This window comes from Schistocerca americana, chromosome X (genome assembly GCF_021461395.2).
Source record: "Schistocerca americana isolate TAMUIC-IGC-003095 chromosome X, iqSchAmer2.1, whole genome shotgun sequence".
In the NCBI taxonomy this organism is placed as follows: domain Eukaryota; kingdom Metazoa; phylum Arthropoda; class Insecta; order Orthoptera; family Acrididae; genus Schistocerca; species Schistocerca americana.
The window spans coordinates 626,149,372-626,390,438 of NC_060130.1; the positions used below are offsets into that span (position 1 = coordinate 626,149,372).

Consider the following 241,067-nt stretch of genomic DNA (forward strand, 5'->3'; position numbering starts at 1 on the left):
TGACATCTACAGGTTTAATGACAGGCAGAGCTGAAATGTCCAAGGAATTCGTATATAAAAATATCTGTCATGAATTTAACATTTCAGACCTCGGTATAACCTCAAAAACAAATGCCATATGTACAGATGACAAGGCTGCAATTATTATAAGCGTGATAACTTTTACCATGTATGGTAGGACTTTGTTTTATCACTGTCTAATATTGATTATGCCCACGTAAATCCTGAGTTGAATTTATAGCCTTTGACATACGTGAATCTTCGGGTTGTTATGGAGTTGATCTGATGATTTTTGTTCATTATGCTTTAGCACTTTATACAGTTCGCAGAGCGTTGCAAATTACTCAGGTTGTTATTGCTAGTCATGTACAAAAACAGCTGAGTGCCACAACTGCAACACTAAGAAAGAGATAAAAGTTACGCGCGATAGTAAAATTTTCAACTATCATCTCGTAAAATTAAGTCACCCAATTGATGTTTTGTTTGTTTGCAGGAACTTGTCTGCAGTCCTGGTACACACTGAAAACCTCACACCACAGTACCGCAGCTGGCAGCTACAAGAACCAAAACAAAATGAAGCAGCACATTGATAAATTGGAACATGGTGCAGTACTTTTTTTTTTGTACTCTGGATCAATTTTCAAGATGTTACACGATATTTTGAACACGGCGAAGATCACTGTATACTGGGTTCCACGACTGCTCACACCCAACTAAAAAGCGCGTAAAGCCCCTTATACACGATCGACTTTCTTGTCTCAGTTGCTACTCAAGACAAGTCAGTCTACTACACGGTCCCTGCGGAGGTTCGAGTCTTCCCTCGGGCATGGGTGTGTGTGTTTGTCCTTAGGATAATTTAGGTTAAGTAGTGTGTAAGCTTAGGGACTGATGACCTTAGCAGTTAAGTCCCATAAGATTTCACACACATTTGAGCTTTTTTTTTTCTACTACAGCGCCCCTGGCGTTTTATTTCCATATTGAGTCTCGTCTGTTTCGAGTGGTTATTTTTGTATTGAGGTCAGCGAAAAAGTTCCGTGTGTGAGAGCTGTCTGCTGAGCAGTTTGGCATCTGAACTGTGAAAGTGAGGTTACGAGGGACCATCCTTTTTACGAAAAAATCTAAATATAGTACAAAAGGTAGGAAAAAGCAGGAATAATAGAGTTTATTAGGGACCAAAGGACAATTCATAGTGGACATTCTTGTCAAAGGTCGCGTGATAAATTCTCCACACTCCTGAGAACGGAAAGAATACTACGAAAAGTGCCATCCAAACATGTCAAGCCGGCCGGTGTGGCCGTGCGATTCTAGGCGCTTCAGTCTGGAACCGCGTGACCGCTACGGTCGCAGGTTCGAATCCTGCTCGGGATGGATGTGTGTGATGTCCTTAGGTTAGGTAGGTTTAAGTAGTTCTAAGTTCTAGGGGACTGATGACCGCAGATGTTAAGTCCCATAGTGCTCAGAGCCATTTTAAACATGTCAGCCACACACATTTATTTATTCGAAAATATGTATACTTGCAAACACATTAAACAATATCTAGGACGCAGTAAATAGCGACTTTTTGCTTTATCCTGTGTATCCTGCATTCTTGCTACGTGAAAAAAAACATCGAAAATTACTTTTCTCGTCAAATAATGCTGACTTTTTCACTGTTGAAATAATTTTCATTAAAACATGTTCATCTATTTATGTTTATTTATGCACAGTGTAGGCGTTTTCTCTCTAAACCGTAAATGCTTTCAGATATTTCCTCTATCTTGCAAGAGAACCCTAGAACGGTAAATACCAGGACCTTGTGTAAATTTTTAGTACGTCACGAAAACAAAGCAAACAACACAATACAAATGAAGGAGACATGAGAGCCTAAAAACCATTTCTATAATACGAGTGAGCCCGGCCAGAATAGGTTAACTTTCGATTTTAGCAGACGCTGCCAAAGTCCCTTTTGCCCGCGCATACGCAGTGTGCAGCATGCCGGGAAATTTACAGGTTTAAAGCCGGGGCAGTTGCGGAAATGTTGCAGCAGATGACTTCTTTAGCCACATAATCACCATGGACGAGTAATGGGTGTATCCCCATGTCCCTGCGACAGAAGAGAAAAGCGAGCAGATGAAACATGTACGAGGGCGTTCTCAAAAATAATGACACCGAATTTTAAACGTCAAATTTTTCGAAGATCTTTAAATAAAACATATTTTGTTAACACTTTGCATCTTTAGCCTTCATGTCTACATATTTATTTTTCAACATAGCCTCCCTGGCAACGATCACATTTCTCCCAACGAGAGTACAGTTTGTTGATACCACCACTGTAGAATGTTTGACTTCATTGACGAAACCAGAACCTCACCTCTGCTTATACCGAATCATCAGTCCACGATGGTGTTCTTTAAGTTTTGGAAACGGATAAAAATCGGATGGGGCCAAGTCGAAACTGTATGGTGGATGATCGATGACACTGAATCCAAGGTATCGGACTATTGGAGATGTCGCAGCGCTCGTCTGTGGACTGGTACTGTCTTGCTGAAGGAGAGGCTGCTGCATGAGTGGACGAACACTTCTGCGGTTAGAAACTCGATTCCAGTACGCTGTTTCTCTCACACTGACATAGTTACATTACACACTGCCTTGCTACACTCTGTAATTGGGAGCCCTCCAGTCACAGAGAGTTGCAAATTGCGTCCGCGAAGCGGGAAAGTCGGCTGGCCGAGTAATATGTATGATATGTAATACCTCAATCGATATTGAGAACAGAATAAAAATTTCGGAGGCATCACTTTTCAGCACTTCCTCGTAGATTCAGCATTGCTGAAAAATGTGAGAACCCGACCATGAACGATCGAGGTGATGTTTAATTTTTTTTGGGGGGGGGGGGGGGGGGGAGGGGGGGGAGGGAGGACTTCCATAGTGTAGCGCTTACAAACTACGCTCTTACGGGGAAAATCGAAATACCCAGACGGGGCTATCAAGACGGAGTGTCGCTGGAAGCTGTTCTAGGAGACGCTTTTGGTTAAAAAGAATGCGTCACTTCACTCTTCACAGCCATTAAATGTTGCCTCAGACTCCGTACTCTGCTGATATGACACCCAGTGACTTCCTGTTTCCTCGCACGAAGAAATCAATGCGTGGCTGACAATTACGGAATGCCGACGACTTGGTTTTCGAGATGTAACGGCCGGCCAGTGTGGCCGAGACGTTCTAGGCGCTTCAGTCTAGAACCGCGCGACCGCTACGGTCGCAGGTTCGAATCCTGCCTCGGCATGGATGTGCGTGATGTCCTTAGGTTAGTTAGGTTTAAGTAGTTCTAAGTTTTAGGGGCTGATGACCTCAGATGTTAAGTCCCATAGTGCTCAGAGCTATTTGAACCACTTTTTAATTTTTTTTCGAGATGTAACGTTGCCGGCCGAAGTGGCGGTGCGGTTCTAGGCGCTGCAGTCTGGAACCGCGAGACCGCTACGGTCGCACGTTCGAATCCTGCCTCGGGCATGGATCTGTGTGATGTCCTTAGGTTAGTTAGGTTTAACTAGTTCTAAGTTCTAGGGGACTAATGACCTCAGCAGTTGAGTCCCATAGTCCTCAGAAGCATTTGATGTAACGTTTCCTGAGCGGCCAAAATGTAGACTTGCACAACTAATGTCGTCATCAAGTCATCCATTGCTGGCGAAAAGGTGTCGCATTGATTGCACAACTAATGTCGCCATCTGCTGGCGAAAAGGTGTCGCATTGAAGGGTGTCGCAGTAACACTGTCATCAAGTTTCTTGATCACAGATTATTTTCGTGATGATAAAAATTTGTGACTACACTCCTCATTAACCGCTACCTATTAAAAGCATTAAAGAGAAAGTCTTCTCCGATGAGATGGTGGGCCTGATCTACATCTTCTTTGCTTAAATAGCGTCTTCCGCCTACTACCAAGCTTTTTTCCTGGCTCAATCTCTGTTACATGTTTGTGTCAAACTGATTCGTCAACAGACTACTGGGAGATGGATCATTGTGAATTTCCGTGGTGCTCAGCAAAGGTTCAAATGGCTCTGAGCGCTATGGGACTTAACATCTGAGGTCATCAGTCCCCTAGAACTTAGAACTACTGGAACCCAACTAATCTATTGACATCACACACATCCATGCCCGAGGCAGGATTCGAACCTGCGACCGTAGCAGCAATGTGGTTCCGGACTGAAGCACCTAGAACCGCTCTGGCACAGCGGCCGGCAGAAAATCTTGCCAATAACGTCCAAGTCGCCAGAGGTACGGGGATGTTTGAGTGGAGACTGTGGGGTGAAGCACAGGGCAGCTCGCGGCTGCGGAGAGACGCTGCGGCCATCTGTAAACATTTTATTCCTTTGCTTCAGCCGGGATAGGTGTCCGTCGTCCCATTCACGTCGAATTCCCTGCGGCTGGGTCACTCTATTTTGCCGAGGGCGCAGTCTCGTCACCCGTGGCCTAGTTGCGACAGCCACAGCGAGGCTCGCTACCCCGGCAGCGAACTCTTCGATGCACTCGCGTGGCTCTGGCCCGCTCTCCGCCACGGCGAAAGGCGGGTGCTGGTGGGTGGATCTCGTCTGCAGCAGCCGGGATGCGACCGTTTTGCCTCCGGGCAGGAGTCCAGCATGCTGCTGGAAGGCCTAGTCTGGCCCGCTGCTGGCTGGCTCATTGTCCCTTGCGAACTCAAGAGTGTGGAACCGCGGCTCCGCCACAGTCCGTCGGAAGCTTCATGTGGCCACCCGTGGAGCCCAACATCAACGTCTAAGAGGGCGGGGACTCTAAAGACACAGGTATTATTTGATTATTTGACTACTCCCTATTTATACTCGGCAGTGCGTGTATGTTTTGCGAATGCACCTCTTCAAGTCACGTATAGACACGCATTAGGTTAGCGCCAGTGCGCTGGTTTCGATGGCGGTTACTCGCAATCTCGCTGAGCATGTCGTCCCGGCAACTTTTGCGCCCGTGTAGGCCGACACACTTTGCTACTTCACCAACAAGCCCGCGCCTGACTTATGGGTACAGCTGAAATCCACTGCCATAAATTCACACTAAGACTACCTTATGCGGTGACGCTCCTACACCGTATTTAAACCTCCTATTACCTAGAATTGTTTGTTTGACTAGGTGCAGTTTGACCGAAAATAATTTACACGGGATTCATTTATTTTAATGAACTGACAAAAAACATACATTATTTAATAGTAAACATGGAAACTATATATACATGCATTTTAAATGTTGTCTTTGACCTTTACCTTAATCATCCATATGTTTAAAGCTGTTTAAATCTGAATGTTGTTTACAGACAAGGGAAAAATATCTTCTGCACTTTTATGCATGCTGTTTATTCAAGGAACGTTCGCATAGGGAACACTATTCACGTTCTGTCCCCCTTTGCACTGTCCTGGACGAAAAGGAGGAAGAACAAGAGGAAATTTGCTGAGCTAACTACTGTTTTCTGTACTATAGACGTTTCCAGTTCAAGAAAAAAAAATGGTTCAAATGGCTCTGAGCACTATGGGACTCAACTGCTGTGGTCATCAGTCCCCTAGAACTTAGAACTACTTAAACCTAACTAACCTAAGGACATCACACACACCCATGCCCGAGGCAGGATTCGAACCTGTGACCGTAGCAGCAGCGCGGCTCCGGACTGGAGCGCCTAGAACCGCACGGCCACCGCGGCCGGCCCAGTTCAAGAAGAAATTCTCTTCTTTTGTAGTTGGCTTCTTTCTTCCAGTCAAGACGTAAGTACAGCGAAATTATGAAGTTATTGAGGATACTAATAGACAAAATATTATCAAACAATACCATGAGCCTTGTTCTTGTCATAAAGCTTGTAGTGTGCATCCTAGTTAATTTGTCCATTGCGTCTACATCTGATTTAGTTATATTATAGTCAAGGATTATAATAGGTGTTGGTATTTCACCTTCACTTATTTCCTCTTTGAAACGAACAGTAGCTATCAGTCTCACTTTCTAACAATTTTTAGGAAATACGAGACTACTGTAGTTCATTTCTGCAGTACGAAGAGACTCGAAGCTGCAGTTCTTCTTGTTGTTACGACAAATTATGCGTGTAGTTCCCGATAATTTTTTCTTATTGTTCACTTGGTTTCGTCGTAGTTCCTTGTGAAGAAATTATCTAGTGAGATATTTTTACCACTCCTGAATAAATCCTCTGTCAATTACAACACTATTCTTTTACTGTAATTTTTTTGTCTAGGCTGGTCTTCGCCATTTCCTGTGTACATCTGCAGGTTTGTGACACAGTAATTAGTGCTGTCACATGCAGTTCATATCTTGATACCATACTTTCCGAGTTTTGAGGGAATATATTGACAAGGACACCTGTCCCTAAAAGTTATCTGTTTTTCATCAACTATAATATTCCCATGTGGTTAGTATGCATCATGTAATGTTGATCGTTCACTGTGCAAATATATTCCTTATAGGAGCCAATTTATCCGGGCTACGATTCTGCCACCGCTTCTGTGCATCATGGAACCGAATACAGTGTGACATTTCTGTGAAATGGATCCTACCCATAGAGCTATTGAAAATAGGTTAGCCATGCCCTTTGCTCCATAAATTCACTATGGCCTCATTGTGACCATTGTTTACTGCTGCAAGTAAGGCATGGCAAGAAAGAACTCAAAGTCTTCTGAATCAAGATTTCTTTGCTCCAGATTTTAATGTTACCTGCTTCGTTCGTCCGGTTCAAAATTTTCTGTAAATTGCTGGGTTTCATAAATAATTCAGATTCTGGGTGCACAGTATTTACAGTTCTCACACTAAGCAGGCTTGGACCTGGAGCCAACTTGAATATGTCTCGTGCTGGCTGCCTCCCATATAATCTAATAGGACTTTTTCCCAATGTTTCTTTTCCATTTATGGAACTGAAAGCACCAAGATTACTATTTTACATACTTACTTATACGTTATTATTATTATTTCTCTTTCCTGTCTCAGACGTTATGACTGGTTAAAAATGGAAAGTGGCGCGGACCTTGGTCAAGCGTGACTTCCTTTTAACTGTTCGGTATATGTTACATTGCATTTAGGAACTTTCGGGTAATTGAACATGTATCAATAATTACAGATTTCTGTAGTTGTATATATACGTTTGGATGTAGCTGTATTGCGTTGATGTACTGGTGGATATTGTGTGGTATGACTCCTGTAGTTGATAGTATAATTGGTATAATGTCAACTTTATCCTGATGCCACATGTCTTTGACTTCCTCAGCCAGTTGGATGCATTTTTCAATTTTTTCTCCTGTTTTCTTCTGTACATTTGTTGTATTGGGTATGGATATTTCGATTAGTTGTGTTAATTTCTTCTTTTTATTGGTGAGTATGATGTCAGGTTTGTTATGTGGTGTTGTTTTATCTGTTATAATGGTTCTGTTCCAGTATAATTTGTATTCATCATTCTCCAATACATTTTGTGGTGCATAATTGTATGTGGGAACGTGTTGTTTTATTAGTTTATGTTGTATGGCAAGTTGTTGATGTATTATTTTTGCTACATTGTCATGTCTTCTGCGGTATTCTGTGTTTGCTAGTATTGTACATCCGCTTGTGATGTGATCTACTATTTCTATTTGTTGTTTGCAATGTCTGCATTTATCTGTTGTGGTATTGGGATCTTTAATAATATGCTTGCTGTAATATCTGGTGTTTATTGTTTGATCCTGTATTGCAATCATGAATCCTTCCGTCTCACTGTATATACTGCCTTTTCCTAGCCATGTGTTGGATGCGTCTTGATCGATGTGTGGCTGTGTTAGATGATACGGGTGCTTGCCATGTAGTGTTTTCTTTTTCCAATTTACTTTCTTCGTATCTGTTGATGTTATGTGATCTAAAGGGTTGTAGAAGTGGTTATGAAATTGCAGTGGTGTATCCGATGTATTTATATGACTGATTGCTTTGTGTATTTTGCTAGTTTCTGCTCGTTCTATAAAGAATTTTCTTAAATTGTCTACCTGTCCATAATGTAGGTTTTTTATGTCGGTAAATCCCCTTCCTCCTTCCTTTCTGCTTAATGTGAATCTTTCTGTTATTATTATTACTGTTGTTGTAAATAAATGGTAGATGAAATATACTTGAAAACATTCTGATTTGAGATGTCACCAATTTGTGGAACAATAGTTTCCGAATCTCCAGTATCATCATCAGCATCTTAGCTGATTCACTGTCTTCATAAATAATAGCATCAACCGGTATCTCGCCAATTGATGATATTTTACTTAATTACTCTTCTTCATTCAAAATTGCTTGCATTTAGAAACTGCCCAAACATTTTCTATTCACAATGTAATTCTACAACACACTGAGGCAAGACACTACAAACAGCTGAGGCAATACACAGCTACAGCTGGGGCAAGAAACCCAAACGGTGGGTAAAATAATAAGTGGGAAATTCAAGACATGAAATATAAAAAAAAAACATTGTATATGGGTCTATTGATCCCAGTGCCACTCAGTACAAAAACCGTGAATAAGTTTCAAAGTGTCGTAAATATAAAACTCAACAAAACATCAGTCGACACAATTGTCTCAGAGGAAGACAGTCATATATCTTGAAACTTTGCCCACAACACGCCAAACAAAATCACCACCAACTTAATGCACCAACCTTTTTTTTCACTCTGTTTATCGAAACTATTGGACGTTAAAAACCGAATTACAATTTCAAATAAGTGCGAGTGCAGAAAAGCCCGCTGCAGATATAGGCTCAAGGTGCGATGTGTCGCTATTACCTTGGCTGACACAGGATAGCGCCAGGCGGCCGTAGACCAGTGGAACAGAAACTGTTCTGATAAGGACAGGTAGCCACGAGCCCTTTCTAGGAACGTTTTTTCTTTTTCACGGTTTTGCTATTGCTGGCGGGCTAGAAAATGAAGTAAATTATCCCCAACAGATTGATATTGTTAGTAGCCAGACGAGGCGTGGTTTCGTGTATTACGGAAAAATAGGGTTCAGCAACACAGATTTTCTTTTGCGCTGTGAGACACCTACTATGAACAGATCGTGCAGCAGAGCAGCTCAAGCAAGAAATTCTGCGAAAACTTCTGCATCGTACAGTGTCGGTTGTTTGTGAAGACGTCCGATATGTGATTTTATTCCAGTGATTAAAAACTCAAGTCGAATGCACGCATCTGGTAGTCGAGGCAGCTGGTTAGTGGCAATTCGATCAAACAAGGAAATGAATGTATTGAAAAGGCAGTAATCTACTCCATGGAGTCAAGGAGGCAGATTTATTATCCACTGCGGCGCATCTGTGTTACAACAAAATCATTACCAAATCGGATGTGTATTTTCTTGGTGTGATGGTAGATTTGTATGCGTATGGCCTGAGTTCGATTCCTCCTTCACCGAATGGTTTTTAGTAGGCACCAACGAAACCTATTCATCTATTGACACGCAAAGTGAACAACGTAAGACTGCACCGTAGACTAGAGGATAGGATGGGTCACCACGGAGATAATGTCACAAGACACTAATTCCGCTATTTATTTGACCTTGAGATGTCGAGTACGTATATTGGTTCTGGACTGATTCGAAATCGGGTCTGCCTTTTCGCAGAATTTTAACCCTTGTGACGATACAGTTCCATTAATTCTTTGTCTGCTGAAGGCTCTAAACCCCTCAATGTCTCCACGTAAGAAATGTTTCTAGGTGAGAATGCTGTTTCAGCACAAAACTTTTCATTTTGTCTTTTCAAGCCCTAGTATGTGCACTCTGTAATGCGTGAACAACTGATGCATCATGCATAGCGTTTAAATCTATTACCTATTTGTTACTAATTTTGATGGCAACACATTTCGCAGACAGTATCCACATGTTCCACTGAAAGTATCTATAAAGATATATTATTGTAAGACTCCCAAATCAGGAGATATGATGTCATAAAATCTCCTAGAATGTAGCGCAATGCTATCCCAGTAAAATACCCAGCAGACCTCTGAAGTTTGGACAGTAGGAGAGAGATACTGGCTCTGTGAGGCACGTCTGTTGGTAAAGGCCGAAGTCCAAGTTCCGTGTATGTCCACAATATTTATCTGCTAGCGAGGTTCACTCAATATTTGTTTCTTCTAACTGACACCCTCAGTGACGCGTACATTGGACTGCAGCCTTAAACTAAAATGTGAATAAAGTAACTCGTGTTTTTTGACGGTTCGCCCCATTTCTCTTTCGTTCCACTTGTTGGGGTCGCACACCAACTCGTCTGAGTATTATGGAGTGAGACCATATGGGAGAGCCTCCACTCCGAGGGAGCAGAGCGGAAACGAAGAATCACATTGCCTTCAGGCCGGCTCCCAGCTACCCAATACCCTTAAAATAAAATGTCATTAAAGTAGGCATATCACCGGGGGACAAATCACGAATAGAATGCAAAAGATGGTACGTGACAGAGGGATTGGGACAACGAACACACTTGCCGTCGCATTTACAAATTGTTCAGAGACATAGAGAAAGGAAGGAACTGCAGTATATAAACCCTGGTGGAGGCATGGTCTATTTCATAACGCGACGTGGGCCTTACCTTGTATATCTGCATAAAATCGGCGAAAGTCAATCGGACAGATGCCTGCCTGTGTGTAGAGAACGAAACACCTGATCATATTGTATTACAGTGTTGTCTAAACAATGATATCAGGGGCCATATCACTACAGACATGGATGTCCAATATGCATTAATAAGCCCTGATTTAAGGGCAACTGTAAATAATATTGCTAACTCAAATATCTCAAATGGTTCAAATGGCTCTGAGCACTATGGGACTTAACATCTGAGGTCATCAGTCCCCTAGAACTTAGAACTACTTAAACCTAACTAACCTAAGGACATCACACACATCCATGCTCGAGGCAGGATTCGAACCTGTGACCGTAGCGGTCGCGCGGTTCCAGACTGTAACGCCTAGAACCGCTTGGCCACACCGGCCGGCCCAAATATCTCACATCGAACTTCTAGGGTTCAGGGTAGAAAGAAATGTAAACGTATGAAGAGTCAAGCACGCCAACATTTTCAGATATCAGTAAGAATAATTATTAACGTCTAAATACATGAGTATTAAAGGGGTCCTGCTATGAAAATAAATGGCACCCTAGACAATTACAGCTGGCTGTCGGACTGTATGGTGGGCGACGGTCAGGTTGATATCACACCGCCGCCTGCGGTGTCTCCAGACACGTCTCCAGCCTGAGTTGTCATTGACTATAGCAAAATTGTCTTCACTGATGAGTTCCGCTTCGAACTGAGACCCCATGAGAAGCGAAGACGTTTCTAGAGATGCACCAGATAGAAGTTGGTTACTAATGGCTCTGAGCACTATGAGACTTAACTTCTGAGGTCATCAGTCCCCTAGAACTTGGAACTACTTGAACCTAACTAACCTAAGGACATTACACACATCCATGCCCGAGGCAGGATTCGAACCTGCGACCGTAGCGGACACGCGATTCAGACTGTAGCGCCTGGAACTGTTCGGCCACTCCGACCGACAGTTACTAATCTAAATGTCGCCCATCATATGGCCAGACAACCAGGAGTGATGTTCTGGGGTGCCATACCATTTCATAGCAAGAGCCCTTTACGTCGACGATATTCTAACCCCCGTTTTGTTGCCCTTCATAGCAAGCCATCCTGAACCTACATTTCAGCAAGATAATGCCAACGCAGTCAGACACGGTGGGAGTGTCTACTTTGGCTAATAAGGTCACCGGATCTCTACCCAATTGAGAACGTTTGGAGCATTATGTTCAGGGACCTCCAACTAGCTTGGTATTTAGACGATAAAGCGCCAATTTAAATAGAACCTGGCACGATATCCCTCAGGAAGACATCCAACAACTCTGTCAATTAATGGCAAGCTGAATAACTGCTTGCATAAGGGCCAGAGGTGGAGCAATACGTTATTGACTTACTCATTTTGTGACGCTCTTTCTCTTGAATAAATCAACCTATTATTCTAAAATTGTAATCATTTGTTTGTCTATACATGTACGTCACATTACCGATTTCTGTCTCATGGGCATAAAAACTTTGCGGTGCGTCTTTTTTCCCTTGTTTTAGCGTGTATGTTGAACACATACAGTAAACAATGTTTTTTGTATCTTGTATTATGGTTCGTAATTGGAACAGATGTAGTATTTATATTGTTGTAGTGTGGACAGGCTCTGCTGGTATGTAATAAGTTGTATGTACTTCATGCATTTTGCCTTATAACTAAACATCTGGCAACTCACACTAGATGTAGCGCCTTGAGTTCTACCAATTACCACAAAATGGTTCAAATTGCTCTGAGCACTATGGGACTCAACTGCTGAGGTCATTAGTCCCCTAGAACTTAGAACTAGTTAAACTTAACTAACCTAAGGACATCACAAACATCCATGCCCGAGGCAGGATTCGAACCTGCGACCGTAGCGGTCTTGCGGTTCCAGCCAGACTGCAGCGCCTTTAACCGCACGGCCAAATTACCACAAAAGTGTAGGGCTTTATGTACCAATAGAATTTGTTAACAGACATAGTGGGTGCTGTGACTCGAGTTTTGTCGAGACTGGCATAGATCCAATGTACAATAGAGTTGAAGTTAGAATTAATTTTGAGAACTGTGATGGCACATACAGGGTGTTAAGGGTATAAGTGCAGATATTTCTATTGACTACTGAGGATAGTGTACTGAGCACTAGATCTTTATTTACTTAATTGGAAGACTAATAACTATAACTGTTACGAGTAGCAGGTTTTAAGGTTGGCTAGTATTTCCAAGCACACGTGGCACAAACAAGCCATTAATGATTATTTTCCCCTGGGCACCAGGTCAGATATTGATTTGTGGACGTATGAACGCAAAATAGAATGTCTGTACTAACAAGTCTCGTCCACTTCACGGCGCGGTTATGACTGTGCAGAAAACATCAGGTAGTAAATTACGTTATGTGTTTGTGGGAAGACTGTTAGACGTAGAGAAAAAATAATTAGCATACTTAAAAAAAAGAACTGGAACCCCTTCATGCCGCATTAACATGGTGACCAACACAAAAAATCCCACTGTCACCTCTGCCGTTTGGTTAGTATTCAAACCTAGAAGTCACTGGATTGGTGTCTGTGATGTTGTCTGTATGTGTGGGTGCGATCACTCACTAATGTGCTACAATTTGGGAGACAGTCGATATAAGCGTTAGAAGAGTGACGGTTTTTAAGGGCGGTGGGAAGAAAGCGCCACGGCAAGCAGTGCGGGAAGAAAATTTCTGCCCACTCTGGGCGGGAAGTACGGCTGTTGGCGGATTTGTGACAGCAGCGATAGTTCATGCATGGGTACGGGAAAAGTTAGTTGACAAGTATTACCGTTGTAGCTAGTGTCTGATGTCTCCTGTGCCACCTGCAATGTCGGCATACCAGTAACATGCCAAATTGTCATCTAAGTGGTCAGTTGGTCATAAAGTGGCCGTCAGTGCGAGTCAGTTTCTCTGTGGTACAGGGGTTCGATGAAGTTTCACTATTTGCGTGCCTAATTTAAGCCCTCCGTAGGTGGCTAGTTTCCCCTAAGAGAAAGTGTTTGTGTGCAGTTGTGCTTCCACCTTTGGTTGTGAAGTAGTTCCCCAGATTCAGGATGACGAAGTTGTTCGAGTGTCTAGAGTTTCTGTACAGTCGTGTGACGAATTTTTTGAACACCTATTCGAAAGTCGGAATTTATTATGGAATTCCGCGGGTCGTGTGTGTCTTGGACCATTGATTATGATTCGTAGCACCTCGTTTTTTTATGATATGCATCGGCGCAGGCGTGTTGGGGCTACGTAGCCCCAGACTGAAGCTGCGTACGTCATCAGTGGTCTATAAGTGTCAAGTACATGGACATTGACACTCTCCTATTCAGTGTGCTTTGTCTGTTAAGTGTAGGGTACACTTGTCTGAGCCTCGTGTATGCTTTGTTAGCAACGTATAGCATGTGGTCCTCCAGTGTTTCCGGTCCAGTCAGAATCTTAGATATCTGACTTTCACACCGAAACGTACTGGGCGTGCGTGTAGTGTGATTTATCTACAATGTTTATGTTTGTACAGTTGTTTACTTCTACGCGTGAACAGAACTGCCTTACTTGTCGATGTTTACCTTGACACGTCATTCGCCCAACTAAGCCTCGAGAGTTCTGAGTGCTGTCTGTAGTTGTGAGCTGATGTTTGATGGTTTCCAGTCTTGCACCAAGATAGCAGTGTCGCCTGCGTAGACGGCAACCATCGTGTTGTGTGTTGCTAGGATATCATTAAAGTAGAGGTTAAACAAGAGTGGCCCCAGTATGCTGGCCTGGAATACTCGGCAACATACAATGCCGTGTTGATTGTTTACCCTGAATGTGAGTGTTAAAATTTCTGTTTGTGAGTTATATGAGACATACGAGTTCTTCCTTGGGGAACCCAACATCGTTGAGTCTGTGAATGAGGCCGTTGTGTCATAGACGATCGAAGGCTTTTTCCATGTCTAGAAACACAATACCCGTTACTTTGCTTGTGCTATATCTGTCTGTTACGTGTTCAGCTCCGCGGAATAGGCAAGTCAGTCAGGCCCTTGTAGAGTGGAAGTGTAGTGTCGCTCGCTGGTGAAGTGTCGAGCTAGGTTTCAAACTCTGTCATGTGGCATCCAGGTCAGTAAGTTTCTGATCCCACTATGTGTTTCGATGTGTTTGTATCTTCTCCCGTTTAATTTCGTGGAACCTGTTAACATTATTTTATACAACATATGTCTGGTGCACTGCCAGTAGGTCCTGAGACGCTTTCTTATATAGATAAGGCCCAGGATTTCCTGGGGCAGGGTGCGTTGGTGTTGTCGTGGTGTGAGACTTGAAATGGCGTCAGGGATATGACTGCCAAGAATCTACTTGAACAGAGCACAATTTGCGCGTTTGTAGTTTAATGTCCGGGGTTGTTCTGTGTCCTGCAGTAATTCTTCCGTGTACAGTTTAAGTGGTATTCGGTCTAAAGCTAGATCGTTTTCAACTTCAAGGTTGAGAGTTCTTGTAGTGCCCTTGACGAGGGCTATGTCTAACGCATCTGGTCTCTGTCGCCTGTGGTTTGGCTTGAGCATGGGTACGTCCTGCCCTAATATAAAGTACTTTCACCCTATTGAATGTTCGTATAGTTTTTATCGTTAGAGTTTCGCATTCGTGAGTTTCAGTCGTGGTGGTTAGCGTTGAGATCTCCGGCGGCGATGAATCGCGGTGTTATGTTGAGTATGGTTCTGATATCAAGTGTTATGATGTTATTTGGCGGATTGTATAATATCAGTGCGGTGTAGGCTCCGTTGAACTTGACCCCGATGGCCGTGGCCTCTAATCTTTAGGTAACAGGGAGCTCGGTGTTTGTATGGTCTATGCGTATGTGTGTGGTGATTCCTTTCCCGCCTGCTGCCCTGCCGCCCGGTCGATGGGTACGATAGACGCAATAAACTGACTGTGAGATGCGAAGCTGTTTGTGCGATTTCAGAAGTGTCTCGTTCACGAGAACGATCCGGATGCCCTTCCGCTCCATGAACACGACTAGTTCAGTCCTCTCGTGTTAGATCTCGTTCTCATTCCAGAACAGAACGTGTGTCTCTGCTATGTTGTTTGTGACAGGTGGGTGGGTGAGGTGTATTATCCATTGATAGGTGTTATCAATGTTTTCAGAAGTGTTCTTGTGACAGATCGCTCCTGGCCGGGTTTGGCCGCGAGCAGCTGTGTGGCGATGGTAGTGATCTTGGTGAGAATCACTTCCAGCGGAGGTTGGGGATAGTGTTGCCACAAGTCCACCAAGAAGTGGTGCGTGGATTGTGTCGGCCACTGGGTCGCTATGTGCGTGCTTCCCGGTCGTTGGTCTGTGTTGGTGTTGCGGATGGACAGGCTTGCTTGTTGGTTGTATTAGATGCGTTTGTGGGCACCTTTGTGGTAGCTGTGGTGACGGGGTCAGTTATATGGGTTCTAGTTTCACCATCCGAACTGTGTTGCTGCGTTTGATTTAGAAGTTCACAAATTCTCTTCTCAGGCTTCCTGCCCTATCTCCGCCGCTACCATTAAAGAAGTGAAACCTGTAGCAACGGAAAAACAAGGGTGCATGTTTACTGGAGCACGGTGGTTAAAGCAGGCCAAGTTTGGTTTCTGCTAGCCTGGCAAGCTTCACAGCTGCTGCACCTGACTGACTGCTCTATCAATCCAACGTGACTAGCCATGTGTGATTTCGAATGACTTTTCACTGCAGCTCATTTGTCATAACGGTGGGAGCAGCAAAATTAACAAAATATTTAAAGGAGGCTGAGGAGAAATTGAGAATTGGGGAATATATACCAGTAATGAAACAGAGCAAAAGTCCAGCAAGGGAACAGTTGTCGTGTGTTTGTGAGGCAGCTTCAGATAAATTGGTAAGTGCCTCGCATTGCTAATTGTGTAAAAATTTACTAATCACTCATTTGGGAACCTCGAGTATTGACGACATAATTGTAAATTTTGTCAGCAGTTTCCTTACTCTATAAATATCTTGAAAGAGTGGCTGACAAGTGGTGGAAATGCGTACTAATTACTTGAGGGCCTTTAGGGTAAACATTGATTGAAATAGGAAAAAATATGGCGCAGTGGATCTTAAAAACCACATTCTGGTTGTATGCAGCGTAGCGCGAAGGAAACTTAGTATAAGGCAAAACCTTCTTCTCTCGGACATGTACTTTTTAGATTAACGTAATTTGAAAAACGAACTTTGTATTTAGTGAAATGCATTTGGGGTATTTAGAATGACTACTTGGCCCTTTAGAACGATTTCAGCGAACCCACAAAACACATCCTGGAAAATTAATTAAAATTGGTAAAACTGGGACCATATTTGGCTGGAACACAATAAGGTTACAGAATCTAGACTTCCAAACCTTGAATATGTTGCAGTATAATAGACATCTTCAGGTTCTTAGGTACAAAGGATCTCGACTTACAGAGATGGTTCTCATTACTGCAGAAATATTTATAAGAGGTGACCTGATGATGTTTCGGATTGAAAATAGCCAGTACTAGCCAAAAAAAAAAAAAAAGAAAGAAAAAAAAAGCCGCGCGGAATTAACCGAGCGGTCTAGGGCGCTGCAGTCATGGACTGCGCGGCTGATCCCGGCGGAGGTTCGAGTCCTCCCTCGGGCATGGGTGTGTGTGTTTGTCGTTAGGATAATTTAGGTTAAGTAGTGTGTAAGCTTAGGGACTGATGACCTTAGCCGTTAAGTCCCATAAGATTTCACACACACACACACACACACACACACACACACACACACACACGTGTCAAAAAAGGTGAAGTTGCAGAGAAAATCGTTCATACCGGAATAAGTAAATAAGCCCAAATTACACCTATAAAAAAAGACAAATACACTCAGGTTACAGAAGTCATGGAATAGCTATATGCACACATGCAGATGGTGATAGTATCGCGTACACAAGGTATAAAAGGGCAATCCATTGGCGAGACTGTCATTTGTACTCAGGTCATTCATGTGAAAAGGTTTCCATTGTGACTATGGCCGCACGATGAGAACTAACAGACTTTGAATGCTGAATGGTAGTTGGAGCTAGATGGTTCAAATGGCTCTGAGCACTATGGGACTCAACTGCTGTGGTCATAAGTCCCCTAGAACTTAGAACTACTTAAACCTAACTAACCTAAGGACAGCACACAACACCCAGCCATCACGAGGCAGAGAAAATCCCTGACCCCGCCGGGAATCGAACCCGGGAACCCGGGCGTGGTTGGAGCTAGATGCATGGGACATTCCAGTTAGAAAATCTTTAGGGAATTCAGTAATCAGAGATCCACAGTGTCAAGAGTGTGCCGAGAATTCATAATTTCAGGCATTATCTCTCACCACGCACGACGTAATGGCCGATGGCCTTCATTTAATGACCGGGAGCAGCAGCGTTTGCGTAGAGTTGTCAGTGCTACAGACAAGCAACACTGCATGAAATAACCGGAGAAATCAATGTGCGACGTTCGGCTAACGTATCCGTTACGACAGTTCGACGAAATTTTGCATTAATGGGCTACGGCAGCAGACGACCCACGTAATTGCGTATGCTAAGAGAACGACATCGCCTGCAGCGCTTCTCCTGGGCTCGGGACACTAGACGACTGAAAACTGTGGCTTGGTCATAAGAGTCCCGATTTCAGTTCATAAGAGCTGATAGTAGGGTTCGAGTGTGGCGCAGACCTCATGAACCCATGGACCCAGGTTGTCAACAAGGCACTGTGCAAGCTGCTGGTGGCTACATAATGGTGTGGACTCTGCTTACATGGAATGGACTGGCTCCTTTGGTCCAGCTGAAACGGACAATGACTGGAAATGGTTATGTTTGGCTACATGGAGACCATTTGTAGCCATTCGTGGACTTCATGTTCCCAAAAAACGATGGAATTTTAATGGATGACAATGCGCCATGTCACCGGGCCACAAGGCCACAATTGTTCGCAATTGCTTGGAACAACATTCTGGACAATTCGAGCGAATGATTTGGCCACCCAGATCGCCCGACATTAATCCCATCGAGCATCAATGGGACGCAATACAGACACTTCGTGCACAAAATCCTGCACCGACAACGCATTTACAATTATGGACGGCTATAGAGGCTGCATGGGTCAATATTTCTGCAGGGGACTTCCAGTAACTTGTTGATTCCATGGCACGTCGAGTTGCTGCACCATGCGGGAAAAAGCAGGTCAGACACGTCATTAGCAGGAACCCCATGACTTTTGTCACCTCAGTGTATATTTTTATTAATAATTAAAAAACAGTCTTGACCGCAAATTTCTTATAATCGGAGTGACTGGTTACAATCCTTAAGGATCATCTTCAGACTCTGAAATAACATACGTACAGATAGAGGGAACCTTACAGTATCATATATACACTGAAATACAGTTACAAACTACATATGCCCAGAAAGGCAGGTGGACTTACATGGAGCAAGCTGCACCGACACACGACGCTGGACTGACTGCTAAATGGATAGGCAGGGAGTGGTCTTAAATAGCACAGTCGCGCTCACCGCTCTATGTGTGATATCAGTGCTAACCAATCAGAAGTATAGTGTGTACTATTAGCATAAAATGTATTACAATAGTCTATATTACTAAGAGTTGAAGTCGAGTTATAGTTAAAATACATTGTAAAGTTGCTATGAAATAGCTATTCGTCAAAAATATAAACTGTAGTAAATAATTAGCTTAAAATAAACTAGTCTAGGCTCCCCTCTGTTATCCGTTCCGTAAAATATGTGCTGTTGGCAAAGATATATGGAATAGCTGTCCCAGGTTACTATAGCGGTAGAGATAATCTAAAAAATGGTTCAAATGGCTCTGAGCACTATGGGACTCAACTGCTGCGGTCATTAGTCCCCTAGAACTTAGAACTAGTTAAACTTAACTAACCTAAGGACATCACAAACATCCATGCCCGAGGCAGGATTCGAACCTGCGACCGTAGCGGTCTTGCGGTTCCAGACTGCAGCGCCTTTAACCGCAAGGCCACTTCGGCCGGCAGAGAGAATCTACTAGCAAAGTTAATCTATATAGACGTTGAGAGTTGCCGTAGAAACGGCGTCCTCTATCGATGCGACATTCCGGAAAGCTGGCACAAAGTGCTGTAACTACAGCAAAGAAGATCTATGTAGACGTTAAAAGTTGCCGTAAAGACGGGGTCCTGTATCGTTGTGGCAAGAGGAAAATAAATAGAAAATATAGTTGTGAACATAATAGTCGTTAAAGATTTTTCATAATAATATGAATGGCAGAATAGTGAAACATGGGGCGTCATTTAACAAGCAATCTTTCCTAATATGTAGGAAGGAAACATAGGTACAAAGGGCAGCATAAGGTTTCAGATATGCAGAGCTCCATTACATCTTGTGTTAAACATGATATGGTTATAAATTCATATAATAGATAATATGATGTAAAGTAATAGTGATCAGGAAATAACCCATGCAACATTAAAGGATACAAAATCCGTTAAAAGGAGACTGTTAGTGAAAAAACAGTTTGTGAAGAAAAAAAAAGGGGGGGGGGGTTGAGGACAGAACGTTAAGAATACTAGATAACAGCAGTGATAAATATGAAGAAACTATAACGTCATTAACCATGAATTCTGATGTTCCACCTGCCGAAGCCAATAGGGACTCTCAACAGAACAATAGTACGTATTTTGTTGGTTTACCTGACTATGACAGGTAAATGTGGTTTTATCATTAAAGAATGTACATCTGGAGTATCCTGTCCTAATGCCCATGTACAGATGTTAACTCAATTCTCATAATCATTTCCAAGCAGCTCTTGAAGGAGAGATATGTGATAGGGATGGAACCTACGTCGATGGAGAATGCGTTAACACTTGTCTGACTAATGCTCCTTCCACATGCGACTGCGCAGGGACTAACGTGCGAATCAACTGCAACAGCAGTAAGAACATTAATTTTCTTCTGTTGCGTTGTCTAATTGTTACGCTATCACTTTCACGTAACTGGTTGAAGAGACTGATAAGTAATAGCCGAGACGGTTGACATCTATTGGGATCGCCCTACACTCTCCATACGTCATGAGCATGTCGTTTTTTTCTACATTGGTAAATCCCATCGTCCACTCACGACCTGCTGCTTGGACTGTCACACACTAAGTGACTAGGAAGTCGGAGTGCACTCAAGGGACACACAAGCACACTGTAAGCAAACGTACCATCATCGTACCTAGCAATACGCTGGTTGAATGGCACAGACAAGTGTCGGCGTGGAAACTTTTCAAAATATGATATCTTGTAGGCGACATGCATTAGAATCCTGAAATAAACACCAGTGACATTCTAATTTAACCTACTTTTTGTTTTTTGATATCAGTATACATCGTTCCATTTTAAAAAGTGTATGTTTGCACAAAAAATACTTTCTAAGTATTATAACAGTGCGTTTATTGGCTAACGATACTCTATGAAAACGCTGCATCAGTAGCACTTTATATTCCGCAATATATGCGGTACAAGATTTAGATGATTCATCCTGTATGCTGTAAAGATACAAGATTTATGCAACAGAGGGAAATAATTTTGAAAGAAATTCAATTGTAAACACCTAGCAAAACTACACAATTTTGTGTATGTATTAGTGTGCTGCAGGGGTCCCTGTATCCAGGATAGGTCAACAGTAGCGTCCGGAGATGTATCTACCCACATTACGTCTAACATAGTGTTTGGAGGTGGACTCATCTGCGCTACATTTGGAATAGTGATCAGAGGTGGATCCATACACGTTAGGTCCGTGGTAGCATCAGAAGATGGATCGAATGTGGAATGATTTTGCGGCCACTGTGACAATCCAACACATACACAAAATAACACAACTGGGCTAGGCGTTTACAGTTGAATAAAGTCAGTTGCTCGAACATTATTTCCATCTGTTACATACATTTTCGATCTTTAGCGCATACAAAAAACCTTGGCATCTGCTGTTGATCAATATTCTAAGTGATAATGGGTGACGACTTTGTTAGGTGGTTATGCAGTGAGATTTTGTAAGAATCAGTAAGCATAAAATGTATTTAACACCGTTTAAGTCAGCATATTAACCTGTGATATGTTTACTAACATTATAAAGCACCCCACCTCAGTCCATGTGTTTTAGTGTATTCACTGAATTGGCAAAAGTCAGGGGATACCTCCTAATATCATGTCGGCAATCCTTTTGCCTGACGTAGTGCAGCAACTGGTCGTGGCATGGACTGAACAAGTCACTGGAAGTCCCCTACAGAAATAATGAGCCATACTGCCTCTGTAGTCGCCCACAACTGCAAAAGTGTTGCCGGTGCAGGATTTTGTACAAAGACTCACCTCTCCATTATGTCCCATAAATATTCGATGGATAGGCAAATCATTCACTCGAATTATCCAGAATGTGGTCTGGTGACATGGTAGATTGTCATCCATAAAAATTATATCGATTTTGGGGAACATGAAGTCCACAAATGGCTGAAAATAGTCTACAAGTAACCAAACATAATCATTTCCAGCCAATAATCGGTTCAGTTGGATCCGAGGACCAAGTCGGTTCCAAGTAAACACAGTTCACACCATTATGGAGCCACCACCAGCTTGCACAGTGGCTTGTCGACAACCTGGGTCCATGGATTCATTGGGTCTGCGATACACTCGAACCCTACAATCAGCTCTTACCAACTGAAATCGGGACTCATCTGACCAGGCCATGGTTCTCCAGTCGTCTAGGGTCCAACCGATACGGTCACGAACCCGGGAGCGGCGCTGCAGGCGATGTTCTGCTGTTGTCAAAGGCTCTCACGTTGGTCATCTACCGCCATAGTCCATTAACGCCAAATTTCGCAGCACTGTCCTAACGGATACGTTCGTCGTACGTCACACATTGATTTCTCCGATTATTTTACGCAGTGTTGCTTATCTATTAGCACCGACAACTCTACGCAAACGCCGCTGCTCTCGGTCGTTAAGTGAAGGCCATTGGCCACTGCACTGTCCGTGGTGAGAAGTAATGCCTGAAAAGTGGTATTCGCAGTACACTCTTGACACTGTGAGTCTCGGATTATTGAATTGCCTAACAATTTCCGAAATGGAATGTCCCATGCATTTAGCTCCAACTACTATTCGGCATTCAAAGTCTGTTAATTCCTGTCGTATGGCCCAATCACGTCGGGATTCTTTTCACTTGAATGACCTGAGTAAAAATGACAACTCTGCCAATGCGCTGCCCTTTTATACTTTGCATACGCGATACCACAGCCATCTGCGTATGTACATATCGCTATCCCATGGTTTTTATTATCTTAGTGTATAACCTGACGTTGTGTATTTACAGAAGTTTTTTTTCTGGTTAGATATTTCGAAGAACAAATGGTCCTGCATACACTTAGTAGATAGTCCGGCTTGGTGACAGACTCTGAATCACTGCTGGACTCTAAAGAAACCAACTCATTCCTGGTTGGGTGGAGGATAAGAATATCTCTCTTCTTGTACCAAAATCTTTATTAGTCATTGCATAGAAATTTAGACACTGGATATGGAAATAATATGGATACGAATGGGAATACAGAAGATCTGCATTTACTTTACGTACTATTGGAGGCTGATCACATGTTGGTGAACTTACCAACAAGTGATGGTTTCCAGAACGTTTACTACGTACACAATACTTTATACGATATGTCTGATGTGGGAAATATAGATGATAAGTAAACGTTTTGCATATTCTGCATAGTACACACTGCATTAGAGATACATAGTCACAAATCCTACAGTAGTGTTAGCAAAAAACTGTTGTATGATTATACAGGGTGTTTGTTTTAACCTGAAACAATTAAAAATCTCGGAAATGTCGCATCGCAGGAAAAAAAATGTTCAAGTTGAAAAGTTCATGTTAGTAATTGGGATATCTGACTGTGCTACAACTGGCCATAACTACCCACCCCTCCTGTGTAGGTGGATAACCCAGTTTTTATTGCAAATTCTAACTGTATGGCAAAACATACGTATGGTTTACTCAAACCATTGCTCTCCATTCGTGGTAGATGGTGCTGTAATCGGCAAGTAAGAACCGAGAAGGAGGTGCAGGAAGACGAGATTAGTATTTAACGTCCTGGCGACAACGAGGTCATTTTAGACGGAGCACAAACTCTGATTAGGGAAGAACGGCGAAGGAAATCGGCCATGCTCTTTCAAAGGAACCATCCCGGCATTTTCCTTAAGCGGTATGGGAAAATCATGGAAAACATAAATCACGATGGCCGGCAGAGGGTTTGAACCGTCGGTCTCCCGAATGCAATACGTCAACCACTGCGCTACCTCGCTTAGTAGTAAGAACCGCCGCAATTGATTCTATATTTCGTTTACGATGTAAACGTAAACCTTTGTTTTCTAACGATTGATGTTTTTTTTATGTTCTAAATTTACTTTAGTTTTGCAAATTTGATTGCAGAGTTCAATATAGTTCTCCGTTTCAGTGTCTGATTAGAAACTACGTTTAGCGTGATCCAGGAACACAGGTGCAACAAGAGGTGAGATAGTAGCTCCGTCAACGAAGTCAAACATTCTACAATGACAGTATCAACCCAGTGGTCTCTCATTGGGAGAAATGTTCATCACGAGGCGACTATGTTGAAAAATAAATTTGTAGACATGAAGAATAAAGATTTAGAATGTTAATAACGTTCGTTTTATTTCAAAAGCTCTAAGAGTTTTCACATAAAACATTCGGAGGCATTACTTTTGAGCACGCCCTTGTGTAAGTGATCCGGAAAATATTTCGTTCACCTTAAGATAGGTAACCTTGGGCAGATGACGCAAGTTAGGTTGCCTATCTTCAGATGCAGTCGATATTATTCTGGCCAGTTTTATTTTGCCTACCTTTTACAATTTTTGTGAACTGTGGCTGAAATGTGAATTATTAAAAGCATTAGTTAACCTCTCAGTTGCTACTAACTGCCTGTGGAACAAGATGTCCCATATTCAGCGCCAAATTCTATCTGTGTTGCATTTAAGAAAAAGCTGGAGCACTTACTTTTCTCAATATTATAAATTTTCCCTAAAAGTTAACACACATGATCAGTCTAGTCTCTGTCGAGCAGTAAAGCAAATGCCTCCGTCTTCTCCCAGTTCTGCCTCTTTTCTCAGTCAGTCACACACTTTCTTTCCCCCTCTCTCATTCCTAGTGTTCCAGTCATATCTTTGTCTGCCTCTCCCACCTCTTCTCAGACACCCATTTCTCCCAGTGTCCCCAATTTATATCTACCTGACTGTAATCTTCCTTTGTTGCTCAGCTTATCACAAACTAATACAATCTCTGTTTTTTTTTCTGTTATAACTGCTACTGCTTTCTACTATTTATGTTACAGTTTGAAACACATTGGCCTCTAGCCAGCCTCTCATTTCACTCTGATAAACTATGTTTATTGATGTAAGGTCGTGGTCCATGAAACTCTTCAGCTCCTAACGTTTCGTCCAGAGCTGCGCTGGACATCTTCAGAGGGGTGTTTCTCCTCCGGTGAGTCTTGCCGACTGACGGATCGGACGTCTGAGAGCGACTTATATATGTTGGTAAGATGAACATTTATAAACTCATACGTATTTTGGCGAAAGAAACCGATTAATGTGGCAATAAGGAGGCTCATGTATTTCTCAAAACTCGTCACTGATAACGTTTCTCTGATGAAAAATAAAGGTGATGATGAGTCTGGGGAAAATAAATCGCTACTTCTGTTAAAATTTCGGCGGTATCCTATACAACAGTATATTTTTAATAACGAATGATATTGATTGAAACTGGGCGACGGATTTCATTTCTGTATCTCAATAATCTAAGAAAAATGAAAACAATTATCAGCGCATAGAATGCCATCTTTTCTATCCCTATACAGAATGAGGGGCTGTACTTTGTCACCACAAACATCTTATAGTTTGTCAAAGATCTTGGTAATTTGTTTACATCTTGATAGGTAGTTGACTGGTTTTTGTAAATTTAACTGTTTTCATATTTCTCAGATCAATGAGTTACAGAATTGAAATTCTTTGGCCATTGCTAGTCAACATCAATCATTAAAATCACATGGGGTATAGGATTCACTTAAAATTTCAATTGAAGTATCGATTTATTTTCACCAGACTTCTTATTCCCTTTAATTTTGTTCAGAGAGACGTTATCAAATGTTCAAATGTGTGTGAAATCTTATGGGACTTATCTGCTAAGGTCATCAGTCCCTAAGGTTACACACTACTTAACCTAAATTATCCTACGGACAAACACACATACACCCATGCCCGAGGGAGGACTCGAACCTCCTTCGGGACCAGCCGCACAGTCCATGACTGTAGCGCCCTAGACCGCTCGGCTAATCCCGCGCGGCGAGACGTTATCAGTGGTTAGTTTTGAGTAATACATAAATTCTCTTGTTCCCATGTTCAGATCTGGTTCTCTTACCAAAACACAGCAGAGACCGTAAATATTCATCTCACTAACATTCTAATGCAGTTGAAATTGCGACGGATCATAAAAAGCAACTGACTTAAAGACAAGTGAATAGTTTATGAGAATGCCCATTGTAGGTATAGAAATAAAGTGAAATTTCTTCACTTTTGTTTTTACAAATCCATAGTAATTCTATAATAATAATAATGTCGTGTGACTAGAGCCTCCCGTCGAGTAGACCGTTCGCCTGGTGCAAGTCTTCGATTTCACGCCACTTCGCCGACTTGCGCATCGATGGGGACGAAATGATGATGATTAGGACAACACAACACCCAGTCCCTGAGCGGAGAAAATCTCTGACCCAGCTGGGAATCGAACCGAGGCCCTTAGGACTGACATTCTGTCGCGCTGACCACTTTTTTATTTTTTATTTTTTATTTGTAATCCTATTTTGTTCGCTTACGTTCTTTGCATCTGCTCGTGGCTGACGTCGTAAGACACCCGTTTAAGTTCGTCGTTGATCGGTTAACTAAATTTTTTTATTGCAGAGGGCAGCTAACCCTCTGATTGAACACTTTGAGCTACCGTGCCGGCATTCTACAGTTTCAGGAACCACTCAGCTACCGGGGTCGGACATAGTAACTCTAATTTCACCAGATATCAATGTCGCTTAAGTGTTACATCATTTCATTGAAAAAAATCTGCAGTCACTTGAATGTAACAGTAGATATGGAAGTTTCACAGATTAATTATGTTGTGAAATACTCTTCTCTTTGGATACTGCCATTTACCAAAATCTTGTTTCGGTATCTGAAACCATTTATGATTATGAGGAATTTTGTGAGTATTTCATTGTGGCTTTTTCACTGGCACGAGAGTTCAGGACAAAGTTCTTTATATACGGTCCATTTTCTGGAGATTGGTGGTAGACAGCAATATCCTTCAAAGTTTCAAGAAAATTTCACTATGTTAGCTACATTTCATATGCAGCAACATATGACCTAACATGCACCGAACCCAAATTCATATCGACCTCTATTTTTCACTGCAAACTTCCCGAAATTTTGCAGCAGTTTACTTAATCGTAAAATATCACAATAAATATGACCATTAACGAAATGATAGGCAGTTCATTATGAAGCTAAAAAATGAAGTTATGAGATATACGAGAATTAAATCCTTTACCGAATAGTTCCTTTACAGTAGTTTGAGAATGATTGCAGTTAGGCCAGCTTCCACTTCCTGCTGTTAAACGGAATCAAGCCAGCCAGCTAGATTTCACACTGTGTGAGAGGTTCAGCATGCGAGATAGCCCTCACCGCCACCTGATGGTCGGTAGTCATGCACGCCATGTAGCAAACTTGCGGAGAAGAGCTTTAGGATGGGGCACAGGCTGAAAGCAGGTCAGGGTTTGGGGAACTGGCCGCCCCAAGCCATTGCACAAGCGAGACCAAGGGGCGTGGGGCCTTTCGCCATGGTTATTCAGCTGGGCCAACGGGCCTTGTGTGTGAGGGAATTAATGTTTCCTTCAAACAACAGCGCCTGAGCTGGTATGGTCAGCGTACCGTCTCCACCACATCCGTGAGGCCACCATATTTTCTGTAGAGGGTCTCCAAACTGCCAGTGACCACAGGCATAGTGGGTGGGGACGGCTGCATTACGTCTCTGCCGACCCCATAGGCGCCAGGGCACGACCAGCTAACTAACGAGTTGCTGAAACACCTCCCGCCACTGGATATCGCATATTTGACAGATACACTGTCGGAAAAAAGTCGTAACATCAAAAAATAATTAAGGTAGAATAATGAAATTTTTGGAATACATTTGTCTGTATAACATATATAAGTGATTAACATTACAAGACTATAGGTTAATGTAATCATGAGATAAGAAATTTCAAATTTGAAATGTTGATACATTAATAACCGGTATGACCGCCAGAATGTTGAATGCAAGCACGCAAATGTATTGTGTTGTACAGGTGCCGGATGTCAGTTTGTGGGATGGAATTCCATGTCTGTTACAGTTGGTCGGTCAATAAAGGGACGATTATGCTGTTTTTGGATGGCGCTGGAGTTGTCCGATGATGTCCCGTATGTGCTCGATTTGTCGCCTTAAAGACATGCTTGACTAACGTCAACTCACCACGTCCAGTCTCAAAGTAACTAACACGTGCAACCGTTTCAAAGTGTATTTAAAGCAATCCTGATTTGCATCCACAGAGTGGCGCTGCTAGCACCGCTCTTATGCAGCTGGTGGGAAATTAGTGCAGTCGCGCAGAATTAACTTTCATTATAGGTCCCTTCCTTACACCTCGCTGTTGCAAATGGACGTTACACCACCACACAGACACAAATTTCAGTATAGCAAACCTTGGGGAAAAAAAAGAAAATAAATGTGCGACGGAGCTTTGAACACAGCTCGCCCGCTTGGTAGTCCAACACCGTTACCACTCAACCACGACGCCGTCCTTTTGCCAGTGGACCGTTCATTCTTTCTTACATTGTTTTTTTACAGTTCAGTACACCTTCTTCCTGTTTTCATGCTTGATTTGTTTTCAGTTTTTGATGGGCTGTCCACTGGGCCCTCTTCCCATAAAATCTGAGGGGGGTGCGATGGGACGTTTCCCTTGTTAGCAGCCATCACCTACCTCGACAGCATCCCATCTCGTCTCAGTTCAACTTGGGTAAGCTCTCACAGCAATGTCACGAGTGAGTAACACTCGCTAGGGAACAGGCGCGATTTGATCTTACTTTATATTAATCGGTCACGCCTCGTATTTGACCTCTTGACCATGACTTTGTTGATCGGTTTTCAGACATTCTTATCCACCTCACTTACCGAATCGATGCAGGCATCATGACAAGAGTGACCTCGCGTTTAAGTTCAGTTAGATCCTGCGTGAAGTTTGTTGCCAGAGTATTATCAATTTCTTTACGAACTGCACCGCTCGTCCTAACTGCTTAACGTGACCACTTCCATGAACCCAGGTTCCGCACGCATTTCTCATATGAGAGAGACATTGTTTGCTTGTTTGTGTCCAGTGATAATTTACATTCGTTTAACTTGACAACAAACTATAATGGTTCTGAATTCCTGTTTCATTTCAGTGGCTATCTGTCCCCTATGCTTCTTTCATGTGTATTAAATTAATACAAGACCCGCAGCTATTGTTCACCTATTAGGACCAACCTTCCATTCCGTTTAATTGCACATATATCCTTATCATAATTTTGAATCGCGGTGGGTAGATTTGCATACCGAGAGGGGATACTCGGTGCATATCATAGACTCATACCGTAAAAACATTGGTCTTAACCCCAGTGGCGTCTTATAAGTTACTTCTAAAGTTGTATCCCATAATAAATGTAAGTTTTTTATAACATCTGCATAGTTATGTGCACATAATACAAAACATATATAATCCTTGGTTAGATATGAGAAAGGACCTGATGGCTTTAATCTTGCCAGGATGAATAAACCAATAAATATAAGAGGCAAACGATTTTTTTTCCGTTTGAGGGCGTTGCTGCAGCGTATTTGCAACCTGGCGCGACTCCGATGGGGGTATGTAAGCACTAAGACGTAGGCAAGGGATTAGGGCGGCAGTCGCGTCTTTCCGACGTACGCGCGGTAAACGCGGAAAAGTGAGCTATGGCGAAGCTATTACTAATGCGTCCAAACAGGACCAACGTGCTGTTATTCTTTTCTTGGCTGCCGAAAGACAAATACCGGTAGAAATCCATCGGAGAATGAGGAAAGCGGGTGGGGCAGCATGTCAGTCGAAATGTATCCTTGTGGAATGGTTGACAAGGGGTGTTGCTGCTTCATGATGACGCACTTCCCATATCACGAATGACTTAATGCAGAAGTTACGCCAACTCAAGTGGGAAATACTAGAGCACCCGGCCTGTACTCCTGATTTTTCTCCATGCGGTTATCACGCTTTCGGCCTCTTAAAAATGTGCTGAAGGGTCGACTATTACAGTCGGACGAGGATGTGCTGACTTGTAAACCAGCAGGACACGGTGCTTTACTAAGTGGGTATTTTCAACCTGGTGCGTCAGTAGGACGATCGTCTGAACCTTCACTAAATTTTATCTAATTGGCACGCCGTTTCTGGACTGTACGGTCTTCGAACGGAAACTTTTTGATCCCCCCTTATAAATAAAATTAAAAAAAAAATAAAAGAGGATTCGTCTCGTGAGTGCAAATCTTCTCCAGTATACGGTTCAGTGGATGGACTTACTGCGCAGTTTTCTTACCTGAATAAAACAGAAGATACTTGGAAAACCTTCAGGAGTCATGAGTATGTTCCAGCTATTACTCGTCCTCGCCGCTGAACGGAGCTGGTGGAAGAAAGGGGCTTCACTTCTTACGGGACACACTAACACGTTTACATATCATGCTACATTCCATTCAGAATATGAAATTGCATTACTTGTCCTGAAACAAACCGCTACAACCACGCGTTTTGTCTTTTGGGTTCAACACATTCGACACAAAACTTCTTGATTTGTAATTTTTTTTTTTATTTTTCCTTGCGTTGTGAAAGCTACCACACTTAAGTATATACTTTTCTACTTTTTCTGCACGAAGCAACACGAAAATAACTATTGAATTATTTTTTGTGTCTGCTACTTATAATTTACTTTATGTATTTTGTACAGTTCTGTTTCTGGGTTTTCAGTTCCGACAATTTCTTTACTTCGAGTTGCTATTGTTCCCTTCCAAAATCAGTAGGCAAAATGAGTATCATGAAACTGTTATCGTAAAACTGGCTTTCGTGAAGTAAAATATGAAAGAAGTACAAATGTTTCGTGTGTGCACGCCAGCGCTGAGATATGAAAAACATTAAATCGTAGTCAAGCTCTGAAGAAAGGTTACTAATGCAGAAGATTCGTGCGTTGAAGGATTATTTGCATATAATAATACTTCAAACTTCGTTTCAGTTAACAAGTTTTTATAACAGTTCTCAGATGAAAGCAATATTCTGAAGGATAAGGTAATATCAGTAAACATAATTTGGCAACATTTTTAACTCGCCAGAGGAACACAAATATGACAATTCTTAAACTAAAGAAAATGGGCCAGTAAATTCCAATTTTTAACTAATAATTCGTTCTTTTGCATCCTTTCAACAGCAGACGATTTTTTTTATTTCCAGAATGAGTATTTTCCACTTTTTTCTCGTAATTCCGATCTCCTTAACAGTTACTCGTCACTGTTTTCTGGTCCTGTTGGTTGACTATTTTGTAGGTGTAACTCTTCTGATCTCCCACTTCTTCCCTGAAAAAAAAAGAAGGAACTTAGTTATTTGTACGCAAACAAAACCGGTTTCGACAGTTTTTTTGTAGCGAACCTTCTCAGATTAATTCAAAAAGTCGTTTTAATGTAACATTAAAGAGTTCCCAATTCATTGTTTTACTTCGCGTGAGGATGAAAAATAGAAATCTCGTGAAAAGTTTCATTGAGACGAATTACCACTATCAGATATCGTTCATTGTTCCGAGTTTTGTTTTTTAAGGATATGAGGCATACGCTACCATACATGTACATGTGACTGATTGTAGTGGATTTATTACAAATTGTTCACATGACAAGGATACAGATCTCGAGATGGCTGGCGATGGTCGAAACCAGTATTTTCCATTTAGTGTTTTAGTTGAATGTGGCGGACAGTAAATCACTTTAAAATATTATAATTAACTGACTAAACGATTTTGCGAAGTATATTTGCAAAATTTTGAGCTCTGAGGCCCATATTCGGAAGAAGGCCACGTCTGAGGATTACTCACCTTCTGGAATGATCACCACGTCAATAGGACACTCAGCTTTTGTTCTTGTCCCATAAAGTTGTGCTCACGACCAACAACGAAGACAAACAAGCCGAAGACATGTTTATTGAGCGACTTTCATACTATTTCTCTACCGTTTCATTCTCTAACAGCGCGCGGGAAAAACGAACACTTGAAAACGGAACGCACTGTTGGCCATCAAAACTGCAACATCATGGAAAAGCTGTGCAACAAACGTCAAACTGGCGTGAAGTGTTACACTTCCTTACATATACAAATCATTAACATTCTAATCCAACAACACAAAGTAAGAAGCACGATCATCCTCTAAATTCTGTATACAGGGTGAACATTAACAAAACTAACAATTTGCAGGGACGGATTCCCGACTGGAAATAGTGGTAAAAAAAGTTCTACGAACATGTGTTCGGAAATGGACGGTGTGCGTGCAACCACAACAAATCGTCCCGAAATGCAGTACAGAGCTGCATCGCATCCATGTCACAACAAATGTGCAAAATGGCCTCCATGGGATGCAATGCACGCGTTCACATGTCACATCATGGATTTATGATGACAGAAATCCCATAATTGTAATGGTCTGGTGCAAAAACTATCGCCAAATCCTTCCCTTAGAGGGAAATCCGCTGCTGATAATACTTGCACTCTTTGCAGATGATAGCGAATGTAACGGTTGTCATGCAGAAGACACATAATTGTACTCCGGGTTACACTATGATGGCGGGCCACTTGCCTGGAGCTTGTATTAGGATTCTTCTCAATACCCTGTAGAACCCGGTCCTTCAAATCTGCTGTACGCACAGTGCGTTGCCGTCCTGATCGTTCGTCTGTCAGAAAGGACCCATGTTCACACAAACGCCCAAATATGGCATGAAATCTTGTGTGACGTGGTTGGGGTCTGAGACAGTACTTGTTTTGGTATAGCCGTGCTGCATCTCAACGCTTTTCATCTGCTTGGCAGTACACAAACGCCTTCTCGGCTTGTTCCCGACGTGAATATAGGACCATTCTGTTGCTTACAATACGCTGCGTCAATCACACGCCACGTGGTCAAAAGACCTTTCATTCGTCAGCGCCATCTGCCGTGGCAACGATGCATTTCCGGGCACATGTTCGTCGGATCTTTTTTCCTTCATTTCCAATCTGAAATCCGTCACCGCAGTTTGTCGGTTTTATTAAAGTTCATCCTGTATAAGAAATGATTACGCAGAGGTTTTTTTCATTCGAATGTTTTTTGTTTGTGATAAGATCGTGTTATGTCCTTTGTAAGAAGTAGAAACGTCTATTAGTATCTGACGGAATTTGACAATGGATGGAGCGTTCCTATCGAGACTACTGTTTATTGTTCCGCAATGTTGGCGCTCGCATCGGTCAGAATCCCAGGACCTTCTAGGTAATACGTAGTCGTTGCGTTCAGGAGGGCCATACTGAACGCCAAGCAGAATCTCAACGGCCCTGTGGAACTAGCGCCTGGGAGCGCAGGATATATGGGGATTGGACAAAACTATGGAAACACAGCGAGAAAAGCATGCCTGAACATAAATGAAAAAGCTAGCCAAGCCTGCAGGTTGCACCATCGTTTTTGACCATCAACGACACCTGTACAATGTCCTCAGCGTCAGTCGTCGTCAGAACAGTGCTATGTGTAGTTATAAGTGCGTCATGTCGTAGCTAAGTGAATTCGAACATAGCCAAGTTGGTACTCGTATGCCGGGTGCTTTCGTAACCGAGGTACCAGAATTGTTTGGTGTTGCAAGAGACACCACATCAAAGATTTATACCGGATACATAGAAATCGGAGACACATCATCCACTAATTCACAAATCGAACAAAAGTGTGTGTTGAATGATAGTGACACACTGTCATTGAACTGTGACGAAAAACAAGGGGATGACAGAAGTAGGGAGTTGGGGTTACAGGAGCAATTTTGATATCAAACAGATATTCAAATTAATTAAATTGATCAATTAAACACCCCCGGCCCCTACCAAACCGCCGGTCGGGGTGGCCGAGCTTTTCAAGGCGCTACAGTCTGGAACCGCGCGAGCGCTACGGTCGCAGGTTCGAATCCTGCCTCGGGCATGGATGTGTGTGATGTCCTTAGGTTAGTTAGGTTTAAGTAGTTCTAAGTTCTAGGGGGCTGATGACCTCAGAAGTTAAGTCCCATAGTGCTCAGAGCCATTTGATTTTTTGAACAACCAAACCCGCCCACGACCACGCCCAACCCCGCCCCCAGATGACGTCAAGTGTTTTCTCAGCTGCACATGTGTCCCAGCCGCCTCCCCCTTCCACTCCTTTACCCCGCCCCCCCCCCCCCCAACCTACCCTATTGGCGGGAATTTCGAGTTTTGGTGGGAATTTTGAATTTTCATGGGAATTTCTTTGGCAAGACCTGTGCTGACAAGCCACTCAGCCCCCCACCTGGGAAATTAAAATTGGCAGTAACCTTTCCACGACTCGAACCCTGGTCCTCTTGGGCGGAAAGCCCAAGTGTACTCCCCTAACACAATTAAACCACCAGAGACGCTTGGAATTCACGAGAAATTAAAAATGGCTGTGTCCTTTCTGGGACCATATGTGCCTGTACACAGGAGACTGCTTTTTATGCAGAGTGATAGTAACATAGGCGTTATCATCGTGTTTTTTAATAGTGCAGCCGTTACGCGAAATGTATGTTGTGGGTTGCAGAATCCTTCTGTGGTCAGCTTCAAATGTCATTTCTCAGTACTGTTCTTCGAAAAGAACATCGTGTTCCCTCAACGGATTCCCAGTTGTCCTACTTGACGAGTATAATCCAACTGCTGAAAAAAAGTTACCGGCCATACAAAGTGACTGTCATGATCAATTTAATTAATTAGCCTATCCATTTGATATCAATGACGTGCTGCCTGGCGGGTGGAAGAGATGGCTAGGGCACCACGGAATGACTCTTGACAAGCGTTTTTTTTTTTTCCTTGCGGCGATATCTTTTAACGAAATTTCAATCTCCCACCTACACAGGGCGAGATAGGCTCTCTTGATTTGTTTCGTAAACGCTAGTACCATACAGCATCACATTGGTAAAAGGGGAACTATCATAGTGTACAAAACAGCTATGTTCTTTTGAATTATAGCTTATTGTTGTCAAACATTAACTGAATGTGTTTTTTTTCCGACATGTGTGGCACTGGCGTGAAAGATTGTCTGAAATGTTTGTAATACACATATGCATTAGAGTTTATTTGCAGACACTGAATGCGAGAGACGATCTCAGGTCGTGTAATTTGTGCAACGAGCTGGAAGAAATAGCTTAATATAGATTTTTTTTTCCTTGGAGTTTAAATTCTCACTTTTTCTTTACTCTGATAACGGTTTGGAATTAACGAGGAAATTCTGTGGTGATTGGTAGTTCTCGCATTAAAATAGTCAAAGTTTTTTTTCCTGATTTTATGCAGGGTGGGCATGTCCCTGCCGATCATTTGTGATCGGTGGCGGTATACTTCGCTGGACATCACAAAGTAATGAGATGCGACAGCAGTCGAACCTAAAAACTACACCGATTTTGCTCATAAAACTAAAAGAAAATCGACCTTACCTATTTTCATGGAAAGAGGACATTTATTATGGTCGCAAATGTGTTTTGTTTTTTATAATAGCTGCTTGACATAGACGTGTTGACGTCAAATACAATTGTTCTCGATTGCCTAATGGCGTGCTGCTGTGGACAGGGGGAGGGGTGACATGTCTGCTGTGGTGGTCGCCAGACACAGCCGTTCTCTGTCTGGAGGGCGGCATGTGGGGCATCTGTCACTATATTTTAGACGAACAAGTTGCACCTGAGGTGGCCGTCCTTTTATCTCCTACTGTTTAAGTGACTATACATGCTACTGTGCGTGCGTAGGAGCGTCGCCTTAAGGCGGCGGCCAGGTGGTGGAAAGCCGGGTTCTGATCCTGACCGTTCTCCGGATGGGTGGGGTTATGCCTTTAAATTTTCCTTCTGTGCTAGGGGCCGCTACATCAAATGCATGCCGCATATCGCGTGGGCCTGATGGGGTCTGCAACCGTGCATGGGTCAGCAAAAAACAGCAAAGGGGGCGACTTTTGAATACCCATTTGGTGCATCCTCGGGATGTGCGGGGCTATGCTACTAAATTTCCCTTTTGTTGACTAGGACCGCCGCCTTAAGGCAGCGGCCACATGGTGGAAAGCCAAGTGCGGCGAGTGACCACAGAGTGTGGCAGCAAAGGGTGGACAGTTGCCTGCCCGTAGCATGAGGTGGTCAGCAGTGCAGCTGACCATTTGAAGGAACATGTGCCCCCCCCCCCCCCCGTAGGTGGATGGACGGAGGGAGGGAGGCAGGGGGCCTCTATTTTCCGCATTTTGTGGACGTCTATTGAGGAGAATGCACATTCAACTACCACCTCCTCTGCAGTCTTTTAGGACGACGATTTCCCCGGTACATGTGCTGCATTATGACCCGTTCATTACGAATGCTGGTTTTTTCACGACAATTTCGAAGTCTAATTAGAAATGTGACACATTTTTTTCCATCACTCGTGGTAACACGTATTGGCTTCGATTACCTGGCCTGCAGGATGGTTTTTGAGCAGACATCTCTAGCGAACTCTGATATCAGACAACGATAGATACTGTATGCTTACAGGTAATACACTTTTTAATCTCCTTTCCGTCCAACACCAGCATCTCATCACTTGAACATATTTTCTGCCAAAAAGAATAAAAATAGTACCTTACACTCCAGCCTTTTTCCTGCCAGCTTGTAGGTGTAGGGTAGAGTTTGAGTATGTCTGTCGGTAGTTTCGAGTGGTATTGAGAAATATTTCCCCAGCAGGGTAACACCAGTTGTAAAGTATCATCATTTTTTGTGTTGTATTGCAATTTTATGCCATCCTTGTGTAGTACTATGCATATGATTGTATAATTAGGCCAGAACTTTGTGATTAATTATGTAATTAGGATCGAACTTTGCATCAGTTTCCCGACCAAAATAAATAGAGTACACTAACCTAACCTTCCTCTCCCGCATCTGGACAGTTTCCATGTGTTAGAGGTTGCACTTGGACTTTCCATCTAGTAGGATCAGGGTTCAAGTCCCGGAAAGGACACAGCCATTTTTAATTTCCCATCAATTCCAAGTGCCTCTGGTGGTTTAATTGTGTTAGGGGAGCACACTTCGGCTTTCTGCTCAGAAGGACCAGGTTTCGAGTCCCGGAAAGGGTACTGCCAATTTTAATTTCCCGCCAATTCCCGGGTGGGGGGTGGGGTGGGTTTTCAGATCGGGCCTGGGACATGGAAATTCCGGTCAAAATTCGAAATTCCGACCAAAATTCGGAATTCCCACCAAAATTCGAAATTCCCGCCAATAGGATAGGTTGAGGAGGGGAGGGGGTGGCGCAGGGGAGTGGGAGGGAAGTGGGAGGGTGAGGGGGCTGGGGCGCACATGCAGCTGAGAAAACATGTGACGTCATCTGGGGCGGAGGTGGGCGTGGTCGGGTGCGGGATGGGCGGGGGCGGGAGTGATTAATTGATCAATTTAATTAGTTTTCATATCGATTTGATATCAAAATTGCTCCCGCAACCCCAACTCCCTACTACTGACGACAACTGCAAAAGTCACTGCAGGACTGAATGCCGCTCTCGCGAACTGTGTCAGTAACAAAACAGAACGAAGGGAGAGCCACAAGCAGAGAAATTCAGGTCCAGATGCAATTCTAAAATAATTCATCAGTGATACAAATGCCCGTAACAGGAATACATTATGCCGAAACAATTGAGGAAAGTCATTTGCTTCGATAAGTCTTGTTGCACACTGTTTCCAACCTCTGCCCTAGTTTACATCCCGAGAGTGAAACATGCGGGGTTTTGATGATGATTTGGACAGCCATATCGTGGTATTCCATGGGCTTCATAATTGCTCTCCAAGGTCGCATTACCGCCAAGGATTATGTGACCATTTTGGCTTTGTCCGTCCCATGGTACTATATTTATTTCCCAATTGTGAATCTGTGTTCCAAGACAGCGGGGCTCCTGTTGACACAGCTCGCATCGTCCAGAAGTGCCTTTGTGAGCACGAGGATAAGTTGTTATTCCGTACATTTTTCCGGTGTAATAAATGTTGACGCTCTTCACGGGTATGCAGCCGGATTTCGTCGTCCTGACACACGATATTTCGAAGGTCCACCTGGCCGGCATCTTAAGGGGAGATTGCAGCTGCACAATCACGTCGGAACTGAAGTAACATCAACACGGCGGCTCCTTTATGCTCTGGAATGCACCCATTTCAGTTTTCCCGCACACGCAGCGGCCTGTCCTGAGGTAAAGGCGCCACCGTATCTAATGTTACCGCAGTTCCGGCACCTGCTATCTCACATGAATATAGCGGCCACTTGAACGGTCGAAATATCGTGTCGTCAGGACGATGAAATCTGGCTGCATACACGTGAAGAACATCGACAAGGTTAAGTTGTCGCGTCTGCCTTGGACACTCAGTCACCAGATCTCTGTGTTATTGAGCATTTGTGATCTACTTTGGAGAGAAGGGTACGTGATCATTGACCACTTCCATTATCATTATCTCACTTTGCCACTACTTTGCAGGAAGAATGGTTTTAGATTGCCTTGAAATCATACAGGGCCTGTATTCATCCATTCCGAAACGACGGGAAGCTGTTTTGAATGGCAGCATGTTTGCCGGCCGGTGTGGCCGAGCGGTTCTAGGCGCTACAGTCTGGAACCGCGCGCCCGCTACGATCGCAGGCTCGAATCCTGTCTCGGGCATGGATGTGTGTGATGTCCTTAGGTTAGTTAGGTTTAAGTAGTTCTAAGTTCTAGGGGACTGATGACCTCAGATGTTAAGTCCCATAGTGCTCAGAGCCATTTGAACCGTTTGGCAGCATGTTTTCTCCGCCGTATTGCATATGATAATGTGTCGTATTTTTCGTGTTGCCATATTTTTGTCCACTCCTCTGCAGTTAGCTCACGGTAACGTAATCTGAGACAGGAAATGTTTTTCTTTGCTGCGAGGCAAGTAGGCCTATCTACACCAAGGATGTCAAGCTCGAAAGCTGACCTGGGCAAATGTTTTCTTTCTGAAACTTAATATCTGTTTGTTGCTAATATCTTTCCTATTACGGGAGAAAACTAATTCCTAGAAATAACTTTCAAAAACGAACTGAGGTGAATGTATGAAATCTCGGATCTGACAGGTCTATTTCCGTTCCTTCATAACTATTTCCATACATGAAAATAATATACGCAAATTTTCGTGCATTTTCAGACTTGGTAGGGAAATATTTATAAACTTCTGGTACACCAACTTCACTAACTTTTGATTTCGAATCTGAATATACCTGGATCTCACATATCTCCATTTGCGTTTCATTAGGTATTGAGCCCATATCTATTGTCTAAACCAAAGAGAACAAAGGTCCAGACTGCAGTGCATTGTGAAGAGAATTGAAACTCCTTTTCTACTTTTTGGGTCTGTAAACGATAGGCGGCTACCGAAATATTCACTGCTAGTCGGGTTTGGTGCGCCTGCGCAGGGGAAGCAAGATGTTTATAGAGGATGGTCAGAAACAATCTGAAAAGCTTGTAAGCGGCCAATCAGATACTATTCGTGTCAGTTGTTCTCATATCGTAGATGATAGTTCACGAAACTGCCCCTCCCTTGGCTCGGTTTCGATCCTTACTACTGTCCCGTGTCCAATTTTTGTATCATTCTCTTGTTCGGTTTTAGGAAACCAAACGAAGGACACGTTTGGCGACACCGTCTCTGGCAGGCCGCTTCAATCTGCGTGCGCAGTGGCCTGATTGTCTAACGTAAATGCTAATTAACTCGGAAACGGTGCAACGTATCGAATCTTTTTTTCTAACTATTATTTCTCAGCACAACCTACGCTGCAACACCCCTTAGAAAAGTGTTTGCGCCTACCATGGTATCCCCATTTATTCGCCAATATGCTGAACCTTCTATTTCGTCGTCAGTGTATCGGTAGAGTTAACCGGTCCTTGCGCTATTCTCGTCATGGTGCCGTTCAGCAGTGTTCTTACGCAGTTTTATTTTCATTTCTGTGGCGATGCTTCTCTTGTTTCCTTCTTTAATACAAAGGAAATGAACAAAATTGTTGCTGACAACGTCTGGAAAATATTTTTTTTATTATTTAAATGGCGGAAGCCATGTAGGATGAGCTGTGATTCTGTTTCATTTTTTCTTTTTTTGTAGCAAATTATAAAAAAAATAAAAGAACAAAAAAGGCCGGCAATATGTGAGGGACAAGCACAGTAACAGGCGGAGGGGAGGCATCATGGCCAGGCATACCACCCCTGCCCATCTTGTCTCCATCCAGCCTGAACTTACTGTCCGTTCTTTCCTGCCGGGACAAGCATTTTCCTGCTGCTTCCATCTTTTTTGTCTTCATTTTCTTTTATTTCTTAACAAAAGAAACAGAAATTTTTTTTAAAAAAAAACGGCAAAGTGCGTGCCGAAAAACCGAGAGGTCACAGGATAGAATCTCGGTCGGACCACGGATTTCTCAGTCTTTGTTTTCGCCTAGTCTTCACCTCTCAACGATATGAGGAGACGCCAGAAACGACACGTGGTTCAGATTCCACCTTAAACTATAGTCACGCTTTTCCCCGTTGGATAACTGGGTTAGGATAGGGAAAAACAAGTCGGTAAAGTGGCGCCCACTAGAAAGACTAGCACCATGCCATTGAACCTCACGGAATTATTATTATTGTTACTATTTATCGTTATGTTATTGGGACAGGACTCACAAATAATCTTTAAAGTGGGGGAAGGGGGGGGGGGAGGCATAGCGCCCGTGGGTCGCGTGTTTCGGACAGTGCGCCGACTTCTCAAGTCACGGTGGAGTGCTCAGCCTGTGTTGTGCGGTGCGGCGCTCCGTGGTATGACTGACTTGTAACGTAAGCAAGTGTTGCTGTATATGTATATCACGTTTCCTTGTGCTGGTTGGTTGGTTAGTTGATTGATTTGGGGGAGGGCACCAAACAGCGAGGTCATCGGTCCCATCGGATTAGGGAAGGATGGGGAAGGGAGTTGGCCGTGCTCTTTCGAAGGAACAATCCCAGCATTGGCCTGAAGCGATTTAGGGAAATCAAGGAAAGGCTAACTCTGGATGGCCGGACGCTGGTTTGAACCGTCGTCCTCCCGAATGCGAGTCCAGTGTGCTAACCACTGCGCCACCTAGCTCGGAGTGTCCTTGTGCAGCCCCTGTCTGCCCCGATAGCTGAGTGGTCAGCGTGACGGATTGCCGTCCTACGGACTCGGGTTAGATTCCCGGGGAGTTTCACCGCTCAGGGACTGGGTGTTGTGTTGTCTTTATCATCATTTCATCACTATCCAGCGCGCAGTTAGCCCAATGTGGCGTCGAATGTAATAAGACCTGCACCAAGGCGGCCGGACCTGCCCTGTATGGGGGCTCCCGGCCAATGACGCCCAACGCTCATTTCCATTTTCGTGCAGCCACTGTACTTGCAAGTTGTAATTCTTTCTGTTCATCGTCTTTGTGTATTGTTCGTGAAGCGGAGGTTCTGCTTCGTAGTTCTAATGATGTCCATGGATTCGATCAGGAAAAAATATTTGGAGGTTCGCCTTTGACAGGAATTCAGTGACTAGCTGCATGACAATTTCGGTATTTCTGACGATAATGTGGAGTTCATTCAAATGGATAATGAAAAGTATCGTGTTTATTTTTATTTTGTAAATTGCATAGCTCAGTTATGTTAGACAGAGTATTACTGAAAAACCTAGACAAAAAGAATTCTGTCATCGTGATCATTCTGTTAGTACCGTTAATATAGGTAACCCAAACAGTCAACTGAAAACTGTCAGGATACCAAATCTTCCCCCAGGCCTAGAGCACAATGACTTGATACAGGTACTTTGTAATTTCGGACAGGTCGGAAATATCGAATTCGAAAAGTGATCTAAGAGATGCAAGATTCAGAGCCAAAATGGGATTAGGTCTATCTGAATGTCTGTGACGACCGATATCCCGTCACACATCCTAGTAGGTGGTTTCCGGCGGCTATTTGGGTTGGTGAAGAGTGCCAGTCTTGCTAGAGAGATGAAGGCAGAGCTCACCATCTGCAGCATCGTCGACAGGACCGATTGAGGACATTTGGTACAGAGCCGAGTGGAGGGTCTGAATCAGAGGCTCGGAAGGTTCTGCGACCGTGTAGGATGCAGATTCCTCGACTTGCGCCATAGGGTGGTGGGGTTTCGGATTCCGCTAAATAGGTCAGGTGTCCACTACACACAGGAGGCGGCTAGATGGGTAGCAGGGGCTGTGTGGCGTGGACTGGGCGGCTTTTAGGTTGGATAGTCTCGGGAAAGATCAAAAAGGGCTCCAGTCTCAAAGGGTGCAGGGCAAAGACACGACGAGAATCGACCAAGCAACAGTCGGTATTGTAGTTGTAAATTATCGTAGCTGTGTTGGAAAAGTACCAGAGCTTCAAGCGCTGATAGAAAGCAGTGAAGCTGAAATCGTTATAGGAACAGAAATTTGGCTAAAGTTTGAGATAAATACTGCCGAAATTTTTACAGAGGTGCAAACCGTGTTCAGAAAGGATAGAGTGAATAAAGTAGACGGTGGTGTGTTTGTGTCTGTTGGTAGTAGTTTATCCTGTAGTGAAGTTGAAACAGATAGTGCCTGCGAATTACTGTGGGTAGAGGTTATACTCAACAGCCGTTCCAAGAAAACTTGAATCTCATTACAAATAAGTACCCCACTCATATAGGTATAATTGGTGGAGACTTCAATCTACCCTCGATTTGTTGGCGAAAATACATATTCAAAGCCAGTGGTAGGCAGAAAACATCTTCCGAAATTGTACTAAATGCTTTCTCTGAGAATTACTTTGAACAATTAGGTCATGAGCCCACACGAATTGTAAATGGTTGCGAAAACACACTTGATCTCTTAGCCACAAATAATCCTGATCTAATAGAGAGCGTCATGACGGATACAGGGATTAGTGAACACAAAGTCATTGTAGCGAGGTTCAAAACCATATCAACCAAAACCACTAAAAATAAACGCAAAATATATCTATTTAAAACAGCAGATAAAAATTCGCTTGATACCATCGTAAGAGAGAGTCTCCATTCCTTCCAAGCTAATTATGTAAGTGTACACCAGATATGGCTCAAATTCAAAGATACAGTATCGACAGCAACAGACAGATCACTACCGCATAAGTTAATAAGAGACGGGACTGATCCACCATGGTACACAAAACACGTCAGAACAGTGTTGCAGAAGCAACGAAAAAAGCATGCCAAATTCTGAAGAACCCAAAATCCCCAAGACTGGCTAAGTTTCATGGAATCTCGAAATTTAGCGCGGATGTCAGTGCAAGATGCTTTTAATAGTTTCCACAATAAAACACTGTCTCAAAATAAGGTAGAAAACCAAAAGAGATTCTGGTCGTGTGTAAAGTACACCAGTGGCAAAAAATAGTCAATACCGTCACTGCGCGATAGCGATGGAAATGTTACCGATGATGGTGCCACTAAAGCGGAGTTACTGAATACAGTTTTCCGTAATTCCTTCACGAATGAAGACGAAGTAAATATTCCAGAATTCTAAACCAGAACAGCTGTCAGCGTGAGTGACATAAAAGTAGACATCTTAGGTGTTGCGAAACAACTCAAATCACTTAAGAAAGAGGCAAGTCTTCCGGTCCAGGTGGTATACCAATCAGGTTCCTTTCAGATTATGCAGACACAATAGCGCCTTGCTTAGAAATCATATACAACCGCTCACTTGACGAAAGGTCTTTTCCTAAAGACTGGAAAGTAGCACAGGTCACACCAATATTCAAGAAAAGAAATAGGAGTAACCCAATGAATTACAGACCCATATGACTGACCTCAATTTGCAGTACGATTTTGGAGCATATACTGTACTTGAACATTATGAATCACCTTGAAGAAAATGACTTATTGATACATAACCAACACGGATTCAGAAAATATCGTTCTTGTGCTCTTTATTCCCATGAAGTAATGAGTGCTGTCGACAAGGGATCTCAGATCGATTCCATATTCCTAGATTTCCAGAAGGCTTTTGATACCGTTCCGGGGTAAGGGATTTTCTCTGCCTCGTGATGACTGGGTGTTGTGTGATGTCCTAAGGTTAGTTAGGTTTAAGTAGTTCTAAGTTCTAGGGGACTGATGACCATAGATGTTAAGTCCCATAGTGCTCAGAGCCATTTGAACCATTTTGATACCGTTCCTCACAAGGGACTATCAATCAAATTTCGTGCATATGGAGTATTGTCTCAGTTGTGTGACTGGATTTGTGAAATCCTCTCAGAGAGGTCACAGTTCGTAGTGATAGACGGTAAATCATCAAGTAGAACAGAAGTGATATCTGGCGTTCCGCAAGGTAATGTCATAGGCCCTCTGCTGTTCCTGATTCACATAAATGATGTAGGTGATAATCTGAGTAGCCCCCTTAGATTGTTTGCAGATGACGCTGTAATTTACCGTCTAGTAAAATCATCAGACGATCAATTCCAATTACAAAACGATCTAGAGAGAATTTCTGTATGGTGCGAAAAGTGGCAGTTGGCACTAAACAAAGAAAAGTGCGAGGTCATCCACATGAGTACTAAAAGAAATCCGATAAATTTTGGGTATACGATAAATCACACAAATCTAAGGGTTGTCAATTCGACTAAATACCTAGGAATTACAATTACGAGCAACTTACATTGGAAAGACCACATAGATCATATTGTGGGGAAGGCGAAACAAAGATTGCCCCTTGTTGACAGAACACTTAGAAGATGCGACAAACCTACTAAAGACGCAGCCTACATTACACTTATCCGTCCTCTGCTGGAATACTGCTGCGCGGTGTGGGATCCTTACCAGGTAGGATAGACGGAGGACATCGAAAAAGTGCAAAGGAGGGCAGCTTGTTTCGTGTTATAGCGCAATAAGGGTGAGAGTGTCACTGATATGATACGCGAGTTGGGGTGGCAGTCACTGAAACAAAGGCGGTTTCCTTTGCGGCGAGATCTATTTACGAAATTTCAATCACCAACTTTCTCCTCCGAATGCGAAAATATGTTGTTGACACCCACCTACGTAGGAAGAAATGATTATCATAATAAAATAAGCGAAATCAGAGCTCGAACGGAAAGATTTAGGTGTTCCTTTTTCCCACGCGCCATTCGAGAGTGGAATGGTAGAGAAGTAGTATGAAAATGGTTCGATGAACCCTCTGCCAGGCACTTAAGTGTGAATTGCAGAGTAACCATGCAGAGGTAGATGTAGATATAGATAATTCATGTTGGGTAAAATCCCACAAGTTATTTATGCAATGAACCAAGACATCTTCGGCAAAACTGATCATGGCGATTGTTTATTCTCCAATATAATCTGCAACAGCGGACAAGATCCGAAGCACAGGAACTGATCCACACAAGCTATGCACCGGCAACGCCGATAATATTTCTGTGGAATCCACTGACTAATCCCTTATTTTAGCTACAGGGAAATTCCCCACCCTTGAATATGGGACCAATAAAAATGAATTACGTGAGAAATCAGACAACGCTGATGAGTCTGAAACTGATGAAGACCATTCTGCAACTACCTACCAAGAAAACAGCTACAAAGTCCATGAAATAACAATTCACCAGTAAGATAACGATCTGGATGCGGGCAATGTGAGTCCCACCAGTTCTCATCCAAATAAAATAAAATAAAAACAGGGAACGGCCACTAGAAACGAGATGTTCGAGTTCCGAAGAGGACTCCGAGGAGAAATCGGCACAGATATCCAGGAAACAGAAGTCTGATAACATTACAGCGATACACGATAGATCCGAGATGGAAACGGGAAATCATGGAGAAACAGCTGATCCTCAATCCCGACAATCAAACGTGGCCGTCCACAGCAGGGCAGCAGGAACCAACACGCCAGACAACAACACAGGAGCAGCTGACTGAAATCACAGCAGTCGATTGAAAGATCGTGCGGAATCAAATTTCACTACCATCACAGAATCAAAGAAACACTCAGTAAGGGGAGTTGAGGGAAGAAGCACCGTCAAACATTCTACAGTGACGATATCAGCAAACCGGGCTCTCGTTGGCAGAAATGTGTACGTCGCCAGTGAGGCTATGTCGAGAAATAAGAAAGCAGACATGAAGAATAAAGAATTAGAATTTCTGATTTACTTAAAAAACTTTGGCATAAAAAATTCGGAGGTATTAATTTTCAGCGCGTGCTCGTATAATCGGGCAAGGTGATCCTGTTGTTTTTTTGGGCCTGCTGTGGCATGGTGCAAATAAATTAGGCTCGGAAGGGACAAACCGTCCAAGGAGAATACCAATGAAATATCCTGAGGAGGTTACGGGAGGCTATCAGGACGAAACGTAGCGAGAAGCTGACCAAGTATGTTTTTGCCTCACCAGGCCCCAGCTTATTCTGTACAAGACACAGTTATATATGCTGTTTCTTGAAGGCTATCAAATTTTGCCACGCACTTGTACTGGCCTTACATGACACCTGATGACGATTTTCTCTTTTCTCGGATGAAGAAACCAGTGCGTCACAGGGATTTCCAGAATGACGAAGAGAGGATTTTGGAGGCGGAATGGTTCCTTCGTAGCCAAAATGCCGACCTCAGCAACAAAAGTCTCTGTCAAATCAAGGTCTCCGCCAAAACAAGGTCTCCTCCAAGTCATCTGTCGTTGGGGAAAATGCGTCGAATTAAAGGGTGAATAAATGGAGAAGGACTAACACCGTCACAAGCTTTCCTAGTCGCAACTTGATTTTCTCTTGGTGATAGTTAAAACTTTATTACTAATGCTCGTAAAAATATTACATAATTATTGATAGTTGTGAAATTTCCACGTATTAAATATTTCAGAGTCACAGAGAGATGATATAGCAGTAATGACAAGGTATGTCCACTCACTTGTTCCGTCTGGTATCTTCTTCAAATGTGTCAAGTAGTGGCTGTCCCTTAGTCTCAGGTAGGAAAGAAATACCCACCGTCGTAATCAGTGCTGCGCATCCTATGATTAGCATCGGCAAATGGACCCAGTACGCGTCCTAGAGATAGAAGTAACACAAGAATAACATATTAAGAGAAAGTTGAGGGCACAAATGTTCAGACTATCTTTTACTACTTAAAAGCGGTATGCTACTTAGGAACATTATGTACTTAGACCAACAAGTTATGAAAACAAAGCATAACGACGCATGCGCTAGGGCGTGCTGAAAAGTAATGTCTCTGATTATTTTATGTGAAATTTCTTAAAGCTTTGTAATAAACCAAACGTTATTAACATTCTACATCTTTATTCCTCATGTTTCCAAATTTATTACTCAACATACTCATCCTGGCGACGAACACATTTCTAGCAACAAGAGACCAGATTGTTGATACTGTCACTATAGAATGTTTAACATTTTTGATGTAGCCACAACCGCACTTCTGCTTGCATCGCTTCATCACTATCAAAGTGAAGTCCTCGAAGGTGTTCTTTAAGTTTTGCAAACAGATGAAAACCGGATAGGACGAAGTAGGGACTGTATAGTGGATGATCTATGATAGTGAACCCAAGGCGTCGGAACGTCGCAGCGCTCGTTTGTGGTCTGACATTACCATGCTGAGGGAGAGGGTGCTTCATGTGTGGGCGAACTCTTCGAATTTGAAACTCGATTACAATACACTGTTTCTCACGCACCGACATAGTTACCTTACACACTGCCATGTTAAACGCTACCATTCGGAGCCCTCAAGCGGCAAAGGTCTGCAAATATGTAGACAAAAAATAAAGATGTAGAATATTAATAACGTCTGTTTTAATTACAAAGCTTTAAGAGTTACCATATAAAAAATTCGGTGACATTACTGTACAGCAAGCTCTCTTACGTTTGCTGATGTACTGCAAAGGAATGAAGTTTTCATCTTTGTTTTTAAGCCATCAGTCATTTTAAACAGTTACTCGCAATTCAGATCACTACATGGAAGTGCACCATTAGTGAGGCGTTCACATTTTTTTCACTTGCTGTTTTTTATAAGACCCATTTCCTGATTTCTCATGGTGGATCGTTTTTGGCCTCTTGGCCGATGCGTCTGTCCTCCGAGCTTGGAGGAGCCAAAGCTGTCCGCCACCAAGACCTGTGTCCATATACCCATGTCTGCCACGTGGAGGCCGTCCATTTCTTTTACTCTTTCGTTTTTCATTTTCGTTAAAGCAGCTTTTCACTTACTTAAAATAAAATAAGAAGTTTCGTGAAATGGAAATATAAATAAATTCTTTGATAATTTAGACAGAAAAAAACAGAAGATAAGATAGATGATAGAGGTTACTTTGGTGTCACCGCCAGACACCACACTTGCTAGGTGGTAGCTTTAAATCGGCCGCGGTCCATTAGTACATGTCGGACCCGCGTGTCGCCACTGTTAGTGATCGCAGACCGAGCGCCACCACACGGCAGGTCTCGAGAGACGGACTAGCACTCGCCCCAGTTGTACGGACGACGTAGCTAGCGACTACACTGACGAAGCCTCGCTCATTTGCAGAGCAGATAGTTAGAATAGCCTTCAGCTAAGTCAATGGCTACGACCTAGCAAGGCGCCATTAGTAACATTGCATGTATCTAAAGAGTCTCACTTGTATCGCCACAATCTCCAGATGTACCAAAAGGATGGATTAAAGTTAAGTATTCTTTATAGCATTCATTACGTATCCTGTTTCAGACCTCACGCCATCCTGCTGTAGCTTAGCGAGTGCCTTTCGGCTTCCTCTCATTGTGTCTAGGCTGTCTTGTCTAGACACAACAGTTACAGCCGTGACCTTGATGTCTACGGGTGAGTACCTTGGTATTTGCTATCGAGCGTTAAGCTAGAGCTATATTTGGTGGGTATAATATACGTATCACTAAGCTTGTGTACAGATTTATAGTGTCTTAGGTAACAATACACCGGCACTGTTAAAAATACTAACTTACACTTCCGTACAATCTTAAAGCGACCTTTCGATAACAGTGACTGTTCTCTCTTAAAAAAGTTTTGCATCGCCCCGGTTCTCAGAACTCATGAGGACAGGTGTTGACTGTGGATGTTGTATCACAGACACAGTCCCTTTGACTGTTCAGAGATGTCACTAAACCCGCCCAAAGATGTAAACAACCATGCGTGTGCAGCGCCTGTTAAACGGAGGGGGTCCGCCAGCCGATCAGTTCTAGCCATTACACCAGAAAGGAGGTACACAAGTTCGTGTTGTCTGTAGTTTAGTTCAACCATGCCTACACGGGCAGTACCGCGGTTCAATCGCGTCCGCATTGTTACTTTGTGCCAGGAAGGGCTCTCAACAACGGAAGTGTCCAGGCGTCTCGGAGTGAACCAAAGCGATGTCGTTCGGACATGGAGGAGATACAGAGAGACAGGAACTATCGATGACATGCCTCGCTCAGGCCGCCCGAGGGCTACTACTGCAGTGGATGACCGCTACCTACATTTTATAGCTCGGAGGAACCCTGACAGCAACGCTACCATGTTGAATAATGCTTTTTGTGCAGCTGCAGGACGTCGTGTTACGACTCAAACTGTGCGCAATAGGTTGCATGATGCGCAACTTTATTCCCGACGTCCATGGCGAGGTCCATCTTTGCAACTAAGACACTATGCAATGCTGTAAAGATGGGCCCAACAACATGCCGAATAGACCGCTCAGGATTGGCATCACGTTCTCTTAACTGACGAGTGTCGCATATGCCTTCAACCAGACAATCGCCGGAAACGTGTTTGGAGGGCAACCCGGTCAGGCTGAACGCCTTAGACACACTGTCCAGCGAGTGCAGCAAGGTGGTGGTTCCCTGCTACATTGGGGTGGCATTATGTGGGGCCGATGTATGCCTCTGGCGGTCATGGAAGGCGCAGTAACGGCTGTGCGATACATGAATGCTGTCCTCCGACCGATAGCGCAACCATATCGGCAGTATATTGGCGAGGCATTCATCTTCATGGAAGACAATTCGCGCCCCATCGTGCACATCTTGTGAATGACTTCCTTCAGGATAACGACATCGCTCGACTACAGTGGCTAGTATGTTCTCCAGACATGAAACCTATCGAACATGCCTGGGATAGTATGAAAAGGGCTGTTTATGGACGACGTCAACCACCAACCACTCTGAGGGATCTACGTCGAATCGCCGTTGAGGAGTGGGACAATCTGGACCAACAGTGCCTTGATGAACTTGTGGATAGTATGTCACAACGAATACAGGCATGCATCAATGCAAGAGGACGTGCTACTGGGTATTAGAGGTACCGGTGTGTACAACAGTTTGTTCAAATGGCTCTGAGCACTATGCGACTTAACTTCTGTGGTCATCAGTCGCCTAGAACATAGATCTAATTAAACCTAACTAACCTAAGGACATCACACACGTCCATGCCCGAGGCAGGATTCGAACCTGCGACCGTAGCGGTCTCTCGGCTCCAGACTGTAGCGCCTAGAACCGCACGGCCACTCCGGCCGGTTTGCAGTTTGTACCACCACCTCTGAAGGTCCCGCTGTATGGTGGTACAACATCCAATGTGTGGTTTTCATGAGCAAAAAAAAGGGTGGAAATGATGTTTATGTTGATCTTATTCCAATTTTCTGTACAGGTTCCGGAACTCTCGAAACCGAGGTGACGCAAAACTTTTTTTGATGTGTGTCTAAGGGGCTGTCAAATGAAAACGAGACAGATGGAAAAAAAGTTAAGTAAACTGTTTATTATTTCAAAAGTAATCGTCATAACTGTTAGTACATGTATCCCACTGTGAGACAAAATGGTTAGTGTCTTCAGGAAAACGTTTGAGGCTGTCTACGGAACTATGATTCTGCCCAGGAGTGCACCTCTTCGTCCAAAGCAAATCGACGGCCACGAATGTCTTTCTTCAGGGCTCCAAAAATAGGAAAATCGTATGAGGAGAGATCGAGGCTGTATGGAGGATGTGTAAGGGATTTGCAGGGAAACAGCCGCCCCACAGGCTGCCAATGGTGTTTCGAGTACGATGCAGAAGTTTCGATGGGAATCCCTTCACATCCTCCGTACATCCCCGATATGTCCTCATGTGATTTCCATATTTTATTCGACTGCCCTTATGTCTATATGCAATACATCTGCTGCCAAAGAGCCTAAAGTTCATAGTCAACTGTTATTTAAGTGCTTCCTTCTCCTTCTTCCAACCTATGAATTCTCTCGTTTTGTTGCATACTGAGTTCCCCTCTGTATGGCCTAGCGCGTAAGTTGCTTTGGAACGTTCGCCAGCAAATTTATTTAGCTGCTTCTAGTGATCAAAGTTCCTAATGACTTCCTATATTTAGCCGGCCGAAGTGGCCGTGCGGTTAAAGGCGCTGCAGTCTGGAACCGCAAGATCGCTACGGTCGCAGGTTCGAATCCTGCCTCGGGCATGGATGTTTGTGATGTCCTTAGGTTAGTTAGGTTTAACTAGTTCTAAGTTCTAGGGGACTAATGACCTCAGCAGTTGAGTCCCATAGTGCCCAGAGCCATTTGAACATTTGAACTTCCTATATTTGACGTTCAGCGGTTATGTTGTGTATGTGTGATATGTCTCTGATGTTTCCGTAATTCCGTGTGTTCTGGGGTTCTTAGTCCGCCACATGTGCAATTTGGTGTCTGGTTTAAATGCGTGGGATAAGGTTTGTCTCCAGTTAAGAAGTGCAGGATCTGCTAGGATCGGCATATTTCGTTGTTAACCGCTACGAGATTTCGAGGAAAAGGGTTTAGCCTTACCGCTGACCTATTCACCTTGCCAGGTCTCCATTCGCCAGAGTCTGAGGTGGTGCTTTTTGTTAATAGGTTCATCGGCTTTCAGTCTAATCTGGTCTAGTCTACCCGTCTTTAAACAGTACGTTGCAATCCGATCTCCGGTAGTAATATCAATCTGGTATTTTCCAAGTGCCACGCACAGTACGATCACTGATGTGGTGCCGTACGCCCTTGACAGTTTAAGCAGTAAACTCCGTTGCCATCGCCTACCAGCTGTTCTTTTCGCGACGAGAGTTAATCGGCGTGCCCATGTACTGGTTGTAAGCAAAGCATTCATTCGAAGAGTGCATACTGGTATGTTCGTGTAACTCGTAAAGATAGTGGGGCGTTCGCAAGAAAAAGTTTAATCAAACATGGGACAAACGCAGGGCACATACTACAGTCGGAACGTCACAAAATAGAGTGAATGACGACATACCGTAGCCAATTTATGGAAGATGTATGATCTTTCTCAGGCAGTTTCTCTGTAAGACCTTACAGCACAACTACCAAGCTGTGATAGAAGCATTCGAAAAGTCGTGTGCAGAACACAACATGAGAAGAATGCATGTGTAAAGACGCGTGTCTCATTCAACTAGCGGTATGGACACGAGATGAAGTAATTCGCGGCTCGGCACACTATTTTTAAGCTATTTAAACATAACTGTGCAACCTTAGCCCAGTGTGTAGCAAATTACCGAAAGTTTTGGACTGAAAAGTATGGAAACTTTTCTACACTGTACAACACAATTAAAGGGCCGCTTTTTCGAAACCATCTAATTGTCTCCGATTGAGACGCAGAAATTTGAATTTTGGCCCGAAGGTACCTACAACCTTCCTCTTAATGGTGCAAAAGCACAGCACCCTTCGACGTCACCATTGGGCCCGGTAACACTTCAAACAGCAAGGCCAGAGCTCAGAAGTTCATGTAAGGTGTAAGGTAGGTTAATGATGTCACATTGGCACCATATTTCGCCGCAATTCTGCCCAACGCCACCGCGGTCATGTCACACGATGAGAAGGTCGTCACACCCCCTCTCACCCACATTTCATCCCTTCTCTTGATACTTCTGCAGTGGAAAACAGAGGTGCGACGCCCGGCGGTGAAATCATGCTGTTGTCTTCTGAGTCGCCGAGGAAAACATTTCAGACACACTGCCACTCAGAATCGTGATAAAAGACCTCATGGAATGGCATAAAGGACGCCAATGAAACCACCCCTGCCCCTGGCGCTTTGATTACCACACATTTCGCTGTCGAAAGCGATAGTTCGCAGTACGACGAGCAACAGGACGATTTTCTTCAAAACCTTTGACACTGCTGACACCCTCTGGAACGATTCAACCCTTCTGTAAATACATCGTGGGCTTGCAACCACACTGAATGTGATCACACGCCTTTGGACTGTAGTGCGACCACAAATTTTGCTCTGGTGTACAGGATGGAACCACTGGGAACAGTTATAAACCAGATACCTCGTCTCCTACCTTCCAAACTTTACAGAATCTCTCCTGCGAACCTTTCGCGGGCAACTGCTCTACCATCTGAGCTACCCAAGCATGACTCACGCACCGTGCTCACAGCTTTACTTCTGCCAGTACCTCGTCTCCTACCGCGAAAGGCAAAGGTCCCGAGTTCGAGTCTCGGTCCGGCACAAAGTTTTAATCTGCCAGGAAGTTTCATATCAGCGCACACTCCGCTGCAGAGTGAAAATCTCATTCTGGAAACATCCCCCAGGCTGTGGCTAAGCCATGTCTCCGCAATATCCTTTCTTTCAGGAGTGCTAGTTCTGCAAGGTTCTCAGGAGAGCTTCTGTAAAGTTTGGAAGGTAGGAGACGAGGTACTGGCAGAAGTAAAGCTGTGAGGACGGGGTGTGAGTCGTGCTTGGGTAGTTCAGATGGTAGAGCACTTGCCCACCAAAGGCAAAGGTCCCGAGTTCGCGTCTCGGTCCGGCACACAGCTTTAATCTGCCAGGAAGTTTTATATCAGTGCACACTCCACTGCAGAGTGAAAATCTCATTCAGTTAAAAACCAGTCGACGAAATTTGAACGTGATTCGAAGCAGCAAGGGGTGTTTATGCTTCACCAGCCTTCCTGTTTCGGCCTTCTGTGGTATAATCACGAGGGGGGGGGGGGGGGGGGGAGGCATTGACGGGGGTTCGCCATGGGCGGTGTACGACGTTGACGGTGGTGTGCTACTGACACATGCGTGCGAATAAAACAGGAAAGGGTCCCTCTAAGAACCCCCACCCCCAAGTTCGGCAACACCCTTGGTGCCACCCACACATCTTTGTTGGGCACTTTAAAAGTATTCCTGTGCAGAGACACTCATTCACTGATTCCAAGGCGCCGGCGAAACCTCTTAGATTTCGCTTGCGCCCAATAGACGCTAGTTCAGCGACGTAATGCCAATCAGTTGAGTATGTTGAAATGGTTGCCTGTCACACCGGCACCTAGGAATCAGTGAATGGCTGTCTGTGCAGGGAATATGTGAGAATCGACGCCCCAAGGGAAAGGATGGTTTCACTGATGCCCTTTTACCACCCCCTGAGGACTTTTCGTGTCGATTCTGAGCGGCGGTGGGTCTGAAACGTTATGCTCGACGACTCATCGAAATACGGTGGGGTTTCAAATCTGTTTCCAACGTGACATCATTAACCCACCTTACACTTCACATGAACTTCTGAGATCCGACCCCTTTTTTCGCATGTGACGGTATCTTTCTGTTTGAAGCGTCGCTGGATCCGTGGTTGACGTCGCAGGGCGCCACGCTTATGCACCATTAAGTGGAAGTGTGTAGACACATTTCACGCAAATTTCGAACTTCTGAGCCACAATGGGAGACAGTCGAGGACTTTCGATAAAGTTACCTTTTAATTTTGTTGCGCAGTATAGTTTCACTTTGCTCTTCGTCTCTGACGGTGCATTTCTTAAAACGTTTTCCCGGTTGTGTACTTAACGTTTTTCAGCATCATGGAAGCCTAACAGGTAAGAACGTATCTACAGTACCTACTCTCTACCAATTTGCCTCCACGCTATACGTGAAAAAACCACTAGAACTTCATATTTTGGCACACAATTGGTAGCCTGAGAGGATCAGATCTGAATATCCGAAATTGAGCTTTCAAGATGAAACGTTAACAGCGACACAAAACACCATCCAGTCTACCGAATTCATCATGACGCTGTGAAGCTAATAGCTGCAGAGAGACTTCAAGTTTGTCGAAGGGTGCTTCAAAGAGTGAGAGAAGGAAGGCTAAGGGAAGACACAGTAGACGTTCTTGCTAAGCTTGCCTCAGCAGGTTGTAAGCGAGCCGAAATTCCAGCGGGCGCGCGCGGCCAATATGCGGTAGAATATCACGTTCTCGTCGTTAATGAGAGAAGAATTTTACTTCTCAGACAGCGTGTACTCTAAACTTAAGCGAAAAGAAGTAGGAATACTTCTAACGATTCGGATCAGAATAGAGTAATGCAAAAATTATTGCTCATCCGGTGAGCTAAATAGAATTTCAAGGCGAATTTTCTAATACGTCAGGGCGATGTTAGAAACATACTGATACGCTAAAAGGTGGCTGCACGTAAGTCTGAAAAAAATGATGTCGTTAGCAAAGACAGCATGTTGTACATAAAGACTCACTTGTTATCACTGTACGAAACATGCACTACCTTCCAAAAGTGTGAAACACTCAGAAGGGGAGGAGGAAACGAAGTGAAACTTCATAGAAGGTACGTGATGTTGTTTCAGTGATTACAAGATAGCCGAAGTTACAGAGGACTTTGCAAATGGTTCAAATCGTTCTGAGCATTATGGGACTTTACATCTGAGGTCATCAGTCCCCTAGAACTTAGATCTACTTAAACCTAACTAACCTAAGGACATCACACACATCCATGCCCGAGGCAGGATTCGAACCTGCGACCATAGCGGTCGCGCGATTCCAGATTGAAGCGCCTAGAACCGCCCGGCCACACCGGCCGGCCAGAGAACTTTGCAGTGTGAGCCCACTTATAAGCATGACGTTGCACTCTTTCTGGCCTGAATATATCAAGCGCATCGGTTGTGGAGGGCGTCATTAAGGCATTGTACCCTCTCCTGAGGCAAGATGGCCCACAATTGTTGTAACTAAATGAAGATGGTATCTGTTCTTTCGGACATGTCCGAAAAGATAAGGCATACCGGGCAATGATCTGCTTCAGTGCAGATGCACTCACATTGCTCAAATTCTTACGGGAATCGGTAGATTGACTGCCACGAGTAATAAGTATAGTGGCCAAGGTCACTAAAAATGTAGTATGTGGACCGTAAGTTGGAAATGTGGATCTCACGGGGAGCGTGCCAGAGGTAAGTCCCTGTAGTCGCACCATCCTCTGCGTCCCTGATGGCTCAGTCGGATAGAGCGTCTGCCATGTAAGCAGGAGATCTCGGGTTCGGGTCCCTGTCGGGGCACACATTTTCAACTGTACCCGTTGATATTAATCAACGCCTGTAAGCAGCTAATGGTCTGGATTTCATTGTAAATTCACTGTTGTAACTGGCCCTTGATATCCTGGATATTGACACTGGGACGAGGTTGACATATACGTTCGTCCAACACATGCTCTATCAGGGCAGATACGGGTATCTTGTTGGCCACGAGAGTACTTCAACTACGTGCAGACTGGTCATATAGACACGTATCATGCGTGGACAAGTACTGAAACATAGCACCACAATGCTGTCAGCGAGGATAGCGCATGAGAACACAGGATGTCCGTGAGATACCGTTGTGCCGCCAGAGTCCCTTCAATCACTACCAACTGTGACCCAAATTTCGAACCCATCGTTCCCCACATCATGACGCCAGGAGTAACACCGCTGTGTGTTTGGTGGGTAAGCGTCCGGATCTGCCGAGCGCTGTTGACAAGGGCGGTGCACTCAGTCGTTGTGAGCCCAATTGAGGAGCTACATGATTGCAAAGTAGCGGCTCCGGTCACGAAAACTGACAACGTCCAGGAGAGCGTGTGCTGACCACATATCCCTTCACATCCGCATCCAGTGACGCCAATCGGCTGAGGATGATACTGCAGTCGGTCGGTACCGTTGGGGTTTCCGAGGCCTGGACAGGAGTGGTAAGATGGATCGATGTTGTGGAGACGTATCGTAATGACAGAAAGAATCTATCGTGTTTGAAAGTGTCCTTGACCATAATGTGAAAGAAGCTGTCCGATTTGTTGGTATACAAACACAGACTTCCACTGTGTCTACAAGGAATAGCCTTGGATTTACTGTCATCGGTCATCTTCCCTACAGTTTGGACTTGGCCCCATCCGATTTTCAACTGTTCCCAAAATTTAAAGAACGCCTTCGAGGACCTCACTTTGACAGCGATGAAGCGATGCAAGCAAAACAGAGGTTGTGGCTGCGTCAACAAGTCAAACATTCTTGAGTCGGTATGAAGAAAGTGGTCTCTCATTGGGATAAATGTGTTCGTTGTCAGACTGACTATGTTGAGAAATAAATAAGAAATATGCATAATAATGATGTAGAATATTAACAAATTTGTTTTATTTAAAAGAACTTTCAAAGTTTTCACACACAAAATTCGGTGATATTACTTTTCAACATGCCTTCGGAATTTAAACAAAATATGTTAAATTCTGTGATTCTCTTCAGTTCTGTATAGAAATGGAAACACTCTCCTCGGCTGTGGCTAAGCAATGTCTGCCCTTTAAGTTTTCTTTCAGGCGTGTTAGTCCCGCAATCTATGCAGGAGAACTTCTGTGATGTCTGGAAGGTTGGAGAGAAGGTACTGGCGGAAGTAAATCTGTGAGGGTGAATCGCGAGTCGTCCTTTGATAACTCCCTATACCGCCGGCCCCATTTCTACAAACAACTTGCGCACCGCAGCGTAGCGTAGCGTGCGCTGTTTCGAAACTACGCGGATGATTAAAACTGCGCAGGATCGGGATTCGAACCTTTCCCCTGCCAATGCTCTAGGTCGACTGAGCTATTCAGGTATGACTGAAGGTCCGTCTTCAGGGAAATCTGTTAGTCAGTCAGTCAGTCTCCCCCTACTTTCCAGACTCACAGCGGGAAACCTTGCAGATTCCGCTGCGAGATACAATCGCTAGTATATGGATAAGCCATTTGTCCGCAATATTCTTTCTTGCCGGAAAGGTATTCCAGTATAGCATACAGTACAGCTTCCGTAAAGTTTGGAAAGTAGGAGGGAGATTCTTGCAGAATTGTAGCGGTGAATAGAGATCCTTTGTTGTGACATGTTAGCTGAGTTGGTAAGGACATTGCCCCAGTATAGCAAGATTCGGGGATTGAGTCCCAACGTTCACACAGTTTTAAACTCTCAGTAACCTACGATTGAAGCTATTAATTAACTTTTATGTTGTTGAGTGTAGGCGGAGGAACACGTTTGTATTTCCAGATGCTGTTTCGAGTGTTTCAGTTAACTCCTGAACTTAGAGTCGTACGAGAATAGGTGCAGATCCAGGGTTCTGTTCTGGGGGTGTTCATATTTTGTTGTTACTGTAGAAGTCTCTCTCTCTCTCTACCTATCTAACTATCTATCTCCCACTACCACTCCCTCCCCAACCACATGTAACAACCTATCACTCACACTTTTAAAGTGTCACTGATGTGGATGATATTATTAAGGGTAAAATATGTTTAAAATACTAGTAAACTGATTAATTACCATATATATATATATATATATATATATATATATAGTGTCCCAAAAATTGCAATTCAGAAAAATATAGCCATTGAAAGGTATACCGCACACGCGCAAACTTGTCATGTAGGGAAGAGTGTTCTACCTTTGACACTTTTCAGATTTTGCCTCTCGTCAGCTGTCTAATGGAAGATTCATATATTTTCTTATTCTATTTTTAAATGATGGTCTTCACTTTTAACGCCCTGCAGTCTTTTTCTGAAATAGCAAAAAATTACTCCGGAAAATTAAAGTTTTTCCTGTGGTGTCACCGCCAGACACCACACTTGCTAGGTGGTAGCTTAAATCGGCCGCGGTCCATTTAGTACATGTCGGACCCGCGTGTCGCCACCGTGTGATCGCAGACCGAGCGCCACCACAAGGCAGGTCTCGAGATACGGAATAGCACTCGCCCCAGTTGTACGACGACTTTGCTAGCGACTACACTGACGAAGCCTTTCTCTCATTTGCCGAGAGACAGTTAGAATAGCCTTCAGCTAAGTCAATGGCTACGACCTAGCAAGGCGCCATTAGCCTTACATAGTTTGATAGTTATCGTATGAAATGTCTCATCAAGAACGATGTATACAACAAGGATGATTAAAAGTTAAGTATTAAAACAGCTACGTACTTTTCTTGTTACCACTTATTACGTATCCTGTTTCAGACCTCTATCTAGCCTAAGTGAGATTACGCGTGCCTTTCGGCTACTTCAGTGTGGCGTAGCTGTCTTGTTACGCCACAACATTTCCAAATGTCAAAACATTCCAAGATACAATATCGTCATGTACCTAGGAATAAATATTTTAAAGAAATTTAAAAGCGTTGCAGTCGAGCACAACTTGTCAGTACTGTATGTAGTCGTCTAAATGTTACATTATTACTCTACTATACGCCAATAATTAGTAAGTGAAATAAAATTTAATAGAACTGTTATCATATACCAGTTACACGTTAAATACCTGTTCAAACTAAATCTATTGGAAACTAAGACAAATTTCCGTTTTCAATACAGGTAAAACTGTTAAGACACAAACAAAACTAAATGAATGTGCAAATATCCCACGTTCTGTTTCAAAGCATAAGATGGTGCCCGACCGACGAACTATGGCTTCACCATTCGCATGCTATGTAACCTGTTTTAAAAATATATAGAGTTTTACTTGCCATAAAATTTTCTACCTGAAGAGTTAACAATATAGTCCAAATAGCTTCAATATACTACACAACACTTAGATGGGTGGAACCCGAAATATATGAAAATGCTGCACAAAACACAACCTCATGTCTAGCAACAACAAAACTGTAGAAAATGACGGGAGCAGGTTAATGTGATCTCTAGTCCGCATTCCTTGATGTGCTTTTAAAGCAAGTCACTAGACTGAAGTATCTACCATAAAAACATCACGTGTTCCTAGGCACCATATCCTCGTGCTACAATACTCTCCCCTGCATAAATCTCGCAATTAATTTGAGAATTATAGTAGCAATAAACTCTCTCTACTTTGGTAATATAATTTATAAAATATAAAACCAATGTGTGCACTCACAATTATCAATATGATTGTGAACACTGGTCTGCAAAGAATGGCTGTATGATTGTTTAAATGAGGAGAATGAAGTTCCTTTCAGTCGTTTAGGTCACGTTCAGCAAGTCATAGTATCTATTTTTATATTTCTTAGTGAAGGGTCTTTCCGTTTCCGTCTTCCTTCGCCCAATCAACTTCCTGTGGTTTGCCGTTTCTACCTGTGAATTTAGGACTGTGGTAGATTTGTTGTTAATAGTAGGTATGATTGGAAATTCGTGGCAGATTAAAACTGTATGCCGGACCGAGACTCGAACTCTGGACCTTTACCTTTCGCGGGCAAAGTATGTGCATCTTTACCTGGCTGGAATGTTACCGGTCGAGCTGCAAGCCCATCCACGTCGGCAGGCCTTGTCGCGACCTTACAATATTTTAGTCATATGTCGAATCATAAAGAGAAAAAACGATTGAGCGGTGCTCACCCATCGAGCAAGCCTGCATACACGAAGACACGGAAAGGCAAACAGGATATTTGTAAAAGATAAAGCGTTTAGACACGTCTAGCAACGAGCTATCTCTTGGAGGTCGGTCAATGCTCCAGCATGAAAGTAACGCTTGTCACCTCACCAAACAAGTAGAACTCGAAATATTTGCTAATGGTCCACAAAACACAGCCTCATGACTAACAATAACAAAAACTATAGAAAACTACGGAAAGTGCTTATGGCGGGCTCCAGCTCGCATTCCTTCGTGCGCCTCGTGCGCTTGGAGTTCGAGGCCAAACCAGTGACAGGAAAAAGCCAAAGCTGGGTATGGCATGTTAAACGAGAATTAAGGCGATCACGTGCAGGTGGACTGTTCCACAAAGATAATGAAGAAGGTCGTGTGCAATCAGATCCGAGTGGGGACCAATTAAGAATTGTATAAAGGAACAGCCATGAGCAGTAGGACTATCAGTATCAAGTATCCAGTATCCAGCGAGCACCCAGCCTGCATCAAGATCTCATTGGACAGTGACGCCTAGCAGCAGGTACTGATGGACCTTTAGAAACTTCGACTATGACAAGACAGTGAAACACTCTGGTGGGCACAACTAACTGTTAAATAAGTAGCGTTTTTCGTTTTCATTGGAATAGCATTGAACAGAGAGAGCTGGTTTCTGTGTTGAGCAATCGGTTGTAACAGAAACAAGTCACCGATTAATACTTAATTACTGATGATGATGTTTGGTTTGTGGGGCGCTCAACTGTGCGGTCATTAGCGCCCGTACAAAGTTCCAATCTTTACACAGTCCAATTCAGCCAATTTCACGAATGATGATGAAATGATGAGGACAGCACAATTACCCAGTCCCCGGCAAAGAAATCCCCAACTCGGCCGGGAATCGAACCCGGGACCCAGTGATCTAGAAGCGGCAACGCTAGCCACTAGACCACGAGCTGCGGACAGGGCCAATTACTGATAAGTCAGGTCAAGTTATCAGAGAATCAGTAGTTCACAGAACGAGTGACAGTAACAGTACTCGTCTCTCATAGAAACTGTAGCTGGTGTGTAAGAAGATTAGGCTCCTAAATAGAGGTTCCGGCTGAATCTACAGGAAACTATTTGACTCTAAATAAGTAGTTAGGCGGACATCTCACATGTCAATGCGTTCAGAGATAAGTAAAAATGGTTCAAATGGCTCTGAGCACCATGGGACTTAACATCGGAGGTTATCAGTCCCCTAGAACTTAGAATTACGTAAACCTAGCTAACCTAAGGACATCACACACATCCATACCCGAGGCAGGATTCGAACCTGCGACCGTAGCGGCCGCACGGTTCCAGACTGAAGCGCCTAGAACCGCTCGGCCACACCGACCGGCAGAGATAAGTAAATCTGCTAAAAGAAGGTTAATAACTTGCTACTTCGGCAGACGAAACGAACTCCTTGTCACCAATCGCGCCGGCCGCTGTGACCGAGCAGTTCTAGGCGCTTCAGTCCGGAACCGCGCTGCTGCTACCGTCGCAGGCTCGAATCCTGCCTCGGGCATGGATGTGTGTGATGTCCTTAGGTTAGTTAGGTTTACGTAGTTCTAAGTCTAGGGGACTGATGACCTCAGATGTTAAGTCCCATAGTGCTTAGAGCAATTTGCACCATTTTTCACCAGTCGCCAACACAATCTTAATCAGCCTAGGAGGTTCTACTCCCTCTCATGTTGATTGGAGTAATTACAACAACACCACAAACTCTCACTGACGTCACCATCCCGATTGTGGCACGTAGGCCACATCGACTCTATGTTGGTGGACTAGACCGGCGCCAGGACACGACAGCCTCAAGAAACCAACAGAAACGTATCCTGTGTTACAAGTTACATGTAATTTCTAGGATTTCTTGCTATTTGCGCGGCTCTTTAGTTTAGATGCTGCTTTACTCTCTGAAAATTAGGTGTGAAATTTGGAAATTTATATGTGAAAAATAGAAGAACCTCCCTTCCTGCATACGCATCTGTCTGTGAGACACCAAGGAGTCTTATAGTTATACCTCCGAGCACAATGGTCCCTTTCCACACAATGTGTGATAGTTATGTCTTACGTGTATCAGCTGAGTGTAGGTGACCGTAATTGATGTGTGTGTAATGTAGTGTCGTGTTTGAATTATATAATGATGAGAGAAATGAGGGGGGAAAACCTGTGCTGGCTCACAGCCTGCCCCTCTCGAATAGCACATAGAGGGCCGCCGAAGGTAACTTCCCCATCCGGCGGACAGGTTACCATCCACAATGTCACGTGCCTTCGCTTCACGAGACACTGCGGAGAAGTTTGGAGTGTAATCCAGGATAATGGCCCAACGTTTGGTAACCGGGAACTTTACGCCACCACGTCTCCTCCTCTTGGCAATCAAATACAGGCGATGAAAATTTCTTCCATCGACAGGATTCGAACTGGCTACTTCTGAGTCGAGCATACCAGCTCACTCCATGACTCGACAAATCTGTGCTGCGGTTCACCGTCATCGGGACAAAAATAAACAAATTTCTTATGCAGTTAAGAGTAACATCTTCCAGCTTTGTTGTCCTACGATCCACAGTTGCGAGTTATATTCTTTTGATAATTATCACGTTGGGTCAGTCTAACTATAGCTTAACAAAACGAAATTTTCGTGCATACGCGTTTCACTTTTAAGGTTTTAAAGCATCATCAGTGACAAATTTTGGATCGAAAACGTAATATGAAATAAGTGAGTGTTATGCAGGGAATTAGTAAACAGATGCTGCTTAATCTTTTATTTTTGTACATAAGCTTAGTTCGGCTTTATTGCCTTAATCAGTACATCTGCAGCCGGCCGGTGTGGCCGAGCGGTTCTAGGCGCTACAGTCTGGAACCGCGCGACCGCTACGGTCGTAGGTTCGAATCCTGCCTCGGACATGGATGTGCATGATGTCCTTAGGTGAGTTAGGTTTAAGTAACTCTAAGTTCTAGGGGACTGATGACCTCAGAAGTTAAGTCCCATAGTGCTCAGAGCCAGTACATCTGCAAAAAATCACGTTTATTTACGTTTTACATAACGTATAGTTTATAAGCAAATAAAAATTGTAATATAACGAAAAATATAATAAAATAACATTATATATACATAATAAATAATATAATAAAAATATAATAGAAGATGTATTATAATAAAAAATATAATGAATAAAACATATACATTCAGCATCAAATCATCGGCCGACTTTGAAACATTAGTGAAAAAGAAAATGTCACATCCAAAAACTGTGGACAGCAACAGTAGTTTACTCAAAGTTGACACATGTCCGTTCAAAGCATCATAGTGTGAGTACAACATCCAATGTAAAAAAAAAAGACCTTTATAAATGACATGTAATGATATATTATGTTAAAAGATAAATAAATGCGATTGCTTGCAGATGTACTGATGAAAGCAATAACGCCAAAATAAGCTTATATATATAAACAAAGATCAAGCAGCATACTGTTCAATAATGCTCTGCATAATACCCTATTGTGACATAATATATGCTGCAGGTCCTATTGTAAAGAAACTTAAATGGGTGTTCTTTTCCTAGTGTTAATCACATTAAATTCCGAATGGCAGTAAGCTGAAGAACGGCTCTAAAACCGACTCAAGAATACTTGCAGAGCAGCATCTGCCAAATATGCCGCTGGTGATGCTATCAGCTAATGAAGGCGAAACGCATATGGCACAGAAAATTCGTTTTATTCAGCTGTAATTAGAGAGAGTGAAAGTGATGCTCATCAACATCAAATGAAGAATAGCTCGTGAATATTCTCATGCAGAATTATTTTACCGACTCATATCGTTCTTAGCCTTAAAGTTATTAGTTGGTGCGAGTATTGAGGGAGTGAAATTACCATCGACTTAACAAACGGAGCTATCGCAGAGCCCAGGCGGCTAAACATGGCTGCAAAGCCAAGGCCGGCATTGCGCACCACAGTGGGCAGCAGCTCTCCGGAGTAGAGGTACACCGTCGTGAACGACACTGCCATCGACGTGATCGCCACACCTGACAGGCTCAGTCTCGGCCAGTCGTACGCGTAAGATCCTGTGGATTAGATCAAAATCAAGTAAATCAAAAATCATAATCAACTTACCTCGAAGATTTACATCAACTAACAAAGTCTTTTTTTGTTATTTGCACAAGATAACCTCGATAAAATAAATTCGCGTCATTATTTTTCTGACAACGGAAGATAGGTCTTTATAGAGGTCTGCACCCAAGTTGCCTCTCTAGACAGCACTTTATTTTTTCAAATGGATAACGCTATTCGTCAGACTACCATCGTCAAATTCCAAATCTGCTAGGTAATCGGTGTAAATATGTTGCCATGAAGAAGGCAGATAAACGTGATTTTGCTAACAGAATTGTGAACTAAACTAATATCCATTAACTGCAGCAGAGACATGACTTTTAAATAAAGGTCTTATGCTCAATCTTATTCCACTCTCTGGCTCTAAATCTGTTATAACTACTACTGCTGAGATCAAAACTGTATGTGATGTAGCATCACTTAATAGGCGTCAACAGGCTGAGGTCGCGGTCGGCGTCAATAAAGCCCTCTGTATGAGGAGAAAGATAACAAGAGTAGCCTTAGCTAATTTAAGTACTGTTAAACTTCTCAATAAGGAACTTCTTTTGCATGAACTTACTGTAACTAAGGCTAATAAAGGTAACACAGCTGTGATGAATCTTGATCACAAGTATAAACTGAGAAGTTCTTCAGGACAACGAAGTTAAAGAAGCGAAAAAGGACCCTCTGCATCAGTTTCACCGCGATGCAAAGAAAAAGGTAGCGGATAGTGTGTTCTTACGCACGTTTTCTGAAAACTGTCTTGAGCAGCTAGTTCATCAGTCCACTCGCAATGGAAATATCTTATATCTTGTAGTTACAATTCTGCCGGACCTTATCGTCAGCGTCAGTAAAGAAACGAGGATTAGTGACCATTATGTCATTATAGCAACTATGGCTACTAAGTCTAGGACAGTGTTTATGTCAGAAAGGGCAAATAAGCAATTGTTAGCATCTCACTTAGTGAACTGACATCACTTAGTTCCAGTAAGATGTACGTAGAGGAATTATGGGCAAAGTTTAAGCCGATTGTAAATCGTGATCTGGAGAATTGTGTACTTAGTAGGTGGATTAACGATGGAAAAGACCCACCATGAATCACTATCGAGGTTCGGAAAATGCTGAGAAAGCAGAGAGCGTTGCACCCTCGATTTAGAAGAGAACGCACAAATGACGACAAGCAAAGATTAGTAGAGATTCGTACGTCTGTGAAAAGATCTATCGATGGAGTACACAACAACTACCAACGTCATACCTTAGCAAAAGATCTGGCAGAGAACCCGAGAAAATTCGGGTTTTATGTAAAATCGCTAAGTTGGTCTAAGGCTTCCATCCAGTCACTTGTTGACCAGTCTGGTGTGTGGCAGTTGAAGAGAGCAAGCCGAAAGCCGATGGTTTAAATTTCACGTTTAAGGAATCGCTCATGCACGAGAATCGTACAAACACACCATCGTTTGACCTTCGAACATACTCCCATATGGACCACCCAGTAATAAACATCCCTGGAGTAGAAAAATTACTGAAAGAGTTGAAAACAAATTAGTCACCAAGTCTGAATGGAATCCCAATACGCTTTTACAAAGACTACTCTACGGCATTGGCCCCTTACCTAGATTGCATTTATCACAAATCTCCCGCCCAGCGCAAAGTCCCAAGCGACTGAAAAAAGCGCAGGTGACTCTTGTATATCAGAAGGGCAAAAGAACGGACCTGCAAAATTACAGACCAATATCCCTAACATCGATTACCTGCAAATCCTTGAACACTTTCTCAGTTCGACTATACATATTATGTCCACGAATCGGCATGGTTCTAGAAAGCATCGCTCGTGTGAAACTCAGCTTTCCCTTATTCTCACATGATATACTGCAAATTATGGATCAAGGGCAACAGGCATATTCCATATTTCGAGATTTCCGGAAAGCGTTTGACACGGTGTCCCACTGCAGGCTGTTAAAGAAGGTAGGAGCATATGGAATAGCTATATAGTTATGTGAGTGACTCGAAGACTTATAAAACCCAATATGTTGTCCTCGGCGGCGAGTGTTCGTCAGAGACTAGGGTATCGTCAGGAGTGCCCAAGGGAAGTGTAACAGGACTGCTATTATTCTCTATATACATAAAAGACTTGGCAGACTGAGTGGGCAGCAATCTGCGGTTGTTTGCGGCTGATGCTGTGGTGTACGGTAAGGTGTCGAAGTTGAGTGACTGTAGAAGAATACAAGATGACTTAGACGAAATTTCTAGTTGGTGTGAGGAATGGCAGCCAGTTCTGAATGTAGAAAAATGTAAGTTAGTGCAGATGAGTAGGAGAAACAAACCTGTAATGTTCGGATACAGCATTATTAGTTCTGTGCTTGACACAATCACGTCGTTTTCATATCTGGGCATAACATTGCATAGCGACATGTAATGGAACGAGCATGTGAGGATTTTGGTAGGGAAGGCAAATGGTCGACTTCGGTTTATTGGGAGAATTCTAGGAAAGAGTGGTTCATCTGCAAAGGAAGCCGCATATAGGACGCTGGTGCGACCTATTCTTGAGCACTGTTCTAGTGTTTGGGGTCCGTATCAAGTCGGATTACAGGAAGGCATCGAAGCAATTCAGAGCCGAGCTGCTAGATTTGTTACTGCTAGGTTCGAACAACACATAAGTGTTACGAAGAAGCTTCGGGAACTCAAGTGGTAATCCCTGGAGGAAAACAAAATTGTGCAGTGGAGTATCGTGGGGTAGTTTGTTTTGTACATTTGAAGGGGAACAACGGCGCAACAGCCCATGCTGAGCGGGTGGAAATGTGTAACAACAACGCATACTTGAGTATTGCTCATCAGTGTGGGATCCGTACCAGATCGGGTTGACGGAGGAGATAGAGAAGATCCAAAGAAGAGCGGCGCGTTTCGTCACAGGGTTATTTGGTAACCGTGATAGTGTTACGGAGATGTTTAATAAACTCAAGTGGCAGACTCTGCAAGAGAGGCGCTCTGCATCGCGGTGTAGCTTGCTCGCCAGGTTTCGAGAGGGTGCGTTTTTGGATGAGGTATCGAATATATTGCTTCCCCCTACTTATACCTCCCGACGAGATCACGAATGTAAAATTAGAGAGATTAGAGCGCGCACGGAGGCTTTCAGACAGTCGTTCTTCCCGCGTACCATACACGACTGGAACAGGAAATGGAGGTAATGACAGTGGCACGTAAAGTGCCCTCCGCCACACACCGTTGGGTGGCTTGCGGAGTATAAATGTAGATGTAGATGTAGAAGAGGTTAGCTGTAAACGCTCCCCAAGTGGGCAAACAATTCTGGATGAGGAAGAACATAGTATCAGATCATCTCTTTACGATGAACTGGGGATTCCGCATTAGTGGAGACCCTGGTACTCGCATACCGGCGTATCGCAATCGAAGCGATAGTGGAAAATGCGAAAATCAATCATGGAACAGTTTCTAACATCTTGGACGACTTTTTGTACCTGACGGAAGTCACCAACCCCTGAGTTCCGCGACTGCCCGCACCCATTCAAAAAGCCCGCCGAACCGAGCAAGCAGCAGAAAGTTGCAGCTGTGTCGATCGAACCCAGATGACGTCTTCAGCAGCCTAAACACCAAGGACAAGTGCTGGGTGTATCATTGTGCCCCGAGTCAAAGGAGCAAAGGAGGCAGTGGAAACAACAGGAGGGGCTATTCATTGGTAGCAAGTGAAGTGGCACTTCACCAATAATTTTATCTTGCCGCACTTAAAAAAGTTTGTCCCGGTTTTTACTCCAAACATATTTCCCTGTTTAGTACTGCACGGAACTCTCTTGTACCAGCATGCGGGCGATTCAGACTAAGTGAATTAAAGTAGGCCTCCTCTTTTTCGCAGCTCAACCTCAAGGGCGGGGCCACTGGCCGAGCGTAGCTGTACGGTTGCTATAGCTGTTTGCGATACTGTTTGAGTTTGTTTGTGGAGGAAGTATCCGGTGAGGTAGATGGAGATTTTATCCCCGGCTGCTTCCAGTTCCAGGCGGCAGACCGTTAAAGCACTGGTTGTTGTGTGTATGGAGCATGCTTCTATCTGTAATGCGTTTAGTGTTCTGTCATTAAAATATGAATCTTGCTTATGATATAATGTGTATTTCATTAAAAACGCCATTTTCACGTTGTTTCGAGAATCATATTAAAAAATTTTGGATCACGTTTTGATGGAAATGGTGAGAGATTTCGTAACTGCGAAAAAATTTAGGTAGTTTGCCTTGCCAATACCAGAAAATATGAGGAACATAACATATGTCTCACTTCTAGTGTACTTGAAAACTTACAAACTTTAATTGAATCCGTATTCTCAAACGGACAATGCCTAAGAAACGAACTCTCTGTTTTGTATGCTGATGAAACGTACAGAAAGATTTCCATCCGAAAGGTGTTAGAAATGCTTAATAAGAATAAGGACATTTTTACGGATACTTATAAACTGTTCTCCCTGATTCTGACCATCTCTTCTACTACGGTACAGCATCTGTGGAAAGAAAGCTTTTCTTGCCTGAAGCGTATAAAAATATGCCTGAGGAACGCAATTTCGAAAGAGAGACTTTCTTCCTTAGCGATTACTTCAGTTCAGAAAGAACTTCTAGCGCAGTTAATAAAAGCACAGCCATTCTATGAACACATCACCGACAAGTTTGTAGCTTAGAAGGACCGAAGGATTGATTTGGGTCGGCCGTAGTGGCCGAGCGGTTCTAGGCGCTTCAATCCGGAACGGCGCTGCTGCTACGGTCGCAGGTTCGAATCCTGCCTTGGGCATGAATGTGTGCGCTGTCTTAGTCAGGTTTAAGTAGTTCTAAGTCTAGGGGACTGATGGCCTCAGATGTTAAGTCCCATTGTGCTCAGAGCCATTTGAACCATTTTTTTGCTCAGAGCCATTTGAACCATTTGATCCGTGCCCGATGGAGGTAGTCCCACGGATCCGCGATTGGATTTAAATCCTGGGCGTTTGGTAGCCATGGGAACACAGTAAAATCATTCTCGTACTATTCGAACCATGTGCGTAAACTATGAGCTGTGTAACATATTGCATTGTCCTGCTGGTAGATGCCATCGTGCCGAGAAAAACAAGCTGCATATAGGTATGGACACGGTCCCCAATGATAGATGCATACTTATGTTGGTTCACTGCGCGCTTCAGAATAACGAAATCACCCAAGGAAGATCATAACGCAGCTTCCTCTGTCCTGGCCCTTCTGACGATTGTTGCAGGGTGTTTGCATTCAGTCCGATGGAACATAAAACGTAATTCATCTTAAAAGGCCACCTGTCGCCACTCAGTGAACGTCCAGTTACCATACTGGCGTCCAAACTCCAGCCTTCGTCGCCGATGAAGAGCAGTCAGCATGGATGCATCAATAGGCGCATGTTGCGGAGGCCAGAGCACAAAAATGTTCGCTGAGCTTTCGTTGAGGAGACACTGCTGGTAGCCCCTTGCTTCATCTGGGCGAAGAATTTCTCAACAGTTAGTTTCAGTCTATTCGCCCATATGCATCTCCGTAGCCGCCATTCATCCCCGTCACCTATATCCTATGGTACACCGAGTTGCCGCCGGTTTTGGATAGCGTCTATTTGCCATCCACGGCATACCTTAACCACGGCGGCACATGAATAGTTTACAAACTTAATCGTTTCGGAAATGCTTCCACCCTTGGCCTGAGAACCAATGATGATGCCCTATAGTCGTCAGATAAATTGCTCTGTTTCCGCATTACGACAACAACTGCACTGTTTTCCGCGTCCCCCCGACATGCTTTATATACCCTCCACTGCTACTGCTGCCACCTGCCGTCTGTGAATGATTATTCCACGTTGACATCGAAGATAGGCAGTGGTCACATTAACGTAACGATGTGTATATTCCACTGAAAGGCGAATATGTGGAGAAGGACTAACAACAGCACCAAGTTTCATGGTCGCAGCTTAGTTTTTCAAGATGTTAAAACTGTATGACTACCCCTCACATAGATAACTGAAATCCAGTGAAATAAGTAATATGTGAGATATGTTATTAACAAAAACTATACTGGAAAGTGGTCTCTGAATGAAACCGGTCGTACAAATAAAAATAACTTATTCGATAGATTCACATGTTACAATATGTCATTTCTATGAAATAACTGCACCTCACAGAAATGAATATTTCGCTTCTTTCACGCCTTTTTATTTTAATACAACTAGTGCGCTGGTGTTCAACAAAGTCACGACAATTCCCCAGCACATTCTGCACAAGACACAGTCACACAACCTACTCCTTCGGGCTATTGGTTTTTGTTCTTACTCCTTGTATTCTCATGAGCTGATGCTAGAAGAATCTGTTCAGAGACTTGCATTGTCCATTGTATGCACCATCTATTGGGAAAAAGCCCACATATTCGGTTCAATACCTAGGAAATTTTTATTAATGCGGCGGCTATATAATGTCTATCCTTCAACTTGATCTTCAGGTATTCGATGGAGAACTATACAATAAACACACGCAATTACATCGTTAGCTGAGCTCTAAAATAAGACAGAGTTGCACATCACCTGCCTGCTGTCGTATCAGATAGAAACTGAACCCAACTGGTCATTCTGTAGATACAGTTCCTGAAATTTCCAATGGAAAACTCATGCGCTGATCCAAAAAGACTTCTCCATAAATCGATGTTACTCATTATATTGTCTCCACTGGTACCACCCGTCAAACCACCTCCAAGAAATAAACTCATTTGTCCTGTCTCGACCCGACAGAAAATACCTTAAACGATCAACCTTGCCGTTCTGGGGTGGCTTCCGGCCTTCAGCGATATGGACAGCAGTTAATTACGTGCAAACAACACCGGAGATGTATCTCTGGAGAGGCCAGAATAACATACGGATCCTGAAGAGAGGCAGTAGTCTTTTCATTAGTTGCAGGGGTAACAGTCTGGATGAATGACTGACCTGGCCTCGAACCAATAGCCAAGATACCCTTGTATGTTAGTACTACAAACGGCTGAAAGCAAGGGGAAACTACTGGAGTTATATTTCCCGAGTACATACGGCTCTACTGTATAGCTTAATGTGATAGCATCCTCTTGGACAAAAAATTTCTGAGGTAAAACAGGCGAAGGGGGCATTACTAAGGAAGCTGCAGTCATCAGAAAAAACTAATCTGACGTTCTACTGGATGAGGGTGGAACGTTATATTCCTTAATCGGGTACGTAGGTTAGAGAAATTAAAAAAAATTTGCGGTTAAGCTGTAGTTAGATTTAGTGGGAATTAGTGAAGTGCAGTGGCATGAACAACAGGACATCTAATCAGGTAAGTACGGGGTTATCAATACAGAATCAAATGCGGGTAATGTAGGTGTAGATCCGATAATGAATAATTAAGTAGGATTGCTGACGAACTAAGGTAAACAGTGGGGAGAACGTTTTATCATAGCCAAGACATACGCAAAATCAAGTCCCATGTGAAATAGTATAAGTTTCTATGCCTGCTACTCTGCAGATGATGAAGAGATTGAAATAATGTATGATGATATAAAAGAAATCATTCAGATAGTAAAGGGAGACGGAAGTTCATGATGGCGGACCACAACTCGACAACAGAAAGAGAGGGAGAAGGAGAAGGAAAAATAGCAGGCGAACGTGAACTGGGAAGGGGGGGGGGGGGGAGGATTAAGCAGAAGAAACTCGGTAAAATTTTGAGCAGAGGATAATTTAATCATCGCAAGCACTAGTTTTAGGAATCATGAAAGAAAGCCGTATATGTATAAGAGACCTGGGGACATTGGAAGGTTCCAGGACGCTTGTAAAATGGTAAGGCAGAGATTTCGAAACCAGATATTAAACTGTAGACAATTCCAGGGGCAGAGTGTTCCGAGAAACTGCTGCAGAAAGGTAGGATTTGGGACGTGGATAAGCTGAAAGAACCAGAAATTGTTGAGAACGTTAAAGGGAGCAGTAGGCAAATGTTGACTGAGAAAAGGGAAAATAAAACAACTGAAGACGAATTTGCATCTTTCAGAGACTGAACAGTGAAGACACCAGAGGATCAATTAGGCTAAAAGATGAAACTCAGTAGCGATCTTTGGATAATACACGAGGTATTAAATTCAACTGATGAAGGGAGAAGTTATTACAATCCAGCTGTCATTCTCACTTTTATGTGACTGACAGAATGTACAAACAGGCTAAGCAAGAATGGATAGCAGAGAAATTCAAAGTTGTTGAAGCATACGTGACTATCGAAATGATAGATGCCACCTGTAGGAAGAATGAAGACACCTTTAGAGAACACAGAAGCAGCTGTGCGAATATCAATAGGTCAGATGGCAAGCTAGTACGAAGTAAAAATTGAAGGCTGAAAGGCTGAGATAGTATATAGATGGGTTATGCAAAGGGAACTAAATTGATGGCAATATTAGGAGGAGGAAATAGATAAAGGGGAGACGGTAGTTATCACGGTGCATGAAGAATTTGGTAGAGCACTGAAAGAAAGTCGAAACAAGGCATCTGAAGTTAACGACATTCCCTCAGAATCATGACAAAACTATTCCACATGGTATGCAACATACATCATGATAAGCGAAATACCGTCAAACTTCAAGATGAATGTAATAACTGCAGTTTCAAAGTAGGCAGGTGTTGAGAGGTGCGAGTATTACAGGACCATCAAAGTTCCAAAATACCGACACGAAAGCTGACTCCATATAACCGACTAGGACGTGCACAACACTTCGCTCCGATGACTCACATCAGCGGTGGAGGCTCACATGACCACATGGTACCAGTCCTACACCATCTGTTCGTTCCAAATCATCCAGTGCACTCTTTCAAGGGGGTTACTTATATTTTGGTTCAAATGGCTCTGAGCACTATGGGACTTAACATCTATGGTCATCAGTCCCCTAGAACTTAGAACTACTTAAACCTAACTAACCTAAGGACATCACACAACACCCAGCCATCACGAGGCAGAGAAAATCCCTGACCCCGCCGGGAATCGAACCCGGTAACCCGAGCGTGGGAAGCGAGAACGCTACCGCACGACCACGAGATGCGGGCTGGTTACTTATATTTTGTCCGGTGAGTTTATGAACTCTTACTGATATACTATGTTGCATCATCACTTTTGGATCCCAAGCTTCTCTGTCCAATGCCCCCCCCCCCCCTATCCGTCAACCCTCACAGCTACGACCAGAAACGTCAACAGACTAATTTGACCAAGAGGAACGCAATGAATTGAACTAAGAGCCAGAAATCTAAATCTGCAGGTTTGTTGTATCAAACCCTACATCTGCATAGACGAAGTAACATACACCCCCCAGTGCTGAAATGACCACACGGAATAGATAGTGCGCAAACTTACCTTTCGATACAAGCAAATAGCAAATTTTTTTCAGAAGTGAGCAAGTAACAGTGCTAAAGCGAATGTGGCATCTGTGGTACTGCAACAGAGTAGCATCGGGTTTATACGCTGTTGAAAACTAGACAGTTGCTATTCAGAGCCTTTCTTCCACTACTGACCGACTTTCCCTTAATGGACACCCCTCTCCCGTAGTTTCCTTTTATCACATAAAAGCACACTTGGAAGGCTGTTTCCCGAACAGAATGTAATCTATGTGCATCATTTAATGTAGGACATAAACCTGAATACAATGGCAGTCACAAGCTCTATGTTGCAAATTTATTGCAGATCTTCAGTTCTATAAATGCTGGAAACTAGAAGCGTTATTTCCTAGTAACTGTTCGAAATCATAATTTCCAGTCTCGAAATATCACACCATTTTGTTAACAGAAGTTAAGAAAGAGTTAATTTAAATTTACATACTCGAATATCAAGAATGGGAAATAAATACAGACGTAAGTAACAATGTGAGGTCAGTCATATAGACAAAAAAAATTAATTTTGGTGCTTCGATTGTTTAGTCGTATTGACACGTCCACTGAATAAGGTAGTGTAACAAATGACAACCATCAAAAATGAATAATGAATCACTACAAGATTTTTCAACATTATGTCATATCTAATAATTTTGTTAGATTTAGTAACAATTTCTTCACAGAGAATCAATAAATTTTACTAGTTATTACAGCTTTGTTGAGATTTAATGTTTCGTGCTTCTTTCCAAATATAAAGAGGCAATCAAATTTTTTAACTGGAGGCTTATGAAACGTACAATTCACAGTGTGATTCATACCTTTTGGAAAAGCTGTGATAAGGAGACAACACATAATTAAAATGATCTGCCCAATCATAACACTGCGTTTTCGTCCCAGGCGAATAACAAACAGGCATAGTATTGTTCCTGGAATTCCAACAACCCCTAAAAAGAAAACAAAGAACAATAATTATTACAACATACTTGTTATACTGAAGTTGCACAAAAGCTTAAAAATGTAAATTTTATTTTAATCAACACTATCTTGCAAACTGAAAAATTTCATTGTAAGAATTGTTCTCACCTAGAAAGTAAGGCTCACTTTCTGTTTTACTATAACATACGTGAACTACAAATGAGAAAGCGAAAATATAGTCATTTTTGCTACAAATGATTCAAAATACAGTCGTTGAAACATCATCGAGACATTCACAGAGAATATAGATTGTGTATATTCGAAATTTAGGAAAAAATAATTAGCTGTTGCTGGCTAAAGAGAAGCTGTTAATTTTGATGTTCCAGTGATGCACGGAAAAACAAATGCTTTGTGGCTTTCCAACACAGAAAGTGTTGTAATAAGTTTTGTTTCACAGTTGTCCTGATCTGTTAATTTCACACCGTTAAACAGATATAGGTCTTTCTCAAATCTGGTTATCAGCCAGAGAAAGTGTATGCTCGATGTCGATGAAGTCTGGAATACACGGTTTTCTATCTAAGATAAAGAAAAAGAAGCATACTAAATTTAAAAAAAAATCTTAATAGTAGAGACAATAGGTAACGCTATAAATAAGCAGTACTGTCTGTTATGAGATCTTATGCTTCACATAATTAGCCCCAAAACCATATATTACAGTTATTTGTTTTATTCCTGAAATTACGTTGTATAACTCGCTATTAATTACGTGCTATATGTACATCCTAAAAAGGAAATTTGGAACAGGGTTGCTGACATGCGCTAGAAAAATAGAACTGAGCGTTTGTGATGTGCTAATAGGTTTTGAGGGTGTCAACTGAGAGATCACATTATTTACACATTAAAACTGGGTATTGTTAGGGTTCAGACACTTTTGTTATACATTTTAATAGTTTTTCTCCGTTAATAGCTATTTTTGGGAAAACTGTTGTTTGCTTGTATTTGTGAACATATTTTAATGTCTTGATATGCTTCATAAAATGAAAGTGTCTTTTTTTCAGTCATTATTAACATCATGCAAATTTCAGGTACCGTAGTCAACTAATTTATTGCAAAACTATCCATTTTGTGTAAATTCTTAACTTTCAAAGTTAATTACTAAATATCACACAAACTCAAAATCACTGGTCTTCTTGTAAAACGCTTGCAAGTGAATGAAAATGAATAACATAAAACATTTAATTGTATCACCGAGTACCACACGTGATGTGGCGCAGGCTTTGCGAGAAGTAGAGCAGTTGAGAGTTGAGTTGAACAGAGACCAACAGTTGAGAGTTCCAATCCGTTCTGAGACGAAATGTATGGAAGTTTTTCAGTGGGAACACTACGAACTGTTAAGTAAGATCAAATGAATAAACAACTTGTATTACTCATGGCGCTGTTTTTGAAGTGTAATCCTTATTTAAATTACAATCTTATGATTTACAATATCAGTTTTGTAGTAGTTAAAAAATCTGCCTAGAGATCTGAAGCTGCAGCTTGACGTAACGTTACCAACATCTTGAACAATAATTACATAAAGTAATGTTTTTCGGGCAACGAAGAGAAAATAATGAAATAGCTTTGTAGTTCATTTCTCAGTGAGTCTTCTAAGACGATTTGTTAATCACACTTAACTCGCAAAACAAGCAACTGATGCACTCAAATAACAGTCAGTATAAAACAGCTTTGGGTAACCCCATATCCCAAATAATTTTCTTACTGACATTGGATGGAGGGGAAGCAAAGAAGAGAGGTATTAAAGTCTGTAGTACGTTTATTAAACACGCTAATTAATCTTTAATCCTACAGAAGAAATTTTGCCGTTTTACTGTTGCTTGTTCTGAACAAAACCACAACGACAATACGATTCAGTTTTGTCTTGCTCTATCTGACGATGGAAATTTGACAAGATAATGAATTGTTTCTTACTACAGGCCGTCCATTTCTTCCCATTTATCGCGATTTAGGTACAGTAACGAAAAAAATTATGAATATGAAGTCATAATCAGATAACAATATGCAGAATTTTAAGTGACAGAATTCGAACGCCAACACTTTTGGATTCTGTTAACTGGTGGGAAGGATATTACAGAAATAGTTATATAGCCGCGCAATGACTAGACAGAGTCGTTACTGTCAAACAGAATATTAAATTTTCGCCTGATAAGTACACATAGTACAAGTATTGTGATATGGCGTGGACAATTTCGAGTTAAGTAAGTTCTAATATACAACTTTCATATTACTTTCAGATACTTGATTTGTCAACAATGGTACAGTAATACGATGGGTGATTGTCATATTATGGTTTAGAACTCCACTACTGGCCATTAAAATTGCTACACCACGAAGATGACGTGCTATAGACGCGAAATTTAACCGACAGGAGGAAAATGCTGTGACGATTAGCTTTTCAGAGCATTCACACCAGGTTGGCGCCGGTGGCGACACCTACAACGTGCTGACATGAGGAAAGTTTCCAACAGATTTCTCATACACAAACAGCAGTTGATCGGCGTTGCCTGGTGAAACGTTGTTGTGATGCCTCGTGTAAGGAGGAGAAATGCGTACCATCACGTTTCCGACTTTGATAAAGGTCGGATTGTAGCCAATCGCGATTGCGGTTTATCGTATCGCGATATTGCTGCTCGTGTTTGTCGACATCCAATGATTGTTAGCAGAATATGGAATCGGTGGGTTCAGGAGGGTAATACGGAACGCCGTGCTGCATCCCAATGGCCTCGTATCACTAGCAGTCGAGATGACAGGCATCTTATCCGCATCGCTGTAACGGATCGTGCAGCCACGTCTCGATCCCTGAGTCAACAGATGGGGACGTTTGCAAGACAACAACCATCTGCACGAACAGTTCGACGACGTTTGCAGCAGCATGGACTATCAACTCGGAGACCTTGGCTGCGGTTACACTTGACGCTGCATCACAGACAGGAGCGCCTGCGATGGTGTACTCAACGACGAACCTGGGTGCGCGAATGGCAAAACGTTATTTTTTCGGATGAATCCAGGTTCTGTTTACAGCATCATGATGGTCGCATCCGTGTTTGGCGACATCGCGGTGAACGCACATTGGAAGCGTGTATTCGTCATCGCCATACTGGCGTATCACCCGGCGTGATGGTATAGGGTGCCATTGGTTACACGTCTCGGTCACCTCTTGTTCGCACTGGCGGAACTTTGAACAGTGGACGTTACATTTCAGACGTGTTACGACCCGTGGCTCTACCCTTCATTCGATGCCTGCGAAACCCTACATTTCAGCAGGACAATGCACGACCGCATGTTGCAGGTCCTGTACGGGCCTTTCTGGATACAGAAAATTTTCGACTGCTGCCCTGGTCAGCACATTCTCCATATCTTTCACCAATTGAAAACGTCTGGTCAATGGTGGCCGAGCAACTGACTCGTCACAATACTCCAGTCACTACTCTTGATGAACTGTGGTATCGTGTTGAAGCTGAATGGGCAGCTGTGCCTGTACACGCCATCCAAGCTCTGTTTGACTCAATGCCCAGGCGTATCAAGACCGTTATTACCGCCAGAGGTGGTTGTTCTGGGTACTGATTTCTCAGGATCTATGCACCCAAACTGCGTGAAAATGTAATCACATGTCAGTTCTAGTATAATATATTTGTCCAATGAATTCCCGTTTATCATCTGCATTTCTTCTTGGTGTAGCAATTTTAATGGCCAGTAGTGTAGTTTTTAAGCAAATATGATTGTTTCTGTTACCACTGCGAGAAAATTTTGCAATTGTGAAACCATGCACGTCACACTACACAATACGTGCTGTCATCACTGCGTATGCTCATTCACTGAAACTGTTTGCAGGATCCGTACGTCTGTGTCTCAACGGAATTAATTCTCCTACAGAAAATTTTCCCTCATTGCTAAACAATAGTTCCATACTTTGCTTTCCAGATTTGAATAACTTTAACAAGTTCTGGGATAAAAAATTTAAATATATGTTTCTTTCATATCAGTTACACAGTAAGGATTTAATAACCTATGGAACCCTTATATTCTGAACATTTCATATGTCCACTCAATAACAGAGTACTTTACTACAGAGCTTGATGCTCTTGCCAGTAGTAATGTGCGGCGGGGAGGGGGAGGAGCAGACGTGGAGATCAAACGGAAGTTCGGATCCCCCGATCAGCCCATCAGTTCAGTCAGCCTGGTTACTGCCAGGAAAGAAGGAAGATCAGGGTTTAACGTCCCGTTGATATCTAGGTCATTCGAGACGCTGAACAAACTCGGGTCACGTATTGCCAAGGTTATTTCGACTACGCTTCAGAATTTTCTCTGGAAGCTCTTACACATCTTCCATACAGTCCGATCTCTCCCCATGCGATTTCCATATTTTTTGGAGCCCTGAAGAAAGACATTCGTGGCTGTCGATTTGCTTCGGACGAAGAGGTGCACTCCTGGGTACAGTCGTGCATACGTAAACAACGGCAAACATTTTACCATTGAAGCATTGACGATCTTCTCTCACAATGGAATAAATGTATTAACAGTTAGGCAATACTTTTGAAATAATAAACAGTTTACTTACTTTTTTCCCATCTGTCTCGTTTTCATTTGACAGCCTCTTATAGTTACTGAAAGGTCCAAAGAGAATTTGATTCTCTTGTCGAATATGCACGCAAATCAAACAATTATGGATGGTGGAGACATTAATTCAGCCACTATATCTCGACGAAAATATATGTTTAAAGTCGGTGGTAGGCATGAAGCATCGTCCAAAATTGTACTAAATGTTTTCTACGATAATTATTTTGAGAAACTAATTCAGGAGCCCACTCGAAGTGTAAATGGATGCAGTAACATACTAGACCTCTTACAACAAACAAACATGAGCAAGTAGACAATTTCATGAGGAATGTAGTGACACGGTCGGCCCCTGTGGCCGAGAGGTTCTAGGCGCTTCAGTCCGGAACCGCGCTCCTGCTACGGTAGCAGGTTCGAATCCTGCCTCGGGCATGGATATGTGTGATGTCCTTAGGTTAGTTAGGTTTAAGTAGTTCTAAATCTAGGAGGCTCATGACCTCAGATGTTAAGTCCCATAGTGCTTAGAGCCATTTGAACCATTTGTTGTAGCGACACGCAATACTGTGGCATCCAAATCCACGAAATATAGACGCAAAGTGTATATGTTAAATAAAATCAGCAGATAAAAATTCGCTTGACAAATTCCTAAGAGACAATCTCCATTATTTCCATACTAACTACACTACTGTTTGGGAAAATCGCAACACCCAGAAGCAGTGGTCTGGATCACCACAAAATCGCAGGAGGTGTAGAACGATGGTATCAGAATAAGCGATTAATTTGCAGAGAGATGGCGTGCACATAATCCCAGCACTGAACTTTTTGTGTGACCGAACAGGTCAGTGTAGCGCCACACTCAGTCGGTGCAGAGCCGTCAAACCAAGTGCAATTGTGGAAGAAAGTGCCGGTAAGCCACGTCGACGTCAAAGGGCGCAATATCTGCATTTGAGCGAGTATCAACGGGCCAAAATGATTGGAAACGGGTCTGATATACCGTGAAGTTGCGATTTGTATAGGGCAAGATGCTACGACAGTAATGTACACTACTGGCCATTAAAATTGCTACACCACGAAGATGACGTGCTATAGACGCGAAATTTAACCGACAGGAAGAAGATGCTGTGATATGCAAATGATTAACTTTTCAGATTATTCACACCAGGTTGGCGCCAGTGGCCAGACCTACAACGTGCTGACATGAGGAAAGTTTCCAAACGATTTCTCATACACAAACAGCAGTTGATCGGCGTTGCCTGGTGAAACGTTGTTGTGATGCCTCGTGTAAGGAGAAGAAATGCGTACCATCACGTTTACGACTTTGATAAAAGTCGAATTGTAGCCAATCGCGATTGCGGTTTATCGTATCGCGACATTGCTGCTCGCGTTAGTCGATATCCAATGACTGTTAGCAGAATATGGAATCGGTGGGTTCTGGAGGGTAATACGGAACGCCGTGCTGGATCCCAATGGCCTCGTATCACTAGCTGTCGAGATTACAGGCTTCTTATCCGCATCGCTGTAAAGGATCGTGCAGCCACGTCTCGATCCCTGAGTCAACAGACGGGGACGTTTGCAAGGCAACAACCATCTGCACGAACAGTTCGACGACGTTTGCAGCAGCATGGACTATCAGCTCGGAGACCACGGCTGCAGTTACACTTGACGCTGCATCAGAGACAGGAGCGCCTGCGATGGTGTACTCAACGACGAACCTGGGTGCACGAATGGCGATGACCTCAGAAGTTAAGTCCCATAGTGCTCAGAGCCATTTGAAGTATCGTGTCGGACCGTCTTTTGCGGGGCGTAGTGCAGCAACTCGACGTGCCATGGACTCAACAAGTTGTTCAAGTCCCCTGTAGAAGTATTGAAGTATGCTGCCTCTATAGCTGTCCATAATTGCGGAATTGTTGCAGGTGCAGGATTTTGTGCACGAACTGACTTTCTTGATTATGTGCCATAAATGTTCGATGGGATTCATGTCGGGCGATCTGGGAGGCCAAATCATTCGCTCGAATTGTCCAGAATGTTCTTGAAACCAATCGCGAGCAACTGTGGCCTGGTGACATGGCGCATTGTCATCCATAAAAATTCCATCGTTGTTTGGGATCATGAAGCCCATGAATGGCTGCAAATAGTCTCCAAGTAGCCGAACATAACCATTTCCTGTAAATGATCGGTTCAGTTGGACCAGAGAACCCACTTCATACCACGTAAACACAGCCCACATCATTATGGAGCCACCACCAGCTTGCACAGTGCCTTGTTGACAACTTCGGTTAATGGCTTTGTTGGGTCTGCCCCACACTCGAACCCTACCATCAGCTCTTACCAACTGAAGTCGGGACTCATCTGACCAGGCCACGGTTTTCCAGTCGTCTAGGGTGCAGGCTATATGGTCACGAGACCCAGAAAGGCGCTGCAGGAGGTATCGTGCTGTTAGCAAAGGCATTCGCGTCGGTCGTCTGCTGTTATAGCCCGTTATCGCCAAATTTCCCTGCACTGTCCTAACGGATACGTCAGTCGTACGTCCCACGTCGATTTTTGCGGATGTTTCAAGTACTGTTGCTTGTCTGTTAGCACTGATAACTGTTCGTAATCACTGCGGCTCTCGGTCGTTAAGTGAAGGCCTTCGGCCAGTGTGTCGTGCGTGGTGAGAGCAATGCCTGATATGTGGTATTCTCAGCACGCTCTTGACGCTGTGTATCTCGGAATATTGAATTCCCTAACGGTTTCAAGAGGCGCAATGTGGTAGGTCTATACCGCATACAAGGAAAGTGGAAAACATCTTCCCCTAAGTCAAAACGAGGATGGAAGCATTTGCTGAGTGATCATGACAGACAGTCACTGAAGAGGACGACGTCTGCAAAAGTCACTGCAGAAGTGAATATCGCTTTCGCGAACCCTGTTAGCACAAAAAAAAAAAAAAAAAAAAAAACACAACACAAAGGATGATCATAAGTTGGAATTGCAGGGAGAGCTGGAACTCCAAAATCACTCATCAGTGATGCAGATGACTGTAACTGGAAAACGTGGTGCCGAAGCCATAAAACAAGGTCTGTAGAGCAATGTAAGAAAGTCATTTGGTCGGAGGAGTCTTGTTGCACACTGCTTCCAACTTCGGGTCGAGTTTACATCCCAAGATTGAAACATGGTGGTGTTCGGTGAGTTCGTCAATCATATCGTCGTATTCCATGCACCCCATGGTTACTCTACAAGGTCGCATTACTACCACGAATTATGCGACCGCTCTGACTGATCTGGTTCTTCCCATGGTGCAATGTTTGTTTCCGAATGGTGCCGTGTTCCATGACAGTGGCCCTATTCACACAGCTCGCATCTTCCCTGCCGCCAGATCTCAATATTATTAAGCCTTTGCGGTCAACTTTGGAGAGAAGGATACGTGATCGTTATCCACCTCCATCATCATTACCTGAACTTGCCACTATTTTACAGGAAGAATGGCATAAGACCACTTTGAAACCCACAGGAGTTGTATTTATCTATTCCGAGACGAATGGAAGCTGTTTTGAATGTGAGAGGGTTTCCTACACCGTATTAGGCATAGTTTTTGGCGTTTCTATATTTCATCCACCCCTTATATATCTGAGGAAGCTTTATGGGCTACCTGCCGTTCTCGCACTATATAAACGGTTTAGGAGACTACCTCAGCAACCGTCTTAGACTGTTTGGAAGATGACGATGTCGTTTATTATCTAGTGAAGTGATCAGATTGTCAAAATGAGTTACAAAATTATTTAGACAATATATTTGCACCGCGCGAAAAGCGGCAATAATTGATCCTGCACCATAAAGAGTGTGTGATCCTCCAGCACGTACTAAGCATTGAGGTATCCAAGGACGACTCACGACTCACTCCCGCCCTCTCAGCTTAACTTCCACCAGCATCTCTCTCCTGTCTTCCAAAGTTCTTTTCTATTTTTTTAATTTACTGACTTTCGGAACGTGCGCATACAGCTTTCTCAAATCCTAAACTTCTAAGAGGCCCCTCTTGCATATTAATGGACTAGCACACCTGGAAGAAAGAATTTTATTGTATTTGGTGCGAGGACTGGTTTGGTGCAGCTTTCCATGCTAATCTGTTCTGTTATAGCCTCTTCATCTCTGCATAATTACCGAAACCTACTAAACTTAACTCCGTCCGAACAGGCCTTGGAAGGCCCAACGGTACCGATCGGCAGCCATGTCATCCTCAGACCACAGGCGTCACTGGATGTGGATATGGAAGGGCATGTGGTCTGCACACCGCTCTCCCACCGTATGTCAGTTTACGATACCGAAGTCGCTACTTCTCTGTTCAAGTATCTCCTCAGTTTGTCTCACAAGGGCTGAGTGCACCCCGCTTGCCAACAGCGCTCAGCAGACCGGATGGTCACCCATCCAAGCGCTAGCCCAGCCCGACAGCGCTTAACTTCGGTGACTTGACAGGAACCGATGTTACCACTGGGGCATGGCCGTTGGTTACTGTAACCTATACGCATCTGTATTTAAGCCTTGGTCTCCCTCTACATTCCTTACCCGCACAGTTCCTTCCATTACTAACTAGACGATTCCTTGATGCCTCAGGATGTTCCTAACAACCGAGCCCATCACTTACTCAAATTGTGCGATAAATTTGTTTTTTCCCATGCGATTCACTATTTCCTAATTAGTTATTCGATCTCCCCATCTAATCCACAGCATTTTTCTACGCTGCCACATTTCAAAAGCTTCTATTTTCTTCTTGTCTGAATTGCCTATCGTCCACATTTCACTTCTAATCAAGGGTACACTCCAAATAAATACTTCCAGAAATACTTCCTAACACTTAAATTTATATTAGATGTTAACCAATTCCTCTTTTTCAGAAATGGTTTGGTTGCTATCGTCTTGGATCGTCAGTTTTCTTGCTGCCCAATTGCCAAAACCGCTCTTCTACTTTTAGTGTCTGATTTCCTAATCTAATTCCTTCAGCATCGCCTGATTCAGTTCTACCACATTGCATTATTCTTGTTTTATTTTTGGTGAAGTTCGTCTTATAACCTCTTTTCAAGCACTGACCACTCCGTTCAACTGCTCTTCCAAGTTCTTAGCCGTCTCTGACAAAAATACAGTGCCGTCGACGAACCACAAAGTTTCGCTGAACTAGCACTTCTGGAAGAAAAGGTATCGCGGAGAAATTCTTTAGCCATAGCGTAAGGGGGGAGGGGTGGTGGGAGCTTCCCAGAAGTTTCGAAGGTAGGAGAGGTACTGGCAGAAGAAGGCGCGGCTCATAATTTCCTTACTGGGAAAAGCTGCGACATTTACCGATCGGAACTAATCTAGACGCAGACCAGTCTTTCACTGCAACCAAGATTTCAGGAAAAGGGGGGGGGGGGGGTCGAGGGAGGTGGAGAGACTGGGAGCAATGTCACACTCCAGCCACAAGTTTAGACACATCTTTCCGTTTCATACTCACCCACTTAGTAACACCAGAAGCTAAATCCGCGATAGGATCTATAGGTAGTACATTTATCTACTGATGTCACGTTTCCCGATACTTCTTCGCAACAAATCGTACTAAAAAAATCGTTTCGGAGAGTGATCATTAATGCTTCACTATATGCTTAATGTTTTTCGTGTTTTCAAATCTAAACTTAGACGTTTAATGCTATGTGTGTGTTCATGTCACGGCGTTTATGAGTCCGCGAGACGAAATAGTGATGTTTCCGTGACGTGACGGGTCTTGTGCTGTGATTGGCTGACAAGAAGCAAAACAAGCTGTTACCATGTTGACTTGCTTGTGAACTAGTCCACCTATAAAAATATGCAGTTTAAGTGATAAACTATACTAAAGATCTCTTCGAAACGCGTCAATTTGTAGTGCTAAAGTATCAGAAATTGTGATGTTGGTATATGAACATTTTACCACTAATTTTAAGCACCTCATTTAGTAGGTTAAATAGGTACTTACAACAAATTATTTCGTTTCGTCTATTAACGAACGGTTTTCTTACCCTAATTGATTTGTTTATGGATGAAATCAACTTGTCTCCCCTTCTGTGCTGTAAAATTAATTTCATTAAAATTTAGATGATTCAATAGTTCTTTTTCAAGCTCATGTTTTGCCTAATAAATTGCACACTAACTTCATGTTGTCTTCTTTTTAGATTCCCGGTACGCTGTAGTTATTCGTAAGAAAGTGAAACTCAAAATACACTCACAAAAAGAAACTTGGTAATAACGATAACGGGACTTTTTTCCGACGCGTATTTCCTCTATTCATTCGTGAAACTCCCGCTAGGTGGTGTCATTTAATGTTGCAGTCAAGAAGGTCAGAACCTCCTCGGCTACAATATTCTAGTGCTCTCCATGGAGACATTTACAAACTTATTGCTACAGCAGATAGAATTATCAATGACAGAGACAAAAAACTACGGCATATATGTCACTGTCAAAACATTCATACTAAATGTCGGTTGATGACACATCAAAGCATAATAGCGATATAGAGACAAGGACTCTGTAAAGAAGTTTTAGCCAGTTTCTTCATTCTTTTTTTATGTAAGCAGCGGAACGTGAAAGTCGTGTGGAAGTTGGTAGGGCCGTCGGCTCACGTTGACGTGCATGCAGACGGGTTATCAAACGTTACGAGATGAAGCACCGTCGGCACACGACACTAGTTGGTTAACGTAATTTTGCGCAATCAGCTCCGTTCACTCCTACTTGGCATGCAAACTATGCAGTTTGTTCACGGAAATGGACGCGCGTAGAATGCCTACGGTAGCTCTATTAGAAGGCACATTTCCTTTCTTGACCATATGCGTCATTTCCGTCTGTGGTATACATAAATAAAAACTTCAATATTTCAAAATCGTGCTCTGCCTCGTGATGGCTGGGTGTTGTGTGCTGTCCTTAGGATAGTTAGGTTTAAGTAGTTCTAAGTTCTAGGGGACTGATGACCATAGATGTTAAGCCCCATAGTGCTCAGAGCCATTTGAACCATTTTTTTTTTCAAAATCGTGAACGTGTAAAAAGACAAAAATGAAAGGTACATGACTATTCAGCGAGGACATGAGCTTATAAAAGGTCACCAAATCGAAGAAACTCACTCCTGACAGAAGAGTGCACATATGCAAGGGTTATCCGAAACTAACGTACAAGGCATGTAGCTTAGCATGAAATATCCGTGGTGGAAGTTGGTACCACTGCCGTGTGGCGGGAAGTCAGCGGAAGGAACGAGCATTCCCGACAATCAGTGCTCGTCGGTTAGTGTTGTGGTGACTGTTAGAAATGAGCGTTCTCATTCCGGCTCCCGCCAAGTGCGAAGTGCGCGTTGTAATTCGCTATTTAAATGCTAAGGGCAAGAACGCCGTTGTGATTCATCGCGAAAATGTTTCAGTTTATGGAGAGGACGTAATATCAAGGCAGCATGTGACGAAATGAGTACGGAATTTCAGTTTTTGAAAGACGGAAATTCACGATGAATACAGAAGCGGAAGGCCGTCTTTTGTGTTTGATGTGGTGCAGAAAATTGAAGAACATCTTCTCTCCGATCGCCGTTCGACAATTGACGACCTGCATGCAGTTTGTCCGAACATTTCACGAACTGTTGTTCATGAAATCGTAACTGATCGACTAAATTATCGCAAGTTGCGTGCGCGACGGGTGCCCAAAATGCTTACCGAAGCACATAAAATGAACTGAGTCAGTGCTGCTCACAAATTTCTTGACCGTTTTGAGACTGAAGACGAGGCTTTTCTCAACTCTATAGTGACAGGAGATGAAATTTTGTCGTTATCATCATACTCCAGAGAGCAAACGACAATCAACTCATTCTCCTTCAGCAAAAAAATTTCGACACGCAAGTCGCCGAAGTGGCGTCAACTCGACAGATTTGCACCAGGGGAACGGTCTACCCGACGGGAGGCCCTAGCCACACGGCATTAATTTTTTAGCCAAACAATTCAAAACTCAGCAAACAGAGAGGCAAATTATAGTATCAGCGTTTTGGGACGAAAAGGGGGTTCTACTCGTTGATTTTTTGGAAAGAGGTGAAACAATAAATGCTGCAAGATTTTGTGAGAACATGAAGAAACTTTGCATAGCCATGCAAAACAAATGTCGCGGGATGCTGTCAACCGGAGTCTGTCGCCTACATGACAAAGCGTGTCCGCACATCGCTCATGCAACACAAGAGTTATTGCCTTCGTTTGGTTAGCATGTTTTAACCCACTCGTCTCACAGCCCCGATGTCCCACCTGTTCACTAAATTGAAGGAACACTTTTCATACGACGACGAGTTCAAAATCGAAGTGAAGAATTGGCTGAAAAAAGCGCGGGAGTCGTCTGTGACACAGGAATCAAAAAACTCGTCCTACGGATGACAAAATGTATTGAGATAAATGATGATTATGTAGAAAGACAATGCAAGACCTACACTACAATACATGTAAATTTTATAAAAATAAATTCATTTTTTGTACTTCAAAAGATTCTTGTAACCTCACTTTCCAGATTAGCCTCGTATTTACATAACATCAAATACACAGTATTACAGAAATTATTTCTACTAATTTCATAGGAAAGTCTCATAGTCTTTTAGAATATGCGAAAGTGAAAAGAAAAAACTGTATACAACAGGAGGATGCGAACCCTACAAAATTCTACCCTCACTTCCGGAGCGTAGTGCCTCAACTAACTACACTACGCTGAAAATATGCCGCGATCGCCCTTGTATTTTGTCTTTCACTCTTCTAAAGACTGTAACTGTCGAAATATTAATTTACACTTAATTATAACAAATCCTAACAAGAAAGACACGTTTTCATTAATCTGCAAGGGTCGATACCATAAAACATCTTACTCTTGTAACAGGCGAGCTATAAAGCGAAAATAACTAGATACGAAAATTCTTTAACCATCAACATGAGGCTTCCCGTCATTTTGTTACAACATGTCGTACAAGTAACGATCCGTTCTTGAGACATTCAATGTGCTGATGCTTAGAAACAGCATATATTCATAGGGTATAACGCATAATATAAAAACCACCAAATATGGGTTTCTACTGAATACGACAAATACAGTAGGGCGTCTTGCTTTCTGGCTCCGTTTTTGCTTCCTATTGGTTCTACTTTACGACATATGTTTCCGAAATGTCGCAGAACTCCTTTTGTGTTTCACGTGAAGAAATCGCCCCTCAACGTGAAATAGCAGGGAGTGAAATCACAAATAGCTCAGCCTATGGAGGCTCATACGAGCTGTATCCTGTAGAAGCTACACCTCCAGGGCTATACTACAAAGAGCTATCGGGCATTTTAAGGCGCAACCTTCAGACCCGCTACTACCTGTTTGAGCAACATCAGTCGATATCAACAGTTCCAACAATGCTGACTGCCAATATTCGTGTGGGAAATATTCGAAATGCGTCTGACAATATAAATTCTATATCAGTTGCTGAGAAACATATTTCATTATACAGGGTGAAAAGTATTTAAACTGACAAACACTTGGAGGTTGTAGGGGACATCAAAACAAATATTTTTCCCTAATGTCATTTTTCTGTGTGAGAAGTATTTAAACCGGTTGAGGAAGATTTCTTTAGCAGCAAATTAATTAAACCAACAAACACTTTTCCATTTTTTATGACCAAGAGACAACACAATAACACAACCCAATTTCAATTACAGTAGATTTTCAAAAATGCCCCCATTGACACGTAAACGAAGGTTACACCAGTGGATCATGTTCTGTCTGACACGGGCAAAAACCCCAGGAATACTCTGAATTGTTCCTGCTACTGCTGCTACTATCCAGGCAACGAGATCCTCTTCTGATGCAACAGGAGTTGTGTAAACAAGGTTGCGCATCTCTCCCCACACAAAAATTCCAGAGGGGACATGTCTGGGGATCGAACAGGTCATGGAACAGGACCACCTCTGCCAGTCCACGTTTCTGGGAACCGTCGGTCCAGGAATCGACGCACACGACGATTGAAATGTGCCGGCGCCCCGTCATGTTGGAACCACATGCGTTGTCTTGTAGGGAGCGGGACGTCTTCCAGCAATTCTAGGAATGCTCTGGCGAGAAAATTGTAATAGTGCCTGCCATTTAATGGCCTAGGTAGCAGATACGGCCCAATTAAACAGTCTCCAACAACATCGACCCACACATTAACGAAGAACCGCACTTGATGAGCGCTAGTAATTGTGGCATGTGGGTTATCCTCACTCCAAGCATGTGAATTGTGCATGTTGAAGACTCCATCACGCCCGAACGTTGCTTCATCGGTAAACAACACAGAGGATGGAAATGTAGGATGCATTTCACACTGTTCCAGATACCACTGCGAAAACTGTGCTTTGGGTGGATAATCAACTGGTTCCAGGTTGTGGACACGCTGTATGTGAAATGGACGTAACAACTGCTCCAGAAGGACTATTTTTACATTCGTCTGATTCGTCCCCATGCTACGTGCAATTGCACGAGTGCTGATTGAAGGATCCCGCTCCACATGCTGCAAGACAGCTTCCTCAAATTGCAGCGTTCTTACCGTGCGACGGCGTCCCTGTCCAGGTAATCTGCAAAATGACCCGGTCTGACGCAGACGTTGGTACACAGCAGCAAAGGTCGTAATGATGCGGGATACGGCGATTACGATATTGTTGTTGATAAACCCGCTGTGCAGCTCGTCCGTTGTGGTGCGCTACATAGTACGCACCAACGATATGAGTGTACTCACTCTCGGTGTATCGCTCCATTAGTAAACAGACACAATGAATTACTACACTGGTGGACAGCAGTTGCCTACAACTGAAGATCGTAATACGCCCTCCAACAACTGAAGATCGTAATATGGCCTCTACCGGTTTAAATCATCCTCATAGGAAAAAATGACATTAGGGAAAAATATTTGTTTTGATGTCCCCTACAACCTCCCAGAGTTTGTCGGTTTAAATACTTTTCACCCTGTATATTCTGGGGCAGCTCCGCCTAAGAGCCTTTAAGTATGAGCGCGCCTGAGCAGAAGTAAAACTCTGAGGGCGGATCATGAGCCGCGACTGGACAGCTCTGTCGGTAAACCATTTGCCCGCAAAAGGCTAAAGTCCCAGGTTCGAATTCCGTTCCAGCACATGCTTTAAATCTACCAGGAAATATGAAATGAGTGCAAACTCCGCGGCAGAGTGAAAATTCTTTCTGGAAATACGAGTCAAGGCTTCGCAATGTAACTCGAACTTACCTGCCATCGTGATGTTAAAAAATATGTTGCTTCCCATTCTGTCGAGAGACTGCGTGAAGGAGAAGAAGGTAAGGCCGGAGACGAACCAGGCTTGGCAGAGCACGCACATCCTGCGCCGCAGGGAGGCGGACCGGAAGAGCGCCGTGATGTCCGGCCGGGGCTGCTCCTCGGGCTGCTGGATCGCGGCTGGCAGGCGCTCCCGCACCGCCGCCGCGTCCAGCCGGTTGAGCTCGGCGCCACGGCTCAGCACACGCACCGCACACTCGCGGCGCCCCACCGCCAGCAGCCAGCGCGGAGACTCCGGCACCAGCCTGCACACACATTGCCGCAGGTCACGGCACATCCTGAAAGCCAGGAACCTACATCCACTCCCTATGGCACACAATGAGGTGACAAAGGTCATGCGACAGTTGTCGCGTACTCAAGGTATAAAAGGGCAGTGCACTTCCGGAATCGTCATTTGTACTCAGGTGATTCAGGTTAAAATATTTCCGACGTGATTATGGCAGCACGACGGAAATTATCAGACTTTTAACACAGAATGGTAATTGGAGCTAGAAGCATGGGACATTCCATTTCGGAAACAGTTAGGGAATTCAATATTCCGAAATCCACAGTATCAAGAGTGTGCCGAGAATACGAAATTTCAGGCATCACCTCTCACTCCGGACAACACAGTGGCCATCGGCCTTCACCTAACAACTAAGTGCAGCGGCGTTTGCATACAGTTGTCAGTGCTGACAGAGAAGCAGTTTTGCGCGCCGTAACCACCGAAATCAATGTGGGACGTACGACGAACGCATCTGTTAGGACAGTGCGGCGAAGTTTGGCGATAATGGGATATAGCAGCAAATCACCGACGCCAGTGCCTTTGCGAACAACACGATATCGCCTGCAGCGCCTCTCTTGGGCTCGTGGCCATATCAACTGGTTCCTAGACGACTGGAAAACCGTGGCCTGCTCAGATGAGTCCCGACTTCAGTTGGTAAGAGCTGATGGTAGGGTTCGAGTGCGGCACAGACTCCACGAAGCCATGGACCCAAGTTCTCAATAAGGCACTGTGCAAGCCGTTGGTGACTCCATAATTGGGTGGACTGTGTATACACGGAATAGACTGAGTCCTCTGGTCCATCTGAACCGATCGTTGACTGGAAATGGTTATTGTTGGCTGCTTAGAGACCATCTGTAGTCATTCATGGACTTCTTGTTCCCAAACAATGATAGCATTTTTATGAATGTCAACACGCCATGTCATCAGGCCACAATTATTCGCGACTGGTTTGAAGAGCTTTCTGGATAATTCGAGTGAATGATTTGGCCACCCAAATCGCCCGACATGAATCTCATCGAACATTAATGGGACATAATCGAAAGGTCACTTTGTGCGCAGAATCCTGCACCGACAACATTTTCGCAGTTACGGACGGCTCTATAGGCAGCATGACTCAATGCTTCTGCTGTGGACTTCCAACGCCTTGCTAAGTCCATGTCACGTCGAGTTGTTGCACTCCGCCAGGCAAAGTGAGGTTCGACACTATATTAGGAGGTATCCTGGGACTTTCGTCAGCTCAGTGCACAATGCAAACCATTTTATGGTGTGTGTTTGAGGGTATCAAATGTATAACACTGTGCCAGTAAACATCTGGAACGCAATACAGCAGCAAACCTGTATTCAACAAGTCCTTCATACGTTTCCGGAGGTATGTGGCACCAGATGTCTACGCACAAGTCACACAAGCCCCATATTTACAGACCGGTTGTTTGTGTGCACTGAGTTGGCACCCGATAGCGTGACATGTGTCACTGCGATCAGATCAGGCGAGTTTGGCGGTCAAGACATCAATGTCAGTTCATTATCGCGCTCCCCAAGCAACTACTGTGCGTTTTTGATTCAACGATAGGGACAGTTATCGTACTAGTAGATGCCACTGCCATCAGGGAAGTCATGAAGTATGAATAGATGCAGGTAGTCTGCAGTAATGTTCACGTGGTCCACAACTGTCATGATGACATCGATTACTGCCACAAGTCCCACAGATATCCAGGTGAGTGTACCCCACAGAATAACAGCCCCCGCAGGCCTGCATCTTTGGTGTAGTATATTTTTTGAATAGCCTTTTGCAACGATAATGGTATGTCCAGCCACGACCATCGACCTGGTGTAACAAGAAACATGATTCATTCAAGCAGGCAATACGTTTCCATTGATTCATGGGCCAATCTCGATCTACAGGTACATCTACACACATACTCGGCAAGCCACTGTAGAGTCCCTTCAGCCTCCACTAGTCATATCCTTTCTTGCTCTGCTTTATTGAGTGAGGGAGAAATGACTGTCTATGTGCATCTGTATGAGCCCTAATTTCTCATACCTTGTCTTCATGGTAGTAGGGAGACAAAGAGCTGAAGTTGGGACAGTCAGTATTGTCGCCAAATTTATTCAAGATGACGGCTTTCCCTGGGGGAGGGGGGGGGGGACATGTGGCAATATCACATGATGATGTCACCACCCCTACTCGCCCCCTCCCCCCACTTCCCCCTTCCCTCCCCATTTCTAAGCTGCTGGAAAGGAAGAATGTAAGGCACTGTTTTTATTTATTTACTTTATTTATTTTTGAGGGTGTTATACTGCTGCTGGACTGCCCTACTGCTATCTTCCCTTCCCCATTTGTTAATTGGCGGAAAACATTACGTTTACAATACAACAATATAACATACGCAAATTTCGTTTTATAAAAAGTATGGTATTTAAATTCTTGTTCTGTAGTCTGTTGTTTAAAATACAACATTGCAAGATACGCAAATTTCGTCTTATAAAAAGAAAAGTATTTAAATTCTTCTCATTTAGTCTGTTGCGTGTATCAATAATTGTTACTCCTGCCTTGGAGAAAACGGTCTCTGCAGAAACTGAAGTCGTTGGAAAGAACAAATATTGAGTGGCCATTATAAGCAACATACCATCAGATTTTAGCCAATATTCTAATACACAAGCACGATTGTCTATTACAAGTTTTTCAAAATACTGACGTAGGTCAATTATGGAATCACTGATTTTTGTAACGACATCGACGATATGCTGTTGCTGATTGGGCAGAAAAAGTAGATCATCTGATTTCAAACTGGTAGAAGTATGTGGGCTTTCAAAAAAATGATGTGGTGTGATGGCCCTCAACTACGTACCCTCAGACTCAGAGCTGAAATATTAAAAGTTTTGGCTGGTTTCGTTGTCTAGAGGCTGGGATACGTAGTTTCCGAATTGCAAGCCAAATACTGCTGAGTCTACAGTATACAATATGAACATACACATGAATCAAATGGTCGAAGGTTCCTATCACTTTTCAATTGCGAATTTGAACGTATTATAGACATTTATAAATGAAAGTTTGCAATTAAATAAAATCTGCAGGTACTATTTTAACGAATTTAAATGATGAGTACGATAGCAGAAGTACCTTTAACAATGCCCATTATTACTGTAAAACACTTATTGGTGTCGATGGTCCAGCAATTAAATAAAATATAAGTTGAATAACAGGGAAACAATAGATTCATGCTTCGCGTAATTAGTTATGAGCAACAACCTAGTTCGTGAGATAATCATTTCTAAAAGCATACTACGTCTTCACTGCAGAAGCCACGAAAATCTCACAAGTGCACAAGTCGGCACTACGAAATATTTCTATCTCTCGTGACCACGCGCAAATTGCTCCACTCTCCAAGACTTTCCTGCGACCGTGCGTCTGTCGCGCCGTACCGTCCAGGACTCTCCCGCGACCTCTCCCATACTGTCCAGAACTCCCCTGTCCTCTCTCGAAACGATGCTCCTCCCCCACTCCCAAACAGTCTCTCCACATGTCCTTTTTGGAACGATCGCTGTGATTGGCTAGAGCCCACCTGCCCTGTCTCCAAGCCAACGCACACTCACGAACATAATGAAACACATTCGAAATACTGGATTTACATTTAAATAGCTTGAAATTAAATAAAATTCATACGGCTGGACCATAAACACGCTCTAACACACATTATTAAATACATAAATAAATTAAATAAACATATATCAAAGGAATACATCAGAAGTAAACCAATAGCCTAATGTCTCTGTGCTTTCTAAAACACAGTAAATAATTGACCAATTTCTTAATGAATAGTGTATATCGGATATAAACAAAGACATGGATGAATAGATATATTTATAAGCATGCTGCTACCGTTTCTTTTTTTTTTTTTTCGTGTAACTGTGGAATACTTATGGCCTGACACGGTCGATAGCAATCGGCAACTTTGACCTCCAATAACTCATGTACTATTCAAGTTACATGCCTGTAATTTATACCAGTTTAGAATTACACTAATAGCCTTCTAAAGACATGTCGATCGACAAAATCGGATGAATTGTGTAAAGTCCGCAGCTCGTGGTCGTGCGGTAGCGTTCCGGGTTCCCGGGTTCGATTCCCGGCGGGGTCAGGGATTTTCTCTGCCTCGTGATGACTGGGTGTTGTGTGATGTCCTTAGGTTAGTTAGGTTTACGTAGTTCTAAGTTCTAGGGGACTGATGACCATCGATGTTAAGTCCCACAGTGCTCAGAGCCATTTGAACCATTTTTTTGAACTGTGTAAGTAGGCTGTTTAGATTTTTATGTTGGTAACGCCGCGTTGCCCTCTGTATGAAAATCACTGACTGTGCTGTGTGCAGTCTGTGGCTGGTTTGCATTGTTGGAATATTTGCTATTGTAGTGTTGGGCAGTTGGATGTGAACAGCGCATAGCGTTGCGCAGTTGGAGGCGAGCCGCCAGCAGTGGTGGATGTGGGGAGTGAGATGCAGAGTTTTGAGAGCGGATGATCTGGACGTGTGTCCATCAGAAAAACGAAATTTGTAAGACCGGATGTCATGAACTGATATATATATTTTACGACTTTTGAACACTATTAAAGTAAATACATTGTTTGTTCTCCATCAAAATCTTTCATTTGCTAACTATGCCGATCAGTAGTTAGTGCCTTCAGTAGTTAGAATCTTTTATTTTGCTGGCAGTATTGGCGCACGCTGTATTGTAGTAGTTTGAGTAACAAAGATTTTTGTGAGGTAAGTGATTCATGAAAGGTATAGGTCATTGTTAGTCAGGGCCATTCTTTTGTAGGGATTATTGAAAGTCAGACGGCACTGCGCTAAAAAAAAAAAAAAAAAAAAAAAAGTGTCAGTTTACTGTTGATCAGAATAAGTAAAGAGAGAAATGTCTGAGTACGTTCAGTTTTGCTCAGCTGTTTGAAAATCAAATAACGTAAGTGGTTTACCAGCATTGTCATTCTTAATTTTTCTAAGGGGATGTTTCAACCGTTTAGATTTTGGAAATTCGTTGCTGAGTGTTACTTGTATAATTTATGATCAGATACTAAACTTTAAACTAATAAACATACTGAAAATCTGATTACACCATCAGAATCGTCGTGGGAATAGTGGTAATGCACATGTTTCGTTTTGAGGTATCATGATTCCTCTGGCTACTATTAATTTCTATATGAACTGTGAAATGTCTTCCATTAAGGTTTCACAAAGACCGCCATCTTTGGCACTCAGTGGCGTACAAATCTCCTTCATCGACACAAAGCCATTCCGCGACACAGCGTTAACATGGGATTCCCAGCCACGTGGCCGGCCTGGACCACGCGCTGGGGCTACTGGGGCTACCCCTCTTGCTCCGTCTAACGTACGGCATCACGCAGAGCCCCGGCTTGCCGGTGGCCCGTTGCGGCCACGACAACTCCGAACTTAGAATATTGTCAGGGTGCCGTAACTCGGCCGTTACCTCATACGTATCAGAAGAAGTATTAGCACTGTTCATGGATGCATATATTTCAGGTATTATTCTCGGTGTCGATGCGATGATAGAAGCATACTCTTTCTGAAGTAATTGTGCAGTTTTGTCTGCCTCTCGCAATGTCCCGGAAACAAGTTTTTTAAACCTAGGATATAATAATGTCACAAGCACGTTAAAAGTTAGCGTGTTAAATTGTATCAGTCTTTGATTGACTGATTTATTCAAGGAATCCACAACACTTCGTGCTTTATTAGTTATTAAGGTGCTTTCCAAATCTGACAACTTTTCAGGAATACCTCGTATCAAAGGTATAATTAAGGACTCAGTGACGTATGACTCTTTTGAGACTGTTCTTGCTGCTACTTCAAAAGGTTCAAGAAGACCTATTATTTCCTGGTTCAAATGGCTCTGTGCACTATGGGACTCAACTACTGTGGTCATAAGTGCCCTAGAACTTAGAACTACTTAAACCTAACTAACCTAAGGACAGCACACAACACCCAGCCATTACGAGGCAGAGAAAATCCCTGACCCCGCCGGTAATCGAACCCGGGAACCCGGGCGTGGGAAGCGAGAACGCTACCGCACGACCACGAGATGCGGGCTATTATTTCCTGCATAGGCAAGTAATTTCCTACTGTGAGGAAAGGCAGTGCTTTTGAACTTTCGTTGATCGCAATCGCAAGCTCACTTTGTACTTCCAAGCAGCAAAGAAAAACTTTACAAGCTATACCAACTTGACTTATTCTGGCAAGTACCGGTCACAAGAAGGAGCCATAACTCAGTAACTCAGCATGGATCAGTGAACATTTGATTGTGGTGTTTCTGGCAACTCATATCTGTTGTCTAAGTTATTAAAAACATTTTTCAAACCTTGACGGTTGGAATTTCTGAAGAGTTCTTTTTTTTTTTTTTTGCGCCTCTTGCACTTTATATTCTCTTACTCATCCATGGTTCTCTAGTTTTTCACCTTAAATTAGTCGTATTCCCTGAATGTTTATATTCTTAGATGCAGATGGTACACTTCACAAACTGACTATTGTTCCCACTTTCTTGAAAAACTTCCACACAGACGATGAATTTTTAAGATTCATTTTGAAAACAGTAACAAAAAGCTCTATTTATGCACTAAACAAACGTAAATAAAATAACCTTGGAAGGGCTGGATTTCTTCAGCCAACAGAGACTATCTGCAACGCGCGAAAAATAGTGATCGTTTCATGTCGGCACCCTTCCGAACACTTTTTGACGACTGTGTTCTTTGCCTCACTGCTACCAATGACAATGATTCAACATGTGTGGCACTATAGTTGCTTGACGAAGAGTAATCCTGTTGTTGTGTGGCGTTTAAATAAAGAAATTAGAGACAAAGAAGCCATTGTTGCCAAATTGAAGGGACCTCCTACGATAACCCAAAGAGCTAGAAGCTTTAGGTGCAGCATTCTTCCTCGTGACGCTGGAAAAATTGTTAGTCAGGTCGCAGGATGCTGTAAACTCAAAAAATAAAGAAAATAAAATAAAAATAATGGCGAGATAATTCACCCACTGCTCAGGTTTCAGACAAGGAGTTTCAGCATTAACAGACAAGAGCTTAAGAAATATCTACAGGATACAGTATTTCCAAAAACATTTCCGGACATCCACCGTCAACTCTTGGCAAGAAGAGATTAGTTTTCTCTCAGATCCATTCAAAAATTCACGTTTCACCCGCATTACTTATGAATAATGCATTGCAATACTTTAAAAGCATATAGTATGTAAATACAGCTGTATATTTTAACTATTATTTCCAGCCATCATACAAATAAAAAACTTGACGCTTGACAGGGTGGGCTTTTACTATATTCTGTTTTGCAGGAACTGGTGTTTCCTTAACGAACAAGAGCCACTAACCGAGCACAACACAGGCAGCCAACGTATGAACGATATTTGTGCCTCTACAAAAGCAGGGGCGTTAGGATTGCGTCAGTTTTTTGTGTTTTTGAACCACCTTATACATTAATTAACATATATAATTGAAAACACCTATAAGTACAATGAGGACTTAGAAACAAAAGAGGATGAGGGCGGGTGTGTTTAATTAATAACGATAGTAATAGTATTTATTTTAAAATGCATTATCCAGTGAAATCACAAACTCTTAACAAATCTTTAAAATGTCATTTTTTTCTCTACTAACTGCGTTGTATTAAAGCCTTATTTACATTTGTATTCCATGCTATATCTAATCATGCTCACACATTTGAAGATGGCAGTCCGTATAATGTGCATTCATGAATCCATGTTACTTACGTGTGTAATTGTTACTATAAGCATCTGGTCGGTACGAGATGCGCACGACCGTGAGTTGTCATCACTAGAAGACAAACAAGACAATTCATTCTCTCACGTTCCCTACCCCACAGCAGCCAATCTATAAACGACATACATTTATAAACAGCATAGACTGGTTGAGGCGCTACCATATTTGATGTTGATTAAATACCTCCATGCAATCTACTTTCCCTCTTCACTCCACACGCAATGGACGTAATACGATCCGACAATTTTTGGGGTGCTAGTTAAAAAACAATTACATTATAAACGATATGACTCTCAATAGTTAAATCAGACTACCGATAGTGCAGATGCTATCGGTTAATCGATAGTTTATCGATATTTAAAAACGTTAGACCAGAGTAAAGTTACGTCGCCTGTACTGTAGGAGGACTCTATCCCACATACCACCAGTCGCAAGAGAAGGTTACTGTGTTGTTGTTTGATTCATTGTTTTTTTCTGCTGTAACACATCTAAGCTTTGTGCACCGCTATACATTTTGTTTATTTCCACCATGACATCGAGGTCTGTGTCAGGTTCTAAACTGACTTTAACATGTTTAGATCCACTGGCTCTGAGTGAAAGCTGGACATCGCACGGTATAAATTATGTTGCTGCTCCCACAACACACAGGATGATGATTGAAATACACTACTGGCCATTAAAATTGCTACATCAAGAAAAAATGCAGATGATAAACCGGTATTCATTGGACAAATATATTACACTATAACTGACATGTGATTACATTTTCACGCAGTTTGGGTACATAGATCCTGAGAAACCAGTAAAAAAAAAAAAAAAAAAAAAAAAAAAAACCTCTGGACGTAATAACGGCCTTGATACGCGTGGGCATTGAGTCAAACACAGCTTGTATGGCGTGTACAGGTACAGCTGCCCATTCAGCTTCAACACGATACCACAGTTCATCAAGAGTAGTGACTGGCGTATCGTGATGAGCCAGTTGCTCGACCACCATTGACCAGACGTTTTCAATTTGTGAGAGATCTGGAGAATGTGCTGGCCAGGGCAGCAGTCGAACATTTTCTGTATCCATAAAGGCCCGTAGAGGACCTGCAACATGCGATCGTGCATTATCCTGCTGAAATGTACGGTTTTGCAGGGGTCGAATGAAGGGTACAGCCACGGGTCGTAACACATCTGAAATGTAACGTCCACTGTTCAAAGTGCCGTCAATGCGAGCAAGAGGTGACCGAGACGTGTAACCAATGGCACCCCATACCATCACTCCGGGTGATACGCCAGTATGGCGATGACGAATACACGCTTCCAATGTGCGTTCACCGCGATGTCGCGAAACACGGATGCGACCATCATGATGCTGTAAACAGAACCTGGATTCATCCGAAAAAATGACGTTTTGCCATTCGTGCACCCAGGTTCGTCGTTGAGTACAACATCACAGGCGCTCCTGTCTATGATGCAGCGTCAAGGGTAACCGTAGCCATGGTCTCCGAGCTGATAGTCCATGCTGCTGCAAATGTCGTCGGACTGTTCGTGCAGATGGTTGTTGTCTTGCAAACGTCCCCATCTGTTGACTCGGAGATCGAGACGTGGCTGCAAGATCCGTTACAGCCATGCGGATAAGATACCTGTCATCTCGACTGCTAGTGATACGAGGCCGTTGGGATCCAGCACGGCGTTCCGTATTACCCTCCTGAACCCACAGATTCCATATTCTGCTAACAGTCATTGGATCTCGACCCATGCGAGCAGCAATGCCGCGATACGATAAATCGCAATCGCGATAGGCTACAATCCGACTTTTATCAAAGCCGGAAACGTGATGGTACGCATTTCTCCTCCTTACACGAGGCATCACAACAACGTTTCACCAAGCAACGCCGCTCAACTGCTGTTTGTGTATGAGAAATCGGTTGGAAACTTTCCTCATGTCAGCACGTTGTAGGTGTCGCCACCGGCGCCAGCCTTGTGTGAATACTCTGAAAAGCTAATCATTTGCATATCACAGCATCTTCTTCCTGTCGGTTAAATTTCGCGTCTGTAGCACGTCATCTTCGTGGGGTAGCAATTTTAATGGCCAGTAGTGTAAAAGACAGTCACAGCATATGGAAACTGGAAGAATTTCGCGGCATCGTGGAGCGTTTCCAAACAGATGTCCGAAGGCGACTGACGACCTTTACGTTTAAATTGACCAGGTAGCAGATGGCTTGGTGTCCCATATCGATTGATTCCTCATACTGCAGTCATGTACGCGATCACCAACACTCTCTGTCCATCTCAAACAAGTGATGTCAGTCTGTCATTATGTGGTATACAACAGTGTGCCAGTGGACGGATGGGATGGAAAAGACAACGTCGATGTACTGTAACAAGCATCAAAGTTGATAGTGTGATCAATTTTAGCAATTTCACCAGTTTATATCCCTAATTTCAACGCCGACCAATGACACAGCAACATGCTACCCAATTTCTGTATCATCGCTATACCACTACTCCGCTACTTTTCGAGTACCACTGCAAATGTAGGCAGATGACTGTGCACTGTGTCCATTCATTGTTAGTTCTCGAACATACATATATACCAAAGCATGCCAGACAGCGTCTTATACCGATCTACATATTTCTAACACTCTGATCGTAGTTGTAATTTATGATTACGATTGCCCATTTTTCCGTATGTGGATGGGAGGCACAGAGCATTCTCGCATTTCTAGGATAAAGTTAGAGAGTGAAAGATCTGCTCGCACTGTTGTGACCAACCCTTCCCTGCAACACTGTCAGCGCTTTAATTCGCAGCTGACCAGAAGTAGACCGATACATGCCGCATCTCGTGAAGGAACAGAGCAAGCCGAGTTCGTAACTGCTGTTCAGTGAAGACTGTTCCTCACCAATCTTGCTTACGACAGCTATACAAGTGCTCAAAATCTCTCCAGATTCGCGCATGTCGTGGTGGTTAGCACTCCTTATCGATGTACAGTAGATATGAGAGTGTTGTGATGTGGTTTTATGCTTTATGGAGCTCTAGGTGGGTGGAGTTTGAAGCATTTTACGTGACTCAATTGCACTGTTAATTCTAAAGTGTTGTTCAAGTGTCTGTGGTCAGTACCAAGAAGGTATTGGTAAGAGAGAATACAGTGTAGAACACAAACACATGTACTCTAATGCAGGCCAGAAATGTCCAACATCTGACATACACCCACCCTGCAAGTTTTCTATCCCACTCACTACGATGACATATTTTACGAAGATAAAACTACTTAGAGTCTTTGTGATACACGCGCAATATAGTTTCTCGGAGGTGCATAGCGCCCACTGTTCACATCCGATCATGGTTCATAAATTATACTACGCTCGCGTCAGTCCTATAAAATGATCGTTAGTAATGGAGAATCCGTCTTACAAGGAAACAGGCGAACGCTTAGCAGCGGTGTTTGACATGTAAAATTACACGTCATGTTGCCAGTAACTCCGTAAACAGGACATCTGTCAAGCTGATGTATACATGGGGATTGCAGTACCTCACAAACGCCTGTCACTAACTCAGAATCACCATAGTTACAAAACTCAAGACTCTATTTTATGCCCAAGATGCAGCAGGGGAATGGAGTACGTCGCATCAATCTTTGTCCATCTAGAGGAAGGGAGCCGAAGCAGGATGGACATGTTTCATCATCATCACACATGAGTTTGAAGTCCTTTGATGACCGTGAGGTTTGCTGTTAATGATCACAGATAGATGGTGCTCTAAGTCACACACAGAACACGCAGTTGTGTACGAGTTGAACACTGGTTATGCCATACAACTGATTCACTCCGAGAGAACAACGGGAAAAAAGGTTAAATGACCTGCAGCAACATCTCCCTCTCTCTAGAATACATCATCAACCTACCATTAAATCATACCTCATTACAACTCCACCTCAACCGATCACTCCTTCCACTTTCTGCCATCCTTTAACGCGATGCAAGCCAGTTTAGAGGCAGATGGCTCCCTTTTCCAGGAAAGCATCAAAGACAACTGTCAACTTGCATGTATCATTATTACCTCAATAGACGTACAGTAGAATGTTGTTAAAAATGCAGCAACTGTTTGTTAGCTGACACCGCAAGCTTGTGATTGGCGGAGAGTACAGTGAAGTACATTGTAAATACTGTACATTAGGGTTTAAAACATCTAATCAGTCCTGCACATGGTCAAACATGCGATCCATTCTCTAGTCGTATATTGCAGTCGCACAGCTGGTAATACAACGCTCGTTAGCTAAGGGCACATAGCGTCCTGCCATCTACCAGGCTGCAACATGCGTCGGCTGCCAGGCGTCACCACACCAGCAGGGCCTGGGCACTCGGGCATGCGTTAATTCAGGGCACACTCCCTGTCCTGCGGGAAATACTGGTCACACCACGTGAAGATGGCAGCAGACATGAAGCTACACTGCCTTCCACCCAGAGCCATCCGTGACACACAGGCATACAGAAAACAGAATGTTTATTGTGGTTGACCACCAAATGAAGAAGAATATGTCGAATCACAATCCCAGGTGTGACCCCAAAGTCATCAGCAAACACCTTATAGATTTTTATAAAGCGTCCTTAGCCAAACAGCGTTGTATTACCAGCTTTGGGAATGCAATATGTAACTACAGAATGGATCGCGTGTTCGACCCTTTATTATTTCGACTTCCAAGTATCGTCGTTTTGGCATGTAAAATCGGATGTTGCAGCTGATATCCATTTCGTGATCTATTTCCCACAAAAGCGTTGAGATGTCTCAGAGACTTCACAAGTGTGCCACAATCGTTTAGAGTCAGTGTTCAAGCGTGGCGGTATACACCGCAAAAATTGAGACAAATTACTGTGCAGCGATCTTTGTGAAAGTGTATTTAGAGGCTTATTCAATTGGATTTAAAAAGTTCCTGAACCAGTCCAAGGTCAAAGACAAGAGAAGGCTGTGGTATTTCCCACAAAAGGTCATAAAATGTCTCTGGGAGTTTTCATAAGTGTGCCACGATCTTCTTAGTGTCTGTGTTCAAGTGTGGCGGTATACATCGCAAAAATTTGGGCAAACTACTGTGCAGCGATCTTTTTGAAAGTGTATTTAGAGACATATTCAGTTGGATTTAGTAACTCCTGCAGCAGCTTGTGCTCAAAGTCAAGGATAGAATGTGGTATTTACCAAAAAAGCGCCCAAATTGTCTCAGGGACGGTTACACAACTGTGCGACGATCTTTTTTTAGAGTCCATGTTCAAGTGTGGCGGTGGTATTCCTCAGAATAAAACGCTTAATTACATCGCAAATTGTTTTACTATTCTTGCGTCATCTGCAAAGCACTCTCTCTTTGTGCAGTGGTACATTTAGTTCCTGTGATATCTTCAAGTTATGTGTGTGACAATATTCCACACACCCCTTAAACACCAGATTTAATAACTCCCAAAGCAGTTTGTTTTCAACGACAAAGGGTATCCGTGCAGAGGGGATGGGAAGGAGGAAGGTTGCAGGTATTTCCAACGCAACAGGAAGTACTTAACGTGCAGTGACCCCTGCAGCTACCGCGTGGCGGAGAGTGGAGAGGGAAAGGGAAAGGGGATGGAGTTGGGTTTGTGGAGGTAGCCCAATTGACCAATTTTCCCACCAAAATTAGAACTTCCCGCCATGACGTCAGTGCGATCTTGCCACATCTAAGGCCGCCATCTTGGATCCGCCATCTTGAATAAATGTAGCAAAAATGCAAGGTGGGGCCGCACCCCCTTTGTCCCACTACTAAAAGCTTCCTTGCCAAATAACAAAATATCGTCTTCCCAAAGAAAGTTGACTCTTTTTGGTTCACAAGTGCTGAACAATAACATTTTCACATTATGTAATCTTACATCATTTTTGGAAGACAATGAACAAGATCCCATGGAGGATTTAGTGCCAGCCATTATTACACATTTAGAGGTCATTCAAAGTAATTACAAAAAGTAATGGAAGAAGTAATCACAAAAGAAACTTTCATCTATGTGACTAGCGAGAGCTCAATGGAAGATATTTTCAAAAGAAAAGTCTGCTTTCTTTTTGGATGAGAACAAAAACCGAATACAGTATCCTTCTCTTTTGAAACAAGTAATACGAATTTTGGTCCCATTTCTTATTATGTACAGTCGTACTCAAAACTATCCGAAAGACCTGAATTCCATTTCGCCTGATTCGCATACATCCAGCATAACGCAGCTGTCTAGCAGGTCCTCTAATCGCTCCTTGGTACAGTCGTTTGACTATTGAAAATGGTTCCAACAAGTCACCGCTAGAAAACTCTGCTCTGTATCGCGATAACTAAAGATGTAAAGTAATACCACGATACTACAAATATCAGGGAACACCTTATCACAGATAAGACTGTCCTTAAGGCTTGTAAGCTCACATTTATTGCAATAAATGACATACCTGAAATGTTACCACTCTCATTATTACGTCAGATAGCTAATGCACGTAGTAAGTTCGTCGTATTCATGATTTCCTCTTCAAAGTAACATACCGTACTTGTTATTTAATACAAAATGACATTAAAAATTTAAGTTATTCACGAGCAGCTAGTTGAGAATATGTATGAATTTCCAATGTCACGACGAACCGTCTCGTTCTGCATATGGATTCAAACCCAGGTCATGCAGACTAAGATTTCGTGACTGGCGGAAACTAACAGTTATTCCTGACTAGGCATACAGAGAGTCATATACCTCGATTTTAGACAGTATCAGTTAGCAAATATCAACTTTAAATTATATAACGTAAACATTTTTAACGGACGCGAATTCCTACCCAGCAACTATTGTCCCTGTTAACGAACTACGAGAGATGTTAAGTATTGCTTCTTCACAAGTAACTTACTTGTAATGCCGTGAGGTAAAGCTTTGAGTTGGACAGGGATTCGAACCCAGAACCTAATCGGATTGTTATCGAAGCACAATCAGCTGTGACAAATCGGATTTTCTCGGCAGTACCTAGATGTTTTAACTGAAATGATGAGACGAAACATTAATTTTTTCCTTCTCAGGACTCCAACACGGCACCTATCGCTGTTACGTTCTAGAGAAAACAAACATTAAATATGTGTTTGTTACACCAGCAGCGACATGTGAGCATGTTTGAACTCGAAATAATATGACGAAGAGTTCAGTGCTGACTGGGAATCGAACCCCACACATATCCTTGTTGACTACACACAAAGAGACGTCAGCTACCGATTTTTTCTCCACCAGCAGCTCGCAATAACATCCTTGAACTTACAGTGATCGCTCAAATAGTTCTGCGTCTCACTGGGGGTCAAAAACGTCAGATATCGTTAGTGTTGGCCTCGAATGAAAATGCATTTAAGATCATAATTATTATCCACCAGCAGATACGCTCTCTCATGCTAGAGCTTGATAATACATAATGAAAACTGTAGTGCCATGCCAGGATTCGAACCCATTCACGCGCAATATGCGGACATGTTGAGGAATCTGCAGTTTTGAACAAACAACAAATTGTAGCCGAGCTGTATTGTAGCGAAGGCATCAAATTCAGCGTTAAGGGCGGTCTGAGTTGCATTCCAAGCTCAGAACCAATTTTATCGACATACAGAAGCCCAAATAAAAGATGGAATAAGTGTCCTGAAACCCTACATAGCGTTTGTTTCGTCACTAGAAATAAATAACTAGTACAAGAAAGGTTACTGGTGATAGAGTTCCCACATTTCGCCACTCCTGACTTTATTGTGGTTCAGCGTAATGTCTACTTGGTAGAGAAGGAATATCATGATTAATGTGAATTTCATACCACAATGCCATTATACTTTCTTCACTTGGCGTAGCCAGAAGAGAATAGAATCTGTCTCTCCCTATTAAAAATCATCAGCAGATGCTGGAAACGAACCCAGACCACCATCATAGGAACCTATCATCAATCCAACAGACCACCAAAGGTTTTTCTCTGAGACTCATTTTTCTATCATAACACCGTTGCGGCACACTCGATGAGAATTCTGACACACAGGCTCCCTGTGGTGGTTTGCAGCATGTTCAGTGCATTCATTTACTTGGTTGACCGAATCGCCATGAACTAGCTGCCTCGGCGACCCAGCGCATACATTCGACTCTATTTTGTAATCACCGAAATAAAATCACGTAACTGCCACCTACACAGAAGTGCCAACTGTGTAGGATGCAGAAATTTAAGTAGGAAGAGTTCCTTTCCATTTGTTGAAAATGTCGTGCAGTGCAAAAGGAAAGCTGTAACTGTCTGTCTCTCAGATGTCTAGATCCGGCCATATGCACTATCTCACAGCACTGTGGAATGCGGAAGTTCTGGAGGAACTGTTCATGACTTCTGGAGAAGCTGTAGCTACATGACAGCTACTTGCGTAACGGTAAACGTCGGGCACTGTGGGTAAGACGTCGCGAGTTCTATTACATCCGCTGCAACAGGTATGCAAATGTGGCATTTCATAAATAAAGTTATGTATTCCTAGAAATCCAAATTTGAGAGATCACTGTAAGTTCAAGTATGTTATTCCGAACTGCTGCCGGCCGAAGTGGCCGTGCGGTTACAGGCGCTGCAGTCTGGAACCGCAAGACCGCTACGGTCGCAGGTTCGAATCCTGCCTCGGGCATGGATGTTTGTGATGTCCTTAGGTTAGTTAGGTTTAACTAGTTCTAAGTTCTAGGGGCCTAATGACCCTCAGCAGTTGAGTCCCATAGTGCTCAGAGCCATTTTTGAACCGAACTGCTGGTGGAGAAAAATTCGGTAGCTGACGTCTCTTTGTGTGCAGTCAACAAGGATATGTGTGGGGTTCGATTCCCAGTCAGCACTAAACACTTCGTCATATTATTTCGAGTTCAAACATGCTCACATGTTGCTGCTGGTGTAACAAACACATATTTAACGTTCGTTTTCTTAGGAATATAACAGCGATAGGTGCCGGGATGGAGTCCTGAGAAGGAAAAAATTAATGTTTCGTCTCGTCATTTCAGTTAAAACATCTAGGTACTGCCGAGAAAATCCGATATGTCACAGTTGATTATGCTTCGATAACAATCCGATTAGGTTCTGGGTTCGAATCCCTGTCCAACTCAAAGCTTTACCTCACGGCATTTCAAGTAAGTTACTTGTGAAGAAGCAATACTTAACATCTCTCGTAGTTCGTTAACAGGGACAATAGTTGCTGGGTAGGAATTCGCGTCCGTTAAAAATGTTTACGTTATGTAATTTAAAGTTGATATTCGCTAACTGATACTGTCTAAAATCGAGGTATATGACTCTCTGTATGCCTAGTCAGGAATGACTGTTAGTTTCCGTCAGTCACGAAATCTTTGTCTGCATGACCTGGGTTTGAATCAATATGCAGAACGAGACGGTTCGTCGTGACATTGGAATTTCATACATATTCTCAACTAGCTGCTCGTGAATAACTTAAATTTTTAATGTCATTTTGTATTAAATAACAAGTACGGTATGTTACTTTGAAGAGGAAATCATGAATACGACGAACTTACTACGTGCATTACATCTACATCTACATGACTACTCTCCAATTCACATTTAAGTGCATAGCAGAGTGTTCATCGAACCACAATCATACTATCTCTCTACCATTCCTCTCCCGAACAGCACGCGGGAAAAACGAACACCTAAACCTTTCTTTTCGAACTCTGATTTCTCTTATTTTATTTTGATGATCATTCCTACCTATGTAGGTTGGGCTCAACAAAATATTTTCGCATTCGGAAGAGAAAGTTGGTGACTGAAATTTCGTAAATAGATCTCGCCGCGACGAAAAACTTCTTTGCTTTCATAACTTCCATCCCAACTCGCGTATCATATCTGACACACTCTCCCCCCTATGATGTGATAATACAAAACGAGCTGCCCTTTCTTGCACCCTTTCGATGTCCTCCGTCAATCCCACCTGGTAAGGATCCCACACCGCGCAGCAATATTCTAACAGAGGACGAACGAGTGTAGTGTTAGCTGTCTCTTTAGTGGACTTGTTGCATCTTCTAAGTGTCCTGCCAATGAAACGCAACCTTTGGGTCGCCTTCCCGACAATATTATCTATGTGGTCTTTCCAACTGAAGTTGTTCGTAATTTTAACACCCAGGTACTTAGTTGTATTGACAGCCTTGAGAATTGTACTATTTATCGAGTAATCGAAATCCAATGGATTTCTTTTGGAACTCATGTGGATCACCTCACACTTTTCGTTATTTAGCGTCAACTGCCACCTGCCACACCATACAGTAATCTTTTCTAAATCGGTTTGCAACTGATACTGGTCTTCGGATGACGTTACTAGACGGTAAATTACAGCATCATCTGCGAACAACCTAAGAGAACTGCTCAGATTGTCACCCAGGTCATTTATATAGATCAGGAACAGCAGAGGTACCAGGACGCTTCCCTGGGGAACACCTGATATCACTTCAGTTTTACTCGATGATTTCCCGTCTATTACTACGAACTGAGACCTATCTGACGCAATAATGACAGTGGTAATATTTCAGGTATGTCATTTATTGCAATAAATATGGGCTTACAAGCCTTAAGAACAGTCTTATCTGTGATAAGGTGTTCCCTGATATTTGTAGTATCGTGGTATTACTTTACATCTTTAGTTATTGCGATACAGAGCAGAGTTTTCTAGCGGTGACTTATTGGAACGACCGAGCGAGGTGGCGCAGTGGTTAGCACACTGGACTCGCATTCGGGAGGACGACGGTTCAATCCCGCGTCCGGCCATCCTGATTTAGGTTTTCCGTGATTTCCCTAAATCGCTCCAGGCAAATGCCGGGATGGTTCCTTTGAAAGGGCACGGCCGACTTCCTTCCCCGTCCTTCCCTAATCCAATGAGACCGATGACCTCGCTGTCTGGTCTTCCCCAAACAACCCAACCCAACCCAACTTATTGGAACCATTTTCAATAGTCAAACGACTGTACCTAGGAGCGATTAGAGGACCTGCTAGACAGCTGCGTTATGTGGGTTGCATGTGTATCAGGCGAAATGCAATTCAGGTCATTCGGACACTTTTGAGCATGACAGTATGTGGTGTGCGTCCTGTAAGACCTTTGGTACACACACCATCAGATTCTTTGACTTGTCGCTCTAACGAAGTAGGCGAGTGTCAGCAATATGTCTCGTGGTCTTATCGTGGCGTGTTTATCTTCTGCCTTTAGGTCAGACGATAGAAATGCCACTTGCACGCTTAGAGTAGCAGCTTCACGGTGACCAACTTTAAACAGAACTTGATTAATTTTCACACACATTTATTAAAATAATAACAAGCATAAAAATAACTTAACTTGGTTCTGGATGCTGTTTACAATTGACAATCTGAAGTTCCTTTGGTCTTGGTATGTTAATCTTATTCTCACATATCTCTGATACTTGACAAAGTGTCTATTCATTTATCTTCATGGCTATGTACAGGAATATGATAATCTTATTAGGCGCAGACTGAAACTTGACTATAGACTGGTACAGACAGGTGCAGACTAATGCAGACTAGTGCAGACTGATGCTGACTGACTAATCGGAGGTCTGTACACTCGTTATAATACCTTGTGCATTCAGGTATTACTGTGCGAGTGTGATCCGCGAGGAGAAAAGGTTCTACGTTAGCAGAAATCTCATTGGCTGCGTTACATATTAATATGTGGATCGGCGGAAGCAGAATTTGGTCCGTCTCTAAGACAGCGCCACCTCGTAGTGCAGAGATGGACGAGCGCTGCGCCTGCGCTGCTGTGCTTACTGGGGCGCGCTCTAGTGGGAAAGTTGTGTACGCGCTGACTACACGGAACTATGTACACAACACTGTACATGTGTGAAAGTGCGTTTTCTGAGTTGTTGTACATTAAAAATAAATACAGAAAAAGCGTTAATGCTGAAGAAGACTTGGCAGTAAAGTTGAGCTCAGTAGAGCCAGCCTTTCAAGCTCTGATTAAAGAGAAACAGCAAAATGCTTCCAACTGAAACATGTAGCTGTTCTTTCGTCAGAATCGAAGTTTGAAAACTCAAATGGCTCTGAGCACTATGCGACTTAACTTCTGAGGTCATCAGTCGCCTAGAACTTAGAACTAATTAAATCTAACTAACCTAAGGACATCACACACATCCATACCCGAGGCAGGATTCGAACCTGCGACCGTAGCGGCCGCTCGGCTCCAGACTGTAGCACCTAGAACCGCATGGCCACTCCGGCTGGCGTTTGAAAATTGTCTAATTACTGTTTCAGAAGTCTGATTTGGTGTCGAAGTTTGATTCGTCCCTTCTTTTTACTATACTCGATGTCCAGTTTATTACTTTCTTGCATAAATGGTATATATTATTAGTGATGTAAGAGTTTAACATATGATTTAAATGTTATTCATCTATTACTCATTGAACATTTCTATCAGAACCGGCTTAATGCAATTTCAGATCATTTGCCACAAATAAGTACCACATGCGAACATAAACGACTCTGTAAAAAAGTGCTTCCACGAAACCTTGGTACTTGAGTGCATCGCATATCTACCACAAACAATAGTTGATCAGCGAGACGCTAAAACCGTATGTATGTTGTCGGCACTGAGCAAGATGGTGTAAATTATTACTCCCGCACCGTTTCTCATCCCTGAGTCAGTCATCAACTTTTCGCACCCACACTCCCTCACAGTGAAATGGCTACAGTGGTAAACCCAAATTTCTAAAAATGTCGTGTGGTATGCGCTGGCAAAAATTCTGGGAACCCCTATTCTAGAGGACTACTAATGTCAGTCTGTAGAATTTTCAAACATTTCATTCTACGTAATTTCTCACTTTTCAGATCACGCATTAGTCAACACACGTTTTAGAATATCACCTTACTTGACTACTTTCATTCTTTTTCCTTAACACACAACACCTATGATTATTTTAGCCCTATAATGTCAGAATATTTCAACACCGAACGTTTCACGCGTTCATTGACTCTTTTTGGGAAGTACCATGGAGTCGACAGCTCAAAAAGGAACTTGGCAGACACAAATTAAACTTTTTTTTTTCAAAGTGAAGTAGCAAAACTGGAGTCACCCAATCAAGACCTTAAAGGAAGTGGTGAAGCTGTTCAAAATACAGGAAAATAGTTCTAGTTCCACTTCTTGTTCTCGGCCTGTTATAATCAGTTCAGAAGATGGTACGATTGTGTTAACGTTTCTCCATATCCAACTCCACCATAAAAAATTACGTTTTTTCATTTGTTGACAGAGGTAACTTAAGCGATGCTGATCATTTTGAAATATTAAATAATATATCGATAATTATGCCGAGAAAGAAAAATGGACTGTCACATAACATGTGGTCTACAGCGCAGCGATTTACATCGTCATCAATGAGCACCGCAATTTTCCACTGCAGAACCTTCATTTCCATTCATTTGTATCAGAATTTTCAGTAGATGCAATTTTTGTTCCAAGTCTAAATGTTGAAACAGTTTACAACTGCTCAGCTGCTAATACTTTGGGATACTGACCTGAATGAACATCTTGTGCTTCACAGAACTGAACCCCCCCCCCCCCCCAAAGAAAAAATACGTCCCTGATGTAAGAACAGTGTCTGTAAAAAGACCCTAACCGACAGAGACATTGCCAGTGAGAATCGATTTCAAACCTGACAGGAGTGGCTATTGTCAGTGAATGCAGTTCCAACTCAGTCAGTTTCCAAGTTTCCAGTGACACATAAATCCACTTGTCGTCAGTGAGTCAAACAGCACAGAAAGTGGACAGTAGCTAACTGAAGGTAAGAAGCGTAGTCCCGCAAATCGCTATTTTTCCTCTTTTCCGTTGATATTCTGGATTTTAACATCTTCATAATGAGTTGTAAGATGCCTACTCGATTATTCGTATCTATCACGGGCAAGTATCTCTCTAAAACCAGCTGTGTTGATATAACCACGGCGATCGGACCGATGTTTATGCTGCACAGTTGACTGTGGGCATTCTATTCGCAAGGAACATGCACCTGAAGACTAAAAATGGAACATGTGCCTACTGGTATATGCCCTATCAAAATCACCACAGCTGTCATTAAAAAATCTTCACACTAAATGTAAATGTCGTGTGACTAGGGCCTCCCGTCGGGTAGACCGTTCGCCGGGTGAAAGTCTTTCGATTTGACGCCACTTCGGCGACTTGCGCGTCGATGGGGAGGAAATGATGATGATTAGGACACCACAACACCCAGTCCCTGAGAGGATGAAAATCTCCGACCCAGCCGGGAATCGAACCCGGTACCTTAGGACTAACATTCTGTCGCGCCGACCACCCAAGCTACCGGGGGCGGACTCTCTGCAACCGCCGAACTTACAAGGGAACCTCCCCATCGCACCCCCCCTCCCCCCCCTCAGATTTAGTTATAAGTTGGCACAGTGGATAGGCCTTGAAAAACTGTACACAGATCAATCGAGAAAACAGGAAGAAGTTGTGTGGAACTATGAAAAAAATAAGCAAAATATACAAACTGAGTAGTCCATGAGTAAGATAGGCAACATCAAGGAGGGTGAGAACTCAGGAGCGCCGTGGTCCCGTGGTTAGCGTGAGCAGCTGCGGAACGCGAGGTCCTTGGTTCAAGTATTCCCTCGAGTGAATAATTTATTTTCTTTATTTTCGCAAAGTTATGATCTGTCCGTTCGTTCATTGACGTCTCTGTTCACTGTAATAAGTTTAGTGTCTGTGTTTTGCGACCGCACCGCAAAACCGTGCGATTAGTAGACGAAAGAACGTGCCTCTCCAATGGGAACCGTAAACATTTGATCGCAAGGTCATAGGTCAACCGATTCCTCCACAGGAAAACACGTCTGACATATTCTATGCGACACTGGTGACGGCATGTGCGTCACATGACAGGAATATGTTGTCGACCCACTTAACTTGTACACCTGGCGAATGGGTAAAAAGATTCTTCTATCTTGCCCGATTTAGGTTTTCTTGTGGATGTGATAATCACTCCCAAAAAAGTGATCGCATCGGACGGACGGACGGACAGATAATAACTGTCTGAAAATAAAAAATTTGCCTTTTTCACTCAAGGGAAGACTTGAACCAAGGACATTTCGTTCCGCCTCTGCTCACGCTAACCACAGGACCAGGGAGCTCCTGAGCTCACACTCTTCTTGATGTTGCCTATCTTGCGCATGGACTACTCAGTTTGTATATTTTGCTTTTTTTTTCATAGTTCCACACAACTTCTTCCTGTTTTCTCGATTGATCTGTGTTCAGTTTTTCAAGGCCTATCCACTGTGCCAACTTATAACTAAATCTGAGGGGGATGCGATGGGGAGGTTCCCTTGTCAGTTCTAATAAATAATGAAACGAATTCTAAAGTAGACACTGACTTCATAGAACTGAAAGGTTCATTGTCTCTAGTATACGGCACAGTTCAAGTAAGACAGTGTTGCTGCGCTAGGCCGCTATGTGTAAGGTACAAATATCGATACTCAAAGAGTAACTATATCTGTAATCTTACAGACACTACGTTTACATGTTACACACCTTCCGGAAGACGAAAACCGAATTTCTAAAACCGTTTTTCTCTGTCGTGTGTACATGTTAAGACCTGAAGCGGATTTGCTAGCCCAGTTAAATATGGCGGCTGGAAAACAGCTGATCCACTTTATGATTCAGCCAACACAATCGTTATTTCTCCTCTCTTAAATGTTAAAGGTAACAGCTTCATGCTCAGTCTAATATTTCTGCTTTTCCTTCACTGCACTATAATTCCATATTAACCGAATATCTGAAAACAAGACTAACTTGACAAACCAAGCACAAGTTTCAACACCGATTACGTTTACATGGTAGCGAAAATCGATAGCGGAATTGGAAAACGGGCATCTAGAAACTGATTGTCAGAATCGATTTTGAAGTGCTTACATTACCACCCAGAAGCGGTATTGGGAAATCGGTTTACGGGATCTGGTTTTGGGAGCGCCATGTAAACGGGGCGACAGTGTGCTTCGGACACTCTCGTCCTCCAAAATAACAACAGTCATACTCAGACGGCTGCATGCATACATTCCCAGTTTAATGAAAACACTGGCATCCTATCACACGTCGGATGGACAGCTAAATCAAAGGATCTTAATCCCACAGAAAGAGTTTTAGACTATTTGAAACAGCTGGTGTAACATAGCAGTCAACGTCCAAGCAACTGGGTAGCTCTACGAGATCTAATCGTCAATGAGTGTCTTCAGCTGGATATGGCATACCCAAAGAAACTTGTGGACGTCCTTCCTTTCCGAAATGAGGTAATTATGAAAGCTGGGGTCGGTGTTACACAGTATTAGCGTAATTCCCCTAGTGGTGGCTATTTTATTGTGTAATTTGCTTAGGCGTTTGTTGTCATGTACCAAGCAGACTGAATTTTAGGAACATGCATACTCAGTGCAACAGTTAGGTAAATGATGAGGCAGTGCATACCACGCGTAGGAGAGGAAGAGTGCAGAGAGCGCCGATAAGGAGAGGTGGAAGTGACGCCAGTCGCGCAGCATGTAGGCGGCGGCTGCCATGATGCACAGGCCCACGGTGAACGGCAGCTGGTAGAGCACCGACACTGTCGTCCGGTGTCTGTCTCCCGAGATCTCCATTGCTGAAATCAATGCAATCGTTAACCAAATTGTACAAAAATCGCACAGTCAGAAATAATTCGGATGAACTTAGAGCATCTGCCACAGGCGCGGATTGTAGTTAAAAACCTCTAGAGCAGAGCCGCCCAGAAAGGAAGACTGAAATACACTGAAGCGCCAAAGGAACTGGTATAGGCATGCATATTCAAATATAGAGATATGTAAACAGGCACAATACGGCGCTGCGGACTGCAATGCGAATATCAGACAAGTGTCTGGCGCAGTTGTTAGATAGGTCAGTGCTGCTACAATGGTAGGTTATCAACATTTAAGTGAGTTTGAACGGGGTAATATAGTCGGCGCATGAGCGATGGGACACAGCATCTCCGAGGTAGCGATGAAGTGAGGATTTTCCCGTACTATCATTTCACGGGTGCATCGTGAGCATCAGGAATCCGGTAAAATATCAAATCGCCGACATCGCTGCGGCCGGAAAAATATCATTCAAGGACGGGACCAACGACGACTGAAGAGAATCGTTCAACGTGACAGAAATGCAACCCTTCCACAAACTGCTGCTGATTTCAATGCTGGGCAATCAACAAGTGTCAGCGTGCGAACCATTCAACGAAACATCATCGGTATGGGCTTTCGGAGCCAAAGGCCCACTCGTGTACCTTTGATGACTGCACGATACAAAGTTTTAGGCCTCGCCTGGGCCCGTGAACACCGACATTACGCTGTTGATGACTGGAAACACGTTGCCTGCTCGGACGATTCTCGTTTCAAATTCTATCGAGCAGATGGATGTGTACGGGTATGGAGACAACCTCATGAATCCGTGGTCCCTGCATGTCAGAACGGGACTGTTCAAGCTGATGGAGGCTCTGTAATGGTGTGGGGCGTGTGCAGTTGGAGTGATATGGGACCCCTGATACGACTAGATATGACTCTGACAGGTGACACAAACGTAAGCATCCTGTCTGATCACCTACATCCATTCATGTCCATTGTGCATGCCGACGACCTTGGGCAGTTGCAGCAGGACAATACGACACTCCACACGTCGAAAATTGCTAGAAAGTGGCTCGAGGAACACTTTTCAGTGTTTAAACACTTTCGCTGGCCACCATACTCCCCAGACATGAACATTATTGAGCATATCTGGAATGCTTTGCAACGTGCTGTTCAGAATAGATCTCCGACCCCCTCGTACTCTTACGGATTTATGGACAGCCATGCAGGATTATTGTGTCAATTACCTCCAACACTACTTCAGACATTAGTCGAGTCCATGCCACATCGTGTTGCGGCTTTTCTCCGTGCTCGCGGGGCCCTACACGATATTAGGCAGATGTACCAGTTTCTTTGGCCCTTCTGTGTAGTTTATTACGGATTTTTAATTCTCAGGAAACGTCTAGAACATTTTCCACAGTGATGTAATTAATGACAGTCAGTGCTTCTAGAACTGTTAAAATCGAGTGATGTTTTCAAACAGGTAGTAGCTGCACCATGGAACACCGCTTAAAGGTGCGGCTTCTCTGATGCATCTGGCGACGGCGGTGATCGCAGTGCTAGCCTCTTAACATGAAGCCCCGAGTTATCTCGTTTTATTATTTTGAAACAAACTTAAAATCCCCAGTATACTCGGACAACTTAAAAACAGACCTTCGAAAAAATAAAATGCCGCTGATATCCGTTTAAGTATTGACAAATATGTGTTCTCCCATTAGGGAGCATTTGGTACTAATTTTGTAGCCTGGCTGCCGTGTTTTGGTTAAGTGATTGAAACTAGATATCGTCATTACTGTGTGCAGCTTTGGATAGTCGACATCAAACGCGTGCTTTCAGACTCTTTCCTATATTATTGTTTAGGAAATGCTTTCAAAAACGAATTACTATAGTGATCCTGTGTTTGACATTGCATTTAGCGGCTCAGAAAGCGCAGACGAATGTGATGTTACTTCATTAGAGACTGAAACTGACGATAGTTCGTCAGTTGAGCGACAAGTGGTGGCCTGCGGTACCAGATAAATACATCCACTGTGCTCCAGCCAGCTTCTCCAACATTTATGTTCTCAAAAACCCGTTGTGAAATACATGGTTAGGCTTCACAGTTACACAGAAACTAAAAAATGGTTCCAAGTTCCATGATATTTTAGTCGAAGTTCAATGCACGAGTATACTCGGGATATTTTTATTGGCATTTTTTAAAATTTTGAGCTTTATATGAATGTCATTCATTACAGGATGTTTTTCATTAATAGAAAATACTTTTTTGGAATATAATTTGAAAAAAAAGTTAAGAATTTAACGATGATCACAGCAGACACTTTAACAAGTGATTACCCATGAAGCGGCTAAGGCCTACTGTGATAGTACTATATGAGAAAAATGAGTTTTCCGATTTCCTTGTTGAAAGAAATCTTGTTTGTAAATGAAGCATAGATGCATCAGCTTGTGCAGTTAGTTTTTCGGTGCAGGTTTTGCTTTTTCTTGAAATAATTGAAAACCACTTCATTCCATTTTCCACATTTTCTTCACTGAACATACTTCTCATTAGATTTATAGGAAACTAAATGGCACATGAATTTGACTTTCCAATCTGTATGATGAAATTGCTATTTTTTGATATCGATCACAGTTATTGTGATGCTTAGAAATTAAGTAACCAGTCGCATAAAATTTGAAGGAATTTCAGTAAAAAATGTGGTTCCTATCCTGGTCAGTTGCAATTTAAACAGATTCCCGATCATATTCTTTCATTAAACAAGAACTTATAAGAAGCTCATTATTAGAAAATGAGAACATCGAAGTTGTTCACTTAGATTGTTGCAAACGCACACAATTTCTCCTGTCATCAGCTATCAATGAACCTTAAGAATTACATTATTGCGTTGATAAATCTGTAGTTACTTATATACATATGGAAGTTTCGCATATTAGCTATATGGCAAAGTATTTTTCTTTTTGTGTGTCATTACTTACCAAAAATCTATTTCAGTGTGTTGAGTTGTTTATGGAATATGATTGTTATTACGAATAATTCACTACATTTCCATTGTAGCACACATGAAGAGAAATGAGTGCAATATATGAACTCCATTTTCTCGACAATGGAGATAGATATAAACCTCGTCTAAATAAAAATTCAATATGTTAGTTACATTTCATATGCAGCAATATATGGCCTAACATTAACCAATCACAAACTCTTAGCGACTTCTATTTTCCATCGCAAATCACTCGAATTTTGTGCAGTGGGCGATACAATTTGGAAATATCACAGTAACTATGACTGTCAACGAAAACGTAGGCAGTGCTCCATGATGCTGACATATGGGAATATAAGTAACTAAAGAATCAATTTTTGTCACCAAACAGTTTATTTAAAACCGTGTGAAAAAGACTGCAGACCAGGTGGCGTGCACGTGCTGTTTCCATCTCAGACTGTCCCTCTCTGCGTGTATCCTAATCAACGAAGCCAATAATATGTCGACTGGGGTAAAAAATTCGTGTAGCTGCAAATTTTTCTACATTCGTCATGACCAACCAACTAAAAATCCTATCCAGTGTGAGTGTGAGGGTGGGGGGCGTTAAAAGGTCACTTTTTTGTGTTTTTCTTGACTATCTCGAGAACCGCGTCTTCCAACGAAAATTTTTCCCGCTATCAGATAACTACATTAAATTTCCTGCAAATGAGGCCCTACTCATTTTTTCTCTAGAACACACTGCAAGGGATGGAAAATCGCAAATCATAAGAGCAGTGTATGGTATAAAAGTAACGTATGTTGTTACAGACCGTGGGTTAAGAACAAATATTAAGTGTTTGTACCACATCTAAGTGCAGTGAAACCGTATTAATCGATAGAATCTGTTCTGGAGTGTAACAGGGTGGAAAGGTCCTAATAAATGTTAGAAATGTGACGGAAGGAGGTAATGCATCTACCTGCCCCATAGGTCTGCAAAATGAAGAGCGAGCAGGCAATTTCCCATTCATTCTACCACACTACGTCTCAAAAAGCAACTGAATGGTGTTTGACAAAGTTTTACCGACCCTTCCGCAGTTCGCCTTATGGATCACTGGCGACGCAGTGTGCAGACACTCCTGGGTGGAGGGTTATTTTCCACAAAATGTGTTAACACTACATTGAATACAGATATGAGTTGTTAATACGACAAACGCAAGAAAAGCGCATGGGCGTTTTATATGTAAATGTCTGCATACTGTTGTACACTGCTACAGAGGAAACGGATTATTGTATGACAGTTGTAGCTTTCTTCCGGGACAGGCGACTTCCTCCACCGTGACCGATACTCTATTTTCAGTTTACAGACAGACTTTATCTCTTCTGCATTTCTTATCTCGTTCTTTTATGTAACTAGAAGAAAAAAAATAGCTCTAGCACTGTGGGACTTAACATCGGAGGTCATCAGTCCCTTAGAACTTAGAACCACTTAAACCTAACTAACCTAAGGACATCACACACAGCCATGCCCGAGGCAGGATTCGAACCTTCAACCGTAGCAATCGCGCGGTTCCCAACTGAAGCGCCTAGAACCGCTCGGCCACCGCGGCCGGCTATGTAACTAGATAACGTAACATTATATAGTACAATTATTTTAACTGCAGTAAGTGAGTACTTATTTGCAGCGGTTAAGTGAGTTTTTATGTAAAATAAGTTGCTGTAAACAATGACTGAGAATTGCTTAATTTTTAAGTGTGATGCCGTCCGTGATCTATGTAGTGTTGGTAGGAAAGGGATTGTACTGGTAAATGCGGTGTCTTGCTGCTGCCTGTCGTTCATAGCATTCTGTAAAGCTGTGTAACCATATTGTATTCACTTAGTGGTGAATTAATGAATGACCAGAAACTTACTGCATTTGAATCAGCACTAATTGTGATACTCGTAAATCGCATAAATCTCTCCCATTCAGGAAATGCTGCCACTTGTAGAGTCGGCTGCACTGATTGGAGCCATATTTTTTTTCTAGTTACAAGAACAAGATAAGAAATGCAGAAGAGATAAAGTCTGTCTGTAAACTGAAAATAGAGTATCGCTCGCGGTGGAGGAAGTCGCCTGTCCCGGAAGAAAGCTACAACTGCCGTACAATAATCTGTTTCCTCTGTAGCAGTGTACAACAGTATGCAGAGATTTGCGTATAAAACACCCATGCGCTTTTCTTGCGTTTGTCATATTAGCAACTCAGGCTGCAAGGTAGCCGTTAATATGTCTGATAGAATGGGACTAAACAAGTTTAAATCTAGAACAGTAATCTCCTGCAACTTATTGCTTTACTTGAAATATCTGAACTTCTATAACATCTGTTAAAGAGAAAGGCAATTTAAGCCTCTGGGGATGTTGGGAAAGCTGAGGCAGGAGTGATGCACTAGATATCCTCAAGCTGCAAAAAGTACTCCAGCCATTCATTGTGGAGACAACGAAATCGGCAATGTAGAATACCTAGTGAGGGAATTTCAGTGTGGTAGACAGCTGACAGCTTCAGCTATAGATCTTTTTGTAAAATAGCTCTTTTAACAACTACAAATAAAATCTTACTTAATAATCTGAAATTAACTCCACCATATAAACACAAGATCAGTGAAGTTATTTTGTCTTTTAATATGAGAGGACTGGACAGGAAATGCTGGGAAGACATAGTCTGTCTGTAGCGGCTGATTTACATAAACAGTAGCACCTCGATAATCCGACCTCGGATGGTCCGACTCTCCGCTTAATTCGACCATCCCATTTCCGGTGTCTGGCCTGGACTTATCGATGACTCACCGTCTACCTTATGGATCAGCAGGCAGTTGACAGCTGCTCGCTGCGATAGTTCGATCAGGTTTAGTCTAAACCAACTTGTTTGTAACTCGATCAAGCTGCGAAGGGTAGCAGCGTGGTCTGAGGCATCCTGTCACGGTCCACACGGCTTCCCCCGTCGGAGGTTCGGGTCCTCCCTCGGGCATGGGTGTGTGTGTTGTCCTGAGTGTAAGTTAGTTTAAGTTAGATTAAGTAGTGTGTAAGCCTAGGGACCGATGACCTCAGCAGTTTGGTCCCACAGACCTTACCACAAATTTCCAATTAACTCGATCTATAAGTGCTATTGCGCACTCATTTGTTTTATAAATTTGTGACAGTGTTCTTCCTACATACTAAAATGTGTAAAACTAAATTATGGCATCAACTAAACGTAAGCATTTGACGCTGTCTTTACAACCGGACGTTGAAGCCAGTAACGTAAGTGAGTGGGTCAGTACGGCTGACGTTGACTGCACAATGGAAGCAGAATTAACTGACGGCCATCTTCTTGACGCTGTAGCTCCATAAACAGACGAGAACGAGAAGGGTGACGCCGAAAACGAAGAAAATGAACCTACCCTTTGAGTATCACATACAGATGCTAAAAATGCACTTGATATGGCCCTCCCTGCACATCGAAGAAAGCTCTACGTCTACCCATATAGACGTTTTGCGGATTAGGAAATGGCGGAACATCGCGGCAAAATCAAGACTGTCGTCTGCTAAGCAAAAGAACGTTATACTTTTTGTCCTATTTAGGAACCGAACATTTCTTACCGTGTGATAGCTCATGATCTAAACAAGTAAGTGCAAATCAGTTCTGCGTCAACGCAGTGCTACAATAAGGTAAATAAAGAAGTAAAACTTACACTCAAAGTACCAAAGTACCATTTTCTTACCGTACAATACAGCCGTATTCTACAGTACAGGCACTACTGTACATCACATTTTCATGTAAGACATTCTGATGTGTGAACGTTTTCATTTCGTTTTGTTACTGCTGTAACATGGAACAATATTTCAGACAGTATTTCTAGTCGAAAATTAAAGCTGTATTTTCCTGTATTGGGATGTTGTGGGTCAATAAAAGCGTTCCTCTGATAATCCGACATTTTTAGCGTTTCAGCCTCGCACCCAGTCCGAGGTTCTACTGTAAGCTCACGAGGCACGGATCTAGGGACGGCAGCCTTAGATGTCGGCATTTTTTGCATTGTATTTATTTTTACATTTTATGTTTTAAAATAACTGCACTTACAAATGACAAAAATTGTTGATATCGTGAGATAGCTTGATATTTTAAACAAGCCGTAAGAATGATAATCGACAATACAAGCTTTGAAATGATATTAGTTTACTTGGTGACTGAATGGAAAATCAAACACACAATTTCCATCTGGAATCGTGTTTATGAAATTGTTCACTAATATTTTAAAGCAAACTATCAGGACGACAATCGAAAATACGCGCCTTGAAACGTTGTTATTCCGAGTCTGCAGTCGGTGTCTAACTTCTGTTCATTGAGGATAGAGAAAGAGGCGACAATGAAATTAAATTATTTTGTATTGCCGTTCACGGTTTTATTTCATAGCAAATTTCGGTCAAGTAATCCAATCTAGTCATTTGATCACTGTCATATTTAAAGTAAAATGCTTTGTACTCGTGTGCCGTGTGGTACGATTTTCAACTGGATGCTTCTTATTCGCAAACTTATTTTCTGTTATGTTGGTGCTGGTTGAAAATTTCGTAAATGTCTTTAACATGAATAAGTGTGACGAAAACAAAGGGGAAAAATTAAGTGGGGAGGCATTTCGGAAATTAGCAAATGAAAATCGAAAACTAGAAGTTAATGTTCTAAAAATGCTTGCCAGAGTAGACAAATTTTTCACAAAAAATGTTGCTGATTCGACTTCAGGCAGTACTGATTATAGATCTAGCACTACAACTGTAGTGAAAGAAGTAAATGCGAACGAAACAACAGTTACAAATGAAGAAAAACAAATTGTTCTGAATTCGAGCCTCGCAGCCGCGTGGGATTAGCCGAGCGGTATAATGCGCTGCAGTCATGGACTTTGCGGCTGGTCCCGGCAGAGGTTCGAGTGGCATGGGTGTGTTTGTCCTTACAATAATTTAGGTTAAGCAGTGTGTAAGCTTAGGGACTGATGACCTTAGCAGTTAAGTCCCATAGGATTTCACATACATTTGAACATTTTACGAGTCTCACAAAAACCTAAGCGTAGAATCACATATCACAAAAAGAAATAGCCTCGTTAGTGACGATCCTGCAGAATAATGTATTAATGAATCAGCAATCGATATTCTTTCACACCGTGGCATTAACCATATTTTTCTAACACATTAAGGTCAAAAGGCGGTAAAACCAGGTATCTGAACATAAATTTATTTTATCGTAAGTTTTAAATGGTGAATCAACTCGGCGTTATTACTTAGTGTACTGTAGCATCGGTGCTATTTTTTGTGCACTATGTAAATTGTTCGGAGGTAAGATCGCGACTGCTGCTATTGGCATTCCAGATTGGATAAATATTTCTAGTATTTTATCTCATCATGAAAATTCATTTGAACACAAAAATTTTGAGTTATCACTTTTAACAAGAAGAAAAATCACTTGGAACGGTAGAAAACCATTTCGAGTCACATGTTTGCACAGAAAATATGTACTGGCGCAATGTGTTGAAAAGGATGTTTGCAGTAGTTTGAAGCTAAAAAGTCGTGGACTTCCCCTAATTGGACACGTTAAAAATCTGTTCATTACATAACGGTCAATTTATGATGTCTCTGTTCGAACCGTGGCCGGCCGCGGTGGTCTAGCGGTTCAGGCGCTCAGTCCGGAACCGGGCGACTTCTACGGTCACAGGTTCGAATCCTGCCTCGGGCATGGATGTGTGTGATGTCCTTAGGTTAGTTAGGTTTAAGTAGTTCTAAGTTCTAGGGGACTGATGACCACAGATGTTAAGTCCCATACTGCTCACAGCCATTTGAACCATTTTTCGAACTGTGTTCCATTCTTTTCTCGTAGAGTACACGGAATGATATGGAAATCCGGGGCAGGGATACACAAGTTATTTACCTTCAAGAATCAGTGATGAACTAATAGAGATGCTTTATGAACGAGTAAAAAGAATTATCGTAAGTGATATCAAACAGGCCAAATACTTCTCTATAATAGTAGATTCTACTGCGTGCATTCACATATCCATCAGTTATCGTTCTTATTAAGATATGTGAACGGTAGTGGTAAGTCTGTTGAAAGTTTTCTTCTGTTTTTACCAAACGCAGGACACAAGTCTGAAAACCTAGTTGAGATCTTACTGAAAGTCCTGTCTACAAATTCCAAGGCGGCCGGACGTGGCCCGCAGGGGGCCTCCCGGCCAATGACGCCAAACGCTCATTTCCATGTTACCGACTGTAGGTGCCAGTCACATGACAATGCAAGCAACGTGTCAGGAGCCTACATCGATTTGCAGGCACACATTGAAGAACGAAATCCGAAAACGCATTATGGGCCTTGTGCAACACATTCTTTGAATTTAGTTGGCGCTACTGCTGCAAGCTGTTGTCAGGAAGCGTTTCCATTTTTCAATTTAGAGCAAAACGTTTATAATTTTTTCTTTGATTCTACACAACGCTGGGATCAACTTCTTTCATAAAACCAGGGAGCCAAACAGCTAAAAGTTTATCAAACACACGTTGGTCAGCAAGTGAGGAAGCATGTGTAAGTCTAAATGAAAATTCAGAGAACGTTAACAATGCCCTCACACATGTTACCAATAATACCTGCGAGAAACCACTTGCGCGAAATGAGGCGTTAGCTTTACTGAATCAACTCAGTGGACAGGAAACAGTGTTCATGATAACAGTTTGGAGAGACATATTCCAGAGATTTAATAGTGTAAATGTGAAATTGCAAAACGTAGTTATCGATACTGAAGTAGTGCATGAATTGTATGAATCACTTGTAGCGTTTATTAGCTCTATTCGTGGCATGTTCGACTATTATGAAAATAAATCCATGGAGATTATGACTGATATTTGAAGATATAAAAGATCAAGTAAAGGCAAACTTCATATTGATGAAGAAGTGGGCGCTGAAGATGTTCCTCAGACGCTTTACGAGAAATTTCGGGTAGCAACATTTTTCGCGATACTCGACAACATGTACGCTGAATTAGTGACGGGGAAGGAAAGTTATAAAACATTGTTAGACTCCTTTCTTTTCCGCAAACTTAAGAACAGTTCACCACACGTTACATCTGAATGCGCAGCAAAACTCCAAGCGTCAAATGAAACCCATTTAGAATCTTCCTTCCCAAGTGAAAGCACACATCTTGCGACAGTATTGAAATCTTGTGAGGAGCGGTTAAAGTCATGTTTCCGAATGTTGACATTACTCTTAGAATGTTTCTAAGTGCGACACTTAGAAACTGTCCATCAGAACGCTCGTTTCCGGCTCTTAAAAGGTTGAAATCATACCAGCGTTCTATCTTGTTTGAGGAGAGATTGAATGCCTTGTGTATGCTTCAGACTGAAACTGACCTCATAACTGATGACCGTCTCAATTATGACGATATGATTCACTTGTTTGCTGCCATTATAGCCAGAAGCAAACTCTGCTGACTGGTGAGTTTTGTTTATTTTGTAATACTAGTTTTAAACATTTCAGTTATAATGTGAGTTTTATTATCAACTTACAGGACATTCATCATGATTTAAAAACTATGTAGTTATTATTTAAAATATGTTTCTTGAGGGGCGCATATTTTACTGTGTGCCTAGGGGAGCAAAAATATCAAATCCACCATTGTCTGTCCGTAAACTTAAAAAGCGGGTAGCACTCATGGTGGGAGAAGTTGCCTTTCCTGAAAGCACGCTACAGCTGTCGTACAAGAGGACTAAGTATCTGTTTCCACTATAGCAGTGTAGAACAATGTGCAGAATCTGTCCGTATGCATTTCTTGTGTTTGTCTAATTGGCTTCTCATATCTGTATTCAATGTAGTGTTAACACACGTCGTGGAAAATAAACACGTCGCAAGTGACGCATAAGGCAAGCTCCGGAAGGGTCGGTAAAAGTATGTGAAACACGCAGTAGTTGCTTTTTGTGACGCAGTGCGCTAGAGAGAATGGGGAAGTGCCTACTCGCTCTTCATTTTGTAGACCTGTGAAGGAAGGATGTGCATGACTTCCTTTCGTCACAATTCTAACATGCATTCCCACCTTTCCACCCATTTACAACCCAGAACAGAATCTGTCCCTTAATACGGATCTACTGCACTAACAAGGGAAACTCCCCATCGCACCCCCCTCGGATTTGGTGGTAAGAGGGCCCAATGGACAGGCCGTCAAAAACTGAACACAGATCAAGCATGAAAACAGGAAGGTGTGCTGGAATGTGAAAAAAAGCAAAATAGAAACAGTGAAAGGTCCATGAACAAGAAGAGCAATGTAGAGCAGTGGGGAAGGAAAATGGCGTCGTGCTTAAGTGGTTATGGTGTTGGATTACAGCGCGGGCGAGCCTGTAACAAACCTTCTTCATACAATTATTTTTTTCTTTTTTATCAGTTATAGAATATGACTCATGTGGTAAGAATACCTTACTATCGCAAGTAAATGTGATGAACAGTGAGAGCGGGCGAGATACCATATAGATGTCTCACAGAAATAAAAACAACAAATAAACGGGTGTGAACTATAACAAAGGAATTCAAGAGTTAAGACTTCCAAAATGGAACGCAACTTCAAAAACGTTAAAAACATATGTTTTGACGGAGTATAGAGAAAATTTGTGTGATTGTGAAATTGTTGCGTTCATTTGTTGCAGCCTATGGCACACGCTATTAGGTTTTCATCATTTCCTTGGGAATAATCACATTGACATTAGTACGAACACCAAATCGGGCACGGAGGCATATCTTACTCACTTACTAGTCGTACAAGTTAAGTGCATCGACAAGAGGTTCCTATCATATGACACACTACTGTCACTAATGCATATCTGTGACATACCAAACGTGTTTGCCGGTGGAGGATTCGGTTGATTTGTCGCTTTGTCGTCATAGTACGACACAGACACAAATTTGAATAAATCGAACAGCGAAAAAAAGAAAAAAGATAAGAGCGAGGTTGGAACCCGGCTCGCCCGCATGGTAATCCAACACGATAACCACTTAATTATGACGCCATTACTCTGCATTGTACTTCTTGTTCTTGTTATTTGACAGTTCACTGTTTCTATTTTGCTTTTTTTTTTCAGAGTCCAGTACACCTTCTTCCTGTTTTCATGCTTGATCAATTTTTGACGGGCTCTCCACTGGGCCCACTTACCACGAAATCCAAGGGGGGGGGGGGGGGGGGGGAGAGGCTCCATTGTTACATATGGTACAAATATTTAATATTTGTTTTGTAAATAAAGCTGCCTTTTCCTGCTGCTAGTTACTTTATTTATCGTATTCCATACGTGTTTCGCCTTCTCCTGTTCTAAGGCATCATCAGTGGGATCTATAACGATACAGTTTTGTTAGTTTCAGATTATTAAACAGTTCACTACGCGACGTTTTTGTAAAAAAAAGTAATTATTTACGATTTGCTGATTTGCGTTTCCTCACATCTGGTCTAGGGGTCGCACTACCACTTTCATCACTGCCATATAATCACACCTTTGTGTTCTCGCCTTCCACCCACTGTTCACCATGTTTCTCACTCTTTTATGTGATGGACTATTGTTCTTTTGTTACTCGATACAACTATTTCGTTGTACACTGTTTTTCACAACGTAAATATTGCGACTCCATTACATGATGCCTTAGAACAGGAGAAGGCGAAACGCGTGTGGGATACGATAAATAAAGTAACTAGCAACAGGAAAAGGCAGTTTTATTTACAATACAAGTATTTATATGCTTGCTGCGGAGGATGGCCACACAAAGAAACTTGTTATTTTATATTTATTCCTAACCCACGTTATTCAACAACATACGTTACTTTTATACCATTAAAACACTATTTTTATAATATGCGGATTTTCCAACCGCTGTAACGTGGAAAATATTAGTCCTAGAGAAAAAATGAATAGGACCCCAGTTGTAGGAATTTTAATATAGTTAAAAAAATGGCTCTAAGCACTGTGGGACTTAACATCTGAGGTCATCAGTCCCCTAGACTTAGAACTAGTTAAACCTAACTAACCTAAGGACATCACACACATCCATGCCCGAGGCAGGATTCGAACCTGCGACCGTAGCAGCAGCGCGGTTCTGGACTGCAGAGCCTAGAACCGCTCGGCCACAGACGCCGGATAATATAGTTCAGTCTGATGTCGCGAAACATTTGCTAGATGTCGCGGTTACCTTGATGAGCACTGGACTCGTATTCGGGAGGACGACGGTTCAATCCAGCGTCCGGCCATCCTGATTTAGGTTTTCCGTGATTTCCCTAAATCGCTCCAGGCAAATGCCGCGATGATTTCTTTAAAAGGGCACGGCCGACTTCCTTCCCCGTCCTTCCCTAATCCGATGAGACCGATGACCTCGCTGTCTGGTCTCCTCCCCCACAACAACCCAACCTAATCTTGATGAGATGGTTCTCCAACTATGCGTTAGAAGTAGATTTCGGACAAGACATTCAGAATACAGTAACACTAATCCCTGCCTCTGGCAACAATTGTGATAGCGTGACACTCCCAATCTATAGTCTGTCTGCTTAGCTGGGTGGTTACGTGCTTGCCTCCCATGCAGCGGGCCTATGTTCGATTCCCGGCGGGTTGGGGATTTTATGTGGTCGTAAACTGGGTGCTGTGTTGTCCTCATCATAATTTCATCCTCATCTCCGGCACGCAAGTCGCCCAATGTGGCGTCAACTGAAATAAGACTTGCACTCGGCGTCCGAACTTCTCCGGATGGGTCCTCCCGGCCATCAATGCCATACGCTCATTTCATTTTTTTCCCAATCTATATCAGCCAAGCTGAAGTTACCCTTCATTACAACAATATGATCAGGAAAATTACTAACGATATTCTGCAAGTTCTCTCTGAAGCACTCTATCACTACAGCTGCTGACCCAGAAGGTCTATAAAAGCATTTGATTACCATTTTTGACCAATGTTTAATGCTTAATTTCACCCAAATTAATTCACATTCGGAAACTCTGATAACTTCGACAGATATTATCTAGTTCTTTATTACAATAAATATGCCACCGCCACTGGCGAGTAACCTTTCCTTGCGACAAATATTCCAATTAAAACTTAGGATTTCGTTGCTGTTCACTTCTGGTTTCAACCATCATTCTGTTCCTGATACCATCTGGGCATTATAACCTTCAATAAACGATACTGTTTCTGGGACCTATCATTGGATGCTAATATCCTTATAACTTTTTCTACATCCGATATGCAAGGACGAGAATTCTCTAAGAGCGTTGTGGTTTATGTAACATCGATTTTGGCAAGCAATTTGTCTCTGATCCCAAGGGGGTGGTTCTCAGACTTAACACAAACGCCATGTGCACGCCACACGTTCCTTACTACCCAAGTAACCGGTTCCTGCGTGTAGTGCACGCCAGACCTATTAAGGGGAACCATACAATTCTCCACTCTATAGTGGAGGTGGAGAACTTTGCTTTCGATACCGTCGCAGAGTCGTCTGAGCTTCCACACTGCTCCAAACCACAGGACAGCAATCGACCCTGGGTACGATGCTATAAATAGCCAGCTTAGCCTGCAACCTGCATTCGATGTTAGGTGCCCGCACCAAATCAGCCATCCGCTGAAAGGAACCAAGAACGGCCTCAGAACCCAAGCAGTAGGCATCATTTGGACCGACATGTGCCACAATTTCACACAGTGCGCTCGATAGCCTCCGGCAGGACCTCTTCCACATAATGGACGAGACCCCCCTGGCAACCACACCGAGTGGGCACTGACATTCTTTTCGACCTTGCATGCAATTCCCCTAACTTACGCTAAGGACAAGACACACACCCATGCCCGAGGGAGGACTCGAACATCCGACGGGGGAAGCCGTGCGAACCGTATCAAGGCGGCCCAGACCGCGCAGCTATCCCACCACTCATTCTCGTGTGAGGACGGACTCGTCAGATGTTACGTGACAGAAGACGCAGTGACAACCAGGTCACCTGTGAATTCCAACGGCACCAAAGGTGACGCACATGTCGCCACCGGCGCCCCGATGTCGCCACAGCTTTGAGAATTAGCCAGAAAGCTTGTCGACTGTAGCCAGTGCTGCTTCAAGCTGTTTACGGACAGCAGTCAATTCTCCTTTGGTGTGCTCTCAACAAGCACAGTCCCTAGCCATATCGTACCGTGTGAAAGATTGGTATAAGGTCCCAAAAATACAAACAGAGCAGTCAGGGGTAACTAAAATAGTACGAACAGACCCCCGAAAAAGAGTCAGTTACCGAACTGTGGCGCTACTGAGGCTGGAATGAACGCAAAATATAACGAGGAGAATAAACAAACGATAAAGCCTGCTCTGCAGAGTTCTTACCATAGCCTGAGACGACAGGCTCTTAGAAAAGAACTCTGTCTACTGAAAATGGATGTAGTAACAGTTGCTTTTTACTGGAAACTCTGCTTACACAAAAGCTACTGCAGGAAATAATGCACTGATCTAAACTATATGCTGTGTACTAACACGAAATTTAAACGTTGTCACGTGATGTAGCACTTTTGGCGGCGGCAAATTGCGGGGGGAAGCCTCCTCGCACAAGGACATGAACTAAGATTTACGTCAAAACAAAAAATGCATAGGTATACACTGATGAGCCAAAACATTATGACTACCCGCTTAATGGCTTGATTGTCACTCTTTGGAACGAAATACATCACTGATACAGCGTATCAGGGATGCAACAGTTTGTTGGTAGGTTTGTGGCGGTATGTGTATGTGTACGCACAGGTCACATAATTGGCGTAAATAACGGGCCTCTGATTTGCGTACGCGGTGAAGCCGCCCGACAGCGACCCAGATGGTTTCCGTGGGATTTACATCAGGCGAATTTGGTCGCCGAGATATCAACGCGAGTTCACTGTAACGCTCCTCAAATCACTGTAGCACAGTTTTGGCTCCGAGACACGGACAGTTATGCTGCTGAAAGATGACATCACCGCCGGAGAAGACACCAAGCATGAAAGAATGCAGGTGGTTCGTAGTTGTCAGCGTGTCTTCGATTACTACCACAGGTCCCATGCAAGCGCAGGAGAATGTCTCCCGTAGCATAATACTGCTTCCACTATAGTTCAATTCTTTTATGTTGGCGGCTCGCGCATGCCCGCCCAGACGCGGGAGATTGCTGCGTTGCCAGTTGCACACGACGCACGCGCCAATAGAAGCAGCGCCATAGTATAGCATAGTTCGCAAGCTTACGTTTAGGGGAGAGCGCGCAGTTCATGAAGTAAAGCCACCACGGCCGCATTAACCCTTTCGCTGCTACAAAGACGTGCTCCCTGCATTCCGCGCTGTGCGCGATTTTGTCACTGCACTGCTCGCCTGTGCAGACACATCGTGTCCCGACTGCTTTGACACTCTTATCAATCGATTCCACAAAAACTATTTGGCCCAAAAATTAGATTTTTACACATCTTCTTGACTGATACCTTCCCCCCCATAAATTACTTAATTTTGTTTCGATGTTCAACGCAGTTATTATGCAGCATTAAATATAGTAAACCATTGCGCGAAATTTTGAAGAGTTTACAGAGGTAAAAGTCCATAGAGTATACTTTCTGTATGGTTGATTTTAGTTGCCACAATGTTGAGAATGAAATGTGGACAAGATACCTAAATTTCATATAAAATTTACTGTATAACAATAGCTCATTTAAGTACCACATAGGTGTCGTATGTAATATTGAGAAATATTCCGTCTTTCGCGACTGTAACAAAAGTTTTATTTACACTGAGCACGTTTGGCTTTATTTTAAAGCACTTCAATCAATCAAAAGGAAGTAGACAAAATACATTAAACAAAACTGTGGACTTACAAAAACATTAGGACTTGAATATACCGTCTATCAGTGAAGTGCTCTGAGCTATGTCAAATATAATTTTTGTGTGTGGCACACACAAACATCATTTATTTGCTAAAACACTGATCTGCCAACACAAACGTTGAATATTGTGTTACCGCAGCACAAATTACGAAAGGTGACTTGGCAATGGAGGAGACAAAATACTGTCCACTGAAGAGGCTTCAAAAGAGAGAAACGCGTCTGGTATAAATAAGCCCCTTATTACAGTTGCAGAAAAGGAATATATTTCAGTACTATTGGTAAAACTGCGACTGTCGAACAAAAACAAGAAAGAAAACATGAGTACCATTGTGTATGTGCCATACCTTTCCTTGATTGAAGTGCTTTAAAATAAAGCCAAACGCGTCCAGTGTAATTAATACTTTTATTACAGTCGCGTAAGACGGAATATTTCTCAATATTACATACGACACCTATGTCGTCTTAAATTAAATGAGATATTGTTATGCAGTAAATTTTATATGAAATTTAGGTATCTTGTCCACATTTCATTCTCAACATTGTAGCAACTAAAATCGACCATACGGAAAGTATACGCTATGGACTTCTACCTCTGCAAACTCTTCAAAATTTCGTGCAATGGTTTACTACATTTAATGCTGCATAATAACTGCGTTGAACATCGAAACAAAATTAGGCCATTTATGGGGGCAAGGTATCAGTCAAGAAGACGTGTAAAAATCAAATTTTTGGGCCAAATAGTTTTTGTGAAATCGAATGATAAGTGCGTCAAAGCAGTGGGAACACCATGTGTCTGCACAGGCGAGCAGTGTAGTGATGACAAAATCGCGCACAGCGCGGAATGCGGCGAGCACGTGTCTGCAGCAGCGAAAGAGTTAATGAAGAGACAAAGCACTAGAAATTTCAAAAAATTGCATTCAAACGAATATAATTCGTGAAGCAAGGCACTTCGATATTGTTTTTAAATAATGAAAATATTAAGCACCACACAAGGTTTGAACTCATAACCTTCCACATAGCAACCCAACACCTTAGCAGTTACGCTAACGCACCTCGTCCGACTCCATTTTCCATGAGGACTATAACACGTCACGCAAAATACTGACAAACACTGTTGGTATGACTATGAACTACTCACGCTTCGTCGCAGTACAATAGGAAATAAACAATTACCGCTGTTCTTTATTACGAAAAAGCGGTTCGTGAGAGTGATACAAACACTTTTCCTTGCTATCGCCTGAATTAGGAGTCTTATTGCTTGTTTGGTTTAATTAATTAATAGAATATGAAGCAATTGGTATAAAGAATGCTTTTTCCAAACTTTCTATAAAAGAATGTCTGCTATCAAGACATTGCTTTTGTTCTATTACTTTATTTATGACTGAACGTTTCTAAAACTGAAGACACTCGTCCATGCTCTGCACTGCAGTCGAGATGTGGCAACGTCCTTCTCTGTTCATTGGCTGACTGTGTTTTGTGACGTCAGATGCGCAGAACGAACCTAAACTCGGCCGCCAACATAAATGACGCGCACTTTAGTATGTGTCCGTGGGTGCGCTGCATGTTTTGAACAGCCGTTCACCTCGATGGTGGCGTTGTGAAGACGACCATCGACCTAGTGTAGCAAAAATGTAATTTACCCGAAGAGCTGACTTTGCTATTGACTGACAGTCGAATCCCAATAGTCCCGTCACCCGTGACCACTGCAAGCGTAATTGACGATGTCGTTGATTCAAGTTGTGAACACGTGGGGGTAGTCTGCTGTGGAGTTCCAAGTTTAGCAACGTACGATGAGCGGAGTGCTCAGAAATACTTGTGCGTGTACCAGCAATGTGTTCTTTTGGCAGAGATGCCACAAATCACCATCTATGCTACTTTACAGAGCAGACAAGCCTCCGAACCCTATGTTCGTGAAGAGTCGTGGACGTCCAACCATTTAGTGCCTAGTGGTAGTTTCATTGCCCTTCTACCGCTTTGCATAGATGCTCGCGGCAGTAGCACGTGAACATTTGACCAGCTTCGCCGTTTTCGAGATACTCGTTCACAGGCTCTGCGCAATAATAATCTAGCCTTCGTCAGTGTCGGTTATCTCAGTTGATTTCCTCATTTGCAGCCCATATCTTTGCTAGGGTGATCCCCAGTGCTTGTCTGCTCCGCTTGCCTATTGTTGTTACCGCGTCACATGCCTGCAACGCCACCAGACGTCATCCAACGTCATCCAACGTCGCGGTTGGCAGTGGTCATAATGTTTTGGCTTATTGGTGTATTTTACTCCTTCGCAGAAGTAAGTGAAATAAACAGAAACTAAACTAAATTACTGTGTATCAGCCAACTGCTACTGCTGCTAACGCTGTCGACGCTTCTCTGTACCTTTCTATTATGCTTTGATTCGTCATTAACCGATGTTTAATATTAACCTTTCGATACTTTTAAGGATAAATGGTTCAACTGCTGGGGTCATCAGTCCCCTAGAACTTAGAACTACTTAAACCTAACTAACCTAAGGACATCACACACATCCATGCCCGAGGCAGGATTCGAACCTGCGACCGTAGCGGTCGCGCGGTTCCGGACTGTAGCGCCTAGAACCGCTCAGCCACATCGGCCGGCTATCAATTGCTAAGTCACACGTGCTCAGGGGTCGTGACAAACGGTCGCTGAAGAGGATTGTGACGAAAAACAGGAAGACGACGGCTGCAGAAGACTCTGCGGGATTGAACGACGCATTCGGGAGTCTTGCCAGTACCAAAACAACACGAAGGGAGCTTCATAAGCAGGGAACTACAAGGCGAACTGGAAATCTTGTCCCACACGTCAGTGGTGCAAATGCCCCGAAGTCATAAAACCTTGTCTGTGGAGCAATGCAAGAATGTCATTTGGTCGGATGAGTCTTGTTGCACACTGTATCCAGCTTCTGACCGAGTTTACCTGCCAAGAGTGAAAAATGGCGGAGGTCCGGTGATGATTTGGGCGGCCATTCGTGATATTCCATGGACCCCATACATACTCTGCGAGGTGGCACTACTGCCAAGGATTATGTGACCACTGTGCCTGAACAGGTCCATCCCATGGTACAACGTTTGTTCCCCAGTGATGATGCTGTGCACACAGCTCGCATCACCCAAGACTGGTTTTGTGAGCACTAGGATGCACTGTCGCATCTCTCCTGGTCCCCACAGTCGCCAAATCTCAGTATTATTGAGCCTTTGTGGTCTTGTTTTGGAGAGACGTATGAGCGATTGCAATCCACTTCCATCATCGTTACCTGTACTTGCCACTATTTTGCAGGAAGGATGGTATATGATTCTCATGAAAACCATACAGTACTTTTAGTGTTCAATTGCCGTGTCGAGTGGAAGCTGTTTTGAATGCCAAAGATTTTCCTACACCATATTAGACATGGTAATGTGTTTTGTTTTTGGTGTTTCCATATAAAGGAACTTATTGGACGCAATAAGTATCACATAGATGGCGACTACATATCCTTGTCTAGACCTTGTATCCAATTCGTGGCATGAGGTACGGCTTCTATAAAGTTCTCAGCTGATCCATCGCATTTTCTTACGGGGCACACTTTTATGATGTGGTCCAGAGTCATCTCCGGTACACCAGAGTCACAACCTGGGCTGTCCACAGGTCCCCACTTATAAATCGTGGTCTTGCATTTAGAGTAGCCGATACGTATACGGTTGAGTCTAGTGCAGTCTTTTCTTGGGAAGTCGAACCCTCGCAATGCCTTTGAAGGATTATTTATGATATGATGATTACTAAGTGACATCTCCCAGTTCTTTTTGTACATGTTCATTAGGTTAAGGGTGTTCTGGGCTCTTCCATATCAGTTGTTCCTTATTGGCTACTGTGGATATTTTAAAATTCCATCGAAATCCATATAGGACCTGCATTTATCCATTCCGAGACGAATTCAAGCTGTTTTGAATGCTATTTGTTTTCCGACACTATATTAGGTGTCGTTATATGTGCATTTTTTATGTTTCCTTTTTTTTATCCAACCCCTGTATGTTTGATAACAAGTTTCTAACACACCATTCAACAAAACTCCACGTTTTAATTTCACAGAATGGTTACATGATTAGTGAAACTGAGCAGTTCAAATTTCTAGGTGTTCAGATAAATAGTAAACCCACGTTCAGGATCTTGCAAAAAGACTTATTGCTGCTATTTTTACTATTCGAACGGTATCTGAATAAGTTATCGTTCGACAGGAAAAATTGTCTACTTGCTTATTTTCATTCCCTTATGGTTTTGGGTAACTCTTCCCATTCTCAAACGACATTTTTGGCTCAGAAACGGGAAGTTGGGGCAATAAGTGGTGTATCTTCGCGAACCTCTTGTCAACCTCTGTTCACTAGTCTGGGTATTCTGACACTGATCTCTCAACAGGGTGGTCCATTGATCGTGACCGGGCCCAATATCTCACGAAATAAGCGTCAAACGAAAAAACTACAAAGAACAAAATTTGTCTAGCTTGAAGGGGGAAACCAAATGACGCTATGGTTGGCCCGCTACATGGCGCTGCCATAGGTTCAAAAATGGTTCAAATGGCTCTCAGCACTATGGGACTTAACATCTGAGGTCATCAGTACCCTAGAACTTAGAACTACTTAAACCTAAGTAACCTAAAGACATCACACACATCCATGCCCGAGGCACGATTCTAACCTGCGGCCGGCTACCATAGGTCAAACGGATATCAACTGCGTTTTTTTAAAAATAGGAACCCCCATTTTTATTACATATTCGTGTAGTACATAAATAAATATGAATGTTTTAGTTGGACCACTTTTTTCGCTTTGTGGTAGATGGCGCTGTAATAGTCACAAACATATGGCTCACAATTTTAGACGAACAGTTGGTAACAGGTAGGTTTTTAAATTAAAATACGGAACGTAGGTACGTTTGAACATTTTATTTCGGTTGTTCCAATGAGATACATGTACCTTTGTGAACTTATCATTTCTGAGAACACATGCTGTTACAGCGTGATTACCTGTAAATACTACATTAGTGCTATAAATGTTCAAAATGGTGTCCGTCAACCTCAATGCATTTGGCAACACGCGTAACGACATTCCTTTCAACAGCGAGTAGTTCGCCTACCGTAATGTTCGCACATGCATTGACAATGCACTGACGCATGTTGTCAGGCGTTGTCGGTGGATCACGATAGCAAATATCTTTCAACTTTCCCCACAGAAAGAAATCCGGGGACGTCAGATCCGGTGAACGTGCGGGTCATGGTATGGTGCTTCGACGACCAATCCACCTGTCATGAAATATGCTATTCAATACCGCTTCAACCGCACGCGAGCTATGTGCCGGACATTCACCATGTTAGAAGTGCATCGCCATTCTGTCATGCAGTGAAACATCTTGTAGTAACATCGGTAGAACATTACGTAGGAAATCAGCATACATTGCACCATTTAGATTGCCATCGATAAAATGGGGGCCAATTATTCTTCCTCCCATAATGCCGCACCATACATTAACCCGCCAAGGTCGCTGATGTTCCACTTGTCGCAGCCATCGTGGATTTTCCGTTGCCAATAGTGCATATTATGCCGGTTTACGTTACCGCTGTTGGCGAAGGACGCTTCGTCGCTAAACAGAACACGTGCAAAAAATCTGTCATCGTCCCGTAATTTCTCCTGTACCCAGTGGCAGAACTGTACACGACGTTCAAAGTAGTCGCCACGCAATTCCTGGTGCGTAGAAATATGGTACGGGTGCAATCGATGTTGATGTAGCATTCTCAACACCGACGTTTTTGAGATTCCCGATTCTCGCGCAGTCTGTCTGTTACTGATGTGCGGATTAGCGGACAGCAGCTAAAACACCTACTTGGGCATCATCATTTGTTGCAGGTCGTGGTTGACGTTCACATGTCGCTGAACACCTCCTGTTTCCTTAAACAACGTAACTATCCGGCGAACGGTCCGGACACTTGGATGATGTCGTCCAGGATACCGAGCAGCATACATAGCACACGCCTGTTGGGCATTTTGATCACAATAGCCATACATCAACACGATATCGACCTTTCCCGCAATTGGTAAGCGGTCCACTTTAACACAGGTAATGTATTACGAAGCCAATACCGTCCGCATTGGCGGGATGTTACGTGATACCACGTACTTATACGTTTGTGACTATTACAACGCCATCTATCACAAAGCGAAAAAAGTGGTCCAACTATAACATTCATATTTCTTTACGTACCACACGAATATGTAATAAAAATGGGGGTTCCTATTTTAAAAAAACGCAGTTGATATCCGTTTGACCTATGGCAGCGCCATCTAGCGGGCCAACCATAGCGCCATCTGGTTTCCCCCTTCAAGCTAGACAAGTTTCGTTGTTTGTAGTTTTTTCGTTTGATGCTTATTTCGTGAGATATTGGGCCCGGTCACTATTAATGGACCACCCTGTATACATACATACATATATTTATTCTTTACTGACGCTTCTTGTTAACAATATCAGCTTATTCCCAAAAGTTAGCAGCTTTCATTCAGTCGATACTAGCCAAAAATCCAATCTACATTTGGATCGCACTTCCACACCTCTTTAGTAGAAAGGTGTGCAGTATACTGCTGCATCCATTTTCAATAAGCTACCACAAGAAGTCAAAAATCATAGCAGTAATCCACGCGCTTTCAAATCGAAGCTGAAGAGTTTCCTCATGGGTCAGTCCTTCTATTCTGTTGAGGAGCTCCCTGAAAAATTAAGCTGATTCCTATGTTACATTGTTGATTGCGTTTACTTAAACTTATGGCTTGACTTTTTTGGATTCATTAACATTTTATTTTGTCTGTTATTACTTCTATGTTGTAATTTTATATACTGACACGTTGCATGACCTTGGAAATTTGCTCCTAAATTTGGTCCTACGGAACTAGACGTGGAAATAAATAAATAAAATAAATAAGAGAGACGAAGAGGCATTAATATTACAAGTGGTAAACTGAAGGCTTGTATGCGTACCCAAGACGAAACCAATAACGAGAATGCCTCCAGTGGCGTTGGCCAGGATGAAGCGGCACAGGATGAACAGAGGGAGCCACGGTGCCAGCGCAGCCGCCGTGCTAGCCAGCACTTGCAGCCCGATGCAGAACATGAGTGGCTTCTTGCGGCCCCACCTGCAACAAATTTTGGAAATTTGTGGTAATGTCTTATGGGACCAAACTGCTGAGGTCATCGGTCCCTAGGCCTACACACTACTTAATCTAACTTACACTGACTTATGTTACGGACAACACACACACCCAGGCCCGAGGGAGGACTCGAACCTCCGACGTGGGGAGCTGCACGGACCGTGACAGGACGCCTCAGACCGCATGGCTACCCTCCCTCCCCCCCCCCCCCCCAATCCCCTGCAACACACACAGTCATAGCAATGCTAGGCTGCAGCACGGCAACTACAAATGGTCGTGTTCCTAAGATTTGTCAGAGTCCTCGACGCGACCAAAGGAAAAGCACTTACACCAATCCCCAAGAATCACTCTGTACCACAACAACACTTCGCGTGCCTTTTATTATAAAAAACTTTCTCTTATTTCTTTTCTATAAATGAACATACACTGATGAGCCAAAACATTATGTCCACTGGCTTAATAGCTTTTTGGTCCACTTTTTAAAAGCAATGCAGCAGCAATGGAGCTTGACATGGATTCGACAAGTCCTTGTTAGGTTGTGGAGGTACGGTGCACCATTTGTCTGCGCAGTCCCCGTAAATAAAGAGTCGGTGATTCGTGGACGCGGAGTTGGCACCTGATAGCGTCCCAGATGTGTTCCACTGGTATCAGAGCAGGCGAATTTGGCGACAAAGACATCTTTAAGTTCACTATCAAGCTGCTCAGACCACTGTTGCATGATTCTGGCATTGTGACACGGACAGTCATCCTGTTGGGAGATGCCATCGCCGTAGAAGACATCAAACTTAAAAGGATGCTGATGATTAGCAATAACGTTCACGTGGTCCACAACTGTCACGGAGACTTCGATTACAACCACAGTCGCAAAAGAAGCAGAAGTAAATGTTGAAACTTAATAGTTTTCACTTCAACAGCTTATATTGCTGAGTGAAATTGAATGCAAGTCAACTTGCATTAACTGCTGAGTGAAACTGGACGTATTGAGCCTACTTTCTCTTTAGTTATTCTCATCATTTCTACACTGACCCACAGAATTTGCCCTGACAAACAGAACTCAAACTTTGTCTATTCATTAATTACTCACAATATTCAATGATATCGCGATCCGACTGCTTTAAAATTGATAACCTGACTTCAAATAATTTATACAAAAGAATGGCCTTGAATTAGTAGAAATCCTAACAAGAACCTAAACATTTCACAAGCCACTTGCCTCACAAAAGTCTTCATCACACGAAGTACACCAATGCCCCAAGCACCAATACTGCCATCTAAATAAAAGATTCTAACTACTGAAGGCTCTAACTACTAATAGGCATGTGGTTAGCAAAGGAAAGGTTCAAATGACTCTGAGCGCTATGCGACTTAACTTCTGAGGTCATCAGTCGCCTAGAACTTAGAACTAATTAAACCTAACTAACCTAAGGAGATCACACACATCCATGCCCGAGGCATGATTCGAACCTGCGACCGTAGCGGTCGCTCGGTTCCAGACTGTAGCGCCTACAACCGCACGGCCACTCCGGCCGGCAGCAAACCAAAGATTTTGTTGCAGAGCAAACAATGTATTTACCCGATTTTACCTTAATCAAGTGACAACCAGTTCAAAAAAAATTATATAATCATCAGTAATAAATCTCCATGACGGATGCACATTCAGACCGTCCGCTCGCGCTAATACTGCAAACCTCCAACACTGCTAATTATTAACGTCTAATCTCCATCACTGCTGACTACTCACTCCCAACTTCCATCACTGCTGGCTGTTCACCTCCAACTGCGAGTCCGACCAGCCACAGAGTCTCTTACAGAGCGCCACAGCATTGTCAGAGTTATTAATGCAGAGCACTACATAGCGCTGCCAACATACAAACACATAAACAGGCTACTTACAATGTCCCCCATAGGATAATACTGCCTCTCATGATAAAGGATGTGCGCTGAATGGTGTGCTTTAATACATCTGTGCCTATGCACCATCATTGTACTCTTTTGTCAGATCTGTCAGTCACCATCAATCCCGCTGCTCTACTGAGCGAGGAAACCTCGCACCTCGATGTTCTGTGATGAGGTGTGACGTCCAACACTTTGTCGCCCACTCGTGGTATCACCTTCGTTGAATAACTTTCCATATATGCTCACAACGGTAGCACGTGACCAGCCGACCAGCTTCGCCATTTTCGAGATGTTCGTTCCCAAGCACCGACTGATAAGAATCTACCTTTTGTCAAAGTGGCTATGTCAGTAGATTTCTCTATTTGTGGCCCGTATCGTCGATAGAATGATCCCCCATTCAGCTGCAGTGTCCCAGGAGGAATGATCAATATTCAGGGATATGACGGGAACGCTCATTTGATGCAAAAAACTTCATGTGGACATCCGAGGTGTGTGAGGGAATTAATGAGACAGAGAACACTGCGGGTGATCTGACAACGCTGTGCTGTCCTACTTGTGTAGACCGCTGTGTACATCCCTCAGTCCGAGCTTCAGTTCCAAGAAATTCCTCAGGGCGCCATCAGAGGAGTTGTGTTTTCGTTGTGTTTTACGAAAACGGAACAGCGGTATTTAGAGCAACGTTATGCCATTAAGTATTGTGTTAAACTTGGGGAATCCGCGAGTGCGATCTTTGAAAAGTTGTAACAGGTCTATGGGAAACATTCCTTACCAAGAACAGAAGTTTTTCGCTGACACAAATCATTTTTGGAAGGCCGAGAACACGTTGAAGATGAACCTTGCTCAGGGAGACCTTCAACGTCAAAAACCAACGAAAACGTCGAACGTTTGCGTGCTCAAGTGAGATCAGTCCTCCAGGATAAAGTGTCAACCAAGAGTTTCACAAAGGTGTCCTTGAAAGGCCCACGAAAAGTGTAAATCGAGTGAGACCGGACATTGCAGACAAGAGAATGCTCCATGTCAAACGACCGCTCCCATCACGGGATTTTTGGCCTGAAAAGGCATTCCTGTTGTCCCACAGCCCCCCCTATTCACATCTTCTAAGTAATTGTGACTTTTTTCGAAACTGAAAAATTCTTGAAAGGACGTCATTTTGGGACTCTGGAGAACATTGAAAAGAATGTGACCGACATATTAAAGGCCCTAGTGGTTGAATCCTTTCAGCGCTGCTACCAGTTGCAAGATCGTCACCAACGTCTGTTTGCCGGAGTGGCCGAGCGGTTCTAAGCTCTACTGTCTGGAACCGCGCGACCGCTACTGTCGCAGGTTCGAATCCTGCCTCAGGTATGGATGTGTGTGATGTCCTTAGGTTAGTTAGGTTTAAGTAGTTCTAAGTTGTAGGGGACTGACGACCTCAGAAGTTAAGTCCCATAGTGCTCAGAGCCATTTGAACCAATGTCTGTTTCTTAGGACATTGTTAAAAATAAGTATCACAAGCCTCTACGATCAAAATAACAATCGTAATGCAAACGTTGAGTACGTTTGTCTTCATGAAACCGTTGCAGGTATCCGAACAAAGTTTCGAGCGATGGGTTTGTAGACAGTATGACACACGATAGTTTCGGCCAGTTCTGGAAGAGTGTTTGGACAGTCGGAGTGGTAAATCCGAGTTCGAGTCTGGCGAAAGTTTTCAGGTGTCACCAAAAGGTAATATCCTCATACATAGTGCAGCTAATGTCAGAAATAATCCACAATTGAGAATGAATTTCGTAAATTTAGTACAGCTGCAGGATTTTTACTAATGTTTGTTTCTTCAGACATTGTTAAAAAAAGCATTTAATATACATTTGTTTTTGGGCTGGTGGGACACCTGTGTGTCTTATCCACCCAACCTCTTTGACATTTTCTTCTAGCCTAGTCCACTTCGTTGTTTGCAACCGTTTTGCTTGGTATGTCTTCCTGCCATTAAACTAGCCTTTTGAATGCACAGTTGTCTGTGGTGTGTTCTGAGTGTGAATGTCTTAAAAATATGCATTTTTCAATTGATACTTTGTATAATGCATATTGTAATGTTAACTAACGTTTGTGCATATGTATATGCATAAACCTGACCATGTATTGAATAATACAGAAAATAAATAACAATGTTCATAAAATGTGTTGTATCTCGGAAACCATTCGGAATAGGGCACATGTCCATACGAAGTTTTTTCCTTCAAATTATCGTTCCTGTCACGTTGCTGAATGCTGACCACTCCTCCTGGGACACCCTATATACTTCCCTGCTGGCAACAACGCCAATAAATGGAAACTAGGGAAGCGCAAACCAGCGCACATGAGAGCAGCACATCCAAGGAGACGGCGAACAAGCGAGCAAACAACAAAGGTACTCCAACGTCTTATAAGAAAAAAATAAACAACCAGGCAAACATAAAGTTCCAGAGAAGATGACGATCCTACACGTTGAATATCGAACAATGCAGTCAACGTATCAGGAACGGGCGACCCAGACCGAGCAACCAAAAAAAGAAGGTGATCGACAGAGAAACTCTGTCGGAGCACGTCGTCAGAGAAGAAATGGTGATATCAGTCAAAGTATACAAACAGACGAGATAGTCGACAGACTCTATTACTTATCAACACCTGAAATCATCGACAGGGAAGACGCCAACAATTCCGCCACACAGCCAAAACATGGAAGCCGTACTGGAAACGGCCCAAATATAGTCAAGACCAACAAAATAAGGTGGCAACATCAACAGTACTAGCCAGGGTTTTTAGAAGTTTTTCCTCGGCTGTAAGACGAATGTCAGAAATGTCCCCTCAAGTTCCCCCAAATAAATTGCCAATTGGGAGATAGAAGACCCCCCACACCTTAGTTATAAGATCAATAAAATGTGCCCAACAGAATAAACTAAGCTAAGGCGCCAACAGAGCCTCAGGAACTCTCAGGAACGGGAATGAAAAGCTAAAGAAAGTTAGTTACGTTACATTAAATTACAATAAACACTCAGGAGCTCAGTTCGTCAGCAAGCCCGATGATTCCGACATATCTGATCGCCGAAATATTATGTCCTTTGAACTCTATGGGCCTGCAGTGCGCCTGTAGACTGTTCGATTAGTTTTCTGTTGTTTCTATTCGTTGCATCTGTTGCCAGAAAAAAGAATTTGGCAGTCCTTTCTGGACAGTTTAAAACTTCTAAAAAGTCTTTAACACTCTTGGGAACTAGCACATTTTTCACAAGCACTCCTGCCTTCATGAAGAATGAAGACTGAGTTTAACGTCCCGTCGACGTCGAGGTCATTAGAGACGGAACACAAGCTCTGATTGTGTCAAGGATGGGGAAGGATATTGGCCGTGCCCTTTCAAAGCAACCACCCCGGCATTTGCCTGGAGCGATTTGGGGAAATGACGGAAAACCTAAATCTGGATGGCCGGATGAGCTTTTCAACCATCGTCCTTCCAAATGCGAGTACAGTGTGATAATCACTGCGCCACCTCGCTCGGTCTTCTGCCTTCGTATGTCCACATTTCAGTTCTGAAGCAACTATTGGATCGATGAATGTATGGGATAGTAATTTATTCCCACAGTCAAAGCTGGAATAACTTAAATTATGCATTACAGCATGATAACCTAAATCCAGTTCACATGCTGCAACACCATCGCATTCATTTTTCTTATTTAAGTTTACAAAATAGTTCGAGCGTTTAGAACTGCCTACACTTTAACTTTCCTTCAGTGTAGGTCCTTTATACAGGGAATGTTGTTTGAGGTCACATTGTCCACCATGAACAATGTTAAAATTCTTCCTGCACCCCACGCAACATGCCCTGTCTTCATTTTCCCCCGGTTTTATCCATGAAAGTAACTTTTCCCACTGCTTCAAGTACACCTGCTGATGTTGAGATCTTTCTTTCTCCTTCGGAGGAGTCTTTGAAACAACGTTTTCGCTATCCCTCATTTCTGAATGCCACGTGTTACGGACTGTAAACTTGATGGAGACGTTTGCTTGAACACAATGCAAATGGTGAGCACAGAATACAAACAATGCCAATGGTAAGCGCTACAAGTGAGGACCGGATGGGTGCTACTTTCGAACCAATCTTCGTTTGGTTTGCTTTCAATTGTGGCCAACATTGGCACGTATAATTAAAAAAAAAAAAAAAAAATTGTCTCTCACCAGAGATAATCATATTTCAGGCAGAAAAATGGAAAAAACGGAGTGGTGAAATTAAAATCAGAAAATGGAGGAATCCGTTAAAAACGGATTATCTGTCAACCTTATCACATAGCGGAATGCTCACCTGTCAGCTGCTGCGCCACCGACTACCGTCCCCAGCAGAACTCCCAACATGAAAGTGAACTGCGTCACGTCGGCCAGGTGCTTCCGGCTGCATACCAGGTCCCACTGCAAGCAAAAACGTAACTGCACTACTTACGTTCCGTTGCCGTTAACTTAGGATAATGCTTAAAAATCGAATTTCATTTTTTGTTTTTTTGGATAAATCTGAGGCTATAAACGGTGAACCCGAAATTCCCCGGCAACATTTCGGAGATTGTTTGTGGCTATTTTCTGGATATTTTAGCATAAGCGGCTCGTTACAGAGTGATTTATTACTTCCATTTATCTTTGTATGTGTAACGCATTGAAAATATCTCCACAACGGTCGAAATGTCTTTGTCGGAAGCAAAACTTGTTACATACACTCACGTTACTTGCTATTGACAACAGTAACGCCCGCATTACTATTCACCCTCGTGCTTGCATTCAGTGCTGTTTGGTTCTGTCTCAGGTTTGTTTGTTTTTTGTATTTTTTCTAGCAGTGTTAGTTGTATATTAACAGCAATACACGGCCACGCGGTGTAATATTCCGACTCGCGAGACTGTGCTGGTGTGCGATGTTTTATATAATATCTGTTTAAGAACCCTATCAGCTGAGGGTTCAAAAATGGCTCTGAGCACTATGGGACTCAACTGCTGTGGTCATCAGTCCCCTAGAACTTAGAACTACTTAAACCTAACTAACCTAAGAGACACCACACACATCCATGCCCGAGACAGGATTCGAACCTGCGACCGTAGCAGTCGCACGGTTCCGGACTGCGCGCCTAGAACCGCGAGACCACCGCGGCCGGCCAGCTGAGGGTTCAACGAACTCGCTATTGCTTTAACGATAAATTCTGAAATACGGCTATGTACCGCATTCCACCTGTGAGAGAGATGCTTATACTATTTTGACTATAGTTACTCCTTAAAGAGCTAAATCCAAAGCAAAATGCAGAGATAGATGACACACACTATGCGATCGAGAATAGACGTGTACAATCCTTGAACAGAATTATAACTCAGTGTTGTCCGCCATGAAAGTAAATTTTATTTTGCTTTGCTTTTGTGATGAAGGTGTTATGTGTGACTAGGGCCTCCCGTCGGGTACACCGTTCGCCGGGTGCAAGTCTCTCGATGTGACGCCACTTCGGCGGCTTGTGCGTCGATGGGGATGAAATAATTATGATTAGGACAACACAACACCATGTCCCTGAGCGGAGAAAACCTCCGACCCAGCCAGGAATCGAACCTGGGGCCTTAGGATTGACATTCTGTCGCGCTGACCACTCAGTTACCGGGGCGGACATGAAGGTGTTAAAAGTACCAACTGTAAATGTCGTGTGACTAGGGCCTCCCGTCGGGTAGACCGTTCGCGGGGTGCAAGTCTTTCGACCTGACGCCACTTTGGCGGCTTGTGCGTCGATGGGGATGAAATAATTATGATTAGGACAACACAACACCATGTCCCTGAGCGGAGAAAACCTCCGACCCAGCCAGGAATCGAACCTGGGGCCTTAGGATTGACATTCTGTCGCGCTGACCACTCAGTTACCGGGGGCGGACGTTAAAAGTACTGAAGAGAGGAGACTGTAATTATCCTCAAGGATATAATATAGTGTTGAAAAGGTATTTAAACAAGTTTCATTTTATAAACGGTGCATTTCGAAGAGTGAACGAACAAATGTGCTAGGCTTCTGTAGGACCTTCGGACATCTGGTTCGTGATGTTTGCTGACGAATCTGCATCATGCTCATAGGACACATCGGGAGGCGTTTTTTTACCGATGACTGAGGTAATCTGCTGTTCGGCTACGTATCGTCGAACCAAATGATAAATGAGTTGCACTGAATCAGTTTCAGAAGCTTCTGTATAAAATCCTAAATATTTCCAGCAAATGAAATGAATTGAGCTTATGGCATCGTTGACCGGGAGGCGCCTATTCGGGGAAGTTCGGCAGCCACGTTCAAGTCCTATTTCATTCGACGCCACATTGGGTGACTTGCGCGACCGTGATGCGGATGAATTGATAATGAGGACAACACAATACCAAATCCCCAAGCGGAGAAAAGGCTCGCTTGCATGGGAGGCGAGCACGTTACCACCCCGCTAAGCAGGCGGACTTATTTCCAGCAATTTACAAGCAACCGGCAGAGATCTGTAGCTCCTCCTACACAGAAAGATCGTCGAGAGCCGTTATTACTGTCTTACAATTCTCGGCAGGGACTAATGAATTTTCAACAACGTACAGTAAGGAGTCTAATCAAGACATTCAAGACAGTCAAGGAAATCTGTCTTCTCTGTGAATACATAATAACGAACGATTTTAACTTAATTGAACTTTAATGAAAACCTTCCCTCTCACGAAATAATTTAATTTCAGGAAGCTTGCATATAGTTGACTTCGAAATTACTTACTTCCGTTGATTATTTCCTTCAGGTGTAGGAATAGAAAAGCAAGTAACAACAGTTAATTATTTATCTAATCCCCCGGCCACATTTGAATTAAAATTAAAGGTAACGTTATACCGGATAGGTTTACTGATGAAGAGTTGGTCGGTGTACAGCTCGTGAATGGGCTCAGTGAATGGAAGAGGGACACAACGACACACTGCTGAGCTGTATCCACTGGAACGGTACCCATGTCACAGCACCTCTGCATGTGTCTCAAGCTAGCTGGATTATTCTGTGTTTTGTGTTAAAAGTTTTGCTGATAGCTCATCACAGGCCATTTCTTGTTGTGAAGATATTTTCACAGAAACATAGGTAACTGGGGTAACAATCCGAATAATCATAATTACACTATTACTTTGCAACGAGCATCTGGAAACCTCTGATCACTAGTATCAAAATACCCATAAAATATTCCTGAACAACTTCTCGAATTTTGTCGGTGGATTTCGGGTGAACATTGTAGAAGTCAGGACGAATTATTTCAATCATATAAAAGGTGAATCACCTAGCATAAGCACCGTAAATATTGCGGAAATGGGAAGTGCAATTGATGTGTGATTTTCACAGAATGGATCGGTTGTCAGGGGCTCAACAGCTTGTAATAATACTTAGAAGGTATACTTTCTGCGCAAACATTCACTTTTGTAAATGGAACAATGCGTACTGGCCTTAACAAACTAGAAGTAGGGTAAATTAGAATGACAGTGCTGTTTGTTACAGGTTTCTTGTGAGAGTCGTTTAGGAGATTTCTTTCGTGTCGTCTCGTTGCCACTGTAGAGTCTAGTACCATGGGAAGCAAGGAGAGGACATTGTTTGGTGGCCGCTATCCACTTTCTATAACACAACTGCACGCATGTATTAACAGGGTTCTTTATTAACATAAACAGAGATCTACTTATCTTAAAGCAAGTTGTTGTGGTACAAGCTCTTCCGTAATAGACCACGTTAGCCTCACTGCTGGTGAAGTACACGTCCCACTATGCACTCTACTCTGGTCGCTATGTGCTGGCTGAGACTGAGACTCTGATTGTGACTGCGACTGTCTGTGATTGCAAGTGACTGGGCTGCGACTGATGACACGACTCAGTGACTCACTGGATGAATGACTCGGCCCTCCGGTCTGCGGCGGCAATCTCAATACTGCCGGCGGAGAGGGCACTGCTGGCGCATTTCTTGCAAGTCTGTCTTTGGCCTCTCTCCTGATAGGCTCGCTTGCTTCAGCGCCTACTATCGATCTTCTCGCAGCGTCTTTGCCAACTGGAGTTCTGCATACAGCTTAAGCCAGCACAATTTCAAATTTTGAAAAGTACCCACACCAACAGTTGTACAATATCTGTGTTAGCACACATAAGGACAAAGCACATGCATACACCAATTATGTAGTTTTGACCAGTAACTACAACATTCACCATCACAGGTTGTATTCAAAATGACCAGTGAAAGCGGCGATACACGCTTCCAGTCTGGAACGGAACGACTGTTACACAAGTGCTATCATTTCAGTAGAGATGTCCAAGCAGGCTGCAGTAATATGTTGTTGCATATCAACGGTTGCAGTTGGCATGCAGTTGTAAACAGCATCTTTCAGCTTTTCCCACAGGAAATAGTCTACAGGCATCATATCCGGGGAATGGGTCGGCCAAGGTATGTCCTCTGCATCCAGTCCAATGATTTGGAAACAGTTCGTGATTACATGCTGTAGCACTTCGTGCACTGTGGGCTGGACAGCCATCATGTTGGTACCACAAGTTCCTCCTAGTCTGCAGAGGACGTCTTCTAGCACCCATGGGAGATGGTGTGTTAGGAGGTTGTGATACTTGCGTGCGTTCAGTGACCTATATGTGAAAAACGTGCCTGTGAGTTGGTGGTTCACTATCCCACTCCACACGTTTACACTCCCTGGACGCTGAAATTCCACGTGACAAAGTCGACAGGGATGGTCAACAGACCAATAGTGCATGTTTCGGTGGTTTATCTGGTCATGATCGGTAAACATGGAACATCACTAAACAAGATACATGATATATCTGGAATATACTGTCTTAATTCCCGTGTATAGAAGTTAATACGATTCTCATAATTGTTTCCGTGCAGCTCTTGATGGAGAGAGATGTGACAGTGGTGGAACCAATGTCGATGGAGAACTCGAAGGTCACTTGGCTGTTTCATGCCTCTTCCTAGTGCGATTGCGTGGTAAACAACGTGCAGATCAACTGCAAGAGCAGCAAGAACATCAATTTTCCCCTCTTCTGTCTTCACTTGTTTTCTTTTGTTACTTTGTCTAGGTGTTACACTACCACTTTCACGTAACTGGTTGAAGAGACTGCTAAATAACTGCCGAGATGACTGACGTCTATTGCGATATACTGCTGCATACACCGTACAAGAACGAGTCGCATTCTTCTTTTTCTCCCCATACACCGTTAGCATATCGGCTTTTTCTGCGTTGGTAAATCCCGTCGTCCACACACGACCTACTGCTTGGACTGTCACACTAACTGACTAGTAAGTCGCAATGCAGTCAAGGAACACACAAGCACACTGTAAGCAAGCATAGCAAAATCGGACCTAGCAACCATGTAGGTTGAATAGGAGAGACAAGTGTTGGTATGGAAACTTTTCAAAATAAAATATCTCGTAATCGACTCGCTCCAGAATCCTGCAACAAACACTACTGACATTCTGATTTACCCTACTTTTAATCTGTTAATCTCAATAGGCATTGTTCCATTTCAATAAGTGTACTTTTGCACAAAAATAAATTTTCTAATTATAAATGAAATCTGTTTATTAGCTGACAATACGTGTCCCTGACTACCAGCCCATTCTGTGAAAACCGCACATCAATAGCACTTCCCATTTCCGCAATATTTGTGGTTCAAGTTTAGGTGATTCACCCTGTGTGTTTCACAGTATTTTCATTATGACCTGTTGAATTTTCACGTTCGGGTAGTCGTGGCTCACAGATTCTCAACAGTGAATAACATTTAGTTTTGAGATTACCTATCAATGCTTCGATTCTCCACATATTTATCTGGAAATTTGGAAATTTGTGGTAAGGTCTTATGGGACCAAACTGCTGAGGTCATCGGTCCCTAAGCTTACACACTACTTAATCTAACTTAAACTAACTTACACTAAGGACGACACACACACCCATGCCTGAGGGTGGACTCGAACCTCCTACGGGGGGAGCTTCGCCGACCGTGACAAGACGCCTCAGAGCGCGCGGCGTAGCCTATTTATCTGGATATATATAGTGTGAACTGTGTTCAGTTTACATAAAATGAATCACTCCATACCGTATTATGGGAAAGGTAGCCTAAAACCAAATTGTTTTCCAAAGATTCCGTATGTATAGGTTTGTTGGATGCGATTTGTTCTTTCAATGAGGGTTCTACATCTGCGACACTGATTCTTGAGGGAATCGGTGTGGTATACTGAAACTCTAAAAAAAAATCTTCGTAGTTATGCAAATGAAAACCTGTAAACATAAAGAAGAATGCAAAGTAACTAGAGGAAGATACAGGACGGATAAGAAAAATCTACAGCAAAGCACTACGGATATGACATTTTTTAGAATGCATGTTCAAATTTAGAGTTAATTTTGTATATTTTTCTTTAAGTGGTTTTTTTCGGAACTTGAATTTTTGCTTATTTATAATATCTTTTCTGCAAACCTACTAACGTCAACCCAGTTCAGTTTTGAGATCTAGTGTTTGTTTCTTCCAGCTACACTCCTGGAAATGGAAAAAAGAACACATTGACACCGGTGTGTCAGACCCACCACACTTGCTCCGGACACTGCGAGAGGGCTGTACAAACAATGATCACACGCACGGCACAGCGGACACACCAGGAACCGCGGTGTTGGCCGTCGAATGGCGCTAGCTGCGCAGCATTTGTGCACCGCCGCCGTCAGTGTCAGCCAGTTTGCCGTGGCATACGGAGCTCCATCGCAGTCTTTAACACTGGTAGCATGCCGCGACAGCGTGGACGTGAACCATATGTGCAGTTGACGGACTTTGAGCGAGGGCGTATAGTGGGCATGCGGGAGGCCGGGTGGACGTACCGCCGAATTGCTCAACACGTGGGGCGTGAGGTCTCCACAGTACATCGATGTTGTCGCCAGTGGTCGGCGGAAGGTGCACGTGCCCGTCGACCTGGGACCGGATCGCAGCGACGCACGGATGCACGCCAAGACCGTAGGATCCTACGCAGTGCCGTAGGGGACCGCACCGCCACTTCCCAGCAAATTAGGGACACTGTTGCTCCTGGGGTATCGGCGAGGACCATTCGCAACCGTCTCCATGAAGCTGGGCTACGGTCCCGCACACCGTTAGGCCGTCTTCCGCTCACGCCCCAACATCGTGCAGCCCGCCTCCAGTGGTGTCGCGACAGGCGTGAATGGAGGGACGAATGGAGACGTGTCGTCTTCAGCGATGAGAGTCGCTTCTGCCTTGGTGCCAATGATGGTCGTATGCGTGTTTGGCGCCGTGCAGGTGAGCGCCACAATCAGGACTGCATACGACCGAGGCACACAGGGCCAACACCCGGCATCATGGTGTGGGGAGCGATCTCCTACACTGGCCGTACACCACTGGTGATCGTCGAGGGGACACTGAATAGTGCACGGTACATCCAAACCGTCATCGAACCCATCGTTCTACCATTCCTAGACCGGCAAGGGAACTTGCTGTTCCAACAGGACAATGCACGTCCGCATGTATCCCGTGCCACCCGAGGTGCTCTAGAAGGTGTAAGTCAACTACCCTGGCCAGCAAGATCTCCGGATCTGTCCCCCATTGAGCATGTTTGGGACTGGATGAAGCGTCGTCCCACGCGGTCTGCACATCCAGCACGAACGCTGGTCCAACTGAGGCGCCAGGTGGAAATGGCATGGCAAGCCGTTCCACAGGACTACATCCAGCATCTCTACGATCGTCTCCATGGGAGAATAGCAGCCTGCATTGCTGCGAAAGGGTGATATACACTGTACTAGTGCCGACATTGTGCATGCTCTGCTGCCTGTGTCTATGTGCCTGTGGTTCTGTCAGTGTGATCATGTGATGTATCTGACCCCAGGAATGTGTCAATAAAGTTTCCCCTTCCTGGGACAATGAATTCACGGTGTTCTTATTTCAATTTCCAGGAGTGTATTATTCAACGAACGAAAATTTAAAGTTGAAAATTATCATTTTTAAAAATGTTCTAAAATTATTAAATTAAATTTCAGTGAGTTGTAAATATTTTGTTTCGCTAATTTGCGTCCTTTATATTTTTCTGACTAAAATGTGAGTTTCAGCCTTATCCAGTACATACAGCAGCTACAACAGCAATTTTTGTTTTTAATGAGATTATTATATGTGCTGTATTTCAGCAAAATTCTAGAGAAAATGGTAAGAAAGTTTATGAGAAAGTCGTTTTTAAATGTCTGAACAATGTCGTTCAAAACTGGATTAAAGCTCGAAAAAATGGAAAAGGTTGTGTACCTCCAATTTTCGCAAAAAAATGGAGTCTTTTAAGAGTATTAATCTAAAGCGACTTGCGTCTGTGTTAGCTGTCAGATATGAAATTTCATACTTACCTCCGTTACTATAGTAGATGTGAAAATGTCAGGCGCGTATTCCCACGATGAGCATGGTTCCAATGACGAGCTGTCGTTCCAAGTGGATGAATTACGTGGCACTACGCAGGCGTCATAGGATTCCTGAGACAAAGTTTCACAAATCAGGTATACACAATAATCTCAAGTGTGTGGTTCCCACAATGTCTTAGTTAACAGAAACTAACACATTTGGTACAGAAAGAGAGACTGGAATGTATTAGCAAGTAATCGTTTCTTTTTTCGGTTTACTATAAAGAAGACGATATGGGATGAAAGACACTCCACTGACGACCTAACAAAAGAACGACGTCACAAAGATGAAAAGAGGTTATAGACACAATGGCAATGTATACGTGTTCCGGGAGTCTCTGAAAATCAAATCTGTGTGCGGCACATTTGGCAGGGAATACCCTTCTGGGGAGTTCGGCATTCTACACAGCTCACTTGCAGGCCTCTGGTCCTGAACTGGTACATTTAAGTTTGGAGTGTGTAGTACAAGAGGACTAAATGTCCTCCCCGTTATTCCCTTCCACAATGATGAGAGAAAACACAAGCTTTACGTGAAAATACGTTTTTCCGTATTACTTAACAAGTGCACAAGGTGATATTCAGTAATCTTTTACAAGGCGCCCGCGAGCTGCGGCCCTTGGCTGGTCGAGACATACGTCTGCTCGCCGCAGTGCCTCCAGGCTGCCTGAGGCATCCACTCTCAACGCATAATAGGGGAAAAGTTCAGTTCGGTGCACACAGAGTTACAATATTTCCCGCCAGGGAGCTTGTTATTCTGGACAGACTGACCTGTCCAGTTTGAAATGTCACTAGATGGCTCTTTGAGAGGCAAGTGAGTTACGGAACTCAGCAGGCAGCCTGCTGTAAATCATCTTATTTGGCGCCACTTCAGCAACTTGCTTGACACATGCACACGCACGCACACACACACACACACAAACGCGGGCGCGCGCGCACACACACACACACACACATACGTAACTTGGGGTCCTGTGATCGAGCGCCAGCAACTCCAAGTGCAAGACCGTGAGCTGTTGACCAGAAGTCTGTATTTGCAATGACAGTTTATGGTACACGACTACGATGCTATGCAGAATGGCTAGGATTAAACTTAACACCAGAGTGGGAAGTTGTCTTACACACTGTTTATTGGTCAGTTGTTGAAGCGTTATGCAACTTGTTTCGCGTTACGAAGGCGTGCTGAAAAGTGAGGCCTCCGAATTTTTTATGTGAAAACTCTTAAAGATTTTTAAATAAGACAACGTTGTCAACATTCTACATCTTTATTCTTCATGTCTACGTATTTATTTCACAACATACCCACCCTGGCAACAAACACATTTCTCCCCAACGAGGAACCAGTTTGTTGATACTGTCTCTGTAGAATATTTGACTTTGTTGACAGAGCCACAGCCCCACTTTTGCTTCCACTGCTTAATCACCATCAAAGTAAAGTCCTCTAAGGCTTTCTTTAATTTATGGAAGAAGATGAAAACTAGATGGGGCCAAGTCAGGGCTGTATGAAGATGGTCTACGTCTGTGAAACCAAGGCGTCGGATTTTTGCAGACGTCGCAGCGGGTGTGCGGTCTGGCATTGTCATATGCTGAAGGAGAGGCTGCTCCATGTGTGGACGAACTCTTGGAATTAATGCTTTCAGTTTACAGAGGGACTACAGTAAGCTGTTCCTCACGCACCGACATAGTTACGTTACACAACGCTACGTTACGTGTTACAATTCGGAGCCCTCTAGCATGTCTACATATTTGCAGTCTTCTGCGGCTAGAGGACACAGAATTGTAGCGTGTAACATGGTGGTGTGTAATGTAACTGTGTCGTGCATGAGAAACAGCGTGCTGTAATCTAGTTTAGAATTTGCTGTAATCTAGTTTAGAATTCGAAGAGTTTTTCCACACATGGAGCACCTCTGCTTCAGCATGACAATGCCAGACCACACACGACCACTGTGACATCTACAAAACTCCGACACCTTGGTTTCACAGTCATCGACCATCCTCCATACAGTCCTGACTTGGCTTCATCCGGTTTTCTTCTTCTTGCATAAATTAAAGAACACCTTCGTGCACTTCAGTTTGATAGTGGTGAAGCAATGCAAGCACTGTCACAGAATAAAAACATAGAACATTAATAACATTTATTTTATTTAAAATGCTTTAAAAGCTCTGACATAAAACATTTTCAGCACAACCTCGTAAACTGATTGTTTCTACGCTAAGGTGTACGGCGCAGCTACGCCTAAGCATGGGTCTACTAAGCTGTTCAGTGCATCGGTGGCTACATTGAGCATATTCTTTTACCTGTGACGATAAGCTCTCTGCAGAAGAACTTAATCACCCCAGTAAAACGACACTCTGGTCACTTTCAGAGTGTCATGTGACTATATCGCTGATGTACACTGATCAGCCAGAACAATATGACCACCGACCTATTACGATCGGACACATCTAGGATGTGATTGAATGTCGCGTCAGAGCTCATCGTCCCCCTCGACGGAATTTACGGGAAATAGGTGTATGCAGATGTGGTGCGAAATCCTTCCAGCGACTTACCAAGACCTCACTGCTTCCATGCCACAATGCATAGCCCCCGTTATCGGCGCCAAGGGTATTAGGTAGGTGGTTATAATTTTCTGGCTGGTCAGGGCAAGTCATGGCAGTGAAGCTTACACTGAGGTGACAAAAAATCATCAAGCACCTCCTAAATATCGTGTCGGACCTCCTTTTGCCTAGCGTAATGCAGCAAATTGAAGTTCCATGCATTCAACAAGTCGTTGGAAGTCCCTTGCAGAAATATTGAACCACGCTGCCTCTATAACCGTTCTTAATTGCAAAAGTGCTGCCGATGCAGCACGTTGTGCACGAACTGACCTCTCGATTATGCCCCATGAATATTCTACGGAATTCACGTCGAGCGATCTGGCTGGCCAAACCATTCGTTCGAAGTGTCCAGAATGTTCTTCAAACAAATCGCTAACAGTTGTGGTCCGGTGACATGGCACATTGCCATCCACAAAAATTCCATCGTTGTTTGGGAACATGACGTCCATGAATGGCTACAAATGGTCTCCAAGTAAACAAACATTCAGAGGATCCAGTCCATTCCACATAACCACAGCCCACACTGTTATGGAGCCACCACTAGCTCGCGTAGTGCCTTGTTGATAATTTGGGTGCACGGTGTCGAGGGGTCTGCGTCCTTCTATCAGCTGTTACCAACAGAAATCGAGAGCCCCTGACCATGTCATGGTTCTCCAGTCGGCTAGGGTACAACCGATATGGTCGAGAACCCAGGAGATGCGCTGCAGGCGATGTCGTGCTGTTAGCAAAGGCACTCGCGTCGGTTGTCTGCTGCCGTACCTCATTAACGCCACATTTCGCCGCACTGTCCTAACGGATCCCTCATTCTGCCGTCATTTCACGCAGAGTTGCTTGTCAGTTAGTATTGGCAACTCCACGCAAGGGTCGCTGCTCTCAGTCGTTAAATGAAGGTGTGTTCTCAGCACGCTTTTGATACGTGGATCGCGGATCAAAATATTGAATTCCGTAACGATTTCCGAAATGAAATTATGCTGAGTTCCTTTTTTTCCTGTTTTGGACTAATGTAAACACGTAATGTTTAAGTGTTAATACAAAGAAATGTGCTTAAGTGATAAACGGATGTTTCGTTAAGTTTCCTTTCGAACTGTTAACTAATAACTGTACTGTGTTACGCCTAATTTAATTCCTCAAGCAGAAGTGGATGAGTTAATGATCTAAATTGAAAACGTCGTAGGACGGGAGCGGTACGTTTCCGGACATCGGTTCCTATTCAAAATGTTATATAGTTACTCCCCTTTACTAATCATTGAAATTTGTAACGGGGATTTACGAACGCTCTTCATAGCTTGTGGACAATTAAGCCATACTTCGTCGGTCGTGCACCATCTTGAACCACGAAACAGGAGTTATTTGACCATGGAACAGGTGGTATTTGTAAATTAACCGAGTTTTGTTAATATCTTAACAATTTTGCCTGCCTCGAATATGGAAATCTGTGCTAGTTTCAAGTAGCTTCAATTTCAAAATATGTTTAACTTTTAACTGGTTTTTGATAATAGTTCTGCTTAATTGGATTTCACTAACTGATTTTTTGTGTCTAGTAGAGTGATATTGTAACGGATAGATGACTAAATATAGTATTAACAAGATTTTCTAGGTGGCAAAGTTTTTAAATTTCAATAGAATATTTGCTCCTAAGCACACGACCATGTTGTACCTTGGAATATGTTTTCACATTTGGAAAACCTTAATTTTCGGGATTTTTTTGTAATTTCAAGAAAAGACTGCAGCGAATGCCATAATTTAAAAATGGGATAAGAAAATATAGTAAATTTCTCTTCCACGGCTGGCTAGAGGCCAAAGTCTGAAAAGCGTTCCGAGATACAACATTGTCCCTTATGTTACAGAAGAGAAAGAAAGGTGTGGGTGTCGGCTTACCTGCGTGGGCGGGTGTCCGGCGCACCAGAAAGGCGACGGCGCCTCCAACACGAGGATGCTGAGCTGGTACCAGGCGACGGGCATCTTGAGCAGCGACAGCAGCACCGCGTTGCGCCACTGCCACCGCCCCCACTCGCCCACGCACAGCTGCACGGGGTCGCCCGCTGCCGGCACCAGCCTCAATGTGTCAAACCGCGCGTATACATTTTTTAAAATTTTTTTTGTTATTTCACCCCACTTGCAGTGGGTGGACTATCAGGAGGTAACGCATTCACTCCTCAACCAGATGAGATATTAAAAAAAAAATGTACAGGGTGTTTCACAATTCATGTTACACACTTCTAGAGGTTGTAGAGCCGACTTAGTAGATCAAGTTTTACATAGGAACCCAAGTCTGGAAACAGTTTGTTTCCATGTTACAAGGAAAGACAATAGCTACTCAATCGCGCGCTAGATATCTCTTACCCAGTGCGCCTGTTATGGCTAGCTACCTACATTCATGCCGGCTGCGGTGGTCTAGCGGTTCTAGGCGCTCAGTCCGGAACCGCGCGACTGCTACGGTCGCAGGTTCGAATCCTGCCTCGGGCATGGTTGTGTGTGATGTTCTTAGGTTAGTTAGGTTTAAGTAGTTCTAAGTTCTAGGGGACTGATGACCACAGCAGTTAAGTCCCATAGTGCTCAGAGCCATTTGAACCATTCATGAATGGTACGATGACGCGAGTCACATGATTTCGTCTGTTTCCATCTGCCTTGTTTTCATGCTTACTTGTGATGCATCAGTTGACATTACTGTGACTAGTACCGCAGTAGCAGGATGCCTGAGTACAAATTCGCAGAGTACACCGATATGTTGTTAATTTACCGTGAAGCTCGCCTTAATGGAAGAGAAGCTCATCGTCTGTACCACGAGTACTTTCCAAACTGTGTGACCCCATCTCATCCCATGTTTACCAGAGTAGGTAAGCGGTTGCAGGAAAATAGGAAATCCACAAGCGATAGAGCAAATTTTGGTGCTGCAAGAAGGCGGTGCACTGTGACACTGGAAGAAAAGGGCTTCATCAAGCTGAACAGAACCCATCGAGGGTACTCGAGCCATTGCACCTGACTTGCATGTGTCTCACTCGTCTGTTTAGCGTGTTGTGCATGAACAGCAGCTCCACCCATATCACCCTCAGAAGTACATGTCATGCTTGCGGCGGATTTTGTGCCAAATGTCAATTTCTGTACTTGGTTTTTATACCTTTGTGTGGATTTTCATCAATTTCCAGGACCAATTTTTGTTCACCATCGAAGCGCATTTCAACGGGGAACGTGTTCTGAACGTACTAAATGGCCGCACATGGGATCAAGAAAACCCCAAAACCACGAAGATTTCAGGAAATATTCGGCATCTGAGCGGGTATCTGCGATGGTCGTGTCCTTTGGCCGTACATCCTTCCCCCTCCCCCCCCCCCTCCTAACTGGTGCCAGGTACTTGATATTCCTCAACAAGTGCTGGCGGTGTTTTCGGAAGATGTGCCGTTGGACATTCGACATGAACTGCGGATCCAGCATGATGGTGCGGCATTATATTTTGCAGTTCGTGTCCGAATCAATCTGAACATAGTCTACGGGGGCAGTTGGGTCGGTCGAAGTGGAATACATGCTTAGTCGCCAAGATTCCCAGATTTAACCCCTTTGGACTTTTTCTTGTGAGGCCACATGAAGGGTCTCGTTTACGAGACCCCTGTCCAGTCGGAGGCAGATCTAGTTGCACGCATCTCGGCTGCGGCAAAAGTCATTAACCTTGCACCACGCATTTTGGACAGAGTTTATGCGGACTTACTGCGCAGATACACTGAGTGCACCGAACTTGGTGGTCGTCATATCGAACAGTAGTTGTAATTTCACAGTAAATAGGAGTGAAATCTGTACATCTTGTCATACTTGTAACATGGAAACGAACTGTATCCGAACATGGGTTCATACGTAAAACTTGACCTACTAAGTCCCCTCTACAATGTCTAGAAGTGTGCAACGTTAATTGTGAATCATCCTAAGTAATTTAGAACCAATAAAAGTGTAAAATGTGACTATTGTTGTCGCGGTCTTCAATTCAAAGACTGGTATATAATGTGCTATCATCTTCATCTGTGCAAAACTACCGCAGCCTACACTATGTGGTCAAAAGTATCTGAGCACCTGTTACTGGATATTAAACCTTTGATTACAAATTTTTTTCGGAGTGAAATGTGTATTTTTTAAAATTAATATCATAACAAGAAATAACAATTTGAAACAAATATTTTCCAATCGTTTCGTTTTTCAACGTGGGGAGGTGTTGGACATACAGAGTTATTCATAACCAACTCCAGGATTTCAGAAAACAATTCCGCGGATGTTACAAAACATACAGAAAATAGACACACATCAGTGGATAGACCATCTCTCCAGGTTTTAACTCACGTTATAGGTGCGCGTTTGTGTTACGGTAAACGTTGATATGTGCGTGCAATTCATTGACACGAATAGTCAGGGAAGGCGCGACGGCAGCCCAATTTGCACATCTGTTCTACGCGCGTTAATTCGATGCAACGATACAGAGCGGAATGGAACAGAGGGTTGAAGACAGCACAACCTACAGGTGCAAGCCGTAATTATAAGAATTCGGCAAACCATTAGCAGGCTTTCCCTTACTACTGGGACATTGATGCATACCAATAACACGATGGAAACCCCCACTAGTTCTCCTACACCTATCATGGTACGCATATGTTCCAATGGTAGTGAAAGGGTTTATATAGGCTGTGTCCACCGCTCGCCTTTATGATAACTTGATCTCTGGTAGGACCAGTTTCAATGAAATGTCTGAATGTCTGCGGAGAAAGGCAGCCCATTATTCCTCAAGAGCCAGTTTCTCTACTGGGATGTCGGAGTTTCATCTAATGTACAGAAAAAAACAATGATCATTCCACACCTCTCTGCCACCAGAGTAGTTGTTTACGATGTGCAGTGCCCACCCGACCTATCTAGGGAGACCTTACATGTCTCCACCGTGTAGCGTAGGTCGAAAATTAAACAGCCGACCTCGTCACTGAATCGGTGACGCCACTCGGTTCCAGACTAGAGAAAGAAGTAAAGCATAAAGTAGTTGAAACCCAGTCAGCGTTCCAAACACGTAGATACTCCTATATTGCAATTCTCCGAGGGCGAGAAGCAACATTAGATGTCGATAAAAAGGATTCCCCACCTACTTTCTGTCCAATTGTCAAAATATTGTGGTACAAGTTCAAATGGCTCCGAGCACTATGCGACTTAACTTCTGAGGTCATCAGTCACCTAGAACTTAGAACTAATTAAACCTAACTAACCTAAGGACATTACAGACATCCATGCCCGAGGCAGGATTCGACCTTGCGACCGTAGCGGTCGCTCGGTTCCAGACTGTAGCGCCTAGAACCGCACGGCCACTCCGGCCGCCTGTGGTACAAGTCATTTTTGCCATAGATGTCTTAACTCTTGTACCAAGACTGAGTATCATGAAGGGCATCTGACTGCCTGCTCTGCGCAGAAACCGGCACGTGTGGAAATGCCTACCCAGAATCAAAAGATATTGAAGTTTAAGAACACCTACCACGAGGAACAATGTCCCTTCATCTTATACGCTGACTCTGAATGCCTCATACTCTAGTGGGGCGTTGTGAAGATACAGAACGGCACGTACTGTACGCGGCAGGCTATCACGATGTATGCTCATATGACAGCAGTTTCACCAAATTCTAATGATACGTCGGGGATAATCCTACGAAGTGGCTGCTCTCTGAGGTCGAAAAACTTGTGTGTAAAGTTGATCGCATTTATCGCAACAACATTCGCATCTCTGACTCTCAGGAGAATGATGCATTATACAAGCAGGCAGTTGACAGTAATATTTGTGGGCTGCTGTTGGATAGAAAAGCGGAAACACCTAGTAGAGAGTGTCATCTAAAGAGGAAGTTCCGCAGTGCACGTGACAACGCGTGCAATTTGAAGTACCAACTACCACGACACATACCTATCTCCTTCCATAAATTGATCAAGTATGATGCTCACTTCTTTGTTGAGCACTTACATGGTTTCGGCTTGAAGTATCGTAAGGTCAGTGTCATACCTGACATCGTTGAAAAGTGCATTTCTCTTTCCAAGCGAATCACGTCAAAAGTAACACTCCACTTGCTGTATTCGCTACGTTTCGTGGACGCATCTCTTCATGAACTTGCACATCACTGGAGCTGCATACTCGATGATGAAAAGTTACAAATACCAGGATTCGGGGGAGAGACCCCATGTAACCATATTTCCCGACACAACTGCATTATACAGTAAACTAACAGGCAGAGCCATAACAGTAGATGAGTAAGAGCACACGGTGAATGTTTAGCAGGAGTTCAACGTCCCTGATTCAGGAGAATACGCTAGATTGTACGTGAACGCCGATGTACGCCTGCTCTCAGATATTTTTGAGAAATTCCGGAGTGTATGACAAGTTTTATGGATCCTGCCTTCTATTACAACACGTCAGGGCGTTCGTAGGATGCTATGTTAAGAAGAACACGTGTCAGAATTGAACTGTTGACTGTTGCTGCTCTTCTTTGCACGTGGGATTTGTAGGGGGCTTTGCTCACGTACACCAAGACGAATAATCTGCGAATGAGTGAGGAGGTGAATAGGCCACCTTACGATTTACGTTACATCCTTTACTTGGATATAAATGACTTCCACGGGTATGCCATGCAACAGTCTCTGCCGTTTTGGTGAGTTTCGATTGCTGCCCAAACAGAAGTCGACAGACTGGAAGATGAGATCCAAAATGTGGCAGCTGATTCTGGTGAGGGATACGTCTTGGAGGCAGAACTGAAACACCTTACCCATTTGCACGACGTGCACAGTTACTTGCCACTGTGTCGAGAGCACCTGGACCTGTGCAATGGTACCGTCCTCAGGCTGACGACAACGCTGGGAAGTAAGTGGAGATTTATTCTGCGCTACAGAAACCTTCAGCAATGTCTTACTTTGGGATTGAATCACCCATGGCATTGATGTAGACACCGAATAGAGGACTCTCGTGATGTCTGTCTTTGAAATTTTTATAAATTTATGAATAATTCAAGTTTCGGGAAAATCATGGAAATTTTAGAGAATAGCGTGAAATTTATTTAGTTTACCGATGATGGAAAAGGTCGTTTTGGCGCAAGAATTAAACCGCCAGATCAAATTTCAAATGGGTCACCATCTTCAATAAATGACTCGCTACTGTGGAGATGGTTATGGTTTCAGTGCAGCTCACCAAGCCTGTCTATAACCGTAGGTATTCTCCGTTCCTCTCGAAACTCCACTTCGAGTCTGCGAAGCTAAACTTCGATGGCCCTAAATTACTTTATATGGAGACAGACAGTTTCATCTGCTGGCTGAAAGGCTGCGATTCATATGAACTAACTACCTACAACCCCGAAGCACCCAACAGCACTTCTTGACCCATGTTTGACAGAATGGTCGTACGAGAAATGGCTTGCGACCTTAAGGCTTCGTTGCAGGAAAACACTAGCTCTGGTGCAAGCTGCCTATTTCTTATTGCCTATCAATGACAATCAAGAGTTGCCTAGCAATCACCTACTAGATTGGCACAGGCAATAGCCTGCCGATACGCTATTTTCTACGAATTACCTACTAGAGGCGCCTTCCAATCAGCCACCAGAGTAGCACAGCCGGCCCACTCGATAGGTATCTCTTTTCAAATTGTCCAGTTATATTGCAGATATATGACGTCGGTAGCCACCTTATAACCGAAATGGACAGTGTATAGGGGAAGACATTCACCAGTATCAAACAGACAACTGCCCTGAAGACGACCGCAGCAAATCGGTCGAAATGTCGGCAATTTGATTGTTTTAGTGTTTTATAATGATGTGGCCTAACACGCGAAATTATTTTATTCAAACAATAAAAATTACTGTAGAAAATTACAGAAATTTTTACTCGTAAACCATTAATTAATTTGTTACATCATATATTATTTCCTGACGTTTTCACTACTAAACTATAGAGAAAAAATTATTGTCAACAATAATTTGTTTGTAACAGATTTGATCCTCTACCTACGGTGCACTGACCTCGAATGAAGACGCCTAAGCAATTGAATTAGCTACAAGGGATGAGGAGGGGTTTCCCGGCATTTTAATGTGTTCTTATTGGCTAAGAGGAGCATGGGAATGGAAGGTGTTTTCCGCCAATTTCATATCACACAAGTGCCTGACGACTACGTGACCAGTATAAGGTTATGTCCTGTAGCACATACAACTGCCTCAGGTGTGTGTTTAGGACAGGAGATCGCCTCGGTGACCTTCCACAGCTGCCACACGTGCGTAGTAGGCAAGATAGTGTTTCTCTGGGGAGAGCGGAGGGGAGGGTGATCTCGCCCAATTGCCTCAGTATATAACCTAAAACAGGAAGTCCTTATCAGCAAACTTGAGATAAGATACTTATCTGGGCCAGAACTGGTCGTAGATAACTACTGCTTACCATTTACAGCGTTATTTTACCAGCAGAAGAGATGCATCGCCCACGTTTGTCTGAGCCAGAACATACACAAAGTAAGTGCCGATTTGGGCCAAAAGAAGTAGAAGAATTAAGAGCAAGACTAAATAATACGTATATAAAAACTGAAGAAGGATCAATGCTCAAACCTGATCTGCAGCTGCTATCGGAGCCACTAGATCTGATAACACAGGATATGAGGTACTAGAGAAAGATATTTAATGGACGCTGGTTAAAACTGAATGTGATATCAGTAGTGATAGCAGTGTTGTTGTAGTACATTATGTCACAAATGCCCAAGTGTAGCCTTGTTTAATACAACAACAATACAGAAACTAAAAAGCACTATACATAACATACACTGAAACGCCAAAGAAACTGGTGTAGGTACGCGCATCCAAATACAGAGATATGTAAACAAGCAGAATACGGCGCTGCGGTCGGTAACGCCTATATAAAACAACAAGTGTCTGCCGCAGTTCTGAGATCGGTTACTGCTGTTACAATGGCAGGTTATCAAGATTTAAGTGAGTTTGAAAGTGGTGTTACAGTCGGCGCACGAGAGATGGGACACAGCATCTCCGAGGTAGCAATGAAGTGGAGATTTTCCCGTACGACCATTTCACAAGTGTACCGTGAATATCAGGAATCCGGGAAAACATAAAATCTCCGCACATTGCTGCGGCCGGAAAAGATACTGCAAGAACGGGACCAACGGCGACTGAAGGGAATCGTTCAACGCGACAGAAGTGCAACCATTCCGCAAATTGCTGCAGATTTCAAATTTGGTTGAAATGGCTCTGAGCACTATAGGACTTAACATCTGCGGTCATCAGTGCCCTAGAACGTAGAACTACTTAAACCTAACTAACCCATGGACATCACACACATCCATGGACAAGGCAGGATTCGAACCTGCGACCGTAACGGTCGCGCGGTTCCAGACTGAAGCGCCTAGAGCCGCTCGGTCACAACTGCCGGCTCTGCAGATTTCACTGCTGGGCCATCAACAAGAGTCGGCGTATGGACCATTCAACGAAAAGTAACCGACATGGGCTTTCAGAGCCGAAGACCTATTCTTGTAGGCTTGATGACTGCACGACGCAAAGCTTTACGCCTCGCGTGGGCCCGCCAACGCCGTCGTTGGACTGTTGATGACTGGAAATATGTTGTATGGTCGGACGAGTCTCGTTTCAAATTGTATCTAGCGGATGGACGTGTACCGTATGGAGACAACCTCATGAATCCATGGGCCCTGCGTGTCAGCAGGGGGCTGTTCAAGCTGGTGGAGGCTCCGTAATGATGTGGAACGTGTGCACCTAGTGGGACGCCTGATACGTTTAGATACGACACTTACAGGTGACACGAATGTAAGCATTCTGTCTGATGACCAGCATCCATTCAGGTCCATTGTGCATTCGGACGGACTTGGACAATTCCAACAGGACAACGCTACACGCCACAGGTACATAATTACTTCAGAGCGGCTCCAGGAACAGTGTTCTGAGTTTAAACACTTCCTCTGGCCACCAAACTCCCCAAACATGGATATTATTGAGTATATCTGGGATGCATTGCAACGTGCTGTTCAGAAGAGATCTCCACTCCCTCGTACTGTTAAGGATTTATGGACAGCTCTGCAGGATTCATTGTCTCGATTCGCTCCAGCACTACTTCAGACATTAGTCAAGTCCATGCCACGTCGTGTTGCGGCCCTTGCTCGCGGGGCCTCTAGACGATATTAGGCAGATGTACCAGTTTCTTTGGTTCTTCAGTGTATATCAATACTTACTTACTGCTTACTTCCAAATACGTAGAAGCACATAAGAAACACTTAAACAAATGTAATATGCAACCTTGAGCATCTGCTGCGGAAGTTGCTGTACCCACTCTTGCAGCACGAGAGCTGAGGCACCACAGATGGCCATACTCAACGCCATGCAGAATCTCAGCGGCCTCTGACGACTAGTGCCCGAGAGGAAAAATATATTGTTCATTTGTCAGTGCATGATTGTGGAGCATTGTCACGCACCTTGGGTCAGACAACAGGCTTTTTTGTAGCAAGACAATTATCTTCATGGGCAGTTCCCAGAACACGATGAACTGCCACCACAGCGACCATCGTTGTAGCTTCCCTTGACACACCAGCACAGAGAAGCGTGCCAGCATTGGTGGGTCAAACGAGAAAACTTGACTCAGAACTGACACCAAATTACCTTTTCAGACACAAGTCCTAGTTCTGTGTACAACATCTTAGTGATCGCATCCAACCTAGTCATATGGGTCTAGCACCAGTGGACGTCTAATTGCGGTATTTCCGCGCAGATTCCAGTCTTCGTCACCGATGAACACTAGTCAGCATGAAACAGGTGCTTGCCGTCAATACACATCAACGTTCGGTGAACGGTCGATGAGCGATCGTTGAGGAGATAGTGTCTGTACCCCCTTGGTTTGTCTGAGTGCTCAGCTGCGCAACAGTTGACGCCTATCCGCCTATACACATCTCCACAGCCGTCGTTCACCCCTGTTATTTACGGCTCGAGGTGCATCACAATTGCCTCGGCGTTGGTTTTGGATAGCGCCATTTTTTCGTTCACGGTTTATTTTAATCACGGCGGCATGCGAACAGTTTACAAACTTAGGCATTTCAGAGATGCTTCCTCCCTTGGCCTGAAAGCTAATGATCATGCCCTTTTGGACGTCAGATAAATCGCTCCGTTTACGCATAACAAAAATGACTGCACTGTTTTCCGCGTGCCCCCGACAAGCTATATATATACACCCTTCATTACCAGTGCTACCGCCGCCGTCTGAGAGTGATTATTTCATATTGACATCGAACATATGCGTTGGTCGCATTAACATGACTGGACCGTATATAAGTAAAATATAAGTTAAAATATGGATGATTTTTTTGAACTACTGTTAAAGCACAAAAGCCGACTGTTTTATAATAAGTAAAGTTAAATAAAACCGATGCTTTCCACTGGCGTTTCTCATTTTTGCTGACGATGCTGGTTCTCGACTTTGGGATCTCCAGGGTGTAGTGGTGTGTAAGGAATAGCATTTTTTTTATTTTGAGGAAGCAGAGAACCTCGCTGCTGGGAGTTTGTGTAAAAGTGTAGTTTGGAACAGTTATGGGATGGAAATGATGGAATGCTGTTGAAAACAGAGGGGACAGAGTGGGGAGAAGACGAGCCCTGACGTAGACAGGAAGACGAGTATTTAGTTAAATCTGCAGGGACGGATAGATCTGTGGGCGACCTTCACGGTCAGGTACGGAAGACTGGTCGAAATTTCGTCGGGATGGAATGTGGAGTCCGTCTAGGTGCAACGTCGAGAAGGTGCGCTAGTACAAACGCGGCAGAATACGTGGGCTGGTAACGAGGGAGAAACGATCGGCCGGTTGCTCTCAGTTTTGCAGGAAATCTAAAAGTGCAGAATATCTCAAGGTGTTGATCGTGGGAGAGGAGAGGAAGGTAATTAATAAGCTGCCACGGGATTCGAGTGGGGGGAGCGTAGACAGATGTAGGAAGTGAAGCATTGTGAGTGCCATTCGAAGGTTTGGAGGTAGTGATTGACTTTTGGTGTAGCGGAAATCCTGTAACATTAGCGTAAGAGGTAATATGTCGTATGTAAGCTTTGTAGCTGTGGAGTATGGTAAAGGAATGCAAAACCCGTGTACTAACAGTTAGTAGTTTCGATATTTTTATTCTTCTGTGGGCTTTTTATTGTATGCTTAGTACACAGAGTTTCCATTATAGCTTTAATTTGTCCGCACATTTGTAAATGGAGAGGAGCAGTCATTGGGGTGAGAGCTGTAGGTGTCTTGTCTTATAATTATTTCCAGTATCTTGTGCAGACTGATCTATATAAGTCACTTGTTGCTCAGTGATGTAAACTAGTTGAAATGGTGAATAAGGGATTGTTAAGTGTTATCACTAGAGGGATGTACAAAGCATTATGAGTACTGCGTGTTGGCGTTGCAGACACGTGACGCAGCAGGGAAAGTTTGAAGTATTTAAGAGAAGCAGAGAGTAATGGGAAATCATTCGAGTAACGATACGATCCGCCAATGGGGAAATGCAGTGACATAAGCCACACTGACAAAGGGCAGATTGGTGCTTTCGCTTACTACCATATGTCCAATAAAAGCCCATGTCCCCATAGCATAATACTTAATACTGCCCTTTCCGGCTTCCTTTCGCGGTGCAATGCATATTTTGAGCAGCCATTCGCCTGGAGCTGACGTATCCAGACACGACCGTATTCTTGGTGTAACGAGAAACGCGATTTACCTGACTAGTCGACACGTTTCCTTTGATCCACAGTCCTGTCTCAATGATCCCATGCCATAAGCACGGCGCCTTGCAACGAGCATCTCTGGAACGGCAAAGCTCCTCGGCTGTTCGGATGTTACTGTGGTGAACATCTATGGAAGGCGTTTGAAGGATGGACGGACCTGCCCATTGTAAATTGTAGAGAGAAGACGTGGGCGTGAGAGCTATAGGTGTTTTGACCCACAACTATTGGTAGTATCTTGGAAGGACAGGTCGATAGGAGCCACAAGTTACTCAGTGGGGTAAACTATTAGATATGGTGTCAGAGGGATCGTTGAGAGCTATCACGGGAAGTACATGCAAAGCATTTGACGACGGCCCTCCACACCAGTGAATACCAGAAGAATGGTGAAGCCATGAGTAGGCGACAAGGTGTTGGCGTCCACGCTTCATCACAGAACCCGGAATTTGGAGGCTTGCCCATTCTGTAAAGCATGATAGGCTGTGATCTGTCGCATATATCATGACAGAGTACAATTGGTGCAGACACTAGTGTTTCAGAGCACATCGTCTAGCGCACATTGTTGATCTCGGTGCTGCTCTAGTCCCCTGCGTGCTCCCATGCCTACCCAACGACATCGTCAACTACGATTGTAGTAGACATAGGATCATCGAGACTGGACCATGGATCAAAGGTAACGTGTCGCCTGGTCAGATGAATCACGTTTCTCGTTACACCATGAAGACGGTCGTGTCCGAGTAGGCTTTTATGGGACCAGTGGCAGTAATCGAAGGCATCATGACACTTGTGGACTACGTAAACATTACTGTGGACCATCTATGCCCCTTTATGCTTGATGTCTTCCCCAACAGTGATAGAATCTTCCAGCAGGATAACTGTCTATCTCACAAGACCAGACAAGTGCTGCAGTGGCTTGAGGAGCATAATAGTGAACTGACATTGATGATCTGAACCCGCTGAAATGCATCTGGGAAGCTATAGGGCGCCAGCTCCACACCCACAAACCATCTGTCCGCAATTTACGGGAATTGCGTGACTTGTGCGCAGACATCTGGTTAATTATATCTCCAGAAACTCACCAAGGACTTGTCATATCCATGTCACACAGAAACACTGTCGTACAGTTTTTCAGAAGTACGCTAACATGCTGTTAGGCAGGTGGCCATTATCTTTTGGCACGTCAGTGTATATGAATAACATTCCATGCTTAACAGATAAATCACATATCAAAGTAGACCATTAAATGAAGACGAGAGTAAAATACGGTACATGGAAAGCTGAATTGCTCGGTATTAAAATATAGTAGATACAGAACAACAAAGATATGTTTGATGTATACTGAAAACTCGCAACAACTGAGGCAATAACACATCCGATATGAAATCACCTAAGCTCACACAAATAAGCAGTTGTTAGAGATGTGAATGTTTTTAAAATATTAGAAAGAATCAACGAAAATAAAGAAAGATGGCTCTCACAGCTGAACAGAACACAAGAAGAAAAACTTTTATCATATAACCCCAGTGGTAAAAGAAACTTTGGGGGACCAAAGAAACTTTAGCAACAACTTCCTCTGTGACCGGAACATTGGAATCGACTGCAACTTGAAAGAGGAAGAAGAAGAAAAGAAAAAAAAATAGTGGAATAGGGAGGAACCCATCCCCTGTAAATATATGTAACGACTGAAATCAAAAAAGAGCTGCCGTATAATATCGAAAGAACTTAGAACTACTGTTGAAACAGCCACATTACAAGTATAGATGACTATCATAGCCCTTCCCTCGGTTGGAAATGAGTTTGTAAAACGTGACCTCCTGACCACAATGATGACTGGCTGATTTGGAAATCCCTGAATAGTCTGTTGTCAGAAGCGAGCATATCAAGAGTCAGTCTTGCAAGATGTAAATACATTGAGAAAATAACATTCAGTGTAATTGTGGCGAAGAAACGGAGAAAGTTATGAAACTGAACGGAATACTATACTACAAACTGCCACTTGGTTATAAATCTGGGTATCAAACTCATGAAAAAATACGAGAAACATAGAACAATAGCTAACACAAGCATAGACTTCCACACAAACGAACATGTAAGACACAGAGAAACTAAAGAGGATGAGAAGAAGAATACAGAAACTAAAGAGGATGAAAAGAGGGAAACAGAAAATACAAAAAAATTAGCTAGTGACACATAACCACAAATAACCACCATGAATATCTCTTATCTTTTTCAGGCGAAGCTTAAATATCGCTCACCTAACCAACAATTCCATTGACAAGTATTTCCCTAAAATAGAAGCAAAACCAGAGCTATACTAGGCATCAAGTATTTATCAATTAAAGTGCAACATGTGCGGTGGAAGATATGTGGAACTAGTAGTATATTTGACACCATATATACTGGAGAGCCAAAGAAAATGTTGCACCTGCCTATATCGTGTAGGGCCCTCGCGATCACGTACAAGTGCCGCAACACGACGTGGCATGGACACGACTAGTAGTGCTGGAGGGCACTGACACCACGAATCATGCAGCGCTGTCCATAAATCCACAAGAGTACAAGGGGGTGGAAATCTCATCTGAACAGCACGTTGCAAGGCAGCCCAGGTATGCTCAATAATGTTCATGTTTGGGGAGTCTGGTGGCCAGCGGAAGCGTTTAAACTCAGAATAGTGTTCCAGGAGCCACTCTGTAGTATTTCTGGACGTGTGGCGTGTCGCATTGTCCTGCTGGAATTGCGCAAGTCCGTCGGAATGCACAATGGACATGAATGGATGCAGGTGACTAGGCAGGATGCTTACGTACATGACACCTGTAAGAGTCGTATCTAGACGTACCAGGGGTACCATATCACTCCAACTGCGCACGCCCCTCACCATTACAGAACCTTCAACAGCTTGAACAGTCCCCTTCTGACATGCAGGGACCACGGATTCATGAGGTTGTCTCCATACCCGTACACGTCCATCTGCACGATACAATTTGAAACGAGCCTTGTCCGACCAGACAACATGTTTCCAGTCATCAACAGTCCAATGCCAGTACTGACGGGCCCAGGTGAGGGGTAAAGCTTTGTGTCGTGTAGTCTTCAAGGGTACACGAGTGGACCTTCGGCTCCGAAAGCCCATACTGATGATGTTTCGTTGAATGGTTCGCACGCTGACACTTGTTGATGGTGCAGCACTGAAATCTGCAGCAATTTGCGGAATGGTTCCGCTTGTCACGTTGAACGATCCTCTTTAGTCGTTGGTCCCGTTCTTGCAGGATCTTTTTCTGGCCGTAGCGATCGATGTTGGAGATTTGATATTTTACCGGATTCCTGATATTCACGGTACACCCGTGAAATGATCGTACGGTAAAACCTCCACTTCATCGTTACCTCGGAGGTGCTGTGTCCATCGCTCGTGCGTCGACTGTAACACCACGTTCAAACTCACTAAAATCTTGGTAACCTGCCATTGTAGCAGCAGTAACCTATCTAACAACTGCCCCAGACACTTTTTGTCTTATATAGGCGTTGCCGACCGCAGCGCCGTATTCTGCCGGTTTATATATCTCTGTATTGGAATATGCATGGCTATACAAGTTTCTTTGACGCTTCAGTGTGTATAGAACATAGAAATACAGAACAATTTATGGAACTCTGCAGCACCAACATAAAACTAAAAGAGACAAAGGCATGTAAATTATAAGACTAATTTGTGAGGAATACTTTCTTACTCTACAGGAAAGCAACGGAAAAGAAATGTCTATTGAACTACTAGATAAACCTGTCAAATCACACATTTCCTAAATTAACAAAAGATATGGTCTAATATCTCTCTCTCTCTCTCTCTCTCTCTCTCTCTCTCTCACACACACACACACACACACACACACACACACACACACACAAATAAGAGCGAACCTACAAACACTGCATTCTTGAAGTTCGCAATTCACACGATAGTCAAATGAAGGCACAGCTACGCAGCACTGAATGTAAAACGTACAAAGTCAATGTAGAATTTATGTGAAGTTACCTATAGTACAGTTTTACGAAGTTAAGGTAAAGTACTTATAGAAACCACATGCAGTTTAAGGAGAAGTGGGCTTCTAAAAACCAGAAAAAATGTTTTTGTCTTGAACCTCTGTCGATAACTAATGGGAAAATAAGTTCTCATTACAACATTTTAAACTGAACAGTAAACACCGTAAGTCATAGAAAAAGCATATTTCAAAGAGAACAGATTTAACTCTACAGTAATCAAAACATAAAAAAGAAGTATATTCAAAATGTTTACGTTATCATCAATGAGGATGCTTTCCCAGTTAGCTGAAATGGGTCTTGGGAAAACTTTCCCTAATTTTCAGCTAATGATAGAATGAGTTACAACAAAACTATAAAATGGTGGCTTCCACGACGCGGAAGTCCTTTCCAGTTTTTCTTAGCAAGCATGAAAAATAAGAAGCCCTACAACATCCAACAGATGATTAAATCAAAATAATACTTGTTTTTTTGTGTTGTAATGTATAGTTCATGCGCTATCAGTTTCTCGAAATGCTAGATAGCTACAAGTTATGACACTACAATATTGGGTTTTAACTGCAACTACAGAGCCGTAAGCACTTAGTTGCGTAGTTTTGTAGCGCTGTAAGCTGCAATTCACTCACTGTTCCTGCCGCTGTGAGAACGTGCACTCCCGTCGGTCTCAGTCAAATGGATCATTTCCGCTGACTGGTCTTGTGGCCTGATACGCAGTAACTGCGCCCCCTCTGCCACTGTTGGATTGACGCGCAGGCTGTGCTGAAAGACGCAGTATTTTCTGTTTGCCGGTATCAGTCTCCATTTTGAAGCTAATCCTCGGAAATGATACAAAATTTGCATTGCTCAAATTCAAAACCCCTTTTCATTTCCATTTTATTCTTAAAGTTGTCTCTCTCTTGCACTTCTCATTTTGTTCGTATTTTTGAAGAAGCCGTTGCCGGAACATACGTTCCTAGAACAGAAGCTCGCAGACTTCCAGCCGAAAATCGTTACGAAATTTTGTTGGGTGAACAAAAGTGTGAAATGTGACATTTTGAAATCAACCGCAACGTCGACAAAGGTTTACGAGCGCAAGCCACGAAACAGTAACGTCTGAAAGTCATATTATACGATATTCGCTGTAGCTATGACGTGTAAGTACACAAGACCGAACGACTGTTTTATATTTGATAACGAAGTAAAGTTTCAAATACTGAAATTTATTTCTGAAATGCAACTTAACTGTGATAGGTATAGATATACTACCTAATACGACATGTGAAAATTTTGCCGGGCCGGTTCGAACCCGGATTTCCAGCTTATAGTGAGCAGTCGGCTTACATATTTCTTTAATAATCAAAGTTCTTAAATCAAACAGAACTTTCTCTACAATTAACTTTCATACACTGACTAGAAATTACAGAATACAGGCAACTAAGGAAACAATTTTGTGTAGGTCTTTTTATTTTTTTATTTTTTCAGTTACATAGTGTAAAAGAATAACAGATGACTTATTTATTTAACATGGGAAACAGGAAAAAATAACTCCAAGATGCTCCTGATGTGCGAAAACAAATCGGCCACGCTCGTTTTCAAGAAGCCAGTTGGGGACATAACTTCGGAAAGCAACGCCGAGTCTTTGATGATCATCAGAATAGATTTGCACCTATCAAGCCCGCTCACCAGGGAGGTTCAAACTGTGGGGCACGTTGGAAAAAATGCTCCCTAAATTGAGGACTGGTATTTGACGTATCGTCTCATTACGTGGTGTCGTGTCAGCAAAAACGTCCTAAAATCGATCGCGTTCTTGGGGTCATTTCTGGAAAGATAAAGGACGACCACACCCTTTACCCTGGTGACCGTTCGGCCGGACGGACGAACGTATTGGAGACGATCATGTGCGTTGACACCCGGAGATAATTGCCCTGTACCTGCTGGAGAAGGAACCGTACGTCCACTGGTGTGCCGCAGAGGACACGCTGTTTGTCTACGTCGTCCACATCACACTTCAGCCAGAGGGGCGAGGCGATGGCAAGGAGTTTGTGTCGCGTCCGGTATTTACCGGTAACGACTATGTACCAAGTGGCGCTCGTTTCCGTGATGAAGTATGGTTGACAAAGTGCGCGCCACACCACCGGCCACCTAACTTCTGGGTGACGTGCTTCGGTAACGTTCCTGAGGCGATTCCCCATTAACAGGTGAGGAACATCTCACGTAGTGGGAGTCCTAGTACGAGGAGAGTCTTCACGGACGTAATTGTATTCAAGAGGGAAAAGTTTGATATGTGATAGTGCTAGTGCAACGTGGGCCAGGGCGATCGGCAGTCGACATGAACTAGGCATCAGTTCATCGATAAAAGTTCAGTGCTACTGGTGAGGCTGTGATTCCGTAACTTCAAGATTAAGATTGTATGTACGTAAAGAGCTGTAGCGCGTGTACGGACATTGACCAGGCTGAACCCCCCCCCCCCCCCCCCTCTTCGCTTAGGGAGTACGATAGTGTCATACATGACCTTGAATATGTGACAGGAACTGACAAAGCAACCGAAGGTCGCTCGGATCCGGCGCGCCATCACTGTAGAGACGGGTAAAATCTGTGCGGCGTGTGTTATGGGGTATGCTATATCAATGTCAATAAACTGCACCTTTCGTAACATGTCAGTTGATCACAATAACTGATTCCAATGCCAGTCCTGATGTTCTGAAGAAGACGACGAAAGTTGATAGCCGTGGTGCGACGGATGTCTCAAGTGAAAACTATTTCTAGACATCGTCCTGAACGGAGCCACACTTCCATCCGTGATTCCCCTTCCAACCGTCTCGGGCAGGATTTGGCGATCTTCATGTGGCTGTACGCTCCCTTCTCGTATTGCTCGACCCACCAGGTTGCCTTTTGAACCTCCTCGTTGGTGAGTACGATGAAGACTGGGTCGTCTGCATAGGCACGGTATTTGAATGTGCGCCCCCCCACCCCCACCCCCCGCCCCCACCCCCCAGGGTGATCCCTGATAAACGACGCTGCAAGCTGCAGAGAAGTGGTTCTATTGCGATGGTGTACATGATCGTTGAAAGGGGCAACCCTGTCGGACTGTTCTTACGAATGATATTGGTATCGTCATCCGTCCACTGGCTATCACCCTCGACGAAACGTCACGATGGGAACGCATGATTACGAGGACGAAGGAAGATGGGAAATCCTTCCTTTCCATCGCCTTTGCGAGGAATGTGTGATTCTTGTGATCGAGTGCCTGATCGAAGTCGACGAAAATCATGGCTCGCTTGAATAGACAGATTGTTGCAATGTCGATGACGTTCCTATAATCACTTAGCGTAAATTTATATTAGCATCTCCGCCAGAGGACGTCTGCGCGGGCGACAGGACCTGGTGCAGGACCCGTCTGAGACGCATCGTGAGAAGGCACGTAGAAATCTTAAAATTTGATTTGAGTAAAGTGATTGGACGAAAGCTGTCAGGTCGCGTGCCTCCAGAGGGTCTGGGTATCGGAATGATTAGACGGTCCAGAAATTCCGGTTGCGACAGCATCGTAGGGGACAGTAGCTCCTGGACATTTCCCTCCATCACGGCAGCATTAAGTCTTTAAAGGTCCTCTAAAATTCTAACGGCAAGCTGTGTGGTCCTGGTGTTCGGCTGAGAGCCCCCTTGGCTAGCGCATCAATGGTGTCTTCAGTGGAGATGTTTGCTAAAAGAGAGTCCGCCAACGGGGCATCAAGGGTGCAATGGACTGCGTGTAGTATATCTGTACGTGCCCCAACGTTAGCGTCTTTCTCACGATAGAAATGACGCTTGTTAGCTTCGAAGACTGTTGCGATGTCTGCCTGTGATACCAGCCGTCGGCCGTGAAGTAAACGCAAGGACTGTATCAGCGCTTGTAGATGGCGTCTGAGATCTGCTACGACGTGGTGCACTACCGTCACTTCTCCATTGATGCTGTCTTGGCATCGTGCTCGGACAACTACACAATCCCACAGGCACCGAGTAAGAGCTAAAATATCAGGCCTAAGGCGCTGAACCTCAGCCTGAGGTTCCGGTGAAAGCGGTTGCTGTCCCGGAGGGTCATGAAGTAAAATTCTGTTGTGTCTCTGGGCCATTGCATCCGTTCTTTGCCATATTCTACCACTGCGCGGCGTAGAGCTAGCTCTACACACTGTACCCACCAAAGGAGCATGGACGAGTACTGTGTGATGTGCCTTTCACAGGATTCCAATGTGGTCATGACCATTCATCGACATTCCGTTTCTTGTAGACAGACGAGGTTACGTTTCCACTGACCCGGACTATGCCATTTTGTTTCACGTTGAAGGTTGATCGTGCACACATAAACACTGTGGTCTGAGAAGATCGAAGGCCACCTTCCCGCGTTCAGGTCGTCTGAATCGAACAGAGAAGTCACGTAGACACGATCCAATAGACTGACTGAGTGGCTAGTGACGTACGTATAACCCAGGCGAGCGTCGGGCACCACTTCTCTGGTGTCTATAAGATTGAGTCGACGTACTGTGTAACGGAAGTTCGGGACAGGTGGTAAAATTTGGATATTGATCCTTCCTCTCGAGAACTTGTTGAAATCTCCGCCGACAATTATATGCGCATATCCTCCCAGAAAAGGCAGTGTGAACGTTTCAGAATAAAACTGTGGGTGCTCTCGTCGTTGGTCTGTGCCGGATGGCGCATAGACTTTCTCTGATCTGATCTCATGTGCTGTGAGTGCCCTCATACTGATGCAAGTAAATGACGTCTTCTACTGTAATGCCATCGCGCATGATAATCGCAGCACCGGTATCTCCGTTGGTGGGTGGTATCGTATGCAGTATAATCATAAAAATCAGGCTAAGTCTCCATCTGTAGTTCTTGGAACATGGCAACTGCAACGTCCGCTGTACGTGACGTATCACGTAACAGTTACCGAGCGGGGTGGCACAGTGGTTAGACACTGGACTCGCATTCGGGAGGACGACGGTTCAATCCCGCGTCCGGCCATCCTGATTTAGGTTTTCCGTGATTTCCCTAAATCACTCCAGGCAAATGCCGGGATGGTTCCTCTGAAAGGGCACGGCCGACTTCCTTCCCAATCCTTCCCTAATCCGATGAGATCGATGACCACGCTGTCTGGTCTCCTTCCCCAAACCAACCAACCAACGTAACAGTTCCTGTTTAACAAAGGAACCGTTCATATTTCGATTGATGGTGGCAATTTTGTGCGCCTGCGTTGGCAATAGGTTGCCGTGCGCACTCATTTCGCCAACAGCGCATGTCGCAGGTTCTTAATCATAGTCTGTCTCCTGTTCACGACCGATTCACCGTGGTGGGCTGTGTAATTTCTTAGTCTAGTGGGGGCTCGGGAACAACGTCGTCCAGTCACGCGTGGTAGCCGCGCTGTCTGGGGCGTCTTGTCACGGTCCGCGCGGCTCCCCCCACCCCCCGTCGGAGGTTCGAGTCCTTCCTCGGGCATGGGCGTGTGTGTGTCGTCCTTAATTTAAGTTATTGTGTAAGCATATGGACCGATGATCGGAGCAGTTTGGTACCATAAGACCTTACCACAAATTTCCAACGTCGTCCACACACGAAACGGGTCAGTCAGATCCGATTAGCGCTGATGCAGGACGAGCCGTTATCGTCACAGTATCCGTGATGGTGGCATGAGAAAACCCGCCGTCAGGGTCTTCAGAGAGTTGCTGTGTTCCGGAGTCAGACGGTTAATTGTCCTGCCTGTGATACGCACAGGCGCCGGCAACTGCGCGTGAGACCTCCTCCTGGGAAACATCTGGCGGGCGTGTGATGGATTAGACGTGGAAGCGCGATTTCGATTCTGCTGTAGATGTCATCCTCCTCTTCTTGCGTCGTGTTGATGACCTCTGTTTGTGGGGGTGTGGTTAAGTCAGACGACAAGATGGAGTCACGACGGTCAGGAACAAAGGTGGCTGTAGGCACAACCATGGCATCGAGATCCACATAACCTTCAAGTCTGACAACATCTTCATCCAGCACCGGGATCTTCGGGAGAGGCACCGGTCACTGCTTTAGATGGTCGGCCTCGTGTCGTCTGGTCTCTGCAGATTGTGAAAGATCTTGTGGAAGTTGCTGCGCAGTCGTCCGGAGAGCATCGGGTCTCAGTGCCGCCGCGTAGGTGTGTGGAACGGATCTCGCAGCCAGAAGGGGAGAAGCGTCGTTGGTTCGCAGCTGTGTAATTCTGCGATGGAGGCACTCCTTTCGCACATTCCCTTCTTTGCCGTATCCAGAAGGGTCTTGGCTACACATCATATATGACTATGATCCGGCTACCGCAAATGAAGAGGTAGGATGGGACATGTTTCTTCAGCTCAATGCGGACTCACCTCACTCCATTCAAAACTGGGTACGTAGTGAAATGTGCCCATTTCTCTGCTACTTGCCCGTGAACTGATCCACAAGTGAGCAGTGCCGCCATCATGTCTTCTGCCGGCATTTCGAACAGAAGTTCAAAGATACAGACTGTGCATAATCCCACGGTGGCATGTTCAACAATTACTGAGCCGATGTGGCCGACCAAATGCCGGACTTTGAGGCCGTCTTTCGTTCGTGCTAAGACCTTGTCGCAAGCTGGGTCTTTTGTTAGTTTGACGTAAACCACGCTACTAACAATGGACAGAATTCAATATTCCGAGATCCATAGCGTCAAGAGTGCGCCGAGAACACCAGATTTCAGGCGTTACGTCTCACTGTGGATAATGCAGTGGCCGACTGCCATCATTTTACATCCGAGAGCAGCGAAGCCTGCTTAGAGTTGTCAGTGCTAACAGACAAGCAACACTCCGTGAAATAACCGCAAAAGTCAATGAGGGACGCCCGATGAACGTATCCGTCAGGACACTGCGCGAAATGTGGCGTAAATGGGCTATAGCAGCAGAAGATCACGCTGCACTACATCGCCTGCAGCGCCACTCCTGGACTCGTGACCGTATCAGTTGGACCCCAAACGATTGGAAAATCGTGACCTGCTCAGATGAGTCCCGATTTCAGTTTGTAAGACCTGATGGTAGGGTTCGAGTGTGGCGTAGATCCCAGAAGCCATGGACCCAAGTTGTCAACAAACCACTGTGCAAGCTGGTGGTGGCTCCATAATGGTGCGGGCTGCCCTCTGGTCCAACTGAACCGATCGTTGACTGGAAATGGTTACGTTCGGCTAATTGGAGACCATTTGCAGCCATTCATGGACTTCATGTTTCCAAGTAATGATGGAATTTTTATGGATGACTATGAGCGATGTCACTGGGCCACAATTATTCGTGATTGGTTTGAAGAACATTCTGGATAATTCTGGCGAATGACTTGCCACCCATTGAATATTTATGTGACATAATCGAGAGGTTAATTCATGCACGAACCTGCACCGGCAACACTTTCGCAAGTATGCTTGACTATAGAGGCAGCTTGTCTCATATTTTTGCTGGGGACTTCCAAAGACTTTTTGTGCCTATGCCACGACGAGTTGCTTCACTGTGCTGTGCAAAAGGAGGTCCGACACAATATTAGGAGGTATCACATGACTTTTTAACAGACGCTCGAGGGTGGCGACTGTCGCGTACAGCAATAACACTGTAAGCTGTAAAAGCAAAAGTGACCACAAGGAGTGAAGGTAAGAGAGGGATAAAGGGGCACCTTTCGGTCATGGAGACCCTACTCCAGGCCGAAGGCATGATTTAACGACACGCGCTTCCGTCCACTCACTCAGCCTTCAAAGAATAGTCCACAAATATACCTAATGAGATGGTCAGTGCCCTTCGAAAACACGCAACGTCAGGAACTGGTGAGGGCGAAGGGGGAAACTAAACAAAACTCGGAAGCAGGACGCTCCGAGAGGTCAATTGCAGTCAGAGTAGGAAGTTGGCAGTACTATCAGCAGGGGCAGCCAACGAGATTAGCCAGGCAGGTCTCAGCAGAGTTATCTGCCGTTATTGCAGGGTAGCTATGGAAACCTGCTCCTTTAGCTAGGGACTTCTGAGCGTCGTGTCATGGGTGAACGTAAGTACTGACAGTTTCGTTTTAAGTAGACAGAACGGTGCTAGTTAGTTATAGTCTCTGTGTAAATAGTTGGTACATTCGTGAATACAATTCCTTTAGAGCAAATGGCTCTGAGCACTATGGGACTGAACATCTATGGTCATCAGTCCCCTAGAACTTAGAACTACTTAAACCTAAGGACAGCACACAACACCCAGCCATCACGAGGCAGAGGAAATCCTTGACCCCGCCGGGAATCGAACCCGGGAACCCGGGCGTGGGAAGCGAGAACGCTACCGCACGACCACGAGATGCGGGCTTAGAGCAAATATATCAGGGGTTGATACTGTTTGCTGAATAAAGTCAGAGAGTGTAAAACACTCACACTGCTTGTCATTTCAGTGCTTATTCCAAGCCTCGGGTTTTGTAACAATGGAATTTTAACAACTCAAGGTCAAGACTCCCTCTCACTTAGGCCAGCCAATTATTTCCCTACTTTCCGAATGCTGTCACCCAGTTCCAAGCAACATTCACATTTGAGACGCGACAGGTATAAGTAACCAATGCTGTACTAGCCTTGGTTAAAATCTCTGGGTCAGTGCATCAATCTGATATCCTGTAGGGGACCGCTCCAACATTCATTTAACGGTATGAAACAGAAACTATGCTACCTAAGACTTGAAATGTCAGAATGCTTTTGAGGTACAGCAAGCTACGGAAATTGGAATTCTAAATTGCCAAAATTAAAAAAAAAGTTATAACTGGAATTAGAGAAATGGAGACTATAAAATCATAAACGCCAAGCACTAGCAAAACAGAAGAACAAGAAGAAGATGGTCTCGATTACTTACCTGCAGAGCTCCTTAAATCAATATAATCTAGTACATGAGTAATCATCTTGAGGTTTGAAGCTCATTTGTCCGTGTTTTTCTTTAACAATACATATGTTTTTGGATGGGGTCCACCTTTAGCAAAACACAAACATCTTTCACTGCAGTTGCAGTGTCGTCAGCGGGCTTTTATTTTATGGCTGTTAAACATAAAGAATATTCTTTACTGTTTGTGCACATGTAAATGTTAGTTTTTAAAATCGTAATTACAAATTTTTAAAGAACGCATAAAATTATGTATTCATACCTTCTTACCACATAGCGTGGTTTTCCTGAGGTATTATGCTTGTATAGTGCCTGTTTTATGTAGTGTCGCGGAATAGTAAAGAGTTGGAAACGTGGAATATTGTCAAAGTTTCGTTGCCTATGCCGAGAGCCAGAGGCAGCAGGTTAGCCAAGAGGATTGCACATGTGTTGGAATGTGTCGTCACGCAGGAGCAATGGCCTGGTTACACACAACAGGCGAGAGAGAATTGCTTAGCACGCGGGTTTGTGTTAGACGGAGACTTTCGTAGAGTGTAAGACAGACGTATAGCGTAAGCTGTACTGCATTTCACAACTTTGCGTAAGTCTGTCGTAACAACACGTAACTCTGTCGCAAGAACACCTAAGGGGCGACTACGACAGATTAATCAGCAGTATAAGTGGAACAAATGCGTTCACTACAAACGAGCTTTACTTCAGGACGTCGCTCGTGCTTCCTTTAAATACGCCAGCTTTGATAGCAACAAGGCACTCGCAGTTAGACTTGCTGTTAGATGTGTACTGGGTCGCTGCGTAGCGCTCAGCTCGGTGATCGACATGTTAATCTTTATTAAGGAGATGTTGCAGTAAGGGCGGCCCATCCAGCAGCAGACGTGAGTGGACAGTGCCAGCTCTGGTCCTCTCTGCTGCCGCTGTCAATCATCAACCCAGGATTAGCAGACATCGCGGCAGACTCTCTCGCCGCCAATGCTGACCGCATAAGTGAGCCATCGTCGAGATCGTGCGGGGCCTCGTCCCTGTGCATCCGCCGTCACAATCGGGTGAGCCGACGACGCTGGGGGACTGCAGCCCGTTCCGACCGTCCACCGCGGACGAGCCACCAGGAGGAGCAGGGAAGAAGATGGGGTGGAATAGAGTAAACTCCGCACTACAAGAACGCCTCTCATGCCGACAGCGCCGGGACTCCAACCTGGAGCCTCCTACGTGCAGCAGCTTGCTGTCCACAGCCGAGCCGGCCGGCCAGCCGGGCGCCACCAGCCACGCACGGCCGAAGTACGAAGTAAGGACATCCCTTTGCTACGTCACAGCACGAGGCGCTGCGCTAGCAAGGCTGTGCGGCCCGGAGCTGGTGTCATTGCTATGAGTCAGCAAGGACTCGGGAAGGTCGTTGATATTACCAAGCCACATTTTTCTCGGCAGGAATAAAGGTGTTATGAATTAATAATGTTTCTTTGGCGTTTCTGACGCGTCCACAGTCATTTCCTAGCATCCTGACATCTGGAGAGGTCACCGCTCGGCCTTCAGTCCACCATAGGCGACCGGGACCACCGGGGCGCCTACATTTCTTTTCAAGTTTGTCATCTGCAACCATATACAACTTAATGTTGACAAATTATTTAAGCAAAAATTACGATTTGGAAATTCTTATGGCGATGCCTGAAATGAATTAATTCTATGTGGAAGGTTGTGTGTGTGTGTGTGTGTGTGTGTGTGTGTGTGTGCGTGTGTGTGTGTCTATTTACATTATGTTTCGCTTCGGTTTTCTTTTTTCCTCGTCTTAATAATAACGAAAAAATTCTCAAACCTTCTCTCTCTCTCTCTCTCTCTCTCTTACAGATAGGGTAAAAAGAAAACGTAAGTGAAACATAAGGTAAATAGACACCCACACACACACACACACACACACACACACACAGACAGAATTAATTAATTTCAGGCATAGCCATAGACCAAACTACTAGGTCATCAGTCCCTTGTTCCGAATAAAACAATGCCACAAGTGTGAGAATAAAACAAATGAGACTGACAACTCAAAACGGAATGAAAGGAAAAATCACAAGAACGATGAAGGGTAACAAACATGTAAATGGACAAAAGGGGACAAGAAAACCACAGAAACGCAAGAAACGGGATGAAGAGATTAAAATAACAAAGCAGATTACCATGGCTGGCAGACCATGAGAATAAAAAAGAAGACAGCCACTCTGGAACGTATTAAAACCTTCACCCTAGAAGAACTGGGGTGGAGGACACAGAGAGACAAAGGACATGCGCTAAAACTTAGATCAAATGATAAAACCCACCCTCACGAATGAAACGTAAAACTAAATCAGCCGATGAGTCGTTGTCAGATAAAATTAGCGGCAACGAGTCTGGTAACCCAAGATTTCGTCGCTGGGCAGTCAAAGTGGGACAGTGCACCAGAATATGGACCACTGTCAACCGGGCACCGCACGGACACTCAGGCGGATCTTCACGGCGCAGGAAGTAACCGTGGCTCGCCAAGCGTGGCCAATGTGGAGCCGGCAGAGGACAACTGATTCCCAGGGAGAAGTCTGCATGGAAGTCTTCCACACATTCGTAGTCTCATTAATGACACACAGTTTGTCGTGTGTACTGTTATGCCATTCCGTCCCCCAAAGCCGAAAAAAACCTATGGCGTAAGTCAGAACACATGTCAGGTTCAGAGATGCCCATCTCCAGAAGCGGTTTCCGCGTAGCCTGTTTGGCCAGCCTGTCGGCAAGTTCATTGACTGGGATGCTGACGTCTCCTGGGGTCCACAGAAACACCTCTGAACGATGGGACCGGTCCAGGGCATAGATGGACTCCTAGATGGACGCTACCAGAGAATGGTGAGGTTAGCACTGGTCGATAGCTTGTAGGCTGCTCAAGGGGTCAGTACACAGAATGACGATTCCACGGAGCATGAACAGATATACTGAAGAGCACGAAAGATGGCCACCAGCTCTGCAGCGAATACACTGCGGGCATTGGGCAAGGAATGCTGTTCAAAATGGCCTCTGTGGACGTAGGCGAAGCCAACATGACCATATGCCATCGTTGTAAACCACTTCAGAGCCCCAGAACACGTCAAGAATCGAGAGGAAGTGACAGCGGAGAGCGGCAGGAGTAACTGAGTCCTTAGGGTCATGAGAAATGTCCAGACAAATCTGCGTCATAGGTGTACACCAAGGAGATGTATGTGGATGGCCCTGGATGGGTGGTGGTTCAGACAGAAGGGTTTGCATGCGAACCACAGCCATGGGTGGAAGAAGGAGACGGTAATTCAGATGCTCAGGAGAACTACGAACATGTACAACGTACCTGGCAAGCAGTTGTGCACGTCAGATCTAAAATGAAGGGACTCCGGCCTCTACCAGGACACTGGTCACTGGACTCGTTCTAAAAGCTCCCGTCGCTAGGCGAATGCCACAGTGGTGCACTGGGTCGAGTACACGCACCGCTGAGGGGGCCGGCGAACCATGAACCAGACTCCCATAGTCGAGGCGGGATTGAACGAGGGCTTTGTAGAGCTGCAGCAGAGTAGAGCGATCTGCACCCTAGTTAGTGTTGGTCAGGCAGTGGAGGGCATCGAGGTACCGCCAGAACTTCCGCTTAAGCTGACAAAGGTGAGGTAGCCAAGTCAATCAGGTGTCGAAAACAAGTACTAAGAATCGATATGTCTCCACTACAGTGAGTGGATCGTCATTAAGGTAAAGTTCTGGTTCCGGATGAACGGCACAACGCCGACAGAAGTGCATGACATACGACTTAGAGGCCGAAACCTCGAAGAAGTGGGCGAGAGCCCATGACTGCGCCCTGTGGATGGCTCCCTGTAGGTGCTGCTCAGCAACACCAGTACTGGTTGAGCAGTACGAAATGCAGAAGTCGTCTGCATACAGAGAGGGTGAGACGGACCTGCTGCTAGACCGTTAATAGCCACAAAAAATAGTGATACACTCAATACAGAGCCCTGCGGGACCCCATTCTCCTGGATATGGAGGGAACTATGTGAGGCACCAACTTCGACATGGAAAGTACGAAGAGACAAGAAATTCTGGATAAAGATAGGGAGCGGGCCTTGGAGACCCCACCCATATAATGTGGCAAGGATATGATGTCGCCAGGTGGTGTTATACGCTTTGCGTAGATCAAAAAAGATGGCAACAAGCTGTTGGCGTCTGGAAAAGGCTGTTCGGATGACAGACTCGAAAATGTTCAAATGTGTGTGAAATCTTATGGGACTTAACTGCTAAGGTCATCAGTTCCTAAGCTTACAAACTACTTAACCTAAATTATCCTAAGGACAAACACACACACACATGCCTGAGTGAGGACTGGAACCTCCGCTGGGACCAGCCGCACAGTCCATGACTGCAGCGCCTTAGACCGTTCAGCTAATCTGACGCGGCTGACAGACTCGAAGGCACAAGATTATCAGTGGTAGAGCGCCCTGGTGGAAGCCGCCCTGACATGGAGCCAGTAGGCCACGTGACTCCAGGACCCACCCCAACCACCGACACACCATACGTTCCAGCAACTTGCAAGCAACGTTGGTGAAGCTGATGAGCCGATAGCTATCCACATCAAGCGGGTTTTACCAGGTTTGAGCACCGGAACGATGGTACTCGCCCGTCATTGCGATGGAAAGACGCCATAGCACCAGATCTGGTTGAAGATGACGAGAAGATGGCGCTTGTAATCACACGAGAGATGTTTAATCATCTGACTGTGGATCCGATCCGGCCCAGGAACTGTGTCGGGGCAATGTGCAAGTGCGCTGAGGAGCTCCTAGTGCAAATAAATGAGGCGTTATAAGGTTCACCATGGTGTGTGGTGAACGAGAGGACTTTCCTTTCCATTCCCATTTGAGGGACTGGGGGATAGTTCTCTGATGCAGAGGCTCGAGCATAGTGCTCAGCAAAGTGCTCGGCAATCGCGTTTGCGTCGGTACATAGCACGCCATTGCTGGTAACTCCAGAGGCACCTGTTGATGTCTGGTACCCAAAAAGAGGTCTGATCTTCGTCCAGACTTGGGAAGGTGACGTATGCCACCCAATGGTCGACACGTGCCTCTCCCAACACTCCTGTCTCCATCTTTTTATAAGCTCGCATACACCGGCACGGAGCTGCTTAAAGGCTATCAGATGCTCTAGGGAAGGGTGCCACTTACGTCGCTGTAGAGCTCGCCGACGCTCTGTAATTGCCTCAGCGTCTTCCGGCGACCACCAAGGGACTGTCTTTCGCCGGGGGCACCCTAAAGAGCGAGGAATCGCGTTTTCTGCCGCAGAAACGATTGTGGCAGTCACCTGCTCAACCATCACATCGATATTACCATGTGGGGGACAGTCAACGGTGACATCAGAGGTGAAAGTTTCCCACTTCACCTTGTTTAAAGCCCATCTGGGTAGGCGTCCATGGGCCTGACGCCAGGGCAATGACAGGAAGATGGGGAACTTGTCACTACCACACAGGTCGTCATGTGCTCTCCAGTGGATAAATGTTAAAAGTCCTGGGCTGCAAACTGATAAATCAGTGGCCGAGTAACTACCTCAAGCCACACTGAAATGTGTGGCGGCCCCAGTATTTAAGACGCTGGTGTCGAACTAAGACAGTAAAGTTTCGACATCTCTGCCTTGGCCAGTAAGCTCGGTGTCACCCCACGAGGGGTAATGGGCGTTAAAATCTCCCAAAGGTAGGAAAGGTTTAGGGAGTTGATCAATCAGTGCAGCTAATACATTCAGAGGTACTGCACCCTCCGGAGGAAGATATACATTGCAGACAGCTATTTCCTGCATTGTCCGTATTCTGACAGCCACAGCTCCAAGAGGGGTTTGAAGGGGCACAGTTTCACTGCAGACTGAGTTTAGGACATAAACGCAAACTCCACCTGACACCCAATTATAGTCGCTACGGTTCCTGTAATATCCCTTATAGCCACAGAGGGCATGGGTCCGCATTGGTGGGAACCAGGTTTCCTTGAGGGCAATGCAGAAAGCAGGTGTAAAGCTTAACAGTTGCCGTAGCTCAACCAGGCGGTGGAAAAAACCGCCACAATTCCACTGGAGGATGACATCATCGTGAGACTGGGAAGGCATGGAACATTCAATGAGGGTCACCTGCTACCACCGACTTTTTGCCTGAGCACTCTATATCCATTGTGTCTGAGGGTCCGGCGAGATCCAGGTCCTCAACACACGCCAGAATCTCCACCCCATCCTCAGACGCAGAGCTTGTATGTAGCGGTGGTGTGGGTGCCACCGCAAGTTCCTTGTTCTTAGGGGTCTTCTTTTTCGATTTCTCGCGCTGTTCCTTGGGTTTCCTTGGCTAGGAAAACTTCACTGAATCAGTCTCTGGGACTGAGGATGAGTGTGAAGCCCTATGATCAGCTGCTTTTGGGCTCTTCAGCCGCTGGTGGGTGTCATCTTTCCCACTAGCAGAAACCTGGGAAGGGAGTCAATCATGGGACCCCTTCCTAGCGAGAGGAGCCGAAGAAACCTTACGCTTCTCTGGCTCAGTAGTGGGGACTGAAATTTTTTGCAAAGTAGTTGGTGTGAGAGCAACAGGGAGGGAAGTGCTCCTCACCATCAAGGGAGCAGATGTAGTCTCCTGGTTCCGAGAGGCGACAGGAATTCTAGGAACTTATGGGGCGACAACTGTTTTCGTAGTGGCGGCGTATGAGGATGTCATAGCCACATGATGTAGGCACCCAAATTTCCTCTTAGCCTTAGTGTAGGTCAGTCGGTCCAGGGTCTTATATTCCATGATTTTACTCTCTTTCTGTAAAATCGTGCAGTCTGGCGAGCAAGGTGAATGATGCTCTCCACAGTTGACACAGATGGGAGACGGGGCACATGGGGTATTGGGATACGATGGACGTCCACAATCTTGACAGGTGGGGCTGCAAGTACAGTGGGAAGACATACGGCCGAACTTCCAGCAGTTAAAGCACTGCATCAGGGGAGGAATATATGGCTTGATGTCACAGTGGTAGACCATCACCTTGACCTTCTTGGACAATGTGTCACACTTGAAGGCCAAGATGAAGGCACTGGTGGCAACCTGGTTTTCCCTCAGACCCTGATGGACGTGCCATTCGAAATGAATATCTCGCCGCTCTAAATTGGCGGGCAGCTCGTCGTCAGACTACGAAAGATGGTCCCTGTGAAATATAATACTCTGGACCATATTTAAGCTCTTATGAGGCGTGATGGTAACAGAAGCATCCCCCAACTTGCCACAAGCGAGTAATGCCCGCAACTGGGCAGAGGATGCTGTTTTTATCAAGACTGACCCAGAGCGCATTTTGGAAAAGCCCTCCACCTCCCCAAACGTGTCCTCCAAATGCTCCACAAAAAACTGAGGCTTCATGGACATGATACATTCCCCATCAACTCTCGTACATATGAGGTACCTGGGCAAATGAGCTTCACTGCCATTCTTTGCCTGGCTTTCCTCCCATGGAGTCGCCAGGGAGGGGAATGACTTGGGGTCATATTTCTTAGAATTGAAGTCAGACTTTGCCTGCTTAGAGACTTGAGGCGGCGGACTACCAGCAAGAGATGACGTACTATGCTTCATGGCGTGTCATCCGCCCTGATGCCACCCACTTCAACCAGGGGCCCTCCCCACAGGCACCACCCAGCCGCAGCAAAGGCCACCTGGCAGGATGGCCATTGCAGGGAGTCCTGATGCCCCAGGGTGGTGGGCATCTACTCCTTGGCATACGTGGGGAGTTAACGGCGCAGGCATCAGCAGAGCAATCCTTGTGTTGTCAGGGGGCTACAACCAATAGGGTACATGGCGGCCCCACGACAACAGACTGGCTACCGTGCTGGATATGAAGTGCAAAGAAGTCCATGGTCATCGTCGGCGCAAAAAGCGACACTGCATAGTGCATGGTGGAAAACGCACCCAGGAAGGCGTCCTCGCCCAAGAGATGGAGAATGAGCTGGACTGCAGTGCGATGATGAGAAAGTGGGCTAAAGATCTCAAGGCACGATGACCACGGTGCACCATGTAAGGCGCCCTTCCCCAGTTGGTTCGCTCTTCGGGAACATTTTGAAAAATGGAGGTCAAACCCTGCAGGGGACCATGGACCATCACATAAAGGCCAAAACGTGTGACTCCTCTTAGTCGCCTCTTACGACAGGCAGGATTACCTCTTGCCTATTCTAATCGCCGGACCCGCAGGGGGGCATAATTTTTGCTTAAATAATTTGTCTACATTAAGTTGTATATCGTTGCAGATGACAAACTGGAAAAGAAAACAGGCACTATACAAGCATAATACCGCAGGAAAACCACACCATGCGGTAAAAAGGTATGAATATGTAATATTATGTGTTCTTCAAAAATTTGTAATAACAATTTTAAAAACTAATATTTACATGTGTAAAACCAGTAAAGAACATTCTTCATGTTTAACCGCCATAAAATAAAAGCTCACTGACGATGCTGCAACTGCAGTGAAACATATTTGGGATTAAAAACAAAATTGGGTTTGCCAAAGGTGGACTCCATCCAAAAACATATGTACTAGTACATGAGGTTCAGGGAGATCCTCAGCTCCAGTGGTAAAATTTCGTAGGTTGTTTAGGAATTATTTCCCGAGTATTTTCGTATGAGGGACCACTGTTCTCCGATGGCTCCTTGCAGAGGAATTGCATTTTGTTTGATCTCTTACTCCGCATCTGTATTTCACTGAAAATATTTGCACAACAGAGCAAATGTCGACGGCATGCGCTGTGTGTCTTGTTTGGTAACAAACTTGTTCGATTCACTTGCTGTTGACAACAGTATTACCCGCTTTATGCCCTCAAACGCGCATTCAGTACCGCTGTGTCGGGTTTGTTTTTCCGGCAGTGGTAGTTCTTCGTTAACTGTGAGACACAGTAGTAAGGATAGGTTTTCTCATGGAGAGTTGATCGATGTGCACCACGTTTAGGTGTTCACTGAACGCAGTGGAAGAGCGACACAACGGCGCTGTGCTGAGCTGTTCCGCAACGAAGGCAACCAGTTGGCAGCCCTGCAGCCAGGCGACTAGCGCGAGTTTTGGTGTTCTAGTAAAGATAAGTCATTTTAGATTATAATAACATTTAGTTTGGTACTGATTACGTGGTAAATAGGTGTATTAGTGTGCTTTTTAAGCGTACCATTAAACGTTTCATTTTTCTTCACGTAATATAGCAGAAAACGTGTTATAGTCGTATTTTCCGTTTACGTTTCGCCGCAGCAAATCTATAGAATTTCGTTTAATTCTTCTTTGCTCTTCCAGCAATTTAACTGTAGCGTACCTCTTCATTATTTAACACACATTCCCGGAAAGTAGCGTAAAGTTTAAGCTGTTGTTTCAGAAACTTTGCATTGTTGTTTTTGTTTACATACAGTTGCGTATAGGCCAAATTTGTGTAATCATATTTTCGTGATCGTCTGTAATTTAAGTGGTTTATTCGTGATAAACTATTACGTTTATCATGAGTGAAAAGTGCTTGACTGTTAGGTCGGGGCTTTGCTGTGACAGGTGCTTTAGTTTTTTCCATGTGGGTGACTGAAGTGGCGTGGGAGCAAGGGAAGTAAATGAGACTCATCAGTGGTTTTGTAGGATATGTAGTAGGGGTAGGAAGATTCTAGAACAGGAGGGGAAAATTGCTACCCCTTAGGCTGAGTTAGAGAAGGCCAGGGGACATCTTGACAGGTTAAGAAGGGAGAAGGGTAGAGAGAGGTGGGAAGTGGCAACAGGCAACAGGAGGAACAGGCCTAGAACTTTGTCTGACAGCTTCGTGGTGAATGTGGAAAATAGATTTGACCTATTGCTTCAGTTAGAAGCTGGTGAGCTTCAAGCAGTTGCAGGTGCAGACAGGGCATAACAAACTTTCAGCAGCAAATTGAAAAGTAAGAATGTAGGGAAATCAGTAAAGAGAAAGAAAGTGTTCTTGTTATGTAGTTCCCATGGAAGAGGCGTTGGCCAACTTTTGCAGGATGAACTAAGATCAGAATACTACGTCACCAATTTTTTTTTAAACCTAGTGCTGGTCTGGATCAGTTGAAAGATGATTTAGGATCACTTTGCAAAGATTTCACTAAGGAAGACGCTGTGGTTACAGTGGGTGGGCCAGGTAATAGTACTGAGAGAGATTCTGGGTACAGTATAGAGTGTGACCTGGAAAAAGATTGCATCAACATCGAAGCCTACTAGTGTAAAGTTTGTATCTGTTCTTGGGCGCCATGACCGACCTCATTTTAACACTTCTGTCAGGAGAATTAATTTTGAGCTGGAACGACTGCTTATGTCAGGTGCATGGTCACACATTGGTGTAGTTCCTGTTGATTCTTTCAGTAGGTGGGATTATACTAAGCATGGACTTCGCCTCAACAGGAAAGAGAAGGGTAAACCGGCTGGGAAAATAGCAGCAAAGTTAAAGGAGGGAGGCACTGTCATGAGCGATAAAATACCAGTGTTTATAGAGTTCAGAAAAGCTCCTTTTTTAGGGTAGGAACGACAGAAAGAAACCAAGTTTTAAGAGGTCAATGTGAAATGTCAGTTGTCTTTATTGCATCAAAATATTCGAGGACTGAGAAATAAAATTAATGAATTAATTATGTACGTAGTGAACATTATGTGGCCACTGGTATAGAACTTTTAAGTGTCACAGGATTTAGGTTAGCGTCTCACTATTGTAGAGCAGAAATGGAGGAAGGAAGAGTTGCCACATTCATCAGGAACTGTCAAATTTAAGAACATAGACATGCATAAATTTTGCCTGGAACAGCATATGGAAGCATGTGCAACAGAAGTAGAATTTCATAAAAAAGCCTTTCACAATATTAAGTGTATATCGAGCACCTGCAGGTAACTTTAATCTGTTCATAAACCACCTTGAAGCTATACTGACCCATTTAACGACCACATACAAAGAAATAGTGGTTTCTGGTGACTTCAATGTAGATTTCCTTAAAGACTCTCCCAATAAGAACTTATTTGAGTTAGTAACACTGTCATTCAACTTAATTATCACTGTAAAGTTTCCAACTAGGGTAGCCAATTGCTCACAAACAACCATTGATAATATCTTTATAGAATAGTCCAATGAACAAAATTATATTACAAAACCAATAGTCAATGGCCTCTCAGACCATGACATGCAGTTCGTTCTGTCGAATGTTAATACTGAACAGGATATAAAATCTGTTAAATCTGAACTCAAGACGGTAATCAATAAGCCAAAAATTGATTATTTTAGGACACTCCTCAGAGACATTCACTGGAGTGATGTTTACAGTGCTCATGGATGAATGAAAAATATAACACTTTTGCTGATAAAGTGCTTACTTTATTTGAACACTGTTTTCCCCCAAAACTAACCAAGGTTAGAGCAAAGTCTACAAAGAAGCCATGGATTACTCAAGGAACAGAGATATCTTGTAAAACAAAAGAAAACTGTATCTGTCTGTCTGTAACAGTTCTGATGTCGATGCTATAGCACATTACAAGAAATATTGCAAAATATTAAAGACTGTAATACGGACAACAAAGCAAATACATTACAAGGAAAAGATAGTCATATCAGATAACAAAATAAAGACAATATGGGATATAAGGAGAAGACCAGTAGAACCAGACATGAAGGGGGGCAAATACGGACAACAAAGCAAATATATTACAAGGAAAAGATAGACATATCAGATAACAAAATAAAGACAATATGGGATATAAGGAGGAGACCAGCAGAACCAGACATGAAGGGGGGCAAATTAAGAGTGAAAGATACATTGGTGACAGATGTGTATAGTGTTGCAGAACTTTTTAACAAACATTTTGTAACTGTTACTGAAAAGATGAGGTTGTCAGGTTCTGTAGATACTGCCATTGGATGCCTCAGACCACACATTTCAAGTAACTTCCATAATATGAATTTGACCCTCGCTACCCCAGCAGAAGAAATATCCATCATAAAATCTTTAAAATCAAAAACGATGAAATATCATCAAAGTTAATTAAAGAATATGGTTCTGAACTACGTAACATATTAATCTATCTGTGTAACCAGTCGTTTGTGAGTGGAATATTTCCTGAATGGTTGAAATTTGCTGAAGTTAACCCACTGTTTAAACAGGGAAATAAAGTAATAGCATAAAATTTCCGTCCAATTTCACTTTTGCCACCATTCTCAAAAATTTTAGAAACGGTAATGTACAGTCAGCTTTATAACCCTCTTATCGCAAATAACGTACTGTCAAACTCGCAGTTAGGATTTCTCAAGTGTTCTGATATTGAGAAGGCTATCTACACTTCAGTGAAAATGTACTTAATCCATTAGACAAAAAATTGCAGGCATCTGGTATATTTTGTGAGCTGTCAAAAGCATTAGACTGTGTGAATCACAATATCCTTTTAAGTAAATTAGAATATTATGGTGTAACAGGAAATGCTACATAATGGTTCAAATCTTATATCTCTGACAGGAAACAAAGAGTATTATTAGGAAAGAGACATGTATTAAGCTATCAGGCAGCATCCAACTGGGAACTAACTACATGTTGGGTCCCAAAAGGTTCCGTCTTAGCGCACTTACTTTTTCTTGTGTATATCATTGACTTTTCATCAGTAACATTACCATATGCCAAGTTCGTTTTGTTTGCCGATGATGCAAACATTGCCATAAATAGCAAATCAAGTGTAGTCTTGGAAAGTTCGGCTAATAAAATATTTGTGGACATTAATCACTGGTTCCTAGCCAATTCTTTGCCACAAAACTTTGAAAAAAACACACTACATGCAGTTCAGAACTTGCAGGGGTGTCCCACGAGTATATGTCTAACATATGATGACAAGCAGGTAGAAGAAGTGAACAGTGGTAAAATCTTGGGATTACAGCTTGATAATAAACTCAACTGGGAGGTTTGTGTTTTAGGTAGTAAAATAGGAGTGGGGTAGTTTTAGATAGTAAAGCGGGAGAGAATGACTAGATCTGGAGTATACTTACCAGACGAGCGGAGAAGGAGCAAGGGCTGCGGATACAGAATTGCTACAGGTGGCTTACCAGAAAAGTAGTTACTTCGACGAGCTCGCTTGGTGAAATAACCATATCAGTAGAAATATCACAGACGTTTGTGGCCCTGAATACGAACTATGCGAGACTGGTGAGAATGCTTTTGGTAATGTGAAATCTCATTGCCTGATTCCTCTTTCAGTGTTGTATTTCTGACTATCTCTACGAAGCATAATGAACTGACATTTATTTTTTAGTATACTAACAAACATTGAATCAGTGCCTTGTTTCTCTGACGCAGTTAGTAGAAATTTTGTTGAAACTCGGCAAAATCATACACAACCTATGAATTTAAAACACACACACACTCCGTCTTCAGACCACAAGTGGCCCATCCGGACCATCCGACCGCCGTGTCATCCTCAGTTGAGGATGCGGATAGGAGGGGCGTGTGGTCAGCACACCGCTCTCCCGGTCGTTATTATGGTTTTCTTTGACCGGAGCCGCTACTATTCGGTCGAGTAGCTCCTCAATTGGCATCACGAGGCTGAGTGCACCCCGAAAAATGGCAAGAGCACATGGAGGCCTGGATGGTGATGCATCCAAGTGCCGGCCACGCCCGACAGCGCTTAACTTCGGTGATCTGACAGGAACCGGTGTATCCACTGCGGCAAGGCCGTTGCCATTATGAATTTAAGACAAAGTGTTAATTCATTAAATATTCTCTGTTTACAAGACGCGTCATTTGGAATAAAACACTTTAGATTCCGATAACTGTCGTCGCCATCGCCAGGAGTTAAAAATCACTGATTCCCGGGACTGGCGCCGTGTTCTGCTTATCCTAGGAGTTGCCCAACTTGACTTCAGCGCATGGGTCACTCCAGCCCTGTCAGGAAGGTTCCACGGGCTGACATTGCATCTGTATAAGCAGAATACCGCACCAGCCCCTGCAGTCAATGATTATAACTACTGATGACGATGGCGGAGTCAGCTGTCGAAAACTCGAGTGTTTTATGCGAATTGACGCTGCTTGTAAACCGAGAGCCGCGCGGGATTAGCAGAGCGGTCTAGGGCACTACATTCATGGACTGTGCGGCTGGTCCCGGCGGAGATTCGAGTCCTCCCTCGGACATGGGTGTGTGTGTTTGTCCTTAGGATAATTTAGATTAAGTAGTGTGTAAGCTTAGGGACTGATGACCTCAGCAGTTAAGTCCCATAAGATTTCACACACATTTGAACACTTTGTAAACCGAGAAGATTTTATTGAATCATGCCACCGCAAAAGATTCCAAGGACAAAGTGGTAATTCACTCTCACTGTCCCATTCCACAGCTTCGTCCACAACTTGAAAATGGTGAATTGTGTTACGCTGAAGTGAAAAAAGTCATGGGATACCTCCTAATATCGTGTCGGGTCTCTTTCCGCCCGGCGTAGTGCAGCAACTCGACGGGGCATGGACTCAACAAGTCGTTGGAAGTCCTCTGCAGAAATACTGAGCCATGCGACCTCTAGAGCAGTCCATAACTGCGAAACTGTTATCAGTGTAGGATTTTGTGTACGAACTGACCTCTCGATTATGTCCCACAAATGTTCGATAGGATTCATTTCGGGCGATCTGGGTGACCAAATCATGCGCTCGAATTGACCAGAATGCTCTGACATGGCGCATTGTCATCCATAAAAATTCCATCGTTGTTTGGGATCATGAAGTCCATGAATGGCTGCACATAGTGTCCAAGTAGCCGAACATAACCATTTCCTGTCAATGATTGGTTCAATTGGACTAGAGGACCCAGTCTCTTCCCTGTAAACACAGCCCACATCATTATGGAACCACCAACAGTTTGCACAGTGGCTTGATGACAACTTGGGTCCATGGCTTCGTGGGATCTACACCACAACCGAATCCTAGCAGCACCTCTTACCAACAGAAATCGGGACTCATCTGACCAGGCCACGGTTTTCCAGTATCTAGAGTCCAATCGATATGGTCACGAGCCCAGGACAGGCGCTGCATGCGATGTCGTGCTGTTAGCTAAGGCACGTCAGTCGTCTGCTGCCATACCATTAACGCCAAATTTTCCGCACTGTCCTAAGAGATACGTTTCGTCGTACGTCGTCCCACATTGATTTCTATGGTTATTTCACGCAGCGTGCTTGTCTGTTAGCACTGAAACCTCTGTACAAACACCGCTGCTGTCGGTCGCTACGAGTTGGCTGTCGACCACTGCGTTGTCCGTGGTGAGAGGTATGCCCGAAATTTGGTATTCTGGGCACACTCGTGACACTGCGGATCTCGGAATACTGAATTCCCGAATGATTTCCGAAACGGAATCTCCCATGCGTCTATCTCCAACTTCCATCCCACGTTCAAATTCTGTTAATTCTCGTAGTGTGGCCACAATCACGACGGAAACCTTTCCACATGATTCACTGATTATAAATGACGGCTCCGCCAATACACAGCCCTTTTATAACTTGTGTACGCACTGCTACCGCCGTCGGCATATGTGCATAACGCTATCCCATGAATTACGTCACCTCAGCATATACCTACTTCTAAAGAATACTGGAAGACAGATATAGGTCCATCATTCCATATTGTTTCAACTCCAAGCCAGAGTTGAGCAATAAAAGTGGCTGGCGAGTGCTGGGGTGCCAGTCTCTCGGCAGAGAGTACGGGCTGGCCAGGTCAACAGTCGAACAACCTATGTAACGGTCTTCCGTTATCTTGTTGAGAGATAACGTCCTGGAGACCGCGAAGATCGGGTAACATTACAGAAAGGAAACGGCTTTTGTCCAAAGTGTCGCCTTTGTGAACCAGACGTGATCGTATTATGTACCCAATGCCACATTATACAGGGTAACGTTTTTGCTATTCTGAACCTCCACACACAGATACGTCTATTATGATGCAGTGCGCAAAATCGGTACTAAGGGTCTGAGATAGAGGCATGGCGTTTATCGCTGAAACAACTGGTTTTCGGTTGTATCGTTTCTTTTTCATGCTAGTTAAACCTGACTAAAAATCGCTCAAAAACCGGTTTCTGGAATAACCGATTTTCGGTTTTTTATACCTATTACTCCTGTAATAAACGTACAAATGTAACAACGACTGGAAAATTTTGACCATCTCAGTTTCAAGATACATACAATCAAAATATTAAATTAAGTAGGCAAAAAAAACTCATTCTGTCCACTGTTCCCTGTTTTTATTGGAAAGTGATAAGTGGTTGAATAATACAAAAAATCATCAGCTTTCTCCTACTGATTCTAATTTTTGAAACTCTGTTCAAAAATCATCTTGTAATTAGGGATGATACAACTATTTTGGCATTACGAATAGTCAGTGGTAAAGGATGAAAACTGAGGTTGAAGAACTGTGTTTCGTGTTAATTTGTCCGTTTTCAAGGCTATAAGCAGAAAGAGGTATGTTATGTAGACACAGGCAGCAGATGAGCTACTTTCCGTTTTTATTGTATGCTATGAATGAGGTATTGTTGGGTTTTTAATTGATTGATGTCACCATAATTTCCTCCTCTTTTATTATTTCATAGAAATGGCAAACAACTCTTTATTCTTTTAAAGCAAATGAAGCATTGTACTTCATTGTTACGCCACTTCGTAAAAATATTTCGAGGCTAGGATTGGTGCCGTTCTGCAATACAATGGATGCCCGGCGACGACTGCGAGAAAATACCGGATAGACTAGGCGGGGCAAGTCTTGCACACTGCACGTACACGCATACCTTAAGACACGAGGGACATCATTGCCTCAGTAGTACTGTACCAATTCTCCAATTCTTATGCTATGTTTTCGTTGTTTCTGTCAGCATTGTTATTAAAATACGAGTAGCACTTATCTCTCTTCCCATTTCCTACACTAACACAATATTTCAAACCAATGCAAATTTTACGAATAAAAGTAACTCCTTTTTTAAGAAAGTTTTATTTAAAAATGAAACATTTTAGCACTGCTGCTATTGCTAATTAACACTTCGGTTGTTTTACTGGGTTATTAGTAAACAATAAAAAGCACTTATCATAACGGAGACCAAAGAAATATCAAAAAATAGCGGTTATTCAGAACTGAAATACCGGTGTCGGTTTTAAACGGTCGGTTTTTCTCATCTCTACTGAGAAGACGGTTTGAAGCCACTCCTATGTCCAGTATTGTTGGGCGCACAATTGTCAGCGCGCCTCTCCCTGCTACCGCCGCAACAGCGGTCACTTTGTTGTCAGCCCGTGGTGCTCCAGAGGTCGTTACACTGAAAGTATGGCTACATGTGACGCTGTAAGCAAAATCATTTTCCGACTTGAGGTATATGACTCGGCTGTACAGTCCTACACTACGAGCGAACAATACCTATCCTCTGATATGCTAGTCATGTGGGGCAGTTGAGATTTTACGTGGTGTCGAGTATGCCCTTCTCAACCAATCGATTCCATATTCGCATGACAGTCGTTTGATCCCATCCAACGCCAGAAGTAATATCGCGAAACGATAAACTGAGGTCTTGACAGGACACGATCCTACCAGAGTGCTGATAGACGTTTCTCCTTCTTACACGAGGCATAACACGATCTTCTCACACATAAGGAACATTGAGGTGCGATTTCTGAGCGAGAAATCCGCTGCATAATCTCTCTTAAGGTAGCACCTTCACACAGAAAGCCAACTCCAATAAACAAAAACACACAGCTGCTGTACAGGGTGACAGTTATTGAACAATATGAAATAAAATCGTCAAAACTTCTGAATGGTTTGCGTTAGGACGTTTAAACTGCACGGTTAGCCGCAGGGCATGACGGGAATTAGTATGAGCATGCACTTTGGTTTAGCGACGAAGCTCACTTTCATTTCGATGGGTTCGTCAATAAGCCAAATTGGCGCATTTGGGGTAATGGGAATCCGCATTTCGCTATCGAGAAGTCTCTTCACCCTGAACGGGCGACTAGGTGGTGTGCAGTGTCCAGTCACGGAATAATCGGTGCGATATTTCTTGGTGGCTCGGTGACTACCGAACAGTCTGTGAAGGTTTTGGAAGATGATTTCATCCCCATTATTCAAAGCGATTCTGATTTCGACAAGATATGGTTCATGCAAGACGGAGCTCGACCCCATCGAAGCAGGAGAGTGTCTCATATCGTGGAGGAGCACTTTGGGGACCGCTTTCTGGCTCTGGGGTACCCAAAGGTCACTGGCATGGGCCTCGATTGGGCGCCATATTCTCCGGATCTGAACACATGCTCTGTTAAGTTGGCTACTCATACGGTGAATGATTCTCCGTCTACGTTGCCTCAAATAGTGAAAGTTTAGTTATAACCACCATGTACACGGAGTTACTTCTAAGTATATTGAGTGGTTGTTGCGCTGAAAAAGTGGTTGCGCTGAAAAACTAGATGTGTGAACGTGAGTCACAATTCCAGTACAATTTCTTTCCCTGAATTAAATGATTCTAGACTCTCCCGTTTCTGTTCTACATGTACATCTACACCTATACTCTCCAAGCCGCCTTACGGTGTGTAGCGGAGAGTACTCTGATTACCACTGTCACTTCCCCCCTTTCCTGTTCCAGTCGCGAATGGTTCGCTGGAGGAACAATTGCTGGTAAACTTATGTGTGGGCTCGAATCTCTCTAATTTTATCTTCTTGGTTTTTCCACGAGATACACGTAGGATTAAGCAGTTGACTCTTCTAGGAACTTACGATCTCGGAACTTCAGCAGTAAACCTCACCATGAGGTGCAGCGTCTGGCCGGCCGGTGTGGCCGAGCGGTTCTAGGCGCTTCAGTCTGAAACCTCGCGACCGCTACGGCCGCAGGTTCGAATCCTACCTCGGGTATGGATGTATGTGATGTCCTTAGGTTAGTTAGGTTTAAGTAGTTCTAAGTTCTAGGGGACTGATGACCTCAGATGTTAAGTCCCATAGTGATCAGAGGCATTTGAACCATTTTTTTGCAGCGTCTGCCACTGGAGTTAGCTCAGCACATCCGCGACGCTTTCGCGCTTAATGAACCTGTGACGAAATTTGCTGCTCTTCTTTGGATATTTCCTGTTTCCTCTAACAATCCTATCTGGTAGGGATCACAGCCTGATGAACAACATTTAGTAGTGGTCGAACGAGGGTTTTGTAAGCTACTTCCTTTGTTGGTGGGTTACATTTCCTGAGGATTCTTCCAATGAATCTCAGCCAAGCATTTGCCTTACCCGCGATTAATTTCATGTGGTCGTTTCATATGAAATCGCTCCGTAAGCATACTTCTAAATATTTTATGGAAGTAGCTGCGTACAGTCGTCGCTCTTCAATCGCGTAATCATACGATAAAGGGACAGTCTGTTTGAGAGGTGACATAACTCCCTCCTTATCTTATGTGCTCAACGTGTGCTTATCTCATTGTTCTTTTCTTGCAGCCGTCTCCACCTTGGTGATTGCTGTTGTTACAACCACAGCATGATCCATAACGTCAGTTTCTATGTCAGGATCTTCAAATAAATCAGGGCTACTGTCGCCAAAAAAACTAATATATTTCCGTCATGAGTCAGATTCCGAGATACATATAATGGGTAATTTTCGGAAAAAGCATTTATAAAGGTTTCACTTGAAGTTTTGTGTTGTCCACAGTTTAATATAGTAATTTCTCCTACCTGTTGTGGGGATGTCAAATTTTCTCCAACTAGTACAACATGACTGGGGAACGTACGTGCTAGTGAACCGAGTTTTCAAAGTTCTAGTGCAGATGAGTTTGGTTGCAAGTAAATAGATGCAGCTACAACGCCCAGCTTACGTTGAGAGTTATTCTTGTCCAACCTACTTTGCAAGCAGACTCAATGTTTATCTCAATTTAGTTCATAACCTTGCCTACTGCTGTGAATACGCCACCTCACACTCCACGAAACCTGTATTTTTCGGCAGTCACTTAGCTTTGTCCAAAATACTTCATTAGTACCGATTTTTGATGTGTCTGGGCACCAAGCATTATGTGAGATACCTAGTTTTACAGGGTGGTCTTTATGACTGAAACTTTCCTTTTTGATGTTTCTGCATTTAATCAACTTAACATTCTCATCTCTCGGGAGCATTACTTCAAGTCCGACATTAGCGTTTTTGAACACGGTGTAAACTATCTTGGACTTCACTGGATAAACAGGCACATAATCAAAAAATTAATTAAACCAAAAAACTGCATGTATCGTACACATAGTAAGGTACATAATTTCTGAACACTATAGCTGCTATACCAGATTACATATCAAAGCATTCATAAAAGTATGTCCGGATTATAAAAGCGTGCATAGTGTCTTAAACCGTCTCTGAAAGAAACTATGTAGACAACACCTTCATGAAATGATATATCTACAGTTTCTCAAAATTTTCGCGCATTACAGTAGGTGTGAAGCATCCATGAATTTATTTTAAACTCATACAAAGTGTAACATTTTAAAAAATGGTTCAAATGGCTCTGAGCACTATGCGACTTTACTTCTGAAGTCATCAGTCGCCTAGAACTTAGAACTAATTAAACCTAACTAACCTAAGGACATCACAGACATCCATGCCCGAGGCAGGATTCGAACCTGCGACCGTAGCGGTCGCTCGGTTCCAGACTGTAGCGCCTAGAACCGCACGGCCACTTAGGCTGGCGAAAATATTTTAAAAAAACTTTCCTTCTGCAATGCATGTCTTCTAATCAAATAACATCTGGTTTCCACAGCATGTACCATAATAAATACTGGAAAGTGATACAGGTGAAAATATACGATAATGAGAGAAAAACGTTCCAGTACACATTAGTGAGCAAACGATCTGTTCGCGAAATATTTGCCAATGTGTGGTTCCGAGCTGCCACTGACTTCAGTACGAAATTTTGTTCGATTTAGTATAAATGTATCTGAAATATAATGTTTTCGATTAAGTCCCCATCTAACGAAGCTAAAATTTCACACGTGGCCTACCTTAACAAGAAATACAACAGTACTTCAGCACTTCACATACACAGTCCAGTTACATTAATGTGACCACCACCTACGTTCGACGTCAGTGTGCAATAACCACTCACAGACGGCAGGTGACAGCACTAGCAGTAGAGGGTATATAAAACGTGTTGGGAGGCGCGGAAAACAGTGCAGGCGTTGTTGTAAAATTGGAAATCTGTGGTAAGTTCCCATGAGACCCTACTTCTGAGGTCATCGGTCCCTGGGCTTACGCACTACTTAATCTAACTTAAATTAACTTACGCTAAGGACAACACACACACCCATTCCCGAGAGAAGACTCGAACCTCTGAGGGGGGGGAGCCGCGCGAACCGTGGCAAGGCGCCTAGACTGCGCGGCTACCGTGCGCGGAGGCGTTGTTGTAATGTGAAACGGAGCGATTTACGTAACGTCCAAAAGGGCATGATCATTGGCTTTCGGGCCAAGGGTGGAAACATTTCCAAAATGGCTAAGTTGGTAAACTGTCCGCATGCCGCCGTGGTTAAACTGTACCGTGCATGGGAAAATGGTGTATCCAAATCCGGTGCTGAGGCAACTACGGTGCACCATAGGCCACAGATGACAGAGGCGATCGACAGTTGCTGAGATGTGTACAGGCGAATAGACGTGCAACTGTTGAGCAACTGACAATCTAGATGAACCAAGGGGCGACCAACTGTGTCTCCCAAACCACCGTTTAGCAAACGCTGCTGTGTGTGGACTCGAGCAGCAGATGTTTGGTCCATGCACCCATGCTGGCTGATGTTCCTGAGCGACGAAGACTGGAATTTGCACGGCAATACACCAACCGGAGGTCAACTGAGTGGTGACGGATAGCCTTTCCAGTAGACAATTGGCCTTTGGCGTGTATGGCTTGAAACGTCTGGAAGAAAACAGCCAGCAACAATTGTAGGAAGGGTCGAAGCTGGAGGAGCGAGCGTTATGGTCTGGTGAATGTTTTCGTGGCATTCCCAGGGTGATCTCATCATTCTGGAACTCATATTGGATCAACACAAGTCTGCATCTATTCTTGGGAACCATGTCACTCCTAAATGCAGTCTGTTTTTCCTCGACGGAATGGCATCTACCATCAGGACAACGCAACATGTCACGCATCTCGCAGTCGTCCGCGGTCCTAAAAGCACCAGAATGAGTTTACCGTATTCCTCTGCCCACCAGACTCCACAGATCCAAACCCAAGCGAGAATCTGTGGGACCACCATGATCGAGCTGTTCGCGCCATGGATCCTCAGCTGAGAAACCTAGCGCAGCTGGCCACGGCACTGGGGTCGACATGACTGTCAGTACCTTTCAAGACCTCACTGACCCTCTTCCTACACGTCTAGCAGCGGTCCGTGGTGCAAAAGATGATTATTCGGCTTTTGACAAGTTGTCACATTAATGTGACGGGACAGTGTAATACAAAGCGGCCATCTGACCCTACTACACTGACGTAAGTCATGGAAGTGAAGAAAGGAACAGTATAGTTTAACGTTCTGTCGACAACGCTGTCATAATCTGCCACACACTCATCTACACATACTTCTACATAACTACTCTCCAATTCACACTTAAGCGCTTGGCAGAGGGTTCATCGAAGCACTTTCAGACTATTTCTCTACTGTTCCAATCTCGAATACTGTTGTGGTTGGCAGGAGAGCCAACACCGTGTTACTAGAGGAAGCCGAAAGGCACGCGTTTTAGCTCACGCAGGCTGGCGTGAGGTCTGGAACAGGACAAGGAAATTAGAATTTAGAAAAAAACGGACGTAGCTGGTGGAATACTTAACTTTAATCCATTAATGGTGAACGTCGCTCTTGACGGTACATGATTCAGTATCAATAGTAACTGGTAATGGCGCCTTGCTAGGTCGTAGCAAATGACGTAGCTGAAGGCTATGCTAACTATCGTCTCGGCAAATGAGAGCGTATTTTGTCAGTGAACCATCGCTAGCAAAGTCGGTTGTACAACTGGGGCGAGTGCTAGGAAGTCTCTCTAGACCTGCCGTGTGGCGGCGCTCGGTCTGCAATCACTGATAGTGGCGACACGCGGGTCCGACGTATACTAACGGACCGCGGCCGATTTAAAGGCTACCACCTAGCTAGTGTGGTGTCTGGCGGTGACACCACAAATACCACGTCGGGAAAACTACCACTTTAGCCTTTCCATGTGGGAATTTCTTTCTCTTACATTATTACGATTGTCATTTCTCCCTATGTTTGGTGGGAGCCAACAAAATATTTTCGCAATCGGAGTAGAAAGTTGGTGGCTGAAGTTTCGTGAAAAGATCTCGCTGCAACGAGAAACGCTTTACGCGATAAAACACGTGTCTCCAATTGATAGAGTTTTACAAAAGAGGTTTAGTGGAACCCAAAGAATACCACAACAAAAATGCTCGTGACGACGCATTGAAGGACATAAATGGCAAAATGAAAATGTCAGTATTGAAAAAGAAAATTACATCTTTACTTGCTTCCTACAGAAGAACGTCTCCCTCATAGTAACTGATGGTTCTCGATCTTCCACCATAACTGAGTCCATCAACATGAGGTAGCAAATATGAGGAAGCCATGGAGGTGGAAACTTGGGTTCTACTATGCCAAGACTGCAGGCTAGCTACAACAGGAAAATACAATTAATTAACAGCAGTACAAAATAAGAACGTATTTATTACTTAACTTTGCTGTAGTCCATGATCTTTTGGTTGACAATTATAGAGGACGCGACTAGACTAAGTGTCTGTAAAATGACATAATTTCCAACTCACAAATCTTGCACTGACGAATTAATCTCGCGTAATCTTGAATGTCGAATCCAGTGAATTTGAAGACTAACTTGGCTGTAGATATGACAGAACGTAGAATTCTTTATAACTGACAACTTGGTGCTGTTGACTTTACTGTAGTACTATTACGGAACTTTACAACTGGGCTACAAATACTTGATGGCAGCAATGACTGAGCTGCAGACGATGACTAACATCGGCGCTGGCTGACCACTGAGGGCGGCTACGAACTGTATATTGGCACTACTGCACTACACTCCTGCTACACATGAAGTGGCCTAGCAGCGCCTCGCGGCGAGCATGAGTACTGCGACTGGCTGTGTACTCTTTGGCTAGCACAGCCGTTCTTCTATTGGTTCAAATGGCTCTGAGCACTATGGGACATAACATCTATGGTCATCAGTCCCCTAGAACTTAGAACTATTTAAACCTAACTAACCTAAGGACATCACACAACACCCAGTCATCACGAGGCAGAGAAAATCCCTGACCCAGCCGGGAATCGAACCCGGGGTTCTTCTATTCCGTTTATCGAGAAAATCGCATCCGGCGGATCGATCTCTCAGGCGGCGGTATGGTCGTATGACTGACGACATCACAGTAACGACTTCTCGAAACAAGGTGCCCATGTTTATTGTTTTTGGTTCGATCATCGCGTTTAATTGTTGGAACTCATGTAACGACAATCGACTAAAAATTTTAATTCTATCTTCCACCGGCGCTACAGTCTGGAATCGCGCGACCGCTACGGTCGCAGGCTCGAATCCTGCCTCGGGCATGGATGTGTGTGATGTCCTGAGGTTAGTTAGGTTTAAGTAGTTGTAAGTTCTAGGGGACTGATGACCTCAGAGCCATTTGAACCATTTTTATCTTCCACCGCTTCGATTTCTTATCTTGCGTAAGTCAGTTTCCGCATTGAATTGTTTGACACTTTTCATTTCGGTTTCCTACTTTTTTATGTTATACTTCAGTATGAAGGACGCCGCTTCACTTGGTGGTGGTGGTTAGTGTTTAACGTCCCGTCGACAACGAGGTCATTAGAGACGGAGCGCAAGCTCGGGTTAGGGAAGGATTGGGAAGGAAATCGGCCGTGCCCTTTCAAAGGAACCATCCCGGCATTTACCTGAAACGATTTAGGGAAATCACGGAAAACCTAAATCAGGATGGCTGGAGACGGGATTGAACCGTCGTCCTCCCGAATGCGAGTCCAGTGTGCTAACCACTGCGCCACCTCGCTCCCGCTTCACTTGTATTCACGGTGTTGTCTCACGCACTGAGTAAAGGCAGCTACACATGTAACTGCATGCTTGACGAGCAACACATGCACAAGCATGCTTGAGTGTGTGTAGGATAAATATGCGCAAGCATCAGTGTTGTACAAGCAGCTAGATGCTTGATCGAATTTCGATTATGTGTGCACGTGCAAGCTTTGAAGTGAGTGCATACTTGAGAGTGTACACTAGGAATAGGGACACTTGCGCAAGCGTTCGCCAGTGATTCGGCTTCATTTAATTTTTATTTAATACTGTTAAATTACATTCCGCACAAACCCATCCGGATAGCTGTGCACGTTGAAGCGCCGCTTCCGCTACGGGGAGATGTGCCGGCCCCAGATCAAATCCGCTCGGCGAAGTAACAATGTGGGGCTGTGTACCAGCCAACCTGTATGTGGTTTTTGGGCGGTTCCCCACATCTCACTCAGAAGGAACACCTTTGATCTCGAACGCTCGGAACCGAACGAAACCATGCTTAGAATAACACTCGATGATAAAAAAAAGCTGTGGTCTATGTCATTTCCTTGAAAAACGTTGCATTCTATCACAAATGACATTTTAATAGGGAGAAACAAAGTAACAAGATATCAGTACCGTAGGAGGGAAATTACACGTAATTCAAAGATGTCAGTGTATCACTACATATTCAATCAACAGTGCCAAGAAACCTCTGCTTAATCAATTATAATAGCGCAAAACACACTTATCCTACATAGCTGATAGTGTTTATATTAGTCCTCGTAGTGTAGATGCGAATTTCGATGAAGTGGTTAAAACGAAGTGGAAGAGAACAATGTACACAACTCACTAAAGCCACGTTTTTACATTAAAAATCACTCTTGCATTCAAGCAGTCCAATATCAAAAGCCACACTAATTACATTTTCATATGATGATATGGGTATGTTAATGTTATAACCTGCCTTTCGCCAAGTATAATGCTACATAGGCGTATACTCTGGTGCAGAAAACTGATTGTAAATCGCAGAGTGAAGTTTGATCATGAAGTAACGATCTGTATCTTCACTTGTGGTTTGTCACAATGTAGTCTTACAAAATCAGCAATCCTTCTGATATAGAGCATATATTGCCGAATGAAGGAAACATTAACTGGTTGGCAATATTTTGTTGTTTTCGGTGGCAATGTCGTCAGCATAACATCTTTGTTCGGAAAACTTCCATCTAGAAGGGTACGATCTGTATGTCCTGACCAGGAATCACACAGCAACAGGTTCTTTTTACTTGTTACATGTTCGCCAAGGACTGAAAGCAGAAAACGTTTCATGTATTATTTAGTCATTTTTCCACTTTTGCTTGCCTCCACGTGAATGTCTCGTGGTCAGGCTGTTTCAAGTTTCTCTGAAATATTTAGGCCTAAAGTGCCTTGTGTCTCTTGAAAACAGATGTACAACTTGCTTCCTAGTCTTCCTGTCATTGTTAAAGTCACATCAGTTGTGAAGCTGTGGGTAGAGCTATGTACAGATTGCAACATACTAGCTGTAGTTTTGTCTCCTCTGTGAGACAGTGTTGGTGATGAAGACATTTCATGCTGGAACTGACTCTGATCACTGTTCCAAACATATCCTTTCTCCACTCCCTGCTCTGTCATCAACACGTCCAGTTTCTCCACAAACAGTTGTGTCTTCTGATTATACTGTTACCGTTCACATGGCTCTAAGCACTATGGGACTTAACATCTATGGTCATCAGTCCCCTAGAACTTACAACTACTTAAACCTAACTAACCTAAGGACAGCACACAACACCCAGTCATCACGAGGCAGAGAAAATCCCTAACCCCGCCGGGAATCGAACCCGGGAACCCGGGCGTGGGAAGCGAGAACGCTACCGCACGACCACGAGCTACTGTTACCGTCTTCTACGTCCACACGTATGACGAATGTAGTAATATGCCTGGATGGAACGTCATAGTCAGCCTTAAGATTGTCGATAAAAGAAAGCGAAACTTTGAAATTGTCCAAGCCAACCACTTTCGATGCTTCTAGTGCTCACATTTGCAGATGCCAATAGTGAAATGTAGTTTCGTACGACCTTGCTCTATCAGACTGCGATATTACGTGCTCTTTTATAGATTGTAATTGCGGCAGTGTGTTTCCTTTGAAACGAGCTCCTGCTCGTCTTTGCTAGACATATAATTTAGAAATAATCTGCAGTTTGATTTACTTTTAATGCGCTTACAGCGCCTCATTAGTTTGCTATAGGAATTGAAGCCACGATTGTAATAGTCTTCATAAATATTCTCCAGTACGCTATCGTCAATATCTTCTAATACACTGAGGCTCGACTGTTTGAGTGGAGATAGTTCGTACTCTTCCTGTTGCTCTGGAGATGACCGTTGTGTACTTCTTGAAAAGCCACCTTCAGGTTGAGGTTCTTCCTGTCCTTCAAAACCAGTACATCTATTCTGTGTAACGTCATGTATTTCTGTTTCATTCCTATTATATTTCTGAATTATTACATTCTATAATATATCCGCGAACTCTCTCTCTTCGACCCCGATTTCACTTCCACAGTTAGCTCGTCGCCACTTTGTCCCTAATATTTGGACGACATTCGTAGGAGTGTGCTCCCTGCCGCCGTTGGATAAGCAGCTGAGCAGCAAGTCGTATACTCCTAGCTCACTCATTTGTTACATAGTTTAATTCTTAATTTCTTTGCGTGTTTTTGGTACTTGCATTGTTTAATTCATAAATTTCGAGCGTATTATAGTATTTGAGAGTTGTAGCATCGCGTTTTAGTACCTGAATAGTGTAAATTCGCGTAGTCGTTTGTCTACTGTTTTTGTTTTGAACGGCCAGTGTCGGTTGGTCACAGTCAGTGTGCTCCCTGCCGTCGTTGGATAAGCAGCTGAGCAGCAAGTCGTATACTCCTAGCTCACTCGTTTGTTACATAGTTTAATTCTTAATTTCTTTGCGTGTTTTTGGTACTTGCATTGTTTAATTCATAAATTTCGGGCGTATTATAGTATTTGAGAGTTGTAGCATCGCGTTTTAGTACCTGAATAGTGTAATTTCGCTTAGTCTCCTTCCGCCGCCGAGCAGTGTCAGCAGTGCGCAAGTAGCAGCATTACTGCATTTACTAGGCAATCTTGTATTTTAATAACCGTTTAAATTTTGTCGATTTGTTTGCGCTCTCTGTAGATTAGTTCAGACGTTCTTTGCAAAACAGTTTTTAGCATGGATAGGGACTGCAACTGCTGTGTTCGGATGCAGGCTGAGTTGGCATCTCTTCGCTCCCAGCTTCAGGCAGTGTTGGCTTCGGCCACACAGCTTGAGGCTGTTGCCAATGGGCATCACTGTGGGGGTCCGGATGGGGGTTTGTCGGGGACGGCCAGCTCGTCCCACGCATCCCTGATCGGACTACGACTGTGGTTGCCCGGGATACTGCCCGCATTGAGGCTGATCCCTCACCTGTGGTAGAGTGGGAGGTCGTTTCAAGGTGTGGCAGGGGGCGAAAGACATTCCGGAGGGCTGAACGGAAGGCCTCTCCAGTTTGTCTGACGAACCGGTTTCAGGCTCTGTCTCAGGCTGATACTGATCTTCGGCCTGACATGGCTGCTTGTCCTGTTCCAGAGGTTGCCCCTCAGTATGCAAGATCCGGGCAGTTGCAGAGGGTGGGCTTACTGGTAGTTGGGAGCTCCAACGTCAGGCGCGTAATGGGGCCCCTTAGGGAAATGGCAGCAAGAGAGGGGAAGAAAACCAATGTGCACTCCGTGTGCATACCGGGGGGAGTCATTCCAGATGTGGAAAGGGTCCTTCCGGATGCCATGAAGGGTACAGGGTGCACCCATCTGCAGGTGGTCGCTCATGTCGGCACCAATGATGTGTGTCGCTATGGATCGGAGGAAATCCTCTCTGGCTTCCGGCGGCTATCTGATTTGGTGAAGACTGCCAGTCTCGCTAGCGGGATGAAAGCAGAGCTCACCATCTGCAGCATCGTCGACAGGACTGACTGCGGACCTTTGGTACAGAGCCGAGTGGAGGGTCTGAATCAGAGGCTGAGACGGTTCTGCGACCGTGTGGGCTGCAGATTCCTCGACTTGCGCCATAGGGTTGTGGGGTTTCGGGTTCCGCTGGATAGGTCAGGAGTCCACTACAGGCAACATGCGGCTACACGGGTAGCAGGGGTTGTGTGGCGTGGGCTGGGCGGTTTTTTAGGTTAGATGGCCTTGGGCAAGTACAGAAAGGGCAACAGCCTCAACGGGTGCGGGGCAAAGTCAGGACATGCGGGGACCAAGCAGCAATCGGTATTGTAATTGTCAACTGTCGAAGCTGCGTTGGTAAAGTACCAGAACTTCAAGCGCTGATAGAAAGCACCGAAGCTGAAATCGTTATAGGTACAGAAAGCTGGCTTAAGCCAGAGATAAATTCTGCCGAAATTTTTACAAAGGTACAGACGGTGTTTAGAAAGGATAGAGTGCATGCAACCGGTGGTGGAGTGTTCGTCGCTGTTAGTAGTAGTTTATCCTGTAGTGAAGTAGAAGTGGATAGTTCCTGTGAATTATTATGGGTGGAGGTTACACTAAACAACCGAACTAGGTTAATAATTGGCTCCTTTTACCGACCTCCCGACTCAGCAGCATTAGTGGCAGAACAACTGAGAGAAAATTTGGAATACATTTCACATAAATTTTCTCAGCATGTTATAGTCTTAGGTGGAGATTTCAATTTACCAGATATAGACTGGGACACTCAGATGTTTAGGACGGGTGGTAGGGACAGAGCATCGAGTGACATTATACTGAGTGCACTATCCGAAAATTACCTCGAGCAATTAAACAGAGAACCGACTCGTGGAGATAACATCTTGGACCTACTGATAACAAACAGACCCGAACTTTTCGACTCTGTATGTACAGAACAGGGAATCAGTGATCATAAGGCCGTTGCAGCATCCCTTAAAATGTAAGTTAATAGGAATATAAAAAAAGGGAGGAAGGTTTATCTGTTTAGCAAGAGTAATAGAAGGCAGATTTCAGACTACCTAACAGATCAAAACGAAAATTTCTGTTCCGACACTGACAATGTTGAGTGTTTATGGAAAAAGTTCAAGGCAATCGTAAAATGCGTTTTAGACAGGTACGTGCCGAGTAAAACTGTGAGGGACGGGAAAAACCCACCGTGGTACAACAACAAAGTTAGGAAACTACTGCGAAAGCAAAGAGAGCTCCACTCCAAGTTTAAACGCAGCCAAAACCTCTCAGACAAACAGAAGCTAAACGATGTCAAAGTTAGCGTAAGGAGGGCTATGCGTGAAGCGTTCATTGAATTCGAAAGTGAAATTCTATGTACCGACTTGACAGAAAATCCTAGGAAGTTCTGGTCTTACGTTAAATCAGTAAGTGGCTCGAAACAGCATATCCAGACACTACGGGATGATGATGGCATTGAAACAGAGGATGACACGCGTAAAGCTGAAATACTAAACACCTTTTTCCAAAGCTGTTTCACAGAGGAAGACCGCACTGCAGTTCCTTCTCTAAATCCTCGCACAAACGAAAAAATGGCTGACATCGAAATAAGTGTCCAAGGAATAGAAAAGCAACTGGAATCACTCAATAGAGGAAAGTCCACTGGACCTGACGGGATACCAATTCGATTCTACACAGAGTACGCGAAAGAACTTGCCCCCCTTCTAACAGCCGTGTACCGCAAGTCTCTAGAGGAACGGAGGGTTCCAAATGATTGGAAAAGAGCACAGGTAGTCCCAGTCTTCAAGAAGGGTCGTCGAGCAGATGCGCAAAACTATAGACCTATATCTCTTACGTCGATCTCTTGTAGAATTTTAGAACATGTTTTTTGCTCGCGTATCATGTCATTTCTGGAAACCCAGAATCTACTATGTAGGAATCAACATGGATTCCGGAAACAGCGATCGTGTGAGACCCAACTCGCCTTATTTGTTCATGAGACCCAGAAAATATTAGATACAGGCTCCCAGGTAGATGCTATTTTTCTTGACTTCCGGAAGGCGTTCGATACAGTTCCGCACTGTCGCCTGATAAACAAAGTAAGAGCCTACGGAATATCAGACTAGCTGTGTGGCTGGATTGAAGAGTTTTTAGCAAACAGAACACAGCATGTTGTTATCAATGGAGAGACGTCTACAGACGTTAAAGTAACCTCTGGCGTGCCACAGGGGAGTGTTATGGGACCATTGCTTTTCACAATATATATAAATGACTTAGTAGATAGTGTCGGAAGTTCCATGCGGCTTTTCGCGGGTGATGCTGTAGTATACAGAGAAGTTGCAGCATTAGAAAATTGTAGCGAAATGCAGGAAGATCTGCAGCGGGTAGGCACTTGGTGCAGGGAGTGGCAACTGACCCTTAACATAGACAAATGTAATGTATTGCGAATACATAGAAAGACGGATCCTTTATTGTATGATTATATGATAGCGGAACAAACACTGGTAGCAGTTACTTCTGTAAAATATCTGGGAGTATGCGTGCGGAACGATTTGAAGTGGAATGATCATATAAAATTAATTGTTGGTAAGGCGGATACCAGGTTGAGATTCATTGGGAGAGTGCTTAGAAAATGTAGTCCATCAACGGAGGAGGTGGCTTACAAAACACCCGTTCGACCTATACTTGAGTATTGCTCATCAGTGTGGGATCCGTACCAGATCGGTTTAACGGAGGAGATAGAGAAGATCCAAAGAAGAGCGGCGCGTTTCGTCACAGGGTTATTTGGTAACCGTGATAGCGTTACGGAGACGTTTAATAAACTCAAGTGGCAGACTCTGCAAGAGAGGCGCTCTGCATCGCGGTGTAGATTGCTCGCCAGGTTTCGAGAGGGTGCGTTTCTGGATGAGGTATCGAATATATTGCTTCCCTCTACTTATACCTCCCGAGGAGATCACGAATGTAAAATTAGAGAGATTAGAGCGCGCACGGAGGCTTTCAGACAGTCGTTCTTCCCGCGAACCATACGCGACTGGAACAGGAAAGGGAGGTAATGACAGTGGCACGTAAAGTGCCCTCCGCCACACACCGTTGGGTGGCTTGCGGAGTATCAATGTAGATGTAGATGTAGAATTCTCTTAATGATATTACTGTACACAGTTTACACAGTAGCTCGCGTACGAACACTCCAAGAAACACATGGGTAATACAAATGTACCAATCACGTGACTCGAGCACTTGTTAGTGCAGTTGCAACATGCCACTGTCTGGCGGCTAGCAGACGAGTGCAGAATTTTGCATGGAAATAACACGGACCACCGTTATTTTAATGATCGAGCGCTACTCTAAGCGTGGTTGCGTTCTGGTAAATTAACTGATGCTTGTACAAGCATGTTTGAATTGTGTAGAGGCGCGAGGAATTTGTGCATGCTTCCACGTGCATGCTTGTCTAGCATGCAGTTACTTATATGGATGCCCCAAGTAGCGATCAGCAACGAACACCCGCCGCATAGTGAAATCGCGTATCGACTGAGTGCGACTGCCGCGTGCTAAGATGCACGGCTTCGTCGCACTCCAACTGTTGCCCGCGGCACGGGCGCAGCCGACAACTGGCTTCAATCCCGAAATACCAAGGATGGGTACTTCATGCCCACCTTTTGAGAATGTTGTAATCTGGCCAGTTACTTCCTATTTTAGAATTTCGAAATAGTATTTATTGTTTTTGAAGTGTTGGCAGAAGTGCCAACACCGTGTTGTTTGAGGAAGCCGAAATGCACGCTATAAGCTCACACAGGATGGCGTGAGGTCTGAAACAGGATACGCAATGAATGCTATAAAGAAAAGTACGTAGCTTCTGGAATACTTAACTTTAATCCACAATTGTTGAACATTGGTCTTGTTACTGTACATGCTTCATTAGATACATAGCAAAGGATAAATGGCGCCTTGCTAGGTCGTAGCAATTGACTTAGCTGAAGGCTATGCTAACTATCGTCTCGGCAAATGAGAGCGTAATTCTCAGTGAACCTTTCCTAGCAACGTCGGCTGTACAACTGGGGCGAGTGCTAGTAAGTCTCTCTAGACCTGCCGTGTGGCGGCGCTCGGTCTGCAATTACTGACAGTGGCGACACGCGGGTCCGTCGTATACTAGCGGACCGCGCCCGATTTAAAAGGCTACCACCTAGCAAGTGTGGTGTCTGGCGGTGACACCACAGTTTTCTATGAATTCTTCTACCAGCGCAGATATCTACGGAACAACTACAGATACTGAAAACCAACATACATGGGTATGAACGTAAGGCAGGGGCTCCTGAAAGTAAATACTATGAGACATTCTATAACATAGGCAAATATTATTTTCATAAGAAATTTAGGTTCTTTTAAATGGACACCTGTATTATTTCTTGAGCAATCAATACCACGAAAAAATCACAAAAAGAATGGCGTTCATTGCACAGCAATACGTCAATTATATCCCGAAAAACTGCAAACCGAAACTGAAACTCGAAATAAACGAAACGCGCCGTTACTGCACATCCCGAGATGCAAGCGTGAACCCTACGTTGCTCGTAATCACAATGTGACTGACGTACTGCGATGCAGCAAACCTAACGCTATTTACAGTGTTTTACACTGTTATTAAGTGGACTGGAAAACAAATACAAATGTCCAGTCAGACACAATGAAAAATGAGAAAAGGGTTTACTCCTTCGTGGTTTCTTGATCTTTACTACAGTACTAGAAATGGCCATAACGGTAACGAAACACCGAATATGCCGACTAGGGTAAAAATAATTAATGGCTTACCAAGGATCTAATAGTGGGGTAAATGGTAGTTGTACGTAGTTGTGTGACAGGGCATCTGTATTGTTTCCAGCCCACTTAATAACAGTGCAAACAGCAATAAGTAAAGCATATGTTGCATCGTATTACGTCCGATTACGAGCAACATGGGGTTCACGCTTGCATCTCGGGATGTGCAAGAGCGGCTTTTCGTTTATTTCAGGTGGCAACTTCACTTTGCAGTTTCTCGGAATGTAACTGACATATTACGATGCAGCCAACGCCATTATTTTTGTGATTTTTCATGTTACCGGCTGCGTAAGAAATAATATGAGTTGTCCATTTAAAAAAAGCATAACTTTGCGTTGAAACTAACAATTACTTACGTTTTAGAATGTCTCATAGCATCTACTTTCATGAGCCCCCGCCTCACATTCATTCCCGTGAAAGTCGGTTTTCAGTATCTGTTGTTGTTCCAGAGATAATTGCGCTGAAACATTTAAGTGGGGCACGCTGTATTTTTTAAATTTTACCGTTAAATTAAACCCAAAAATTTCCTCAATAGCGAATATCATTTCTCTCAGTTATGTCATATTCAATATTTCCACGTTCTGGTCCTTACTTACACATCAATCTCACTTTTAAAAAATATGTTGAGAGTAAAAGTCAACGACAGTGAACGAAATTTGCATTATTTTAAAAAAAATTGTGGTGGCCATGAAGTACACTCCCCCCACCCTCTCGGTAGTACACGTTATTGAAAGTGCGTTGATATTTCTCATAGTGTGCTAAAAGCCTTTTTCAGGTTCTGGATCCTCCCTAAACGTCATTACCTCTTTAAAAAGTTTATTATTAATATGATTCAACGACAATTAACGAATTTTGTTGTTTTTTTAATTTTTTCAAGTTGGGCATGAACATTAACGCTCCCTTGGTAACGCTCCACATCTGGAATGGGCTCTGCATACACGATACTTTTGAGATGGACCCATAACCAGAAATGGCAGGGGTTGAGATCCGGTAAACGAGCAGGCCATGCAACTGGACGCCCTCCTCCGATGCATCGACCAGGGAAACACGATTGGGATGCGTCCGGAAGTTAACGGCGAAGTGGGCTGGAGCACCGTCATGTAGTAGTCAAATAACCCTTCGAATCATCAATGCCTGTTCTTTCAGCAGTGGAGGCAAAGTCGGCCGCAAGAAACGCTGATAATTCCGGACTGTTAGACGACGTGGACGCAAGACTGGTCCCAAAATTGGGCCGCGTCGTCTCAGGCGCCTTGCCACGATTCGTGCAGTTCCCCACGTCGGAGGTTCGAGTCCTCCCTCGGGCATGGGTGTGTGTGTTGTCCTTAGCGTAAGTTAGTTCAAGTTAGATTAAGCAGTGTGTAAGACTAGGGACCGATGATGTCACCAGTTTGGAACTTACCAGAAATTTCCAAAATATGGTCCCAATTATCCCAGCCCACACAGTCCGGCTGCACCGATGCTGATGATTTGCTGTCACCTTACCATGGATGTTCTATTACCATCCCACAGACGACTGTTATGAAAGCTGAAGATACCAATCCACGTAAATGTGGACTCATCTGTGAGTAGGATGGATGACACAAATCTCGGAATCGTGGTTCCCTGGTGAAGGAACCAGTGACTAAACTGCTCCCGATGTGGGAAGTCCGTCGCAAGTAAGCCCTGTACACGCTGTAAGTAATACGAATAGTAACAATTGTCATGGAGAATGTCCCGCACGATCGTCTGGCTTACTTTCTACGGCCGACCGGAGTGGCCGTGCGGTTTTAGGCGCTGCAGTCTGGAGCCGAGCGACCGCTACGGTCGCAGGTTCGAATCCTGCCTCGGGCATCGATGTGTGTGATGTCCTTAGGTTAGTTAGGTTTAATTAGTTCTCAGTTCTAGGTGACTGATGACCTCAGAAGTTAAGCCGCATAGTGCTCAGAGCCATTTACTTTCTACGGGCGGGCCAATTGCCTTGTACTAACACGGCGCTCGCCTTCCACAGTGTTAATCACATTTTCCTCCAAGTCTAGTGTCCGAACATTTTGGGTAAGACCTTCATAATTTCCTGCTTCCTAAAACGACCGTGTCTCAGACAAACGGCGAAACACTGTTGCAAACATTGAATGCTATAGTTATTGCGGCGTGGACAGGTCCCCTGACACAACCTTGCTGCTCCCCGCCCATTTCGATTTGCCATTCCGTAAGAAAACGCCATGTGGACAAGCTCTCGATTCGAATACGGAATCATTATGTACTACGCTGTATCACTGTATCACCTCCACTAGAAGGTGAGTCAGCAAGAGAAGTGAATCGGACGCAACATTACCAATGACTATGGCAGGAGAGGGCTCTAGGGCATGACGTATGAGGAACATTTCTAGGAGGAAACCATGCATACTGTAAATATGGTCTCCAGCATGGAAACCATGCATTTCCGACCATAAGTTCGTTACACCTTTTTTGTTCAATATCCTCCCGTCGATCAATCCCTAGAGTTTGTACACGGTGGAAAAAAGTCACCCTGTAGATTGTCCCCAGTCTGGAGTTCGCGTTTCCGAAACGGCTGCACACTGCGCATGTGCAAAAACAAGGGGCTAAGGCGGCGTCTGCTGACAGGGTCGAATAGATTTCACACTGCCTTTTGCAGTCATGACATCACTAGTGGGCTTTCGAATATTGACTTACTTTTGCGACGGCGTGTCAACGACCTCCGTGTGCATTTCGATTATTCATTACCTTTTTTGTGTGAGCGCCGCAGTATACCTTTCCAAAGCAACGGCGCATTGAAAATGTATCACAAATGCGTCTCCATTATCATTAAGTGTCAGTTAATAAAGCATCAACAATATAAAGCTTCAAGAGATATCATCGTAAAGAAGACGTGAGACGAAGCTCATACGATGACGTTGTAGTGTAATGGAAGAAGTCTTGTACTGAGTTGAAAGTGGTAGGTTCGCATCCCTCTACATGCTAAATTTTTTTCTCTTATCTTAAGCGTCGTTAAGACCATCTGGGGCTTTGTTATGAATAGGATACAAGTATTTTCTGCAATATTGGATGTTATTTAACATTTCCGTCTGATCAGAGAACCAAGGCTGAAATAAATATTTGGCTGTTTAATTGCGAATATGTGGTGATTTCCGAGAGTATGGTTAGGCAGGAACCTAAGAGGAGTGAAACGAAAAGCAGTAAAATTCATATTCTCGCTTGTCACAAAACTTCCCTCTTTATTTCTGAATATGTGCCGATTTTAAAATGTGTGGTTAGGCAGAAACCGTAAAGCACAGCTGAAATTGCTGCAAATGAAACGATGAGCATGAACATTCATATTCTTCCTTGTCACTAATGCCGGCAGTGGTGGCCGAGCGGTTCTAGGTGCCCAGTCCGGAACCGCGCGACTGCTACGGTCGCAGGTTCGAACCCTGCCTCGGGCATGGATGTTTGTGATGTCCTTAGGTTAGTTAGGTTTAAGTAGTTCTAAGTTCTAGGGGACTGATGACCACAGCTGTTAAGTCCCATAGTGCTCAGAGCCATTTCAACCATTTGAACATTGTCACTAATGTTTCGCGCGTTTCACAAGCACAAACACATCCCTATAAAGAGTTCTGGCTACAGCTGTGAGATTCTGCTGTCACTAACACGCTCATAAACATCAACTCGGTGCTATAGCAGTTGACAAATCGATAGCCTCGTTTGTGGTCGTCTTCACAGCGCAACTACTTCAAGATTACGTCAGTTCCTGAAAAAAGTGGTGTGAAACGTACTGCACCGGAAGCTAGCGTGTTCTGGCTGAGCTCAATCCTGTTACAGAAACAGATTTTGTGCTTTCGTGTGTTCTTACTCTTTATTGTGCTGTTTGTTTTGTTTGCGTGACACACTGAAAAGGTTACATAAGGTCCTGCTATGAGGGTTGAATGAAACGTAATGCCTCCACCTTCGTTAATTGATTTGGGGGGGAATATTTTAATAAATCAAACGCAGAAATAATCCTTAGAATGTAATCTTTAATTACCAATATTCACTTTTCCACATAACCACCATCCAATTGGATACATTTCTGCCAACAATGAACAAGTTTTCTGAAGCCGTCACGGAAGAAATCGACAGTCTGTTTCCGCAACCACAGTCTCACAGTTCTTTCAACGCCTCCATCAGAAGCATAATGATGCCCCCGCACATCGCCTTTCACTATCGGTAAAGGTGTCACCTTCATTCTCGTAATGCGACAGGAGTGGCTAGCAAATTTCAAGTCTGTGCGCTTTCATTTCAGGAGTCAGCATCCGGGGTACCCATCGTGCACAGATCTTTCGATAGCCAAGCAAAGCAATAACGTGACCCACACGTTCTTGTGAAATGCCGATTGTGCTTGCAATTTCTCTCTGAGTGATACGACGATCGTCCTGAATCAATCTGTCAACATTTTGCTTGTGAAACTCGGTGGTTGCTGTCACAGGACGTCCAAATCTTTGTTTGTCACGCTGGTCAGATGTTCCCGCCTCAACATCTTTAAACTTACTCGCCCAACGACGCACAGTACTCACTGCTTTCATTCTCTGATGAATCTCCTTTAAGGTGACACCTTCTGCTGTCAAGAATTCAATGACTGCACGTTGCTTAAATCGCATTGACCGACAGTCTGCATAGGGTTCCATACTTTACACTGTAACAACACAACAGTTCATTAGGCTAGGTTACTAATCTAATCTAACCTAACCAACGTTAAGGCTTCCGCCAACTGGAGCTGTAGAAAAGAGGCTACGGAGCAAGCCAGTATCTGTCGTATACCAATGCTGCCAACTGTTGAAGAGCTACGAAGGTTCAAATGGCTCTGAGCACTATGGGACGTAACTTCTATGGTCATCAGTCCCCTAGAACTTAGAACTACTTAAACCTAACTAACCTAAGGACATCACACACATCCATGCCCGAGGCAGGATTCGAACCTGCGACCGTAGCGGTCGCGCAGTTCCAGACTGTAGCGCCTAGAAACGACATATATGAAAGTAAAGAGATATTTATGTTTCACAGAGAGAAAGCCTACACTACGCATGAGTAAGAACATAAACAGATAAAAGTGTTTTATTGAAGTTAATTCAACAGTGGAAAGGTCAGAATTATTTGACGGAAAAATAATTTTCGATATTATTTATCACTAAGCAAGAAAAACAGATACAAAGGATAAATTTAAAAGGCGCTATTTACTTCGTTCTATATATTATTTAACGTGTCTTCAAGTATATATTTTCTGGAGCAAATGAATGTATATGTTCTGAGATGTTTGGACAACACTTTTCGTACTCTCAGTTCTTAAGAGAATTTACCTCACGGCCATTGATAAGAACATCCACTATGAATTACGCTGTGGTCATTAAAACTCTGTTATCATTGCTTGTTCCTACATTTTGTTACTAAATTTCGATTCATCTTCGTAAAAATGGTAGTCCCTCATAACCTCACCTCACTGTTCAGATGTCAAACGGCACAGTAGACAACTCTCACAACATTCGCTATTTTGGCACTGACGTGTAAAACGAAGAGAGAGACGAGACAGTACAGGAATAAAACTCCTGGACGCTGCAGTAGACTCACTTGTCTCAGGTAGCCTACTGAGACAAGAAAGTCGATTGCGTGAAAAGGCTTTTCATTGTCCCTCACTTTCTACTAAAGCCCGTTGGCTCGGTAAGAACCAGTTTATACAATCACACAGCACCGGCCGAAGATCCGCGGAAGTGGGGCAACCTTCAAACTTGTGATCAATCGCTAACTGCATGCAAATGTTGCTACGAAACGGTAGTTAGAAAAGAATAATCGTGTAGTACCGCGACCTAGTCTTTGGTCAGAAAATTATTGGTCTCTGACAAAGGTAGAGAGAGGTAGCATGGAAGCGCCATATACTGAAGTGATAAAAGCCATGGGATACCTATGAAAATAATGTATCACCTCTGCAGAAATATTGAGCCATACTGCCTCTGTAGCCGTCAATAATTGCAAAAGTGTTTCCAATGCTGGATTTTGTGCACTAACTGACCTCTCGATTATTTCCCATAAATGTTCGACGTAATTCATGTCGGGAGATGTGGGTGTCCAGATCATTCGCCTAGTGGTGCTGTTCGCACTTGACGTCATAAGGAAGTATCTAAGAAGAGCAGAGACGAAAGGGGAATCATTCCAGAGACGATACGGATCGCAAATGGTAAAATCCACTGACATATTCGACTTTGACGAAGAGGAGACTGTAGTGGCCCGGCGCTTGGGAACGAGCATCTTGGGAACGGCGAAGCTGCCCGGCCGTAAGCGTGCTATTGTAGTGAGCATCTATGGAAAGCGACTGAAAGACGATGAAATTGCAAGTAGACTACAAGCTGCTGGAATCCACGCTTTATTGCAGAGCGTGAGACTCGAAGGCTTTGTTTGACATGCGGAGATCTGCGGCAGATCAGACGACAGAGTGCAATGCTCTTGTAGGCACAAGTGTTTTGGAGTGCACAGTTCAGCGCATGTTGTCGAACGTGGGGCTCCACAGTAGACGACCCCTACGCGTTCTCATCATGATCACCCAACGATTTCGTCAGTTCCCATTGTAATGATTACAGGATCAGCAGGAAACATGTCAGGTGAAGCACCGCTGTTGTTGTTGGTCCTATATCCGGATATGCTGTCAACCAGGCGAACAGCTGCTCGAAACATGCAACGCGCCACGGTCGCAGGCCGGGGAGGGGGGGTAGTATTATGCTAGGGGGAACATTCAACTGGATATCCATGCGATCTATGGTATTAATCGAAAGCACTCACCACGACAGCTGTGGACAACGTGAACATAGTTGCCGACCAAACGCATCCCTTCATGCTTGATGCTTGGCCGACGGCGACGGCATCTTCCAGCATAATAACTGGCTGTATCAAAAGGCCATAATCGTGCTTCAGTGGTTTGAGGCGCATGATAGTGAACTCACGTTTATGTCTTTGCAATCAAATTCTCCTTATCTGAATCCAATGGGACACAATTGAGAAGCTAGCGGGCTCCAATTCCTCGTCCATTAACCACCAGGCAGTAATACGGGAATTGTGTGACCTGTGTGGAGACATCTGGTGTCACATACCTTCCTAAACCTACCAAGGAACTTTCTAATCCATGCCACGCAGAATTGCTTCTGTATTGTTCCAGGTTCAAATGGCTCTGAGCACTATGCGACTTAACTTCTGAGGTCATCAGTCCCCTAGAACTTAGAACTAATTAAACCTAACTAACCTAAGGACATCACACACATCAATGCCCGAGGCAGGATTCGAACCTGCGACCGTAGCGGTCGTTCGGCTCCAGACTGTAGCGCCTAGAACCGCACGGCCACTCCGGCCGGCTATTGTTCCAGGGGTGGAATAACACTTCATTAAGCAGGTGCTCATGATATTTTGGCGCATCAGTGTACGTCTGATCGTCATTTGCGCTTCTTTTGACAATCACGTGTATCGTAGTTCGGTTCAGACCTGATGTGAGCCTGAGGCAGTTGTAAGGATGAGTTCTACGGCCAAAAGAGACATTCGGCAATTTAAAGCAAATTAATGCTGTAGCTGATGATAACGAAAGAAACAGAAGAATCCATGAAAAGAAAAACTAAAACTCACCAGTTCTATTCGCAGCATTCAGTAACTGAGATGGTCCGAGGAATATGATGGAAACGACACATTAACTATCTACAATAAACTTCCTTGAAGATCAGCAAAGCGAAAGGTAAGTGAAAATATGTTGTGCTAATTTTTCTCAGTCATTTATTAGACGTGTAACGCGCCCTGTTATTGATATGGATTACGTTGAACTTCATATCGTTGAAGATGAAGTGGCTCTGTTTCAGTGTGGGTTAGTCACGTGATGTTTCATTGGTCTCGTAGTTTTTCTGAGAATGCATCACGAACAAGGATTATACAGGCATCTCAGGCGGTCACGTCTGTCTTGTATTACAGATTTTTCCCTTAAAAGAGGCCACAGTGTTACTAAATCCTGGTGCCAGCTTGGTTCAGGGGTGGGGATGAACTTTTATCTCCCCTGTCCTGCCAAATCAGACGACTTGTACATTGTACAGCATAGGTGGTCTGTTTTGGGACAGAGAATTCGATTTCAAATTTCCAGTTTTCTCAGCACAGTTTCGGAGAATAAAGTAGCATGAAAACTAATAGTCTCCCGAATGGCAAGGATACTCTCCTGTTGCTTGCCTGAGGGTCATCCTACGTGGATGGGCTCGCTGCCTGGCCGGCTTGAGAAAATATTCCAACCAGAAAAGGCTGACTGTATCAGCTGCCAACATACAGGAGATGAACACTAATATGAAAACAGCAAAACCACAGCACATTATCATGCCTAATACGGTGTAGGAAACCCATTGGTATCCAAAACAGCTTACAGTCGTCTCAGAATGGATTATTACACACTGAAATGTATTATGAGCAAATCTAAAAGTTTCTCAACGTGCTCTCCAGCCAGCACCAAGTCAAGGCAAGCCAGACCAACGCCCCATGTTGTAATCAAAACGGCAAGCAGACAGAAAGCCGACATTGCGGAAAGCAGAACAAACCCAGAATATATTGTCTCACCTCTCGGGAGCAACACAGCCTTAGCGAGGAGAACACATCATCGTTCTAACAGCACAGATTCATTTCGTAAGACAGAGTAAAAGTTTCACAACAGCATCTAACAGCCTGCTGATATGGCGGAAAGGCAACGAGCTGAAGCCCTGAAAGCAATACATGGAAAACAGAGGAGTGGTGAAGACCGCTGATGAGCCCGAAGAAGTATGCCAAGTTGGATCGTTGCCAGCCAGGCACAACGCACTGCCTCAGATGAGAGGTAATAAATACTCAGGCTTGGCATGAATCTTTGAATCTTTACGTTCCAGTACACTAGCTACAACGTCAAGGCTGTGATGTGCCACTACCGTTCGCCAAGATGGCTTCTGCCTTCGAGACTGCTACCTATCTAATATGCTGTACTCTATCGCTGTTAGCTGATGTGAACACTTCGAGACTTCTGCCTCTGGCTTGCTAAGCTGAACTGATGGTGTTAGCCACACCGTTCATCTGTCGCAGTATTTTGGAGGTGCACTAACGACTGCTGCCCCAACTACGACCTGTAAGCAGTCATCGACATCCCCAGCCTTCCACGATGGAAGGGCTGTGCTGTTGTTTATGTCCACACCGTGCAGAGCTGCTGAGAGATTTTCCGAGCAGTTCCCGTCGATGTCTACGAGATTGTTCTGGTAATACAAAGTGGCTGTCCTGGGCGACAACGCCTGCTGCACCGGCTACGGCGGCCGACAGGGAGGCCTGTCGAGCGCCCGACAAAAGTAATGGTCTCCACTCACGCCCTTACAACATAAATGCAGGTCCCGTATGGTTTTCAAGCGAATTTATGTCATTCTTCCTGTAAAATAGTGTCAAGTTCAAATTCTGAAGGTGGCAGGGGTAAAATATAGGGAGCGAAAGGCTATTTACAATTTGTATAGAAACCAAATGGCAGTTATAAGAGTTGAGGGGCATGAAAGGGAAGCAGTGGTTGGGAAGGGAGTGAGACAGGGTTGTAGCCTCTCCCCGATGTTATTCAATCTCTATATTGAGCAAGCAGTGAAGGAAACAAAAGAAAAATTCGGAGTAGGTATTAAAATCCATGGAGAAGAAATAAAAACTATGTGGTTCGCCGATGACATTGTAATTCTGTCAGAGACAGCAAAGGACTTTGAAGATCAGTTGAACGGAATGGACAGTGTCTTGAAGGGAGGATATAAGATGAACATCAACAAAAGCAAAACGAGGATAATGGAATGTAGTCGAATTAAGTCGGGTGATGCTGAGGGAATTAGATTAGGAAATGAGACACTTAAAGTAGTAAAGGAGTTTTGCTATTTGGGGAGCAAAATAACTGATGATGGTCGAAGTAGAGAGAATATAAAATGTAGACTGGCAATGGGAAGGAAAGCGTTTCTGAACAAGAGAAATTTGTTAACATCGAGTATTGATTTAAGTGTTAGGAAGTCGTTTCTGAAAGTATTTGTATGGAGTGTAGCCATATATGGAAGTGAAACGTGGACGATAAATAGTTTAGACAAGAAGAGAATAGAAACTTTCGAAATGTGGTGCTACAGAAGAATGCTGAAGATTAGATGGGTAGATCACATAACTAATGAGGAGGTGTTGAATAGGATTGGGGAGAAGAGAAGTTTGTGGCACAACTTGACTAGGAGAAGGGATCGGTTGGTAGGACATGTTCTGAGGCATCAAGGGATCACCAATTTAGTATTGGAGGAAAGCGTGGAGGGTAAAAATCGTAGAGGGAGACCAAGAGATGAATACACCAAGCAGATTCGGAAGGATGTAGGTTGCAGTAGGTACTGGGAGATGAAGAAGCTTGCACAGGATAGGGTAGCATGGAGAGCTGCATCAAACCAGTCTCAGGACTGAAGACCACAACAACAACAACAACAACAACACGAGGCTATGGTGACCAGAGGATATGCGAGAATTCATCCTCGTGCCCACAAAACCAACCCTGGCCGATGCGAATGCGAGCTATGTGAAAAGCGGACCTGTCATTCTGGAATACAGCATTACTGTTGTAGAACAAACACTGTATCATGGGATGGACGTGATCGGCCAAAATGGTCACATAATCCTTGGTAGAATGCAACCTTGCAGAGCAACCGTGGATTCCATGGAATACCGTGATATGGCTGCTTAAATTACCGCTTAATTGCCACCGTGTTTCACTCTTTGAACGTAAACTGGGCCATAAGCAGGAAACAGTGTGAAACAGGACTCATCCCACCAACTGATATTCTTGCATTGCCCCATAGTCCAGGTTTTTTGGTTTCGGCCCCACTTTTCCCTGTTACGGGTATGTACATCACTGATGAGTGGTTTTGGAATTCCAGCTCGCCCTGAAATTCCCTGCTTATGCAGCTCCCTTCGTGTTCTTTTGGTGCTGACCTTCTGCAGTGCGACACATAGTTCTGCAATGACTTTTGCAGCTGTTTTGCTCTTATTTTTCGTCACAGTTCTCTTCAGTGACCGTCTGTCACGGTCACTCAACACACAGTTTCGTCCGTGTTATGGCTTGGCGGGTGATGTCTTTATACTTTCTCTGCATGCGGTACAAATCTTCGATACGGTGCCTCTTGAAACATCAGACACTTCAGTTACCTTTGTTGCGGGAGCATCCATCATAAGGACCAACAATCCGCACATATTCGAATTCACTTAGCTCCAGCGAAATGCACTCCCAACCACACAGAACACTGTTCTAACCACGATTGATTCTTGCAACTTGTTGAGGACATTGCACAGATGCCGTTCGTGGTCAGACACAACAGAGCAACCTGCAGGCTTGGCTAGCATTTGCGTTTTTATTTAAGAATGAATTTCTGGCGTTGTTTCCATATTTTTGTCCAAAGTCTGTAGTTCTTAAATTTTGCATTACACATGTAAATTACAATTCTTCGGACCAGTTCTTTCCAAATAATGCCTCTCACTGAATTGAAATTTCTTGTAAGGTATTTTAAAGCGGACCTAAGCAAATTATAATTATCAAACACTGAAATACACATTATTGATGTTCCATAATAATATTAAAATTTCTTGTAAGGTATTTTAAAGCGGACCTAAGCAAATTGTTATTATCAAAAACTGAAATACTCATTATTGATGTTCCACAATAATATTTCGTTGTGAACCAGTTTTCGGCTTTTTAGGCCACCTTCAGACAACTTAAGACTAGAGTGACAGTCCACACAATACCTTTTACGACTATATATCTGTACGAAAAACACAAGCATTATGAAGTACACAAAGAAGCTATGGACAAATTGATCATATACAGCATTGTACTCAAGTTTAAAAGTAGGAGAATGTACACGCCAGAATAATGCACAGGTGAGTACTGGCGCAGAATACTATGTTATATGGATAAAATAACTGGTGAATGTGATGAACGAGCAAAAAAGGAGAGAGGATGGTGCCAGAGATGAGGAAGGAGCCAATGGAATGTGAGTGGGGAACAGTTATACTATTTACAATAAGCGTATCATGTTATGGGTAGAACAATATCAATAGGCTGCTGCTATTTTAGCAAGGGTGAATAATGGAACTGTGTATGATCGTTAAGGATTCTGTGTATTAACAGCCAGAATTTCAAGTGATGTTAGTTTCCTGCCTTTATTTTCTCTAGGAACAACACCACATTTAATATCGTAAGAATGTCATTCATTCAGAGCATGTTCAGCGAAAGTGGACTCTCTTTCATTTGCAGTCTCCTACTCCTTTCGTTTTCAATCAGTCTGATGTGTAGACTATCTGTTTAGTCTTAACTTGTCTGAAAATAGCCTAAAAAGCCAAAAGGCATTTCTTAACCAACTGTAAAAAAAAATATTATTGTGCAACATCTGTACAGTGTATTTCAGTTTTTAATTCGTCCCTGTTCCTCCAAGTACCGATGGAATATTCCATAAATGTGACATTACACTCCTGGAAATGGAAAAAAGAACACATTGACACCGGTGTGTCAGACCCACCATACTTGCTCCGGACACTGCGAGAGGGCTGTACAAGCAATGATCACACGCACGGCACAGCGGACACACCAGGAACCGCGGTGTTGGCCGTCGAATGGCGCTAGCTGCGCAGCATTTGTGCACCGCCGCCGTCAGTGTCAGCCAGTTTGCCGTGGCATACGGAGCTCCATCGCAGTCTTTAACACTGGTAGCATGCCGCGACAGCGTGGACGTGAACCGTATGTGCAGTTGACGGACTTTGAGCGAGGGCGTATAGTGGGCATGCGGGAGGCCGGGTGGACGTACCGCCGAATTGCTCAACACGTGGGGCGTGAGGTCTCCACAGTACATCGATGTTGTCGCCAGTGGTCGGCGGAAGGTGCACGTGCCCGTCGACCTGGGACCGGACCACAGCGACGCACGGATGCACGCCAAGACCGTAGGATCCTAGGCAGTGCCGTAAGGGACCGCACCGCCACTTCCCAACAAATTAGGGACACTGTTGCTCCTGGGGTATCGGCGAGGACCATTCGCAACCGTCTCCATGAAGCTGGGCTATGGTCCCGCACACCGTTAGGCCGTCTTCCGCTCACGCCCCAACATCGTGCAGCCCGCCTCCAGTGGTGTCGCGACAGGCGTGAATGGAGGGACGAATGGAGACGTGTCGTCTTCAGCGATGAGAGTCGCTTCTGCCTTGGTGCCAATGATGGTCGTATGCGTGTTTGGTGCCGTGCAGGTGAGCGCCACAATCAGGACTCCATACGACCGAGGCACACAGGGCCAACACCCGGCATCATGGTGTGGGGAGCGATCTCCTACACTGGCCGTACACCACTGGTGATCGTCGAGGGGACACTGAATAGTGCACGGTACATCCAAACCGTCATCGAACCCATCGTTCTACCATTCCTAGACCGGCAAGGGAACTTGCTGTTCCAACAGGACAATGCACATCCGCATGTATCCCGTGCCACCCAACGTGCTCTAGAAGGTGTAAGTCAACTACCCTGGCCAGCAAGATCTCCGGATCTGTCCCCCATTGAGCATGTTTGGGACTGGATGAAGCGTCGTCTCACGCGGTCTGCACGTCCAGCACGAACGCTGGTCCAACTGAGGCGCCAGGTGGAAATGGCATGGCAAGCCGTTCCACAGGACTACATCCAGCATCTCTACGATCGTCTCCATGGGAGAATAGCAGCCTGCATTGCTGCGAAAGGTGGATATACACTGTACTAGTGCCGACATTGTGCATGCTCTGTTGCCTGTGTCTATGTGCCTGTGGTTCTGTCAGTGTGATCATGTGATGTATCTGACCCCAGGAATGTGTCAATAAAGTTTCCCCTTCCTGGGACAATGAATTCACGGTGTTCTTATTTCAATTTCCAGGAGTGTATTATTACAAAATTAAAACATTTTATGTATTTTAATATTACTATTATTAAAATAACTGGTTTCTGTGAAATGTTGACAGTCGGGACTAATTATATTGGGGAAAGGGAGGCGGACGGGCAAAGAGGAGGAGGAGATTAGTGCTTAACATCCCGTCGACAACAAGGTCATTAGAGACGAAGTACTAACTCGGGTTAGGGAAGGATGGGGCGGAAATCGGCCGTGCCCTTTCAAAGGAACCATCCCGGAATTTGCCTTTAGCGATTTAGGGAAATCACGGCGAACCTAAATCTGGATGGCCGGGCGCGGATTTGAACCGACGTCCTCGCGAATGCGAATCCAGTGTGCTAACCACTGCGCCACCTCGCTCGGCGCGGTAGGCCAAAACAAACTGTGAGCACACACCCCCTCCTTTTCCACCGGTAAGAGTGGAACCCAGGACTCGCACTTGACCACAAATAGCGTGAAACCGCTCTGTAAATAGTGTGCGAGTTCTATTCATGTGTCTACTGAGCTACAGTTATTATGCGACAGGTTAACGTGAGAATCGTGACGTTAAGGTTCTTATTTTATACGTCTGTGACGATCCGTTATAGTCAGTGCGAGTGTAATATCTCTTTATATACTACTAATTATCCCTGCACAATTCTATGATTGAATTACGTTTCCTACTTAACCATCTATATACTCGCTGAATCGATGCGCAAAGTAGTACAGTACTATTACTATTCCATGAGTGCATAATTACCCTTTGTGATATTCTCTCTGGTGTGTTGAGAGGACTTCTAGGATCTTCTCCGTGCCGAATAGCCGCATTGAATAATTTTAATTTTGCTATCGAGATTACTGGAAGAAAGAGATTGAAAATATATTGTATGCTACTCAAGAAAATATATACTGAGCATTTACATCAAAGGTGTGTACGGAATTTCATTATATATGTACTCTCTAATTGGAAATTTGCACGGAGGTGTCGTTTCGTTGGTAATCAGAAGGGAACTTCCGATAGATTGAAAACGAACCCGCAATTATTAGATCCAAGAGCTCCATTATTGCATCGGATGATTAAACTCCATCAAAGCAAACTTTCCGCTTGATCTGAGGTTTCCCTACTGACTACGCAACGCAAGAAAACCAAGACATTTTATTTACACAGGATTGCAGATCGTTTCGAATCATCGAGACTGCGGACAAGGAGAGTCATCGTACGATTCTGATTAAACAAGTAAAGCTTAATTATAACTTTCTTGAGCGACTGTGATGACTGTGATATGGCTGCTTATGAATGAGATCATTAAAAAATACTAATAACTAACTTTCCTCCTCACCAGCAACCAGTATAAACACAATATTAATTAAAATTATATTGGCGCCGGTTTGACAGGACCCTCTTGGATTGTTCTATAATACATATATTTTCTGTTTCATGATCAACTACGAGAACGAGCTGGAACTAAGCTGCAGAGATATCCTGTGCTGACAGTAAAAGTTGCCGACAGGAAAGGATTCACCTACTAGACAAGAATTGCAGTCCAGATAAAGGCCAGAACAAACCAATTTTTAATCGAGGATAGAGTGGACGATCAAGAACGAAGTGCTCGTATTAAGAAGGGTGTAAGACAAGGCTGTAGCCTTTCGCCCCTACTCTTCAATCTGTACATCGAGGAAGCAATGATGGAAATAAAAGAAAGGTTCAGGAGTGGAATTAAAATACAAGGTGAAAGGATATCAATGATACGATTCGCTGATGACATTGCTATCCTGAGTGAAAGTGAAGAAGAATTAAATAATCTGCTGAACGGAATGAACAGTCTAATGAGTACACAGTATGGTTTGAGAGTAAATCGGAGAAAGACGAAGGTAATGAGAAGTTGTAGAAATGAGAACAGCGAGAAACTTAACATTAGGATTGATGGTCACGAAGTCAAAGAAGTTAAGGAATTCTGCTACCTAGGCAGTAAAATAACCAATGACGGACGGAGCAAGGAGGACATCAAAAGCAGACTCGCTAAGGCAAAAAAGGCATTTCTGGCCAAGAGAAGTCTACTAATATCAAATACCGGCCTTAATTTGAGGAAGAAATTTCTGAGGATGTACGTCTGGAGTACAGCATTGTATGGTAGTGAAACATGGACTGTGGGAAAACCGGAACAGAAGAGAATCGAAGCATTTGAGATGTGGTGCTATAGACGAATGTTGAAAATTAAGTGGACTGATAAGGTAAGGAATGAGGAGGTTCTACGCAGAATCGGAGAGGAAAGGAATATGTAGAAAACACTGATAAGGAGAAGGGACAGGATGATAGGACATCTGCTAAGACATGAGGGAATTACTTCCATGGTACTAGAGGGAGCTGTAGAGGGCAAAAACTGTAGAGGAAGACAGAGATTGGAATACGTCAAGCAAATAATTGAGGACGTAGGTTGCAAGTGCTACTCTGAGATGATGAGGTTAGCACAGGAAAGGAATTCGTGGCGGGCCGCATCAAACCAGTCAGTAGACTGATGACAAAAAAAAAAAAAAAAAAAAAAAAAAAAAAAAAAAAAAAAAAAAGCACGCAATAAAATGATACGATTGAAGCTCGTTTCTTGATGCTATTAAAGTCTTCCTGAGCCAACTGTGACTATGGAGAGAACTCAATAATGAAACTGTGAGGAGTAAGAGGTTTAGTATTAATGAGATATCTGTATTTTACTCAAATAAGATGCAAGCTTTCCGAAGGCAAAGAATGGCTCACCATAGTCTGCCATCCTGAGAACAGTAGCCGCCAGCAGTGACACGTCCTCCTCCCTGCTGTTTGCGAGACTCTTTGCGCTCTCGCGATTAACAACCGAGATTCTGCCTTGACAGCAAAAGTTACAGCTCCAGTATTACGCCATCAGCTCTTGTTTGCGACCATTATGAGCAACTTTTCTTCATTCATTTCGCACGAATGAGCAGACCTTCATTATTGAATCTTCTTTTTTTCGCGGTCACAGGTATAAAATCCCTTTATCAGGTTCTGTGTTTCCTTTGTTTTAAATTTCATATTTATGCAACTGGTGTACGTTACTTAATACTAAGCCGCATCTACACCTACCTACTTGTGCTGCCACGAGCACTGCTGGTTACTTTCCCATTCCATTCACAGAAACAGCTGGGGTGGGAAAATTCCCTGTGCAGTTCTGCATCATCTACATACTCCACAAGCCATCATATGGCACATGGCGGACAGTACGTTGTACCATTGCTATGCATTCCTCTTCCTGTTCCATTAGCAAATTCAGCAAGGAAAGAACAATTGTTTATATTGTCTAATCAAAAGTATTCGGACACTCGTATGTAATGTGGAACTGACGACTAGACGTAACAAGAGGCGGACCCGCCGGTACAAAAGGAAGTGTTGTCAGTTCAAAAATGGTTCAAATGGCTCTGAGCACTATGGGACTCAACTTCTGAGGTCATCAGTCCGCTAGAACTTAGAACTACTTAAACCTAACTAACCTAAGGACATCACACACATCCATGCCCGAGGCAGGATTCGAACGTGCGATCGTAGCGGTCGCGCGGTTCCAGACTGTAGCGCCTAGAACCGCTCGGCCACCTCGGCCGGCTGTTGTCAGTAGAAAAGCGGTAACAGCGGTCAGGAGATCTCAGTGGCTTCGAACGTGGACTAATCATTGAACGTCATCAGGAACGTTTCAACTCTTATAAAGCTGCCCAAGTTTACTGTCGCTGATGTGACTGTGAAGCGGAAACGCGAAGAAACAACCAAGACTAGCAGACTGCCTTCATGTACCGACGGAAGGAGACCCTCTTGCAGTGCGAATGTTGGTTGTAAAAAAGGAAGGAAACGCTCTTGAGTTCCAAAGTGCTACCAGCAATACAGCTAGCACAGTGACTGTTTGTATGAAATTAAAAAGAATGAGGTACAGTGGTCAATACTGAGCGACTCTTGCGTTGGTGTAAAGAGCGTTGCCATTGGACTGTGATGACTGGAAACAAATGATTTTGAGTGATTAATCACATAATACTCAAAGGAACGATTTGGGTTTGGCGAATGCATGGAGAACGGTACTTGCCATCACGTATAGCGGCAATACGCCCCCTTATTGCACCTAAGAAAACGCTGAAGGTGGAGGGATATGAACACATTTTTCTGCATTGTGTACTGTGGACAGTACGGGAACAGTTCGGAGACAATAGTTATTTCTATCAGCATGACAATGCACTCTGTCACAAAGAAGCGTCTGTGGGGCAATGGTTTGTGGACAGTAACATTGCTGAAGTGGACTTGTCCGCCCAGCATCCCGAGCTAAAGCCAGTGGAAAACCTTTGGGATAAGTCAGAATGTAGACTTCGCTCCAGATCCCAGTGTCAAACATCATTAACTTCCCTGGTTTTTCCCCTTGAGGAAGAATGAGCTGTCATTCCTCCAAAGACATTCAGTCACCTCATTGAAAGTGCCCTCAGCAGAGGCCGTGAAGTCATTAAGGCGAAGGGTGGACAAAACCCACATTAATGTCCACTGACAGATGTCCAGATATCTTTGATCACATAGTGTATATGCTCCCACACAAGTGCTGATTTCTCTTACCTTGTCTTCACAGTCCTTAGGTAAGATGTATGTTAGTGGCAGCAGAATCGTTGTGCAGTCTACTGCAAATGTTGTTTCGATGATCTTTCTCAATAGTGAATAGAAGCTGAAGAAATGAATTAAAATTTATTCCACAGCCAGAACTTGACTCGGATCTCATGTTTACTAGGCAGGTATGGGAACCATTACACCACCATGAATTGAAGTTTGCGTTACGGAGGGCATCGGACAAAGGTAGTCCGTGCAGGTGTTAGCCATACTGCTGTGGTGCTGCAATGGTTAACACATCTGCCTAGTTAGCAGAAAACCTGGGTTCAACTCCCTGCTGTAGCACAAATTTTAATTCATTTCTTCAGCTTCTCTCATTATCGAAGATAAAGTTGAGACTCATATGTCTGGAGGAAATACAGATCCATCAGATAAATTTCTCAATAGGGCTTCACGAAAAGAACGTCTTCAGTCCATGGACTCCCATTTGAGTTCGCGGAGCATTTCCGTAATACTCGCGTGTTGATCGAACCTACCGATAACAAATCTAACAGGAGGCCTCTGAATTGCTTCGATGTCTTCCTTTAATCCGACCTGGTGGAGATCCTAAACACTCAAAAATGGATAGCACAAGTGTTCTGTAAATGGCCTTGTTTATAGATAAGCTGTACTTTCCTAGAATTCTCCAAATAAACCGACGTCGGCCGTTCGTCTTCGCTACTACAGATCTTACATATTCGTTGCATTTTATATGCTTTGGAACGTTACGACTAAATATTTAATCGACTTTACTTTGTCAAGCAGCACACCACTAATACCGAAATATAACTTTACAGGACTCTTTTTACTACTCATGTGCATTAACTTCATTTTTTCGTGTTTACGGCTAATAGAAATTCTGTTGATGCCATCCTGTATCCTACTATAGTCACTTAACGACGACACTATCGCGTACACTACAACGTTATTAGCAAGTAGTCGCAGACTGCCACTCACCCTATCCGTCATACTGTTTATCTTTATAGAGAAGAAGAGTGGTCCTATCACACTCTCCTGGAACACTCAGGATGATAGCCTTGTCTGTGACGCACACTCGCCGTCGAGGACAACTAGCTGGGTTCTGTTACTTGACAAGTCTTCGAGGCACTAGCATATCTGAGAACCTGTTCTGTATGCTTGGACCTTTGTTAACAGTCTGCTGTATGGTACTATGTCAAACGCTTTCCGGAAATGTAGGAGTATGGAATCTGCCCGTTCTGTTGTACCAATGGTTCGCTGGATATCGCGTGAGAAAAGGGCGAGCTGAGTTTCGCACGAATGATGCTTTATAAAGCAGCATTTATTTGTCTACAGAAGTTTCTGTCTCAAGGAAATTAATTTTATTCGAATTTAGAACATGTGCAAGAATTCTGCAGGAAACTAACGTTAAAGATATTGGTCTGTAACGTTGCGGGTCCGTTCTTTTACCCTGGCCTAATGTCGCCAGTTTCGTCAATACTCTCTCTGTTCAGTATGCAAGCAGGTGCATGCGTTTAGAATATACTGTGAAGATAGAAGAAAGGCTTTCGCATGATGCAATACGCATTTCTTGAAGGGTAACATATTGAACTTTTCCTGGTATCTCTGCAATGCCATCGCTCTGACATACAAATGGGCTCTAACAGACTAGTTGTTCTTTCAACTGTACGACTTTTGCGTGACAACCTGCTATGACATGTATGATCGACAGACAATAATGAGATACGCAGTGTATTTGTAAGCAACTGCTTTTGTAGAGAAGCGGTATATTACCCAACAATAAATCTCGTTTTCATTTCTGACTTAACACTGATGAGATCATTCATTTGTGTCTGCACTATAAAGGACCAAACGAATGGCGTAGTGGTAAACACTGGAATTTCCTTCCTGATTTATATTTTCCGTGGTTTACCTAAACCGCTTAAGGCAAATGTTGGGAGGGTTCCGTTGAAAGTTCACAAACGACTTCCGTCCCCAGTTCTGCTCAGTCTCTAATGACCATACGTTGAAGGGACGCTGAACACTAAACTTCCTTCCTTCTTTAAATACACCAAGGTTTTTTTCATCACACTTTATTTACACACACAGCAAAGATATACAATGGACAATGTAGATGACCGACTAATGCTGGTCGTAGTAACTATGTAAGGTGGCAGAATAAATGAAGACCAATTTCGCACCTTACGTAAGAGTTTTATACATAGTAATGGGAAGGTGAATATGACACCTAACTTACTTCGGCGGTAATGAGCAGATTTGCCTAAAGGTATATAATGCAAAAGGGATGACACTCAATCGACTGTATTAACATACCACTCCTATATAATGCATGCCAATGAGCAGAAGGTGAAACAGGCAGCGAGAGGAAACGTTTTGTGTGGAGCCAGTGTGGGTAAACGCACAGGCTGCACTCCGGGAGGCACTACAGGAAGCTCCTAAAGGGGTGCGTCCCACGGCAGGTCAGCGACGGGACAGGTGACGCATACTGCAGGGGGAGTGACAGGGCCACCAGAAGTAAGACAGAGAGAAGTTTTGTAAAACTGTGCTTCAGAATGCCAAAGGGATACGCACAAAACCAGTGACGCATTCGACCACGTGAACTGCAAGTGATGCATACGTGATAGACCAATGTAACTTTTTAGGCGTCTGGGCGTCTGGAGCAGGCACAAAACGTCCGATTGGCGGAAACGCACCAGGAAGGAGTAAAGTGCCGAGATTTCGACGCAGTTCAATGGAAGGATCCTTGCGATTAGTAGAGAAAGTTTCCACAAAATAAGAGAAACGCTCCTATTGGTCGAAAAAGCCGTGACGTGGAGAACGAAAGAACCCAGGTGGGGAGAGAGTTCGGCTACGAGAAAGAGAAGACGGAAACTTGAGGGGACTCTTCTCTTCTCTGAACTGGCGTCAAGTGCAGAACAGAGCGCATAACGCTCTGTACGAAGCAGAGGAGAAATTTGTGTGAACACTGCGTTCACAGTGGCTGACCTATAGCTAGAAATTAGCAGTAGCATCGTTGCGCTCCAATTGTGGAGAAACATACCAGTCAGTTAGTTAATTGTTCTTGCAAGAACTGAGAGGGCATTATAATATGCACGCTGCTCCAGCCATGCGCTTGTATATCTGAGACTAGGGATGAGTTCTTGTTTTCTCGCATAACGAGAAACATAGGGAGAGTTTCCGCTGAAAATTCAGCAAAGGCTTAATTAGATTTTGTAGGAGTTTCAGTGGGCGAGAGCAGACTCATCGCAGCTAAGGTAAATACTGCATGCTGAGGCGTAAACTTGTTGGTTCACCAGCTTGCGCCCACTGTACTCTCGAGAAACCTTGGATAATCTATTGCTCGAATTGATGTGGAGGAGGCCCTGCCGGCGGCGATAGAGAGCAATGGGTGCACCCGACTGCAAATTGTTGCTCATGTCGACACCAATGACTCCTGCCGTCTGGGTTCAGAGGTCATCCTCAGTTCGTACAGGCGGTTGGCGGAATTGGTGAAGGCGGAAAGCCTCGCTCGCGGGGTGGAATCTGAGCTAACTATTTGTAGTATCGTTCCCAGAACCGATCGCGGTCCTCTGGTTTGGAGCCGAGTAGAAGGCTTAAACCAGAGGCTCAGACGATTCTGCGGAGATCTGGGGTGCAAATTTCTCGACCTCCGCTATCGGGTGGAGAAATGTAGGGTCCCCCTGAATAGGTCAGGCGTTCACTACACGCCGAAAGCGGCTACAAGGGTAGCGAAGTAAGTGTGGAGTGCACATGTGGGTTTTTTAGGTTAGAGAATTCCCTCCCTAGGCCCGAAAAGACGCCTCCTGAGACGCGGCAATGTAGGAGTAGGCAAAATGCAACAGGGAATAACAATATTAATGTGCTAATAGTAAACTGCAGGAGCGTCTATAGAAAGGTCCCAGAACTGCTATCATTAATAAACGGTCACAATGCCCATATAGTACTACGGACAGAAAGTTGACTGAAATCAGACGTAAACAGTAATGAAATCCTAAACTCAGATTGGAATGTATACCGCAGAGACAGGCTGAACAGTGAAGGGGGAGGCGTGTTTATAGCGATAAGAAGTGCAATAGTATCGAAGGAAATTGACGGAGATTCGAAATGTGAAATAATTTGGGTGAAGGTCACAGTTAAAGCAGGCTCAGACATGGTAATTGGATGTCTCTATAGGCCCCCTGGCTCAGCAGCTGTTGTGGCTGAGCACCTGAAGGATAATTTGGAAAATATTTCGAGTAAATTTCCCCACCATGTTATAGTTCTGGGTGGAGATTTTAATTTACCGGATATAGACTGGGAGGCTCAAACGTTCATAACGGGTGGCAGGAACAAAGAATCCAGTGAAATTTTTTTAAGTGCTTCATCTAAAAACTACCTTGAGCAGTTAAACAGAGAACCGACTCGTGGCGATAACATATTGGACCTTCTGGTGACAAACAGACCCGAACTATTTGAAACAGTTAACGCAGAACAGGGAATCAGCGATCATAATGCGGTTACTGCATCGATGATTTCAGCCGTAAATAGAAATATTAATAAAGGTAAGAAGATTTTTCTGTTTAGCAAAAGTGACAAAAAGCAGATTACAGAGTACCTGACGGCTCCACACAAAAGTTTTGTCTCAAGTACAGATAGTGTTGAGGATCAGTGGACAAAGTTCAAAACCATCGTACAATATGCGTTAGATGAGTATGTGCCAAGCAAGATCGTAAGAGATGGAAAAGAGCCACCGTGGTACAACAACCGAGTTAGAAAACTGCTGCGGAAGCAAAGGGAACTTCACAGCAAACATAAACATAGCCAAAGCCTTGCAGACAAACAAAAATTACGCGAAGCGAAATGTAGTGTGAGGAGGGCTATGCGAGAGGCGTTCAATGAATTCGGAAGTAAAGTTCTATGTACTGACTTGGCAGAAAATCCTAAGAAATTTTGGTCTTATGTCAAAGAGGTAGGTGAATCAAAACAAAATGTCCAGACACTCTGTGACCAAAATGGTACTGAAACAGAGGATGACAGACTAAAGGCCAAAATACTAAATGTCTTTTTCCAAAGCTGTTTCACAGAGGAAGACTGCACTGTAGTTCCTTCTCTAGATTGTCGCACAGATGACAAAATGGTAGATATCGAAATAGACGACAGAGGGATAGAGAAACAATTAAAATCGCTCAAAAGAGGAAAAGCCGCTGGACCTGATGGGATACCAGTTCGATTTTACACAGAGTACGCGAAGGAACTTGCCCCCCTTCTTGCAGCGGTGTACCGCAGGTCTCTAGAAGAGCGTAGCGTTCCAAAGGATTGGAAAAGGGCACAGGTCATCCCCGTTTTCAAGAATGGACGTCGAACAGATGTGCAGAACTATAGACCTATATCTCTAACGTCGATCAGTTGTAGAATTTTGGAACACGTATTATGTTCGAGTATAATGACTTTTCTGGAGACTAGAAATCTAATCTGTAGTAATCAGCATGGGTTTAGAAAAAGACGGTCGTGTGAAACCCAGCTCGCGCTATTCGTCCACGAGACTCAGAGGGCCATAGACACGGGTTCGCAGGTAGATGCCGTGTTTCTTGACTTCCGCAAGGCGTTCGATACAGTTCCCCACAGTCGTTTAATGAACAAAGTAAGAGCATATGGACTATCAGACCAGTTGTGTGATTGGATTGAAGAGTTCCTAGATAACAGAACGCAGCATGTCATTCTCAATGGAGAGAAGTCTTCCGAAGTAAGAGTGATTTCAGGTGTGCCGCAGGGGAGTGTCATAGGACCGTTGCTATTCACAATATACATAAATGACCTTGTGGATGACATCGGAAGTTCACTGAGGCTTTTTGCAGATGATGCTGTGGTGTATCGAGAGGTTGTAACAATGGAAAATTCTACTGAAGCCGGCCGCAGTGGCCGTGCGGTTCTAGGTGCTGCAGTCTGGAACCGCGAGACCGCTACGGTCGCAGGTTCGAATCCTGCCTCGGGCATGGATGTGTGTGATGTCCTTAGGTTAGTTAGGTTTAACTAGTTCTAAGTTCTAGGGGACTAATGACCTCAGAAGTTGAGTCCCATAGTGCTCAGAGCCATTTGAACCATTGTACTGAAATGCAGGAGGATCTGCAGCGAATTGACGCATGGTGCAGGGAATGGCAATTGAATCTCAATGTAGACAAGTGTAATGTGCTGCGAATACATAGAAAGATATATCCCTTATCATTTTGTTACAAAATAGCAGGTCAGCAACTGGAAGCAGTTAATTCCATAAATTGTCTGGGAGTACGCATTAGGAGTGATTTAAAATGGAATGATCATATAAAATTGATCGTCGGTAAAGCGGATGCCAGACTGAGATTCATTGGAAGAATCCTAAGGAAATGCAATCCGAAAACAAAGGAAGTAGGTTACAGTACGCTTGTTCGCCCACTGCTTGAATACTGCTCGGCACTGTGGGATTGGTACCAGATAGGGTTGATAGAAGAGATAGAGAAGATCCAACGGAGAGCAGCGCGCTTCGTTACAAGATCATTTCGTAATCCCTAAAGCGTTACGGAGATGATAGATAAACTCCAGTGGAAGACTCTGCAGGAGAGGCGCTCAGTAGCTCGGTACGGGCTTTTGTTGAACTTTCGAGAACATACCTTCACCGAAGAGTCAAGCAGTATATTGCTCCCTCCTACGTATATCTCGCGAAGAGACCATGAGGATAAAATCAGAGAGATTAGAGCCCACACAGAAGCATACCGACAATCCTTCTTTCCACGAACAATACGAGACTGGAATAGAAGGGAGAACCGATAGAGGTACTCAAGGTACCCTCCACCACACACCGTCAGGTGGCTTGCGGAGTATGGATGTAGATGTAGATGTAGATCCTCTGTAGACTTGATTGTCATCCTAAAAATAGAATGGAACTTTGAACTGGAATCGGATGATTTATCGTAGTACTGGCCAACATCATAACGTAATTGGAAGAATAATTTTGTAAAGAAACTTCTAGTTAAAATTTAATATTGTTGTGTTTAGGATTACT

At 43.8% G+C, this 241,067-nt stretch overlaps 1 protein-coding gene across 1 annotated transcript; it reads right to left on the bottom strand.

Annotated features, from left to right (window-relative positions):
- Positions 1-30,979: 30,979 nt before the first annotated feature.
- On the bottom strand, positions 30,980-232,264 carry LOC124556445 (organic cation transporter-like protein). The gene is made up of 11 exons (XM_047130395.1): positions 232,208-232,264; positions 158,066-158,229; positions 153,542-153,664; positions 145,481-145,584; positions 139,112-139,266; positions 115,131-115,299; positions 90,560-90,870; positions 74,634-74,759; positions 64,228-64,418; positions 46,760-46,896; positions 30,980-31,264 (listed from the first exon to the last, which is right to left on the bottom strand). Exons 1-11 carry the CDS (start codon positions 232,218-232,220, stop codon positions 31,183-31,185), a joined length of 1,575 nt encoding a protein of 524 aa, XP_046986351.1. The 5' UTR covers positions 232,221-232,264; the 3' UTR covers positions 30,980-31,182.
- Positions 232,265-241,067: the final 8,803 nt, after the last annotated feature.

Bases quoted from the DNA above. Each gene is read 5' to 3' on its own strand.
- LOC124556445 (XM_047130395.1), bottom strand. The intron at 153,665-158,065 runs GTAAGCCGACAC...ACTTTGTCTCAG, and splicing joins CCGGACACCCGCCCACGCAG to GAATCCTATGACGCCTGCGT. The intron at 74,760-90,559 runs GTAAGTTCGAGT...TTTTCTTTTTAG, and splicing joins TTTTAACATCACGATGGCAG to GGGTTGTTGGAATTCCAGGA.